Source organism: Xenopus laevis, chromosome 8L, assembly GCF_017654675.1.
Source record: "Xenopus laevis strain J_2021 chromosome 8L, Xenopus_laevis_v10.1, whole genome shotgun sequence".
Classification (NCBI taxonomy): Eukaryota; Metazoa; Chordata; class Amphibia; order Anura; family Pipidae; genus Xenopus; species Xenopus laevis.
The window spans coordinates 97,983,579-98,211,389 of NC_054385.1; the positions used below are offsets into that span (position 1 = coordinate 97,983,579).

Here is a 227,811-nt window from a genome sequence, read left to right on the forward strand (position 1 = left end):
ACCAGGCAAAATGACTTGAGATGGCACCTACACACCAGTATTACAACTAAAAAAATACACTTGCTGGTTCAGGAATGAAATTTTATATGGTAGAGTGAATTATTTGCAGTATAAACAGTGTAATTTAGAAATAAAAACTACACTATAAAAATCATGACAAAATCCCTTTAAGTGTTTGTATATTAATGATTACTATCTATGTGCTTCATCCCAGTAACAATTGTATCCAAAGTGCTAGGCAGGTTCCAGCATTTACTAAATAACATAGTTATGAATGGTCTCAGGAATCCTCCCTCTTGTATTTAGGGATTTATCTTGTCCTGTTTTTTTATTACTTTGGTTTATATCTATCCACTGTTTGGAAGCAATTTTTGGCCTTGCCCCATTGCACGCCAACCATGTCTCTGCTTTGCCAGTATATAAATCTGGGAGACTCTAGACATCTAGACACCTGGCTAAAACAGCTGTAATAAACAACAATGGCTCCTGGGAGTTGTAGATCAATAAAACATTTATTATCCTTGAACTGAGGATAGGCAACCTTTCTACCACAATTACTGTGCGACCAAACTCCCATTATTCTTTGCCTATAATATGGGATTAAAAGGACAGCGGCTGTGGGTAACACACGCAGTGGCACAGGCTGCCTCCCTCTGTTCTGGGCTTTGGTGAGCTCATCCCTTTTCTTACCTCTATATACATTCCCCCAAACACTAATATGGAAACAGTTTAAACATATAGTAATTAAACACTCTTTATATATTGTGCTGCTTTCTGCTTTAAATGCTGCTTTTGAAAAGTAATATCTACAACCAGTCAGCAGGGATCCAAACCAACTAATGATCTTTCACAGAGCAACGTCCAGGCACAGGTTTCTTGTATCTACCCGCTGGGTTATGATCCACGAAGCACGTAAAGTTTAAAGACAATGTCTATGTACCATGGTGGGTTGTGTGGGGGTCAGTGTCTGGAGCAGCTGGCACAACAGAAGCTGCTGTAATACTCATTTGAGCAGAGGCTGGCGTAGACAACAAGGTCGCAGTTGGCCAGATCTGGATGGTCTATGCATTCTCCATGCCTTTCTGTTAGTTTTAAAGGAGGATCTGTGGGGAAACAAACAAGATATAGCTGACAACTACTGCTGCGTTCAAAGGAAAGGCTGTACCTGAAATTGAGGTATTAAAAGAAGCACCTTAATGTATATTTTATAGTCTCGGGTGTTAACATAGTAAGTTAGGTTGAAAAAAGACACACGTCCATCAAGTTTAACCTTTTAACTTTTTTTTGACCTGCCTAACTGCCAGTTGATCCAGAGGAAGGCAAAAAAAACCATCTGAAGCCTCTCCAATTTGCCTTAGCCTGTTAAAGGAAAAGTAAACCCCCTGCCCTGCTAATGGAATACACCTGCCTCCTCCCCAGCTCTAAACTTTAGAAAAAAACCCCCCAATATTAGGTCTCAAGCACAGAGGTGAGCAGTGTGTTTGGTCATGTCATATTTGTTGTCTGGTTCCTGGCGGTGATGTGCATTAGAAGGTGATCTTCCCCCAGCTTCCAGTTCTAGAGACCATTCCTGGTGGATTGAACATAGCTGGAGCTATGTGGTAGGGGAGTAGGTTTACTTTTCCTTTAAATACATATTATTATTCTTAGGTAACACTGACCTGTTACTGGAACAAAGTCTTGTTAATTGTAATAACAATACAATACAAACTTGTTAATTGTAAGACTGGGGTAAGTACAATGGCTGGAGATAAACTAGTGGAAGGACACACATTCTGTTGGGGAGGCATTCTTGTGGGCAGGGCTGCCATCAGAAATCATGGGGCCCCGCACAGCAACATTTTCTGGGCCCACCTCAACACCCCTCCCTTACCCATCAGTATGAAGGCCACACAAGACACACGCGTTAAAACATTAAGTGGCAATCATTAAGTCATTTTAAGCTGTGCATTTGCACATAAATTAAGACCGATCACCCAACACAAAGTGCATATAAATTTAGCATGAACACACAATTCAGAACCACACACCGCACTATAAACAGTTTTTAGAAAATGCACATAGACCATAGAAAAATAGGAGGGCATGAGAGTAGAGGTTTCTATAACTAAGCAAAGAGGACAGTGTTTTACTGGAGATTAGGAGGGGAATAGGCCAGAGTTGTAGACACAGACTGATGGGTGCGGTAGGCTGCAGGTCAGGAGAAGGCTTGTTAGGTAACTTTAAAATAGGAATACATTTTGGCAGAAATGGCACCTAGTAGGGAGGAAAGACACAAACAGAGATGCATGGTGGGGCCTGGAAGTTGAAGGATATTTGGGTAGTGACGGAGTTTGGGAGAGACAAATTATTAAGAGAAGGAACAAAGAAAGCATTTTTGTCAGGCAGAAGCCAAAGACTCTTCACCGTGCCTGTCAGAGACATTAATGCAGCTGGAATAGATACTTTACAAGCCAATTCACAAAGAATAGATGGCAATCCCAAGGGCCATAATTATTATTTGCATTAGTGATCTATGGTGAGCTTTGTAGGTTTAGGTGGGGTCAACATTTGTTTATGCTGTTCATGGCCCAGACTGGCAATCTGTGGGTTCTGGCAAATGCCAGAGGGGCTGCTATAAGGTCCCACAGAGAGTCACTATTTAGTGGGCTGGTGGAGGACTATTTGGGCCTCTGTGTACTTGGAATGCCAGGGCCTATTTTGACTCCCAATTTGAAGTGTATTCATATAGGAGCACAAATCTAGCTGGCAGTGGGGGGAAACCTGGAAACCCAGAGTCCTTCCACCTATACTAAGAAAACAATAATCAATCAACACCTGTATTTATATTTCTACTATAAATGTTCTCACAATGTTGTACTTGCACTGAGCTGTAGATTATATTGTTTGAAAAGCACCAAGAGAAACAATCCAGCATGTAGCCATTACTGATTGATCTAAAAGCTTGTCAGAAATCTTGTAGAAACCTAGTTTTTTAACTAAGGGACCACTGGCGTAACAACCGTTGGTGTAGGGAGTGTGACTGGGCCCAGCCACCCATGGGACCACAGAGGCAATATTCAGAAAGTCAGGAGGCTAGCAGGTACAAACAAGTAAGCAAGTGGGTTGTGGGGGGAACGGATGGTTGCAGGCAACAGTTTGGATATTGTATATCATTGTGAAGATGAAGACCTTCACATCATGTTTATGGACTATAAACCAACCTGTTGGTCTGCTCTTGTGCACCCTGATATCTGCACTGGCACTGACAGAGTGGGCGCCGTTGTATGCATTGCATGTATATGATCCCTCATCTGTAGCCTTTGTGTTGCGAATGATCAAGGTTCCATCCTCCGACACAAAGGTGTGATGCCAATCTGAACGCACAGGTAGGCCATTTCTGGAAAGAACCATGTATTATTCCAATATCAGAATCCATGGATTAAAAGAAGCCTAGGATAAGTCAACAAGATCCCCTGAAATGTACTTCTCCAACTGACAAAATTAAGAGAGATCCGTGTAAAGGTTATGTAAAAAAAAGTTTGCTACAAGTCTATTAATCCATAGTTATCAATTAGCAGGTAGCATTTACTGGCGAGCCGTCTTGACTTGGCCAAACTTTGCTCTTTATTACATGAACCAAAAGCTAAACTAAATCTTTGATGACAAAGCTGTCAAACCTTAACTGGGACCCATCTAAAATTGCCAGGCTTAAGGGTATTTTCTAGCTTTATGTAGGACACCAATAATACTAAGCTGGGTAGCACTACAGACGGGGAAGCTTCACTCATAGATAAGATTGCAGACTATTGGGCAAACGGCCCAATTTTATTTATTTATAAAAGCCCAGGCCTTGCTACACATCCAAGATTTAAGCATGTGCTGGCTTAGTCAGATGTAATAAATAAATAGAAGTGTTACCTTGACCATTGTATGTTTGCATTTTGCCCACTAACAACACAACGGAGCTCTGCCTTTTCACCCTCGGACACCGTGAGACTAGATGGTGGGCCAGTGATTTTCAGTTCCCCTATACAAAGAAATTATTATCAAAACAAGCAGCTACACAATGAAATACTTGTATACACAAATGCTTTCCTATACTTTACATATATCTTCACCCATAGTAACTACTTGCAGAACCATTAGCTAGAACAGTAGGTAAATATAAATTTACTTTATGTGTCTTCAATGAAAGGTGAAATGGATCATGATGTACCATCAGCTGATGCTGCTTCTGTTTCAACAGAGAACTTTTTCAACAAAAAACATTTAAGCTGCACAAATCAGCTGTATGGCTGGAGCCTGAGATGGAGAGGCAAATATACAGTGCCCATACCCATCTCTCTACACTGCACAAAACATCTGTGTGTGAGCCATCACTATCCACCCACTCAGACCATGGTTATTCAGCAGGACATCAAACACTTTTATTTCTGTTGGTCTTCCTGTATCTCCCAATACTGACCTCTGATATTGAGCTGGATGTACTTCACCACTCGCCCAGCCCCGGTTGTTGCAGTACATGTGTAGATCCCAGCATCATCTGGACTCATACGGCTAATCGTGAGCGAGCCATCCGCTTGCTTTCTGTGCCTGTTGCAGGACAATTTATTTTGCAGCTTTGCACCCATTTAAATTTGTTTTTAAAAATTCACATGTGGATGTTAAGATGAAGGCTATTCTACCTTGTAGAAGATAGTGGATTTCCATCCTTCTGCCACTCAACATTTGTGCTGGGATGAACCTCTAGAAGGCAAGGAAGTCTCGTGCGATGTCCCAAACTTGCATCAATAACCAAGGGGGTTTTAGCTGATCCCCTAAAGAAAAAAGTGACAAATGTTTTAACTGTGCTTTTTTTTTTTTTAAAAAAAAAAGCCCTATTAGCTTTTAAACATAATATTTAATTAGTCTGCACTTTTAGATGTTCTTCATCATAATTATAAAGCAAATTTACGTTATTTGCCTTGCATACCCAAGCCATGGACATAAACAGGCTAAAGTTCCACTAAATGCAACAAATTGCCAACGTTTCACACACCAGAGCTCAAGTGCACTGCACACAGAAATAAGGAAAAAGAGCAGGATCCCCACAAACAAACATAGGCTCATCTTATTAACATGGCTAATAAACAGAAAATAATCTCTTCATTAGCACATCATAGTCTAACCTTTATTTTACATACCCTTATTTTAAGTTTTCCTGCATTTATACTTTTGTTGTGGACCCACCAATTTATAATGCATTTCAACGAGTGCTTTTCCTTGATTTTGCTCCAAAATGTTTGTCTTGATGTTCCTGCAAATGGCTGTTTGTCCTCTGTGAATTTTATTATTAGTGGGATTAAAATCTTTAAAATAGGACCATGGCAAATTGCATCTGGTTAGTGTCTGTAAATAGCCAAGTCCAGTTAATTTGCATATCATACAGCCACGCACCTTATTGCTTTAGGTTGTGCATGTGACTTGCACATGCCCCTATAGTGTAACATTAACGCTGCAATGCTTAACCCTTGTTATTAACACAGTAAATATTGTATTTCAGTTTAAAATGGACTTCTGTGCTTATATTTGAGTTGCTTTAACACACCTCCCTGGTTTTACATTATTCTGGATTTTACACTATAGTTTTCTGGGGGTTCTAACAGACACTAGTATAAAAAAGCAATAAATAGTTAAATTAATAGTGATAATAATACCCTGAACAAAATCTCACTGCACAACTTTGTATCCCAGTACACATGCACACAACATGCAAAATGGAACGCCAAAACATTTAGGAATAAAATATTGTTTTAGCGCTATATAATTTGTACTTTGTAATGCCTACAGTTTTGTTAATGTCTCAAGTCTGGTAGAGATTGAAGTGGATGAATCTTGGGTCTGGGCTATACCAAGTGTGTGGAGCCTGGGTGAAAAAAGCAAGCCCGGACTGGCAATCTGTGGGAAAAAAGTTACAAACCCCGATCCTACAGCACAGCCGGTGTCATTCATAAAGCTGTAAGGCAATAAACTTGGACAGTTCAGACAAGACTATCCCTTTATTATTATATGAATATACAGAATTCCAAGCACACATTGAACATAGAATTTAAGTAACAGAATGTTTGCTATGGACACATCTTCACAAACTTCAATATTTAGATGGAATTGCCTGTATAGTATATAAAGTGCTTCTTCTTTCCCTGGTGTGCTTGCAGATCTGTCTTTATGGGCAAGTAAGAAGGGCCCCATACATAGTGGGCCATCTAAGAGCAACAGCTATAGAAAGAGTGTGGGATAGTGGGTATAATATAGTAGATTGTGACAGTATCCATTAGTAAGGGTGAGTTGTAACAGCTGATGGTCCTACTTCGCTGAAATAGTGGTTACATGGAAAGTTCTGTCTTGCAATCGCAGTTCCTCTCTTTCCAATCATTAACAGAATATTAAAGACCTATTTTTATTTGAATAGTCCATCTTTACCTTTATCTAGCTTTCCAGCCTATACTTCATTTTCTGTAGATCTACTCTGCATAATGTTCAGGATTGACATACCTCCTGTCTGAATGTGGGAGATGACTTCTGGTGTCTTTGCTCAACTGAGAAGCAGAGGAGTCTGGCTGCTTTAAACCTTCACTCCCTCTCTGAGCTTCTTGTGTCTCCAGATCTACCAATACAAATCAAATCATAAGACAGACATTATGGCTAAAATCATTTAAAATGGAAAAGTACAAGTCAACACCGCATTTTTCAGTTGCAGTGACAATTATATTCTTTAAAAGGCATACTGGATTTTTGTTACTATGAAGAAAACAATACCTGGTGTCAATTTGTAGAGTCAAGCCACTTTATCTATGGGACAGTAGTTCAAGAACCATTCATTATGTATAGTATCAGGTATATTTTTACAAACTAGATGAAGAGGCACATTGTATACAGTGTAATGACTCCTTGCCAAGAACATTTTCCAGGTGCACTGGCACTCAAAGGAATGCCCTTAGCATTTGGCTGAACACCAAATCCACCACAAATGATTCAGCTCAATCTTGACTAAATCCAAAAAAAATACAAACACGAATCACCCCTTGGTTTTTATCCTTCTAATTCCGGTGGAGGTCTGACTATAGTCAGTATTCAAAAATTTCACAATATCCAAAGAATAGAAAAGAACCCCCACTAGAACAGACTAAACTCAGGCAGTCACAAAGTATTATTGACACACTTATTTATAGTTAGTTGAATAAACACTTGAATATACCACTTATTAAATTGTTATAAAGTGCTGTGCAATAAGTTATAAAGTGCAGTGCAAGGATTATTAGTGAGGAGCTTGAAAGACCAAATTTCTTCTTTATAATTGATTGACTAAAATGAGAATATTGAATACATTAGATTATAAAGTGCTACAGTGCTAAATGAATTTAGTAGTCCTTCCTAATTAATAAGGTTCAATTCGTTAAATAACTAGGCTGCCATTAGATAGGCTAAAAATAAGAAATTAATTAAATCATTGCTCAAATTCATGAGGAAAGGAGGAAAATGAAAAAAGAGAGGGTGGAGTTGTCCCAAAACTACTACCTAATTTGTTCTATCCCTAGGACACCACAAAGGTGGAGAAGGCAGAGTAACCGGGACTGTGGTCTCGTGATTAACTAAGCCCTAAGCTGATTTGAGAGACTACGATATCCTATAAAACCACAATTCCACGGTCTCCTGGGAGTTTAGTATTGCAGAGAAAGAGAAGGAGTTGAACCGAGCAAAGATTCTTTCCACCACCCTCCAAAAATTGTTTGACCCCAAGTTGAGTATATAGTTTTAAAAGATAATCAGATCTGGAAATGAAACGCCGACGCGCGTTTCGCTATGTTAGCTTTGTCATTACGCCTTGACAAAGCTAACATAGCGAAACGCGCGTCGGCGTTTCATTTCCAGATCTGGTTATCTTTTAAAACTATATACTCAACTTGGGGTCAAACAATTTTTGGAGGGTGGTGGAAAGAATCTTTGCTCGGTTCAACTCCTTCTCTTTCTCTGCAATACTAAACTCCCAGGAGACCGTGGAATTGTGGTTTTATAGGATATCGTAGTCTCTCAAATCAGCTTAGGGCTTAGTTAATCACGAGACCACAGTCCCGGTTACTCTGCCTTCTCCACCTTTGTGGTGTCCTAGGGATAGAACAAATTAGGTAGTAGTTTTGGGACAACTCCACCCTCTCTTTTTTCATTTTCCTCCTTTCCTCATGAATTTGAGCAATGATTTAATTAATTTCTTATTTTTATCCTATCTAATGGCAGCCTAGTTATTTAACGAATTGAACCTTATTAATTAGGAAGGACTACTAAATTAATTTAGCACTGTAGCACTTTATAATCTAATGTATTCAATATTCTCATTTTAGTCAATCAATTATAATTATCAAATAATTTTTTTAGCACTACTAGTAATTTAGAAATTGGTGATCAATTTTGGTATCACTCTATTAATTGTCTAATATTATTGTGGGAAAGAAGAAATTTGGTCTTTCAAGCTCCTCACTAATAATCCTTGCACTGCACTTTATAACTTATTGCACAGCACTTTATAACAATTTAATAAGTGGTATATTCAAGTGTTTATTCAACTAACTATAAATAAGTGTGTCAATAATACTTTGTGACTGCCTGAGTTTAGTCTGTTCTAGTGGGGGTTCTTTTCTATTCTTTGGATATTGTAAATCCAAAAAAAATTGATGAACATGGATTAAAAAAAAATAAAAAATATATATATATATATATATATATATTTTTTTTTTTTTTTTTTTTTTTCCCCTTTGGCTGTCCAGTGATAAAAAAAACCCCCATAATATTAAGGTTCAGATTCAGCTCAGTTGTTGGTGGAACAGCAAAATTACCATACAGAAACTTTTTATTGTTTTCACCCAAAGGACAATAATACAATAATACAACCTCATATACTTTTATACATAACATACTGTATTTCTTGAAATTAGATGGGATATGTATATTTCATCATGTCTTTATTATTCTTCCTGCTTTTGTGTCCAGCTGTGCAATTGTGCAATAACTGGAAATGGAAAACCTGCTAGTAAATGTCAAATTATATTTGCAAAAAGGTGATATAAACTATGTCTATCAATGTCTGTTAATATCATCTGGGGCATTTAATTCAATATCTACCTGCAAAAATGAAAGATGAGTCACTGCATTACAACGGGTAAAGATAATTTAATGTTTTTCACACTATTTATTAAATTTAAAAGCACATTTCAGATGCCCGTGAGGAACAGAGTATTAAAGCCACTTTTTGTCAGTAAACTGGGAAACAGAAGCCAAAAACGTATTGGTATAAGGCTGGGAAATGTGTGAGTAATTCTATGAAGGGATGAATGGGTCCCTGACTGTTGAACAGCTTTTCTGCAAAATACTGCATCTCTAAGGTTTAACCATTCGATACTGTTAGGGCAGGGCCTTCTTTACCTCTATTAATGGTCTTTTTGCATTTTTGTAGGTTTTATGTACATGCACATTTATTGTTCAACACTGTGGAATATTTTGCATTTTAAAAATGTGTTAATAATAGTACATAATAATATAACAATGCTAATTTAATCCCTGAATAAGACCAAATGATACCAGTTTAATAAAGGGAACAATTACTCAAAATTCTTTGGCCAGTTCGTTTATATCAACTCCACCACCACAATCTCCAGCAATATTTAACGTCCTTGTTCAGTAATCACATTCCTTTCTACTTGGAAAAAACTGCATATTGAGATAACCAAACTGGCCAGAGGTTCTTGCAGAGCTTTAGACTCCATCTGAGCCACTGACTTGTAGGGTGCATCTTTTTGGAAAATGTATGTCTTAAAAAATGAGACAGAGATCAACATCACTGTTAAGCAAATAAATCCTAGTGCATACTGGATACAAAGGGGTATAATCCAACAAGATGTTTTTAAATGCTGAAACAGTGGTGTAACTAGATGATAATGGACCCCACAGCAAGTTCATTTTAGGGCCCCCAACATACCAGAGGTTGCCCTGTTTTACCAATATTTATAGAAACTGTATATGAATTAGAGCCTCATGGGGCCCCTATACCTCCTGGGCCCCCCTGCAATCGCAGGGTCTGCTTCCTCTATAGTTACACCCCTGTGCTGAAAGGAGAAGCTGCCTGTGCTAGGAATACCTTATACCAAAAAATTAAATTACTCTATAGCCATGGATTACCTTTCACTTGAAGCTGCACCCGATGTGTCTCTTTTCGGTTGCCATTGGATACCAAACACTTATACACCCCTGTATCTTCTGAGCGAACACTACTAATGACCAGAGAGCCATCTGGATTGTAACTGTATTTGCTGTGCTCAAGATATAAAGACAAGAACTGGATTATTCAGTCGAAAATAAGTTTATTTTTTCAAAAAAGCATACTGTAAGGTATATTCTGAAGTCGCCCGAAGTTGCCTCATGAGGAAACTTCGGGGCGACTTCAGAAAATGAAGCGCAGCGAGTTCCACCCCGCTGGTGATTTTTCATTATAGCCGGCGGGAAGGCAGGGGAAAGCAATTCTTGGAGATTGTCGCCCAGAAGAAGAGCGATTAGTTGCCAAGTGACAAAATCTCCTCGAATCTCCCCGTGTGACCTTACCCTAAGTGTCAGTCAGGGAAAATGCTCACCTGGAACGCGAGATAAGGTGTCCATCTTTCAGCCACTCAATATTAGGAAAGGGGTAATCACTGACACGGCATGGCAGGTGAGTGTTTTGTCCTGTAAAGGCCACCATTGATGAAAATTCTACCTTGTCCAAAATAATGCTGAAAAAGAATGTACATGTTGCCATTAGAAATCCATCCTATGTTTTTAATAATTACAAATATTGGAATTTTCTTTTAAATAAAGGGGACATATAGAATGATTATGGGGGTCTCTTTAATAATATCGCTTTTGATAAAGTTATAATTTACTCCCAAAGTGAAATTTAGAATATAAAGGGCATTTTCTCAATCCAAGGATGAAAAATTATACTGAATCAGGCCTAAACTTCCATGTAGTGTCCCACAATTGGGTAATAAGAAACCTCTCACATGTCAGGATGTGAGGGTCTTTGATATCAAGATGAATGTACCTGTAAACTGAAGAATGCGGAGAGGATTTAGCTTCTGTTTTAGTTCCATGTCTCTCTGTGACATCTCCATTTCTTCTGTTGTCCATTCTGCTGTCTTCATAGCTATGTCCAGAGAGATCACGACCTTCAAGATCTTGGTCAAGTGTTTTGGCCATCCCTTGATTATGATCTCTTCTCTCTTCTACTGGCATGTCCTCTCCCTGGGCCTCTGAATGAATGTGTGTCAGTCGGTCCCATTTCATGCCTCTATTGCGGTACCTGTACTCTACATTACCAGTACTGCTGCCCTGTATTTGCCGGCAAGAACTCATGCACTCCTCCTCTGTGGCAAAGTTATTTTTGTTGCCATGGCAGCTGCCATACCAAAAACGATTGCATTTTCCAACTTCAGGCACAAAGTACCAACGAGTTGACCAATCAGCGCATGGTCCTGTAGCACTCGGTAGCAGACAAATTGTAGAATATGCTGTGAAAAAATATATGAAACAAAGAGGCTTGTCTATTAATCCTTAGAGAGATTTCAATGTTGGGACAATTCTAATATCCAATAGCAAACGTAAATTCTCCTGAGAAAAGGTTAAATTCACGTTTTTCAGGCAATGGAACAAACAGTAGCTTAGTGTTAATAGCATAGGAGTTGATATAGTTTTATATGGTAAACTGTCAACTTTTAACAGGAACAAGATTAGATCAATCAACATTGTGCTAAGGGCAACTGCACAATGGGACATTTCAAGCACTTACAATTTTTTTTTATTAGCTTGGGAATCAGTCCAAAATCTCCTGAAATTGCCACCCATTGCCTGCTAACAAAAGTGCTTTTGCAATTACTTTTCATCCATTTGCCTCTTAGAAACATGGCAGTCCATGTATTCAAGCAACAATAGTCTGAGAAGCACTTGCACAGGTGCTTTCTGGTGCCACCTCCTGAGTTCCCAAAAGAATGTGTGTTTAGGTAAAAAAACATCACTGTTTTTATTTATCTTCATTGTAAGTAAACTAGCCCCAGATCCTCCTGTATGTGAGATGATCCTCCTGTATGGGTTGCTGCAGGCAGCAACCCAGCCAGGTCTTGGGGCATTACTCCACAGACACAAAAGGTCTTAAGGAGTCTGTGTTTGGAGAAGGTATTGTGGTAGAATAACCACAGAGAAGTGTAAAAAGGTGTGTTTGGCCTTTAAATGTCATGTGCAGAGAATGGTTTCTCTGTTTAAATGATTTTGTTGGCTGATCCTGGAAGCTATAGGGATCTGGGAGGGAACAGGCAATCCATTCCAGTGGTCCAGTTGGAGCTGTCCTGTTAAGTTAAGTATTAGGAAGGTCTCTCAGAGCAGGGCACAGAACAGGAGAGGATACCGGTCCCAGAGCAGGAGAGGATACCGGTGGGGGTTGGGGCTGGGGGTGCTGCCTGACACTGCAAAGAGCAGAGGGAGACGTGACCAGGTGATTGAGATTGAGTCGAAAGTGATTAAGGAAAGCCAAAAGGTGAGCCAGGCCAGAGGCTGGTGAATTTGTGTCCCTGGAGGGGAGAGTAAAAGGGGCTTAGTGAGAAGCCTGAATATTGCTAAGTGTGAAAGCCAACCTGTATGGTGAGAACCCCAGAGTGGGGAAAAGTCTTGAATACGTTCTGTTAAAACGCTAATCTATGTTCCTGTATGCCAGTGACTTTATATTGGAAGAGTTTTCCTGAATACACCTGTGTTTTTTGCTGAAAGACGATGTATCCCTGTCTTTATGCTCCTGATCCTCTGCTTACCTGCCTACCATGTCCCCCAAAAAATTACATGTACAGGCAGCCAGCTTGTCACCGTATATGAGAGACATAGATGTCTGTGTTGTAATAAAAAAACAAGTCCTTGGCATTAAGTGATGGCTAACCCTTGTGTTCAATAAGAAGCAAAGGACTTACGATAACTTGGTTTACTTCTGCACCCTTCACCCACAGGACCAGTGGCTTTATTCGTGTTGTCAAAACAACATCCGTAGTGAGAAGCTCGGCACTCTTCAGATGGAATCTAAACAGATAAATGTGCTGAACATGAATAAAATTGCTAGCCATTCCTTCAAACACCAACATGACCCCTAAAAGCAACAGCCATTCGGATTATCAAATTAGCATGCACAGGAAATAATGTCTATAGTTATTTTAAATATAAGGGAATGTTTTAAATGGTGTATAAAGATCAGTTATGTCCTAAAGGTCCTTTATGTCAATTATGTCCTTAAGGTAAAATTAGTATACAAATACATCCTTCTGTTTAGCAAGTAAGATGCTATATTGTGAATTAGTGAAATCTCTGGAGAAGCAAAGTAATGGACTTCAGGAGCACGGAAGACAACAATTGTTTTGTACAGAAAAGCTGACGTTTTATGGTTTCAAATTATCTTTCTAATTCAGTTAGGTATTCAGAAAAATTACAGAGGTAGAAATTGTAACTAGATAATAGACACATAAATATCCAATTTCAAATTAGAAAAGGATACATACTCCAGGAGAAGGATCAGCTCTCTGGTTTCTGCCAACATTAGCATCTGCATCTGAGTAATACTGGGGGCATCCCTCGTTGTCATATCCCTTAGCTTCTGTTACACCATCAGGGCAACAACCAAATCTAAAAACAAAAACATCCAAGTTAATTTCTGGGCCCAGCACTTTATAATAGACATGGAAGAGTTCAAAGTCCTGCCTTTGCATTAAAGCAGTTACTGTTACTGCATCTTATACCATTGCTACTTGCTACACATGCCCACCTGTTCTGCCGGCAGTCTCTGGGGTTATTGGGAATAGAGTTGTCTTCATTTCTGTTTTGTCTGTCCACAGGTCTGCGGTCTGGATCAAAGCAAATAAGCATGCAATAATTTGTTTTCATAAACTATAGAAATTGATGTTTGTAATAGTAATGAGTAATAGTAATAAGCTCCTCCTATGCATAACAATTCCAATCTCTAGCTCTATTTTTCTTACTTTCTTACTTCTTGAATTGCAGAATTTGTTAGACATCATCCCACGTCTCCACCAGCCTGTGCTGTATTTAGATATAGGACAACTTGCCAAATTATTGATTGCTTAAGGCCCTTTGGGAGCTAGAGAAAGTAATTTCAGAGTAATCTTCTCTACACAAAAGATAGGCATGACTGAGGCACTCATTAAATCACTTCTGTGAAACGTTAATTTTATGTTTTGTGTTATGCAAGTGTCCTAGAATTAAACATGGCTTGCAGTAAGGAAATGTTACTTACTCTGTGTGGAGCCTTCCGGATTATATCGGGTCAGGACGAATTGATCTGAATTATCGTAGCCCCATGTATCTTGCATGCTCGAAACCTCTGCAAAAAAAAAAAATTGCAGGTTGGTTGCACCAATATCAGAAATTATAATCCTATTTGGCAGGAGCAATATTTTACATCACATTCTTGGGTCACATGAAATTATTGGACTATTAAATCTAAAATATAAATTTGCACTGACATTTTCTTTTATCGATCGTGCTTATCTAAGCTTCACTAAGCTTTTGTCCTCTGAAGAGAGGTGGCTCGATTAGATAATGGACATGGCATCCCAAAAATGAGAGGGCATGGCTACTTTTTTGACTGTGGTAGTTTTAGATAAGGGAGATATCCCAAAATAAGAAAGCTGCCTAACAGGTAGTGATGTAATGATGTGTAGAGAATACATGACAATGAACAAACAGAAAGACAAAAGTGATGGACGGAAGCAAAGAACATAGCTTTCTATAAGTAACAGAGCAACATAACCTTTACTTTTCATTGTAGCATATACTGTATATATATATATATATATATATATATATATATATATATATATATACATATACACAATGCTTTCCATTCAGGCTTGGAGATGTAGCACTTTTGTTTATCACAGCAGGTAAACATGGAGTAGTTCAGGGGAAGCCTTACGTTGTTGTAGGTGGCAGGGCTGCATGTTACAGCTCTCAATCACAGAAGGCTTTTCTGGCTCATGAACTTCACAGGTCTCAGGCTCATAGAAGTTACGATCATTGTCGGCACAGATCACCTGGCGCTTCCTGATGCCACTGTTGCAGCTCTTTGAACACTAGGGGACACCATTAAAGGAGAACAGTACAGTGTGATACAGTATATTAGGGGAATGCATCAGTTATAACTATGGAATTCACTAAAATTGTGGCAATTTGGGATCACAAAAACATTTCAGACTCGTCTCAGTTTCTGTGTTATTAAAACCCTACTGATATAATTAGTGATGGGTATCAGCTCCCTCTCCAGGCCTCCCCCTGTCTATCAAAGGAGCTGTCGGGCACTATGTTTGGAAGGAACTAGAATCACGGGAGCCTTTTTTTCTACAAAGAACAGTTGTGACAGTAGAAAGAAGCTTTCTAACAAGGTAGGGCAATGCATATGCTACTGCAGAGCTAAAATACCTTAACTGCATAGTCATTTTTGCCTTCCTATTGATCCCAATGAATTTTGGCAGGTTTTCTTGGGAAAGGGGGTTATGGAGACCTTTTATAAACAAATAAATGCCCATACAAATAACTATCTTGACTATATATATATATATATATATATATATATATATATATATATATATATATATATATATATATATATAGTGAATAAAGTTCCCCCTCTTGTAAAATATAAGGATATTATAAGTTACCGAGGAGTTTCATGACCATATAAAACACGAGGCCGAAGGCCGAGTGTTTTTATACAGGTCATGGAACTCCGAGGTAACTTCTAATATCCTCATATTTTGCAACTGGGGGTACTTTATTAATTATAATACACAAATTTCAGTGAGTCATGTGACAGAAATGACATCAGAACTCACCGTTTATAAGGATATAATTTACAAGATATTCATGGCTTTTGTGTATTTTATATATATATATATATATATATATATATATATATATATATATATATATATATATATATATATATATATATATATATATATATATATATATATATATATATATATAAAACAAGGCAAAAAATGGTCCGCACGCATAGGTCTTACATGAAAAAATCGGTGTTATTTATTCAACATTTTGGCTCAGCTACATGAGCCGTCTTCAGGAAGCTCATGTAGCTGAGCCGAAACGTTGAATAAATAACACCGATTTTTTCATGTAAGACCTATGCGTGCGGACCATTTGTTGCCTTGTTATCATTTATGTTAAAGTGTTCTGGGTGCACTGACCTAGTGTTTATATATAACATATACATATATATATATATATATATATATATAATACACTATATAATACAATATATATTATATATATATATATATATAGTTTACTGATCTGAATACCTTTCAACTTACATTCAACTTGTTGACTTACCAGCCCCCACTCTCCAATATGCCAGCCAATTTCTTGAATGCAGTTTTCCCCATAACATAACTGGGTATCTGGAGGCTTCATCTGCATGAGGCAGGTAATGTCCGGTACGACTGCCCCAGAGTCTGTTGTGCAAGATACAGTGCGTTTCTGAATGCCTTCCCCACACTCTGTGGAACACTAACACAGGACAAAGTAAATAATAGTTATATATTTATTTGAATTCAAATGCTTTATGTATTTACTGGTACCAATAACTAGGGACATTGTCAGATAGTGGCACACAACACACCAACAATATACCAGAATATGGTAATAACTTATGCACTTTTTAAAGGATATAGTTTTCATTTAAATCAAATTATTTTATCAGACTCCTTCCTATAAATGTATAATATATGAATATGAAATTGACACGCAAACATTGTATGATATGTAAACATAACAAATTGTGTCTATAATATGTTGCTCTGAGCCAATGCTCCAGTTACAGCTGGCCGGCATTTTTGGCGCCAATGCTAAAGAGATGGTTCACCTTCAGTTAACTTTTAGTTTGTTATAGAATGGCCAAAACTAAGCAACTTTTCAATTGGTCTTCATTTTTTATTGTGATTGAATTATTTGCCTTCTTATTCTGACTCTTTGCAGTTTTCAAATAGGGGTCACAGATGCTATTTAAAAAACAAACAAATATGCTGTAAAGCTACAAATATATTGTTATTGTTACTTTTTATTACTCATCTTTCTATTTATGACCAATCCTAATCATATTCCAGTCTCTTATTCAAACCAATGCTGTCCAGTCCACGGAGTTCACAGACGCCATCTTCTCCCAAGTGATCTCCTTCCTGCTTTGACCGGCGTTTTTAGCGCATGCGCAATAGGAGCATTTCGCCGGTACCGATCTACTGCCCATGCGCCAAAAGTCACGAAGTGAAATCGGAAAACTTTGTGACTTTTGGAGCATGCGCAGTAGATCCGTACTGGCGAAATGCTCCTACTGCGCATGTGCCAAAAATGCCAGTCAAAGCAGGAAGAAGATCGCTTGGGAGAAGATGGCGTCTGTGAACTCCGAGGACTGGACCTGCGCAGAGGGGTAAGTAACAAGTTAGGGTCATTTGCCCAGCGGGACAGGTAGGCCAGGGGGGAGGAGGGAGGGGAAGCAACACAAGGGAGGGGGTAGGGTTATTGCGCCCAGGGGGTTTCCTTCTCCTTTAAGAAATGGAGCCACAACTGCAATGCATACTCCAGATGAAGCCTTACCAGGGACCTATAAAGAGGCCTAATTATGTTTTCATCCCTTGAGTTAATGTCCTTTTTTATGCAAGACAGAACTTTATTTTCTTTAGTAGCCACAGAATGACACTGCCTGGAATTAGACAACTTGTTATCTACAAAAACCCCTAGATCCTTCTCAACAAAACTCTCAGCACACTGCCATTTAGTGTATAATTCAAATTATATTATTTATGTGCATAACCTTGAATTTATCAACACTGAACCACATTTTCCAGTTTGCTGCCCAGTTTCCAATCTTGTAAAATCTTGTCAAATCACAATTCAGCAAAATTAGAAACAGTACTTTTAATGCCCTCCTCTAGGTCATTAATAAACAGGTTAAAAAGCAAAGGGCCAAGGACAGACCCCCTTTCTCCTGCAGTATTTCACTAACAACACAAGTCCAAATGTCCCATTTTAATCTATTTAGCCAGTTCTCTATCCAAGTACAAATACTATGTTCCAGGCCAACATTCCTTAATTTAACCAGTAACCTTCTGTTTGGTACTGTATCAAATGTTTTAGCAAACTCCTAGTAGATTTTATCCACTGCCATCCCAGAGTCGAGGTTCTTGCTCACCTCCTCATAAATTGGCAGGTTAAATTAACTAACAACATTTAGAATAACTAGGAACTCACCGCTGTCCATGGTCCCAAACTCCATTTTGCACAGGCGCGGAGATTGCAGACTTGTTGGGTAGCTGGTTTTTCTGTGAATGCTGCACAATCTGCATCTGGAACAGCATTTTGGGAAGCCCTTCCTTCATATGTGACACAGTACACTGAGCGGCTCTGGGTGCCACCCCCACAGGTGGCTGAACATGGCCCCCACTCATTCTCTTTCCAGCTGCAAGTGAAAAACAGTTTGCAATTCCAGTATGGGATCTGACACCAACAGAATACAGGTGGAGGCAGAGCATGTTGCATTGGTCTGAGCAGCCAATAGTATTTTTTATGTTTTTCAGCAGATATAGTGTATATATGTTAAACGTCATAACAGTAGCAAGGTTATCATTTATTCATTCAATAGTAATTTGACATTTCTCAGAACTAAAAAACTCACATTCAAATTATGTCATTTTGGTGCCAAGATCCAAGGCACTCTACTAATTGCAACATGTTCTCCTACACATACATAAAGTTGTTCACTATCAGAAAGATAAAATGCATCTAGAATAAAGCGGTGTATGTATCATACATAAATACATACATATTAATGAATATAACCAGAGTTGTAGTCAGCAATAAACTGATTTATCTCATATTATGCTTTATTGTATTCTAAAACTGAAGAGTGAGGAATTTTTCAGGAAAGTTGAAGAGATGCAAGGTACCACAAACAGTAGCCAGAAACTGCACACCCAACACCACCCTTAAAGCAGCAAAGCAATACCCGCAGTCGCAAAAAGAAACTGTATTGTAACTGCTTCTTTTCACAATCTGCTCTTGAAGCCAAACCTGGAAGGAAAAATGTTAGCAGCTGAATGAGCACTACTTTAGAACAGAAATAAGAACACAAGGCATGAATACATGTGGCTGATGCAGTTTATTTATGTGTTGCAAACACTATGACTATGAAGCTCCTTTAAATGAGAACTGATTCTTCTTGTTGCCCTGATGCTGTTGAGTGAATTCATAGAAATGGAGCCTTACTAATGCCTGAAAGCAGTGTACTCATTTTGTGCAGTATCCTGGGTATTTAGTTCTATAGGAGAGTTCTAAGGCAAATGATTTGACTAAATGGCCATTAGACCCCACCACTTTTAATGGGAGGCTATTCCAAGTACTGTCACAGCCTTAGGGGTAGATTCAGTAACGGGCGAATTTTCGCCAGCGTCAGCTTCGCACAGCTCGCTCCAGTTCGCCAGGCACAAATGCACTACGGCTACGCCAATTCATTAATATGCAGAGTTTCATCCTGGGTGCCGAATGTTGGCGACTTTTTCGCTAAGCATTTCTTAGCGAAGATGCGCTAGTGTTCGTTTGTGCCAAGTTCGCTTAGGTCAATTTGCTATGGGCGGGTAATTTAAAGTTGTATGGACATCTTTATTATAAATGTTGGTGCAAATGCTTGAAGTTCCCACTTTTTATTACAAATGTTCAGGGGACCTTTATAAAGACAAGAGAGTTAATGTAATGCCCTACACATGAGCCCACTGTAAAATTAATGTTCCATATGTTATGAAATGTCTGGACAAAACCAGTTCCCCAAAAAAAGTTTTGCAGGCAATCCCACTAAAAAAAGGAAAAGTCGCCAGTGTTTTTAGGAACTTTAATTGCATTTTCGGCACACTGGATATGATGTAAGTGACATGTATGATGTAAGATTGAGGAAGATCTAGCTTCTTTTTAGCACTTCACCTGGTCTGAGGTGGTGAAAAGAGGTAAGGTTCAGTAAAATCTGTACTGTACTGAATTTGTGGAGTAACGACCTTTCGCCAGAGCAAAAAGCCGCCTGGCGATAGAGTGAACGCTAGCGACGGTTTCTTTCACTAGCAAATTGGCGCAAATTGGTGAATTGCCGATTGTCACTAGCGTTAGTCCTTTAGTGAATCTACCCCCAAGTCTCTCTGCAACCAGATGCTTTTGTAAATGTTGCCATACCCTGCCCTTCAATGTCCCCAACATACTATGGCAACTTGTTTTTAGAAGAACACAACACCATCATTTTTTGTTTTCCCTATGCATTCAGCTATATATTAAGAGCTTTATGCAAGTTTATCATTCATTTGCTTGCTCTATTTCCCCAAGCTTAGGTGGCTTTGGAAGGTTGGATAGAAGCGCCCTCTTAGCTCCCACAGGACTCCTAGTTTGTTTAGGATCCCATTAAAAGAAGCCAGAAGGCGCATGACTTAGAAGACCAAGGTTTATAATAGTGGAGTGTTCCATTAATATTAGTATCACAAATGCCACAGCAAAGCATCACCCATTGCTTCAAATAAAGCCATCGCCTTGCCACCAGAAATAGATTCAGCATAAATTAGTTTCAATTTCAAAGAATATGTTAATAAAGTCCTTTAGCCCAAAGCGGCATTTTATTAGAACATCTTTCCTTGTTACCTGGTCATTTTTGTGTTCCCTGCTCGGCTCCACATTGATGGCGGATACATGTAAGACATCCTTTTGCATAGAATAAAGATGCAGGACATTTAGAAAAAATGTTGTTTATCCTAAATAGATCTTCCAGCATTTTCTTATAGAGATATTCCAGCATTTGCACGCACATGGAATACAGATGCATGATATATTATATAGGTACATGATACAGTGATTGACTCAAACCCAGGACAGTATGGCACACCTGTGACTATTAAACCAACAGTCAGAAGAGGGACAAAGCTATTAAGATATCAAATGGCCATTCTGTTGGCCTGGTCTATCCAGGGCTGTACAATGATAGACACATCTATCAGATCTGCACTGGAGAAGAATATCACATAGTTTCCCAGCACTTCCATGGTCTGTTAAAAATGTATCAATATCAAGCAATGATATAAAATACTCAAGTCACAGCTGTCTCACCGTTTCATTTGTGGGCAAGGCTGTCTATTGCAGGTCCTGTTGCTGGATGGAGCAGGCTTCTCCTTGCACATAACGGCTGGATATGCTTCATAGTCTATAGTGCAAAACACCAGACGTGTCTGATAACCTGTCAAAGCAGAAAAGTGTCAGCGTCACAAACGTATCTTGTATCACAGCTCAAAGACCTTCTGTAGAAACATTTCAGAATTTGGATGGCTGTGAGAATTCTCCCATTTTCTCAATACCTAAGGCCATCTCTTAAAGTGGCCATACACGGGCAGATTAAAGCTGCTGATATGAGACCGATTCTACAGCTTATCTGCCCATGTGTGGGGGCTCCTGACGTGTCCTCCCGATAGATATCAGGCCAAATATGGGGCAGATATCGATCGGTCAAGTTGGATTTTTTTTTGTACAATCCAGGACCGCATCGGCTAGTTGCTGTGGTCCTGTGACCCGTCGGAGCCCATTCTTAGTATTGTAATCCGACGGTTCGGCTCCACGGCCGAACATTTGGATTCATCCGATATCGCCCAGCCGTTAGTGGGCATATCGAGTATGGCCACCTTTAGTTGGCTATAGAGTAGTAGGGTCCAACCTACGAACCCGCTAAATAAGAACTCCCAACACATTACTCAGCTTTTGCCTATTGCTGTGAACAAGGATTTGAAATGGAAAAAACTGTTGGAGCCTACTGTACCACTCCTAGAACTGCTGCTCTGCTGCACCACATTACTTGCAGGCAGAAATACCGTTATAGTTCCAACCAATATTGCATTATGATAGCATTGAAATATCTGTCTTTACAACCTTTTCTAACAAACCAACGTACCTCCCCCACACTCTGCACTACATTCACTCCAAGAACTGTAACTCCATTGGTAATCATCTGTGTTATCCTGGTTAGGGAGGTAGTACTCATACTGAACACCTTGGTTGGCCTCTTGTCCTATCAGCTGTACAGAAAAATAGAAAGAATTGCTGGTTATACTGTCATTGATATACACTGTTTCCATAAGTATTATTTAGAAAAAACCCTTCCACAATGTTTAGGGATATATACTTTCTCCCAATCTATAAAGAGTGCACTACTTTATAATGTTGTAATTCCAACAAGTAGTATCCACCAATTTTGTTATCCCTGTTGCCGAGAGTGTGTTAAAACAGAAGAGTAAATGAACACCGCATTCATATAAGACTTTCTGCAGTATAGCTTGCTCTATTCCATTGTACACTAAAGACATTTCTGTCTCCCAATTGCTTTTGTGGTGAATGACGGTCACAGTGGTAATTATGATTTTGTTGTCAATCTAAATTCATATTGAATTTTTTTCATGAAACACAAACATTCTTGCAGCAAACATGATGATATTGCTCTTCTCTTCCAAGTTGGTGTCCACATACTTTTTCTAGTCTTAGATTAAAGGGATCCTGTCATCGGAAAACATGTTTTTTTCAAAATGCATCAGTTAATAGTGCTACGCCAGCAGAATTCTGTACTGAAATCCATTTCTCAAAAGAGCAAACTGATTTTTTTTATATTCAATTTTGAAATCTGACATGGAGCTAGACATTTTGTCAGTTTCCCAGCTGCCCCTGGTCATGTGACTTGTGCCTGCACTTTAGGAGAGAAATGCTTTCTGTTTTTCCTTGTCAATGTAACTGAATGTGTCTCAGTGGGACATGGGTTTTTACTATTGAGTGTTGTTCTTAGATCTACCAGGCAGCTGTTATCTTGTGTTAGGGAGCTGTTATCTGGTTACCTTCCCATTGTTCTGTTGTTAGGCTGCTGGGGGGAAAGGGAGGGGGTGATATCACTCCAACTTGCAGTACAGCAGTAAAGAGTGATTGAAGATTATCAGAGCACAAGTCACATGACTGGGGCAGCTGGGAAACTGACAATATGTCTAGCCCCATGTCAGATTTCAAAATTGAATATAAAAAACCTGTTTGCTCTTTTGAGAAATGGATTTCAGTGCAGAATTCTGCTGGAGCAGCACTATTAACTGATTATTTTTTTTCCCCACAACAGTATCCCTTTAAGCAAACAAAATGCTTCTGGATGACCCTTATAGCCATGCTTAAAAAGTTCTCTTAAAATGGTATCCCTAAATTGTATATATATGCATCATATTGTATGTATCTTTGAGCCATGGTTGTTGTAGCCCAGAACAGGATATGTAGTTGCAAATGTAAAAAATGGACAAAGCATGGGTGCCACTGCTATTTGTGCACTGAACTGTGCTTTATCCTTTATTTCAAGCTCACCGAGAGAACGTTTAAGGATAACAATGGAATGAACCAACACACCTCCACAACAAGAGGCTCAGTAGTTGGACCCCTGGCAGTTATAACCTCAGGGGCTAGATCTCCCTCCGTTCCTCGATAGTAATGTAGGACTGTACTGGCAACATCCACAGCCCGACTAAATTCGATGGTCCAGTATCCATTCAGATAATACTCCCCACGGACATTCTTTATGGCTGTAGACGGAAAGAGAGAGAAAGAGGAAAAAAAAACAAAACTTTGAGATATGAACCTGTCTTCTACAGTGCCAAATAATATTCGACACGCAGAGTGATTTCCTAAAAGGGAATACATGCTGTAAAAAGTTACATAAAATAGGTGCCAATACGTTCAAAGAGAGCCAGAACAAGAACATGTATGATACAATACTCATATTAACAAACACAATTATTAACAAGTAGATTCTGCTTATATGGTCAATCATGTTTAATGTAAATTGTTGTTCCTTGATGAATGTGTCACACATCAAATGTAAGTGTCTTTGTGTCTTTTGGTGAAATAAAATATAACTGTGCATTAACATTTGTAAATATGTTGTTGTTTAATTCACTGATTATCATCTATCTATCTATCTATCTATCTATTTACACTCACACACATTCACACAACGTTTGGTATACACTTGCATTGTTTACCTAAGAAATTCCTTGTAGGAACAACTTCCTTAATTTGGATGCTGGTCGCCCCAAAGGGAATTGTGAAAAGCTGGCTGTATCCTGGATGACCAAAGGAAAAGACATTTTGACAAATATCCATAATAATTAAAATAACCACAAGACAGATCTTTGTTTTTAGAATAGGATCAATAGGAGGCCAGTACCAAACACTGGGATAATAAGTGAAGGAGAATATACACTAGATGGACAAAAAGCAAGCCTGATTTGTTATATCTACAGCTCCAGGAAAAAGAAGGGTACTCAAAATAAAATGCAAAAATCTATATACCAACTGAATTTGGTTAAAGTGATACAGATATCGCCCTTTGCAAGGAGCACATCAGTACTGAACTTACTGTACTGCCTATCCATTTCTCTTTTAGTGTTATATATACATATATATTGAAGTTAATTATTCACGATTTAAATCTGAAATTAGCTGAACTACCTTTTGACAAAACAGGTGACTCGTACTGCCCTTTGACCTCATAGCATGACCTGCCATCTCCTCCGCACACCAAGCACATGTCTTCCCTCTTGGAAGAGTCCAGTATATTATCACAGCCAACAGACTGCTCAATGTCAGTCAGAAAAAAGACACAAAACAATAGAACAATGAGTTTTCCATGGTCAATAGTTACTTTAATTTATACAAACAAAAGTCTATGAAAGTCATTGAATGTTTACAAGCAGTGAGCCAAAGATATATATATATATGTTGGCATAAAGTGTATCTCTCTCAGAATGTTCATTTAGACAGATGTGGAGGGGCTGAGTTTAATGAGGTTCAGTAAGGATTTGGGTTTGATGAATTATCACAAAAAGGGGAGGGCCTTGAGTGAGGTCTCTCAGAAAGTAGGAAGGTACAGTTGATAGAGCTGAGCATAAAAGCATGTAGAATGTAAGTTAAATATCTGTACATTTTTTGGGTTACATTTGCTCTAATAGTAATTGAGGCACCTACAGTGCCAGTGGACACTATGTGGCCTTAAATGTGTGTGTTGCATATGTTGTGCAAAATTGAAATATGATTTGTTCAGGGGAAACTGAAGCTGCTGTATGTAGATATAACATGAATGAATACCTGCTTGAAGTTACCCTCAGTGTGCATGTAGAAATATACATGTAGAAAATGGTTAGGACTTGCCAAAGAGATTTGCCTTGTTCAGTACTACTAAGACATGTTTAAATTAGGTTCTCCTAGAATAGTAGATGAGACCTTTTAGGAATGGTCTACGGTAAATTTAAATTTTTTTTTGGAATTGCTTCAACATAGCGGGGGCACAGCGTCAATGAGGCAGTTACCCTCACATTACCAAGGGCGGCGAAAAGTCGCTCCTGGTACCTTTACGAGCCTAATTTCTGTTTTTTAAAACTGGAAATTAGCGCAAGAGAGCACAATTGCACTTTCCGCACTAGCAATGCGACCCCTTCAAACTCCCTCTGGCGCAGCAAAGGTAAGCGCTGGGGGTGGCAATTGAAGGAACGGCTTCAGGCTTCCCCTTAGCCAGAAACGGCACTGAACATAGCGTGATGGCTACATTGCAGACATTGTTTGTGCAAGAGCCATACTTGAGGGGAGTACAGTTTTCTAACTGTAGACCATGTGTTTGTTTGACACTTCTGGAAAAAAAAAGTAATGGCACAGAATCCTCAGAAAGCTCCTGATGTAAGTACATATCTGGAAACCCAAAAAACAACAACGTTTTTTTTAAGTAGTCTAACCTGATAAATGAACAATATGTCTGGTTCATCACACTCTCTGAGGACAGAGTCTTGGGGCAAACTTAGAGAATTCCTGTCATTGTATACATACTGTCTGATACCTACAGTATTTCACATTAGACTCACACTTCTGTACTATAAAGGAACATATGGATTACCATACCATAGGCCTACCTTGCACACACCCTCAATGCATATATCTTTTCTTCCTGGCTCACATGGGGTCCCATCAAGCACAGCCATCTTGTGTCTGTAGTAGAAATTCTCTCCCTTAGGGATACAGTTCAACTCACATTTATTGGAGGCTAAAATGAAATAGGTTTGTTATTTTGGCTACGTATAGACTCTCTCGCTCTACGAACAAGACATGAATGCAATGTAACATTTTAAAAAAAATAGAATGTCTATAAATGCCTTAATGAAGGATATTATAGACCTCCCATAGGTAAAGATTTTCCATCTATGAAATACAGTAAATGCATGCAGAGATGTCTGGGCCATCACACTGCCCACTACAATATCTACTGAAAAAAGTCCCTCAAAAGTTTCCTTTCTAATTATAAACGACAATGCAGTGCAGTTTTGGACTCCAGTCCTTAAGAGGGATATAAATGAGCTGGAGAGAGTGCAGAGACTAAGTGCAACTAAATTGGTTAGAGGGATGGAAGACTTAAATTATGAGGGGAGACTGTCAAGGTTGGGGTTGATTACACTTTACAAGTTGGGGTTGATTACACTTTACAAGTACATTAGAGGACATTATAGACAAATAGCAGGGGACCTTTTTACCAATAAAGTGGATCACTGTACCAGAGGCCACCCCTTTAGACAAGAAGAAAAGAACTTTCATTTGAAGCAACGTAGGGGGTTCTTCACAGTCAGGACAGTGAGGTTGTGGAATGCACTGCCGGGTGATGTTGTGATTCTGATTCAGTTAATGCCTTTAAGAATGGCTTGGATGATTTTTTGGACAGACATAATATCAAAGGCTATTGTGATACTAAACTCAATAGTTAGTATAGGTATGGGTATATAGAATTTAATTAAAAGTAGAGAGGGGTGTGTGTATGGATGCTGGGTTTTCATTTGGAGGGGTTGAACTTGATGGACTTTGTCTTTTTTCAACCCAATTTAACTATGTAACTATGTTAACATGTTTTGAAACCATAATTACATTTTATCACGGTTTAGAGGGATGCTATAACTTGGTGTAATAGAAGAAATGCCTTCCTTACCTCCATAATATGGAAGCCACTTGTACCTTTTGCCTTGGAATTCCATTCCATCATATTCTGAACACTGCTCTGCACGTATATCACGAGAGCCCTCAGTGCATTCCTATGTAACAAAAAAAAAAAACAAGTACAACAAAGTTGCATATGGTTAGAGCACTGGGCAAAACTGCTGGGCATCAGAATGTATGTACATAGAACATATTTTGATACTTTGGACTTGTGGAGAACCACAAGGATCAATACTGGGCCAAGTTATTTACAATTTTTATTAATTAATCATATATGCATAAATTGTTGTTAGACAGTCCATGACACAAGCTAAAATGAGGAAAGGTTTGGAGAGGAGAAGTAGACTTGAGTAGCAACAGTATCATCATATAAATGATACGGAGACCTAAACGAGCTGAAGAGAAGACCAGCAGTATAGATTGAAAATAGGAGGGATCCAAGAATGGAGCCTTCTGAAAACTGAAAGAAGAGGGTGAGGTAAGGAGGTATTTGAGATTGGAAGAGATCCAAGATAGTGCAGTTTCTTGAATCCCCAGTGAGGATAGAATATGGAGCATGAGAGAACGACTGAGAGTGTCAAAAGCTGCATATAGGTCAAACAGAGGTAACAGAGAGTAGTAGCCCCTTGATTCAGCAGTAAGCAAGTCGTTTGATAATTTAGTAAGGAGTAGTAGGATGGAAGCCCGATTATAGGGGATATAGTAGGAAGTTAAATGTAGTGAGAGTACCAAAGTGCATAATCTTGCATTGATCAATACTGAATCTCATTTGCCAGTTTGTCGCCACTTTGCAGAGTGATTTGACTGAACTAGAGAACTGGGCAACAATGTATTCAAACAAAGTATCTTATGCCTAATTTCCCCTTCCAAAAGCTTTCCTACCACAGATGTCAAACTTTTAGGCTTATAGTTTTCAGGGTAAGCGCGGGATCCATTTTTGAAAAGAATTCCCCACAAAGAATGCAGTGTTAAAGAGATCTCATGTTGGATCTACCAGGGGAAACTCTTGGGAAAGGCATATGGTAACATTATTTTTAGTTCTAGGTGTTGCAGAATAAAGGAAATTAAATAAATTAGATGGCCAGAAAACCCAGGCATCTTTTGGAAAAAAAATAGCACAGTGTTTCTGAATTTTTGAACATTATTGGCCACCATCCAAAAAATAGTTTACAGATGGCTATTTTATAACTTTTTAACGCCACATTGGAGAACATTATCCTACCTCTGGCTTTTTCAATCTAACCTAGATCAAATGGCTTCTTCTGGGCAAAAACAAATCCTTAGAGTGAAAATGTGTTTATTTAGAAAAGCCATGTCATGGATAATGGATGAGATTTTGACCATTCAGAACGGTTGCATTGCTTGACAAAGGGGAGTGGCCCGAAACGTTGCATTTATGCATATTAAAAAAGCATGGGTGTTCCCTGCAACTCCAATGCCTTGTGTGCTGGTATCTTTTCTATTCGTTGACTGGGAGATTGCCGAATCCTTTAATATTGAGCACCAGGCTTATCTGATCAAGGGTGTGCCACTGTTCTATTTTCTTTTGTGAGAATATCCAATAATAACATGTTTGAAGCTGCAGTTTTGATTTTATTGTACTTTTCACCTGTCTGCTCTGTATGAAATTCCTCTGAAAAGAAATTATTCACAGTTACATAGTTTCTTACGGACTTATTTACCTGTACATTGCAGGACCGGTAGTTTTTGGTTGGTCCAATACAATTCGATCCCCCATCTGCCCTAAGAAATAACAACACAGAAAAAATGCAATTAGAAAACCAATAAAATCCTTGATAAAGTTATTTTATAAATTCCATTTTTATTCTGTAACCCTTGTTTGTTAGATTATTGTACGGAAGAAGAAGGACCCTTGTTTGGAAGAAGAAGAAGAAAAAGAAGAAAAAGAAGAAAAAAAAGAAAAAGAAAAAAAAGAAAAAGAAGAAAAAGAAGAAAAAGAAGAAAAAGAAGAAAAAGAAGAAAAAGAAGAAAAAGAAGAAAAAGAAGAAAAAGAAGAAAAAGAAAAAGAAAAAGAAAAAGAAAAAGAAAAAGAAAAAGAAGAAGAAGAAGAAGAAGAAGAAGAAGAAGAAGAAGAAGAAGAAGAAGAAAAAGAAAAAGAAAAAGAAAAAGAAAAAGAAAAAGAAGAAAAAGAAAAAGAAGAAGAAGAAGAAAATAAATTTCTTTAAATTTCTGTCTACTGACAGAATGACAAAGGTATACAATAGACCCCACTCAATGAATGAAAGGCCTTGAGTATGAACCACAAGCCAACAAAAGTCTTATATCAATAGTAAAAAACTTTGCCACAATGGCCACTTGTAGGGAAGAGTAGAGATTATATTTATCCAGGCCCTATAACAGGGGATTGGAGGAAACATGTTGATAAAAATATAAAGGACACAATATATTAATATATATCATCGGTAATAATAGAGATGTCCAGCTCAAGATATTACTACTTCAAGAAGCCTCAAATCTGCATTGTCTAATGTTTTCTCTAAAAAAAAAAATCAAGCTTTTTAATTTGACATAGAACTAATAATTAATTCTAAAAAACTAGCTAAGCTAAGACTTGAATAGGTATTCAAAATATGCTGTTGAGAAGGAATTCCATAATCATTTGATGTACTTTCCCCTACGTGCCAGAGACATATCTTACACCATAATAACAACAGGCTATTAGTAGATCCAGACTGATACCTAACAGAGACTGAATGGCTTCTGGTGGTGTCTAGAAACAGAGATAACAATACTTGTTCTGATTGATGCATGTTCATTTCAGTATGGGCATCTGAAACACATCATCTTGACTAATGTAATAAAGCAGAAATTTCTTGTCATGTTACTACCCAGCCTTTCTCACCACCAGTGGTGTAACTAGATGTTAATGGGCCCCACAGCAAATATTATACCCCCCAACAGAGATTGTCCTGTTTTACCAATATATGTTGAAATGCTCTTTATGTGGGTCTCATGGGGCCCCTATACCTCCTGGGCCCCTCCAGCAGCCACAGGGCCTGCTTCCTCTGCAGTTACACCCCTGGTGATCACCATGGTTTATTCTAAGTCTTTTGCAGTCAGGAACAGCATTAACCTTAAAGGAAAAATATACCCCCAGTTTTTGACATGGGATCATTCAGTTTGCCTAATTTAGACAAGGTGCATGAATGCTATCTGATATCTATATATTAGATATAACTATACATACACAGATGTACACGATTCCATAGACTGAAAGGAAAACATTATGGGGCAGATTCACTAAGCGCCGAATTTGCGCTAGCGTCCGCTTCGCTCACATCGCAAACTTCGAAGAGAAGTTGCACTAGCGGTGCTTTATTTGCATACGGCGGGACGTTAAAGTTAAATGGACGTATATGTTGTAGCAAATACATTACACTACACAAGCCTGGGAAACCTTAATAATATAAAGATAGCGCAACTTCACCAGGCGTAAGGGAGCGAATTACCGCTAGAGTCTATCTCCTTCGCTAGCGAAATTATGCCATCAACCGTTGTAAATCGGCAAAGTAACAAAATGACGTCACACTGGCGAATCTTCGCTAGTGTTAATCACTTTGCTCTTTAGTAAATCTGCCCCTATGGTTCACACAAGTCAGAGATGAACTATTTCCTTAGGCTGGCAGAATAATGCAACTCCTCCCTGTCCCTCCCCTTAGGTCATTGTCAAGTGATGGATTCCAGAATCTTCTCATAATAATGGAACAAGTTGAGGGAGGGGTTAGAAAACTGTGTGATCATAAAGGGGTCATGGACTATCATGGTTTCCCTTTAATCTGTGCAATCATGTAATAACAAAAATAATTATTCTTGTCAACACATTTATAAGGTGTCAACATATTCCATAGTGCTGAACAATAAATGGGTGGGGTATATTTTACCTTCCTCTCAAGGGTATATTTTACCTTTAATGTGTCAGGGAAGCCTGCTGTGTTTTGGCAAGAGCAGACAGTTACAGAAGATATAAAAACTGAACATTCTATGAAAAACAGAGCCTAAGAAGGTAAAATGCTATTGACAATAATATATGTATTCCAAGCGCAATAAATGTACGGCATAGTTTTTGAATTAGATTCCCTTTAAAATAGATTTTATCCAGGACGCAAAACAAGTTACCACAAGGAAATTATTTAGTAACTGCATCTGAGCCTCACCCAAAGGGAGAATGCCGTGCATCTAAAATATCGCCACATCATCAGTAGTTCTGTTATCTGTGTCCATATCAATGGTACACTGTGTATATACTGCACACTGATATGAATCGAGGGCACAATTGTAATTGTATGAACTGTAGAGGGCAGCAAGGGTATTTAAAAAATTGCTAATAGCAATATAGCCGTTTCTTTAGTTTGAAAGTTGATATTTATGTACCAGGTATAAGCTAGTTTTAGTAAAGTTAACTGCTTTATAGGTTAAGGAGCGGCTTAGTGATTAAGAATAAAAGAAATGAGCAACACTATTTTATTATTTTACTTTTAGGGATTTCAGGGTCCATGTAAAAATGATCCCATTTCATCACTGTGCAGTCAGTAGTGTGATGGTATAGATATACATATCTACCTTTATATCATTTGGTAGTAGCCCTAGAAAAGGTCTGTCATTCTGCTATGTATGATGTGAGCAGGGGTGCTCCACCAATGAGGCAAGTTGAGACACTCGCCTTAGGAGGCAGCGCCCCCCGGTTGCCAGGGGTGGCAAAAATGCTGCTCCAGGTATCTAAGAGCCGAATTTCTGTTTTTCAACCCGGAAATTCGGCTCTTCGAATGCAGAGAGTGCAATTGCGCTCTCTGCACTAGCAACATGCCCAGGACCGCTGGGTGTGAGGAGGTGTTCCCCATCCAGGTATGGGTATCCTCACTGGTATATGGATGCCAGATGTACCCCCAGTGGGGTAGCCATGTGAAACCACTTTGTACCGCATAAAAAAAGGTGGTACAAGGTTAGATCCTATGTTCACAAAGGGGAACTAAAGTCTAAAATAGAATAATGCTAGAAATGCTGTATTTTGTATACTAAATATAAACTTGAACTTACTGCACCAGAATCCTAATTAAACAAATGATTTATGCTTTCAAAGTTGGCTGCAGGGGGTAGTCCGCTCCCCCCTGCCAGTATGATAGTTTCCCTGCAGAGCAGTTAGGGACCGTCTGAAGTTTCCTATCCACAGCAGTCAGAGCAAGTAAAACGAAGGGGGAATTTCACTGCATACAGTCAGATTTCTTATAAAAATGGTAGACATTTTTAATTAAAGTATATTGGAGATAGATTTATTTTTCATAATAGAAAGTAAAATTGGATTTTATTTTTTGCCTTTACATCCCCTTTAACTAGGAAACAGAGGAAGCAGACCCTGTAGTTGCAGGGGGCCCAGGAGCAGGAGCATAGGGGGCCTAGTGAGGCCCTAATTAATATATCTTGTTAAAGTAGGCCAATTTATCAATATTTTGGCCACCTAAATTGAATATGCTGCAAGGCCCAGTAACATCTAGTTATGCCACTATTATTCAGCTTACTTTAGGATTGAGAGATGGACCAGGGAAGTGAGTAGAGCATTAAGAGGCTTTACTGAGGGATAAAGAAGGTTTAGCACCCCATGTGTTCTCCATCGGTATAGGAATTCAAGTTGGTAGTTCAGGGTAAAGTGATAATTGCTTGCAGTGTACTTGAAGGGCCTTTTTCATTGAGTAAGGGATCCTAGAGCAAGTACAAGTGTTTGCTGTAAACCCTTCTGGCATTTGTCATCTTGAAAAAAAAATAACTGTCTGAAGCTGTTAATAAAGTACTGTTAGACCTTATTCATTTCTCAGCTACAAAACCTTATGTGCCATCTGTAAGATCAAGCCCCAGCGAGAAACATATTACTGTTTTAGAGTGAAGATCATTCCTCTACTCAGCTTGTCGAATGCCCACCTTGCAGAAATACAGATGAAGCCACTTGGATTTGTGTGTTAAATACGTCATGACTGTAGCCCTGTGTGTGCTGAAGTAGCTTAGGGCTATCACAAATATCATTAGACTAGTATTGCACATAATAAGGGGTACAGAACCCCTTTGCATAGTTAGCACTTGGCACAGGCAGAGCAAACCCAGTGGATACACAAATGATTCACAGACCAAAACATAAGGGTTTGTGGGCATATTTTCTGTACCAGGCAGCTCATGGGCATTTTTATGCTTTATAAGATACGTGATGCTATTTCATTCTGGCTGTCATTTTCCTATGTTGATTAGGGTTTAGAGCAGATTAGATATGGAGTTGTCCTGATAATGTTCATCCGTGTATTAAGTGCTTCTCAACGAGCCGCAGACCCCGTGCCAGAGTGCAAAGATTCCAAGTAAAGGAGAAAAATAGCTGGAGAGCACACCTTCTTGCTTTAAAGGGTTTTCATTTTATTTTGCAGAAAATCCTGCACATGATGTTTCGGCTACAACGGCACCTGATGGAGGCCGTTGTAGCCGAAATATGTTGTGCAGGATTTTCTGCAAAATAAAATGAAAACCTTTTAAAAGCAAGAAGGTGTGCTCTCCAGCTATTTTTCTTCTTTACTCAGGGTTTAGAGCAGCTGATTGTTCTGTTCTTACTGGGATGTACTTTTAAGGCTCATGGTGATACCTTTTTGATTTCAAGAAAGAGTCATCAGCATAAAATGGCACCATGTTACATTGGATTGATGGGACATCATAGGAGTCAGCTCTCTTACTAATGTTTTATGCCTAGCCTCAAGTAAACAATTAATATTATTCATCAATCCAGATACTGCTCTCCTAATTAGTTCTCATCATTCTACCCTTTGCACTGCTGCACAGACCACACTATTGTATACACATCAACAGAGAAGCCAGACTAATTGTAGGACCCGCACCCAACCTTTACCCAAATCTTCTTGCTCTGTACAGTACTTCTGTGTGCGCTTCTGGTTCTAAAACAAGGGAACTTCGGGAGCAGTGGAGGAGGTACTTCCCCAATCTGATCTGCACCCAATCCTAACCCGCAATAGTAACCAGAACCCACCCAACCTGTGCTCAACCCGCAGGTCGTCATAGTTTTCAGGTCAACCCATACATCACTAGTTGCCCATAATTATGCAGCCATTAATGTATCTACTAAATCGTTTCTAATAACGCATTTTGACCATTCCCATCCCAAAGAAAGCCTCACTTTACCCTACTTCTCCTTTAAATCTTCTTTAAAATGCCTGCTCTTTCACAGTTTAGTCTCTAAACTCATAAAATAATTATAATTTCTCTAACTATCATGTACATAGAATTTTTTTTTTGGGGGGGGGGCTCCAAAAACCTGCTTGGGTGTATATTGCCCTTTAATTATTTTAAATGTAAATGCTATTTTTAAACTCTGGCAAAGAGTTTACTTTTTTCAAGTGCCTGTTGTTTTAGAGCCAATTTCAGACCCTAGCAATCTCGAAAATAAAGGACCAGTTGCAATTATTTTATGAACAACAATAAAGAGTCTCTTACCTGCGGGAGTAGCACTGGCGCTCTCTGAAACTTACTCCTCCCCCACAAGTACGGCTGCACTCCTTCCATTCTCCCCAGTTGTCCCAAAAGTCACTTTGTCGTTTGGATTTTCTTAACTGTAAAAAAAAGCGCTTAGGGTTCTTGCTAATTGTTCACTGCAACAATTAAAAAACTACATGTATGGAACCTATTATCCAGAATGCTCAGAAACCTGGGATTTTACAGACAAACGATCTTTCCGTAATCTTCAAACCTTAAGTCTATTACAAAATCATGTAAACATTAATTAAACGAAATATGACTCTTCTGCCTTCAGCAAGGATAAATGAGATCTTAGTTTGGATCAAGTACAAGGTACTGTTTTATTATTAAAGAGAAAAAGGAAATTATTTTAAAAATGTGGATTATTTGGATAAAATGGGGTCTAAGAGAAAAAAGTCAAAATTTACCCGAACGCAGCATTACTAAATCCACAGTGTTAATGAGAATGCTATCAGCAGTAAATGTAGAAAGAAGGAGTAGTGCCAAGTTTGTGTGGAAAGATAATCAATTCAGTTTGAGGAGAAAATTGCTAGGAAGCAATTAGCCATCTGTTTCTGAAAAGGGTTAGTTAAGGGGTGTATAAATAAATCTGCATATCAGGACTCCTTGAGAAATTGCAGCTCCTAGTTGAGGAAACTTCGGGCGACTTCGGAATACGAAGCACTGCGGGTGGCATCCCGCAGGCGACTTTTCATTATAGCAGGCGCAAGAGGGAAAGCGTTCGGGGAGATTAGTCGCCACAAAGACGAGTCGATTAGTTGCCAGGCGAATAAATCTCCCCGAATCACCAGGTGTGCCCTTACCCTTAGGGATTCATTTTTCAAATTCAGCTTGATCTGTCTGTCTTACACTAAGGGGCAGATTTATCAAAGGTCGAGGTGAATTTTCGATTGAAAAAATTTTGAGCTATTTTTTGTGTACTTCGACCAGGGAATCGTCCAAATTCGATTCAAATTTGAAAACAATTCAAAAATTCGAATATCGAAATTTATCATGTACTATCTCTTTAAAAATTTTACTTCAACCATTCGCCTTCTAAAACCTGCCGAATTGCTGTTGTAGCCTATGGGGGACCTCCTAGAACCCATTTGGAGTCAACTGGTGGACTTTGAAAAATCAAGTTTTTTTGGGGGGGGGAAAACTTTGAATCGAATTCTATCGAATGTGATATTCCTTCAATTCGAATTCAGCCGAATATGAACTTACTCGATCAAAAACGGACCTATTCGACCAAAAAAAACTTCAACTTAATTTCGGTTGGTCTTTTTGAATTCAAAGTTTTTTCAATTCGAAATTCGACCCTTGATAAATATGCCCCTAAATGCCGAGGATAGTCCCAAACTGTTGGCTAAGCTATTGACCTAGGAATTCCTAGGTCAATCTCAGCATAGGTATTAAGCACAACAAAGCAGGGATTTAAAGACTCACATGCATCTCATAATCCAAATAAATTTTATTCTAGATCAATGCCATGTATCACCAAACAGCATTGGGACATAAAATACATTTACTACCTGCGGAATGTTATTAGTTATCAGGGAAGATTTAAAGCATATAACTCTTGTCCTAGAGATAACCCTATATGTTTTTGCCTATCTTAATGTAAAATCTAGGGCTCTTTAATCTGACAATTACTTGAGCATATTGCATTTTTACAAATGACAGTTATATTCCTTTAGGCCTCAAATCAATCACAGGAAAAAGGGGGCGTAAAAAGTTCAGTCGGAGATTTCCATTGCTACAGAACCTCAAAATGTGCCCTGCGTACTGCATATAACAAAAGGCATCTTTTAGAGGTTTGCTTCCCCCCAATAAAATGACATTTGCCAAAATTAGGTCTCTGTTCTACAGATATGGGACCTGTTATATAGAATTTTCGGGACCTGGGGTTTTCCTTAATTTGGATATTCATAACTTGTCTACTTAAAATCATTTTAATATTAAGTAAACCTGATAGGATTATTTTGCCTCCAATTAGGGTTAAATATATCTTAGTTGGGATAAAACAAGGTACTGTTTAATCATTACAGAGAAAAAGGAAATCATTTGAGTTATTTGATTATAATGCAGTCTATGGGAGATGGCCTTCCCATAATTCAGAGCTAATGGATCCAATACCTGTACTTGCAGCCATGCTCCCATTCTACTCCTTTTTGAGTCAATATCATGGGAACGTCCTGTGAAACTGAGGGCAGTTGGGAGGCATGTATTAGGACATGTATTCGGGTAAAGCTTCCCTATCTGAACTGTCTAACTGGCTTGCTCCAGATTCCTCCCTCATGTTGAAAACATGCAGCGATGTTAACTGCCCCCTGTTAAAATTGAACCTAATTAATGAGAATGAGATAAAGAGCTTAGATTGAATCACTTGGGGAGTGACTTGTATGAATGAAAACAATCTATTGTGCCAGATTGATATTTTTAGTTAAATGTATTTCTTCCAACTTTCTTCTTCTTAACTCTCATTTTGTTGTATCCTTCCCAACATCTGCTCTTTAACAAATCCACATTTATTGGACTGTTTTACTCAAAATCATTTTATGTACTTGCACAAACAGAACACTCTACTTTTCCCAGAATGACACTGTCATTGAGGCTGTGCTTTCACATGGGGGCCTCTCTTTCCCTTACACTCATTGGACCACTGGATGCAACGAGGAGTGAAATTTCTTCTCTCTTCCAACTATTGGCTCAAACATACTCCTATTCTTCTAGTCTTCTAATTCAAATCTTTTGAAGTCTATACTCATCAGACTTTCCACTCTCCCATGCCATCATTTACAAACCACCATTAGATGTGTTCTCTGCTTCCCTCCTGACTGATTTTGAAACCTGGCTTTCTTTCTTCCTCTGTACTTACAACACTGCTATCATCCCTGATGATCTGAACTGCCACATTGATGATCCTTCACAACCTTGCCACTCATTTTCTCTGTCTAACTTCCTCCTTTGAACACCATCAGTGGACAGATACATCAAGCCAAAAGAATTGTCACTTTTTTTATTAAAAACTTAATTTTAAGTACCCCCTAATCTCAAAGAAAACAGACCCCTCCACTACTGAAATTCTTATCATGGCTTCCTGTAAAGCAAATAACTTATAAACCCCTTCTTGTAACTTTCAAAGCTCTCATACCTTTGCACCTCACTACATCTCTTCTCTATAGTTTCCATGCATCCCTGGCCGACTGCTCCCCTCTGCTCAGTGACAACGCCTGCTCTCACCACCCACTAAACCTGCTGTTTTCCCCACATGAAACTTTCCTCTCTTGCTGCTCCTTACATTAAGAATGCCAACCCTGAATTCCTCTGGAGATAATCTATAGAATTAATTAAATATCATGCAGGATCTTCCCTCAAACGCTTCAAAAATAAATTTAAACTCTTCCTCTTGGAGCACATCTGACTCAGGAGCACACTTATGAGGCAGTGACAGCCACTGTAAACTGCAGCATTTATTGGGATCTGTAAGTTATACACACACAGTAAGCTTTATGGGGCAGGGACCTCCTTGCTCTTGTCTCTCTTGCACTTATGCTTGAATGCTAGTGTATTTATTTATATTCAGGGTCGGACTGGACATTGGGCTCTTGTCTCTCTTGCACTTATGCTTGAATGCTAGTGTATTTATTTATATTCAGGGTCGGACTGGACATTGGGGACCCACTGGGTTACAAACCTAGGGGTTCCCTTAGCATGCGCAAACACCGGAGCGAATTGCATGTGCCAAAAGCCAGGAAGTGAGGCTAGATAAAGCCAGGAAGTGAGGCTAGATAAAAACAGGAAGTGAGGCTAGATAAAGCCAGGAAGTGAGGCAAGATAAAGCCAGGAAGTGAGGCTTGATAAAAACAGTGGTGCTGCTAAAATTAGATGTGAGTTCTCTATATATGTCATTTTTACACATATACATTTGTATTTATTGCATTTCCTATACCATCCCCTGTAAATCCAAATCACTGATTTAAGCATGTCAGGCTCACTTTAAACCTTCTACAAAGGTATGCACAGCCCTAAGGCTAACATCTGCTGTGGGTTTACAGATGTCAAACAACAGAATATTAAAGTAGACTATAACACAGTTGCAGGCATTATCTTATTAGAAACTTTTGAAAGCAAAACATCTCTCCATACAGACATGAACTTCTGCACATATGTGTGCATCAGTTATATCTGAGAGAAGCAGAAGGCAGGAGGTTTACTAGTATCTAGTCCTGATGTGAGTTTAAATGATGTTCCTCTTTCATTAGACACATGCCCCAGATTAAAATAAACATGAAAACATAATTGTAAAGTCACAAATTTGCTAAATAATTTAATTGTTGGTATGTTTGGTCCCCTCTGGGAGGCATGGGGTTCTAGAGCAGAAGTGTTTCACTGTGTGTAAAGGAGGATATAGATTATTTAAACAATGTAACTAAGCAATGCATTGACACATATGTAAGCATTAGGCCACCTGTATCAAGAAATGTCCTCTGTCCTGCTTTCTCTGGTTTTACCAATTCCACTGTATTAAACGAATCATAGGACCTAGGTAACAAACCCTAAAGCATTCAATATATAGTAGATATTCAGCTTTAATAAGGAGAAAAGAATAATTACCAGGAATGCAGGCTTCAGCACAACAATAATTATACACAATAGCAATGGAATCTTCATTTTCCTATAAAAAATAAATAAAACAACCATTAGAGTGGAATGTAATGGCTAAAGATCATTTACACGGCTTTAAAACATACAGACAGCCCTAAGAGCCCTGTGAGGTGCCTGGGCAACAACAAGAATTTCTTACAGCAATAGGTGAACTGCAACTCTCTAAGCTAAACACGCCAATGCATGAACTGCAACTATTTTATGAAAATCCTCACAGCAACGTGAATTTGTTTTTTGCTGAATGAAGCAAGGTTTTAGCTACTTGAAAGGTACAAGTGACATTATTGGGGGTGATTAACCGTGTAAAACCATGGCTCTCTTTTAGGGACCGAGCCATACTACAATAACAGGGTATTAAAGGTTAAACGGTAAGGCGGACCAGCATTCGTAATGCTTTAAAATTTTGTCGCTTTTGAACTGTATAATAAAATGTGTGATGCAATAGAAGTTTTGCTTCGTGAGATATAATAAATAGCATTTTATTCAGCAAGTCCAGAGGGCTTATTGGAGGTCTCTAAGGACTTATCTTGTCACTTAAAAATATTCTCATGTACTGTACCATGCAATAGGAGAAGAGTAGTCAGCACATCGATTCTTAGTTTTCTTTGGCGATGGTGCACATTCTACAATGGCCACTTACCATTGGCAAACTGTGTAGTAGAAGATTTAACAGCACCACCAACTCTTCAAATGGTTAAAAAGCCTTTATGTATGCTTTTGTGGGCATCTTCTACTGTACCATGCAATAAACATACATGACTGATTTTTATATAACAACCACTATGGGTTATGAACTCTCTTGCGTCACCTTTTCCATTCTTGCTCTTTACTTTCAACTCTTTCTTTTTCTCTTGTCCCTCCACAACATATCATTTTTAGCATCCTTAATAGTGCCTTTTCAATATTTTGTCTTGACTATATGGTTCTCCAATCTTCACCTCAAACTCTTCCTTTTTTTATCCCTTTCTTTTTAAAAGAATGAGGAAAGGGAAATTCACAGGGGGTGGGGTGTCAATATGTCACCCTAGTGGCTTACATTGGTTTTCTTTTCCAAGGCTGGCAATCGTTTTTGGAAAAAATACACCGACATAGGGATCTTTCTATAATCTTCTTAGTCTTTTCCAGGGATCCCTTATGTAGACTTCAAATTGTGCATGCACTGGATACATATTGGCAATTACACATTCACTAAGGAATTATTGGACCAATTTCATTGTGGGTTGTACTTGATGAATAAGACCAATGTCCTTAAAGAACCATTATCCTAACCAACTGTGAAATGCTTTTCCCTTCTAAATACAGAGGTACTTCTTTTCAAAAAATAATAAGTTTGAAAATTATTCCTGGAAATAAATCTGCTTTGGCTTGTACCCAAGTACCTACCTGCTTCTCCACAAGTCTTGTCTATGGATCTGTGTGTGCACCAACTAGCAGATTGGCAGGCCCTTTCATGCCACAGTTTGAGTACAGTATCACCAGCCCACCACCAGAAGCATCACTGTCGTTTGGAAGTGATCAGCTGAATGCTCATGATCTAAAGCCAATTCATATAACTGTCCAAGATCCCAAAATGCAGACAATGTTTTTCATGAATAATCTTCTGCCTAGAGGTAGAATAAAAACATGTATTTAATTTACTGCATAATCTTTCAGACCAGTAAGAAATGTAGATTATCAGAAGATTATTAGAACATTTGGTGCCTTGTTGCATGCCATTCATATTAATTTTCTCTTCCAAGCTAGCACTTACTGATCCGTTTTTATTCGTTAGTAATAACATAGAGAAAAATGTATAGCATGTCTGTGTGATGACTCATTACTGTCTTCCCCATTATACTTAAGAAGGGCAAACCTAGTGACATTGACCAATTCTGGACCATGACATCCCAAAACATAACTGCACGTTGAGCTAATATGTTAGCAGGGTCCTACTCTCACTTATATGTAAAGGGGTCATCCAGACAATTTAGTTTTTTGCATAATTAAAGAAAATGGCTATGAAGGTTTTCATTCATCCAGGTCATGGTTTATAGTAGAAGTAATCTAGAGCAAGTGGACTTGCGGATTAATCATTGAAGATGTTTCATTACTCATGCGAGCAACTTCTTCAGTTCAACTGACTCGTACAGAAATCCTCAGCATATAAACTCTTCTAATAATCCAATCACAATAGTGCAGTGTAACTATCCAACAAGGTGACAAGTGAAACTCTTAGCATTTTAACCAGCTTCATATAAATTAATTACACATTTTTATATATATGTTATTTTACTGTTGAATGCATGCCTTGTTAATAACTATAGATTATAGAATGCAAGTACACTGTGGGATCTATTTTCTGGTTTCGAGATCATTAACATTCTCCTGGGCAGATTGTCAGTTTGAAAAACCAAGTACAAAATGTCCAAAAGAATGGATTTAAAAACAGGGATTATCCATGGAAATTTGGAACAGTTGGCAGCCTACTCATGCCAGATCAACAGCACAGATTTATCAAAACATCAACAAACCTTAAATGGGAAACTAATGTACATTAATATGGCTGAAGAAATACATTCTCGGTAATAGCACTGATAAGGGTAGCAGGGTTCTGGGCAAAAATGTAATAAACCAGGAAAACACCAGACATATGGCAAATTCTACATGATTGTCTCTGTATCTCCAATGACTAAATCAGTTAACACAGACCTGTCATTTGCAAAACTCATGTTTTGACTTGCCAAATTCAAGAGTAGAAACTTAACTGGAATACTTACAATTTAAGGAAAATTAAAGGAAGCGATTAGAATATACACCTCATTGAAGTTAGATTAAGATCACTGTAAATTAAGGGAAAATCATGAAATCACTGGTTGTACAATAATAATAAGCTAAATGCTGACAAGACTAAACATGGGTATATATGGTATGCTGTCAATCAAATGTTTTAAACAATAGAAGAAATAATTAAATTGTTGCATTTCATATTTTAAACAATACACTGGATTTATGGTACTATTAAGCATGTTTTATATCTCTTTTACTGGGCCACAGAACAATAAAAAATGTAACTACAAGTTAAACATTGAAAATTGGACCTGTTACAACACCCTAGAGGGAATATATTTTTCTTACAAAAATATATAGGTTTTAGAACACAAAGATCGGTTGGAGGCTGCTAAGCTGGAAGTAGAAGATTTGACAAAGGATCGTATCAAAAATTTGCCTGTGTATTTAATTATTTTTTCTGCCAAAATTCTTTACTTGCCTCATCAAATAATTGCTATGTTATTACTACATCTGGTCCTGTGCTCTTAATTGCTCCATTATTGTTTTTTTTCCATCAGATAACCAGGACTATGTGTAAATGTGTATCTATGGACAAGTCCTTAAAGTCCTATTAAATCAGTTGGTAACCCTCACCAGGAACCTCTAGCTCTATACCAGTATTTTTAATCTAAAGTACAGAAATCAATCATCTAGTTTGTTGGATCAGCAGTGATTAGAACCGTAGAGTGAATCTTGGAAATGTATCTACATATACCAACTCTCCATTATTTTTGATATCTCAAGATAATGTTATTAATGTTTAACTATGTTATGTGGACCCCAGGAAAGGACAAATCCTTCAGCCGTTTAGTATTTCCACCATATATGACACTTCATATATGAGTGGACCTTCAATGTCAATTTCTTTGATGGGCCCTAGGAGGCCCAGTCCAACACTATCCCTATCCAAAGAAGCATAATGTCCCAGGCACCACCTTCCCTTCTGCTCCCAATAAGTATATAAAAGCAAGTGGCAAATAAGGGATGTGCTTCTTACTGTAGCCCGAGACAGTGTGATATATCCCTTCATCGTCATTATTATATAAATTCCTGCATTCTGATTTCTTTTTAACTGGTACCTCCTTTCTTACATGCATGATCTTGGTAAAGTACCCCTTGACAAATGTATTTATCGCACAGGCCAATCCTACCCCTCTCTAGCTTCATATGGGAGAGATCTACAAGACTAATATCCATTTTCACACGTCTTTTATACTTTACTTTTGCTTAAAAAGATTTGGAGTGCTACCTCATTTCCCTTTGTGTTTTAATATTGTATAAACTTTATGCAGCATCTTAGGCACAACGAGGCATATTAAAGTATGGTGCTAGGATAAATGAGCACAGGTAGGAGTATGGGTTTTTGTGTATTACATTTTAATGACAGTTGGGGGCAGATTTGTCAAGGGTCGAATATCGAGGGTTAAAAAACCCTCGAATTCGACCCTCAAAGTAAAAATCCTTCGAATTCGATTTAGGATTTAGCGCAAAAGCTTTGATCGAATAAAAATCGATTTGAACGATTTTAATGGATCGAAGGATTTTTATTCGATCAAAAAAAACTTAGAAAAGTGCTGGGGAAGGTCCCCATAGGCTAACATTGCACCTCTGTAGGTTTAAAGTGGCGAAGTATGAAGTCGAAGTATTTTTTAAAGAGACAGTACTTCGATTATCGAATGGTCGAATAGTCGAACGATTTTTACTTCGCTAGTTGAAGTACCCAAAAAAATACTTCGAAATTCAAATATTTTTCCGTTCAAATTATTCACTGGAGCTTTGTAAATCTGCCTCTAGGTGTTAGGAGACCAGAAACCTGATAGATGGGATGAGGAAGTCATATACAATCCCTTCTTACTGGATAGTACAGATCCATTGATGGGGGATTACCTTTTTGCAAGCTGAAGTAAAGCACTCAACACCTGTATCTGCGTAAAATGAAAATTTAGGCACCGGTGGTTCTTAACCAGTTATTTTATTGAAAATCAATAAACAAAGTGAGGTACTTCTGCAAGCACACAAATGAGGATGTATGCAAGTCTTTAGTGGCACTGCAAAGAATAAGCAGTTTACAGATGCTCATGCACCATTAAACATAGGAGGTAGAAGATCCTCAAGTAATTGGAACACCTCAGGGAAGTGGATTCCTTCCACCCTTTATATAAACTAGGGATATGAACGGGTCACAGTGCCCCTGGGCCAACTGGTAAAGCTCCGTCCTTTAGGGCTTAGTTTACAAAACAGGGAATTCCTGATCTGAAGGGGAAGTTAACCCTTTGGGTCCCCTACATAAATTAAAATTACTAACCTGAAGATTATTATTAGGCAGATTAGGCAGTTGGGAGGTATTTTATAGACAATCCTGAGATCTTTTAAATGCACAATCCTGCGACAGACAGATAGTATCATCCACCCATAAAAATTCTTAGCCATGTTTGAGACGGAGCAGAGACAGCCTAGAGGAGTCTAACATTACTTCAATACTTCAGATTCAGATGCTCTCATTTAAGCACTGGGCAATTAACAGCACAAGTGCCACCAGCCAATGCCATGTGCTCCACTGGACAAATTGTACATCAATCTTTCAGAAGGTCCAAGAGCCAAATGATCCATTGATATCATTGTTCAGCTACATACAAATCATTACTTTAGCATTTTGGAATTTGGAGGTGTATTTAAAAGCAAGCCCTCATTTCTTACACTGGCTAATGATTTAAATAAAGACATGATTATAGAAGTAACTGAGGTCTGCCCCTAAAGCGGTCACCCCAGTCCTGAGCTCTTGGGTGCCTATATATTAATATGGCACTGACAAGGACGGGGGGGGGGGCTGCTGTATGGCAGTTACACCGCTGCATATTTCCATAGATGATTCATTTTATTGTTTTTATTTATGAAATTGCTTCTAAATGTTGCCTTATTTGGCTTCGGCAGCCAGTGTTTCTCAGGACTAAAAGGCCACTGCAGTTCTCTCTATATTAGTACTTTTACAAGCATGTTATCAGGGGGAATTTTTTGATATCTCCAAGGCATGTTCCCACAGAAACTAAATCAGCTACAGATGATTTTGACAGTAACATTGAAGAGTTGTTTTGTGTAGAAGATTGGCCAATGTGTTGGTTTTTTTTTTAGCAAAGTTCTATGAATGTGAAAAGAAACATTACAAATGACTACACCAGCTGGCATGTAAATTAATTCTAGCCTGTGAAAGCCCTTGAGGCCTGAAATAAGAAAAACCCTGATCTACAAAAATTGGGAAATCGTGTATATTAATATGCGGGAATTGTGAACAAAAGTGGTGACTAAAATGTTAGATAACTAAACATTGGCCAATCAGAATCAAGATGTCCCACAGCATTTTCAGGTACAAGGGTACATGGCAAGAATCATGGTGGGTACCACTTGGGAAATGTTTAACGGCAGCTTATAACTGGTAAATGAATCTGGAGCAGGCACTCAGATAAAGGCAATCTTCTAGGCTTATGATTAAGTGTTTGTAACACGAAACGTGTAAGACAGAGGACACAATAAATCTTTTTTACTTGATTTCAACTGTTTGATGGAAGATTGCCTTTATTGGAGTGCCTGCTCCAGATTAATTTTTTGCTGAGAGCTCAGGGCCGTGCACCTGGGCCACTTCCCTAATGTGGTGAGTAAATACTCTACTTTATGGAGACCCCCCTCTTCATCTTATCAGCTTATAACTGGTCCCAGAGGAGTGCAGTCTAAGGCAAGTGAGCACTAACAGTGGACAAGGAGTCAAAATATTGGGTAGAATCAGGAGGTTGTCATGTGACAGGCAAGTGGGAGTGAGATCAAGCAGACAAAAACAGGAATATATGGGCAGGTGAGGAAAAAGAGTGGTGGCCAAGCCCCCCCATTGATTTTTATGGTACCTTTGTTAATGATGTAACAAAGAAAACTCCCAGCATAAATACAGACCAAACTGGAATATATACATACAGCAATCCTGTCCACTCACAGATGATCTGTCCTGTTTAAAAATTCATGTTGAAGAAGAAAAGCCTCAACGGTCACCCACTAACTAACAGGATTGAGGCAGGTTGCCATGCACATTTATGACAAGTCTGCTGCTTCCATCCATTTATCCTACTGGTCAATTCCATGAAGGATTGGCCCAAGTATGGCCACCTAAAAATAAAATTTGCAAGGGCAATATTAATTGCTATTCATACATGTTTCACACACACCATGGTTATTCTGGGAAGACAAAGTGGGACTATTATATAATTTGCTATTAGGGTTGCCACCTTTTCTGGGAAAAAATACCAGCCTTCCTATATATTTATCTTTTTTCCCTATTAATAACATTGGGATCAACCATCATTTTTACCGGCCAGGCCGGTAATATACTGGCCAGGTGGCAACCCTATTTGCTACTTGTTTTTCTTCCATGTATTGCTCAAAGTTTGCATGCAAGTTTGGCCTGGCACCCAACATGCACTATCATGCACTAAATGTGGCCCTTAAAAAATGATTTGAATGCCCCCTGGCTGCTAAAATTCCAAAAGAGTTCTTTGTATAAAATCCTTATTTAATACAATCGGGTCAGGTACATGTACTATAAGCAATATTTGAGCCATTGCATGAGAAAAGCAGGAACGCAATGCCCAAGAGAGTAGAGGTATTTCATGTTTTCACTAGTAGAGCAAGGAAATCCTATTTTGCAAAGATATGACCAGACAGCCAAAATAACCATTTGAAAGGGAAACACACAAATATTTCAAACTGTTATTATGCTATTTAATTCCAAGAAATCAGATCATTTGAAAACAGGGACAGTTTTAGAAAATCCAGCTTAAAGGGATTCGGTCTTGATTTTTATGGTGTAGTCTTTTATTTCTAAATTACACTCTTCTGAACAAGTATTTTTGTAATAATTGGTAACATTGGTGTGTAGGTGGTCATCTATCAGGGAGCTGTTATCTTGTCTCAGGGATCTGTAATCTTACTGCATTCCCATTGTTCTGTTGTTAAGGTCCTTGTTAAGGACTGCAAGTCGCCCAGTTAGGGTAAGGGCACACATGGCAATTCGGGCAACTTTGGAATACGAATCACCGCATGTGCCATGCCGCAGGCGACTTTTCATTATAGCCGGCACAAGACAGAGGGAAGGCATTCAGGGAGATTAGTCACCCCAAAGAAGAGGCGATTAGTCGCCAGGCGACTAAATCTCCCCGAATCGCCAGGTGTTCCCTTACCCGTAACATAATTCTATCTGCAGTCTCTAGGTGGTGATGTGGCCTGATGCATTTGAGGCTGATTTGTTAAAGTACATTAACTTGTGCTTTGCCACAAATCAGGATGTCATCACTTCCAGTGCTTGGTATCAAAATAACATATGCACCCAATATGCACCCAATTCTCCAGTCACCAATATAAATGTGTCTAATGAGGCAGGCCACTGAGAGAACTCTGAAGATACAACCTTGAAGGTGGTGATATCTTTAGGGTTACCCTGCACCAATAGATGCACTTGTGCTCAATTCAAAACAGAAGGTGGGATAGAAGCGCCAGCACCAAACGCAACTGCGGCAAAGGTTGCTAAACCATAACTGGAGTTGTGTTTAATAAATGCGTCATTGTGGTCAATTGTTAAGAAGGCTCCAACATGGTTCCAAAATGTGGATTCTGGCATACTTCTGCTACCTACTCCTCTATAGTTTAATGCTACACTCATGCAGTATTTGCTCCTCCGTTGCCATACACATCTACCATTGATGTGAATAGCAGCTACCATCAACAGGGATGACAGGCAGACTGTGACAATTGGCATGCAAGTCAATTACTGACAGCATGAGCAGTGCCATGCAATTCTAGCAGAGGAGCAAATGGTTTGTGTGCCATCAGCATTGTTTTGTCATTATAATTGCTCTGTCTATTTTAGTAACAATTTTGTTAAAGGCAAAGTCTCAATTACCTTCAGGCTAATAAATGAAAGAGAAAAGAAATGAAAGGAGAATATTTCTCCTTATCTAAACTGTGTTTTTGTGTCTCAAAATTGCTACAAAGTATCTTATTTGCACACGTTGGCTGTTCAGGGCTCTCTGCTACAAGCCAATTAAGTGAGAAACTTTGTTTCTTTTTCTGGCTGTTCAGTGCAGAGAAAAGAGGGACTTTCCAGTACAAATGAGGGACTGTGGGTTGAGCTGTCAAAAGAGGGACTGTCCCTCCAAAAAAGGTATGGTTATTGGGGACAGGTCATTGTAATGTGCTCAGTACAGTCACAGTTCTGTTTGTTATTATTTATAGAAATACATGTATTAAGAAGTACATTCTTGAAGGTAATCACAAAGAAGCTATAGCTTTTTAAAAAATAGTTTTTTCCCCAACATGATACTATTTTACACAAGATTTTAACTTTCTGGAAGAGGCCACTTGTTTAAACATTAAGAGATACAATAAATCATAAAAAATTTTGCAGACTTCCACAAGCATTTTCAATATTCATACAAGCAAATCATATTAAAGCCTCCTTTAATTAAACCTGCATTAACTTTAGAAACCACCAGTAGTAAAAACAAGCGATTTGAAGCACTGAATAAATATCCATGAACAGCTCTTGTTTGGGTAATACTATTTTATCTCTTATAGCAAACCCAAGAAAAACATATGGATGGCATTCCAGACCCTTAAGGGTTGGGGGCAGACGGGCAGATTCTGGGAGATTTAGTGGCCTGGCTAAGTTTCTGGCGACTTCGGAAATCGAAGAGCCACGAGTGCATTAGCGCAGGCGATTCTTCATTCAAGCAGGCGGAGCAGATGGAAGACAGTTCAGGGAGATTGTCGCCCTGCAGAAGAGGCGATTAGTCGCCAGGCGACTAAATCTCCCCGAATCTGCCCGTCTGCCCCAACCCTTTAATGCAAGGATGTGCCATCAAATATACATGTCCAAAAGTATCCAGATACTTTGTTTAAATTGACATTTCTGAACTGTTTTTTTTTTTTTGGCATGTCAAAACTATTTGTAGGAAGCGTGGGGTATATGTGGAAACATAATAGAGTAGAACCCCCATTTTACTTTTTTCAGGGGGATCACACAAGAAAGGGTGTAAAATCCAGGAAAATTAAAAATCAGGGGAATTCTTTACAGTGAGGACAGTAAGGTTGTGGAATGCCCTGCTGGATGATGCTGTGATGGATGATTCTGTTGGCTTGGGTGATTTCTTGGACAGGCATAATATTCAAGGCTATTGTGATACTTAAATCTACAATTAATATAGATATTGCTATATATAGTTTCAGTGGGTGTGTATAGGTATGTGTGCTGGGATTCATTTGCAGGGGTTGAACTTGATGGACTTTGATCTCTTTTCAACCCAACTTAACTATATAACTATAAATACTTTATGTATTATATATTGGTGGTGGTGGGACCTCAAGAAAACGGAAAATGAGGGACTTAATATTAAAATCAGGATATGGTGTTTCATTGTATCTGCAAGTGCAATGGCAAGCATTGTAAACTAATTGCTCTTTGTAATATTTCAGTTCAGTTTCCTACACTAACATCGGTGTGGAGAATAATTTGATTATACAGCGTTTTCCATAACCTGTTTGTATTCCAGGACAGGTTTCATAACTCCAGCATTCTACACAGACTGTACTATGCTCTATTGAATAATACCATAGAGGTATGCAGTTATCAGTTTGGGTACTAACCATTGCTGTAACCTGCAAATGTAAATATCCAAATGTAATATTCTGTACCAGCCCAAAGCTAACACAGTCCGTAAGCAGTAAAGATCTGTGCCTCCAAAGATGCCCCAGTAGCTCCCCATCTTCTTTTCTGCTGATTCACTGCACATGCTCTGTGCTACTGTCAGTTACTGAGTTTAGGGACCCACTCACAATATACAGTACACATAGAATAGAAATGTCACAATATAAGGCTGATTAGTAATTAATACAGGTAATTGCTACATGGCAGCACAGAAACCAGTGCAATTAGCATCAGAATTTAATAAACAGGCCTGTAGCATCAGCTTATATTACAGGCCAACTTAATTTTCTGACAGCTTAGCTTCCTAACAGCTGCTCAGAGCCCACTGAGCATGTCAGTGTCGCAGACACTTTCCAAGATGGTGACCCCCTGTGACAAGTTTGAAGTCCTGGATAATTGCTGCTATTGAGAGCTGAAACTTTCGGCTGGTGCACTAAATTTATTAAATATGGCATTTTTAGCCATATTCATCTTTAGGGTTTAGTTCTCCTTTAAAGGAGCCAAAGAATGAGTCCTCCAGGAATGGACCCTGGATCAGTCCAGTGACTCAGCCACTGAGCCAGACAGACACAGCTGTTAATCCTGTCCTGGATAACAAACAAGGGCTAGTCTTTGTCTGCTGCATCGGGGTCCTTTGGATGTGGGTGTTGTGGTCACTTAGATCTAAGAGAATTTTTATAATGTGCAGATGTTAACGGGCAAACTGTGACATCACCTAAATGACTGCAAACGGGATGTATTATTAAGGTTACAAAAGTTGTGCTTTAGTCAGCTCACATGCACTGGTGGTAAAATGCTGTGAATCTCTACAGAATAGTCCATTCCACTGCACTAGGGTCAGTGGCTCAGACTTTTACAAAAGCATCACAGTGTTGAAGCAGACTTATTCCCTCGCCAGAGATACATACCATCTATAGAAGCAACTAGAGCTGAGTCAAATAGTATTCTTGCTCATTATGCCCGTCCCTAACCCTCTAACCCACTTGGTCCACACACCACCTGGTCCAACACCCCCATCAGCTCTCTTGGCAACCACCAGACCAAAAGCACTTCCCTCCCACACTGTCCACAAGCCACTGCCATTGCCCACTACCTTATGCCACTATCCTATCACCACTGATCTGTTTCCCACCAACTGTGCCCACCTACCATTTTGTGCCCAACCCTAGTTTTGGCCCTGGGCACAACACATTGTACTCAGAATGCATAACTATGTTTTACTGAATGCACAATAAAGCATCTTCTGTTCTTACATATACATAAAATGAAATTAGTGTTTGGACATTTAAGCTGCAGTATAAATAGACCGAAATGAAAAAAAAGGATATATAATATAATATACACAGATATTCTAACCAGAGTTGTCAACCCTACCTGACTATATAAATGTCCTGAAGCCAATATGTTTTTGTTTGAATATTTCTCTAATACGCCAGCTTTTTCGTAAGGGGTTTTCAAACTCCAGACAGTTACAGAATTGGAATTGGGGATCTTATAGACATGCTTACTATTCCTGCCATTTTTGCTAATGACAAATTAAAGTTTTACTTTTTTTTTTTTTTACAGACAAGTAAATCTGATAATGGTGGTCATGCATTTGTCTTCCATTGCTTTTCAGCGAGTATTTGCTCTGTTTGCACCTGACTCAAACTCCTCTAATGTTTGAAGCTGCCAAATGCAACTGCTTGTACAAATATCGCTTGCATGGGAATGATATACTAAATAGAACATGCACATTCCCCTATAAATATATGAGCAGAGCTTGTTGATTATAAAGAACTGGCACTTCAAAATCAACTGCCTGTGTGAGTAGTTATAAGAGTTTACTGAATGATAGCGTCTTACCTTAGGCCTGCCTAGAGGTGAATACTAGGGTGCAGCTGCTCGTATCCCACTCTTCACTGTACAGTTATCCCAAATCTCCAGACTCCAGAATTCCTTCCAATGCCAGGCGGGCAGCAATGTTTGTTAAGGTTCCACCTCAGTGATCTGAGTTTCTCCTTTCTGTCTGTCAGACAGTTCCACAGCCCAGATTAAAAGCATCCAGCACAGACAGGACCTGCTGGAGAGTGAATTCCACTTAGCAGAAAAAAAAGGTGTTTATTCACTTTTTTTCCCTTTCTAGCAGCTGAATGGGTTTGTTTAGGGTGGGGCACAAGGCTAGATTTATTGTAGCCCTGGGTTAGCTTGAATCAGAGTGAAACATTAGACAGATGTGACTTGGGACAGCCTCCATACTGAGCAGATTGCATGAGGAAGTGTGTGTTTAGCAGAATCCCCTTCATCTAGGCACACAGGAAACCCCACAATGGAACACATATTCAGAACTGGCTATTGTGCTTTGCTTTTAGTCATTTTCCCACGTAGCTGCCAATAGATAGAAGCATCAACAACGGTCCACTATTTTCTCTGTGTTAAGCTATTAACTGTAATAATATATTGCATAACAGCGGATTTTGTATGAATCATGCCTTTGTCTGATCTTGGCAGGTTTCATGGCATCTTTTTGTTTTTATCCACAAGCTTCTAGAACTCCTGTGTGTGCTTTATTACTACAGTGGAAATAGAGAGGGGTCGTAGAGGATAAACCAAAGCTTAAAATAATTTTTCAAATTAAGGGGGTTATTTACTAAACTCTGGCCAGGCTTTTTGCGGCAAAACTCCAATTTTTCGCGGTCTTTTTTAAAACGTTACTTTTTTAGAGATTTATTAAAGTCCGATGCAGCAAAAAGCCCGAATTCGAGAATTCGCCATCTCAGACATGCCGATGTTGTGTATAAGTCAATGGCAGAGGTCCCATTTTAAAGTTTAAAAAAATATTTGGCCTTTTTGTTCAGGAAAAAGCCCAAAAAAATTGAGAGATTAGGGGGGTAAACTCCAAAAAAACAATACAATTCGGGTTTTCGCTCTATTTTATTGTTTTTTACCGAACCAATTAAAGGAGAAGGAAAGGCTTCGTGCACTTTGGGGTGCCAAATGTTAGGCACCCCCAAGTGATTGTATTGACTCACCTGAAACCCCGGGCCAGTGCTCCTATCAGCAGAAAACTGCACTGGCCTGGGGTTATACCAGTGAGCACCACAGAGTGATCCTCTTCCAGTTCTTCTTTCTTCAAATTTCCCAGGGCAAACGCATGTGTAGTTGAGCGAAATAGCTGACTTTTTCGGCCTTTCACTCTAATACAATACAATCACTTGGGGGTGCCTAACATTTGGCACCCCCAAGTGTACAAAGCCTTTCCTTCTCCTTTAAATCAAGCTTTTTTTAATAATAAATAAGGTCAAGTCGAGTACTGGAGTTTGATTGTGGTTTTTTTTATGTAAAAAATTAGATACGTTTGGATTTTAGTAAATAACTCTCTAAATGTAAGTAAAGCAGGAGCCCTAGAGATAGATGGTGGGGGGGGGGGGTTTAGTTTTGTGTCTCTAAACTGACCAGTCACTGACCTACTGAATGAGCCGGGGTCGCTAGCTGAAGGTTAAATAGCATCTCTCAGCAATTAGTAGACATATTGTTATTATTATCCTTTATTTATACAGCACTGACACAATTTTACATCCTGTGTCGCCCTAAGGCAGGCTTCCTAATGCTGCTCCCCCTCACCCCCCACACTAGATCTGAATGTCCAATTTATAAACTGACATTTGGGCACCTTTTTGCTGCTCCATGTGGCAGATTGAGGCAAAATTCTCACTTCACCTAGTGGCAGGAGTGGCCCCATTGCCAGTCCCATTGGATCTTAAATCACATACAGAGATGTGAACTAACCCCATGTCATTAGTATAATGATCCAGTCCACCCATATTAAAAAATCTTAAGTCTTATTTACATAAATAGATACATGAAATAAATGTAAATCTCTTGAGTCACTGCACAGGGGTTAGTTCACATTTCTGGCTACATTTCTAACTTTTAGTATATTATAAAATGCCTAATTCTAAGCAACTTTTCAATTGGCCTTCATGTTTTCTTTTTTCATAGTTTTTGAATTATTTTCTTCTGGCTCTTTCCAGCTTTCAAATAGGGGATCACTGACCCTGTTTAAAAAAAAAAAAAACGCTCTGTAAGGCTACATATGTATTGCTGTTGCTAATTTTATCACTCATCTTTCTATTCAGGCTCTCTCCTATTCATACTCCAGTCTCTCATTCAAATCAATGCATGGGGTAATTTGGACCCTTGTAACCACATTGCAGGAAATTGCAAACTGGAGAGCTGCTGAATAAAAAGCTAAATAATTCAAAAACTACACATAATAAAAAATGAAAACCAGTTGCAAAATGGCTCACAATATCATATTTCAAAATGTATTGAAAGGTGATCAACCCTGTCTTCTGTATGTTTTTTTGGAGTGATGGAGGAAACTTATACAGAGAGAGAGAGAGAGGAAGAAAATGCAAACCTTTCAGATAGTGCCCCAGTAAGTATGGAACTCTGTTTGTGGGGTATCATACCTTTTCTTTTAAGAGGACACATTGTATAAAAGCAAGAATGTGGCTTTGCATTATACAAATTGTGGGAATTTACTCAACTGGCAGCTTTGGCAATAACTTTGACATCCAGGGTAACTTTAAACCGAAATCTGTTTTGTAGCCGTGTAACAGTACATAACAAATATATAAACTCACAAGTCAAGCCTCTGTAACCATACAAGTTAGTTCCCTTGCTGACTCTGACTGCATACAGTACAAAGGGCTTGCATTTTGGTAATGCTTTAGACACTCTTACATTGTTTTCCCTAATTTATTTAATTAATTTGTTTATTCCACAGATTTCAAAATAACAATTTATTAAAGGAGAAGGAAAGGCATCCTGCAATTGGGGGTGCCAAATGTTAGGCCCCCCAAGTGATTATATTGACTTACCTGAAACCCCCGGGCCGGTGCTCCTATCAGCAGAAAACTGCACCGGCCCGGGGTTATACCACTGAGCACCACGGAGCGATCCTCTTCTGTCTTCCGCTTTCTTCGCGCAGCTGCGCAGTAGAACAAAAAGCTGGACTTTAACTAAAAAGTCGGCTATTTCATTCAACTGCGCATGCATTTGCCCCGGGAAATTTGAAGAGAGAAGAAGCCAGAAGAGGATCGCTCCGTGGTGCTCACTGGTATAACCCCGGGCAGTTTTCTGCTGATAGGAGCACCGGCCCGGGGTTTCAGGTGAGTCAATACAATCACTTGGGGGTGCCTAACATTTGGCAGCCCCAAGTGCAGGATGTCTGTCCTTCTCCTTTAAAGAATAACTAAACCCAATTGTCCATAGCAGCTCCTCATCTTGGATCTTGTTAGGTTATATTTTGAGAGTCAGATAGAATGTTATCTCTGCGCTACTTCGAGAAGCTAAATTTTGGTGATGTTGAAATCATTAAAAAAAATTAGGTGACATCTGTCATAGTAACTAATGATAGTATGGCACTGGGTTCCTTGTAATGCTGTTCTGAATAAATTACTAATTTACTGTATAGTGAATTTTATATTTTGTAATATATATTGTATATTATAAGTCAGTCCTTAGTTAAGCTAAGTGACAGCAGCCCAGAGCATGTGCTATGGATCAGCAGAAAAGAAGATGAGGAGCTACTGGGGGCTTCTTTAGAGGCACAGATCTTCTCTGCTAAAGGGCTGTGTTGGCCTAGGTATAAAATTCCCAAGTGGCATTTCTAGATTAATTCTTTATAAGATTGTTTGCCTTTGCATGAATTGTTTGTTAATCTAACCAACACAAATAAACGGAGAGGCACAGATTTAATGCAAATCATTCAAATCTCTCCAGCAAGGGTTGGATGAACTATGGATTACAATTTTTGCATTGGGGTTAATGTGTGGATGCCAGAAAGCAGGAATGTGAGTTTGCCTATGTCAAGATACTACATATAGGGGTAGCTGGATTCTCCTCTCCCACAGGCTGTTGCTGCATGACTCTGTAATGTTTCATTTTTTTATGATCATCTGTGATCTGGAACCAACCAAAAATTAGCATGTCATATAGGTTAACAGAAAACAACAAAATAATAGACACTATAGACAAAATTTCTTTTTTTTACCTAAATTATCTTAGTATAGCGTTCTTACCTTTTTTTTTTAAAGAATAATGAAACATTTTCACACACCCAGCCCTTTTACAAAAATGTTTAAAATGTAAGGTCTCTCACAGAACTTGTTTTTCTTCCTTGGGAAATAAATCAAACAGGCCCAATGATGCGCTAGATGTCAGGCAGATGGATGCAATGCTATTTTGATGAAAAATTTTTGCTTAAATGCCGTTAAATGTCAAGAAGCTTTTGGGGTCCTTCTGGGCCTGAGGGTGGGGTGATTATTGTCATTTAAATGAACTGCATAGTAGGGAGGGGCCAGACTATTGTACTGTAACACTCCATTACTTGTTCTACCACTGCATACCTCCCAAAATATGAAAAATAGAAAGAGGGACAAAAAGATCTGCCGTGTGTGTAGAATGGCAAAAACAATTTTGACTACAACCATTTTATGGCCAGACCCCTAAATACCACATCCATTTTACAAAATTTGGCAGGTTATGGAAAGTTTGAACAAATTTCTGGAGGTTTTAGGGTCAGGTTTTTTTGTTATTACAGTTTTGCTAATGAAGGTGAATTGCCTTTTAAGCTGCAAGACAAATACAAGAGGTCCTCTGCCCTCAACCCATTATCAATATATATAAGACACAGAGACATTTTGTGCGTACAGCTACTAAAAAATGTTTTTAAAAATGAGCGGTAAGCACAACTTTACCTTGCTTTTAAGCTGCAAGTTACAGTTTCCCCAAGAGACCTGCTTATCTTTGCTTATTTTAAATTGTGCAGTTGCAGAGTATTCTGAGCTCTCTGCCAAAAGCGGGACCAATGTGGAAGTGGAGAAGGTTAACAGGAGAAGGTGTTGAAAAACACTTTTGTATTACAATGATGCCTTTCTGCTTTTGTTCCCTGTGCTCCCTTTGGTAGCAAACCAAGCACTTATAGAACTATAAAGTGGCGTAACAACCAGGGGTGCAGGAGGAGCGATTGCACCCGGGCCCACACCCCATTGGGGCCCACAGAAGCCGTGATAACGTTTATCGCTGGGCAGGGGAAGATTTTACAGCAGCACTCCAGCACATGATGCATAAGGGGAGGACCCGACAGGGAGAACCGGGTGCCCATCCTGTACCAGGGCCCACCGGCGAGTAGTTACACCACTGGAACTATAGTCAGTATAGTTACCTGTATGACCAACTGCCCATAACCTTAAGGTGGCCATAGACATAACAATTTCCTCAGACCAACATTCGATTTCATCACAGACATTTAGAGCGGAATCATCAAATATACAGGTAGAAACTATAGAATTCTACCTGTATCTGAGGATTCAACAATAAACACTGCTGGATTATGAAAATTTTTCTACCTTATATAATCATCAAGATGACCAATATCCAAGTCTTCTACCGTTTCTTACGATATCTGTGCACCTATGGCCACCTTTAGGTCTTAGCCAGATGCCACGATTTAGGGCAACATTTAGGGGGTTATCAAAGGTCGAGTTGATTTTTACCAGAAAAATTTCGAGTTTTCGAGGGTATTTTGTAGTCAATCTGAATTTATTTCAACCTGCATATACATGCTGTTTGTCAGAAAAAAGTGTCCCATTATATGGAGAGGGTTGTCTGGCACTGTCTGAATCCTTACTGTTCCATTTTGCTGCTGTATTATGTCGTTATGTTTTACTACTTCCTGAATTGTACTGAGGTTTTGGAGATTATGTTTATAAATAAATTCTTGTAATATTCCAAAGGCCAAACAAAATGGGTTCATGTTAACACTATTGTATATGTATATATAGCCACTTCCAGATTGCTCAAAAAGGGAATCTATCTGCTGTTCTTAACAGGGCTTCACATGGCTTTAATTTATTAACTATATACAGTGGAGCGAGTTCTCATTAGATGGAGTACTTTTAGTCTTGCTTCACATAACTGAAACCAGCCGTTTTTCCTAGGGCAATGAGTCCCGTTTTTGTTAACAATAAACACATTGTGTAACCTGCTTTAGCCATCTCTGGTACAAAAATAAAAAGCCCAGATTTCTATCCAGTTTCCAAAACAATATAGTACTTTGTCAATGTACTGGAATGAAAACCTGGCTTTAATGGACACTATTATCCAGAAAACAACTGTGGTGTGTACAGGATCTTTGTCCTGCTGAAAGATGAACTTTAGCCTAAGCACCAGTTTTTTTTTTAGGAGATTGAAATAGGTCTTTATTTTGCACTATCCACTCTTCTTTATTTTGCACTATCCACTCTTCTTTATTTTGCACTATCCACTCTTCTTTATTTTGCACTATCCACTCTTCTTTATTTTAAAGGGCTGTGATCGGCTATTTGTTAGTCCCTATGTGGACTGGCAGCCTACAGGAGGCTCTGTTTGGCAGTACATCGTTGGCAGTTTTTATGCAATTAAAACTTGCCTTCAAGCCAGCAATTCAAAAATAAGCAACATCCAAGGTTCTGGGAGCAACATGTTGATCACGAGTCACTGTTTGGGGATCACTGCTCTAGGCTAATGATTTCTCCAAATGCTAATTGAAGTTTCAAGTGAATGAGATAAAATTGGAGGTGTGGGTTGGTGGTTGCCTACACACAAAGGAAAAATCACATGACCTCAGAGTGGAAATGTTAGAGATGCATAAAATGGAAAGGCTACAAAAGCATTTCTAAAGACCTGGGTATTCAACAATCCACTGTAAGTCCAATGCCGCATGGGGCTGATTCTCGATCTGTGTAAAAACACAAGCCGAAAATCAACCCTGTTTGACATTAGCTTAAAGTGATTTTCTTACAAATGGAGCAAATTCAGTGCTGTTGTTACTTTCCCTAGGAGCAAGCAACTATGTCTATGAACATCACACAAAGAGCATATAATGCCATGCTGAAGGACTTGCTGAACTTCCCAAAGCGCCGATTTACCAACTTCAGTGGTTCCAGTGCAGAGCAATGTGCACAGACGAATGCTTTGTGTTTAACAATTTATTTTCCAGTCTGGACTAATTTGTTCCAGTGCAGAAAACAACCGCGCTGATGCACACTGCATGCAGGGAAAAATAGTAAACTACTGGTTATGGTTCTGGATTTCCTAGTTAAGTCTTTGCCCCACAAACTGTGTAACAGCCATGAAGTCTGGTTTAGGGAGCATAATGGTTAAGGGCTGCTATATTGCTTTAGGGCAGAGACACACGTGGAGATTCGGGTAGATTAGTAGACCAGCGACAAATAACCTCTTCTTCGGACGACTAATCTCCCTGAACTGCCTTCCCACCAGCTAGAATGGAAATCACCGTCGGGATGGCACTCGGAGCACTTTGTTTTCCGAATCTAGATTCTAGCAGGCAGGAAGGCTTTTTGGGGAGATTAGTCGCCCGAAGAAGAGGTGATTTGTCGCCGCGTGACAAATTTCCCCTTGTGTCTCTGTCCTTAGTTACTGGATGGCTTGATATCATAAGCTCTACAATCATTTCAAAATTGTCTCACAGGAGACATGTCAGAGAAGTGGTCTGTCACCCAAATCTTAGTTGAAGTAGTGCCCTGAAACACAGGATTTTATATTTCAAAATAAAACTGTGCTACTGGGTAATAATTGGGTTCACAAACAATTTTGTGCAGCTATATCACTCTGGATAAACTGTGGGATTTATGTACAATAAGTTTACTCAATAATTTCTTTTGTCCTTAAATAGCCTCTCATTTCCACCACATTTACAATGATGTAGATTCCAATTATCATTACATTCTCGAATCACATCTATGTAACATCTGGTGACTGCGGGCAGCTCAGGCAATGAGCAAGTAATCCTTATTAAACGTCATAAGGGATCTCTCGAAAGCTGCTTTCAGTCTTTTTACATTACATTTACAGTTGACCTCAACCAAAAGTGATTAAATGTGTAGCCATGTAAAATGCTGCAGTCAGTAGGGGAACCTATCACTAAAGTTGTACAACAACGAAAAAAATCCATGCGATTTTATGGTGAATTTTTTACCCAGTATTTGCACTGTTCAGTAAGCAGGGGAGAGTTGTATGCAACAGGCAACAAAGAGGAGAAAGAACAGTTGAGTGTAAAAATAAAAACTTGGTAAAAAGATAGGCTGTACAAAATGTGTCTAATATAGTTATAAAGGCTGGAGTGACTGGATGTGTAACATAATAGCCAGAACACTACTTCCTGATTTTCAGCTCTCTAACTCTGAGTTAGTCAGCAACTTGAAGGGGAGCCACATGGGACATACAGCGTAACTGTTCAGTGAGTTTGCAATTGATCCTTAGCATTGAGCTCAGATTCAAAAGCAACAGGTATGACCCATGTGCCCCCCCCCCCTCAAGACAATAATTGGTTATTGCCTGGTAACCAGTCAGTGGAAGCCAAGAAGGAAGTAGTGTTCTGGCTATTATGTTATACATCCAATCACTCCAGCCTTTATATATTACATTTTTGGCTAACTAACTATATTAGAAACATTTTTTATTTTGCACTGCCTATCTAGTTAAACAGGTTTTATTTTTACACTGAACTGTTTTTTAAAGACATTTGCAGGGTATTGTCCTTCCCCCAGAAGTGGGGGCACAAAGATGGACAGGGCTTGATTACAGATAATCCCTCTACAGTCCTTGTGCCACATGTCAACTAAAAGCTGCTACTAGGACCAGAAATTGATTGGCCTCTTCAGCTACCAGGGCAATATCACAAATTTTAAACCACTTTTCATTGCACTGCACTGAGAGAGAGAGACTCTTGTATTACAAAATAACCTCTACATAACTAGCCAAATGGACTGAGATTAGTATTCTTTCCACTATATAAATACTTGAGATGATGTTTAGACTGCACCAGCGGTCTGGAATATAATAAGTCTTCCTTGATTATAAGCTTTATTCTTAAGGCCATGGAAATTCGTTTTTGTAATCCATAAATTCCTTGAAACCCAAAGTTAATTACATTTTAAGTAGATTTCTGCTATTGATATTCCAGGGAATAGTGTGGATAAAGTGCAGCAGAATATGCATGAGTATAAGTCAATTTTGCTACACGACATTGGAAAACTCATTAATAGGCCGAGGGCACATGGACACCCGTTATCCGGAAAGCTGGCTGGGGTTTTTCCGTATAAAGGAGCTTAACTACTAAAAAAAAATAATTTAAACATTACATAACCCCAACAGGAGTGTTTTGCCTTTAATGAGGATTATCATTTAATTATTATTAATTATATCTTAGTTGGAATGAAGTACAAGGTACTGTTTTATTATTACAGAGAAAAAGGAAATCATTTTCAAATATTTGAATTATTTCATTAAAATGGAATCTATGGCAGATGTTCTTCCTGTAATTCTGTGCTTTTTGGATAATGAGATTTCATACTAATACCAGTAGCGGACTGTAAGTACAAAAATACTCTCACTTTTTTGCATTTCTTGTACGTTTGTTATATGGTATATACTGGTATCGCATGGTTCATGTAATAAATGAGTGGAGTTTTACCTTGTTAGATACCTGTATCCAATCCAAGACTCCTCGAGGAAGAGGGATTACTGCTGAAATGTCATGTTGAGATCTCAGTAAACACCACAATATATAGCACGGATTTTTCATGTGTGCCATCTGTATTCTATTCTATTATTTGTGTTAATTATATTCATTCTAGCAGAATACACAGCCCTACAACGAGCCCTTCAAATATTGCCTGCTTATTTCTATGTAGAAACTAGACTTTAGTTTATTTAAACTGCCGCTTCTAAATGTGTAATTGTTTTAGTGAGGGTCTTACAGGGTGGTACAGTCCAGTATTCATAGCCCACAGCTTTTTTTTTTTTTTTTATATCAGTGGGTGCAGAATATTCAGCTCACACAAATTCTCATTACAATATGGGACCTGTTATCCAGAATGCTCGGGACCTGGGCTTTTCCAGATAAGGGGTCTTTCGATAATTTGGATCTCCGTAGTTTAAGGGTAAGGTCACACTGGACGATTCGTGGAGATCTATATACCTGGCGACTAATCACCTTGTCTTTGTGGCGACCAATCTCCGGGAGCGCCTTCCACTCTTGGCTAAAATGAAAAAATTTCCGGCGCTAAGCACACGCGGCAATTCGTTTTCCGAAGTTGCCTCACGAGCCAGCGAAAGAGTGAGGGAAGGTGTTCGTGGAGATTGGTCGCCGCAAAGACGAGGCGATTAGTCGCCAGACAAACCAATCTCCCCGAATCACCCGGTGTGTCCTTACCTAATTCTACTAAAAAAATCAATTAATAGTTACCCCATTAGGATTGTTTTGCCACCAATAAGGATTAATTATATCTTAGTTGGGATCAGGTACAAAGTACTGTTTTATTAGTAAAGAAAAAAGGGGAATCATTTTTTTTTTTAAATTTACATGATTAACATGGGAGTCTATGGGAGATGGCCTTTGTGTAATATGGAACTGTCTGGATAACTGGTTTCCGGAGTTCTAACAGTATTTCACTTTTAATTTGTCTCAGTCAATCTGAGCATATGTTTAGTTGCCTTTGAAAATATTTCTGCTGTGAACGAAGCAGTTATGTGAATTCCCAACAGTGCTGAAAGCAAGGGTCTCACGACGAGTACTATCATATGCATCAGTCTACCTTTAGATACTGCAGCGGCAATGCCAACCCTTTCTCACCACTGACATTTGAATCTATATTCTACAGGCAGTAAATGTTGGCTGTAACTATATACAGATTGTACAGTGCACAAGTTATTATGACTCCACAATTAAAAGGAGGAAACAAGTGTAATAAATGTACATTAACTAAATGTATGTGTATAATAATAAAGGATAGAACCATAACCCTTGGCATGAGTTTAACATACAAAGATACAGAAACATAATAAGCCACTAATAAAAATATATTGTACCCAAGATGCACTAATCTCTTATTCCTTTAATAAACTGACAAATATATAAAAAAAAAAACAAAAAAACAATAGAACACAGATTCATGCGAGGATCTCTGGGCAATATTAGCAACAAGTATGTATGTCACGGTGATAAGACAGTTCTGACTCGGTTATCGGTCTGAAATAACACTCAGAATAACCAGCTGGCGGCCAGAAGAAACATTGTCGGAGGTAAAAGTTGGATTTCTTCTGGCATGACATTAGAGAAAAGATATCTTGTTTAGTAGACTACAGTTCTGCTATATTTCAGTAGCAATGAGTCACTTATTTCATTTTCATGGATATTACAAATGAGATCTAATGAGGGTGAAGCTGCCCAACTGCATGGAGAGGCTGACAGTCATCTTGAGGAATATCAGCTTAGCAGAGATCGTTGTAAAGCAGAGGTGTAAGTGACTGGCAGGACTGGAGTGATGATTCTATCAGATGCAATGCATTTCTATTGCTTCTTGTGATTCACATATGATGTGGGTGCTGCAAATCTCCAATACCTCGGTGAAATCCAAAATGCTGTTGGGTACACACGCACACTGTCACATTTTGGCCAAACCGTCCTCAGAGTTGCCTGCTAAGTTTCTGGGCTTGCCTCTCTTTGGCTTCAAATGCAAACTTGGTATCTTGAAGTTGGCCAATAGCTTCCCGGGCCTCCTGCATATCCTGTGTGATCTGGGCGTATTTCTCAGCCAAGTCCTTGTTGTCTCTGCGTATGTCTTGCACCAACTGGTTGACCTCTTCTGTCTGTTTGGTACAGTGAACCTTTAACTGCTCCACCTCAGCCAGCATAGCTTCCATAGTCTTTACCAGAGAGTCCAGCTTCTCTTTCGACATGGCGACTTGGTCCAACTGACAGCAGTAGCAAACGATAATCTAGAGGGAGACGATGTGACGAGCCCTTTCCATCTGAACCAATATTTATACAGTCTCTTGTCCACTGCATCATTGCGTCATCACAAAGCTTCTTTGTCGAGATAATCCAAGTTCCCTCAGTCACAATGAAATAATCCGAAAGGATTTTAGCTTTATGCTGACAGCTACGTGTGGAGATCAGGAAACAGATGTAAGACCCATGTCATTACTCAAGTCTCATTGTTAATATCCATAAAAAGCTGTACATCCCTATATTTGTAATGCATTTATGAATAAGTTGTGAGGAATTACTGATGTGGACAAGGTGGAAATAATAAAGCCATAGAATACTGATAAACAGTAGCTCTCGCAGCTTGGCAGGTTATAACAGATCTGGTTGTGGAATGAAACATATGCAGGTTATCAACCTCTCCTAGGTTTTAGGGTGGGGTCCAGTATCTTTTACTCCTGAAAAATTGACCAGTACCATACTATCAAACTGTTTAGTTTTGGGAAAACCATTGCATTTCATAATTTTGTAAAACAAACCAGTGCCGACTGCTCTCATAAAGCGCTCCAACAGGTCAGCAGCTCCAGACACCACAAAGCACTTTCAGGCACCATCAGTAGCCACCAGATTCAGTGGTTTAAAAGACGTCACCAGATGTGCCCGTTTCGGCAACAGATATGGTGAGCCCATTCAGGCTGATCCTATCATTTGGCCCTTGCTCCAATGATCATATTATCATAGGGTCCAATAAAGATAGTGGACAACCAGGCTAGAGTCCTGCAGCGGGTCAGGTACCCGTGGGTTACCCGCAAAAAAAGCGGGCACCCTGCGGAATGAGGGGAGGATTTTCAGGTGCAGGTATAGCCGTGGGTCTCATCTAAATTTCTTATCTTATGTAATATTGTCTATATTTTACTCCTTTTAAAGTTTTACAAAACGTGTTTCTGTCCCGCCCACTTTTGATCACGCCACTTCCGGTTTGCATCACCACCACTTCCTGTTTGATGGTGGTCGGGTTGCGGATAAGGCAGTTGCGGGTCCGGTAGCGGATCAAAGTGGGTAAATATGTGGGTTGCGGTTCGGGTCGCGGGCTGGGGTCTTAGCCTGGTTTAGAGTCCTGCTCGGAACCAATTTCTATCAATTTGCTCGCATGCATAAAGCAGTAATAATGTGTGGGTCTTCCATACCTACAGGATGTTTAGGTCTATGTGCCGCTAAGACAGGATCGATTAACAATGGTCAGATTTTAGAGCTTTTTTTATACCTCAAATGAACTCATAACTTAAATGGTTTCCAATTTAAGAAAAAAACACGAATCATTGAATTCCAATTGAACAACTAAAAAACTTGATTGAGTTTTTGGGAGAAAAAACTTGAATCCCTCGAGTTTTTGAGCGAAACCCTCTGAAAAATCATCAAGGCTATTGACATCTTCAAATGGTTCAAGGGACCTCTGCCATTGACTTCTACGTGACCGTGACAGGTTTTAGATGTTATATTTTCGGATACAAGCCATTTCCATCTTTGGGGTATAATTTTTTTTTTACCCGAAAATTCAAGTTTTGACTGAAAAATACCTTTGAAAACTATAATTTTTCATGGAAAAAACCAGACCTTTAATAATTCTGCCCAGAAGAGTTAGTGGAACTTTGTAACGCAAAGCTCCTAGGCTGTGAAATTATACTCACATCTTTATGGCACTATGTGCTACCTCCTCTCATAATGTGTGTATAATTTCCCTGTCTATGTCTCATATCACCAGGTCCAGATCCAACAAAATAATAATATATAAAGGCTGGCTTGAGTTTCAGTGGGGGCAGGTTACGCAGTGAAGTCCTGACCTGCACATCATTATGCATCAGCAATTATTTTCAAACAGTTCCTTGTACCTGATCCCAACTAAGATATCAATAGTCCTTATTGGTGGCAAATCAATCCTTTTGGGTTTGTTTAGGCTTAAATGATTTTTATCAGACATAAGGTATGGAGATCCATATTATGGAAATATCCCCTGTCCGGAAAACCCCAAGCAATCTGCATAATTGATTCCAAATCTGTACAACAAATCAGGCTGAAAAACTTGGGACTGTGGTTTGTAGATAATTTAGTTAATTAATATTAATACAAATGTACAGATGGCCTTCTCTTGAGTAAATGAGAACATAGTATGGTGCTGTATTTGAGTTTATTTTCTGTGAAGAAAAACTTCTGTAACCTTGCAAGCCACAGACTATTCCTTAAGGCACCGAGACAGTTCTATGAACTTTTTTGTGAGGAAAAAAAAAAAAAGACTTACATGTTTGTCATCCAGTTTTTTTTCTTTATTCTCTCTAGTAGAAAAGTTCCATGAGCAGTGAAGAGACGCACAGCTGTTCATTTGTGTATGAACAGGTTCAGACAGGCAGCTATGGGCCTAAGCCTGTACAGGTAGGGACACAGGAAGACTGCAGAATTAATACAGGTACCTATGTTTGATGCAAGAAAAAATCAAGGAAGTATCTGACAGATAACCTGCATATATAACATGTGTTCAAAATTATACGTATAGGCCTTTTAATGTGTTGTTGAGAAGCACCTACTGACTGACTGTTGCAACCCTAATTTGAATTTATTTCTATATTCTAATTTCATAGCAACTAGGGATGCACCGAATCCTGGATTCGGTTCGGGATTTGGCCAGGATTCAGCCTTTTTCAGCAGGATTCGGCTGAATCCTTCTGCCCGGCCAAACCAAGTCCTAATTTGCATATGCAAATTAGGGGTGAGGAGGCGAATCGTTTGACTTTTTGGCACAAAACAAGGAAGTAAAAAATGTTTCCCCTTTCCACCCCTAATTTGCATATAAAATTCGGTATCCAGTTGAATCCTTTGCAAAGGATTCGGGGATTTGGCTGAATCCAAAATGGTGGATTCGGTGCCTCCCTAATAGCAACTAAACATGAATATGAAATAATTATGTATTCTCTTGACTGATAACAAAAGGCTGGGTGGGATAGCACTCAGCAGGGCAGACTATTGTTGATTTATTTTAGAAACTTGGCAGTCTTGCAGCTGTATTTGGAAGTCAGGCCTGAATCAGCTTCAACTGATCGTGCTTGTGCTGGAAGATACCGGAGAATATAACCTGAAGAGACAAGATGGTTCCCATCAACGCTGCTGCGCTTCTTTTATTGTAGTAGTTTAGGAGGTTTTCAGCGATGAGATTGTGGAGGAAGCCAAGCTATTGAGCAGGGTTCCATTCAGACCTGAGCCCTTTAGCCATAATCTTCTAGGCAATGATGAATATTATGGCTTTCACTCTGAGCTAAAAATATTCATTTTATAAACAGCCCCTTTATTGGAGCTTCCCATAGATCTGATACTGTCCCTGTCTGTGTTTAAAATCAGGGTTGGTCCTAAAAGTCCCTACAAGAAGCCCTGCAGGAATACAAGCAAAGACAGTCTTCAGTTCCCTATTAGGTCAGCCTAGCTGCTGATTGGTTCCTATCCTACAGTGCAGCGTGCTGCCGGCTCTCCTGCACAGCCTGGGAAAGGAAGGGTGTTGGAGGAATTTTTGTTGAATTGAATTTTTTTCAACAAATTAGCCCAAAACACATTGTTTAAGCACATTCCTTAGATATGAAGAAGAGTATAATGCACTGGCACAGTCTTCTTTTTAACACTATGTGTCTTTTAAAGCCCAGTGCCACTGGTAAGGCTGCTAGTATTTTGCTATGAAAGAAGCAAATGCCAGTCTTGTACTATTTAACTCCACATTGGCACCTCTAATGCAATATAATGTAAGGTGACAGCACATAATGCAAAGCCTCCATTAAATGGCAAATTCACTTTTGCACCTCTTCAGTAACCCAAAGCAACAGCAATTAGCATTGATTGGGCTACTGAGGTTCTAGTAACTGGCTATAGAGGATGCAATGACTTACAGCATGAGTGATTACTGCCCATGGACAGACAATGCCAGTGCACATTAATGTCACATGAGAGAGTGACAAACAACTCCAAGACTTTCAAATGATAACTTTATACTCAAAAATTCCCAACAGAACAGTATTTCTTATACCTTTTTTAAAGGCACAGTCTTACAAATTCTGAAACAAACATCTGAACGGTTTATATTTACAAATGTTCCCTTTTTATGAAACTGTGCATAATTGAGGGGCATTCCAGTGTAGTGATCAGCTTGAGAAAAGTCTCTTCTTAGAAGCCAATGAACATGTATAACAGATAATCTATAAATTCCCAGAGCAGACCATATCCTGTAGTGGAAGTTTTGGTCCCATTAGATGTCTTACAAATTCCAGCACAGGATCATGTATAAAGAGTTACTCGGCATAAGCGGCAGTCATTTGGGAATTTCAGTAGTAAATTTGCTGCTAGTAGAAAAGCTTGAAAAACTCTAATAATTGCTTTTACAGTACAGAAAAAAAATATACATATAAAAAAACAAAATCATGTGTTGCAATTAACCTTTACTGCTGCACTCTCTACTGGCATATAGAGGGCAACTTTTTAACATTGTTCTTCTATGCTCTGCCAGGAAAACCATTGCATGTCTGTACAAGACTTTGAATGCAGTCTTTGCAGTTGAAAATATACATTAGTTGATAGCAGTAATGCTACCAAAGAGAATAACAGATGCCAGCAGTGTTTTAGATATGGAAGATCACAGAGGGCATGGTATGGCTTCTGTTATAGCATTATAATTCTCTCAACAACTGATGTGGCTGTGTTTAAATGCTTTGACTAGCTTTGAATACACGTGTGTGTGTGTGTGTGTGTGTGTGTGTGTGTGTGTGTGTGTGTGTGTGTGTGTGTGTGTGTGTGTGTGTATATACACACACACGCTACACTATCGTGCATATATTGTGATAGAAAACGCTACAAAAAGCATAGAGGGTACAGAATGTAAGGTTGTTTGCTGGTACTGTACCCTCACACAACAGTGATATCCTACTCTAGACTTTCCCGTAGGATGAAAGAGGACGTGTGTTTAACTGTCCAGCGCAGAAAGTTCAAGCAAACTGCCTCTTTGGGGGTGAGATGATAAAAATGTGAGATTCTTTGATTTTTCCACAGTGCAGGAAGCAAATTCTCTTCTTTATTTGCTTAGATACAGTTGTGATGGGGAATTAAGAACCCGGGGAATGGTTAGTTATGTGGGTTAAATATAAAACTGGTGGAATGCCAGTTGGTCCATGAATGGCTGTACAAGGTAGTCCGTGGCAAAATAAAATACAAGTCCAAAAGTTATAGAGATGGGGAGAGCAGGTAATGCTTTCTTGAAGATGGCGAGTAGAAGTAATGTAAGGCAAAGGCCCTGCAAAAGAGAATGTATTATAAATATTTTATTGCAGGGATCTAAAACGTAACTTTACCCTAAACTGTACCTTTTTGTTCCGTCAGGTTACTCTCTGCAGAGCTTTAGATGGTCTGTAGCAGGGGGCACATTTGCAGTATTGTAGCTAGTTAACTGTACTGAATAGTACTAAAGCAGTGTATTATGATCTCACTGCCTCAGATGCCTCTCCACTTCAATGAATTGCAACTGAATGACTGAGCTATAGGGGGCCCTTACCAAATGTTGGAACTAAAAAGTGGCTTTGAAAAAAAAGCATAAAAACCACAGACACTGGCTGACTTACAGGATAGTAAGTTGACTTGGAAGTGTAGCCTCTGATGCCTCCCACGTGCACTGATGGGTGATATTAACAGAATAAATATGCAGTCCTAACAGACAGTCTGAGATGTGATTACTTCATGGCAGCACCATGTGTCAAACAAGGGCATCCCACAATATGTGACTACACATCTACCTACTTGCCCACCACACTCCACTGAATAGAACACTCACTGTAAACATGAATGCAATGAACAGGGCTTGTGCGGAATAAAAAATGATGTATGGTTTTGGTTCTTTCTTCTGGGGTAGGTTTGTGATTAAGGCCTCTGTACCTGAGAGGGTAATTTAAAAGTGCTGCATTTGTAAAATTAGGCTTTTTCTATGTAAATTCAAATTTTGCATGTTTGTCAATACATACAAACTAATGTATCTCAAACACCAAGCCTATTAGAAAACCAGTGTAACCTGCCTGTCTGTCCTCTGAAATGAAATATTTCTGCTTTATTGGTAATCTAGCAACTCATAGCCTTGCTTATATTTACTTACAATCAGTATGGCCACAAAACAAGCCAGTGTAGTGTTCCAGTCTCCGCTAGCAGTGGCAGATGCCTTTCCAACAAGTACACTATAGAAAATGAAGTCTCCCAGTCCAAGTTTCACTCCCCCTGAAATAAAGGAAATTATAAAATGGAATTTAGGAATGCATGACCGCAGGTTAATCACAGACATAGAACATATTCCTACATTAGCTCTGCAACTAGAAAACGCACAGCTGGATTTTAAGTCTTCTAGGGATTAAAGCTGTGAACCAACGGAGACTTCTGGATGGAAATGGGTCCCAAACAGATGTATAGTGGTGGAGAGCTAAAATATGAAGTGAAGTTAATCACAAGGAAGAGGGGTTTTAAATGTAAAGTTCAATTCTATTCATAATAAGGGCTCTAGCATTATTATGAAACATTTAAATTTACACAATTTATATAACTTACTTATCAAGTAATGAATAATGACTTGCCTGAAGAAATTTAAATAATTCCTTAAATATGAAAAAGAGAAGGCAAATCATTTAATCGGATAGCCCACAAGACAAGGTGGAACTGTGCAAAACTCTAATGGCTTTATTAAGGCAATTTATGTTGTCCTGTGCTGACAAAGAATATTCATGGCAGTAAACACACTAATCCCAATACTTTCTATGTCTGTAAATATATGATACATCTGCACACACCTTTCCTTGTCCTGCTGCCAGTTATGCAGTAAGGCAGTTAATGTGACACATGGCAGCCAGTCCATGACTCTCACCACTTTCTAGGAAGAATATTTAAAAATGAGGCAACCCGTTATCCAGAAAGCTTGGGACCTGGGGTTTTCTGGATAAAGGCTATTTATGTTATTTGGATTTCCATACAAGGTCTATTAAAACTTAATTTATGCATTGACTAAACCCAAGAGGACTGTTTTGCCTCCATTAAATATATCTTAGTTGGGATCAAGTACAATGTACTGTTTTATTATTATAGAAAAAAATTATTTTTTAAAAAAAAAAAAATTCTGATTTTATTGATGGGAGTTGGAAGTTTCTGGCTATTGGATATCCTGATAACAGATCCGATACGTGTACTACATGAATCCCTAAAAAGTGTTTTTTTTTTTCTTTTAACAGTGGATAAAAAGTTAGAAGTTTTATTTTGTACTGTATATGCGTGTCGCTCACTTGTACCATATAAGATGTCTCATTCTCCCTATTTCATATGATCAATTTCTGATTGAGCAGAAAAGAGGTACAGTAGAACCCTGAAATTGACACTGTTTGTTGCAGTCCTATACAGGCAAGCTGCATTGCTTTTTTTCCCCTGGATTTAAAGTTTTCCAGGAACTTGCGCCTTTTTTTCTGCTGTCCCATGGGAAATAAAACGTCAGGGCCCTACTGTAGTTAAGTAATAGGTTCATTTTTAGCTGTATAGCCCTTGGGGTATTTTGGAAAGTACCTCATGTCAGGCAAGAACACAGAATTTGAATCTAAATACATTTTTTATATAAATGTATATACTATAGATTTGTTAAATTTACGTTAAAGGAACAGTAACATCAAGAAATGATAAAATATAATGCAGTGTTGCCCTGCACTGGTAAAACTGGTGTGTTTGCTTCAGAAACACTACTATTTATATAAATAAGCTGCTGTGTAGCAATGGGGGCAGCCATTCAAAGGATAAAAGGCTCAGGTTACACAGCAGATAAGCTCTGTAGAACATAATGGTGTTATCTGTTATCCACGATTTAATCTCTGCCATTTAGCCTTTTTTCAATTTCCACCATTGCTCCACAGCAGCTTGTTTATATGAACTATAGTAGTGTTTCTGAAGCAAACAGATCAGTTTTACCAGTACGGGGCAACAGTGCATGATATTTTCATTACGGTACTTTAAAACTTTGTTACTGTTCCTATAAAAAGTCGCTTATGACGGCAAAGACCTGAATATTGCTGTGAGAGGAAAAGGCTCATATATGATACAATAACCCTCACAAAACTCGAGATTCCCACTTTAAGACTCAAGTAATGAAAACGTGGACTAGCTACATCATTTAACACACAGAGGAGCCAATGAATTAGAATGGTTACTGTTCCAAAGCAGAGCTTCAGGGCACAATGTTATGAAGCCATAAAAGTAGAGGACATCTGTTAAAGAAGTGCATATAATGTGTTGCCTTGTCTGTTATTCTCCAGAGTCTCAGTGCAGTGTTTCACTCACAACCGCCTCTACATTCCAGTGATTATGCTGAGGGCTGTGAGGCAGCCCACAAAGCAGAATCTAGTTACATGCCCCACGGGGAAAGTTGCTATTAAAACATGCGTCTTGTCTCAAACATGCCTTAGAGTACTGATCAAATGAGGCGACTTTATTCAGGATAAAAGTTGCTAGACCCGCAGAGAGTAAACTGCAAAGCTCAGATGTCTCCCTGACATGGTATTAACAAACCTGTAAATTAACCGATCTGTAAAGAATCACAGATGTGTACAAAGCATTGTGGAAAATTAAGTCTTGGTTGGAGAAGAACGCATTATACAATGGTACATGTCAGGATCAGCAGCTCCACTGCTTTCAACAGCATTTACATTTATGTACAATCTTAAAACCATTGGAATTGTGTGACGTATAGAAGAAATTATAATTACAAACTTACAATTAACCTTAGTCTGTTTACAGCATATGACTTGTTTTATTGCTTGTTCCTAAACAACATGAGCTGCTCCCCATTGGTGTTGATATTGTACATTTATAAAAAAAAACGTAAATACTTTAGAACCCCGGTTTTATGTTTTTTTGTGTGGAATTTTGTGAATTCTTTTTGGGGGGGGGGGGGTGCTACACTGGTAAACTGCATTATTACTTAGTTTTTATGCTTTATGGAACTTATGCCGTTTGGACATAGTTCCCTGGCAAAAGTAAAATCAGGATTGTACTAAAAATAATAAAAATGTATTGTTCAATCACAAAGTGCCTTTCTCAAAGTGCCTAATTAGGGTTAAACCTACCTTAAATAGATAGACTGACGTGAAGACAGCTAACGAATCTCTGACATGTCAGTAGCTTTACTACTAAGTGACTCCCCTAAAGGCTAAATGTAAAATACAAGCAATGCAAACATAGCATGCTACTTCTACATATTCGGAAGTTTTACAAACTCCTAGTTAAGACATTCAATTTGAACTAAAAATAAAAACAAGATACAATGTAATATAACTCCGTTATCAATAATGGCAATAAACAATGTTGCTTATTTTACTATAGTATCATTCTTTGAGTCATGTTTAGAATGAACAGGGACCTATCCCTCCTAATCGTTATGTTACGGGATGATTCTTGTATGCATCATTAACCCCACAGCATGGCTTAGATTCCCCAAATGTATCACACCAATACCACATATCCAGCACCTTCTGCACCCTTTCACTGATATATATATATATATATATATATATATATATATATAATACACACATTACTGCATCCTAAAACTGTTGACATGCACTTACTCTCTTCAGGGTCTTCACTTGGGGGGCTGTTGCTCGGAAGAGCCTGGACAGCAACTCTGGATTCTGGAGTAGAATTAATTGGTCCGATCTGTGCATTCCTGTGGTCCTCCCAAGTTGTATCAAAGCCACCATTATCATCAGATGCTGCAGAATCACTCCTCGGATGGGCAGTTGGAGCTTTGGATATGAGCATAGATATAGTGAGAGAATTCAGTGCCAAGATTACAGACAATTTAGTCAGCTGCTAGTTATGCTATCAAAGTCCAAGCAGTTCCGGTAGTGTAGTGTTGACCTTCACTCCACTGTGTTGCACTTTTGTAAGATAGCATTAGATAGGGTTAGCTATGTAGCCAGGACCACATGCATTGGACCAGCCCCTATAGTGGTTATGGCTTTCCATATTTTATACAGTGTTTGACTTTGCTGCTGGTTGAGCATTGGTGTAGAAAGCTGGGCAGCAAGGAAATATAGGAACATGGCAGGGGGTGCCAATCCACTTTATCCTGCCGCCCTGTCAAAGTCAACATTTTCAGCCAAGTTCTGTTTTCAAGAAGTATAGTTTAACCCAAATTATCTACAGCAAACTATGTAGCATAAGAGACAAGAATAAGACTGATGTTGTTAACATGTATGGTGTTGAACAGACCAGTAATAATAAGTGTAGGAATCTTATGTTTAAAAACACATGAAACAGTACAATAATATGCACAAAGGTATTCCTTCTGTTTTATAATATGAACAACTTTCAAGCAGCACATATACCCTTCCTCAGTGTGCCTTGTCCTAAAGCAATATTACTTTTAACCTGACAGCAATATGTATGAGCTTTTTCCAAAGTGCATGTTCCTCCAGCAGATTGTCTAACCCTGAAGCAGTGTCTATACAAGACTATTCATATTCTGCTGGCATTATTTATAGTCAAATACTGAAGTATATACAGCAATATGTATGAGCTATCTGAAGTAAGGAATGATGTTCTCATGGTAAACTTATATAAAAAGTTTCTTCAACAGATAACTGTACATACCTTTCACACAGTGAAAGCAATGCATATAAATGTGTATGCCAAATTCATTGCAATTTAAAAGTCATTTGTGGTATATTCTAAGGAACAGTACAATTAGCACTTGGGAGTGGAAAAAAGCACAAAATGGCATGCAATATCACATGCAACCCCTTTATGACTATCGCAATTACCACACTAGAAACGACACAAACCTCATATACAAATTAATTCTAAACATGTGACATATGAGCTGGTGATTGTGAAAGCCAGAAATATGTGCCATTTGGTTGCTTCCCTATGGGGAGGGGCGGTAGGCTGCTGTAGACTTTATTTTGCTCACTGTTCAGGGAAGGAAATTCTAATTTATCCCATTTTTTAATTAAAAAAAGTCAAACTAACTCCCATCCACGGAATTTAACTCATAAAAATCCACTCAAAAAAGGTCGGTGCGGAAAAAGTCTCGACAACATTGTGCAACAATTTGAATCGTACAACTTTTTTGAATTTGAATGCCGAATCTTCAAATTTTTTCGTGTTGTCCGCCGAAAACCCAGACTTGTTAAGATTATTGTAGCAAAACTAGCGCTTATCACATCTTCAAATTGTAAACGGGACATCTGCTATTGACTTCTACTTCATGGATAGGTATGAGATGGAGTATTTTCAGATTTGGATTTTTAGCAGCTTTAGGGTAAAATAAATATATTAAGAATTCAAATTTTTTGCCCCCTCTAAAAATTCTAACTTTGCCCTTTAAAACACAATCAGAAAAAAACTGAGGTTTAATAAATAAGCCCCTAAATATGCAATTAGAAAACAAAAGCTGAGTGCTTGTTGTACACCTACCTTGTGTGTTGTATGTTTTCGTTGAGGCACTTTGCTTTAAACCAGGATCTCCATCTGCCATGTTCACTAACCATATCATTGTAGCTGTAGATGACAACTTTCTTTTAGTTCATGGTAATAATTTGCAGGTAATTGTGTACTTTTTATATATTGAACATACAGATTTACAAACAAAGCAATAACTGACACAGAAGTAAAGAGCCCAAAAGACCTTATAATACATGATTGAATCTGCATTTTGAAACGGTTTATAAGCTTTGAAAAACTGACAAAAGCAAAATACTTAAAAAAAAAAAAAATCACCCATTTGCCACAATTTTGAGGGAATTTTGGGGATTTAAAAACCCTACATCAAACCTAACCAGATAGTTGGCCAGTGAGTTAGTGCTTCGTGATCATGAAAATGTAATATAAGCTTCATCATATAGAAATATGAAACTTTATAAACACAATCAATTAGAAATTCTGCATCATTTCTGAAATAATCAAGTTTATCTTCGCTGTTCCTCGTTCAGCATCTGTTTCTCTTGATTTCGTGCAGGAGTTGGGTGTCAGATTTTCATTGAGAGTTAGATCCAATATATCATATAGGGGAGGGGCTTCTTTTCCTAGCAGATGAATTTGAGCTGACTCAACTGATTCCAGTACAAACAAAATCATACAAAATAATTTACTTTGGCACAAATTCTGCATGTAGAGAGACAGGATTTCTGGTAATTTTAAAAGAGTGAGCTCTAATACATCTTATAGGCAAAAGGAGCCCCTCTAAAAGATATATTGGAATTAAAGGTCATTCAAAATCAGACTCCCAACTCCTGCATGAAAGAGAGAATAAAGAGAGACTGATGCAGAGAGTGCTAAAGTGAAGAGTAACTTGAATATTTAAGAAACGGTTCCGAATTTATCATTGATTATATTTAGAAAATGTCTTATTTCAGTAAGATGAAGCATATATTAAATTTCCATTTTCACAATAGTTCCCGTTTAAATGTACTAGGTCTCATTTCCAACTAACATTTCTACACAGCAAATTGCTAGCATTTGTTTTTTTTTGTAGAGAATCTGATGTGTGTACATTTATGGGATCTCCTATCCAGAAATCGGGTATCTAGAAAGCACCAAATTAAGGGAACGCCATCTCCCATAGATTCTATTCTATGCAAATAATAGATTTTTTTAAATGATTTCCTTTTTCTCTGTAATAATAAAACAGTACCTTTTAATTGATGGTAACTAAGCTGCATGAATTCATGTTGGTTTCAAACAACCCTATTGCCTTTATTTAATGTTTCATTATTTTATAGAGTTTAGATATTGTGACCCAAATTACGGAAAAAGCCCCCTTATCCAGAAAGCCCCAGGTTCCAAGCATTGTGCATAATAGGTTCCATACCCGTTCTGTAGTATAATCTATAGGCTTCTTAATAATAGGAAACAATGCTAAAGCCACTTCACCAATGAAACACCAGCTGTTTAAGTGCTTAGGAATTAATGGGCAAAAAAAAAATATTCACAAGCAGGTCTAGTATACTGGTGCTTGTTTCTCCAACACTGCGGCACAATTACCTCTTGTTTGTTTCAGTGTATAGGGCAGTGCTTCCATTGTCATAATTAGGATAGATTATCAGAGCATGCTAAATAACTAAAGCTTTCCTAAAAAGTGCTAACTACTGTTCCTGTGAACAACAAAATAAAAGACAATGGGAAATGGACTGAACAACCAAGCTCTTGATAACAGAAATTCTAAACTATAAATACATTGACTTTATGCAACTTTATTATTTGCAATCCTTTTAAAAAAATTGTATAAAATGTTTGTGTGTTGTTTTAGTCAAATATTTTTTTTATCAAAAAAAAATAAATCTAATTTTCTACTTGATGATTTGCTACAACCCCTAAGCTTAACGTCTCAACAGCTGCTCAAAGCCCACTGAGCATGTTCATGTCACTCCAAATAAAATTCAAGATGGGGAAACTCCTGTGACAAATTTGAAGGCTTGGATCATTACTGTTGAACAGGGTTGACTGGGCCAGCGGGGCATCGGGAAAAAACCTAGTGGGCCCCAGCTCTTACTGGAATAGGTAAGCACAGAGAGAAGGGGCCGCAACTGGGATGGGGGGGTGGAAAGTGGTGACTGCTGGGGGGGAGGCAGAGGGTGCTTTGCGGAAAGGGGGGCCCGGTGGGTGGTGTGTGGGACCCTAAGGCAGAAGGCCCGGTGTATCCCGGAACCCCCAGTCCAACGCTGCTGTTAAAGAGATGCTGAACTTTTGAGCTAGTTCAATATATAAAACATGGCATTTCTAGCCATATTCATTTTTAGGGTTTAGTTCTCCTTCAACTCAAATTGCATATTCTTTGTTAGGGAAATGTGCTGCAATTTCCTTTGTTAACTAACAAGAAGCAGGTTTTATTCTTAACCTATTCCTTAAGTCGGAAATTATAATAGCTACTTACAAGAATAAATTAATGCTGGAAAAAGGGTTTCATTTCTCTCCTGTGCTGTCTCGACCAGCATTCGTAAAGGTCCTTTTGGAGACAGGACAGCAACGAGATCTAAAAGAAAAAAACTGATTTAGAATGAAAATCACATAAGCTAAACCTTGCTCAGTAGTAATGGAATCATTTCTAGAGCAAATGGTTTCTACTCACCATAAACAGATATCACGGCTAAGATGAGCCAAGTTGTCCACTCAGGAAGGTATTTAATAAACACCAAAGCCATAAGAGCACTAATCATGATAAGATAGGCCTGCTGCAGGAGAAGGGGTCCCTTCCAGTGAATGCATATCATTCCTACTACACCAAAATTCCAGATCAGTAAAGCCAGAGTGATGTAATCCACGGCCACATTATAGGTTTTAAACACTTCACTGGAAAGCAAGCACATGACCTCATTACACAGGAGCTGCAGATAACTTTTATAAATATTTACCTAGTACACACTTTGCCTATATGGACAAAAAAATGCATGTGGTAAGACAGAAGAGAATATTGGCATACAGAGTTTATATGAATATTATTGGCAGTACAAACCAATATACGTTCTTGTATAAAAAACATATTTGTATGTGCAGTCCATGGCTATTCCTCTTTTGTATTAAAAATAGTTTTTTGGGAGACCAGCACACCTATGTTACTGCACACAATAGGCTTACTGAAGAAAATGGTCCTCATTTAAAGGGATGTTAAAACCAAAAAAGTGTTTTAAAGTAATTAACATATTGCATACCGTCACCCTGCATTGGTAATAGTTATGTGTTTGATTTAGAAAAATTACTATAGTTTATATGAGTATGCTGCTATGTTGCCATGGGGGCAGCCATTCAAGTTGAAAAAGGAGAAAAGGCACAGGTTACTTAGCAGATAACAGATAAGGCCTGTAATAGAATACAATGGTATTCTACAGAGTGCATCTATTATCTGCTATATAACCTGTGCTTTGAATGGCTGCCCCATGGCAACACAGCAGCCTACTCATGTAAACTATAGTAGTGTTTCTAAAGCAAACACATAACTTTTACCAGGGCAACAGTACATTATATTTGAATTACTTTAAAACACTTAATCTTTGGTGTTACTTGTCCTTTAATTTGTAATTCAGTAACAATTGAGAAGCACTTAATACAATACAAGAGATCACGGTCTTAGGAGCTGGTACTGATGCAGAAAAAGTTTTATACGAGTGTTGAGTACATGCATGTTCATCTTTAAGCCCCTATTCTTAGGGACTTTTCAGTTGGTCTTCATTTCTACAGTTCTATAGTTTTGAATAGTTTGTCTTCTCATTCTCCATCTTTTCATCTTGCAAACAGGTGTTACAAAGTGTTACAAAGTCCCATTACAAAGGTTTATGTAAGCAGCATGCCTTCTTCTGTTTCACTATGTACTTACCCAAGGTATATATAAGAGAAGAAAAAAAGCAATAAAAGGGAAGATATGATGAGCCAGCCATGGATGACCTACATGGGGAGAAAAAAAAGCAATTCATCTGCTTTAGTATTTACATCAGTGATCATCAATGTCCACCGCTTACAATTCGTGTCTAGCACAAGAGCAACCTAATATCTGGATAAAGGGTTACAATTTTAGCCAGGCAGATCTATTGCATGTTGATTTAGCAGAACTGAATTATGACCACCGTAACTGCAACTGTCAAGAAACAATCAAGAAAATCATGAATTACTGTAGAAGATGACAATTATTAATCCAGTGCACTGGGCAGAGATCATGTGAATTTAAAAGGACATAGCTTTACAGCATGAATCTCTGCTGGGTTTACACACAGATGTTTTGTAGCATGGAGAGGATCACTCTGATGAAAAGACTGCATCAGTGAGTCTGTTCCTCTTCCATTTTTATCACAGGATCCCAGTTGCTCAACTGTTTGTTTGTAATCAAAACACCTGCCTTGCTGACCCATTCAAACACATTCCACTTTTCCGTTATACAAGAGTTCTTTAATTATTTTCCCAAGGCACAATTTAAAAGCCATGATTTAAAGACATGCTTTGGTGTACTAATCAACAATCTACATTACAATGACTCTAGGGGGCAAATTTACTTATGGTCTAATATCGAGGGTTAATTAACCCTCGATATTGACTGCCGAATTGAAATCCTTCGACTTCGAATATCGAAGTCGACGGGTTTACCGCAATTCGTTCAATCAAACGGAAAATCGTTCGATTTGAAGGATTTTAATCCATCGATCGAACGATTTTTCTTCGACCAAAAAAAGATAGCAAAGACTCTGGGGACCTTCCCCATAGGCTAACATTGACTTCGGTAGGTTTTAGGTGGCGAACTTGGGGGTCGAAGTTTTTTTTAAAGAGACAGTACTTCGACTATCGAATGGTCAAACTATTTTTAGTTTGAATCGTTCGATTCAAAGTCGCAGGTCGAAGTAGCCCATTCGATGGTCGAAGTAGCAAAAAAAACATTTGAAATACAAAGTTTTTTTTATTCTATTCCTTCACTCCAACTAAGTAAATGGGCCCCTAGATATGTTGGGAAGAACAGATCGAAAAACTGCATAAAGTTGTCCTGTTCATATAAAACAAGCTTTCAATCAAATGACTGGAAAATGACAAGTTTAAACATTTTTGCTGTTAACAGAACTGTTAAATGCAATGGAGGCCAATAAAAATAAACTGAAAATATATTGGGGTCAATGATATGCCTAGGGGGTAAATTTACATGAGTAAATCCTGTTTGCCACCATTCCTGGCATCTGAGAACTTTCACCCTTTCTGTGCTACGGTTCTCACATAATCACGTTCATCAGCATTCTTACTGTAGGCTTATTTCTGTCTGTGTTATAAATTGATCAGGCAGCATTCCTCGCTGCGCCATGACTCAGTTAGAATACACGAAGCCCTGGGGTTAAAAAAAAAAACTTAAAAAAAAAAAACTGAACAGTTCTGTTAAAGATGCTTTTGGCAGTGAAAGAGGATTTATATGCTGTGACTGAAAACAACTTAACCTGCTGGAACCTGTGTTAACTAACTGGAGGGTATTTAAAGTTGAAAAAAAATCAATATTGGCAGTGTATTTGTTCACTGATACAATCACTTAAAATGATGATTTGTTGTCTGTTATATAGAATATTGGCCTCAAACATTTTTAAAATTAATATCTTAACATGTTAAACTCAATTTAATATTTATAAAGCTGCAACATATTCAACAGAGTTACATGGGTGCATGAACATACAGAATTACATACAAAGCAACCAATAACTGGTTAGCTACAAGTCATTGCAATACTGAATAATCAAGATTGGAAAAACATTAGCTTATTGCTCACAAGACATTATGAGATATAAGACACATACTTGCTTAAATATATGTCTCCAGAGTTAGGTCACACATATGACTTTCTCAGGGAAATTTCAGTGAACTATTTTGCTCACTGAATCTTCCCTGAAAAAGTTAAACTGTTTGACTGTGTGACATTGATTAAGACATAATCACTTCAAAAAAATTGCTCTGACTGTTAAAATCCCACTGAGTGCAGAACTTAATATGCTCTATAATTTTACAGTGAATAATATAGCTCTTATTGTAAAATATAAGCATATTATAAGCCACCAAGGTGTCCATGAACATATAAAGGCATGAAACCAAAAGCAAAGTGCTTTTACACAGGTCATGGAACTCCGAAGTGACTTATATGTCCACATATTTTACAACAGGGGGTACATAATTTCTTATAAATAATGTATTATAAACTTCAGTGAGTCATAAACAGTCAATTACATCTGATGATTTAATATATATATATATATATATATCTATATATAACATTGGTATGTTAGAAAATAGACACAAAGGGGCACATTTGCTATTGGTCGAATATCGAGGGTTAATTAACCCTCAATATTTGACCCTCAAAGTTAAATCGAAGGATTCAAAGGATTTTAATCCATCGATCGAATGATTTTCCTTCAATCAGAAATTGGTTAGAAAGCCTATGGGGACCTTTCCCATAGGCTAACATTGGTGCTCGGTAGGTTTTAGTTGGCGAAGTAGGTGGTCGAAGTTTTTTTTAAAGAGACAGTACTTCGACTATCGAATGGTCGAATAGTCGAACGATTTTTAGTTCGAATTGTTCGATTTGAAGTCGTAGTCGAAGTAGCCAAAAAAATACTTCGAAATTCAAAGTATTTTTTATTCTAATCCTTTACTCGAGCTAAGTAAATGTGCCCCATAGACTCAGACCACTGTCTGACATTCAGACACATAGACAAACATACAGACGAAAAGTGCTTTCACCTTGTAACATCTGTACTTGTATAGAACAACCAGCAGTATGGTCATAACTATAATTACACTGATCATTATGGTCGCGTTGAGTATGGAGTTCAGGGCTCTTTGTCCAACACTTTCTGTGTCTTCTGTGAATGGGGTGTAGATTCTACAATTGAAGGGAGAAACAAAGGAGAAAAACTATAATATATATATTACAGTGTAGGTCACCTATGTAAAGCATAATCAAGGGTACACCTGAATATGCTTCCGTATTCCTTGACTGCTACAGATGATCTCTAGGAATGTGCTCAGCATCAAGTTGAATACAGTGAATACTAAGAAGTGCATGCAAACACCGTCATTTTTTGAGAACTGGCTATAAACTTGTGCTGTGTGAAAGTGATTAGTCTTACTTAGTACTTTTCTTTCCCATAATCTGCACATTCCACCTCCTTACCTGATACTGGTCCTGCACGTCCTCTTTAAATATGCAATTAGGAATAAATAAACAATACCTGAAAACAAAGTGCTCGCCAAAAAGAGATTATGAATTAGGGAATTCTGTGTTTGAAGTGCATCAAAAGTCTTGCAGGATTAGCTGAATCAGCTCCAATGCCCCATTAATCAGGAATATCTGGTGCATGTAAAATTAATGGCCACAGTCCATTCTCATACTGAAGAGCGTTTTACGTACAGCACCGAATTATCATAAAATGAAATGCCTCTATTAGATACACATGGCAGAACCTGGATAGTAAAGGCGTTTTATTTTATGATAATTTGGTGCTGTGCGATTAAATATCAACAGAATAAAAGGTTGCACTTGGAACTTGCAAAAATGGGCTTAGTTGCAGAAAAAAAATAGAAACAGAATATATGCATTTTTTAGTGCTCAGCATACGTTTCCAAGTACATATAAAGCCTGTGTGTAAAAGCCCTTAAATCAATTCCTACAAATGATAACTTCTTGACAGGAAAGGAGTAAAGCTGGCCATAGATGTTGAGAATTTTAAAAGATCCGATCATCATCGTGAGACCACGATTATTTCGGAACGATCGTACGAATTGTCCATCAAAGAAAAAGACCAATTTGCCAGGAAAACAAAGGGGAGCTGCCTGCTTGGCCCTGCAAACATACAGTGGTGTGAAAAACTATTTGCCCCCTTCCTGATTTCTTATTCTTTTGCATGTTTGTCACACAAAATGTTTCTGATCATCAAACACATTTAACTATTAGTCAAAGATAACACAAGTAAACACAAAATGCAGTTTTTAAATGAGGGTTTTTATTATTTAGGGAGAAAAGAAATCCAAACCTGTGTGAAAAAGTAATTGCCCCCTGAACCCAATAACTGGTTGGGCCACCCTTAGCAGCAATAACTGCAATCAAGCGTTTGCGATAACTTGCAACGAGTCTTTTACAGCGTTCTGGAGGAATTTTGGCCCACTCATCTTTGCAGAATTGTTGTAATTCAGCTTTATTTGAGGGTTTTCTAGCATGAACCACCTTTTTAAGGTCATGCCACAACATCTCAATAGGATTCAGGTCAGGACTTTGACTAGGCCACTCCAAAGTCTTCATTTTGTTTTTCTTCAGCCATTCAGAGGTGTATTTGCTGGTGTGTTTTGGGTCATTGTCCTGCTGCAGCACCCAAGATGGCTTCAGCTTGAGTTGACGAACAGATGGCCGGACATTCTCCTTCAGGATTTTTTGGTAGACAGTAGAATTCATGGTTCCATCTATCACAGCAAGTCTTCCAGGTCCTGAAGCAGCAAAACAACCCCAGACCATCACACTACCACCACCATATTTTACTGTTGGTATGATGTTCTTTTTCTGAAATGCTGTGTTACTTTTACGCCAGATGTAACGGGACGCGCACCTTCCAAAAAGTTCAACTTTTGTCTCGTCGGTCCACAAGGTATTTTCCCAAAAGTCTTGGCAATCATTGAGATGTTTTTTTAGCAAAATTGAGACGAGCCTTAATGTTCTTTTTGCTTAAAAGTGGTTTGTGCCTTGGAAATCTGCCATGCAGGCCGTTTTTGCCCAGTCTCTTTCTTATGGTGGAGTCGTGAACACTGACCTTAATTGAGGCAAGTGAGGCCTGCAGTTCTTTAGATGTTGTCCTGGGGTCTTTTGTGGCCTCTCGGATGAGTTGTCTCTGCGCTCTTGGGGTAATTTTGGTCGGCCGGCCACTCCTGGGAAGTTTCACCACTGTTCCATGTTTTTTCCATTTGTGGCTAATGGCTCTCACTGTGGTTCGCTGGAGTCCCAAAGCTTTAGAAATGGCTTTATAACCTTTGAAATTAAACTCAGGTGTGATAAACCACAGTTAAGTTATTTTTTAACAAGGGGGGCAATCACTTTTTCACACAGGCCCATGTAGATTTGGAGTTTTTTTTCTCCCTTAATAACGTAAACCTTCATTTAAAAACTGCATTTTGTGTTCAATTATGTTATCTTTGACTAATAGTTAACGGTTTTTGATGAGCAGAAACATTTAAGTGTGACAAACCTGCAAAAGAATAAGAAATCAGGAAGGGGGCAAATAGTTTTTCACACCACTGTAGATAGATTGCACTGGGACCGACAAAGATTTTCTAACCTGGCCGATCAATTTCCTGACAGATGTCGGCCGAAAAATCGTAAAATGTACGATCGTTCTAATCCAACTAACCGTACGATAATTTCGAAAGATTGGTCAGACTTCGCTAAAATTGGCAAGAGAAATCTTTGCGTCTATGGGGACCTTAAAGGGATACTGTCATGGGAAAAAACATTTTTTTCAAAATGAAACAGTTAATAGTGCTGCTCCAGCAGAATTCTGCACTGAAATCCATTTCTCAAAAGAGCAAACAGATATTTTTATATTCAATTTTGAAATCTGACATGGGGCTAGACATTTTGTCAATTTCCCAGCTCCCCCAAGTCATGTGACTTGTGCTTTGATAAACTTCAATCACTCTTTACTGCTGTACTGCAAGTTGGGGCGATATCACCCCCTCCCTTTCCCCCCCAGCAGCCTAACAAATGAACAATGGGAAGGTAACCAGATAACAGCTCCCTAACACAAGATAACAGCTGCCTGGTAGATCTAAGAACAACACTCAATAGTAAAAACCCATGTCTCACTGAGACACATTCAGTTACATTGAGAAGGAAAAACAGCAGCCTGCCAGAAAGCATTTCTCTCCGAAAGTGCAGGCACAAGTCACATGACATGGGGCAGCTGGGAAATTGACAAAATGTCTTGACCCATGTCAGATTTCAAAATTGAATATTTAAAAAATCTGTTTGCTCTTTTGAGAAATGGATTTCAGTGCAGAATTCTGCTGGAGTAGCACTATTAACTGATGCGTTTTGAAAAAAACATGTTTTTCCCATGACAGTATCCCTTTAAGTGTAAATATTTCCCTAACAAAAACATAAGAACTACAAATGGAATATGGATGACACCTACTGGTAAAAGATAGCTACTGCATACAATATGTAATGACACATCCCCCTAAACTAATTAAAAAAGAAAAAGAAAAAAAGACTGCAATACATATTGCTTTTTATGTAAAATATACAAAACAATAAGCCCCAATCTATTGCATACTAAAACTTCCAATTTGCCACTACTCCCTGGCATTTTTAGCTGCAAGTGAAGACAACCCACAGCACTTCCCATGCACAATTAATGCTGGTAAAGAAAGCAGTTTCCCTAGCTGTTGACAGATAGGCCGCTTTTTAGTTTGACTTTATACCCCTCTGAAGTGGATAGTCAAAACGGAGATAGGGGAAAAACTCAGCCTTTGAAAAATCTGCCCACTGCATTTTGAATTTGTAATGGAACAGCACCACTCAATCTTTGTAAGATAAAAATGCCTTTATTGCAGCCTTCTGGGCATCACAGCGACGTTTCAGGCCTCAAATGGCCTTTTATCAGCTTGATAAAAGGCCATTTGAGGCCTGAAACGTCACTGTGATGCCCAAAAGGCTGCAATAAAGGCATTTTTATCTTACAAAGATTGAGTGGTGCTGTTCAATTACAATTTCTTCAATATTGACCGGTGATAAGTGGCCACTGGGGAACCTGCACTACAACTTAAAAAGAAAAAGGTGTAATAAGTCGTGCTGACTGCTCCTTTTACACACTGCATTTAGAATAACAAAACAGAAAAACTACTGGCTAAGAAAAACTAAATGACAAGGAAAGCTCCAGTCACTGGAGTGTCAATTTACTCTTCTGACATGGCTGCAAAGTACATTGGGCTCGTCATCTTCCCCTACCTATCCAGGCATCCCCTGTGCCAAAGTTACACTTCGTGCATATACAGTACCAAAATGGTAAGTAAAGTTTTGTATTGCACATGCCCCAAGTCTGACTATGGCACAGGGGATGTCGGAGAAACAAGGTGAAGATGGAGTGGTGGCCCTACATTTTTCACATAAGAGGAGCACCAGCATGGGTGACTCTAGATTTCCGTCCCATCAACCGTTGTGCTTTTATAAGTTATAAAGTAAGACCGTTGATCTTTTAGGTCAACTGTTATTCTTAAAACTCTAGCATGTCTAAAATGAAACAAATATTGGACTTTATTCTACACACAAATGATAAAAGATTACTCACAGCTGCCCATCAAAGCGTGTGTAAAAGCTGACAGACTTGATGGTTGCAACAACCACCACCATGCATAGTGTGACAGGGACAAACAGCATGATTACATGCTTGGCTCCATATTTCAAGGTGAGTTCCTCATCTTCTTCCTCATCCTGTTCCAATACTTGCTGGGAACTGCTCTGTGTCTGCCCATTGCTCTGAGACTCCGAGTTCTCATTGCTTCTTCTTTCACTGGTGTCATTCTGAAAGAGACACGCCAAAATGAGTGCAATTGTGCAATACCACCAGACCTGCTCTTTGGAGTGGGTACAATCCTGAATACTGTGGGGTCCTGAAGAGCAGTAGTTGTTAGCAGCAGGAAATTACAGAAACTGAATTATGTCCAATAGCTGTTTTCTGGGAATAAATATGTATTTATCAAATATGTTCAACATCCAGTCTGGTGATCAAATTTACCACTGTATGGCCAGCTATATTATGATACTCCAGTCTTTTTTAGAGGGATACTGTCATCGGAAAACATGTTTTCAAAACGCATCAACAGATTTTTTTTACATTCAATTTTAAAATCTGACATGGGGCTAGACATATTGACAGTTTCCCAGCTGCCCCCAGTCATGTAACTTGTGCTGGAGCAGCACTATTAACTGATTCATTTTGAAAAAATTTTTTTTTCCCATGACAGTATCCCTTTTAGTAGGAGAAATAGTTACCCTTGTGCTAACACAGGGAAGTGTAAATCACACGACTTCTACATTAATGATGGTAACCTACCAGCCAGTGCTAACAACTGTCAAAGCTTGTTCATTTTTCATTGAAATAAATATGAAGTTGTTGCCAAAGGGTAATTGAGTTTTGATTGCAGAGGTTCTCCATTAGTGGACAACAGTAACAATGCTTCATCTATCAACAGCATATGGATACAGTGGTTTTTAATTACACCAGCAGACAATCATGTTTTATAGCCAATCCATGCATGTTAACAAGGCACTTAAAAAAATACATGCTTGCACCAGATAAAGGACTATAGCATGCACTCTCTTTCAATGTGGCAACAGCAATCTGCCTTCAGAACAAGCAGGCCACTTTTTATGTATCTAATACCACTGTTTATGAAAATGTGAAGGGCCAAGGATCCAACCTTAGACACACACAGACATTTTTGGGTTTCTGTACCAGCACAAGGCAACCACAGACCTATAGCTGTGAAGATCTGGGTCTATGAAAATGCCCCCAGGAGCATTGTGCTTAGGGTTGCAACCTGGTCAGTATTTTACCGGCCTGGCCAGTAAAAATGATGGTTGATCCCAATGTTATTAATAGCGTAAAATAATATATAGAAAGGCCGGTATTTTTTTCCGGAAAAGGTGGCAACCCTAATTGTGCTGCGATCATATATATCAAATATAAAATTCATGATACAAGGCTAATTCATTCAGATTCTCATTAAATTAAAAGTCCATGGAGTGATTGTATGTCTAACTGTATATAATATATGGGATTTTTGTTTGTAGCATCAGAATGTAATAATCAGCCCTGTAGCATCAGCTTCTATAACATGGTAACCTCATTTTCTACTTGATAATTTAACCTATAATCTGAGCTTCTGACTAGCGGCCCAGAGCACATTGAGCATGTGCGTGTCACTGACACTCTTACAAAATTCAAGATGGTGACCCCCTGTGCACAACTTTAAAGTCCTGGATTACGGCTATTACATATTCTGAAACTTTAAGATGGTGCAGTAAGTATATAAAACAATACATTTCTACCCATATTTGTTTCTAGTTCTCCTTTAAACAAGGCAAGTAAACTATTAGGCCCCACAAGAAACATTGAAGCCTATGTGTAGTCAGATCCAAGCAATCAGACTAGAAGTCAGCACCTTCACAGAATTCCTTACATTCTTGGTAAACATCCCACTGTGTTCACAAATTCTTGGATAGCACTCCAAGAGTCTCTTTCATGTGGTTAAAACCCCTTTATCCTTCAAGCTGGCACAGACCATCACAGCTATGATGGTCTGTGCCAGCTTAATGAATAAAGGAGTTTCAAGGATATGAAAAAGAGCCTTTTGGACTGTCCAAGAATAGTCAGATCCAAGTAGCAGTAACTAACTGCCTGTGGAGAAGACTTACGCTGGTGTCATAGATTGAGATAATGAGAAACCACTAAATGTTTGACTGGAAAATCTGAAAACAGTCATGATTAGCCCGTAGCCTAAAAAGTGAGCATAACACCAGAATAATGGTTTCTGCACAGAGTACAGCAGCGTATTACAGCTGGAATACATTAAACTGTCATCTGCCTGTCTTTCCTTAGAAATGGACATTTTTTGTGACAAACTGGATTTGTATTGCTCAATTAAGCTAAAACTATGTTAGGTAACAGTAACTAATATCCCTTTGCATAAAGCTCAAGCACTTCCTCTTTGTGTTGCCCCATAAACAGCATTAAGCATAAACTATATAATCTCTCAGAGCCAAACTTATTGATAGTTCTTAACTGGCTTACAGGCAATAACTACAATGTATTGAAAAACAAAATGAATACAGGCACAGCATTTATACCCTTCACCCATACTTACAGGCTGCAGCAAAAGCAATGGAACTAATTCCTCCACTTCTGACATAGTGTTAACATGAGGCTTGGGAGGAAGTTAGAGTAGAGAAGTGCCTGTCCCTTGTGCAATAACTATGATAAGGTTCCTAGTGCCACCTGGCTCTGGCTGAGACAGGAGCTTTGAGCTGTAGTTAAGTATTAACCATAGGAGAACCTCTGCAAATGTGAATGAACCTTATTATGTATATTAAGTATTTTCCAGTATTAATTAATTACAACAGGGAAGAAGTCATGCAGTTGCTCTCCGTCTTTAGATTCACAAACGCAGAAAGAGACCTTTGAGTTCCAGCTTCTAACAGAGGGATTTATTCTTTATTTCAAGTCTCTGGCAAGGACAACCACCTTTTTACTGTGTTACATTATCAATGGGAACACTGATAATGTAAAGCATTAAAAGGGGAACATTTAGCCACCCCACCATACCATTTGGAAATGTAAAATACACCAGATATTTGATTTCATTACATTTATGTTTATTTAAAGTGGTTGTTGACCTTTGAATTCACTTTTAGTATGATGTAGAGAGTGATATTCTGACAGTTTGCAATTGGTTTTCATTTTCTATTATCTGTTGTTTTTGCGTTATTTAGCTTTTTATTCAGCAGCTCTCCAGTTTGCAGTTTCTGCAATTTGGTTGCTAGGGTCCAAATAATTTGAACTAGAGATAGTCATGGGAAAACATGTTTTTTTCAAAATGCATCAATTAATAGTGCTGCTCCAGTTTCTGAAAAGAGCAAACAGATTTTTTTATATTTAATTTTGAAATCTGAAATGGGGCTAGACATATTGTCAGTTTCCCAGCTGGCCTCAATCACGTTACTTGTTCTCTGATCAACATCAGTCACTCTTTACTGCTGCACTGCTAGTTGGAGTGATATCACCCCTCCCTCCACCCCAGAGGAGCCTATCAGCAGAACAATGGGAAGGTAACCAGAAAAGAGCTCCCTAACACAAGTTATGCTGCCTGGTAGATCTAAGAACAGCACTCAATAGTAAAAATCCAGGTCCAAATGGGACATATTCAGTAACATTTAGTAGGAGGAAAAAACAGCCTGCCAGAAAGCAGTTCCATCCTAAAGTGAAACACCCCTTTAATTACTGAAGAGGTGATTTGGTGCCAGTTGCAGCTGCCTGTGCATAGCTTCGCATTCATGATGTGATCCATATGTTTAGCAAGCGGAACTTTACCTGATTTGGTCACCAATGTGGGGCACTAAATAGTAATCATCCAATCACTAGGAACCTGAGACAGAAGTCTGATCATAACTGGAATCTGCAGAAGTCGGTGCACAATAACGTGCCAATGTGGTTCTTGTGAGAAGAGATTTACAAACCTGTCAAATCAATCATTAACACAACCATATAAAATGGTTTCTTAGAGAGCTCCATATGGCCGTCTGCAATATGTCCCTATAATATACCACTTATCTTACCCAAAAGTCCACTATGTTGCCTGGCCACCCAGCCTGGGTTCTAACATGGCGGGGGTATACAAATGCACCTCTGTTCTGCTCCTCCTCCTGGTTTGACAGAAATATTTTTCAGTAAAGTACTGCTGAGCCTGGGTAACAGACCTCTGACTGCCCCTTCCCTGCCAATCAACACATACAAAGTACATGGGCCAAGAAGACATGGGTAAAGCTTAGATGGGATTTAGCTGCAAGTGTCCAGCAGAAGGTTTTTTTTTTAAGCCCCCCACCCATGTAGGCATCAGAGGTCCACTTTTCTAAGCTGCCGCCCTAGGCTCGGGCCCTCAGGTGCCCACTGATAAATAAGGCCCGGCTGCTTGATGGAGTTTTTTTTACCCCAGAGAGAACGATCACAGTTTGTGATCAAAACCTTGGATTTAATTTCTGGAAAAGCATGTTTTTTTTATATTAAAACGGTTGTTCACCATCCAACACTTTTTTCAGTTAAATTAGTTCCAGAATAAAGACTAATAAAGAATAAAATAGTTTCCGATTACTTTCTATTTTTTACTTTTTACCATTTTTCCAAAATCTAAGGCTAATGTTTCTGTCTCTGGTGTTTGAGTCTGGAAGCTCAGTTGAAGGGGACCTGTCACCCAAAAAAAATTATTAAAAATCATATTTTATCACATTAGTCAAGCAAAATTAACTTAAATTCCACTATAAATTATTTGAATCTTGTTTCCTTCAGTCTGGGAATTCAAAATGATAGCAAACAGGCAGCAGCCATTTTGTGCACACTGTTATTAAGGCAAGCCTTGCATCATCTCAGAATCTTGTTTGTGCACCAGAATGGGGGACCTGGCTACACAATTAAATGGTGAAGAGAACGGGGAAATGTGGGGAGAGCAGTGACATCTAGGAAGTGCTGAATGGAAAGTGAAAGTAATTGTCTACCCCGCCACTATGCCCATGGCATAGAGGAGGGCCAGACAATATCTGATTGACAGCTGAGATGTTTAAATGAGTTTAAAACAGCTATGAATGCTTTAATAAAAAATAGAAATTGGATTTCATGTTTACTTTGAAAAGGACTTTTATTATACAGAGTTTTGTGTCTGGGTGACAGTTCCACTTTTAAAGTAATTCAGGTGCAGGTTCTGAACTGTTACAATTTGCTATATTTAGTTGATGCATTTTTCAGCAGCATCTCTGGAGTATTAGCAATTATTGTATCAGCTGCCTTTAATGAAACTCATGGATTCTGCTCAGCAGGAACAACAAAGATAAGAAATGTATCAACTAAATGTATCAATTTAGTATCAACTAAATGTATCAATTTATAACAGTTTACAGGGTCAGCAACACCTAGGGTTGGCACCTTTTCTGGAAAAAAATACCGGCCTTCCTATATATTTAACTTTTTTCCCTATTAATAACATTGGGATCAACCATCGTTTTTACCGGCCAAATGGCAACCCTAGCAATGCCCCCTCCCAGAGCTGCTTTAGAAAGTGACACTTTAGACTTCAATTTTAGAAAAGCAGTCACACATAGAAAATAGAAAGTAGTTAGAAAAAGTCCAAGTATTTATTGTGAACTTTCTGAAACCAACTGAAATGAAAAAAGTGTTGGAAGGTGAACAACCCCTTTAAGTTGTTTTTTTAGGGCAGTTCATGAAAATGCATTACCTTAATTTCTATAGAATACAGTAGTCCAGGTTAGCAACACACACAACATATTTTTGCAATAAAAAACTCAAGTAAAGGCTTTTACATGTGCAGGATAGATTAAAAAAACAGTATGTCAGATCACTGATGAGCAGTACATACCATATTAGCTGGGCGGCTGTCAGCGGAATCTTCAGACACTTGGTTTTGCTGAAGCTGTGTTAAAGATGCACATAGTTCAGTCATTCGGGTACAAAGTCATATAGGAAGTGCTTAACTCTTATTAAAGTTTAACCTGTTATTATGAAAATTAAAGTAACTATGATCTAAAAGGCAAGAAACACATCTATAACAGGACAACAGAAGCCTGCCTTGATGCTTATTAACCAGTGGGACAAGTTGGGAAGTAAATATGTGGGTGATCAGCTTCTGGTGACTAAGGACACCAGAATAGTATGGAAATAGGGATAAACCAGTTTCAAATTAATAAGAGGGACGCAAAGATGCTCCATAATAATCATTGCTTCTGATGAAGCTGAGGACCAATTTGTATTCTCAGATTTATATGTGGCAATTCATTTCACTCATGAAAGTGAGTTCATCCTAAAGTTTAGGTTTGTATGAATAAAATAAAGCAAACAGCAGCAATAAGACTGGTGCTGGCAGTAAAGATCTAACAGCATATTCGTTTTTTTACAGAAACACACAAAGCTTAAATGTTCTGCACCCTTGATTATAAACTTTACAGACTGAACTATTAAAGGCTGTATATAAAATAGGCAACATTTCTTACTTTGTATCCTCATTTACACAAACAGTAACCATTATCCGGAGGACTGAGGTGCATTATGTGGCCATTTGATTCCTCTGTGAGGTCTAGCATCCGACTTGCTTAATACAGGAAATCTGATTTGGTCACACATTTCAGCATTCAGCTTTAGTGGTGGTTAATTGTAAACTGGCAGAGTTCATTGAAAATTTGTAGGAATGAAGGGAGACTAGGTACCTTTTCTGCCCTTTAGTAGCCCTAGCCTAGATGTACCTATAGTCTCACCAATCAAAAAAAGATGCTTCCTTCTGTGGACTGGGTCAATAAAATCCTTCCGTAGTCTAGAGTACTGAAAATGAGCTGCCAGCCATTCAAGCCATGTTGGATCTCTGTTTTTTTTTTATTATTTATAAAACAAAACAGACACACATTGTGGCCCTTCATCCACTGCTTCAAAATGCAACAAAGCAAACTTCTGAACAGCAGCAATAGAAAGGCTCCCCCAGCCATATCAGTGATAGAAACTTGTACTTGGCAAGCTGCTGAGTCTTGCCTGACATGACAGTTTTAAACTACATTCATGGGCATTAGAATGGAAAAAGTAAAAAGAGGTGGGCAGCTGTAGGAATGCTCATCAAATTCCTTCTTGTGTTTCCGCAGCATAAGTGAAGGGAGAATAGGTGCCAGGGCCAATTTAAGGTGCCTCAAGACACAGGGTAAACATCTCATTGGTGGGTCACAGTAAATTTGAGCTAATAGTACCCTCAAGAAGGTAAGCTTGAATATACTTTTCTAAACAACCAAGTAAATAGTCTGGGTTTCCCAGTGTAGAAGTAGGGTCTACACTGGGAAACCTGTTAACCTCCCTGGACTAACAGCTATGGTAGCAGTAAACAATAATTACAAAATGGGAAAACAAAATAGTTGTTTTTAAATGTGGTGTTGTTGAGCTTTTACTGAGCATTAAAGTGATCGTGACACTAAAAAACTACTTTTTAAAATATGAATGAACATTTAAAGTTACCTATAGGTCATGTTGATTGTTTTTTTGCTGAGAGGTTTATTTTGTAAATAATTGTTAGTTGAAGTTCTAGTTTTGCCAACCTGACTGTCCCATCACAGCCTGTCAGTTAAGACTGCACAAGTATGGCAGCCCTCTCATAAACAAACACAGGGAGTCAGATAGGTAATGTAAAAGCTTCTGGCAAATAGTTTATGGCAAAATTATAAGTAGCATGCAAAGCCAATATTATGATAGATGTAAAAAAAGGTATCACTTCTAGTGTCAGTAGCTCTTTAAAATCAGGAGCCTGCCATTTCAGGGGGATGCTTCAAGCAAATATCATAGCAGATGAAATGTGTGGTGGTTGTCCATAAGCAGATGCCCCCTTCCCCCCCACTTATTATAACGGCCCGGGCAGGTGCCCACCCAATTGGAATTTCTGCCAATGGCAAGCCACAAGGAGTGTAAGCAATGAAGGCAGTCTGAAACGGTGATGTCACAGATTCATAAAATTAGTCCAGAAAGGCCAATGGTGATGTCAGTGGTATAAATGTTCCGCAAGGGCCTCTGCTCTTGGATGATTATTGATGTATCATAAGGAAAAGCTAGTTAACGTGCCCAGCAAACATGGGTGGCCTTGGAAAGATAGATATATGAAATCCACCTCTTGTTCGTCTGTGTAAATTTCTTTAGCCTGTTCTTATGGGAGAACTAAAGCTCAACAAATATTTGGCTATGCATTCTACATATCATTTTTCGATTTTCCTTCCACACCCCAAGGCCACCACAGTTATTGTAGTAACTTGCTTATGTGGCCATTTAGGTTAAAGGAGAAGGAAAGTAATTTAGCACTTGGGGTGCCAAATGTTAGGCACCCCCAAGTGAATATATTTACTTACCTGAAACCCCAGGCCGGTGCTCCAATCAGCAGAAAACTTCACCGGCCCAGGGTTATTCCAGTGAGCACCACGGATCGCTTCTAACTATCCTGTTCCTGTTTCCCACTTCCTGTCTAAGGCGAAAGCAAGTATGGAGCAGACTAGTCTTACCTGCCATGTTATAATAAATGTAGTTTATGTGGTCGTCGGACAGCTTCACCTGAACTAACACAGTAGAATCATTTAATCCACTGCTATCCAAGCAGTTTACCACAGCCCTTAGCAGTGAAGTTCTGTGCTTTCAAAGTTGTGCCCAGTAGCTTGCCATCTTCTGCATAGAAACTGGCACATTTTGCATACAAATTGACAGATGATCAAGATATGTTATGAAGATATATGGTGTTATTTAATAAAAGGCCCTAAGTTTGTCTAGGAGCAGTAACGCATTGCAACCAATCAGAAGGTAGAATTTACTGGTCACCTGTTCACAAGCAAAGATCCTATTGGTTGCTATGGGTTACTGCTCCTGGGCAAACCCCGTGGCTTTTATTGCATATGGGGGATAGAATGGAAATTAGCACTGACACTATATTGAACTATAGGACTGGCATCTGTGGGTTTAAGCAAAATGCTGTAAGATGTGATACATACTCACTATTTATTGGACCGGTGGTGGGCAGTTGGGGCCTCTGTGCCAGGGTCTATTTTGAATCTCAGTCCAGACCTGCTTTGAAGAAAGGGATCATTAATGTTGTAGGTTTGCTGAACCAAGGGCCACATATAATATGTTTCATATATAAAATATAGCATTTCTGCCATATACTTTCTTAGGCATTCATTATTTTTAATGGCAACCCACACAATTTGCTATGCTGTTTGTAAAACCAACGCAGCTCCTTTATATGGGTGTTTTCTTAGCTTAATAAAAATGTAATTTTAAATTCATTAATAATCTACAAACATGCTGTTGTGCTGCTAGAGATTTACTATGCAACGTCTTGTAAATTCCTTACTTTTTCTGTTCTAGATAAAAGAACCGTATATATTAAGAACACTTGTTTCAAGTAGCTTCTTCTTTTTGCTGCATAAAAACATTCCACACCTTAAGCAGAAGTCTTTATAGTACATGTAATATGTAGGAGCAATTGGTGACAGAGTATGTTTGTGAAAAGAAACAGGAAAGTTCAAAGTACACTTTGCTGAACTCCTCCTGAGATGAACGGTTAAGTTGAAGAAATTTAAAGGGGACATTTCTCTATAAAACAATTTCTGATAAGGTGAAGGTCATATTGCAAAACAAGATTCAATCAGTTTATAAAATACCAATACACATACTGAGGCAGGGATCAATAAGCAGAAACAATCTCCAGAAGCATTTTCTGTATTGGTTTCTACTTGGCAGAGACACACACAGAGCATTTAAAAGAACCCATGTACCATAAATATTCCCAACATACTACAGAGGAACATTTGTGAGCGCATGCAAGCATTTAAAAAAAAAAATGCTATGAGTATGAAGCAACAGAAGATAAAAAACACAGATACAGAGCAGACCATATTTACAAGAACCTACTTGTCAAAAATGTGCACATACTGACTGTGCTGTAAGTTTTAACTCAGTTCTAGAATGTTAAATAGGTAGATTTAATTTACATGGACTATGGTCCAGAGATTTTTTATTCAATGCATCCAGGGCATTTTCATAGAAACAAACTCTACGCTACACATTCCTTTTAAAGTCTTCATTAAAGACGCCTTTACATTAACTTTAAAGGAGAAGGAAAGCCCCAGGGCGCAAAACCCCTCCCCCCCTGTGTTGCCCCCCCTCCCTCCTCCCCCCTGGCCTACCTGTCCCCCTGGGCAAATGCCCCTAACTTGTTACTCACCCCTCTGCGCAGGTTCTGTCCACGGAGTTCACAGTCGCCATCTTCTCCCACGCGCGTCTTCTTCCTGCTCTGACCGGCGTCTTCTGGCGCATGCGCAGTAGGAACAGGTACCGGTACAGCTCTATTGCGCATGCGCCGAATGTCACGAAGTGAAATCGGAAAACTTTGTGACATTCGGCGCATGCGCAGTAGAGCTGTACCGGTACCTGTTCCTACTGCGCATGCGCCAGAAAACGCCGGTCAGAGCAGGAAGAAGACGAGCGTGGGAGAAGATGGCGACTGTGAACTCCGTGGACAGAACCTGCGCAGAGGGGTGAGTAACAATTTAGGGGCATTTGCCCAGGGGGACAGGTAGGTCAGGGGGAGGAGGGAGGGGGGGCAACACAGGGGAGGGGGGAGGGGTTTTGCGCCCTGGGGCTTTCCTTCTCCTTTAAGTATGTTATAGAATGGCCATTTCTATGCAACTTTTCAAATTGTTCATTATTAATTTTTAACAGTTTTTGAATTATTTGCCTTTTTCTTCTGATTCTTTACAGTTTTAAAATGGGTGTCACTGACCCCATCTGAAAAACAAATGCTCTGCAAGGCTACAAATTTATCATTATTGCTACTTTTTATTACTCCACTTTCTATTCAGGCCTCTCCTGTTCATATTCCTGCCTCTTGTTGAAATTGCAAACTGGAGAGCTGCTGAATAAAAAGATAAATAACCACAAATAATAAAAAATGAAGACCAATTGCAAGTGTATCACTCTCTACATCATACTAAAAGTTAACTCAATAGGGAACAAACCCTTTAAGTCTTATTGCCCCTTGAGATGTGCGTGTGCCTTGCAATGGAACCTGTCCTATAGGAGTTGTGAAATCCTGGACAGTGATACTGCATGTTAAACTACTCCCAGCAAAACATTAAGCCAAAGAAAAACAAGCCTGGGCACGCCCTATAATGCTTCTGATAAACTGTAATCAGCAGATGAGAGCATTAAAACTACTCTAAAATGTATATAAGTTTTCCAAAAATAGTAAGGACTAATACTGGCTAATTGCAAATGTAAATGATAAAGTGGCTAAGGAACACCTGTTGTAAAATATAAGGATACTATTATCACGGAGAAGTACCATTACCATATCATTTTATACGGGTTATGGAACTCTAAGCAAAATATTAAGCCAAAGAAAAACAACCCTGGGCACAACCTATAATGCTTCAGATAAACAATAATCAGCTGATGAGAGCAACAAAACTACTCTACAATTAATAATTCATATAATATTAGTTCATATGGAACAATATAAGCAAACTGTAAATGTCATTTATATAGTGAATAATGTACCTCCTATTGTAAAATATATAGTGAATAAAGTACCCCCTCTTGTAAAATATAAGGATATTATAAGTTACGGAGGAGTTTCATGACCATATAAAAACACGAGGCCGAAGGCCGAGTGTTTTTATACAGGTCATGGAACTCCGAGGTAACTTCTAATATCCTCATATTTTACAACTGGGGGTACTTTATTTATTATAATACACAAATTTCAGTGAGTCATGTGACAGAAATGACATCAGAACTCACCGTTTATAACTGATGACATCAGAACTCACCGTCTATAAGGATATAATTATTATGTCACCGAGGAGTCATGTGACCATATAAATGCACGAGGCCGAGTGCTTTTATACAGGGCACATAACTCCGAGGTGACTTCCAATATCTTTATAAATTTCAGTAGGGGGTACATTATGCATTATAATCTACATTTTGTGTGAAATGTTGGGAGGGGAGTGGGTTGCCATCCAATTTTGGTCGCCGGCGTCCAATTTGGGCGCGCCGGCATTTAATTTGAATGCCCCGGCATCCAATTTGGATGCGCTGTGTCAAATTCGGTGGCCGGGGACCCCTGTTATAAACGGCGCGTTCTGACGCCAGAACTCATCCTTTATAAGGATTTAATTTACAGTCTGGTCCCATAGTGAAATGACCAGACTGTAGATTATAAGGATATTATAAATCCCCTCAGAGTTCCATTATCAATTTGATACAGATCATGGAAATCTGAGATGACTTTGAATATCAACGCATGGCTGCTAGGGTAATTTGGACCCTAGTGACCGAACTGCTGAAATTACAAACTGGAGAGCTGCTGAATACAAAGCTAATTATCTCAAAAACCACAAATAATAAAAAATGAAAACCAATTGCAAATTGTCTCAGAATATCACTCTCTCATACTAAATGTTAACTCAAAAGTGAACAACCCCTTTAAAGGAATAGTTCAGTGTGAAAATAAAAACTGGGTAAATAGATAGTCTGTGCAAAATAAAAAATGTTTCTAATATAGTTAGTTAGCCACAAATGTAATGTATGCGGGCTGGAGTGAACAGATGTCTAATAAAACAGTAAGAATCCAACTTCCTGCTTTTCAGCTCTATAACTCTGAGCTAGTCAGCGACTTGAAGGGGGGCCACATGGTACATTTCTGTTCAGTGAGTTTGTAATTGATCCTCAGCATTCAGCTCAGATTCAAAAGCAACAGTTATGACTCATTTGGCCCCCCCTCAAGTCTCTGATTGGTTACTGCCTGGTAACCAGGGTAACCAGTCAGTGTAAACAAAGAGAGCTGAAAAGCAGTTCTGACTGATATGTTACACATCAAATCACGCCAGCCTTTATACATTACATTTTTTGCTAACTAACTATATTAGAAACATTTTTCATTTTGCACAGCCTATCTATTTATCCAGTTTTTATTTTCACACTGAACTATTCCTTTAAAGGAGAAGGAAAGGTAAAAACTAAGTAAGCCTTATCAGAAAGGTCCACCTAAATATACCAGTAAACCCTCAAAGTAATGCTGCTCTGAGCCCTCTGTCAAAAGAAACACTTGATTTCTTTCCTTCTATTGTGTACACATGGGCTTCTGTATCAGACTTCCTGCCTTCAGTTTAAACCTTTTTGCCCCAGGCGTGAGCATGCTCAGTTTGCTCCTCTTCCCCCTCCCTTCTCTGCTGTAATCTGTGCTCAGAGCTACGAGTGAGCAGGGAGAGACTCAGGCAGAAAGTGGTGTCACACCAAGCTAATACTGCAGCTGCTATCCTAAACAAACAGAAAGCTTCTAAAGCTTTTTACTCAGGTATGGTAAAACATTCTATGCAGGGGTGCTTCGCCAATGAGGCGAGTTGAGGCTATCGCCTCAGGCAAAAATGCTGCTCCTGGTACTTTAAGAGCGAATTTCCAGGGGAGGGGGGGCAGCAGCAACTGCTGCCTCAGGCGGCGGAGGGGCCAGGATCGCCCCTGATTCTATAGCATTCTAGCTTGCACTTTTGCAGCTAGAATAAAATGCCTCCGTAACTTTCCCTCTCCTTTAACAGACAAGAAGAACTGACACCTGTTACATGATTTTACAAATAACTCCAAAAAGTAAAAACACTGACATTTTTATGACTGTAAACTTGGAAGGTGTTTAGAATAACACTTTAATCTGCATTGGTCAGAGATGCACAAATCCCACACACCTACATTGTGCCCATTACTCTCAGACTAGATGCAGACCTGGCATATCAGATCAATTGGATTGCAGGTGAAAATGAAGGCTGATAGCAGACTCTTAACTGAGGGCACTGCCATACAGTAGCCAAGCACCATCTATTATTCTTGTGTGGGAAAAGCTTCCCTCACTAGATCACCTGGTCGTGCCTTGCAGTCAGATAGCGGTTTCCGGAAGACATGAGAGACAATGCTACATACACTCCCGGTGCCCAAACACTCACCGGTTACTGATATCCGTAGCTCAAACACTCCGCTGCTCCCACACAATGCAGTTCAAGATCCACCAATGTCTTACTTCCGGCTTCCCAGCCGACCCGGAAATTGTCACTCCTCACGGATACGCTCGCCATTTTAGGTGCGCGGACTCTGTAGTCTGGTGGTACCCATAGTTAAAGTTTCTATGACTGAGTGATATACGTGTCATTGGCGTCGCAACTGGAATAGGGATGCGACTACCTGACCCCAATTTACATTTAATATATGTGCATTGTGTTTGCCTTTCTGTTCACAGTGTTACAAGGCCATCAAGTAGCATCATAATGGAATAAAGAATAAGAAACCAACTGTCTATTCTTTCATAACTAGCCTTCTAATATATAAGGCCCCTTATTCAACATTCTAAACTCCAAACATGACATATCTCTCAACATTTAAAAAAAAAATGGAAAGAGGGACCAATTAGATCGGTATCTTGTCCACGCCCATTTTATGGCCACACCCCTAGATACTATGTCCATATTACAACATTTGGCAGGTTATGAAAAGTTTAAAAACATTTCTGGGAGTTTTAGGGCCATGTTTTGTGTTATTACAGTTTTGTTAATAAAGGTGAATTGGCCAAGTCAGTTTCCCAAAGAGACCTGCTTATCTTAAAGGTAAACTATACTCCCAAAATGAATACTTAAGCAACAGATAGTTCATAAAAAATTAAGTGGCATATTAAAGAATCTTACCAAACTGGTATATACATATTTAAGTAAATATTGCTTTTTACATCTCTTGACTTGAACCACCATTTCGTGATGGTCTGTGTGCTGCCTCAGAGATCAGCTGACCAGAAATACTGCAGCTCTAACTATAATAGGAAGAAACGTGGAAGCAAAAGACAAAACTCTGGCTGCTAATTGGCTCATGTGATCGAACATGTATGGTATGTTTGTGTGCACTGTGAATCATAGGATCCCAGGGGGCTGCCCTTATTTTTTAAAATGGCAATTTTTTATTTATGATTACCCAATGGCACATACGTACAACAAAAAAGTATATTATTATGGAAATAGTTTATTTACATGAAGCAGGGTTTTACATATGAGCTGTTTTATGCAAAATCTTTTTACAAAGCCCTCCATTGTTCGGGGGGTATAGTTTTGTATCTTTGCTTATCTTAAACTCTTACAAATATACTGTTACAAAGTGCAGGTGCTGAGTGTTTTTGGGCTCTGCTAAGAGCCTCTCATTTATTTATATTTCAGAAACTTTGTATCTTTTTTGCCTGTTCAGTGCAGGAGATCAAAGAGAAAGTCAGGACATTTCAATAACAATCTGGGACTGCGGACTGAGCTGTTAAAATCGGGACTCTCGTGAAATACGGGACAGTTGGGAGGTATGCGTGAGTACAATCACCAGGTTTCATATATGGTGCAGCTCTTTCATTTTGTCTGCAGAACTTTGAAGCACTAGATAAATCAGTAGCGTGGCTGATTTCTCACTAATAATAAAAGATAGAAAGACCACCTCCGATCCGTGAAAGGTTCCAAGAGATGGTGTACAGGGTCAAGTAAATAAATCACGTAATGAAGAGGAGAGAGAATAAACTGACCCATATGTCTGCAAACTCCCATCCATCACATCCTATAGCTCACAGGTGATTTAATTAATAAAACATAACTTTTAATAAATGATTATAATTAAAACACAATGTCCAGTACGCATCAATTATATAAAAACGAAGGTAAAGGAAGGAGAACGGACCAGTGGGTTGGTCTAGTCACTAGTGCATAGATAGTTGATGTCCGAATGAGATGTAGAATTACCAAGTATGCTATATTGCAAATAACGAGTTACAGGTCCGGTATGATCACTCATTCAGCCACACTGTAGCCATCCAGCGGTATGGTTGATGTTTCTTATTAACTTGTGACAAGGACCTGGTATAGGTATCTAAATTATCAGTCTATGCTGTGCCATAGACAACGATTTTGCAATTTTGGATACCAGGATTTGGAGTCTGCAAAAACATACCGACTCCCAATAAATGCAATGAAAAAAAATCCAATAGGTTATAATGTCCGATTTCATAGATAAAAGTCAGAATAAAGAAATCGTCTACTTTAATAATAAAAATTAAAAGCCGCGTGTAGTTGTTTCACTAGTGTGAAGACCAGTTGAGCTATTATAACCTTGTAAGGGCAGTTTGTAGACAGGTTGTAGTTTTTAAAGGAGTGGTTCACCTTTAAGTATGTTTTAGAATGTACAATTCTAAGCAACTTTTCTATTGGCCTTCATTTTTTCTTTATACGTTTTTTGAATTGTCAGCTTTCAAATGGGGGTCACGTACCCCAATCTAAAAAAAAACAAATGCTCTGTAAGGCTACACATTTATTGCTATTGCTACTTTTTAGTACTCATCTTTCTTTTGAGGCCTCTCCTATTCATATTCCAGTCTCTTATTCAAATCAGTGCATGGTTGCTAAGGTAATTTTGACCCTAGCCTCAGTGAGATCATGCCGTTACAAACCAGCAAAGCTGGAGTGCATCGGGTGCTGTTTCAAAAGGTTTGGGCCAGATAAAAATCGGGGTCTTTGGGTTTTGTGGATCATAAATGAGTGACTTGTGCATATTATGCACCCTACTGACTTTTGGAATTCCAATATGCAACATGAACAGCCCTCCCCCCCACCACATTGTCCTCAGCTCCCTCTTCCTTAACATTTTTATACAGCTAATTTCAAAAGCATATAACTTCTTGTAGTAATAGTAATGTGCCCTCAACTCCAATATACAAGGATATTGTGTCACCCTATACAAATACAAAAACAATTGTCCTGCAGTCACATCTCTTACAGAACCAATACATGTGATATCTGTACATCTCCCAGTTTGTTGCACATTAAATCATATACTATTTTACTCATGGCCGATTCCAAACTGAAAAAATATCACAAATTAAAAAAACACAGTTTATTTTGGGACAACATAAGACTTCACTTATGCAATGGCACACATTTTGTTTGGGTGCTCAAATATTAAATAAAGGACATAAAAAATATGGAGCAGAAGTTAAACAATGACAAAGTCAAAGTAAGATACTGGAGAACCAAATTTGCAATAGATACTTAGCTAGCTTTGAATGGAGAGCTTGTAATAAAAGCAGTTAATTTACAAAAGGGCTTTTTAATCACTGCATATTTACATTTGGGAATGCTGTAGGTGAGCCTGTGCTCTCCAGCTTGGGCCTCCAAGGGAACGAAGTAGAAAAGTATGTTGCTCCAAATAATGCAGAAAGACAAGCTGTCAGCAAATGGGATGCAGCTGAACTTCTGGAGGCATACTGGGAGCTGCAATTGAACATTAGGAGCATCAAAGATGTCTCTACCCATCCAAGAGAATGTATCCAGTACATGCTTCCTCAGAAGCTGTAGTTTAGAAATCTACAGAGATCTGTAATTTTTGAGTGGCACAATGACATGCATGCTGTTGGAAGGGATAAAGATAAATAAACGAGACCAGTGTAAAAAAAATGTATCAGTCTCAGAGCTGTGAGTCTAACAGAAGAGCTGCAAGAACAGAGATCCTGTGTAAAAATCAGCAAAATTGACTTTTATACCGCTTGACTGTTTAAATGCATGAATAATTTGGCAAGTTTCTCTGCGGTTTCCCCTGGAAGAACTTTTTCACATCAGAGAGGCTGATACACACCGTTACCTCCAAATCAAAAAAAAAAAAAAAGCACATAGATGCATGTTTGGAAAACCTCAAAAATCACAGAGGGAGCAGATAATGGTCTAACATTTGTACATCAATAACAAATATAAGTGCAAAGTGATTGCAAAATAAAACTGGAGATTTTAATATTTATATACAAGAGCATATATTTGCAAATCATTGCTACTCAAGGGACCATTATACAGTAGCTGCAGTTTTTAAACCGTAGCAGTAAAACACTGGTTTACTGGGTGATATCGTCCAGTGACGGGTGAGAGACTGTCACAAGGAAGAGATTCTGGACAGAGGTAAAGGGAAAAAAATCACATTCTCTACATAAAAAAAAATTTAAGATTTTGCTTGTCTGATGACAAACGCATTATTAACGGCTTTGCTGAAGACATCGATGTTTGGCTCGTCAATGTACTGTGAAAGGTAATGGCCCGGCAGACAGCAAAGGGTTAATGCCGATGAACATTTAAATTAAAGGTCAACATTTTCAGTTACTTCACGAGGCCAATCTTCTTAGCTTCTGTTTCGTAAATTAAGAGCCTCCACATTTTCACAATGAATACTTCTGCTTCTTCATCCAGAACCTTGCAAGGAAGAGAACATATGCAGTGCTTTAGTATTTATCTACTCTATAGGCAATGCTGACTTTATATATTTATTCCATTAACTATAGGCCCATTGGCAAAGGTAAATCATAGAACATCACTGTCTACATTCAAGGCTGTAGAGTTTTTTTATCTGTTCAGTTTATTTTCTAATTCTCTTCCAGTCTGTCACAGAGAACAGTCAGGGACACAAACAACCCTTCTGGCAGTCTCATATCAGCAGCATGGTGCACATGTGGTATAAAACAATTATTAACAATTATTCAGGAGCTTTGCGTTTTATGTCCAATCTGATTGCCTCTCTCCAAATCAGTGATTTACAATGCTATACAGTTTTGGAGACACATTTATAAAGGGTCGAATTTCGAATTCATGCAAGTTATTTTAAACACCCTTAAATCTGAATATATTCGAAATTCGACTGGGGGTTAAGAAAAAGATTGAATATCTAAACCTCGGACGAATTTTACTGAACCGAAAACTTGAAACAAATGCTATTTGAATTTGACCAATTTGATTCATTCGAGGTTTTTTTCGATAAAAAAAACCCTCAAATGTCAGGAAGGCTACAAACATTTCCAAATTGGTTACTGGACCTCTCCCATTGATTTATACAGTAATTTAGGCAGGTTTTAGATGGCGAACAGTCCAATTAGATTCTTAAAGGGCCAGAGTATGATAAATTAAATTCATTTTTTTAATTTTTTAAAACTGACCATTAATAAACCTGCCCCTTAGAGTGTTTATGTTTTCAACTTTTCATTAAAGGAACAGTAATGTCAAAAAAAGTGTTTTAAAGTAATACAAACAAAACTTCAGAAACACTACTACTGTTTATATAAATAAGCTGCTGTGTAGCAATGGGGGCAGCCATTTAAAGGAGAAAATGCTCAGGTTATACAGCAGATAAGCTCTGTAGAACATAATGGTGTTATCGGTTATCCGCTATTTAACCTGTGCCATATAGTCTTTTTTCAATTTCAGCCATTGCTATACAGCAGCTTGTTTATATGAACTATAGTAGTGTTTCTGAAGCAAACGCATCAGTTTTATCAGTGCAGAGCAACACTACATGATATTTTTATTACTTTAAAACACTTATTTTTTGGTGTTACTGTTCCTCATAGCAGACTCTATAATGTGCATGTGCCAAACCAAAGGCCCCATATGAACTCTGGGAAAGGAGGCAAGATAATAAAATGTATTCTTACACACACAAAATATCAAAATGATGCTTAACCCATATGGATGCTTAATATGCAACCACAAAGAGTGACCAAAGGTAACATTTTGAGTGAACCAGCCCCCTTCCTTCTTCAGATAGGAGATTGCAGAGGTGATCAGGTAGTACCTGGGGGCACATAATTGAAGTTTAGCAAGACTTGGGCCAAGTCATGTTTCTTAACTCCATTAAAAGCAGCCCTCCAAATATTTTATGGGATATTGCTTTAGCCAGGGTGTCTCTACAATTTTGTATCTCATTTTAATGTGGCCCTGCTCTTGAACATGCTGGTTTAGTGGATTGTGGGACCACTGCATAGATAACGTTAGGCAGCCATGCCCTGAAGCCAGTTTACCTCTATTGTCACTCTGGAACTGCTTGTACCAGAGAATGAAAACACTTTCGCTGATCCACTGCTTGGAACATGCAACAAATAACATCAGTAAACACTACTAAACCACACAACATTAAGGGTGTTATTTATTAAATGTCGAGTTTGTTTTTTTCCACGAAAAATTCGAGTTTTCAAGGGTAATTTTAGTCAAAACTAAAATTTTCGGGTTAAAAAAAAAAAAAGTTTTTAAACTTGAATTTCTCGAGGTTTATTATACCCGAAGCTGGAAATAGCTAGAATCCGAAAATACTCCAGCTTAAACAGTCAAGGTCATGTAGAAAAGGCATTGGCAGAGGTCCCTTGAACCGTTTGAAGCCTTCATGATGTTCGATATTTTCTTCGGTGGGTTGTGCTCGAAAACTTGATTTATTAGAGTATTTGAGGTTTTCATCCCGACTACATGGATTTGAGTTTTTTCTTAAATTAGAAACCATTTTAATTTGATGTTAAAGCTCACAAACCTCAAAAATTCTACCTTTGATAAAGCAATGCTACAGGGTAACATTACTATACTTAAAAATGAAGAGCTTAAACTTACCATTGCAACATCATCAAGTATAGTCTGAGGGGTACTGTGGGCCATTACCTGGGACAAAAAAAAACAAATGAATTGCAGCTATATAGTTATGCAGGAAACCTAATTAATCTATGTTTCACCTGGCCTTCATTTGTAATGATACTTGCCTTCCTTTTATTTAAAAGCAACCTGGTTTGCCTTTATATTGAGGGCTACCTAGTCCCAATAGCATTAGAAAATGTAAGCAAACTAGCAATTATAACACTGAAAAGGATAACATTAAAAAAAAAAAAACGTAACCATGTAACAATAGAACAGAAATGAGAACTATACAATACTGGTCATCTCTAGGGTAAGTGAGCAGAGGGCAGGAGTCCGCACAAAGCCCAGTTAGGTTAAGAATTAGGAGAAACCATCAATTAGCGGTCCTGGATATATGTGGATGCCAAGCTGGAAAATCAGGGTGGTATTTAGAATAAACACTTATGTGCCATCCTAGACAATTCTTTAGTAAGTATGGCTAAATGACTATTAAGATATATTTTCATATATTAGTAACACGAAGATAAGGACAACCCTTACTAAATACTACACCTTAAAGGATTTGACCGTAAAAAAAACAAAAAATGCTGGTTATATGATAACAGAAGCCCAAATCTCATGAGACAGATGGCTTGAACTGGGTGGAGAGTTTGGTGGTTCTTGGAATACTGATGAATAAGCATGATAGATTAATGGCACTAAATTTAATTAACAATCATTGAGCTTATAAACAGTATTACTAGTGTTGTGTAATAAGCATGGAGGGGGACCACGGGAACGTAGATCTAGAGCCACTTAATGGCCCCACCAAAAAGCAAAACTTTCTCCTCAATCCCCATTAATGATGTGATAAGATAATTTCACAGATAGGGGGGTATGGAAAGGTGTTACTGTCAAATTAATACAGGTATGGGACCGTTATCCAGACTGCTCAGGATCCGGGGTTTTTCTGATAACTGGGTGATTCCGGAGCTTTCTGGATAACAGGTTTCCGGATAACAGATCCCATACCTGTATTTGCAAATTGAATTTAAAAGAATGATTTTACACACACTTACTTTTGAACAGACAAAATCAACTAATGTTGCTTCTTCTTCACCTATATATTCTATAATCTTCTTATTTATCCACGGCCGAATTCGTCTTTCCATTAATGTCTTAATAAAGGCGAAAAAATAAAATAAATCATATTTTCAATATATTCAATGAATTATATTAAAGCATATATTTTCTGAGAGGTGTCAGAGCAGCAGGATACGGTATGAATAAGAAGTACACAGAAACTGTAGCCATGATATACAAAGTTCTAGGCAAGGTAAAGAACACTTTTGTTTGCAGTATATACTGACAATACAACACATTGAAACCTCAATATATGCTTCATCTAATTGAGGACAGCAGTCCAACTGCTACTGCTACCAAAGTAATAGCTGTAAAGCTTATTTTTAAAGAAACACTTTCTAAATAATGCAAATTATACAATATTATATGAAAAATTGTTCTTGCCAAAATTCCAAACCACAATTATTTTAGTAAATAAACCACTCACAGTGTCCACAATAGACCAGTCCAAAGGATAAGCAAATAGCTCTGGTTTGGCTGTAGGAATTTTCTCTATAAGACTCTTGATATGTTTCCGCTTCTCTTCTGTGTTCACATTGTTTTTGGCTGAGGTTTTGTCATCGTCCCCATAATCCAACGGCACCAGTTTTCTTTTCCGAGGCACCTCATCACTATCTTCATCATCAAACTTGTTAAAAACACTGTCCACAGGCAACTTCTTCCTCTTTACTGCATTTGGTTGACTGGGACTATTAGGGGCACCTAAAACAATGAATAATTTGGTTACACTATTAATAAAACACAGAAATGCAAATAGGGAGAAAAGGTATATATGCCAGAATACAAGACTTCAATTTTAAAGGGATGCCGTCATGGGAACTGAAAGATTTTTGTACTATCCGTTTAATCTTTTTCTCTTGTCCTATATTGAGGGACACAGGCACCATGGGGATGAAGATCCTGCAGCTTGGAGAAGGACACTAACTTGTTAACTTTGACTCCTCCTCTGGGCTTCATTTTGCACTCACTGTTCTTTTTCTCTTGTCCTATATTAGGGGACACAGGCCTTCCCGCCCTGTTGTACACTGTTGTGAGACAACCTATGGTTGTATGTAGTTACTCCGTGTTGGGAGTCCAATGTTATAGAAGGTTCTGAGGGTGTTGAGAGACTCCTCTGTTTTGGGTTGCTATATCTTACACTCCTCTTCGGTTGAAACTGAGCATAGTAGGAGGAGGCAGGGGATGAAGCCCAGAGCAGGAGGAGGAGTCAAAGTTAACAAGAAAGTGTCCTTCTCCAAGCTGCAAGATCCCCATGGTGCCTGTGTCCCTCAATTAGGCAAGAGAAAATTCGTTTTTCCAAAGAGCAAACTGATTTTGTTAGATTTAATTTTGAAATGTGGCTAGACATATCGTCACTTTCCCAGGTGCCCCCAGTCACGTGACTTGTGCTCTGGTAAACATCAGTCACTCTTTACTGCTGTACTGCAAGTTGCTGTGATGTTACCCCCTCCCTTTCCCCCCAGTAGCCTAAAAAAAGAACAATGGGAAAGTAACACGATAGCAGCCCCCGAACACAGGATAACCGCTCTCTGGTAGATCTAACAGCACTCAAAAGTAAAATCCAGGTCCCACTGCGACTCAGTTACATTAAGTAGGAGAAACAATAGCCTGTCAGAAAGCAGATTCATAGTGCAGCACTCGCTCTTTCTGAAAGCACATGACCAGGCAAAATGACCTGAGATGGCTGCCTACAAACCAATTTTACAACTAGAAAAAAAAAATATACGGGAGGGGGGCCTTACCAAGATGGCGCAGTGAGCAGACGCGCTTGCCTAGAGTTCCGTGCACCGCATGCTTAAAACCGGCTATTTACCCGACTAAGCGATCCACAAAAGAGGTCATACTTGCCTAAATCATCCGCTCAGCTATGCGGAAGAATAATCCCAAGCCGAAACCTGAGACGGCGTCTCGATTAGAGTGCTTTGCTCGCGACCATGCTCAGCCAACATCCCCCAACCCGACTAGTCAGCCATCTTCCCCTTCAGACCCTGCGCCCGACCCGCCGGCAGAGCCTCCCGAACCCACTCTGGGAGAGGTGCTAGCCGTGGAGGTCTCTAACCCTACGATCTTCATAGAAAGCTGGCTCCAAGAAATTCTAGGGTCCACTACTTTCTCCAACGTTTTTATTGTAGAAAGAGACCACAGAGTCCCAGCGAGGCCTCCTCCACCAGGAGCCCCCCCACGTCCCTTTCTCCTAAAACTCCTCAACTACCGAGACAGGGATGCGGCCCTCACAGCTGCCAGAGAAAAGGGCCCGATTCAGTATCAGGGGGCTACTGTGTCATTATACCCGGACTTCTCGCCTAACATTCAGAAACAACGGGCTGAATTTACAGGAATCAAAAGGCGCCTACGAGAAGCACAAATCAAATACAGTATGCAATATCCTGCGCTCAATCAGAGGGGCCCTCGCCGGTCCCCAAACCGGAATGCCTGACTTGGCCAAGCTAATCCTCCCAGGCCCCACATGCTGCCATAGGCAGCAGGAAACTTCTCCAACACCACCCACTCAACTCAGGGTGACACCTTTTCGACCACACTACCGGCATAGGAAAACTACAGTGGTAAACCGAAAGAACACCTCCACAGGCCCACATTCCCCCCCTTTTTTTTTCTTGCTGGATCTGCTATAGAGCCCCGAATATTCCAAACTCAGACTTTGCAAATGGGCCCCTTGCCACATCTTGAGGACCAATGGCACGTTTACCAGGGTTGGAATTGGACCCACAGACTCCCCTTTGCCCACCCTGAATTAACCAACTCATGCTACGGGACAAAGTTCCCAGCCTCTACCAATACAGAGACATGGCTTTCTTGTTATACACTGATGGCCGGCCCCTGTCTTTACAACCTAGGAATCCTCCTACAAGATGCGAACAACCTTCCCCTTCGCTTTACTGGGTCCCTCCCCCCACTTTTTTTTTTTTTCTCCCTGTGTACTTCCTTTCCTACATTCTCCTCTCTTGGATCTGAAATTCTGCCTCCCCGCCGGGGGTGGCTCCTACCTTTTGCCACAGGGTAACTGAACAGCACACCATTGCGGGCCTCAGCGATAGGCAATTGTTGGGACTTGTTGCCAACCTAGATCCCGTAGGAGGGACTGTTTTTTATCAGATATCTAGGGACTGAGCCCCTATTTAGGTTCTTAATTGTCAAAAGAACCAAAGAATTTTGGATCAGTGACAAAAACTGCAAACTTCTGGCGTTCCTGGCCAAACAGCAAACTACACCCTCTGCGGTTTCACGCATCGTACTAGACCAGGGGTCCCCAACCTTTTTTACTCGTGAGCCACATTTAAATGTAAAAAGAGTTGGAGAGCAACTCAAGCATGAGAAAGTCCATGGGGATGTCAAATAAGGGCTGTGATTGGCTGTTTGGTACCCCCTATGTGAACTGGTAGTCTACAGGAGGCTCTGTTTGGCTGTACACCTGGTTTTTATACAACCAAAACTTGCCTCCAAGCCTGGAATTCAAAAATAAGCTCCTGCTTTAAGGCCACTGGGAGCAACATCTAAGGGGTTGGAGAGCAACATGTTGCTCGCGAGCTACTGGTTGGGGACCACTGTACTAGACAATGGCTCGGTTGTCACGGAACCTAGGCTTATAACGCAAGAATTTGCTACATTCTACCAAAAACTATACACCACCTCAGCACTTTATTCCAAAGCCCAACTCCAACAATTCTTAGATTCCATCCCTATACCTTTTCTCTCCCCTAACAACCAAGCTTTCCTAGATGCGCCTATCACCCCCCAGGAGATTACGGATGCCATTGCCTAACTACCCCCTAATAAAACGCCAGGACCGGATGGCCTCCCTCCGGACTGGTACAAGAACAAATTGTCCCAAAATACCTTGACACACTCCAAAGTGCTTTTGACAATAACTCACTGCCCCCTTCATTCACTGAAGCCCTCATAGTAGTTATCCCAAAACCAGGAAAGGACACTACCAAATGCTCTTCCTACCTATATCTCTGCTTAACACGGATGCTAAAATCTTAGCCAAAATACTCGCCTCCAACGGGTGGTCCCAGACCTTATCCACCCAGATCAATCTGGCTTTATGCCTGGGCGCTCCACCAACATTAACCTTCGCAGACTCTTTACTAACCTGCAAACCACTCATGCAGACGTTAGACTCTGCCAAGGCTTTTGATTTGGTGGAGTGGGACCTCTTGTGGGAGGTTCTGACCCGTTTTGGGTTCGGTCCTCGGTGCTTAACCTGGATTAAACTTCTCTACAGGAGTCCCACGGCGCGAGTTCGAGCCAATGGCCTCATTTCACCCCCCTTCTCGTTAACAAGGGGAACGAGACAGGGCTGCCCCCTCTCCCCAGTCCTATTTGCCCTAGCGATTGAACCTCTGGCAATACTGATCAGGCAGTCCCCCCAAATAAAAGGCTTAACCTATGGCACTGTACAGGAAAAAAACATCTATTTGCTGACCGGTTTGGCTCATTCTCTGGCCTACGGGTGAATTGGGAAAAATCGGTCTTATTCCCCGTAGACCCTAATCAACCTCGATCTTTGCCAACCGAGACCCCCCCCTAGAGTGGGCCAGTCAGTTCAAGTACCTAGGTGTGACCATTCATGCAGATGTTACAAAATAGGTCTCTCTTAACCTAGACCCAATCCTCACCAACCTGACTACCACACTGAACCGATAGACCAAACTACCTTTATCGTTATGGGGTCGAGTCAATATTATTAAAATGATTATCTTCCCAAAAGCCTTTATCTGCTCCACAACGCACCTGTATATCTCCCTAAAATTTACTTCAAGCGCCTTAACCAGATCATGATCCCCTTCCTTCGGAACAATAAAGCACCCAGAATTGCCTGGACCAAGTTATGTGTCCCTTGTGAAGAGGGTGGACTGGCCCTCCCTAACTTCCATCTATATTACCTGGCCTCACAAATATATTACCTCCACTGGTGCCTTAAACCAGACCCATATAACCCAAACTCACAGTTACAGGCTCTCCTTGTAGCCTCATGGGAAGGTCTTCGAAATTTCCCATACCGCTCCCTTAAGGACTACAGCTCTCTACCAACTACATTAACCACCCCTCACAAATCATGGCTGGTAGCTGTGAACCTCCGTTATTATCCCCTCACCTACCTTTGTGGGGAAACTCATACCTACCTCACTTCAGACACCTACCAGAGTTAGTCTTCTGGCCAAACCAGGACGTTAAATGCTTGAAAGATCTCCTTGATCCTCAGACGTTTCCCACATATGGTGCTCTTCAACGCAAGACCCACCCGACGCAAATTTTACTATTCCAATACCTTCAGCTACGACATGCCTTTTACTCCCAATTCCATACCCTTACCCCCCAACAGTCCTCCCTTGTCAGGGAAAAAAATCTCTGCGACCCTAGCCCCTCCAAATTGGTGTCCTGGCTATACCGCCAACTTCTCCTGTCTGGTCCTAAGCCCTTCCTGACCACTCAGGAATGGTGGACTAATAAAATTACAGGTCTTACTCAGGATGACTGGGAGGAGGCGATAGACAATGTGTACACTGGTCTCATTTCTCTAAAAGATAAACTGATCCAGTATAAAATTATACACCATGTATACAGTATATAACCCCTATACGCCTTAAACCAGTGATCCCCAACCAGTAGCTCGTGAGCAACAAGTTGCTCCCCAACTCTTTGGATGTTGCTCTCCATGGCCTCAAAGCAGGTGCTTATTTTTGAATTTCAGGCTTGGAGGCAAGTTTTGGTTACATAAAAACCAGATGTACTGCCAAACAGAGACTCTTGTAGATTGCCAGTCCACATATGGGCTACCAATAGCCAACCACAACCCTTATTGGCACCCCCTAGGAACTTGTGTTGCTCCCCAAATCTTTTTACATTTAAATGTTGCTCACGCCTGAAAAAGGTTGGGGACCCCTGCCTTAAACAAATGGGTCGAATCCCTCTTGACAATTGTCCTAGGTGTCAGCAACCGGGCGCGGACTTCTTCCACCTAATATGGGAGTGCCAACATATTTTAAACTTCTGGACGCGAGTGGTAAATTATTTAGCAGACAACCTTGATTTTCCCAAGGGTTATCTCTCCATCCGTTTGTCTGCTGGGTGTCTTAGAGGACCTGGTCCCAGCCAAATATCCCAGAATTGCCTACCGTATCCTCCTCTTTTATGCAAAGAAAACTGTAGCAATGCACTGGATGGGCAACCTCTCACCTTCTCTTAGAGCTTGGGTGCAACTGGTTAACAGTGTATTACCCCTTTATAAACTTACCTATGAGTCCAGGGGCGCCCAGACAAAATTTGACAACATATGGGGCCCGTGGGCTGACATAGATCCGAACCCCCCAGATTGAACCGTGATTGGACAACCCTTCTAGGCAGAACCGGTGGAGGTTTCACTCACCCTGAGCTGCCCGAAAGATCACTTAGGCATTATGATATAACAGTAGTCCATCTCTATCCAATAGCAATGCTTACCCTAGTATGCTCGGAGTCAACTTGTGTTTTACACCCACTTTGTGTACCTTATACGAATCAGTCTGCTCAACTGTTTGTTATGTATGTATGATTTATCTGTGTTCAAAAGGAAATAAAACTTACCTTTAAAAAAAATAAATAAATATATATATATATATATATATATATATATATATATATATATATATATATATATATATATATATATATATATATATATATATATATATATATATATATACATATACATATACATATATACACACACATATACATATATATACACACACATATACATATATACACACACACACACACACACACCACACACACACACACACACACACACACACACACACACACACACACACACACACACACAGATAGATGATAGATAGATAGATATACACACACACACACATATATATATATATATATATATATATATATAATAGGATTTTTGATACTCACCGTTAAATCCTTTTCTCTGTAGTCGATAGGGGGACACAGGGAACAGCTGGGGTTAAGCTCCACCCTCCGGAGGCAGGACACTTGTATGAATAATCAAAAGGGGGCGTGACCTAGGGACTGGCTTAACCCGGATGCTACGCCAACCTATTCAGTTTGTACCAAAGAGACTGCTAAACAATAGGAATAAAACTTAACTAGCAGAACTGGTAACTCAGGGAGTATTCCCTCATGGACCAACGTGGTCAACATCTCGCCGCGGGGCGGGAAGCCCTGTGTCCCCCTATCGACTACAGAGAAAAGGATTTAACGGTGAGTATCAAAAATCCTATTTTCTCTGTCGTCTCAGGGGGACACAGGGAACAGCTGGGGACTTACCAAAGCAGCCCCAAGAACAGCAGGGTGGGAGCGAAGAGATTGTGGCACATTACTGTACCACTGAATGTAACACCTTTCGGCCAAAAGCAGCCTCCGAAGAGGAAAAGGTGTCTATTTTGTAGAATTTAGAAAATGTGTGAACAGACGACCAGGTGGCCGCTCTGCAGATCTGATCCAGGGATGCTGAATTGCGCCAAGCCCAGGAAGCTCCCATTGATCGTGTTGAATGCGCTCTGACATGCTCTGGTGGAGATTGTCCTTTGGAAATGTAAGCTTGTCGGATGGTCTCCTTCAGCCATCTAGCAATGGATATCTTGGATGCCGCCATGCCTCTTCGAGGCCCATTAGGAACTACAAACAGTCTTTGAGAACGTCGAAAGGACTTAGACTTTTCCAAGTACCAGCGAAGAGCTCTGACGACATCTAAACTGTGAAGTCGCTTCTCCTTAGAATTCTTAGGTTCAGGGCATAGGGACGGTACCACAATTTCCTGGTTTATGTGAAATGAGGACACAACCTTGGGTAGGAAGGATGGTACTGTGCGTAAAACTGCTTTATCTTTGTGGAATACTAGATAAGCTGGATCACATGAAAGTGCACTCAGTTCTGAAACTCTTCTGGTTGAAGTAATCGCCACTAGAAACACTGTTTTCCAGGTGAGCCACTTCTCAGTAACTGTGCCTAACGGTTCGAAAGGTGAATCCAGTAAGGCTTCCAAGACTAGATTGAGATCCCAACCAGGAATCGGGGGACGAAATGGAGGAGCTAAATGGGCTACTCCTTGCAGAAAGGTGTGCACAGGATCTTCCAGAGTTAGGCGTGATTGAAATAGAGCTGACAATGCAGAAACCTGTACCTTCAAAGAACTCAATTTGAGGCCGAGCTTGAATCCTCGCTGTAGAAAGGATAGGATTCTTGGAATATTAAACTCGAAAAAAGGTAGTTGTGCTTCCTTGCACCAGTTCCAGTAACTGCGCCATACCCTGTGATAGGCTTTGGACGATGTAGATTTGCGTGACTTCAACATTGTGTCAATAACCTCTTCAGCTATGCCCTGTCTTCGCCATATGTCGGCTTCAATAGCCATGCCGTCAAAGCAAATAAGCCCGGGTTGTGATGGGCTATGGGTCCCTGACACAGGAGATCCAATCTGGATGGAAGGCGAACTGGTTGTGCTGCCGACATTTCTTGGAGATCGGAGAACCAGGTCCTCCTGGGCCAGAAGGGAGCTATCACAATCACTGTAGAATGTGATAGCTTGATCTTTTTGAGGACCCGAGGCAACATGGGTAGTGGTGGAAAAATTGAGGCTAGATCGAATTTCCAAATCTGGGTCATGGCATCCACCCCTACTGCTAAAGGGTCTCGGGAGCGGGAGAAGAATCTCTTCACCTTGCGATTGGTTCTGGAAGCCATTAGGTCTATTTGGGGAAGTCCCCATTGACTGACAAGATCTGAGAAAACTTCCGGATGAAGTTCCCATTCCCCTGGATCCAGATTGTTTCGACTGAGGAAGTCTGCCTTTGTGTTGTTCACTCCTGGGATATGGATAGCCGACAGTCGTACAAGGTTGCGTTCCGCCCATCTCAGAATCTCCTGAGTTTCTGCTAGTGCTGCTTTGCTGCGGGTTCCACCCTGTCTGTTGATGTAAGCCACAGTGGTAGAATTGTCGCTTTGAACTCTCACTGATTTTGTCTGCAAACGGCTTGACCAATGATGAAGAGCTAGTCGCACTGCCCGAAGCTCCAGTATGTTTATGTGAAGTTTGGATTCTGGGAGAGACCATGTACCCTGCACAGATAGATTGTCCCATGTTGCTCCCCAGCCTTGGAGGCTGGCGTCTGTCGTGATTACCTTCCAATCTGGAATCGCCCAGGATTGGCCCTTTGACAGATTGTCTTGTCGCATCCACCATTGTAGAGATTCCCTCGTTGCTTGAAGAAGTTTGATCTTCTGGGAAAGAGGACCTCTCTTCCATCCCAACAGGATGTTGGCTTGAAGAGGACGTAGATGAATTTGTGCGAATGGGACTGCTTCTATGACCGAAACCATTGATCCTAGAACCCTCATGGCCATGTGTATAGTCGGACTCTGGCAGAGAGATAGTTTGGAAACTTGGTCTCTGATCCTCATTTGTTTGTCCAAAGGTAAGGTCACCCGTTGGGTGAGGGTGTTGAATTCGAGACCCAGGAATGTCATCTGGTGGCTGGGAAATAGACTGGACTTCTCCCAGTTGATTGTCCAGCCAAAGTCCTGGAGTAATCGGATCGCCGTCTGAAGATCTGCTCTGCCCTTCTCTATTGTCCTGGACTTCAGAAGAAGGTCGTCCAAGTAGGGCGTCACCGATACACCCTGGAGTCTCAAGGAGGCAGCCGTAATCACCATGAGTTTGGTGAATACCCGAGGGGCCGATGACAAGCCGAAGGGGAGGGCTACGAACTGGTAGTGGAAATTCTTGAAGGCAAATCTCAGGAAACGATGATGAGGTTGCCAAATCGGTACATGAAGGTACGCATCCTTGATGTCTAGGGACATCAATAGTTGCTCTGGTTCCATTCCCCGAATCACAGAGCGCAGGGTCTCCATTTTGAATCGTACCGAGCGTATGTGCTTGTTGAGGAATTTCAGGTCGAGAACAGGTCTGAAGGATCCGTCCCTCTTGGGCACTAGGAATAGATTGGAGTAAAACCCGGAGAATTTCTCCAGCGGGGGGGCACGGGTACAATCACTCCGTTCTGTTCCATGTTGGATATGCATTCCAAAAAGGCTTGAGCCTTGGCTGGTTTGACCGGGATTCTGGACATAAGGAATTTTCTGGGGGGGAGAGAAGAAAAGTCCAAATGGTAGCCCTCTGAAATTATTTCGTTGGCCCAATTGTCTGACGAATGTCGGTTCCACACCTCCCGGAATTGAAGCAACCTGCCCCCTATCGGATGCTGTGACTCCGGAGGGGATGCCCCGTCAACCTGATGTGGACTTATCAGTTGTGGGCTTGTTGTGAAACTTGTTAGTCTTCCATGTAGGGCGTCCCTTGTCACTGTTCTTTGTTCTAAAATGGGAACGTTGGGGAGGACTACTGCGTCTGTTGTAACGTCCACTTTGGCCACGAAAAAATTTTCCGCGTCTGTAGGAAGAATTGGTTTTGCTTTTGCTCTGGGGAAGAAATGTACTTTTTCCCCCTGTGGCCTGTGATATGATTTTTTCTAGTTCTTCGCCAAAAAGTCGCTGCCCCTTGAAAGGAAGTGAGGTTAGTGACTTCTTCGAACTAATGTCAGCTGTCCAACTCTTAAGCCAGAGAGTTCTACCGACAAGGCTGAGGTGCGGGCAGTGATCTGGACCGCATCCAAGGTAGCGTCACATAAATAAGCGGAAGACTCAGCTATCAACTGTGCCGTGGCAAGAAGCTCAGATCTAGAGACTCCATGTTGAATGTCTTTGATTAGGGAATCGGACCATGTTTGTATGGCCCTTGCTACCCAGGAAGAGGCTAGTACCGGACGAAGAGTAGAACCTGCGGATGAGTACAGTGCCCTCAAAAATCCCTCTAGACGTCTGTCAGATGGGTCTTTAAAAGCTGCAGAGTCTGTGACTGGTAGTGCTGTGGCTTTAGAAAATCTGGAGACTGGCGCATCCACTGTTGGTGGCATGGACCACTTATCTACCAATTCCTTGGAAAAGGGATAGGACTTGGAGAATTTACGGGTCGCCTGGAATTTTCGTTCTGGAGAATTCCACTCCTCTTGTATGATGGCGAGGAGTTGATCATGAGGAGGAAAGACTGTTGCGGATTTGTGCTGTCTTTTGAATAGACTAGTAGTCTGAGCTTGTTGTTCTGTTGAGGGAGTAATTTTTAGTATTTCTAGTACCCCTTTAATGATACTATCGATGTTGTGTTGCGGTTCACAACCTTTTTGGTCTTCGCAATCTTCCTCTTCCTCCCCAGACGACACCTCGGATGGAGGTAGTTCACCCTCTGATTGGGAAGAGTCAGCTTCAGCTGATGATCCCTCTGAAGGGGTATGATTACTAGCTTCTCCCCTTGAACTGTCTACTCGTTTGCGTTTCCCACTGGATTTCTGACCCAGTTTGGCTAAAGCTTTACCCAAATTATTTGCAATGGAGGGTAAACTCTGTAGGGATGCCAGTGATTGAGACAACTGGATAGCCCAGAGAGGGGCTGGCGGGTCTGAGGGAGTTCCAGGTACTCCATTTGGAGAAATGTCATCTAAATTGGAAATCCCGGCTTGAAAATCCGTTGGATTGGATGAGGCCCCTGGAATTGGTGTAACTCCCTGCCCCCCTGAACAAGGTCTGCAGAGAGGCTCACCTTGACCCCCTGGAATTTTTGCATTGCACTTTGTACACATAAAGTAAGTGACCTGTGCTGCTGCCACTGCTGCTCTCCCCCCCGGTCTGGGGAATAAACCCCCTGACTTACCTTCTGCCATAGCAGTGTCTGAGGTACTCACTGAGCAGGTTGAGCAGATGTGAGGGATAAGCTGACCCTGGCAAAACCTTTATGTCTGCTGGCCAGAAGCTGCTGCTGTAGTTTGTTGTTAAAGAACTCCTAACCAGTAATAGGGGTGAGGAGTTGGCCTGACTAACAGTTGCTGCTGAAAATGCCTGTTTTGCGAGGATAAGGAATCCTCTTGCGGCGTTGCGCTTGTAAACCTGCGCGAAACAACTTAAGATGGCGCCTGGAACGCAGCAGAGACTGAACGGAGCGATGCGTTCCACCTGAAGCGCGCGAAAAAACCAAGATGGCGCCTGGAACGCATCCTCCGTCTCTGGCTGCGTACTGACAATGCGCACACCACAGACGGCTGCCAAACAGAGAGGAGGGAGAATCCTGTCCTGCTCGTGCACCTCTCTCCCCCGGAACCCAGGATAGAGAGCCCTGGGAAACAAGAACAGCAATGGTAACTGCGGGTGCACTGAGGGGGAGAAGGGAGGGGGGAAAAAAACGGCAGACAAGCCTAGGCAATTCCAACAAGTAGCGCTAGTGGAGCCAGGGAATTCCCCCATAGTCCAACTATTTATATCACCTCACACACACACCGGCCAAACCTTCTGCATCCTTATCAGGAGCAGGGACGTATGGATGGTCGATATAGCCAGATGGCTAGGAAAAGACCCCGGTATGGATTCCCACGAAGGGAGTCCCCTCAGGATACAAGTAGCCCTGTTCCTGGGAGACCCCTTGCTGCCAGCCTGGGCTGGTCTGAGATATGTAGGATAATCTTTTCTTCCTGAAACGGATAATGTCCAACCTCCTAGCAGGACACTTAAAAACTGAATAGGTTGGCGTAGCATCCGGGTTAAGCCAGTCCCTAGGTCACGCCCCCTTTTGATTATTCATACAAGTGTCCTGCCTCCGGAGGGTGGAGCTTAACCCCAGCTGTTCCCTGTGTCCCCCTGAGACGACAGAGAAATATAAATATATATATATATATATATATATATACACATACATACACACACACATATATATATACACACACACACGTCGGTTCAGAAAAGAAATTTTATATGGTAGAGTGAATTATTTGCAGTGTAAACTAGAAGTAAAAACGACACCATAAAATTCTTGACAGAATCCCTTTAAAGGAGAAGGAAAGTCTTTTTGCACTTGGGGGTGTCAAATGTTAGGCACCCCCAAGTGATTGCATGTACTTACCTGAAACCCCGGGCCGGTGCGCCGATCAGCAGAAAACTGCACCAGCCTGGGGTTCTTCGAGCGAGCACCACGGAGCGATCCTCTTCCTGCTACCTCTTTCTTCACACTGGTGCGCATGCGCAGTAGAGTGAAAAGCCGAACTTTAAATAAAAAGTCGGCTATTTCGTTCTACTGCGCATGCGTCTGCCCGGGAAATTTGAAGAAAGAAGAAGCCGGAAGAGGATCGCTTTGTGGTGCTCACTGGTAAAACCCCAGGCCAGTGCAGTTTTCTGTTGATAGGAGCACCAGCCCGGGGTTTCAGGTAAGTAAATACAATCACTTGGGGGTGCCTAACATTTGGAACCCCCCAAGTGCAAGAAGACTTTTCTCCTTTAACATATCTTTTTGACCCATGGCTATATACGTATCGATCATTATACATAAAGTTTTGTACAATGATATTGGCATGCGTATGGCAGTTAAGTCTTCTTGGCTGCAACACAATCACTCAGGATCAAATTACAGTACAATATTTAAACCTAGTGCTCGGATATCCTAAGCAGGTCCAGGCTGGCAATCTGGATATTCTGTCAAATGCTAGACAGGCTGCTTTAAAGATCTGTACTTTATTGTGGCATTGTGGAGGGCTGCTTGGATACATTTAGTAACTGAAAACTTCCTAGCACTAATGAAGTGCATTACTGTAGAATATTTAAAGAGGACCTGGTGATCACGTCTCCATTACATATATTGTTATTAATTCAGAAAATGTCTACACTCACCTAATTTTAAGCTTAGTTCTATTTTCGGCCTGTATTCTTCTTGTGGTTGCTGCTCTGGCGAGTTCTCATGAGGAATTATGATACCACAAGGGGACTCATCCCCTGGGGAGTTTGGAGTGGCATTACCACTACCAGAAGAAAGAGAGGGAGCAGAGCTGATTGGCCGCATTGTAGGTTTAAGGCATGGCTTTGGTTCAGGATCTTCTTCTTCCACAGGTTCCTCTATTTTCTCTTCTCTCATGGGCTTCACCTCCTCCTCTTCTTCAGACTCTGGCTGCGGCTTGATTTGTGGTGGCTGTCTCCTTCTCTCTTCCTCCTGCTCCATCTGTAAGAGGACAGCAAACATACTATAAAGTAAAACCTTTGTATTTTAAAGCATATGAAAATCAGTAACAGAAAGAAAAAGGGATATATTACTTACCGTTAAATCCTTTTCTCTCTAGTCCTATGGGGGGGGGGACACAGGAACCCCCTCCAATCAGGAGGCATGAAACAAAAAGAAAAAAAGAAAAAAGACGGATCCTCCCCTCTATATAGCTCCCTTCTGCCTCCAGCTATTCAATTTTGTGACAAAGATCCGAGCAGCAACAAAAAACCCAACTGTATAAAACTAAAATATGGCTGAGGCGAAGGTATTCCCTGTTTTTCGGGGTGGGAAGTCCTGTGTCCCTCATAGGACTAGAGAGAAAAGGATTTAACGGTAAGTAATGAATACCTTTTTCTCATAGGTCCTGGTGGACACAGGAACCATGGGGACTTACCAAAGCTGTCCCATTTAAGGGAGGGAGAAACAGGTAACCAAGAACCTAACTGTATTTAGAAACAGGTTGTAGGACCTTGCACCCAAAAATGGCTTGAGCTGACGCAAGGGTGTCAAAATGGTAAAATTTTGTTAAAGTGTGGGCAGTGTGGGACCACGTTGCTGCCTTGCACAGCTGCTCAACAGAGGCCATGTTTCTGGATGACCATGAAGTGTCGAGTGCCCTGTGAAATGAGCCTTAATGCCAACTGGAACAGGCCTTTGAATGACTATGTATGCTCTGCGGATCGCTTCCTTAATCCATCTTGTAATGGCAGCTTTGGAGGCCGGGAGACCCTTCCGACTGAAAGAGGGCACCACAAAAAGGGAGTCAGATTACAAAATGTAGCCGTAGCCTCCACGTATGTACATAGCATGCGAACTACATCCAAATTGTGGAACCTTACCTCTTTAGGATTCTTAGGAGAACTGCAAAAAGAAGGAATACCGTATATACTCGAGTATAAGCCGAGTTTTTCAGCATCCAAAATGTGCTGAAAAAGTCTACCTCGGTTTATACTCGAGTCAGTGGGCAGTAGCTGAGATTGCAGTCACTTTTAATCATTCCCATACCAACAGTTCGCTTGGGGAGAGACTGCAATATCACAGCGCGCCCTCTGTTGGTTATATGAAAGAATAACAGTGCGCCCTTACTGCAATATCACACAGTGCCATCTGTTGGTTATATGAAAGAACAGTGCGCCCTCTGTTGGTTATATGAAAGAATAACAGTGACTGCAATATCACACAGCGCCATCAGTTGGTTATATGAAAGCATAACAGTGCGCCCTCTGTTGGTTATATGAAGGATTAACAGTGATGGCAATATCACACAGTACCCTCTGCACATGGTAGTGGGACAGTGGGACAATGCACACAGTAAACCGTTTGGCAATTCTCTGTCACCATCAACTTTGCAAAGAAGTCCGGTTGATCGCTGGGGGTGGTCACTTTGGCGGAATGTGCACTGCTGGGAGACAGGGCTGTAGTTGTGTCTAGGCTTATACTAGAGTCAATAAGTTTTCCCAGTTTTCATAGGTAAAATTAGGTACCTACGTAGGTAAAATTAGTTACCTATGGTGGCTAGAAAGGCCAATCTTTTTGGTGGATCTCGAGGCACTCTGGATAGGAAAAATCTTGGGAGTGGTAGCTGTCGAAACTAGAGACAGTAGCCATTTGTGATGGATTCAACTACCCACTGATCGTTTACTTCTCGTGCCCATTTTGCTGCAAAATATCTAAATTTTCCCCCCACTGGCTGTGATTGGGTCGGCCAGTCAGGCTGATTGTCTGTTTGTCATTGCTGGACCTAATGTTGGTTTTCCTGGCTTGCCAGGTGGGCTTTCCCCTTAAGGAGTATCGCCCCCTTGAGTAAAACTGTCTGGGTGGTGAGGAACCTCTGGAGGAAATAAATCCCTGGCCACAAAAAGGGACATGAACGTCTCAGTGAAAAACCCTTGGTCTTGGGTAGGAGTGTGCTCTTGCCACCTGTGGCCTGTGAGATAATCTTCTCCAGTTCCTCATCGAACCCTTGAAGGGTACTACTGTAAGAGACTTCATAGAGCTTAGGTCGGCGGACCACAACTGGAGCCACAAGGCACGTTGAGCAGTTACGGACAACACAGAGGTTGGAGCTACGATCTTCAAGGCATCTAATGAGGCATCACAAAGGAAGGAGCTTGCCTCTTGCATTTGAATGGCAATGGGTTTTAGTTCCTCTGTGGGAAGGTCTTTACGAATACCTGAGATGGACCAGGATTCAGGTGCCCTGCTGACCCAGACCAAGGCCAGGCTAGGCCTGAAGGCTGACCCAGCCGACGAAAAGATCGCCTTAAGGAAATCTTCTAGTTTCTTGTTTCAGTGGCATCTTTAAATGCAAAAGCATCAGGAATGAGAAATGCAGTTTTTGAGAGGAGAGATACTGGAGTGTCCACCTGAGGTGGCATGCTCCACCTCTCCATTGCTTCCTTAGGAAATGGGTGCAGTTTTGCAAATTTCTTGGTAACATGAAATTTGTGATCAGGAGTATCCCATTCCTCTTGGACAATGGCCTGTAATTGATCATGAGCAGGAAAAACCAGATTGCGAAACAAACCTCTGGACTTCTTGTCTGGAGAAGGAGACTCATGAATCTTAAAGGAGAAGGAAAGTCATCTTGTTAGGCACCCCCAAGTGATTGTATTTACTTACCTGAAATCCTGGGCCGGTGCTCCTATCAGCAGAAAACTGCATTGGCCCGGGGTTATTCCAGCAAGAATTGAGTGATCTTCTTCCAGCTTCTTTCTTCAAATGTCCCGGGGCAGACGCATGTGCAGTAGAACGAAATAGCCAACTTTTTAGTCAAAGTTTGGCTTTCCGCTTTACTGTGCATGCACAGCCGTGCAAAGAAACCGGAAGACTGAAGAGGATCGCTCCGTGGTGCTCACTGAAAGAACCACAGACCGGTGTAGTTTTCTGCCGATAGGAGCACCGACCCAGGTTGCAGGTAAGTAAATACAATCAATTCTCCTTCTCCAGACAAGAAGTCCAGAGGTTTGTTTTGCAGGCACCCAGACCAATCTGTGGTTTTTCCTGCTCATGATCAAATGCCTAACATTTTGGCACCCAAGTGCAAGTAGACTTTCCTTCTCCTTTAAGTACCCCAATAACCGCAGTGATGAGGTCATCAATCTTTACAGAATGATCTGAGGAAATGGTGAATTCATCCCCTTCAGATGCAAAAGGGAATAATTCCCCTTCACTGAGGGACTCCTCACCAGAGCCGACAGGAGTGTGAGCTGTAGGTGAAAAATGCCCTGTGAGGTCAGTAGCTCCTTACACCTTGCGCTTAAGAGAGTCTTTTAGGAGAACCCTGTGTAGATATCCTTTCCAGTATTTTGTCAAGTGATGCTGCAAGAAGTGGGATTCCCTGTAAGGAGGAGAGGGATTGACAAAGAGAGACAGCCCAAGCTGATGTCTCCTGACCCCCAACTGCTGCCAAACCAGCAGAGGCTGTGGATGCTGCTGCTACATGGCCATCCAAGGCTGCAGTGGTAGGCACTGCATTAGGTGTGGGAGTTGTAGGCTGTGCCTGTCTGTGCCAGTGTACAGGAGGAGTAGAAAGTCCTTCTGACCACACTTTAATTTTGTTTTGAATTGAACACAGGCAAATAAGGTGATCTTAGTTTGATCAACCTGGTAAAAATGGCATCACCAGTCCTCTCAGCCATATTAGACTTCTATAGGGAATCTCTGTAATGTTCCCCAGTGGCTGTTAAGGGTGCTTACCCAGCCCTGTATCCCTAATACCTGGGAACTGAAGAAGGCAATAGAGAGGAGGGTGCCGTGGATGTTGCAAGCAGGCTGCATAGGTCTTGCTAATGCGGCTGGCGGGAGAGAGTGAGCTCTGTTGCGTACCTGAGATGGAAGCGCCAGGAGGTAGCAGAGCGGAATTTAAGCAATTGGTGTGAACGGAAGTTCCACCCCTCGGTTCCGGCCTTCCATCGCCGCTAGCAGCAGTGTTTTCCTTACCCTCCTCAGTTGTGGTAATCTGCTCCGTGTACCTGGGGTTGGGCAGCGTTCCACCGTTGCGCCTGTCTGCATCCGGAAGAGACCAGAGCAAACCTCACGCTCATACCTGCCCCGCTTTGCCTCACCAAGTGTCCACTATTATAGTAGGATCTGGGGCTTGTTTTCCCGGTGAGGGAATGTACACATTAAAAACTGAATAGCTGGAGGCGGAAGGGAGCTATATAGAGGGGATGATCCGTCTCCTTATGTGTTCTGCCTCCTGATGGGAGGGGATTTAACCCCATGGTTCCTGTGTCCCCCAGGACATATGAGAAAAAGACAAGCTCGAGCCTCAACTAATATGCATTTTGATTTGCAGTTAACTAGTACAAATTACTAGATACAGAAAGCATGTTTGTCTGAGCTGGTCAAGTTTTTTTTTTTTTTACCGTTAAATGTACTTGCCCCTAAAAAACCCTTAATAAAGTGTTAACGTACAGTCCACATGCATTCCTCTTACAAAACATCCACAAAATATCTTCCTATTAACTCTCACCCTCTGCAGTTCTGCATCTGGATCTGGATGACCCTCTGCTAACAGTCGCTGTCTTATTTCCTCAAGCTCTTCCTTTTCTCTTTTACGATCTCGCTCATCAGCTTCCATTTCTTTCTCACGGTCTCTTAACCTCTTCTGGAGTGCACTGCCCCTGCAAAGTAGACAATTACCATGTAAAACCATTCATTGAATACTGAAAATATACTAAATATGAATAGGAAAAGGTGTTTACAAGGACTACATTTTAGTGCTTTATCTTTTAATGCATAATCCACCTATTATGCAAGCTTTCTCCTCTATTTATATTAGTTTTACAGATCATATATCTGAGGTGTATTTAATAGGATTTAGTTGATTTCTATGGTGTAGTTTTTATCACTTGCACTGTGTACATTGCAAAAAATAAATAAATAAATACAAGTGTTTTGCAAAACTGCGCACTATAGATTGTTGGAACTGCAAAAAAAAAACAAATTCAGTGTATGTAAATCGAGGTTTCACTGTAGCATTGGGTAGAAGAAACAATAGCCTTATGTGAAAGCAGTTCTATTGTGCAGTGCTGGCTCTTTCTGAAAGGACATGATCAGGCACAATGACAGAAATGGTAAATGTTTTTCCCCCAAGTTGAAAAAATGGCTTGGCTTTTTCTTTTTTTAAACAAATAGATTATGTTACCTACAAAACCATATGTATTGCTATTGTATTAAATTTAAAAAAAAAAAAAAAACATACTAATCATCATTATTGGACAGAGATTTATAGTGTACCTGTAATATTTTGGGTCATCTCGGTCATCATCATAATCTTCCAAAAACTCCTTTAGTCGTTTTGCTTCTTTTGCCTGGTAGGAACAAAAAGGCTTGAATTTTAAATGCACAAATAGAGAATCAGAATAAACACTCCATTTAAAAAAAAAAAAAAAAAAAAAAAAAAAAGGTAGTTACCGTTTCTCTCCGTCTTTCTTCTTCACGCTCTGAGTCCTTCTCATATTCTCTTGCCTTTTTTCTCTCCCTGATCTCCCAATTTTTAAGGCGCTAAAAAATGTTTTAACAAATACATTGTAAACTAGCAATGGAGTTAAACATAGAGAAAGACTAGTCTCCTGAAATCACTACATTCTTCAATTGCACTGGTTCTACCAACATGCAGTAGTTATACTATAGATACGGCTTGTGCTGAATAAATCAGTAACTGATGAGCTTTACATTCTAATGGGGTCTGATGTCAGTCCAGGAAGGTTTTTAACAAACCTCTTTCAGTTTTACAGAGTAGGTTTTTAAATTTCATACATTTATGCAACTGAAGATGCGCAGAAAACAGATGTTTCTATGAGTCTTCACACCCCCTCAGATCATAACTTGTGCTCCTTTTCCACAAATTTAAGCTTATTCTGCATGTTCACTGAATAACAAAAATCTAATCTTTGCATTGAAAATAGCACTTTACCAAGAGACACAGCAGAATGGGAGTAGCAGAGGATTTAAAGGTGTTTTTAACGCAGACTAGAAATTCCACGGGTTTTTTAAAAATTCACATTTACCTCTTGATAAGCAGCTTCTTTTTCTCGCAACTTCCTTTCAAGTTTTCGCCTTTCATAAGCTTCTTCCTCATCTTCCTCCCGATCTCTCTTTTTGTCTTTATCTCTATCCCTCTCTCGCTCCCGTTCTCTCTCCCTTTCGCGCTCTCTCTCACGTTCTCTATCTCGATCTCTGCTTTTTTCTCTGTTAAGGGAGATGTTTTTATACTTAACACTGCTAGTGTAAGGCAAAAACTATGGTTCAAAGAATCAAACCCCCCCCCCCCCCACATACACAGCCTATCACAGCTAGCAAACTGTTTTTGGATTCCAGGCAGTTTGTGTTAATTAGGGCACTGGTTTTTATTTATATGTAAAATGAACTAGAACCTTTACAAGTTTTGCCAGTGCCAGTTGTGGAGATTTAACATCAGTGAGGACAGGCTACTGTCTGGGTTTGAATGTGGGTCCTGCATCAAATGGAGCCCAGCCATGGATGCCAGTCTCACCCTGGATGCTAAAAGCATAGCAGATTTTTTTTTTTTCTTATTAGGTCTATGACATGTATTTTGATTGCCCATGACGGTCAAAATGGCCATCGTGCATTATTTATTACATCCAGCTAAAAATAACATTGCACTGATGGCAGATGCTGGTGACAAAGTCAGAGTTTACATTCCTGTTCAGTATTCAGCATCATCTACAATACACAACTTTTAGAATTTCGTGAATGGAAAGCAGTGACTGGCAATAAAGGCTGTTTTGACGGCAATAGATATCCATATGCATACTGAAAACTACAGAATGTGAGCCTACATAGCTAGTTCTGTCAAATACTTCCCCCTTCAACCCTTTAGAGCAGGAGTGGCCATACTTTACTAATGCGAGGTCTACTTTTAGTGATGTTGTCCGATTATGATCAACATCCATAAAAAGCTTTGTTAGCATTTTGTTCCATGGAAAATATTACTTAAATATTGATTTATGAGAACATATATATTGTTATATTTAAACATTTATTTCTTATGTAACCATAAGATAATAAATGCTTGAATGAAAAGCATGAAACAGGAGGGTGATTTAGACAAGCTGTTTGTTGACTGTGCCTTGATCACCAGCTAAAGGTCTACTGATAGAGCTTGATCTACCTATTGGACAGCCCTGCTGCAGAGCAAGCATGTACCTGGGAACCCGCATACTTGTTGTACAGTGTACAATGTACAGTATTTTGAAGCCAAAGTCTGCCTATGGGTTCAGTGGAGATATATATATTTATATATATTTGTAGTCTGAAGGTGCACACCGTTTACAAATGAAAGTACCTGGGTGCCTGCCAATTTGGAATAAATGCAAAAGTAGAAAGTAGCGACACTCACAGGTTTTTTAAAGTTGCAAAAACAAAAAAGATGTTTATTGTGGCTCAACGTTTCGATCCCCCACAGGGATCTTTGTCAGGAGTGTACAAACAAACATTCAGACAACCCATAATTCCCCTGAATTTAAACCCACGTCCCAGGAAATGGCGCCAAGAGCTGTTGCTAGTCAACCGTCTTAGCTGTCAGTCAGCTATTGTATGTAATACACAAACTCGTGAGGTACATAGAAAGGAGAGGGAGGGAGGACAACAAGTGCGCAAAGGTGCGTAAGAAGAATAAAATGCATAATAGCAGGTGAGTATTTGGTCAGAGCAAACTACCGCTGTGCCAGAAAAAACCACACTCCTGTGCCTATACGTCCTTAGCCAATCAGAGGCACTTTCAGGCCCTTCCCGGCCAATCGGGACCGGTCCAATCAAAAGCCATTGTCTGGCCTCCTATCGCATCGTCTAGTGGAGGTGGGTGTGCGCGCCTGCCATGAGCTAATCCCATGATTTGGGCGCTCTCGTATCCCCCCAGATGTGACCCAGTCTATCTTGGTGCGTTTTGTGCCCTGCATTGGTCGCTACCAGCTGCAGGCGGTTAGTTCCTACTGTGCGCTGCTGTCGCTACCAGGCACCTTGCTCCAACTTGCGACGGCGGATCAGGAGACACAGGGAGCGGTGTCGCCTGTGGCCGCCGATAATACTTTAACTCGGGTTGCCAGATGACGGGTCCTAGGCAACGGGCGGCTATACTGAGGTTCAATGCGCTAGCGCGCACACCCACCTCCACTAGACGATGCGATAGGAGGCCAGACAATGGCTTTTGATTGGACCGGTCCCGATTGGCCGGGAAGGGCCTGAAAGTGCCTCTGATTGGCTAAGGACGTATAGGCACAGGAGTGTGGTTTTTTCTGGCACAGCGGTAGTTTGCTCTGACCAAATACTCACCTGCTATTATGCATTTTATTCTTCTTACGCACCTTTGCGCACTTGTTGTCCTCCCTCCCTCTCCTTTCTATGTACCTCACGAGTTTGTGTATTACATACAATAGCTGACTGACAGCTAAGACGGTTGACTAGCAACAGCTCTTGGCGCCATTTCCTGGGACGTGGGTTTAAATTCAGGGGAATTATGGGTTGTCTGAATGTTTGTTTGTACACTCCTGACGAAGATCCCTGTGGGGGATCGAAACGTTGAGCCACAATAAACATCTTTTTTGTTTTTGCAACTTTAAAAAACCTGTGAGTGTCGCTACTTTCTATCTATATATCTATCTATCTATCTAGCTAATTTGTTATTTTTAAATATTTTTATTTGAGATTTTTAGACATATGTATTGCGATAGTATATATCTATTCCGTGTTATACGCATGCATTCCATCCATTAGCCATCATATGCATTACATTTATAATACACTTAATTTTATCATTAGGATAAATTTGTAATCAATGTGAAGAGTTATCCCCCAAAAGCAATTAAAATCCGTTCCATTCCCTGTATTAACATTATATGCCTTTAAGTTGTACAATCAAACTCACGTTATATTTACGTCTAATTCTCAAAAAGATGATTACGTTGAATCTTTTACGTTTCTAGCCCAGATTGTTGGAGACTTGTAGTAATATACTTAAGATAAACAATTACCCTTCGGTTCTATAGGTAGAATGGTTATATTGCAAGGAGTTGTGAGGAAAGAATTTCCCCAAATCTATACGTTATCCATCGTTGCCAGACCTTTTGGACCAACTGAAGCCTGTCTGTTGCTATTCCTGTTAGCTTCTCATTAACAAATATCCAATCTATTTTATTTTTAAACATAGTAAAGTTGATGGTGGGAGATGTCCAAGATTTTGCTATCATCTGTCTCGCAGCCAGAAATATATGGTTTAACAGCTTACTCTTGAATTTTGAGACCCCCTTGGGGGGAGCCCCCAGTAAAGCCTCATGCGGGTTTTTGCGAAGATTTACTTTTAGCACAGAATAAACCAAATGATATACTCTTACCCAAAATCTTGTTACCCTTGGGCAGGTCCACCATATATGCCCCATTGTCCCTGCAGCCCCTAAAGCATTGGTCATTCGGTAACTGATACATTTTTGCCAATCTCACAGGTGTTAGGTACCAACGTATATAAAATAATTTTAATTTCATCTGACCCCAAACATGATGCACATTAATTGCCCAATTGTATGGAAAATATTTATAAATAACCACTAGATGTACATCTTTGGTACATAATGGTGTTATGCTGGTTTTACCTTGATCTGCTTCTGTCTTTACTGTGGTCTCTTGCACGATCTCTGTCCTTGTCGCGATCTCTTTCCCTGTCCCGGTCCCTGTCTCGATCTCTGTCTTTGTTTCGCTCACGATCTCGCTCTCTTTCTTTCTCCTTTTCTCTCTCCTTTTCCCTTTCACGCTCACGTTCCCTTCTCTCCCTCTCTCGTTCTCGCTCGCGATCTCTCCGTTCTTTTTCTATTTCCTGCCTCTCCTTTTCTTTTTTGCCTTTCTCCTCCTCCAATTTCTACAAAACCAATTAAATAAGAATGTTAATATCAAACACAGGGGAAATTATTAAAATAAGAAAAGACAAAAGTGTAGCAAAAACAAAAAAATCCACAAGACTAGATATCGTGCAAGAAATACATGGGTAAAAGGACCAGCAATCTCCAACCGTAACTTCTAAGGGGCTAGGCTGAATTAAAAGCAGCATTCAAATTTTAGGTAAACTAGTAGAGTTACCGGCAAACAATACAAGGCAGGGATACACAGGTGTTCAAACCCTAATGTGTGTGTGTAAAATTAAATGCCCGAAAAAGTATAGACCATATTTAAAAAAAAAAAAAAAAAATTACCCATGGGTAGGAGACTGGTATAGGCCAACAGCTGGAAGAAGATATGAAGCAGCTATTGTCGTTTAAGTAAAATTATGTTAACTGTATTGAAATATATTATGAAATGCTGCTTTGAAAATATCTGGATAATATAAAAAGGGACAGGTAAAAATCTGAGTGTGGGGGGGACAAAGCTTTACTGGCATCCTCAGGTGGTATAGTAATGTGTCATGGCAATAGTGTTTGCCTACAGCAGGGTTGGAAACAGTTAAAAACTTACAAAGCCTTGGTTTACTCTTCAAAGAATGATGTAAAATTGTGACAGTCAGGAAGGTTGGAAATCAATCGACTGAGACATGAAAAACTACAGGGATATCCACTGGATCCATTGCGATGGCAAAAATTGCACTTATATTAAAATGAAGGGGGAAAAATGTCTACGACCCAGAGTACCTTGAACACATTGGAAATAAAACATCCACAGATCATATATTCATCCTCGTTAGCAATAGTTTTGATTGAACTTACAGATGCTGTGCTAGGACATGGACCGCCAACACTGGATTAACTTTGCCTATAAGCTATGATTCTGGGAGGAAGAGCAAGTACATTGTTGGAAAACAGACAAGACCATTTTAGTCTCACATTTGCCTGAACAGCACACTTTTTACTGTATGGCATATAATGTTCTGAGATATTTAAACAAACAAATGAAACAAAAAAAGTCCCTTCAGCTCATGATTTCATAACCACTGGAATAAAAGTTAATGTAAAATGCAGCAAAATCAACAGTGCAAAACTTTAATACATTGGAGAGAAAAAAAAAACTGTAAAAGCCATCTTACCTGCCACAAGCAGCAATTCGTTGCCGAGGGGAGTTCAGGAGTGAAAGAGTAAAGTGTATGGAATGGCATTTTACAATGAAATGTTCACAGCAAAGAATGCTAGACAGCACACAGATCTCTCAGAATTGCATACACTGACAGAGTACAGAAAGAAACCAGAAAAGAAACCAAAATATTTGGAAGATATGCTATATAAAGGGTTCTAAACATGAAATATGAACTTTGTGGAAGCTTGTCCCCCAATTTTTAAACTTACCTCATTTCAAAGACTATAAAATATGTATGTGCACCGTCATAGAAAATACTTACAGCATACTACAGATACTCCGATTTGACCCAATTTAAGGGATATTAATCTTACCAAGCTGATATGCCAGCTAATCAAATAATGCTTTATTGTATACAACCCCAACCAAAAGAGAAATGTTTCTATAATCTGCATTTCCAATTTGACACTGCTAAAAGTGGGCTTTAAATATACAAGGAAGCAAATATGTAATAGCATAAAACTGCGTTTAGCAAGACGTGAATAAAACAAGAGAAAGATCAGAGGAAAGAATAGAGAGGAAATGGAGTTGTAAATAGTGAAACAGGCTTACCTTTTATTCTTCAGATACATCAGTGCTGTAAATGGACACCCCCTACAATACTGATGCCAACAACCACAAGGCGGCTGCAGTGTTATTTTAGAAAATCCTACCAAAACATGCAAAGGATTACTGTGCTCATCTGTCCAGATCGCCTCAATTCAGACTGGACCCTACCCCACCATCACTTCTAGTTCATAGGTCAGCAAAAGCACAGCTCTATTCTTAATATGGTTCATGGGAATGTAGCAGAGGAAACTTAAGTTAGACACCCATTTAAGGTGGGTTGTGGAGTATTGCCCAATCCTTCCTCCCTTACTTGAGTAGGCAGGAGACAAATTATTATCAGGTACTTTTGTGGTACACAATTAAGTCATAGTGGCCTTGTTTATAGGGAAGATTTTGTAGGTCAAGTTTTGTAAATTCACACATGGAACCTTTTTTTTGGAATAGTTTTTGTTCTTTCAGAAAGAAATAAAGGCAGTAACTAGTCCATGCAGAGGAATTGCATGTGTGCTCTCTTACAACGCACTATGGGTACTTCAAACTGTAAATTAAGTTTGTTTCATTGCTCCTGTGGGCTACAGCAATAGGAAACCAGATACTGGCAGACAGACTGGGTGCATTCTAAGCAGCCAGACCAGCCTACAGAAAACCTGCACAATGAAGCCCTTTCAACATTCTTACTTTTTAGCAGTCAGCGTTTAACAGTGTTTAAGTGGGCAGCACTTCTGCCTTACAGCACAGGGGTCCTGAATAAATTATGGCCCAAGCACTATCTGCAAGGAGTGTCTATGTCACCCCGATGTGGGTTTCTTCACACTCCAAAAACATACAGGTTAATTGGCTCCTAATACAGTTTAACCTAGAGTGTGAGTGTTTGTGTGAGAGAGTGTGTGAGAATGTGATAGGGACTTTTAGCTGGCCATAGATGCAAACAAAGTCGTACGTAATGAAGGTTCGTAGTTTTCAGGCCATGTGTGGATCGTCCTGACATTTTTGATGACATGGAGATCGTGGTTTAGTCAATCGGACAGGTCAGAAGATTTCTGTCGGCCGACGATAATATCTCTGCAGGTAGTGTCTATCTGACTGTCACTACTATTTGTCTGACATAACTTTCGTACGATTGCGGTCTTTGAATTAATGGTCAGAACATAGTCTGATTTGTTCTTTGTGCTACTTTATTTAATCTAAATGGTTAGTGGTAGGTCGGTAGATTGCAATGAACGATCGTCTGTCAGATAAAATCTGCACGTCTATGGCCAGCTTTAGTTTGTAAGATCCACTAGGGCAGGGACTGAAGTGAATTATGTATAATGTCTGTAACGCACTACATAAAACCTGTAGTTGCTATATAATTAACACTACCTATATAAAACTCTAAATGCTTACAGTAATCTCTGTACGTTCTGAATTGCTAAGGGTGAATCACAATTTCAGCAGCTTAAATGGAAGAATGGCAGATGGATTTGTTTTACCAACTCCCAAAACATATTACAGGACAATTATTCCTTTAATCAATTTTCCAACAAAACAGACTACTTTCCATCATAAGTGGCTGTGATGTAGTAAATGGGTTTACAACAACTTTTGCAATATGCAAACTTGAAACTATGAAGCACACTGGTTGCATTCCCCCAAAAACACACCTTTTTATGCTACTAATAAAAGCTCTCAAAAATTGTTCCAAACAATGTTTGCACTGTAAGAATGTACTTAGTATGTAGGAAACTAGAACCAAATGGATTTGGTTTTCTACAGTCTACCATTTATGAGCCAGTTTTAATCCAACCTCTCTTAACCTGTGGGTAACACCAGAAATTGAAGTACAACCAGTGCAAAAAAACAACTAGCCTTTGCGTCAACTTGAATCTATTAAAGGGCATAGCTAAACCTAGTATGAAAATTTGCTTTTCTGTCCCCAGAAGAGAGTAGACTATTTAAATTTCAAGCCAGTTGCCCCTTTGCATATCTTTAGAGGGGGTATCCAAAAATATAATAAAAAAACAGAAGCTCATACTTACATTGCATTCCATGTTACTTTCCAAGCTGTGAGTTTCATCTTGCATTAGTCACCATATGATCTCTATCATAATGGTGGGGTTCAATGAATAGATTAGCTTTGAAGGGAATTTACAATTCGTCCATGCATCTTAACTGTGGCATGTGTGGAACACCCTTATCTACTTTCACTTTACAAACAGCACTTGTATGTGCAAATTATGGAAAACTTTACTCTTAACGACTGCTGAACAGCTAAGAGCAGTCTGTAATAAGCCTGTTGTAAATATATGTATACATGAAATCTTGGTAAATATTAAAAAAATACATGTAAGCACCTAGACCTTCGCATAATATATTAGGTTAATTTTTGAACATAATTTTCTGATTTAAGAAAATTTGCCAGCTTGAATTGTGATTCGCTCATAAGGAGCACTGACAGAGCAAAGGTCGATGCAAAGGTTTTCATCTCACTTCTTGTGTGAAATCTCTTATGTATGGGAATGTTGTTTATGCTACAACTATGTGGCTTTTGACTCTGCAAAAAGCTTGATTTATCTTCTATGAGGAAAAAAGTTTAAACACAAAATTATTACCTTGTGCGTATCTCTGAATTTACTGATTTCACGGGATATTAAGTCTCTCTTGTCTTCCTCCATTTCTATTGCATTTATATCCTCCTGCAGTTGCACACTGCTCTGATATAAAATAAACCAAACAATCCATTAGATGGCAATAATAATGCAATGAAAGCCTAATTCAATTGGGGAGTGTCACTGAAGAAGTTTTTCCCCCCTGAATTAGTGCTCCTTTGTGGAAGCACATTTCTCTCCCCAGGAGTGCCTTGTAAAGAATTTGACTTGTATATGTGCAGTACAGCAAAATTAGAAATGTTTTCCCTATTGCACTCTGATAAAGATGCCTGGAAGACACAGGAATATGACCACACAGTGCTTGTTTAGACAGTTTCCCAGGCAGGTTCAGTGTGCTTCCAAAATAGATCACTAACCTCGGGAACCGAACTTAGTCATTTAACTCATTTGGGGTACGCACCTCACATCCAGTAAATTAGGTTTCGTTACTTTAAACAGATTTTTTCCCTATTGAAGAGTAAGCAGAGATTCCAAAATAACGTTGCAGTGGAAGCATGTCATAAGAGTGTAACTTTAAGAGTATTCCTTCCTCCCATCCAAACTGAGCATGCTCACGCCCAGGGCAAGGAGGTTTCAGCGAGGGCAGTCTGATACAGAAGCCCATGTGTACGCAATAGAAGGAAAGAAATGTAGAGTTTTGTTTGACAGGGGACTCCGAGCAGCACTACTTTGAGGGTTTACTGGTATATTTAGGTGGACTTTTCAGATAAGGCTTACTTAGTTTTAACCTTTCCTTCTCCTTTAATGGCAATATAACAATATAATAAAGTAAAGAAGAAAAGCAGCCTTTACTAGTTTACACGAAATTCACCTCACTGAGAGGGGTAGGTATGAATTACTTATATCAATTGTTTAATAAAAGAAAAGAGTAAAAACCCCCACACTCTCCAACAATATTTAGTGATTAAATTGATTGCCTTATACCATTTATTGCATTGTATATTAAACATTCATTACTTGTGTCTTTAATTTCTATGTGTCAATATTCAATGAATCAATTAACGTGATAAAGTGTCAGTGCTATAATATCGCGAATTTTCATTGATTGCTTATTTTAAGGCAGTCTGAGACTGCAATTACCATAGCACCAGCACTTTATAATTTAAAATCAATTTTAATTATTGTTGGATTTAGAATTAATTGTTTATAGAACCAGTATCAGTGCTTTCCTAATTGACAACTCTGGGAGTTCTAGGCAGTCTGAGACTGCAACCTGGTTGGAATTATATTGACTACTTGATCAACTTGAGGGTGGGTGCTGCACAGTTTAGTAATTGATTAAACCTGTAAGGATATTCAATTGAGTGTGTATTAGAGGCAGTCTGAGACTGCACCAATTTTAGCACCAGCACTTTATAATTTATTCATTTATTAATATACTAAAGTATTGAAGGTTTCAGAATAATTTTTCTATCAAACCAGCACTAGCACTTAATAAATCTACACGCCAGGATATTTTAAGCAGTCTGAGGCTGTAACCTGGTAGGGATTAGCACTTTATAGCTATTTTCTTAGCAACTGAAAGGTGGATGTTGTACATTTCATTAAGTGATTGAGTTCTAATTGGTTAATAATTAATTTATTTAGTAGCAAGCAACTCACCTGCAAAATATACACTTCATCACGTTAATTGATTCATTGAATATTGACACAAGTAATGAGTGTTTAATATACAATGCAATAAATGGTATAAGGCAATCAATTTAATCACTAACTAAATATTGTTGGAGAGTGTGGGGGTTTTTACTTTCTTTTCTTCTATTAAACAATGTAACAATATATGTGCTCTTGCATATGATTAGTATATTAGTTTCCACACTTCTCCATAAGGAACATTTTAATGCTAACACTACTGTCCACATACAATGTACAGGTCTGCTATGAACAAAGGTAAATGCACTTTCCACACTAAAAGCAGTATACTATTAATAGTTAAAATAAAATGGAAATTCAGTTCTTGAAAGAACCAGGCTGCTTGTGCTGCATCTGACAATGGCTACCTTAGGCTAGGTCTCACTTTTCTTTTCCAAGCAATAGGAAGAATAAAGGTGGGTTCATGTTACTTGAAGCAGCAAGAAGCGCATTCACGTTTTAACCAGGCCCGGATTTCGGGGTTGGGCTCTCCTAGGCCGATGGGTGCTAGCGCCCAGCGCTCCTCGTCAGTGTAACCCCTTCTTGTGCATAAGTGTGCATCGGAGCACTGGGGATTACGTGTACAGGAGTATGGAGTATGTGCCCCCAGTGCTCCTTAGGTTGCAGCTAAAGACTTGCCGCCCTAGGCCCAGGCCTTTGTGGCGTCGCTACAAATCCGGCCCACATTTTAAAATTATTTGGACCTTGCTAATAAAATACAAAGAACTTCACTTACAGTCATCTCTTCCTTTTTATCTTTCTTTTTCTTCCTGGGGTGTGAATCAGAGTCCTGTGACTGAGCATTCAGTTCACTAGAATACTCCTTAATCAGAACTTCAATTGAACCTTTCATAATCCCATCCCGTCTCTTTGTGTCCTCGTCCACATCATCCTCATCCTCTGTTGCAGATTCAGGCTTCGCACTCTACAACCAAAGCAAGAGGAGACATGAGCAAGGTGGTCATTCTACACAATTTCATTAAAAATTAACCTTTGTAATTAATGCGCCCACTTATTCCTTTTCGGCTATTTTGTGTGCACATCTTAAACTTGTGTGCCCATTTTTCAAAACAATGTGTGCAGGTCAGAATGAACGCAAAATGCTGTGTTTTCGCACAAAATTCTGTGCACTGTTGTGTTGTGGTCACGCACAGCTTAGAAGGAACATTGTTTTTAACAAGTTCCCAACTATTTGTTATCTGCCTTTTTCCAGAGCATAAACTAAGATGAATATTTACTTTAGGTCACACCCTTTAAATGTGATTTCATGCATCTCTAACACTGGAAATATTTCTGTATTTGGTAGTGATCTCACAGATGCAGATTTCCAACTAAAAGTCCTTCCTAGCTCGTAGCTTTGAGCGAAGGCATGGAGAGGGAGATATTATGAATACAATTTCTATTGAATAATGCAGCTCATCCTGCATGAACTGACCCAGGCAATGCTGGATAAAATCAAGACCAGACACTTACCCCATTGGAAGCCCTTTTAGTTGCTTTCCACTCGTCTAGCTGAGCTTTGGTCTTGGCATCAACCTTTACAAGCAGCTTTTTCTCCCCAATCTGTAGATCATGGAGAAGCCGTAGAGCTCGCAGAGTAGATTCAGGCTCCTTGTACTCACAAAATCCAAAGGCTGCATGACAAAAATAAGCACATTAAACATTTAAGTGGATGCTAAAATAGTGCTTTCTTGTAAGTGCATGATCTAAACCAATCACATGACAGGGGGTGTTGCATAAAAGAAAAAGACAAATCTAGAGAGATGATGGCACAAGTCCACTTAGGATTCAAGTTTTACTGGCCAAGGCAAACAATTCATATTGTTAAAGGGGTCCTGTCACCCTAAGAAATAATTCAAAATGCTATGTTATGTTAATCAAGCAAAATAAACATTACTTATCCTATATATATTATTTAAATCTTGTTCTTCAGTCTGGGCATTCACAACCACAGCAAGCAGGCAGGTGCCATTTAGTAAACAGTGCTATTAAGACAAGCTTTGCATTATCCCAAATTCTTGTTTATGAGCCAGAATGTGGGACCTGATGCCCATGCCCTGGTTACAAAATTATAATGAAAGAGGGGGAATGTGAGGAGTGCAGCGACATCTAGGAAGTGCAGAATGGAAAGTGAAAGTAATTGCCTGCCACGCCTCTATGCCAAAGGCATAGAAGAGGGGAAGGCGATAAATGATTGACAGCTGAAATGTTTAAATGCATTTATAACTGGTATGGATGTTCTAATAAATAAAAGAATTGGAGTTTCATGTTCACTTTGGAAAGGACCCATTATACTGATTTTTATGTCTGCGTGACAGGTCATCTTTTAAACAAACTGGAAATAAGGAAAGCAGTCTTCCAGAGACTATGCCGGACTGTACATATTCCTTTCAAATTAAAGGGATAATTTACCCATAACCCTGTATGTTAGTATTATCCTTAGCAACTTTTCAGTTGGTTTTAATTTTTTTTTTTTTATTTAAGATGTTTTAAAACGAACTTTTAGTATGATGTAGAGAGATTGAGGCAATTTGATTCATTTTTTATTATTTGTGTTTTTTGAGTTAGCTTTTTATTTATCAGTTATTCAGTTTGTAATTTCAGCAATTCAGTTGCTAGGGTCCAAATTACCCATGCAATGTCAGTAAGAGAAGGCATGAATATAAAGACGAGTAATAAAAAGTAGCAATAATAATTTTTTTAGCCTTATATTTGTTTTGACCCCTACTTGAAAGCTGAAGGGGTCATAGAAGGCAAAAAAAAAAAAATTAAAGCCAATTGAAAAACTGTTTATAAGTAGCCTTTCTATAACATACTAAAAGTTAACAAAAGTGAATAACCCCTTTAATCATTTTTTTTTTTATTGTGTGCTTTCCCAGTTTGCCTCTTTCGAGCTTTTAAATAGGGGTCACTGACTCAACATAAAATCTATTGCCTCAAGTTATTCAAGTGTTATTTTTTAGCACATCTTTGTATTCATCACCTTGTATCCATGTTCCAGTCTCTCATTTAAGCTATTGCCTGCTTAGTAGGGTAAATTGGAGAAATATAAAGGTCAACTTGCAAGTTGCCTTATAACGTAACTGTCCACATCTAACACATACAGTATGTATTATGTAAATAGCCATGATCACTTTGCAAACAACTTCTCTAACCTTTCAATACATTTAAGCCAGATTTGTAACTGCTTTCTCTTTAAGTAAATTGTGTAATATGAACAACGACAGCCCTTAGAAATGCCAGCTTTTATCATTTTCCATTGCTATGCTGTGATTGAAATAATTAAACACTACCATCATAATATGCTACTTAAAGTAATTGTTTAGGGGAAAATAAAAACTGGGTAAATAGTATGTGATAAATAAAAATGTTTTCAATACAAGAGTTAATAGAAGGACTCTAGAGAGGAGACCATTAGACGGAGGTTTGGGGCTTCCCAACCTGAGAAAATATTATGTGGCCTCTCAGCTGGCTCACATCCCCACGGTTCACCTCCAGCCTCTGCCTCCTCTTTGGGTTGACTTAGAAAATATACTGTTACTCCCCCACTCGGCGGAAGCCTTGTTTTGGGTACCCCCTTCTAAGCGCCCACCCATACCCAGTTACACGTTACAACATACCCTTGCGGTCTGGGATCAAAATGCGACCCTATACAACCTGATTTCCCCCCATACACCGGCAGCTCCTATTGTTCGCAACCCCATTTTTCCCCCAGGGCTACAGGCCTCCTCTTTCAATTGGTGGACCTCACACCGGTTTCTTAGGAGCCATAATCTCCTCACAGTTAGAGGTCCCCTTACAATGGCATATTTGAAAGAAAACTATGACATCCCAAACTCTGAAACTTTTAGGGCAGCCCAAATTCTACACTGGGTTAATCAACATTGGCTTCGGAAGGTCCCTGAAGCACCTACACAAACTTACTTTGAGAGATGGTGCACCAATAATTCTGTCACTCTCAAAGCGGTTTCTCTTCTCTACCGTAATATGATTTCTCCAGCCAGCCTCACGGACTTAAACTACATTAAGATGTGGCATAAGGAACTAAACTTAGTCCTCCCAGAAGAAGACTGGGTGAATGCCTGGGACAATCTAAAACACAGTTCCAGGAACACCATAATATCAGAAGCAGGCTACAAAGTCCTCTTTAGATGGTATTTGACTCCAGTGAGGCTGGCTAGAATTTACAGAAATACATCTGATAATTGCTTCAGAGGCTGCTCGTCCTCGGGTACCATGTTCCACATTTGGTGGTCTTGCCCTAGGGTGACCAGATTCTGGACTCGGGTCTATAATATGATTTTTTCTGTTTTGCAACTCAACTTAATCAAGTCCCCTTCTGAAGCCCTCCTATGTGTTCCCCCTAATGGAGTTCCATCTTTGCAGCTCAAATTGCTAAACCACATTTTCCTTGCTGCTAGACAAACCATCGCTAGGTCATGGAAGTCACCCAGCATTGACTTTGCTATATTTAAAGGGAAAATGGACTGGATTTTCATTAATGAGAGACTTACAAGTTTAGCCACTGAACATTACTCTAAGGTTATGAAAATTTGGCAGCCCTGGATATCCTACAGGTTTGGTGACGCCACTCCCTGGAGTGTAACGACCCTTTAATATGTACGACATGGTCCTGAGAATGTGATATGTGTATTCCACTATTTCAACCCCCTTATACTCATTAACCAGGGGGCACTGGTACCACCCTGAGATTCATCCCCCCCCCCTTTTTTTTTTTCCTTTTCCCCGTTACCCGATACAGTAGCCTGTTTGGCTATAACTTAAATACTTCCCAAGTTAGTTGAATGACTCCCCAGTGTGTTTATGTATTGCTCACAGGAGATCCTGCCTCTGGTTTCTATATTAACTGTACGATGTAAACTACTAAGAAGTGAATTGATACCCCAAATACTGCTGAGTCGTACAGTCAAGATACTTGTATTAGATCTCTGCTCATTGCTCATTGCTTATTGCTCGCTCTGTACTGGAAATATTATGGTGTGATCAATAACATGTTCTCCTGTGAAATGTTACTTTAAACTGAAGTTTATTCTTTGACAACTTTATAAATAAAAATATTTAAAAAAAAAAAAATGTTTTCAATATAGCTAGTTAGCCAAAAATATAATGTATAAAGGCTGGAGTGACTAGATATCTAACGTAACAGAACACTACTTCCTGCTTTTCATCACTCTTGGTTTACAAGGCAGTAACCAATCAGTGGCTTGAGGGGGGAGTCATATGGGTTATAACTGTTACTTTTGAATCTGAGCTGCATGCTGAGGATCAATTGCAAACTCACTGAATAGTTATGTCCCATGTGGCCCCCCTTCAAGTCGCTGACTAACTCAAAGTTAGAGAGCCGAAAAGCAGGAAGTAGTGTTCTGTTATGATAGACATCCAGTCACTGCAGCCTTTATACATTACATTTTTGGCTAACTATATTAGAAACATTTTTTATTTTGCACAGCCTATTTACTCAGTTTTTATATGTACACTGAACTGTTCCTTTAAGTGAATTTCCTTTTTATTAAAGGGATACTGTCATGGGGAAAAAAAATTTTTTTCAAAATGAATCAGTTAATAGTGCTGCTCCACTGAGATCCATTTCTCAAAAGAGCAAACAGATTTTTTTATATTCAATTTTGAAATTTGACATGGGGCTAGACAAACTGTCAATTTCCCAGCTGCCCCAAGTCATGTGACTTGTGCTCTGATAAACTTCAATCACTATTTACTGCTGTACTGCAAGTTGGAGTGATATCACCCCCTCCCTTCCCCCCCCCAGGAGCCAAACAAAAAAACAATAGGAAGGTAACCAGATAACAGCTCCCTAACACAAGATAACAGCTGCCTGGTAGATCGAAGAACAACACTCAATAGTAAAAACCCATGTCTCACTGAGACACATTCAGTTACATTGAGAAGGAAAAACAGCAGCCTGCCAGAAAGCATTTCTCTCCTAAAGTGCAGGCACAAGTCACATGACCAGGGGCAGCTGGGAAATTGACAAAATGTCTAGCCCCATGTCAGATTTCAAAATTGAATATATATAAATCTGTTTGCTCTTTTGAGAAATGGATTTCAGTGCAAAATTCTGCTGCTGCAGCACTATTAACTGATTCATTTTGGAAATTTTTTTTTTCCCATGACAGTATCCCTTTAAGGTCTTTATGAAAGTGGGACGAAATGCATGAGCCAACATGCAAGATAAGAGTATGTACTGATGATGTAGGATGGTTCACCTTTAAGTTACTTTTAGTATGTTATAGAATGGACAATTCTAAGCAACTTTTCAGTTGGTTTTCATTGTTTATTTATTTTTATTTTTTTTTACAGTTTTGGAATTGCGGTTTTCTAATGACTCATTCCAGATTTCAAATGGGTGTCACTGACCCCATCTAAAAAACCAAACAGTGTAAGGCAACAAATGTATTGTTACTTTTTATTATTCATCTTTCTATTCAGGACCTCTCCTATTCATATTCTCAGTCTCTCATTCAAATCAATGCATTGATGCTATGGTTACCGTATTTGGAGCTAGCTGCTGAATATAAAGCTAAATAACTCAAAAACCACAAATAAAAACCAAATGCAAATTGTCTCGGACTATCACTCTACATGTTAATTTAAAAGTGAACAACCCCTTTAATAAAATCTGGTCTTCAAACACACTGTATGAGAATTAATCAGCCCACTACATGTAATAAAGTTGGACAGCACTGCTATGAACAATGGAAAGCAAGCGTTTTGAGCCAGAGCAAAAAGTGACCACTAGCAGCATATTTCACAGTATACACTGTTTACACTGCAGGAAGTGTTTATTGAACCCCAGCATGACATGAAGAAAAAAGTGGCTATTGAAAACTAACTTTTGGCCCAACAGAATAATATGCAGGATTAAAGTTATCTATTCAATATCAACAGTTATTACTGGATAATGCTGCATATTAAAAATAGCAACTACTGCAGTAATGACTGCACCATGCATAATGACTGAACTATGCATGCCACAGCTATTATTGTACAAATATATAAAATAATGATTACAAACTATATTTTCTTTCTTTATGTTCTGATTATAAATGTGGTGAATTTTGAAACATCTCGTTTCAGCAGAAGGAAAAAATTGCAACAGCCTGCCTCAACATCAAAGGTTTAACATGCAGCTAGGTATGGTCTTTTGAGTTTTATAGACAAACATCATGTCTGTTTATTGAACAAGTAAAAATACAACACCCAATAGCAGGGCTTAAAATTATTAATCATTGATACTAACCTTGAAGCTTCCCAGATGCACCTTGCACTCTCTTCCAGCTTAAAACTAAGCCACATTTCTATTAAAGTAACGACAAAGTTAAAAAAAATATAATGTGACCTCATAGCTAAACAGAAACTATGAATTTTAAAAATTACACACAAAACATTATATGTTTCCCAATCTGCCTGATTGCAAACATGGCATCAGCACACTTAAGCCACAAAGCATCCAAAACTGCCCTTGCCATCTCCCATTGGAAATACTTGCACTTTTCTAATGACGAGGAGAGCCAATAGTGGTTTAAAGGAACAGTTCAGTATAAAAACTGGGTAAATAGTAAGGCTGGGCAAAATAAAAAATGTTTTCAATATAGTTAGACAAAAATGTAATGTATATGGGCTGGAGCGACTGGATGTCTAACATAATAGCCAGGACACTACTTCCTGCTTTGCAGCTCTCTTGGTTTCCAGGCAGCCGTAACAGACACAGTTAAGGGGCAGCTATCCAGGAGGGAATACTCTGTGGGGGAAGGGGTTGGCTAGCATTCTCCAATTTACCAAGTGCGTGATGCACAGCATATTTAAAGTCACGTATAAAAGACACTAGGTGTCGATTTGCTTATCTATTATCTAGGAAAGGATTCAATGCGGGCGAAGGGGATGGTGGTGGATTGGAGCCTGAGATGGTTAAGGATTTGAGCTCCTAAGCCATTTAATCATTACCGATAAATGGTCAATTAGTTTCCCTGCTACTAACCCTGTCTTTAATTGCTGATTTCTGGACAACCTTTTATTTTAATTTGATTGTTAAAAATTATGTTTCAATTTTCTATAGGAGACTTTGGCTGAAACAGATGGGAGAGTGCAGAAATATGGTTCAGTTCTTTTTCTCTCCTTTTCACATTGAATTGCCTACTTGACCCTGCACACCATTTACTGTTCTCAATTACTGATGGGAGGTGCTCCCCAACACTATTTACCAAGTTTTTTTTTTTTTACGCTGAACTGTACCTTTAAAGAAGGTCTAAACCACCCTATTCTTTTTTTTCCTATCTCTGTTCTCCTCTTCCATTTCTCAAGTCACCCCTAATTTTTTCTTTTTATTTAGTTTTCCTTCACGCAACCTTTTTCATCCCACTTTTCAGATTATTATTTTACTTCTTTACTCTATCCTTCATTTCTCTTAAACTTTTCACTACTTTATCTTCATTTCTGCATTGCATTTCCCTTTCCTTTTTAAAAGCAATTTTCTTTTTTCCCCTCACCATTATTCAACTTTCAGCTTCTTTTCCATTTCTCACCTTTTCCATTTGTTAACTTTTGCACCCACGGTTTCCTCTTTTGTTTGCAATCTACTTCTCTTTCAGTTACCTTTATATTTGTATTCAAGTCTCCCCAAATTAGTTTACATTTTTCTCCCCCTCTATTTACCTATTCCCACTATATTTTGCACCCACCTTCACCTATTATGTTTGAGTGATGCTCAAACTTTTACCATTTATGAAAGTTTCTCTTTAAGCTACATTTCTCCAGCATATTGCAAAGCCCCCTAACAAAGAAATACACAGTGCTGGCAAACTGGAAAATGATGGGAAAGGTGGGCCAGTCTTTCACAGTATGCCACCAGTGTATTTATTGTGGAGGGAATGGAATCGGCACTTGCAAAGTGAAAAAAAATTTGAAAGGAGACTGTGGCCCTAGTGTGTGCATTAAAAATTTAGCAAACTAAGAAGCATTTTTTTCAGGACACTGTTGGTACACATAAGTTAGATTAGCAAAGTATCATCACAAAATACATTAAATACATTCAATTCCCTTGGAATCAAATATACAACAGTATGTCATAAAAATCATTATGTGGAGTGTCTGTACATAGGCATAAAACAGAATTACATAACGCCACAAAAGACTATTGCTGTTGGCATATGTCGTAAATACACAAAATGATTGACTTACAGCTAAGAGCTGCCTAATGAGCATATCTGATGCCTTTTCAGATATGTTTCCCACAAACACTGTGGTAGTAGGACCACTGTTGTCATCAATTTCTTTATTCTTCAGCCCAATCATGTCTTTCCGAGGCCCCATGTGTTTTCCAAGCATAGATACTGTTGGCAACAATACCTATTAAAAGAAAGAGTTGATAAAGATTCCAACAAACAACTATACATAGATCACACAAAAACAATTAGATGCAAGGAATGTAGATGCAAATTATTGCCCATACGCTAATGACCAGTATTACACTTGAACACTAAGGTCTGATGAGCAGTAGTAACAGGCACTAAATTGAATGTGGATACACCTGCAATATAGCTAGATTTCTCTAGTAGGGTATATACAGGGATCTGACGGTCAGTAGGTGTCAAATATTTAAAAATGAAGAGAGAATATCCCGTAAATACACAAAATGAGGAATTTTATACAAGTTGATCAGTCTGTTTTCAATAAAATTGTCATGTATCAGTGTATATAATGCTAAATGCCAATTAATGAAATCAATTAATTAACCTTCCAAATCAATTCCTACTGAATTCATTAACTGTTATTAATTAATGTGTTGTAACTAATAAATAAAGAATTAAAAAAGTAAATTCTGCTTATCAATTTCTTTCTTAAAAAACAGTCACGGACATTTATTGCTTGATAAGTGGAAAGTAGGCAAGAAGGAACTGTAAGGTTTTTTTAATGTCTAGTAACTAAGATTGAATTGAAACATCAATGACAAGGCTAAGTGTGCCTGAATAAACACCCAGTCTCAGTAAAATCAGTACGGCTACATAATAATTAAGACGCTACTCAACCCTCACTTCTGGAATGGAGGAATTCCTTATAATAAACTTGAAGTGTGCTTGATAATACATTTATTTCTAAACAGTGGGTAGCAGATTGTTCATGTATTCTGCATGCTTATATCAATCCCATGTTTCAGGTGTGTAGTACCAGGAAATACACCCCCCTCCCCATGCAAGCAACAAAAAAAAAAAAAAAATTTCTTTACAAAATAAAAGCTTACTTGAATACTTTCACTTCCTATGCCTTTTGATCTATAAGCAGCATTGCATAGGCACAAAAGTAGTTTAGAAACAAAATCTAAGGCGCCAAAATTATGGTACTTTTTTTATCAGGGTTGGAGTCTTCATTTGCAGATACATACAGTAAATGCAATATTAGTAGTAGGTTATACACACATCCAATGCTACTCGTCAGACTTACAGTTGGTCCAGGTGCCATTAAACTCATTGGTACAGGAATCATTGGAGTACCTATAAATATAGCAAACAACACAGGAAAGTAAATATTTCAGATTGAACAAATCCAGACGATTCTTTGTAAGGGACCCCTTATCCAGAATGCTTGGGACCTGGGGTTTTCCGGATAATGTATATTTTCGTAATTTGGATCTTTATACCTTAAGTCTACTAGAAAATTATGTAAACATTAAATAAACCCAATAGGCTGGTTTTGCTTCTAATAAGGATTAATTGTTTCTTAGTTGGGATCAAGTACAAGTTAAAGTTTTATTATTACAGAGAAAAACAAAATAATTTTTTAAAATTTGTACTATTTGGATAATATGGAGTCTATGGGAGACTGCCTTTCCATAACTCAGCTTTCTGGATAACAGATCCCATACCTGTAATACACAACAAGCAAAAACATGCTCATACAACAAAATCATATAATACACAATTGTATTTCTGAATGACATGCAACTAGAAAATATATAATTAGGAATATTGTATGACGCTAGTCGCAGTGCATGGAACCAGGAACTGGCCCAATAGCCATTTTGAAGTCAGGAAGCAATTATCTCTTCTAATCCTATTGAAATTGAGGCAAATGGAAGTCAGTCAGATCTTGCCTTCTCCTGTATAAAGTAGATTATACATTAGGCATATTGTTTTAGTGAATATAACCATATATAGCTTTTGCGATTTCTTGGAACTAACTGAAACTAAAGTCACACTCTACTTCCTGTTCCCAACAAGCACAATTAAAACAAAATCAGAAGTACATGGAGAAGCCCTTTCTATAAACAAACTACTTTTCCCAGATGCAGCCTGTTAGGATGTGAGAAAAGTAGCAGATCATGATATAGAAGCTTTTTCAATGATTTGTTCTGCGGATTTATTTTGATTTTTGCTTTAGCTATTTGGCACTTGGCAGGCATGTTCACTTGTCCTTAAATGGCAGTGCTGAGCATTAATGAGATAAAGGATTAGAACCGTGTGTCACTGTAGTATTCTACTGTAAACCTTTCAGGGACATCAGTAGCTATAGCATAGACAGAGTATGCTTACTAGCATTACACTCCTAACTATGGCATATAGTTTAGCAATTTACACAGTGTATTGCTTAGTATAGCCTATAAATTAGGCTAGGCAGCTGATCCTGATAAGGCTATGCCTTGTGTATTCCATAACTAGAACTTTTGTGCCAGCAACATCGGCAGTAATGCAAGACTTTGCCACAATATGGCTTCCCGTGAGAGGACAACCAGAAAAGATAAACAGCTAGTATTAGAACAAATAGAATCTTATGCAAGGCTGAAACTGCAAGATGAATTAGGACCATTATCACAGAAAATGAAATTAAGCAAGAGGCAAAAAGAAATGAAACTTCACATTCTGCCAAGAGATATGTAACCTTAGTTTCTGCTAAGAGATGTCACAACTGTTACATTTCCAATACTTACCAGGAGGTGGTGGAAAGCCTGGAAACTGAGGTGGTGGGATCCCTGGAGGAAGAGTTGGAATCCCCATGGGTGGGCGGTTCAAATGTGGTGGATAAGACATATTTATAATACCAACCTACGGAACACAACGCATATTAGTATAAGATAGGTTGAACAAAGCTATTTAACCAGAGGTCTGTTAAAAGAAGACATACATACAAGATAAAATGAAAAAACCCTAATGTTGTAGGCAATTATGAGTAATATATGGTGTTGCTTTTACATGGTGCTAAAAATTAATATTTTCTTTAAAAATAGCCCCTTTATTAGAATTCCCTATAGATGGTCACTGGTCCCTGTCCGTGTTTCAAATGAGGGATGGCGTGTCCTAATGGTCTTTGCCAGAAGCACAGTAGGAAGGGGGCAGCCAATCACAGCCCTGCAGTCACACAAGCAAAGACAGGCTTGTCTGTCTGTCTACTTCCGCAAAATAGAAACCAGTAGGGGGTTTGTTTAGCTACCATATAGCTTCTTTTAGCAACAATATTTTAGCAGCATCATGTTGTTATAACTGTTAAAGCCTCTGGTTGCGTGTGTATATTGTACACTTTAATTTGTATTGAACATTGCTGAAATTGTCCTATTTGCTCTTAATCTACTTTTTACCTATTTTTATTTTTTTTTGTATTTCTTAATTACCTTATCTATGAAAAATTTCTATTAAATAAAAAAAATTCAGTTCCCTATCAGGTCCTGCTGCTACTGACCGAGTCTCGTGCCCCTGCACCCTGATGGGGCCTGCAACCCAGCCGAGGAAAGTGGGGGGAATGGAGTTTCAGTGTTGAAGCAGGGAGTTGGAAGGGTTTGTGCGTCAGGGGGTCTTTGCTCTGTATAATTACATCTCTACTTTTCTGATGGCGACATAATCTCCAGCAAACATGATGGCAGGGCGTTACATAAAAACACACGGGGGGGGGGCGAGCGCTGCTGCTCAGGGAATTAAATGAGGATCAGACTGGGGGGGGGCGGTAATGTTTTGCTCCTTCAACCGCTGGGTGATCGCTGAGGGGGGGTCGCTTTGCCGGAATGTGCGCTGCTGAGAGACGGGGGTCTGTATAACTTGAAAATTGGGAGCACTGTAACCCCGCCCTATTACCGGGGAGATCTGAATGCTTCTCCAGCTGTTCTACTGCAACTCGGCTGCCGTGCTATATGTTGAGCGTTGTAGTTGAACTAGCTCCTGCTTTGGGATTTCCCAGGTCATGATGAGAAAAGCAAATGGATCATGATAAGTGTGTAGTAGACCTACAATCCGATTACAAAGGGATAGGTTTGGTCGATTCTGTACAATAACCTGTAATACCAAGCCTTTGTAAATAAATAAAATGCCTGCCTGTAACCTGTTTTAAACCGATACATTAAGTTGATACATTTCTTATGTTTGTTCCTGCTGAGCAGAATCCCTTTGTTTTATTAAAGGAAGCTGTTAGAATTGATACAATAGTTGCCAATATTCCACAGTTGAGAAATGTATCAGTTAAATTAAGCAAATTCTGTTACAATTAAATGTAATAGTTCAGTATCCGCACCTGGATCACGGAGCTGCCAGATTGAAACACAAGAGACGTGAACAATCAACTTTACACTTTGATTTTAGAAAAACGGTAAGTAAAAAATGGAATGCAATTGAAAAAAAGTCAATTTCTGGTGAGTAATTTGAAAACAACTAAACTGAAAACGTGTTTGGAAGGTGAACAATCCCTTTAAGAGTCAAAATGCAAAATCAATTTTACTGCACTCTTCAGCCAACCAGATCAAAATGTTTAAAATTGGCCAGATACTAGTCAGCCAGGCTGTTGGGATGGCCCCCATACTAACTTGGATAGAGAAGAGCTAAACCAGTCAGCTTTAATCAGTCCATGTATGGCCACCATTTATGTCATAAAGTATTTTAGGCTTAAAAGACACACTGCTCTCCATTCATTGGCTCATAGGAGGGAGGGGAGGGGCCAGACAGGTTTACTTTTCATCGACCTGCACATCACCAGTGGGCAGGTCAACTGCGGATATATAAATATTCACTGCTCACCAGGTTGGGAGACGGCAGGTTAGGGTCAGCTCAACTTTTTTGTCAACCTGTAAACGACCAGTGACCTTGGTTCGTATTAGAACATGGTGACAAACAGGTACAAATAATAAACTTTAGCACAGAAAATTCAATGGCACATATACAAATGTTCAAGGGTATAGTTTCCTTTCAAGTGCTTAAAATTCAACTGTTATTTAGATGAAGAAATTGAGATAAGATCCCAGGCCAGTCTGGCCTAATTGTTCTATTACAGATATAGCTGGAAAACAAGTCATTTTTTAAAAATGTTTTACTGGACACTGCAATTAATTTTTTAAGACACACATACAATTGTTTTTAAAAATGGTTTACTTTTCATTAAAGGGGTTGTTCACCTTTAAGTTAACTTTTAGTGTGATGTAGAGAGTGATATTCTGAGACAATTTGCAATTGGCTTTCATTTATTATGATGTGTTGTTTTTGAGTTATTAAGCTTTTTATTCAGCAGCTCTCCAGTTTGAAATGTCAGCTATCTGGTTGCTAGGGTTCAAATTATCCTAGCAACCATACACTGATTTGAATATAAGACTGGAATATGAATAGGAAAGGAATGAATAGAAAGATTAGTAATGAAAAGTAGCAATAACAAAACATTTGTAGCCTTACAGAGCATTTGTTTTTAGATATGGTCAGTGACCCCTATCTGAAAGGTGGAAAGAGTCAGCAGAAGAAGGCAAATAAATAAAAATAAAAAAACTATAGAAAATAAATAATGAAGACCAGTTGAAAAGTTGCTTAGAATTGGCTATTCTATAAGATATCAAAAGTTATCTTAAAGGTGAACCACCCCTTTAAATGATTTAACATTTTTTAAGGTAAAAATATTGCTACAAAGGCAAATAAATTCAAAACCATTTATGTTAATAGTTATGAACTATTAATATGAAAGAAAACTAAGGTTGGCACTTCTTCCCTTTAAAACTCAATTCTATGCATGTAGCGCACCAAAAACCTATGTAGTCTGCTTATATAGTGAATGGCCCCAAAAGCATAAAATGTACCCTAAAAGTAATCAATGGCCTTTGCCCGGTTATAAAACAGTTACTGATAGTGTTAACTGGAGTTATTGCAAACTACTCAAGGAGAAGCAAATGAACTGCCATCAAAACAGTATGCACAGGCAGAACGGAGTTCACAAGGAAAAGGCACTTGCAACTCAGACAGAAACATAGATACAAGGATAGCAACAATTCAACTACAGCAGAAATGCTGGGAAGGAGCTGCCAAAGTGTTCAGCCCAAAAAAGATTTTCTACCAAAACAACAACAGCACCCAATAGTAACCTCCGTAGGAATCCGAACCCAGAACAGAATGCTGGTGTAAGGGGCACAGATGAAAAGTATCGCTTATAAAAGGATAAATAAACCTTTAGAATAAGTGAACGTAAAGTTGATGAGGGTGCTATTCTAAGACCTTTTGTAATTTATATTCATTATTTTCTTTTAATTCCAAGATATTAAGGGATACATGTACTGTTAATATTAATGAATTTTAATCCAAATACACCACCTGCAGTAGTCAAAGAAGTTGTACTTAGAAAGAAAGAGGTGGCTCTGATGTTCTTCTGGTTAGGAAAAAAATTAGAAACCTTTCTTAAATCTTTCCTAAGTAGAAGAACATCAGAGCAGCCTCTTTCTTTCTCTGGACAACTTTCTTGACTACTGCAGGTGGTGTATTTGGAACAAAATTCATTCATATTAACAGTACATGTTAGAGTCCTGCGTGGGTCCATTTTTTGGGACCCGCACTCGCAACCTGCAATCCGCAACCCAGACACGCAACCCGCATTCTTACCCACTTGGACTCGCTACCCAACCCCCAAGAACCTTATCCGCAACCTGGACCTGCGACCTGCTGACCATCACGTGTGGTCATTGTAAACCGGAAGTGACATCATCAGAAGTAGATGTGATCAGAAAAATTTGGAGTAAAACAGGAAGTGCTATCATTGTAAATGGGAAGTAAAAGTGACCAGAAAAATATCGCTACTGAGAAGACCCGTGGCCTGACCCACAAACCCGCGTCTATACCCGCACCCCGCAGGTTTTTGCGGGTACCCGACCCGCTGCAGGACTCTAGTACATGTATCCCTTAATATATTGGAGTTAAACGAAAATCAATAATCTAAATTGCGAAAGTGCTTAGAATAACGCCCTCATCAATTTCACATTCACTTATTTTAATGGTTTCCTTATCCTATAAGCACTAATACCCCTTGTTTACTATAAATTAGAACCTGATTGATTTTTTTATTTGTATGAGACCTTGTTGCACAAGGCCACATAGATTTAGTTGATTTCAAACCATTTTTTTTCCTACAAACAGACAGGGCTGGAGGGCACCTTAGCCTGGTGATGTAGGACACACATAGGTGACATGGGAGGCTGCCTGTACCTACAGCACCAGTGTACAGCCTGAAGTTGCCAATGTAAACAATGTAATACTAGATGTCTGTGTTTATTGACAGGTGCCTGTCTGGTGCGTTTCTGTCGCTGTCGGAGAGAGGGACTTCTGGAATAGCTTACACTGCACGGGCAACTTACTTTCCATATGGGAAAGCAGTGTGAGATGTTAGAGCCAGTGCAGATGCTCAGCTTCCAATATGTCACTTATACTGGGAGGAGGGGCAGAGTTGGGCGCTGGGGGCGCTATTGCTCATCCAGTACTAAGGTTAACCACGTGATTTGCTGTGAAAACAATCGATACGCCATACGGGACAATTGGGGGGAGAGAGGGTAATAACTAAAACGCTGGGTTCCAGTCCGGGAGATCTGGTCTCCTCAGTCGGAACACGTTCTCCTTAATTACGATATTGCAACACACATGAGAAGACGCATGTGGCGCTATACAGTTACAAATAAGCCGCAGATCTTTAGATTCCGCCATTCCATCGCCCCACACCATGCTTCCGCGTACAGACACTAAATGACCTAAAGAAAGGAGCCATAGCACAGGGCCTGGCCATACTCACCTTCCCCGCAGGGGACGCTTCTATGCCCGGGTTACGGGAGACTGATCTCCAGGCCTCCGCTCGGTTCTGCTTGTGGTATATGTGATCTCACACAAACGCCCTGGCGCGCTTCCTTCTTTAGGCCTTACTCACGCCGCAGCGCCGCTCACCAGGCACCCAGCATGCATTTCGAGAAAAAAGGAGGAGGAGAGAATCGCTGTGGTGATTGCGAAGGGCGTGCCGACTGATTGCCATCTTGAAAATGCAAATGAAGTAATGCAGGGGCCATCTTGGTAGAGGAAGTGACAGATGACAACACCATTGGCTCCTGAGCAACATGTTGCTCACCAACCCTTTGTATGTTGGCCCTGTGGCCTCAATGCAGGTGCTTATTTTTAAATTCCTTGTTTGGAGGTTGGTGGATTACATCTTGAGAAAGGTTTTAGACCATAGTTGATGTAGTAATTTGTTTAATAAATGAAGAAACTATACCGGAGTGCATGCTATATTCTATTGCTTTATCCCCAGGTGGGACCGAAACGTTGGACAATGCTGTGTTACAAATAAAAACACTTGATTCAACTTTACAAGAGTGTGCTGATCCCTTCATCACTTATATTATTCAAATTGATTGTGCGCCTCATTTTCAAAGGAGACAGAGAGCGGGCACCACAAGGATCTTTTTATATATGTATATCAAATTGGAAAATTATAAAAGCTGACAGTATCAGTCCCAATCCTCCCATGTTTGGCTATCATAGGGGCCAAAATTTGAGGGATTTATTGGTTGTGGGAGATCCAATAAAAAGTTATTTACCACAATGATCGGAGATATCATGGTTCCCTCCAAAAAAATTTGGATCTTTAAAGTGCCCCTCGTGTCTCTCTTGCCGATATATGACTCCCGGGACAAGTTTTGTCCATCTGCGGACTGGTTATTCTATTCGACATCATGTCACATGTACAACTACACATGTCATCTATTTAATTACATGGTGGATATATAGATATATAGATATATATATATAATTATAACACTGTTCAATTAGAACTCACCATTCAAAAAACCATAGGCTGGGTGCTCACCATCAATGGAGGAAAAAAACTTTTGTGCCACTTGCTTTCTGCTGTAGGACTATATATATATATTTATTCTAAAAGAAAAGTGTATTTTTTATTTTGGTAATAATACTTGCCGTTTAAAGGATTGAGAAGTCTGGTTGAATTCCTTGGAAATCACCACACCTGGAGACCCTTGTAATGCTCAATCAAAGAAGGAAGTTTATTGATTAAGTGCACCAAGACCAGACTACTATCATAAAATTCAGCAGCTATGGACAGTTGTCTCTTGCATACATCATAATATGTTATTTAGCCTTCCACAAACATCATCAACATAATTTAATTACATACATTAGCTAAAGAATTAATTGGATCTTGAGTATGATATGCATGTTCTGTTTTTTATGTTTCAATAGTTTTTTTATTGAAACAGTTTTTGAGTTAACAAGTATAAAAGCATACACCCTTTTTTATGATTGGTTAATACATCTGTGGAATCAACAGTTGCGAGGCTAAATCCATAGTCAAGGGTCTAGTATCTAACACTTCCCTTCTTTTGATGGGATTATTTATCAGATTAATGTTATCTAATTCTATTTGCTGACTGTTGCATACATTTTTGTCTATTTGCAACGTTTGGGACTTTCCAGAAAGGAACATGATGTGCTGTAGTCAGCATAATTACTTACCTACTACTGTATGTGAAAACAATTGAAAATAGCTAAAGAATTTGGATAGTTATATATCACTGGTTGACCTGTTTCTGAGACCTACTGGGCAAATTCTTGCCCTAAAAGGTTAATTTCTATTAATTCCAAAAATTTGAAAGCAAGTTCATGGTCCTCAGATTGTTGTAAGGGGCTCATGAACAATCACTACCGTATCTTCTCAGCGTCAGAAAAGTCTTGATTATTTGTTACAATCACCCGTACCTCTGACTTCGGCTTGAATATTGGTATGCCAAACCCTCTGTCTGTTTGGATTGTCTGATGAGACTTGGCTTTTCCCTTGATGCTTCACTTCTAGACACTTCTGCCATGCCCTGGATTTTGCACCATTTGTTTCTGGTCCCCTGAAAAACATAAATTGGGAGTTCTACTGTAATCAATTAAAAAATCTGAACCATTTCTGATACTTTTCACTATCCCCCCCCCCCTCAGCATCTTCAGTCTCTGTTCATGCAGGAGTTGGTAGTCTGACTGACAGTTAAATCCAATATATCTTTAGCGTTCCTTTTGCCTATAACAAGTATTAGAGCCTACTCTATTAAAACCACAAGAAGTCATGTCTCTCTACAAAATTTTCATATTCGTGATAGTTCCCCTTTAAGGTGGATGAATTCACCTTATGCCAGGCATCATGTACACACTATACCGACTGGATTTCAACTATACGTTTCTGAAATGCTTCTTGCAGTGAGCTTTTTTAATGCCGGTGGAGTTTAGCTTGTAGTCTTCTGTGAAACTGGGATCACCGTGAATTTAAAGACCCTTGTTGCTAGTGCTCTCATCACCATATCAAAACTGGAAAGAGGGACAAAAAGAATCTGCCCTGCGCAGCAAACAATTTTGACCATGCCCATTTTATGGCCACACCCTCTAAATACCATGTCCATTTTCACAAAATTTGGTAGGTTATGGAAAGTTTGAATGCGTTTCTGGGAGGCATCGACTAGGGTTGCCACCTTTTCTGGAAAAAAAATACCGGCCTTTCTATATATATTTATCGTTTTTTACCTATTAATAACATTGGGATCAACCATTATTTTGTAACGGCCAGGCCGGTAAAATACTGGGCAGGTGGCAACCCTAGCAACAACCTGTAAAGGAAGTGCTGAGGTCAGCCCAAACCCACCTGACGCACGGGTAAACCTGCAGGTTCTGCACATCACTATCGTGGACAACTTGTGCCCAGGATTCAAGGAGACTCAATTTTGGATTTCTTAAAGGAGAATTCAACCCTACACTTAAAAAAACCCTACCCCCTACCATACATAGACCCCCCTCCCTCCAGCCTAAGTGTTAGCCCAGGCAAATGCCCCTAATTTTTTACTTACCCCTCGGTGCAGATGCAGGCATCGGAGTTCACAGGCACCATCTTCAGCCACTTTGGTAGTCTTCGTAATGAGACCGGCGCTTCGACAGTATTCGTGAGTTTTGGCGCATACGCAGTTGTCATGCAGGTCTCATTCCGAGGAGCAGAAGATGGCGTCTGTGAACTCCGATGCCTGCATCTGCACCAAGGGATGAGTAAAACATTAGGGGCATTTGCCCAGGGTAACACTTAGGCTGGGGGGAGGAGGGAGGGGGGTCTATGTAGGGTAGGGGTGTAGGGTTTTTTTAACGTTAGGGTTGAATTCTCCTTTAAGTAGGAAATATACGGTTTTACAAAAACCGTACTGTCCAGGTTTACCCAAGCTGGCCAGCAAACTGTGAATTATACACAGTGGATGGGAGCACAGAAGTAACTGTTATTGGCTCCATGGCTTTAAAGGGGATCTAAACTTAAAAAAAATTGAATCAAACTTGTACTACAAGTCTGGGTATGTTTGAAATATACATTAATGTTCTGTGTTGAACAGTTTCTGAGATGTTAGCAGTTTAAGACAATATGATACAGCTGGTAGGCTTCAACAGCTCATTTTGAAAGCCAAGCGTGTCAGCAACACAAAATCTCTATGCATTGTCTCCATACTCCCCAGATATGCTTCAAGGTCCCCATAGACGCAAAGATTTCTCTTGCCGAATGACCGATTTTAGCGAAGTCCGACCAATCCTTCGAAATTATCGTGCGGTTAGTGGGATTCGAACAATCAAACATCTTACGATTTTTCGGCCGACATCTGTCAGGAAATTGATCGGCCAGGTTAAAAAATCTTTGTCGGTCCCAGTGCAATCTATCTATGTTTGCAGGGCCAAGCAGGCAGCTACCCTTAGTTTTCCTGGCAAATTGGTCTTTTTAGTAAATGGACAATTTGTAATATCGTTCCGAGATAATCGTGGTCTCACGATGACGATCGGATCTTTTAAAAACTCAACATCTATGGCCAGCTTTAAGGTCGCCATACACGGGCCGATAAAAGCTGTCGACAGACCGAGTCGGCAGCTTATTGGCCCATGTATGGGGCGATGCGACGGGTTACCCCGATCGTCTCGATCAGATGGGACTAAAAATCCCATCGGATCGCGGCCGCACCTGTTCGTTGATGTGGTCCAGCGATCCGACCGCCCGTTACTATTCGTTAGGATCCGATCGTTGGGCCCTAGGGCCCATGATCAGATCAGCCCGATATTGCCCACCTCAAGGTGGGCATATCGGGGAGAGATCCGCTCGTTTGGCGACATCGACAAACGAGCGGATCTCTCCATGTATGGCCACCTTTACTCTACGATTGCTGATCCTTGGCTGAACCAAAAGCCTGCCATTAGCATTCGAAACTGCAAATATAAAGATCAAGTCTTTCAGGTCCAGTGCCGGATGTAGGGACACACTGTTGTTTTTGGAGTACAATAATGGGAAATTAACATGAAAAGAATGTTTATCCTGGTGGATGGGAGAAGCTTATCCTGCAGCTCTTATACCCTGGTCCTTCCACAGCGGCCAGAAGAAGCTTTCGGAGCAATATCTTGTGACAGGCCTATTTTCATGCATAAAGGCTAGACAAGTCAGTCATAAATGAGAGTGAGGCACATGTGAAGAGTTGCATTTTAATATTATCTGTAGGACATCCCTGAATAATATACTATATTATATGAGATATAAAATAAAACTTTCATCACCCTATGCGCTGGTTCGCGCAATGGATGATGGGATGGGGAGTCTTAGAATCCCCTTCCGCAATGTACGGAAGCAAACAGAGGACTTCAGTTCCCAGCGTGCCAGAGACACGCCTACTAGTGACGTGACGTTGCGTAATGGTTCCTCGGTAAATAAACCTGAAGTTCACAGCGATCAGCTGATTCGAGCTGTTAGCGGAGGCTCTGGAACGAGAAGTGGGCAGGGCTCTCTCCGGTAGCCGCTATCCTCAGTTCGGTTTTACTCACAACGAAGCGGTTAGTTTGCTTGCGGCCTGTGTTAAAGCTGGAGTTGTGGCCGGGTACAGGAAGAGCTGTAGTGTATGATCCCTGAGTCACTACCGGCAGCCGGCTCCTGTAGTAAACAATAGGTGGCTGCACTACCTTCCTGTCGGGCCTTCCCTCCAGTCACCTAGTCCTGCTCACATATCTCTTACAGCCTGTCCTTCCGACTTCAGTCTGTGGAAGAGCCACTAGTATTTTTCCTTTGCTGCGAGCTGCTGCTGGGGAGCCAATGACAAGGCTACGAAGCTACTAAATGATTGTGTGTGTGCTATGAGCTCACTGGATTTCTGTGTATAATATGCCCCAGAGCAGGGCCTGTCTATAACGTCAACATTCCATATTCACTTTCATCTGTCAGAAGATTATCTACAAGAATATCGATCTATTCAAGGAGATCCAAGTGATCATGATCGCAGATATTGTCTTGGATCAGTGTCTGAATTAGATCTGTTAATTGGAACATCCTGTCTTATGGAATCCAATCACATCCTTTGTGTTAATTCACCTCCTTTCCTGGCTGAAAACATCATCTGCAGTGCCACCATCTCAAGCTACCACATTTTTGGACCCTTTCAGGTTTTAACTTCTTAAAAAGACTATACATTGAGTCCACATATTTGTAGCAAGACTACATTTTTCACACACACCCCCCCCCCCTTTGGAAGCAGCCGCAGCATTATCAGAATTTTGGCTCTCGGTCACCGCTTCTTCAGCCGGATTTCCTTGCGAACAAGCTCCAATCCAGCGTCTTCTGGAAAAGTCCTGTCTTTCAGCACATACATAATTGTCTTCATTTAGATTGGCAAACAACCATTTTTAAACGGCAGAAACAACTTTGTTACAGGAAGAAAACAAATTGTCAGAGGCTTAGACCATCGTCCCTGTCAAATCAGCTGTTGCCTAGATCTGTGTGCTTGAAATCCAGTCAAGCATTGCACTAGTTGTTGTGAAAAATGCTAATCCTTTATTCTAAATGACCCATATATTTTTTTTTTTGCCCACCCTCATGGTTTACATTGTCTTTCCTACCCAAATTTAACTAAGCAAATGTGCTAATAAGAACAGAAGGCCGTCTTCGTTTAATTTTTTCTCATGATGGAGTAACCTTCAGTACTCATCAGAAGTTGTAGAGAGCATATATACATCTCAGGAGGCAAGCATTCAGTGAACCTGTTGTGTATTTTTAAGTCTTTGGAGATTTGCTTGCATTTTGTTTGGTTTTTTTTTCTTAATATTTTAATCATGATGGACTTATATATAGTGTTTTATTCTGCATGAAATATTTATTTTTCTACTCAAGAAAGGTGTGAATTGGAATAGCCGAATTCAAATAGATGCTTGTCTCTACAAACCCATTATCTGAAGTCTATTTTGTGCACTCCGTTTTACACCGTCTGTAATGAAGAGTCTGCATAAAGCTGGCCTTTTTGCACAATGCTGTATTTCTATTTTCTGTAATCCTTTTACCAAGACTTTGATCACAAAACACTTTCAAAGTCTTTAGTTGGTCCGCTGCCTAATTGTGATCAAAAAGTGACTTTGCTTCTACTGTAAGGAAAATGAGTACACAGGGGCCAACCACTGATAAGTGTCTGATCACTGCATTGATGTGCCAGGAGAATTTTGCATGTGCTGGCAATGCAGAAGCTGTTTTTGAATGTGATGAGTGTAATACTCTGCAGTGCAAGCAGTGTGAAGGAGAGCTCCACAAACAAGAAAGACTTCAGAACCACGAGAGGACCAGGATTCCTCCTGGATTTGTCCCTTATTGTTCCAGTTGCAAAGGAGGAAATACAAGCTCCATGATGAGCAGCACAACAGGCTCCAGGCAGCGGGCAGCTGTTAGGTGCCTTAGCTGTAAGATTGACCTCTGTGCTGAATGCCAGAAACGTACTCACTCAGGGGGAAACAAAAGAAAGCATCAGTTTACGGCATACCCAATTTTAAAGGGTCCTGAACCACAACATGGCCCAGAAATGGATAAGGAATCTTTAAGGAAGAAGATGACTGAGAAAGTTGTCAGTTTCCTTCTAGTTGACGAGACTGAACAAATTCAGGTATGATTATTGAGTGAATTTTGGGGTATATGGTTAGAGAGAACAGTATTTTCTACTCTGTTTCTACTGAATAAGTTAATACTATGATAAGTATAATCCATAGCACTCAGAGGACAAGTAAACCTCCGAATATTTGCCTAATAAAATAAAGTATAATTGTAAGCAACTTAACAATATACATTTATTAAAGATTTTCAGCGCTTTTAAAGTTAATTGTAAAAACAATTGCTATTGAAATCAACATTTGCTTAACTCCTGGTTGTTACTTTTTAAACAATGTAGTCTGAGTTCCCCATCAAAAACAGGTCTATTAATACAATGTAGCAGACACATATCAAATAACTTAAAAAACACATTTCTTCAACACCAGAATCAGTATTTTGGGTACCAACTGATTTGGGATCATGCGGTCCATAAAAGTTGTATTTGATGTATATTAAATATAATCTCACAGTCACGGGCTAAGTTGATAAGTGATCAGTAAACATAAGAATCGCTGTATTCTGCTAGAATAGTAAAATTTATTTCTTGGACTCATTTTCCCCTGTATCAGCTCCAGGGTCGTAGATTTATTTTATTATACTGTGGTTTAATAACAGCTGTTAAAATATTTATTCTAACATATACTAGTTTTGGGAGGCCTGCCCCATGATTTATTTTAATCTTTTATATGTCCCATATTAAAGGTAAAGGATGAAGAGGAATTCTTGGAGAAGCTGCACTGCAAGCAAGATGACCTGTTGAAGGTCATTTCGATCTTTGGCAACACTGGAGATGGCAAATCTCACACTTTGAATCACACCTTCTTTTATGGAAGGGAAGTATTTAAGACTTCTCCTGCCCAGGAATCCTGCACAATTGGTGTGTGGGCAGCACTGGACCCAGTCCATAAAGTGGTTGTAATCGACACAGAAGGTTTGCTTGGTGCCACGGTTAATCTTAGTCAGAGGACACGTTTGCTGCTCAAAGTTTTGGCTATTTCGGATATTGTTATCTACAGAACTCATGCAGATAGATTGCACAATGACCTCTTCAAGTTTCTTGGTGACGCCTCTGAAGCGTACCTGAAACACTTTACCAAGGAGCTGAAAGCCACCACTGCAAGGTGCGGGTTAGATGTGCCACTATCAACACTGGGTCCTGGGGTTATCATCTTTCATGAAACTGTGCACACCAAGCTGTTGGGGACAGGTGAGTCCAAAGATGAATTCTAACAAAAGTGTATCATTTAAAAGCACCAGATTAGGAAAAGTGGAACAGGCAATTTAAAACACACTAGACCCGTTACTAAATTAATTAGATTAATCCCTTATAAAATTGAATAAAATATCTGCTTGCTACTGGCAATGGCACTAGAGCAGTTTAGCCCCTATATTATTAAATTATTGCTAGTTTTAAAGTGTTGCATAGTAGTCAAAGAGTTATATAGTAGTTACCTAGTAGACCATGTCCACCAGGTTCAACCTTTTGGGTAAACAAAATCTCGATCCAGCGGAAGGCAAATATGTCAAAGCTGTCTCCAACTTGCCTTAGGAAAACAAACCGTTCCTGACTCCAAAAGGGCATTCACACAAATAACTGGATCAACTTGTACTAAGACTTCATTTTAGTAACCTTACTTTCTCACATGCTATGAAGGCATTCATTTCCTACTTAAAACTGTCTAATGAATGCCAGTAGAACCACCTTGGGGAGAAAATGCCACAATTTTGTGATCTTTCCTACATAAAGCAATACTGATTACTACTAGATATAGTTTTGAATGTGATCTCTTTCAAATGTACAGACCTAGAATTTACAGGCTGAGATTTTAATACATTTTTTAAATACTGGAAATAGTTAAAATATCATCTATCTATAGTCCATTGGTACCATATCCGACAAATGGAGTGGACAAAACTGAACTAATCTTGTAGGCATGGTTCTATTCCTTCAGGCCTCAAGGGATTATTCACATACATTTTTTAAACATTTAAGTACTACATCCTGCATCAGCCACTGATGATGTTTGCACTAAACCATTTCTACTTCTACAGACTGAGTCCTGTCAGAAATCATTAAGCACATTTTGCTTTTTTAGAGTTCAGTATAAACAAAAAATTGCCATCTTTTAATGGAACCATTTCTCTTCGGCTTCTTTTTTTTACAACTAATATGCTTACAGATTTTTTGAGAGGTTAGGTCTTTGCAAATTAGGCAATCGATGTCTTGTTTTCAATAAATGCCTTCTTGATAGGTGTCTTTTAACCCTTGCCACATTTGTATCTTAATGTAATGGGATCTATTATCTGTAATGCATGTGACCTAGATAAGGGTCTAGGGGTACTGGGGGTGCCTAACATTTGGCACCCTCCAATGATTTCACATTTTTCTTCTCTTTTAAATGGTTGTTGAAATAGAACTTTTTGGATTACTGGTTTCTAGAATAAAATTCCTATGTATGTATAGTGGATGGCTTTCACATATGTAGAAAGTTAGACAGCATTGTCTTACATACCATTCCACACAGAATTAGAGTGCTCACCTGAACGTAATTACCCTCTCGGGTGCCGGGTGCTAAACAGTCCACAGGACCTCCTGCTCAAGGTCCAAATAACTCGAACATCCAAAGAAAACTGTAGCACACCGATCAAACTTGTCTTGTGAAGAAAAGTGTTTTTATTGGCTCACGGCAGACATAAAGTTTGGCAACGTTTCGGGCCACGCAGGGCCCTTTATCAAGGCTTGATAAAGGGCCCTGCGTGGCCCGAAACGTTGCCAAACTTTATGTCTGCCGTGAGCCAATAAAAACACTTTTCTTCACAAGACAAGTTTGATCGGTGTGCTACAGTTTTCTTTGGATGTCTTACATACCATGGCATGGGAAATATTTTTACTGATGCTGCAGTTCCTTATTCCTAAAGCCAATAAAAATGCATATATTCTTCTACACAATAGTGAAATTCACCCTAATGAAGTCCTAGGGAAGTCCCTAGAGCAGAAACACCGCTTCTAGTATTGCGGACATCTTTGCTTAGACGAAAAAGTAGAATAAAAAAAAAAAGACATGTTTGTATAATGCATTAAGGTTTCAATGTGCATTGAGCAAGTTGATATACATTTAGCTTATCTAGTTTTGGAGATTGACAACCAGTTTAAAGGGACGTCTACCAACCACCTGACCCATTGCTGATCATGAAGCTTCTCTATGGGGGGGAAGACGATAGGAAAAATAGACTGCATAAAACAACTGCTTTTGTTGAATAATTAGAAATAGCACATAGTGTATGAAATGTTAAAGTTCTATAAGTCCGTAAGGAGCATATTTATTAACATTGGGTCAAACCTCACTGATGTTGCCCGTAGCAGCCAATCAGCAATTAGATAAGAACAGTCAACTACAAGTTTGAAAACAAAAGCAAATATCTTGTTACTGTGGTCAACATCACTGGCAGGGGAGTAACTACAGAGAGGGGCCCACGAGGCCCTAATTAATGAACAATTTCAACATACATTTGTAAAAAAGGACAACCTCTGGAGATGTTGGTAGTGGCGTAACTACCGGGGGAGCAGGGGGTGCGATTGGGCCAGGCCCCACACCCCCCCCAGCAGTTCTCGCGCCGCTTATTCCGGCCAGTTCCGGGAGGGGGGCGGGGGGCCCAGCTGCACGTCCTGCGCCAGGGCCCGCCCCCCTCTAGTTACGTTGCTGGATGTTAGAGGTCCTAAAATGAATTTGCTGTGAGGCCCAGTAACATCTAGTTACACCACTGATCACTGGTGATGTTTGTCTCCAATGCAAATGTGTATAGCTGAATTAGTTATACAGGATGTTAGAATGTGTTGCTTTCATCCCGTGTAAATTGATGACATCATCAAAATAATATGTGGCTGCTTATGATAAAATAGTTCTTGTTGGAATGGTATGTTTTAAATACACATTGGAATGAAGCATTTCTTGTATTGGTCAATTACTAATAAATATTGTCCATGAGTCAGTGTAGTTAAAAGAATTGATCCCGCCTCACCGCACCAATGCTGAATGTTCTTCATTTTCATCTGTTCTGTACATTTCTTCTACCTTCACTGCTTAATGAGCTTCTCTATGGTATTCTCCATTATTCTTCATAAAAAACAGGGACAAAAACAAGTCTGGACAAGTTGTCTATTGTCTGTTCTGTATAGTGGTGTTCTGTCTGGGTTCCAGCACCAGCAATGTGGCCTAACCACAACAACATATGAAAACATGGAGCAGTAACCCTGAATATTCTTGCCAGAGAAAAACATCTTTCCACAGCAGGGCACTGTTACTTCTCCAGAATCTGGGAAAGGGATATTTAACATATTCCATGTGTTGCTAAAATTAAACATTGGTTTTTTTTTTTCCCTTGGTGTTTTCAGAGGTAACTGATTTTTGGCTTTTGGGGGATTTTATGTCATCTAAAATTAGTTCGCAAGGTGGAATGTTTGGCACAGATGCAGAGACTGAGCTGTAGCTTTCTAGTTGTTTTTGGTTGTTATATGCATTTAGTAATGCTGTTAAATTGTACATTTATGGCAGGGCCTCATTTAAGTCTCGTCATTTCGGTGCTAAAATTGGATGCATTCTTCCCAACAGAACAGTTTGTCCTAGCGAAAAGGCAATGTTGTACTGAATTCCAGCTTGCTATGTATAAATCTATCCTGGCCTACTCCATTGTATCCATTTTAGTGGCCAAATAGCAGGAAATTTGCTGCGGGTTTGTTGGTAAACAAGCTATATGACTGTGACTGATAAGGCACACTTTCTCTTGCTATAAAAGGGCAGCTGCTAATGGAAGCAAAGTGCTTTCTAAGCTGTCTGGTACGGATAGTATGACAGAAAGGGTGTAGGACTAGTTCTTAAATAGGCTGACTAATATGGAAACATTTAGGAAGCAAAGACAAGTGCCCTGTGACTGCAAAATATAAAATTAACCACAATTTACACCTCTGCCTATTTCAGGATACAAAAGTTCTATTGAATATCCAAAGTATACCGGTATCCACAATTGCCAGGGGATAGAAGGCTCAAAACTGTAGTGACGAGTTTCTAGGTTACGATCACATTTTTTTAAATGTTGGCATATATACTATTGTGTTGTCAGACCTTCCCATTGAAACCATATCCACATGTTGCCTGGCAAGTTAACAATTACAAAAAAAAATCCGATAACGCAGCATAAAGGACATATTAAAAGGACTAAATGACCGTTCACCAACATCAGGGCTGCTTTAAAGAATTCTTTGAGGAACTCTCTGGTCTCTGAGGACAAAATCATCAATAGAGGTGGAAAGGTTAAAGGGATACTGTCATGGGAAAACAAGTTTTTTCCCCAAAACACATCAGTTATTAGTGCTGCTCCAGCAGAATTCTGCACTAAAATCCATTTCTCAAAATCGCAGACAGATTTTTGAAAATTTTGAAATCTGACATGGGGCTAGACATATTGTCCATTTCCCAGCTGCCCCCAGTCATTTGACTTGTGCTCTTGTCAGTCACTCTTTACTGCTGTACTGCAAGTTGGAGTGATATCACCCTCCTCCCCCCCCCCAGCAGCCCATCAGCCCATCAGCAGAACAATGGGAATGTAACCAGATAGTAGCTCCCTAACACAAGATAACAGCTCCCTGGTAGATATAAGAACAGCACTCAATAGTAAAATCCAGGTCCCACTGCAACACATTCAGTTACATTAAGTAGGAGAAACAACAGCCTGCCAGAAAGCAGTTCCATCCTAAAGTGCTGGCTCTTTCTGAAAGCACATGACCAGGCAAAATGACCTGAGATAGCTGCCTACACACCAATATTACAACTTAAAAACTATACACTTGCTGGTTCAGGAATGAGATTTTATATGGTAGAGTGAATTCTTAGCATTGTAAACAGTGTATTTTTGAAATAAAACGACATCATAAAAATCATAACAGAATCCCACATGTTTGGAACTCTTTCATTATGTGTTTTTTACAGAAAAGGTCACAGAAATACCTGAGAAGGTGATCCAGGACCGCTTCCGTAGGCTGGGAAGATTTCCTGAAGCATTCAGCTCTATCCATTACAAAGGCACTCGAACCTACAACCCACCAACTGACTTCTCAGGGTTGCGCCATGTCATTGAACAACAACTGGAGAACAATACCACCCGCTCACCTCGTCATCCAGGTGTCATCTATAAAGCTCTAAAGGTAAGGAGGAACATTTCAAGGAGGAATGGTTAGATGGAAACATACACTAGAACTAGGGTTTACAAGAAATTCTATTCAATCTTGTTATGGATCCATTTTTGGCATAACATGGCTTCATTTTACATGAGAACATTTTCACACTGCCTTTTAAAAGAGTTTGTTCACTTTTATTGCCATTTTTACTGGTTTTGATACCAAGATATGGGATATTTAAATGCATCAAACTGTTTAAAATTAAAGCAATATCATCATTCCTTCAATACTGAATCATAGTCTGCTTAAAGCAGAACTAACCCCTAAAAATGCTTTAGAGCAGAAAGGTTTAGCAGATCAGTAACGATCTAGGTCTTCAAATTTGTCCACAGGAGCTCCCCATCTTTATTAAGTGTCCATGACGTGAAAATGTCCATATGCTCTGGGCAGCTGTTGAGATGCTACATATACGGGTTTTCTGAAATCATTAAGCAGAAAATGAGGTTCACCTGCCATAATAGCTGATGCTACAGGGCGGATTGTAACATCCTCTGCAGACTGCACTGCTTTCTCAGCTGTCATGTAATGAGAATCTGAATTATTTACTAATCAGCCTTGTATCATGACTTTTTTTTTTTTTTTTTTTTAAATATATTGTAAATGCAGTGTATTGGGAGTCCGTCCCTAAGCTTAGGTAACTGGAAGCAGCACAAAGCATGTGCAGTAAAAAGCAGGAAAGAAGATTGGGAGCTACTAGGGGCTTGTTTGGAGGCACAGATCTTCACTGCCTAAAGTTGCTGAAAACTCAATGTGAAACTAAACATGAATTAATTGGTTCAAACCGTTGATTATAGTTTTGTTTATTAAGCACAGCATTTTGGCACATGAAGCCTTCATTTGGTTAACCTAAGGTTTTGTATAGAAACATTACTGCTGGTAGCGGTACTGCAGATTAGGTGTTGCTTTAAAAAAAATCACCATAGTGTTGCCCTGCACCGTATTGTAAATACTCGTGTCAGTGAATCATTTCTTGGCATGTTTGGGGCTTTCCACATACATGGTATGCAGTGGTTATAGCCAGCATTTTCTTGTAAATGTGGTTTTCCATACAACACTTACAGTTAGTTACACAGGGCTGGCTCTTTGGTTTCCTGTCCCTATGCTGAGATTACTGTGGATAAAAGAGCCTTCTGCAAGGCCTAGGGGGAATTCAAGCACAAGTGACAGGGCAGAGAATGGTTGACACAGCACAAGAATGTTTCCTTGGTAACTACAGAAGCCTTTTTTATTTTTAAAGCATTCATGAATATATCAATATAAATGGGCAGCCGTGCATTCCAAATTTATATTGGAATTCTTTCAAAATACATAGCAAAGCTATTTGTCTCTGTTGCTAGAACTAGCTGCAGGCCTGAAAAAGGGAAAAAAACAAAGTTAAAGGAAAACTATACCCCCAGAATGAACACTTAAGCAACAGATAGTTCATATCATATTAAGTGGCATATTAAAGAATCTCACCAAACTGGAATATATATTTAAGTAAATCTTGCCCTTTTACATCTCTTGCCTTGAGCCACCATTTTGTGATGGTCTGTGTGCCGCCTCAGAGATCACCTGACCAGAAATACTACAACTCTAACTGTAACAGGAAGAAGTGTGGAAGCAAAAGACACAACTCTGTCTGTTAATTGGTTCATGTGACCTAACATGTATGGTTTGTTGGTATGTTTGTGAGTACAGTGAATCGTACGATCCCAGGGGCGGCCCTTATTTTTTAAAATGGCAATTTTCTATTTATGATTACCAAATGGCACATATTACTAGAAAGGTATATTATTATGAAAATGGTTTATTTACATGAAGCAGGGTTTTACATATGAGCTGTTTTATGCAATATATTTTTATAGAGACCTACATTGTTTGGGGGGCATAGTTTTCCTTTAAAGTCGTCCTGATAAATGATAGTTGACCTAAAGAAAGAATGAATCACCATACTGTTGTTTGCATCCGTACACATTAACTTACTGACTAAAGACTGTTCAGAGTTATTAAAGATCCACTACAGTTTAGTGGATTCTTATCACAAAATAGTTCCTTTTTATTGCAGCTGTAAAGGGCAGAAGCAAGAGAGTGATGCATAGTACGGGTGTGGGGACCAAAGAATGTTGCTATTTCTATAAAGAATGGCTCATCTGCATATAGTCTAGCTGTTGTTCACCTACAGCTCGCCGCCTGCTAGAGGGTGCTGGGGATGGTACGTTAAAGGAATTGTTTAGTTTAAAAATAAAAACTGGGTAAATAGGCTGTGCAAAACAAAAAATGTTTCTAATATAGTTGTTAGCCAAAAATGTAATGCATAAAGGCTGGAGTGACTGGATGTGTAACATAATAGCCAGAACACTACTTCCTGCTTTGTTAGTTAGTTTCCACTGATTGGTTACCAGGCAGTAACCAATCAGTGACTTGGGGGGGGGCACATGGGTCATATCTGTTGCTTTTGAATCTGAGCTGAATGCTAAGGATCAATTGCAAACTCACTGAACAGTTATGTCCTATGTGGCCCCCCATAAAGTCACTGACTAACTCAGAGTTAGAGAGCTGAAAAGCAGGAAGTAGTGTTCTGGCTGTCATGTTACTCACCCAGTCACTCCAGCCTTTATAAATAATTTTTTTGGCTAACTAACTATATTAGAAACATTTTTTATTTTGCACAGCCTATCTATTAACACCGTTTTTATTTTTACACTGAACTATACCTTTCAAGGACCGTGATAGAGCTGCACTCTTCACAAATGCAATTAATATCCATATCTATTTAAGGTACTCTTTTGTGTGTTAATGTATGGTCTCTTGCAGGCCCTGAGTGACCGCTTCAGTGGTGAAATCCCTGATGATCACATGACGCACAGCTGCTTTTTCCCAGATGAATACTTCACCTGCTCCTCTATCTGCCTCAGCTGCGGGTATGTGCTCTCTTCCTACCCTCAGGCCTCTCTGTTGGTAGATATAGGTGCTGATAAGGAAACAGTTCCATTTTCACATCTTTGCTCCTTTACTTGGCAATGTGAGAGCCACCTCTAATAACTATTATCCTTGAACACTGCAGCATTACCTTGTTGGAAAAAGCCATTGTCCTTGGATGGGGGAGTTTCAAGCCTTCTGTATGCAATAACCTATTTTAATCACTGTTTATATTTGTATTAGCTCTTCATAACATCCATAAAGTCAAATGATGTATTCTAAATACTGTAATTATCATACAATTCTACAGTGGCTGCTTTGGTTACTGTTGTTTTGTTTTTCATGGTCTCTAGAGCAGGTTGTAAAAACAGCATGAATCACTTGAAGGAAGGACTTCGTCACGACACGCAGAGCCGCTGCCGGTACTCACACCAGTATGACAATAGAGTGTTTACTTGCAAGGTGAGCAAGATCCTCTGTCCATAATGTCTCAACACATCTCTCCCGAGACCTTCCTACCATTCCTGCTTTATTTTAAAGGAACGGTTCAGTGTAAAAAATAAAAACTGCGTAAATAGGCTGCGCAAAATAGAATAAAAAAAAAAAATGATAATAGCCAGAACACTACTTCCTGCTTTTCAGCTCTCTAACTCTGCCCCCTCAAGTCACTGATTGATTACTGCCTCGTAACCCATCAGTGTAAACCAAGAGCGCTGCAAAGCAAAAAGTAGTGTTCTGGCTATTATGTTACACATCCACTCACTCCAGCCTTTATACATTTAATTTTTTACTGACTATATTAGAAACATTTTTTATTTTGCACAGCCTATCTATTTACACAGTTTTTATTTTTATATTGAATGAGTTTGAGATGAGTCTGATCTACCAGATCAGAAGATATATAGGCATAGTAAATACAAAGTTCAACCCACACCAAAACTGCGTATTGTTATCAATCTATTATAGGCAGAAAAGAGGGGAAGGCACACAGGTGGCATTAAACACAAGTCTGAAACCCACTTGCCTGTGAATTTACTTATCTCTTTTTGCTAGGTGCAAACAAGGCAAATCGTTTGAACAAAATATAACATTCTAAAAGATACTTGTAGAACAGTGAATAATTATTATGAACGTACTTACTAATTGTCATGCTTAGTAGATAATACAGAAGGTTACCATATTCAGCTGCTTTAGAGCATCACATAGAGTTGTATGATGTCTCCACTTCTCTTGCAGGCTTGCTATGAAAGTGGGAAGGAGGTGAATGTGGTACCCAAAACATCTGCTTCCACGGACTCTCCCTGGTTGGGCCTTGCTAAGTATGCCTGGTCTGGGTAAGTGCCATGTACTGGGTATGTTTTCACACTTTTCCTGTCGCCCCTAAAGTCCTGTTAACGCTTTGACTATTACTTGCTTTAAAGATACGTGATTGAGTGCCCTTCATGTGGCGTGATCTATCGCAGCCGTCAGTACTGGTTTGGGAACCAAGATCCTGTGGATACTGTTGTGCGTACAGAGATACAACATGTCTGGCCTGGAGTAAGCAAAGTAGCATTTACCAAGCTTTCTGTCATGGGTGCCATAAATATTTCTTTAAAACCAAAGATCATTCATTTTATTTCATTAAAGACAAAATATTCCATAAATGTGTTCATTTTTGTATAAATATTCTAGTATCATGTTAGTTTTGGGGTTTTTAACTTATTTTTACAAGCGGGAGGGCCATGTCAGTCGCCATACTGTCAAAAGAAGCCACCAAATGTTTATTTAGTGGTTTACTGTAGTTTTTTTTTAATTTGCCTCGGTTTTATTCAGCAGCACTTTCTTTTTTTGAATCCTAAATTAATGAGCATAATGTACATTTAAGGCAGATGGATTCCTAAAAGACAACAACAATGCAGCTCAGCGTCTCCTGGATGGAATGAACTTCATGGCACAGTCTGTTTCTGAACTAAGTATTGGACCGACCAAAGCAGTGACATCCTGGCTGACTGATCAGATTGCCCCAGCCTACTGGAAGCCAAATTCACAAATACTGGTATGTGTGTGTTATAGTTGCCACTGTAGCCAGAAGAAGTTCTGCGTAGCACAGACTGTTGAGAGAAGTGATCGATTTAATGGCAATAGCCTGATTGTAAGTTGGCAAATTATTCTGGTACAAGCCAAAAGTAGAGAACAAGAACAGGAAGAAAAAAACAAAAAGAGGACACGTTAATGAGCCCTACGTTTTCCAATAGTCGTGGCATATATATTAAAAGGGCTTTTAACTCTGGTTAAAAAAAAGCATGCTGTCCAGCATATTTTTGCTTTGTGGAACACTGTTAACCCCATATATATTAATGCAGAAAGTGCAGTACCCATAGCAACCAATAAGATGTTTGAGTTGGCCAGTAAATGCTACCTGCAGATTGATTGATGCCTTAGACTTTTTGTTAAAAAAAAATCAATATTTCATTCATGTTTTCTGGTGATTGCTTTTAATAGGAATGTACTAAGTGCAAGATCCCCTTTAAAGACAATGACACTAAGCACCACTGTCGGGCCTGTGGGGAGGGCTTCTGTGACAGTTGCTCTTCCAAGAGCCGCCCAGTGCCTGAGCGAGGTTGGGGACTCTCTCCAGTACGTGTCTGTGACAGCTGCTATGATCAGAGAGGACCTCCTGTGGGTAAGAGAATATGAATTCCTCTGTCTGCTTGCATGACCAATGTAAATCCCATTTGAGTTGTCTTATTTGTTTTTTATTCTTGTTTGGCACAACCAGGCATTCCTCACAAGCCCAAATTTAGGACAATCTATACAATGTAATATATATTATATATAAATTGTATCTGTGTGTTAATTTAGGAACCAGCTCATGAGCATCCTTCCTTATGTAGTTCAGGAATATTTTGTTGCCTCCTCTGCCTACGTATCATCAAGTATTATATAGCAATTTGGAGTTGGAAGACAATTTTGATGCTTTCAAATATCCTGTCTTTTGTCATGTGAACTAAAACATGTGCATTTCTGTACTACTAGCTGTAGCAACAAATACTGCAGAAGATGATGAAGGTGGCACCCTGATTGCAAGGAAGGTTGGAGAGGCTGTACAAAACACCTTAGGCGCCGTGGCCAAAACCATTGACTTCCCTCTGGGTAAGATCTTTTATGTTAACCTCTGGCCTTTTTTTGTAGTAGTGGGTTCGAAACTCAGAATTCATTAAATTTCCATGGTTTGGCCCAACAAATTAAACATCCAGCAGATAGTGGACCTAACTCTTCCCATGATCCACTCTCCAGTGATGTCACGTCCTGTTACAGTACTATTTGCAATAATATTTTTGCCCCTGTTCCAACACTTCTGGTAATGCAATTTGTGCCACCATGATCTATAAAACATGCCCCCATCCCTTTGGATCAGGTAGGTCATAGGTTTATATTATCATGTAGCAGGGTCCAGTTTGGGAGGAGAAGGTGGGTTAGGGTTAGACATAGGTAGAAAACTTGCTGACCCAAGTATTGCTAGCATATAGTTATATCTTATAATGATGCCCTAAAGTTAGATTGTGACCTACCAGTAGATCTTGTGTGGATGAGCAGGGCACAGCACCCAAGCATTGTCTACTAGTTTATCCTTCCGGGTGTATCCCCATTAGTCATATTTTTACCCATATTTTTAGGCGTAAGGAGGAAATACAACACTTTTCTTTCTGGGAAATGTTGTGATGGCAGTGACACCCCTGTGTTATAACATTTCTGGAAATGTACCTGTGTCTCAACCCCTTTTAGATTGTAAGCTGTCCTGGGCAGGGCCCTCTCTTGTATTGGTTATTGGTGGTTTTTGTGTGTTTTTAATGTATACTGTACACTTGTTTATTGTACAACGCTACAGAATATGTTGTAGTTTTATAAATAAATGCTACTAATAATCATTTATTGTTTAAACTTTAGTGCACTTATTTTTCCTCCATTTTTAGGTCTGGTGAAAGACGCTGCAAGGCCAACTTACTGGATCCCAGACCATGAAATAAAAGACTGCTACAGCTGCAGGAAAGAGTTCAGCACCAAGCTCTCGAAACACCACTGCCGGGCATGTGGCCAGGGTTTCTGTGACGAGTGTTCAAATGAGAGACGGGCAGTACCCACTCGGGGCTGGGACCATCCTGTCCGTGTCTGCGTAAACTGCAATAAAAAACCTGGTGACCTTTAACTCTTTTGTTTCCACTCCAGTCCTTCGTAATTCAGTAAATTCTCAGGGTTAGAAATAAGTGGAACTTCCTTAATACTTAGGCTTTGTTTGCCTATGTAGGCTCTGACCTTTTGACTGTGGCCTGAATCTTATTAGTCCCTTAGTCACGTATCAATTACACAAAGAGAAAACTTCAGACCTCGGTGAGAGAAGGCAACATTTTTGTAACCTTGCTGGTCAGAGATGGTAAAATGGAATAATATCTGGGACAATGAAACCTCTGATGCAATTTATAATTCTAGGAAAACAATCTTTGCCACTAACCGTATATGCACTTTAAGTCATGCCTGCATGCCAGGGCTCCGAATACTAACGTTTTTTTTTTATGTTCTGTAAATTTATGTTATAAAATGTGGATACCTTTACATGAGATATTTTCTGTGTGGCCAAACTATAGAAATGCACGTGTTAATTAAAAGGCACTATTGTGTAAATACAATGTAATCTTCGTAAAGAATACACTGTAAGGGTTGGGGCAGATTCGGGAAGATTGTCGCCTGGCGACTAATCTCCTCTTCTGCGGGGCGACAATCTCCCCGAACTGCCTTCCGTCTGTCTTCCGCCTGCTTGAATGAAGAATCGCCTGCGCTAATACACTCACGGCGCTTCGATTTCCGAAGTTGCATGAATTCTAAAATCGAATCGCCGCGAACGCATTAGTGCAGACGATTCTTAATTCAAGCAGGCGGAAGGCAGACTCACGGCAGTTCAGGGAGATTGTCGCCCTGCAGAAGAGGCGATTAGTCGCCAGGTGACTAAATCTCCCTGAGTCTGCCCCCAACCCTAAAGCTGTCTGCCCAGTACTGGTGCCAGAAAATCTATTCAGGACAGGAATACATCAGTCAGGTTCTTCCCATTTATATCAGTGATAGGCAGCGGGGGAGGGGGGTGATTTTGGGCATTGTGTACTCAAATCCTCAAAATAATGGTTGTTTCCACAGCAATCCGTTTTATGATGTATTTATCTGTTTAATCTTACAGCTACAATTCTAAAATCTAAAATAAAAAGAACATCTTTTGCCATTTATGAATTGACCTACCCTTACTCTACCTTTGCCTTAACTACAGAAGTGCTTTTATATTGGAAGTGTCAAAGTAAAGCCATACAAATGCTTGTCACTGAATGAGACACTGCTTGACCAATTGTGTCCCTTTAAGCAACACTTCATTAAAGGAGAACTAAAGCGTAACTAAAGAAGTAGGCTGGAAATGTTGTACTTTATGTTTTGTGCTTCTGTATTTGGCCAACGCAACCACAGCCCTTTAGCAGGGAAGGTTTGTGTCTCTACAGATGCCCCAGTAGCTCCACATCTTCTTTTCTGCACATGCTCTGTGCTGCTGTCACTTACTGAGCTTAGGGACCCACTCACAATATACAGTACACATAGAATAGAAATGTCACAATATAAGGCTGATTAGTAATTAATGCAGATAATTACTACATGGCAGCACAGAAACCAGTGCAATTAGCATCAGCATATAATAATCAGCCCTGTAGCATCAGCTTATATTACAGGCCAACCTTCTGCTTGATAATTTGTGATGACCCCTAAGCTTAGCTTCTCAACCGCTGCTCAGAGCCCACTGAGCATGTGAGTGTTGTAGACACTTTCCAAGATGGTGACCTCCTGTGACAAGTGTGAAGTCCTGGATCATTGCTGCTATTGACAAGCTGAAACTTCAGGCTGGTGCAATAAGTTCAGTGTATAAAATATGGCATTTTAACCATATTGATTTTTAGGGTTTAGTTCTCCTTTAACTGCTCAGATCTGTAATCAGCAAGGGACTGCCTGCAGTATAAATACTGTACTGTAATCTGTGAGTTTCACTTATAGCACACAGCTGACTCTAAGACTGTGGTCCCCCACCAGTGGCTTGTAAGTAACATGTTGCTCTCCAACCCCTTGGATGTTGCTCCCAGTGGCCTCAAAGCAGGTGCTTATTTTTGAATGCCAGGCTTGTAGGCAAGTTTTGGTTGCATAAAAACCAGGTGTACTGCCAAACAGAGTCTCCTGTAGGCTGCCAGTCCACATAGGAGATACCAAATAGTCAATCACACCCCAATTTGACATCCCCAGGGCCTTTTTTCATGCGTGTGTTGCTCTCCGACTCTTTTTTTACATTTGAATGTGGCTCACTCGTAAAAAAAAAAAAAGGTTGGGGACCCCTGCTCTAAGACATAGAAACTCAGATGTTGGCTCTAGGATGCACCACCACCAGGTGCCTAAGTTTATTTGCATGCAGACAGATGAGTGGAGAAGCATATGAAAAAGTAGCTGCAAACTATGTTGCCTTTACTAACTTGCTCACTACCTGTGTCCGAGACCCCAAGGCCCCTTTCACTCTTGAAAAAGGGTCACTGACCTTTAAACATGCAGTGTTCAAGTTAAAAGAGAATGGACAACATTTTACCTATGTCATTGGTTCACTGTAAAGAAGCAAGTCCATTGGGTCACCGTGATTGGGTCACAATTGTGCTGGGCCAAATCAAGATGATCTGATTGGCTTCCAAAATTGGGGCTAGCAGTCCTTGTATGATCTAGTAGAATAATTAAAGCAAGAATCATCTAAAGTGGGACCAACCCCTTAATCACTTGATCAATATATCTGTGCTATTTAAAATCTTGTTATAAAAAAAAAAGGATTATTTATGGGATAATAATATCAGCTAACATTGTTAATAATATATAGCCGCATCCTATTTAACTGATGAAGCTACAATGTAACCATACCACATGAAATAAAGTCAATATATTAAATTATGATCGTATAAATTTAATTAAAACATTCCTTGTTCAGTACTTCCAATAACGGCTCTTCCCCTTGTTTTTGGCCTCATTTAAATATTGGGGAATATAAAAGATTTTACTTGCTTTACACTGTGCCTTTTAGCCAAACTAAAAACCAGTTTAGTTTGTAGTAGTGTCTTAGGGCAGTGACTGATGAGAGATTTGTCTCTCATGATTATTTCTACACTACAAATCTCATGAAAATGCATCTCTATTGGAAATAATTGAAATCACCAGCAGTAAAATCAACATATTGCAAAGTCCCCAGAAGCTGCCTCTGGAGGAAACTTCGGGCAACTTTGCGATATCTTGGCCAGCAATTTCAGTTATTTCCGATGCAGATGCATTGTTGGGAGATTTGTCACGCATAAACGCAGGCAACTAATCTCCCCGTCTGCCACTGCCCTTATCAGGTTCTAGGAATCTTAATTTGACTAGTTCTGTTTTTAGCTGTTGAGACTTCATTTCTGTCCCTTATGGGATGGAATCACTGTAAAGTGCTGGAATAATAACTGTGGAAGTTCCTCTTTATACATACTGTATAGCCTGACAGAAGAAAGGAAATTGCAGAATTCCTGTAAAGAAAACTTACCCTGGTGGTCTAGTGGGGGGACGCCCGCCAAACTGGTCTTCCGAGCCTCAAGCGCCGGTATTTTAGGGATCTCGCGGCGCGCCTCCTTGGGATTTAAAGGCGCAGGCTCACTGATGTATGACGTCAGCGCGCAATGGGGCGAAATTTAAACGTACTTAAAGGTACATTTTCTTTTTACACACTGCCCGTTATAGGAGTTTGTTCCTGGTGCTTTCTGAGCTTTTGCTAAACCTGTTTTGAACCTGTTTGATTTCTGTTGTGACCCCTGCCTGGCTTTTGACTATTCTGACCTCTGGATCCTGACCTTTGCCTGATATCCGACTACCTCTTCTGATTGACTTCCTGGTTTGACCCTTGCCTGCCAGACTACGTTTATTCTCTGCCTGCCTCGACCCAACCTGATCTGACTACTCTATTGCCTAACGTCTTGTACCGCGACCTTCTGCCTAAAAGACTCGGCTAACAGTCCTGCCCCTCTGCCTATCCAGAACCTCTAGCCTTGCACCTCTCGTTTAGGTCCTGGGGGCATCCAAGTAGCTGAGGGCTCTTACCGAGGCCAAAGGCGGTCACACTACAGATGAAGCACGAGCGAGACCAAGGTGCTTGGCATTTGTTCTGGTGTTGGGTGCCGACCGTGACAATTCCATTCCTTTGTCGTACGGGTATGGGACCTTTTATCAGATTTAGGGATGCACCAAATCCAAGATTTGTTTTAGGATTCAGCCTTTTTCAGCAGGGTTCGGATTTGGCTGGATCCTTCTGCCCAGCATATGCAAATTAGGGGCAGAGAGGGAAATCGAGTGACTTTTTGTCACAAAACAAGGAAGTAAAAAATGCTTTTCCCTTCCCACCCCAAATTTGCATATGCAAATTAGGATTCGGAATTCAGCCGAATCTTCACCAAAATAGTGGATTCGGTGCATCCCTAATCCGAATGCTCGGGACCTGAGGTTTTCAGAATAAGGGATCTTTCTGTAATGTGGATCTCCATACATTAATCCGACTTAACTAATTAAAACATTAAATCAACCGAATAGAATTGTTTTGTCTATAATAAGGAATAATTATATCTTAGTTGGGATCACGTACAAGGTACTTTTATTATTACAGAGAAAAAGGAAATCATTTTTAAAAAATTTGAGTTATTTGATTATAATCGAGTCTATGGGAGATGGCCTTCCCATAATTCTGAGCTTTTCTGGATAACTGGTTTCCGGATAATGGATCCCATACCTGTACAGAATAGATGAAGTCAATGTCTCAGATTTTTTTGTTGTTGATGGTACTGGAAACTGAAATGCATTTTGCTTAGATAAGAAAGTGTACATTGTGACCACGTAGAGATGTAATCTGCCCACAAATCAGTGCAAACTATTTTCAAAAGGTGTCCACTGCTTTGGTTATTTTTTTTATGAGCGAGGCAGCTAATTCCCCTCTGTAAGAAAACCAACCACTGGAACTTTCTGTTCAACAGCCACATGTATCAGATGTATTTATCAGAACGGCAACTCTGCTGTGATTTTAGAAGGCACAAAGTAAGCTGACCCAACATGGGTAGATTTTCTCTGTATTCCTCTGCATCCATGGTCCTTTTTGGGATTTGGAGCGCTCATTAGGTGCTAATATGGAAGTGGGCCATTGTTTTGACCCAGTACATGAGAAACAAGAGGCTACGGGGCTCTGCTGCCATGAGGCAAACTTAACCGAAATTCCGATTTTTAAGTCAGAATTTTGGCTCTTCTAGTGCAGAGATAGCTATTGTACTAGTGATGCACCCCCCCCCCCCTGACTCGCTCCGATGCAAAATGTAAGTCTCAACTGCTCCGGGAGTGGCTATATCTGCAGCCAACTGACTGTAAAAGCTGGATCATTGGCCTACTTGGCAACAGCCACAATACATCTAAACTTAATCAAGGACTAGCCACAGTAGTAAGTATATGCCTGCACCTTCCAGGCTATGAAACATATAAACATTATTGATGATTTGAATACAATTTTATACCCACACTGTACTCCCTGAGGTCTGGATTTCTGTCAGTCTGTTTATTTATTAAAATTAAAGAAACAATGAGCAAAACAGACCAGTACAAATTTCTGCTGGATTGAGGGGGTGGATGTGTTCTCCACCGCTTACATGTCCGTATATGAATATATTTATTTGACAAATGGATTTAACTTCATGTTTGAAAGAAATTACACGCAAATATAGGCATGTTCTATTATTTGTGGTGTTTTAGTTATTTAGCTTTTTATTCAGCAGCTCTCCTGTTTGCAATTTTTTAGCAATCTGGCTCCAAATTACCCTAGCAACCATGCGCCGATTTAAAGAAGGCACTGAAATATGAATAGGAGAGGCCTGGATAGAAATGTGAGTAATAAAAAGCAGCAAAAACGTACGGAGCATTTGTTTTTTTAGATGGGGTCTGTGACCCCCATTTGAAAGCTGGAAAGATTCAGAAGAAAAATAATTCAAAAAAATAAAGGCCAATTTAAAAGTTGCTTCAAATTTGCCTCTATATATTCTAAGGGGCAGATTTATCAAGGGTCGAATTTCGAAGTTTTTCAATTCGATGGTCGAATTTCTAAGTTTTTTGACCGAATTCGGCAATCCTACGATCGAATAAAAATCGAACGATTCGAACGATTTTAGCATAAGTCTAAAGACTTAGAAAAAGTTTATGGAAGGTCCCCATAGGCTAACATAGCAATTCGGCAGGTTTAATTTGGCAAAGTATTGAAGTCAAAGTTTTTTTAAAGAGACAGTACTTTGATTATCGAATGGTCGAATATTCGAACGATTGTACTTCGAATCAAGATTATTAAGCATAAGGGCAGTGAGCAGCACCAGAGATGTTTTAGCTCTGATAATGCTGGAAGCTGCAGGCTCAAGGGGTGGGGCTGGGAGGTCACATAGGCAGGAAGCTGTTTGCTCAGAGAGGTCAGGAGGAAGTGGAAGTGCCTGCTGGGGAGGAAGTTGCAGGAAAGACTTGCTGCAGTGTGGGCTGGTGGCTGCACAACAGAGTGGGATAAGTTTCGGCGCCCCCTCCATTTGGACTGATTCCTCAGCGCTGTGCCCCATGTAGGGTTGCCACCTGGCCGGTAAATTACCGGCCTAGCCGGTAAAATAGGTATGTAGGCCGGTGCCGGTATTAAGATAATACTGGCAATTACATTGGCCGGTAATTTTTTGTGGGTTGAAATGACACTTACTTTTAAGCAGCTTCGCTGCTCCCTCCTCCCTCCCTGCTCCAAATTCCCCTGATCAGCTACTGTATGCGGGCTGCGCTACGGCGCACTCTCGCGTGATGAGAAGTTTGTGGGCGGCGTCAACATGACTGGGGGGCTTTAATAGCTAGGCACAGGGTGTGTGGCTTTGGGCGGGATTGGGGGTGTGGCTTTGGGCGGGGCTAATACAGGTATTTTTTTTTTATAGAAAAGGTGGCAACCCTAGCCCCATGTTATGTTACTGGACTGTTAATCTATAACCCTGTTATACACAAGTGCAGCTGGAATACACCAACTTTCCCTCTTGCTGGACTGCCTGAAAGAGACTGGAGGTGAATCTTATATGAGAATCTTATGTGAGACTGTTGCCTGAGGCCAGCTGCTGCCTGGAGGGACTAGGCCACAAATATACAGAGTTGTGCTCCTGTTGAGCAGTTGTTCCCTCATGCATAAAGGGATTGCTTGTTATTAAAGTAGGGATTGCTTGTTATTAAAGTTTCCTTGTACTGTTACCTGCCTGTGTGCTTCTTATGTGCCCATAAACCAGTCCCATGCTCTGGGACGTCACACAAATGTTATGGTGTAAGACTTTAAGATTAATACTTTTAAAATATTGCCAAGTCTGCAGTCAGACCAAGATTCTGCCCACAGTAACTGGAGCACATGCATTTAAAACGTATTGCGCGCTCTTAACGGTGACATGTTCAGGTCAGCAGCCGGGGTTGTTTTCACACATGTGCACAACATCTGTGGCGGCCATCTTGAAGACATAGAAGATGGCAATATGGTCCCCATGAGGGTGATGAGGAAGAGACACAGTGCAGATGGCAACGCTGAAAGCATTATTATGGAAAAAGGAACCTAGTGATTAATGACAGGGATGGGCCTACATGACATATTAAATAGTTAGGGGAAAGGGTTCCCTTGTCCTTTAGTACAAATCTGGTCATAGTTATTGGCTCATGTTGAACACAGGTGTATATTGTCTCATTATAAGAATTCTACCGCTGAAATATGTTATTAAAAAAATAAAACAAATACACTGGTACGAGTATAAGGCTTGTATTTCAAGACTGTTCTTCAGCAAATGATACATTTAAGTTTACTTTATTAACACAGTAATTAAACTTAAATCTCTGAAACCAAATGAATGATTTATTTTTTTAGTAACCTTCTCTCTCACTAAGAACCAAAACCTTTTGCAAAACTGGAGCTCAACTATGTTGCTTTCTGAGCAGGAATTAGCTTTTGCCTTCAGTTGGAAGGTTGTTATTTAACCAGCATAAAAACATTTAAATATTTATGAATGTAAATACATTTTTACCTAGAAGCAATATGTGAAAGTTAAGCAACACTCTTCTTTGAAGAGTGACAAACAGTGCTGTAAAATGCGCGACTTAAAGGAATTGTTCAGTATAAAAATAAAAAGTGGGTAAATAGATAGTGTGCAAAATAAAAAATGTTTCTAATATAGTTAGTTAGCCAAAAATGTAATGTATAAAGACTGGAGTGAGTGGATGAACATAATAGCCAGAACTCAACTTCCTGCTTTGCAGCTCTCTTGGTTTTCACTGATTGGTTACCAGGCAGTAACCAATCAGTGACTACAGGGGGGGGGTCACATGGGTCATAACTGCTTGTGAATCTGAGCTGAATGTTAAGCATCAATTGCAAACTCACTGAACTGTTATGTCCCATGTGGCTTAAAGTCACTGTCTAACTCAGAGTTAAAGAGCTGAAAAGCAGGAAGTAGAGTTCTGGCTATTATGTTAGACATCCAGTCATTCGAGCCTTTGTACATTTGTTAACTAACTATATTAGAATTTTTTTATTTTGCACAGCCTATCTATTTACCCAGTCTTTATTTTTACATTGAACTGTTTAAAGCATCAGTAAAATACATACTATGAAATAAACCTCTCTGTTTAATAACCCTAATTCTGTGGTTACAAAGTGCAGGAGCTCTTTAATAAAACTTTTGAAAACAAAAAAAATGAGATTTTGTGTACTCACCATAAAATCTTTTTCTCTCTGGTAGCTTGGGGGACACAGGGAACCATGGGGTATAGCTGATGCCATTAGGAGGTAGGACACAACAACTGAAAAATTAGCTCCTCCTCCACTGGCTATACCCCCAGCAGGCGGAGCCTACTCCAGTTTGTCCCAAAGAAGGAACGAAGGAGGTTTTATTATTTTTAAACTTCAACAATTAACTTGAAAACTTATCATACATGTTACTGAGAAAAAACAGAAGAGGCCTCCACTAAGGGAGGGAAGCCCTGTGTCCCCCTAGCTACCAGAGAGAAAAAGATTTTACGGTGAGTACACAAAATCTCATTTTCTCTAGTGTATGCTTGGGGAACACAGGGAACCATGGGGACGTACCAAAGCTGTCCCCCAGTAGTAAGGTGGGAGAGGCCCTAACTGGATTTTTCCACCGCGGCCTGAAGCACCTTTCTACCAAAGCGTGTGTCATGTGATAGAATTTTGCAAAGGGGTGGATGGATGTCCACGTAGCTGCTTTGCACAACTGCTCTGCTGAGGCCTGATTCCGAAAAGCCCAGGTCGTGCTCATTCCCCTTGTGGAATGCGCTTTCACTTTATCCGGTGGTGTTAACCCTTGTGCCACATAAGCTCTTTGAATCGTCTGCTTGACCCATCTGGATATGGAAGCCTTAGTGGCTGGAGATCCTTTTAGTGGACCTGAGGTTAACATGAAAAGAGAGTCAGTCTTTCGTACATCCTGTACTCTATGTAGATAGAATTTTAAAGCACGTACTGGATCCAAAGTATGAAGTGCTGCTTCTTTGGGGTTTTTTGGGGCAGAAGGTAGGAATAGTTATTTCCTGGTTGATGTGAAATGCCGATACCACCTTAGGCAGGAAGGAAGGTACCGTACGAAGCACTGCTCTGTCATGCTGAAAAGTGAGAAAACGGAGATTTGCAGGATAGTGCACTGATTTCGGACACTCGTTTTGCTGAGGTAATTGCGAATAGGAACACGGTCTTTAATGTTACCCAATGTAATGGTATTGATGCCATTGGTTCAAAGGGAGCTCTCTGTAGTGCTTTAAGATCCCATGTCGGTACTGATTTACGGAAAGGAGGAACCACGTGCTACCCCCTGTAAAAATGTTTTGACATCCGATAGAAGGGCTAGCCTTTTTTGGAATAAAATAGATAGGGCAGAAATCTGTGATTTGAGGGAACCGAGTGATAATCCTAGAGACACACCTTCCTGGAGGAATTCTAACAATTTTGACATTGAAAAAGATCTAAAGTTTACTTTATGTCTGTAGCACCATTGTCTGTAACTAATCCATACCCGATAGTATGATCTGGCCAAGGAAGGCTTTCGCGCTGCTCGCATAGTTCGAATTACAGCGTCCGAGAATCCCTTCTGCTTCAGAATGGGGAATTGGAGGAAATGCGTAGGATAGTTGAAAATCCCACGGGGCTGTGAGAGCGTCTGCTGCTAATGCCAGAGGGTCCCGGCACCGAGCAAGGAAGGTTGGTACCTGTCGGTTGTGGCGAGAAACCATTAGGTCTACTTCCAGCAAGCCCCATCTTGCGTTTATTTCTTGAAAAATCTCCTCCTTTAGCGCCCATTCTCCTGGGTCTAATGTTTGGCGGCTGAGGAAGTCTGCTTCCCAGTTTTGCAGGCCTGGGATGAAAATGGCCGATAGTCTGGCGTTGTTCTGTTCCGCCCACCGGAAAATGTGCCTGACTTCTTGTAAGGCCGCCTTGCTTCTTGTGCCCCCCTGGTGGTTTATATAAGCCACCGCTGTCAAATTGTCTGACTGTATCTTTATCGGTTGGCCTGATAGTTCTGTTTGCCAGTGACTGAGTCCTAGACAAATAGCCCTGATCTCCAGAAGATTTATGGGTAAACGGTTCTCCACTTGAGTCCACAGACCTTGTGCGGATCTGCCCTCTAGTACTGCTCCCCAACCCGACAGGCTCGCATCTGTTGTCATTAGTCTCCATTGTGACTCTCCGAGAGGTTTTCCCTTGGAACTGCACTGTGTTCGTAGCCACCAGGTCAGGGATACTTGCGTCCTGTGAGAAAGACGGATCTCTTGAGTCAAGTGTTTTCTTTTCCATAATGTAAGAATGTTCCATTGAAGTTCCCGCATGTGAATTTGGGCGAATGGAACCGCTTCTATTGTTGATACCATGACCCCCACTACTTTCATGCAGAATCTGATTGAATGGCTTGTTTTTGCCAGTAAGGAACGTATTAGAGCTTTGAGATGAACAATCTTTTCCTGAGTTAGGGACAATCTTTGTGTCCGTGTGTCGAACAGTAGTCCTAGAAAAACCATAGACTGTCTGGGTGTTGTGGATGATTTTTCTAGATTGATAGACCATCCGAGATCTTGTAGTTTGTTCATAGCAAGATGGGTTGCTCTTTGTGCTTCTGCTAAAGAGGGTGCTTTGATTAACAGGTCGTCGAGATACGGGGTTATGGATATTCCTAACTGCCGTATCTCTGCAGTGGCTACTGCCATGATTTTTGTGAACACCCTTAGTGCCGAAGTGAGGCCAAAAGGAAGTGCCCTGAATTGGTAGTGGCGGTTTTGTATGGCGAATCGTAAGTACTTTTGATGAGAAGGGAAGATTGGCACATGCAGGTAGACGTCCTTTATGTCTAGGGACGTCATGAATTGGCCTGGGGTCATTGCTGCAATGATGGCGCGTAGAGATTCCATTTTGAACTTTCTTGGACGAACAAATTTGTTTAGTCCCTTTAGATCTAGTACTGGACGTACCGATCCGTCTTTTTTGGGAACGACAAACAGATTGGAATAGTATGCCCTGAAGTGCTCCTTTGGAGGAACCGAGGAAATGACCTCTGCTTGTAAAAGAGTAGACAGCACGTTTTGGAAGGCCTTGAACTTTGTTGGTTCTCTTGGGATTCTTGACATGAAAAATTGGCGAGGGGGCAACAAATCGAATTCTAGGTGATAACCTTGAGTTACCACCTCCTGTATCCAAGAATTTGATGTGATTTCTAGAAAAGTGGAGTAGCCTTCCCCCCATAGGCGTTCCATGTGCCGGAGGCCTCCCGTCATGCGGTGGAGGACTTGTCCGACGTTCTGGTAGAGGGTTTGCGAGCCTGCCAGGAGATTCTGGGCTTACCCGTGAAGCATCCTCTGTTGGAGGTTGTATGCCGTGGTGGAGAGTGTCTAGAGCTCTTGTTTTGTGAAGGGCGAAAAAACCTCCCTCTCCGAAAGGAAGAACGGGCTTTTGGTTGAGGAAGTAGCGTGCTCTTTCCTCCTGTTGCTTGACTAATGATCTTGTCCAGATCTGGGCCGAACAGGAGTTTTCCCTTAAATGGCAATGATGTAAGAGACTTTTTGGATGACAAATCAAATCAAAAGTGGCTATAGATAGCGCTGAAGCTCTGCTAACTGCCTGTGTTGCGTCTAAGGCCGCCTCACAAATATATTCATTTGCGTCTTTGATTTGCGTTGCCACCTGCGAAAGTTCTTGTCTTGGCACTCCCGATAGAATTGCCTGAACAAGCATGGGCGTCCACAGAGGGGGGCAAGAGGGGTCAGTGCCCCCCCCTGGGACCAGCAGACTGACCATCTGTTTATTCGGGCATTTTGTAATGTGGGCCGCTCCTGATCTATAATGTTCATTTCAAACTGTGGGCTCTAGGACCGCTCCTCCGTCCCAGCTCCCACTGTGGCTCCGCCCCTTCCACTCGTCTCCGTTCTCATGCTGTGCTGTGTGCAGGCCTGCCTGCCTGCCATCAGGGGGAACAAGGAAGAAAGTTTTGGGCCAGGCAGGATTTAGGCTCAAAGGGGGATTAGCCAGCCCCCCTTACGAGCGTGGACATCACTGATGCCGAAGACGGAAGTACAGGAACTGATGTGGTAAGAAGGGGAAGCCAGCAGTCACTGTGCTTCTCAGGAATCTCTTTAGCCTGCACTCTGTCTCTCTCTACCCCTCTCTCTCTCTGAGTCTTTGTTTCTCTCTCTGCCTCTCTCTCTCTGTCCGTCTGTCTCTCTCTCGCTGCACTCTTTCTTTCTCTCACTGCACTCTGTCTCTCTCTGTGAGTCTCTGTCTCTCTCTGCACTCTGCCTCTCTCACTACACTCTCTCTTTCACTGCACTCTGTCTCTCTCTGCACTGTCTCTCTCTCTCTCTCTCTACTCTGTCTTTTTCTCTCTCTGCACTCTGTTGTTCTCTGCACTCTGTCTCACTGCACTCTGCTTCTCTCTGCACTCTGACTCTCTCTGTGAGTCCCTCTCTTTCTACAGTCTCTATCTGTCCACCAATGAAGTTTTTTTTTAACTTTTATGGGGGGCCCCTATCCTAACCACCAATTGTTTTTTTTAACTTGTATGGGGGTCCCTGGTAACCAGTGGGTTTCTAGTGTTTGTTTTATCTCCCATGTTTGTGTGGCTTTTATTACTGTGGTGTTGGGTCTGGGACTGTCATCTAGATTATGTAGGTACCCAGCAGAATGAATTGTAAAAAAGAACATGTGGCTACATGGGGTATTTATGCATGTACTTGCCCCTGTGCCATCTGTTTGTGAGTTCTGGGGGTATTTATACATGTACGTGCCCCTGTGCCATCTGTTTGTGAGTTCTGGGGGTATTTATACATGTACGTGCCCCTGTGCCATCTGTTTGTGAGTTCTGGGGGTATTTATACATGTACTTACCACTGTACCATCTGTTTGTGAGTTCTGGGGGTATTTATACATGTACTTGCCCCTGTGCCATCTGTTTGTGAGTTCTGGGGGTATTTATACATGTACTTGCCCCTGTGCCATCTGTTTGTGAGTTCTGGGGGTATTTATACATGAACTTGCCCCTGTGCCATCTGTTTGTGAGTTCTGGGGGTATTTATACATGAACTTGCCACTTTGCCATCTTTGTGTGAACTAGGGTTGCCACTTGTCAGACAACCGGTATTTTGAAGGGTTGCCCGGGTCAAATTAGGGAAACTGTGCAGGATTCCCTTGATTGACCCGGCGATCGGCTGATCGCCGTGGCATAGCTCCACCCCTTGATGGCAGTGACACACCCACCTATCTCACAGGCCCGCCCACAGATGCCTCCTTGCCCCACCCTGGAAAATTTTCTGTGGACACCCATGTGAACAAGGGATTCAGACCATGTTTGTACTGCCCTGCTAACCCATGCTGTAGCCAGGATAGGGCGAAGGGCCGTGCCTGAGTCCTTAAAGGACGAGGCATCTGGTACTGGAAGAGCTGTGTTTTTGGATAAGCGTGAAACTGGAGCATCCACTGAAGGAGGAGAAGACCATTTCTCTGTGGTATCTGCAGAGAATGGATAGAGTTTGAGGAATCTGCGGTTTGGTTGGAAACGACTTTCCGGCTTGTTCCACTCCTGTTGGATTATTTGCTCAAGCTGTGCGTGAGAAGGGAAAGTAGGTGCAGATCTACTACTTCTTTTAAACAGTATCTTAGACTTATCTGTACTGGTCTCTGGTTCCTGTATGTTAAGAGTCTCCAGAACGGAAGTAATTAAATCATCTATCGCTTTAGCAGAGAATTTTGAAGGCTCCTCATCTAACATGTCAGAACTGCAAGATAACTCCCCCTCTGATAGATCAAGGGTCTCCTCCCTGTCTGGTACAGGTGAGGAATCTCTGGAACAATTGTCACTCTCTTCGTCCGAAGACGAGGGTGCTCTACGTTTTGATCCCCTATGTCTAGGTTTATCTAGTCTTGACAGGATTTTATCCAAAGATGATGCTAATTTTGGTATGCCAGTAGCTAACTGGGCTGCCCAGTCTGGAATTACTGTCTGAATTGGATTAGATACATCTGTGACAGTCACAGTAGGTGTCTGAGGAATTTGTTCTGTTTGAATAGGAGCAGAGCCTGGGAGTTCTTTCTCAGGCTCAGCTGTTTTACACTTAGAGCAACTAGGCTCTTTTTGCCCTGAGGGGAGCTTTTTGCGGCACTTGGCACATGCAAGGTATCTTACCGAGGCTGTCTTCCCCCTGGAAAAAATAAACATTTCTTGAGGGAAACCATGACATGTCCTGACCTCCTGAGGACACAACAAAAAACTGGAGTAGGCTCCGCCTGCTGGGGGGTATAGCCAGCGGAGGAGGAGCTAATTTTTCAGTTGTTGTGTCCTACCTCCTAATGGCATCAGCTATACCCCATGGTTCCCTGTGTCCCCCAAGCATACACTAGAGAAAAAAAGTTTCTATACATATTTATCTTTTCATGTGGATTTTGTTAAGTCAGCCTTAGATGGCAGGTGATTATGCGCTGAAGCCCCCTCTTACATACATTGTGATCATTCGGCAGCCCTCCCTGCCTGACAGAAATGTACTGATTTATTATTGGCGGCTGAGAATAAAAACGTTTCATATTTCAATCAGTGTTGGCATGTTCTCTGCACATTAGCACAGTTCCCTTATGGAAATAATAGTAATAGGGTGTTTTGGTGTTAAAAAAATAAAAAGATTGAGCGTTGGAATCTCCAATGAGACAATGAGAATAGTAGATAGTAAACACTGGCAAGCTTTCTCAGAAAACCATTACTGCTCATTCAGTGTCCCAATTGTTTATCATAAGATACTGTACTGGAAACATTACATTGTGGCACTGGAATCCGTTCACATCAAAGATTACTGGAGTTATAGCTATACAAATACATGTCTCTGTTGACAGCCATGAGCAGGCCAGGGACCTTGTGTCCCTTTATTCCTAGGTAAGGAGAGAAAACCACACTGGGAATGGAGTCCTTTGCAGCTGGATGTGGGGAAGGTATAGTCCTCAGCAACCTGGTATCCTCTAGGTCCCAGATTCGTGTGTAACAGTCTTGGCCAACTATGGGTGAAAGCAATACACACACATTATTTAGCAGGTATGTCAAGAGCAATATACAAGCTTTAAAAACTCAGATCCCTATTGTGGCAACACTGATACACAGCAAACGGCTGAATCTGTTTCCTTATCAGAAGCTCGGTTTTATGGAGACGTTATGTCCAATTATACTGCAGGTGCACAAAGGTAAAATCTAAACTTGACTCCCAATAATAAACAAACCAGTCTTCCCGCCAGGACTCAGCAATACACAACTCTGCAAATGGCTGATATATGATAACCTACAGGTGATTCACTTATACTTTTCAGGAAAATATGCAGTAATCTACAGCAGATCTCTTTTACTAACTCAAATACAACACTACTACCACGGTCTAGATGGAGCCCAGGCCTTTAACTGACCGTTGCTCCCATTTGAATCCCTGTGCTCCACAGATGAACCTACAACTAACCTATCTTCTTTGCACAAACCTCTACAATCAGCACCCAACTTGTTGCAACTGGAGTACCTTCAGAAATGGTCAAGAGACTTGCAAAACAACCTGGAAGAGACACAAGCAAACACAATAACCCGCACTCTGATGACCAGTTCCAGCTGTTGTTGAATGAAAGAAACCAACTATAAATTACTTACATAATGGTACCTTACCCTGACCAGACTTCACAAAATATGGCATCAACAACAGACCAATGCTGGCAGTGCCACCAAGCAGAAGGCACCTTACTCCACATATTCTGGGACTGCCCTAAAATCCAACCATTCTGGCAACAAGTCAGGAACCTCTCAGAATAGATAATCAAAACTACAATACCAGATGACCAGGCATACGCAATACAATTCAACCTGAACAAGCCAATAATACATTTCCCATCAACCATAGAGCCACACCTACTAAATACAGCCAAGTTGTTGATTCCCGCACTGTGGAAACAGACACAACCCCCCAGGGTCCAAGATTGGATAAACAAAATAAACAAATTATTCAGATTTGAGGAGCTCTCCACATCACCACCTGAACAGGTCACAAAGTCTACAGCTAAATGGGTACTCAAGGCTATCTTCAAAGACTCTGATGAATATAAAATGCTAATGAACACGTAAGGATGTAGACCAACCAATCCCCTCTCACTCTTTAGGCTTTCTACACTACACAGCCAACGCTCTTTTCCTCTCTCTCTCTCTCTCTCTCTCTCTCTCTCTTCTCATCTCTTCCTCTTTCTTCCCCATCCATCCCTCCCTCCCAGCCCAAACCCTCTCTTCCTTGAAATAAACTTACCGAGCCCCACCCCCCCAATTGTTGAACCCCCCACCTTACCCCTCCAATTGTTGAATATCATTCATGAATCATAGAACTACTACATTGAACTGCTAAGCATGATTACACTGATACTGTAACGGTATACTCTGCAAATGTACTCTGCCTATTAAGACATGCTACTGTTACCATTGTTGTGTTTCTGACTTACTAAAAACATCCAATATGATATCATAATTGGAAAAAGCAAGAAAAAAAAAATCTAAACTGGATCGATATTACCACACTAAAGTACACAGCTTGTGAATTACTTACTAGGTTAAGAAAAATAATAGGGATGCACCGAATCCACTATTTTGGATTCGGCCAAACCCCTGAATCCCTCACGAAAGATTCAGCCGAATACCGAACCAAATGAGAAGGGGAAAACATTTTGTAACTTCTTTGTTTTGTGACAAAAAGTGTCACGTGATTTCTCTCCCCACCCCTAATTTGCATATGCAAATTCGGATTAGGTTCAGCCTGGCAGAAGGATTTGACGAATCCTGCTGAAAAAGCCCGAATCCCGAACCGAACCCTGGATTCGGTGCATCCCTAAAAAATAAGTAACCAAAAAAAGACACCATTTAGGTTATGGTAGAAAGAAGAAAAAGTTTGTACCAGTGTCACGATAGAGCTCCTGCGCCACAGCTTCTGTCTCAAATAAGAAGCAATGCAAATGCCAAATCTTTAAGGTTGTGGACAAACAGGAACATAAAACCGCAGAAACTGTGCTGCAAGGTTTTTTTTTTATTCACAACATGTTTCGACCCACATGTTGTGAATAAAAAAACCTTGCAGCACAGTTTCTGCGGTTTTATGTTCCTGTTGGTCCACAACCTTAAAGATTTGGCATTAGGTTATGGTAGACACTTTAAAGGTGGTAATACACAAGGAGATCCGCTTGTGATATCGCCAAACGAGCGGATCTCTCCCTGATATGTCCAAGGGCCCAACGATCGGATCAGAATGGAGGCCAAACGGGCAGTCGGTTTGTGGGAACACATCAAGATGCAGCCGCGATCCGACGGGATTTTTTAACCTGCTCGATCAGCATCTGGCCGACTTTCGGCCAGATATCGATCGGGGACACCCGTCGGATGGTCCCACACACGGGCCAATACACTGCCGACTTAGTCTGTCGGCAGCTTTTATTGGCCTGTGTATGGGGGCCTTTAGGGAAGATGCTTATTCGCATTAATACTTCCTTATTTTGCTGGGCTGAGAGAAACAAGTGCCTGAGGCTGCCCACACACCCTGGACATACACTGCTGCTCGTGCCAGTTCCTACAACGGAAGGAGTGGTAGGAACTGCAGTTTTTATTATAATAATCTCTTACCCGAGATCTGGACCAATGCTCTTGGGAACAACTCTAGGAACACCACGTCACAATCTTCTTCCTGGATCTTTTCTGTGCCCTTGGCCTGGGTGCACATTTGCAGTAGAGCGAATAGCCAACTTTTTACTTTTAAGTTTGGCATTCACTTTACCGCACATATGCACCCAGACCAGACTATAAAAAGGACGAGGAAGAAGAAATTCGAGACATGGCACTCCTACAGTAGTACATTAGGCAGTGTGGTTTTCAGCAATCAGATGCATTGGCCCATGGTCTCAGGTAAGCAATTATAATCACTGGGGTACCAAAGATTTAGGCATCTCCCCCAGCTCTTTGGGCATTGACTTTAATTTTACATGACAAACAGAGCTACCTTGCTAATAATGAATGTAATATTCCTACCTGCCATTAGTAACCCTTCATCTTCTTTCACGTGTAATGGTAGAATTGCATAACTGTTATTGTGCCCCTTGTAGTGCTTCACACTTTTCTGCATTCTCACATCCCACAGTTTAATCTGATGATGGAAGCACAAATATAAAATAAATGGGAAAGGAAAAAAAAACCTCCATTGGTGAAAACAAGGCCCTCATTTGCAATGTACCTGCCCCGACATGTCTGACACCATCAAGTAGTTTTCATCCTGGAGAAGACGTAAAGAGGTGATAGCTGAGTTCTGAGTGAAAGACGTGGCCTTTCTGAAGGAAGCTGGGCATGTGGTAGGTACACGGAAGTCAAGGGAGAAAACCTCTCCTGAGCGCAAACCATTGTACAGCAGCAATGTCTGCAAATAAAAATGTTCCACCATAAGGTTACTTACGTTCCTACTACCTGTATATTGCACAGAGTTTGTATTACGAGAGTATCATTGTGCCCTAGGCACATGCCTCTTCTTCCTACCCCTAGTTTCAATCCGGGTTCAGATCCTTCAATTTTTAAACTCACCTTAGTAGCAAACTGCTGAGCCAATACATCACTATTTGTTATGAAAGTGCTGCGGATGTCCGGAATTACATTTATTAACCAGATCTGCCGCTTTAGTCCTTAAAGAAAAGCAAAAAAAATTCTATGAAAATAATGACTAGCGACGGGCAAATCTGGGCCGTTTCACTTCGAATAATTCGCGAAACGGCGGAAAAATTTGTGAAACTGCAAAAATTCGTGAAATGCATTGAAGTCAATGTGCGTCCGAATAATTTTAAACGTGAAAATTCGTTGCAAATCCATGCCTGCCGAATATATTCGCCTAATCACTAATAATGACTACTTATTGTTTAATGTTAATAAATGAGCTAGTGCATTTGAGTTTAAATATACACAGAAGAGAACTTGGACACCAGGAGCTAAAAATACTAATTCAAGACATAGATTAGAGTCCCAGAATGAGAATATTCCAGGGTCGGACTGGGGGGCTCCTGTCCAGGGCTTGGCGCGAGGGTGAAGCTCGGCGCTCCTGCTTGAAAGGTGCCGCTCGGTGCGCCTGCATGAATGGCCCTGCGCGCATGCCGACATGGCGCTGCGCCTAAGGAAAACGTTCTTTTTGTACAAACTGATGGGGAGAGGGGTCTGGTCCGACACTGGAATATTCTCAGATGACCTCCTTAGGAGACTAGTTTAGAGTGTTCTAGTTCAGCTTGGCTTCTAGCGCTATATGACAACAGTATTTAATTTAGTATACACAGGCAGCGATCATTTATGCCTATAACTAAACACACACAGTAATGGGAGTATCAGTTTTAATAAGGGGAAGAGGAAATGCTGTATGTGACAGTAGCCCGTAACTGAAAGATGAGCCTGTAATGGTTGATACAAATACTCATATCTTAATGTTTTATAAAGAAAACTAAAATATCATCAGACAACCTGTACAGTGGCTTAGCTAGGAGTCAGAGGGTAACATGCAGTTCTACATGAATAATAATCACAGCAATTCTTTTATGAGCATATTCACTTGAAAGTGTTAGAGGAGACATCCTTACCTGCAGAATAGCTACTCTCCATTTGAGGGTTTGAGCACCACGCACATGACCAAACATCGGAGATTTTCACTTTGTAGAGTATCGCTGAGCAGTCATCCTCTAACAAAACACAGATCAAAATTAATCTGAAACGATCATCTAAAATCTATTTCAGCTTATACCCCCATTATTTTTATTATCCGAGGATTAACTTGCGTGGGCTTGCTGGGCAGGCATACTCTGAACTGTCTTGCCAAATATGGAAAAGTCAGCAGCAGTGTTGGTAGAAAATCTGCCTAACAGTGATGGGGTCCTGAATTAAATGTTGGCTTGGGCACTATCTACAAGTTTGTATGTTCTCCCTGTGTCTGCATGGATGTCCTCTAATTTTCTCTCAAAACAAAATGGAACGTCACCTGGCTCCAAATAAAACTGACCACAGTGTGTGTGTGTGTGAATATGGTAAGGACCCTAGATGTAAACTCTACTGGGTCAGGGAATGCTGTGAATAGGGTATAATCTCTGTATCAGTGCTGCATAAATGAGTCCGTGCTATATAAATAACAGTTAACAAAAACACAACAAAAGCCATAAAGTGGTACAGCAAAATATGGACTTTGTTTAACAGACATTTATTGTATTTCTAAAGAAGATGTTGAGCAATCAATGCCCTCTTTTTGGAACACTTTGCATTATAGGCATCGCTGCTGGGTAGGCAGCTAGCTCTGAGGGCAAGTTTAGAGGCCTAAATAACTACATTGTTAAAGATTATCTATTTTTCAGTTATAAAAACAAACAAAGTTGTGTACCTTGAAGTTAGGAAACTGTTCTAAAAATATTTTATATCACTCGCTAGCATTTTTTATGCTAAGGAATTGAAAAGATGTGGCTCAATTTTTTTTTACAGTAGACCAAGTTAAAGAACCAGTAACATCACATTTTTTTAATACTTATTTTCCCCCAAAATAGCTATAATGATATGCAAGGCTTACTTCCCCTTGGCTTTTATCAAATCTTCATCTAAAATTTGAAATGCAAAATGCCCCATAGGAGAAAGGCGAGGGCAGCTTGAATTCCTCTGTGCCCTAAACCGGAGCTTAAATTTATGTTTCTATTCCTTCAGACAGCTTGTAATGATGTGAGCATATTTTTAATGGCTCCTATGGGGCACTTTGAAAGTCAAATTCAAGCTAAAGATTTGAAAATCTCCAAGGGGAAATATGACTTACTTATTATAGCTGTTTTGGGGGGATTAATTGAACAAATTTGGTGTTCCTTTAAGATCTGCATACAGTGCTGTAAAACTCCTTTATACCAAGATAATGGTTTGCACCCAGAAAATGGTTATATGTTTCCATTGGACAAGAACAGGTGGGGACAAATGAAAAAATAAATTCAGTGTTTCTAACACTGCTGGCTTTTTTTAACAGTAAATCAGTAAAGGCAAGCAACAGAACAGCTATGATACACACAAGTGAGAGGGAAAACACCTGCTCAGGTAGGGCCCTTGATGCTGGAGGTTGAATTTCTATTTAAACCTTATCATGTCTAATTAATGGGACAACTGGTTGATATGTCAAAGTAGAATAAAAATAATAATGGAATATTTTAACATTTGTCAGACTTTAACTTGGCAGATAAAAAGTAAAATGGTACCAGAGTCATCAAGATTCCTGAATATGCAAGCTGGAATAAGACTGAGGCAGCCTTTAGTCTCTTCGGCTTCCAGGAGGCAAACACTATTCTGAGATTAAGGACTATAATACAGAAGAGCCAAGCTAATATTGTTCTATCATGGGTCATTGGTTTACTTATAGGATCTGTTATCCAGACATACAGTTGCTGACAGTAGTGTCATTTTATACAAATAGATGTATAAGTGCTTTTTCTTTTGCCATAAAGAGGATACAGAATGTGAGAGTCAGGTCCAGTCACTGATGCCCAACATGCTGCAATCACCTGCAGTGGAAAAAAAAACACACAATAAAAATACAAAATATCACCAAAGTGAAAGTTTTTTCAAATAAATCTTAATGGATTTAGCAAAGACTTTATCAAAGCTTCTTGTCTTTGCTTTATCAAAGAAGACCGAAACCTTTCCATTCCCTAGCACTCTAAAGGTGGTATTCCAAATTTCATGACAAATAAAGTCTACATACTATTAGCAGTTATAGTGGGATTACGCTGCAATTGTGTATGCATATATTACACAATTATAAAACATTGAAAGGACACATATAGGGGCAAATTTACTTATGGTCGAATATCGAGGGTTAATTAACCCTCGATATTCAACTGCCGAATGGAAATCCTTCGACTTCGAATAACGAAGTTGAAGGATTTACCGCAATTCATTTGATCGAACGATCAATAGAAAAATCATTCGATCGAACGATTAAATCCTTCAAATCGTTTGATTCGTAGGATTTTAATCCATCGATCAACGATTTTTGTTTAAAGAGACAGTACTTCGACTATTGAATGGTCGAATAGTCAAACGATTTTTAGTTCGAATCGTTCAATTCGAAGTCGAAGTAGCCAATTCGATGGTCGAAGAACCAAAAAAAACATTCGAAACTCAAAGTTTTTTTTATTCTATTCCTTCACTCGAACTAAGTAAATGGGCCCCATAATGTTTATTGGGTATTTTGAAGCGAAAATAAATATATTTCTACTACTACATAACGAGACATGCAGGCAGAAGATGGTTAGACAAGCTGGAAAGCAGAGTTAAGCAGTCTTATTCATTAGGGAAAAAAACTCAACCCCAAGAAACATTGGCACAAAAGGTTCCATTAGATTTAGCACCTTCTGGTGTGAGATGTATGTGTGATCTTGGCGCTCTACTGTGGGTGCTTCCTTCCATAGTCCATTGAGATTTAGCAGGCCGTATTTGCAAAATCCATACTCCCCATCATTCACTGCAAATATTCTCTCAGAGGCTGAATCTGCCTGAAAAATGAGAAGAGGCTTTATTAGCATGCAGATTTTATCCCATGACTGTATGCAAATCATCACTCACATAAAACTATGGACGCACCAAATACTGGATTTAGACAATGCTCAGTACTTTCTGCAGCTCATTACATAGTGCTTAGCCAAACTGTAGTCCAACCCCAACAGTCTTGTGAACAAAGGCAACCATTTTTCTTCAAATTATACAATTATTGGGGTGATTTTGATCAAAATTGAATATGTAAATTAATTTGGATTTATTCAGCATCCATTCAAACTATGGATTTAGGATATCCCTACACAAAAATATTTTTTGCATTTGAATACATCATCTTTTCACAAAAGATTTTGTGCAGGCAGGGAAGGAGCAGATTAGGGTCAGCAGAGGGTTGAGATATTCCCAACCTACTCATAACTACTGAACAAATATTGAACTTGACACAAACTAATTTGCCTAACAAAAATCTTTTTTTCTGAAAGAAAAAAAAATCTCACTTTTTTTCACTAATACACAGTCTTTTAGTGATCAGTTGTAATAATTCCTCAATGATGTCACTTGTGCCATGATTAATTCAAAAACATAATATATCGACTTAAAAATGTGAAGATATTGGAATTCATCTTGGAGTTCTATAAGAGTTTTCACTGACACGTACACAGAATTCCTCTGTACTACCTTTATATTTCACTATAAAGTAAGTGTAAATTATTCCATATATTATTTTATAGACCATATCTGCAATGCCACCATTATTACAGCATTTGCTATCCATTGTATGAACTTACCATTATGAATTCAAACCTGCGTACTCTTCCCCCTTCTCTCTCTGGGCTGTTTATGTTCACCACTTTTCTTTGCATACAGCTCACTTTCATTTCATGGATCCTCCTAGAGAAAAACAAATTGGTATGCCATTGGATTCTGAGTGGCTTTGCCACTAGTTAATATTTATAATCATAAACAATTGGGATAATCTGTTTTAATACCAATAAATAATACATGGTCACAGTTCCAAGTTATGGCACTACATTTGCAAAGCTATGGCTGCAGATAACAGGTGTATTTTGGTGCATTATAAATAAATGTGATAACAACAACCTGCGTGGGCTATATTTGTCTATATAAAATTGAATGCAATATTTTCAAGAAAATAATTTGGAAGCTGTCAAACTGGCAGGTTAGATACTGCACAAAAGATTCTCACCTACAATATGTTGTGAAAGGCACCAATCCAAGCTGTCTTTTTCTCAGCAACACAGCAGGATTTAATCCAGGTCTGACAAATTTCTGCTTAAAAGAGAACAAAAAAAAGTATCTGGATCATTTGTAATTGCAACATTCACTAGCAGGACCTAATTTTCTTGCAACAATGTTATTTCTCCCCTTACATCATGGATAATGAGAAAGAACTGGAGTAAAGAATAATAAATTGTATTTTGAAAGATTCACTTACCATTTATGTTTCGTGACTATACAGGGGCATAGTTTACTTTACATCAGTGCTGTCCAACTGTTAACATATATTAGGGCAATTATTTGTTATAGTAGCATGTTCGATGGCAATATAATAATGAAATTACACTATTATTCACGCTTGAGCAGACAGATACATTTATAAGATACTGTTGTCAATACAACTCCACCTACATTGCAGTAACTGCATGTACTGGCTCTGGTGGTCCCAATCATCATTAGAAGAGAAAGGGAGGCTAGAAAAGATAGGATGCTAGGAGTTGTAGTTACTAGGGAAATATGAGATGCAGAAATTGATACAAAAAGCCCATGACACTCATTTGCTTCTGTGATTCCTTTTCAGTATCATGACACTAACTTTTCTATTCTTCTCTTCTTCAAGGAGCTGAAGTCTTTTGCATTCCATTTCTTTTTGCTGTATGCCTTCCCTTGTTAGAGGGTTGCAATTGTTGTGGCCTGGGAGCATGCGGAAGTAGCGATTTTTTTCTGGATCATAGTAAAACCCTGGAAGCTCTACAGATAAAGTACAGAAAGAGGGTTTGTACAGGAATAAGTGTACCATATATTATCTATATTCAGGCAAGGCTATATAACAGAGTTACAGAGTTCCAAATCAAAATCAAAATATATTTTTTTAATGTATGTGCAAAAGAATCCTTTTAAGCAAATGCTTATATAGAGTGAACTGCTTTGCAGATGGATATGTGTTTTTGATTAGAACTAACAGTAAACTTTTCATTTATTTGACTTTATTCTTAAAAGCACGTACTGCCATGCTCAAGCCTTAATTTAACAGGCTTCTGGAGATGCATTACAGTATTTCCTGCTGTAAATAACTTATTTAAATTTGCATTCTTCAAAGAGAAGACTACTTGCAAAGAGCTATTTCAAAGTGCAAAAAGCAGAGCAGCAGATTAGGGTAAGCAATCTACACACTATCCTTCACTCATTATAAACACAATCCCTGTTTTGTTATAAAGAAGGGCATTTTTAGTATCTTAATGCACAACATGTGTCAGTGTCATTGATATATTGATAATGGGTTGAGGGCAGAGGACCTTTTGTCTTTGTCTGTATGTGTCACAGCCCCATTGCACCCGTCTAATGGCTTAAAATTTAGTGCTGAGCACAACTTTATTTTATTTTTTTTGCTATTGTTTATACAGGAGCAGTGGCCAGCTACATGTTGTAGCTCCCATTGAAATACATGCAGAGGTAAAATATATACGGCAATTTCTTCCTGTTTTAGTTTTCCATGGATGATAAATGCAATGCATTTGCATTAAACTGCTATCCTAGATTTCTTCCAACAGATGTACCTGGAACAGCGGATGCTTGGGAAGAGCTGGCAGATGAAGTTCTATCCATTATGTTTGACTCGGTGGAGCTTTGAGATGCCTCAGATGGAAACCTATTCAAATCAAAACAATATGAATGAGTTCAACAGAGCATTTACTTTTAGTGCCTGTATCAACAATACACAACATACATAAAGCTATACAGATATTCTCTATGGCAAAAAAATACCTAACGACATGTTTTCAACAGTAAAATTCCTGTTTATATAAGCTCTGTGTAACGGTGTAAGATATATAGTAGCTGAAGGGTTTATGGCTTATCAAATTAAATGACTGCTGACAGGTTCAGGGACATTTCTCCCCACCGCTGCTAGAAACCAAAAATTAATGAAGTATCACTATAAAACCTGCATGCTGTCTGTCACAGCCATGCAATACGCTCAGCAGTTGTGTTAAAGGGATAACGCATTAGTTAAACGAGGTGCAAACTGTTTTTTTTATATTTAATTTTGAAATTTGACATTAATTTCCCAGGTGCCCCCAATCATCTAACTTGTGCTCTGATAAACTTCAGTCATTCTTTACTGCTGCACTGCAAGTTGGAGTGATATCACCCCCCTCCCTTCCCATCAGCAGAACAATGGGAAGGTAACCATGGTAGATATAAAAATAGCACTCAATAGTAAAAATCCAATACTTGCCCAGGGTCTCAAGTAAGCAACTGTAATCTACTGGGGGTGCCTAACAATTTTAGGTTGTAGCATTGCTCTCAACTATATCATTGAACTCACTTCAACAAAACATAGCCACCTTTGATGAAAGCGTCGTCCTTGGTACTTTCTGTTCCAGTTGCGATTGTTCTCCCTTTTGGGGCCCATTGCACCAGAGTAGAGATTTCACTTAATACTGGTTTGCACAAAGGTAAAGAGATAAAATAAATCAGGGTTATGGTTTATTAAAGCCCTTCTTTAGTAGTCCTGTCTCATTAAACAGAGACAGTTAAATACCATAAAAGTCAAATCCCCATGTAAGCACAAAAACACATTTTTATATTAACTATATAAAAATCGAAAATTACAATACTTTTGAAATATACACTGTATGCCGGAGTAAATAAAAGGTTTGTATTTAGGCCTTAGTATCTCTATCACTGTTATCCCACTTCCACTGTCTATAATGTGTATTTACAAGCAAGTAGGTAGTCATGTAAATGCCACTTTAGACATAAATGATTGGGGTTATTTATCAAATGTCGAGTTTTAGAGGCTTGTGAGGTATATTACACTTTGAATGAACTCACAACTCAAATGGTTTCTAATTTAAGAAAAAACTTGAATGGAAAAATCTTAAATCAGTGAATTTCGGGTTTAAAACTTTTTAAAAAAATTAATCAAGTTTTTGCAGGAAAAAAATCACATTGCTTGAATCAATGGAGTTTGCGAGCGAAACCCACTGAAAAAACCTGAACATCATGAAGGCTACAAACATCTTCCAATGATTCAAGGGACCTTTGCCATTAACTTCTGCATGATCTTGACAAGTTTTCGCTGGAGTATTTTTGGATTTGATCTATTTTCAGCTTTGGTGCATAATAAAACTTGAAAAAATTTAGGTTTTTTTTTTTTTTTTACAAAAACCCCAAACATTTGAGGTTTTTGTTTATAAAACACAGAAACTTCGAGTTTTTGATTTTAAACTACCGTCAAAAAAAACTAGCATTTTCAGGAAAACACAACACAAGCTTTGATAAGTCTGCCCCTAAGTGTGGCTAATAAGGGGTTACTCACTCCAAAACTCAATCTCTCGATCCATAGAGGTTAGGATGTAGCAGAGTCACATCCTAAACTAGCCTAGGGAATCTAGAGAACTCACAGACAGCCACACATCAAAAACATTCTACTTTATAAAATTTGATTTGTTTTCACCAATTCACCAAGCAGTCCAGTAGGTACATTTAACCACACCCTTTCTGCCAGCAGTAAAACAGTTAACATTTCAATAGACAATCATTTTTTTTCAGCACAACAGTGACACACACTTCCATACAGTCTGTGGGTTAGTTTAAAGCATCAAGGACGTATTAAAGGGGTGGTTCACCCCCTTTAATATTTTAGCTTTACTATATAAAAAAGACAAAGCATGTATATACAAAAATTATATAAAAGGATATATAAAGATGGCAAAGCACCAAAAACTCAAGAACTCTTGTAAGTTACCAGCTAGAAGTCACCAAAGGATGCAACATCTTAGTTTCTATATCAGTGTCCTATCAAGTTAACCTTTGCAAAACAGGAGCTGTGCCATTTAACCATTTTGATGCTAAAACACGACTGCTCTGGCACGACACAGGGATACTATGCTTGATTAATAGGGATTGTGCAGTGTGATATTGTATTTCTATGGTCTGCTTAAGTTTGGTGTCAACCAAACTACAACCTCTTACAACTGCCAGCAGCAAACATTTTTTTTGACCACTGGTGGGATGTTGGGAAGTTGTAGTCTAACAGTCAGATAAGAGCTGCAGGTTGGAATGCACAATTGGAGTCCAGGCCTGGACTGGGAGTCAAAATAGGCCCTGTCATTCCAAGTACACAGGCCCAAACAGCCCACTATATGGTAACTTTCTATGGAGCTGTACAGCAGCCCCTCTGGTATTTGCCAGAACCCACAAGATTGCCAGTCCGGGCCTGTTGGAGTCATATATAAACACAGGGCAAATGTACAGCAGGGAAGTAACCCATAGCAACCAATCAGTCATGAGCTTTTTTTCAGTCAGCTGCAGGTTGAGCGCTGAAAGCAATCATCTGATTGGTTGCCATGAGTGTTTATAAACGAGCCCCAAAAGGATTATTTATCATACTGTGGAGCAAAACATTAGGCGAAGCTGCTCGTAGCAACCAAATTTTTGCTTCTGTTTTCTTACTGCTGAAATCTAATTGCTGATTGGTTGCTCTGGGCAACATCACCAGTAATACTTCACTCCACTTTTTACACAGCATGATACATATATAGAATAAATAAATGTGTGTGCTTTGACTATTTGTTCTCATCTACTCTCTTGAAAAAGGGTCGGTTATGATGCTGTGGGGCCCTAAGTTTCTAAACCTAAATCAAGCCTTGGAGAGTTGGAGGCGACCCCTGACATCTCTGAAGGTATCCCCTACATTTAAACTCATATTAAAGGGACGTTTAAATTGATTATGGGCCGCAGTTAGTGGCAGTGGTGGTGCTGTACATGTACAATTCTGGGGATAAAAGCAATGCAAAGTGTTTTTTTAATAGAAGCTGCGAGGAGGGAAGAGAGAGATTACGTGACCCGCAGCCACAGAAAATACTCACACGAGCACAATAAATCCTCCACAGAGCAGGAAGCAGTCTGGGCATTACATACGCACGTGCGACCATAGAGAGGGGGCCGCAGCCAGAGTGGTGACGTGCGTCGCCTTCTACATTCAGCTTTTGCTATAGGCACCGCTGCCACCTGCTGCTTGGAGGACAGAAAGGTTTGCTACTAGTAGTGAGTACGGGACGCGTACACTAGACGCCTCATACACAGAATCATTGGGAAGTCTTATTATGTTTAGTGTCAGCAGGTTGTTGGGACAAACATGGAGGCAGCCTGAGGTCGTCGGCAGGAATCAAGCAGAGCAGCGGCCACAATGGCCGACTGTACGCAGACAAACACAAGAACAACTGCCACTGCATTATTACATACGCGGATTTAAGGAAATTTCGTTTCCTGTTGGCAGGAAAATGTGTAACAGTGTGTCCGTGTGTGTGTACTTCCCGGATAAAAGTTTCCATTAATGCTGGAAATTGGCACGTGCTGGGCTTACAGGGAAATCGGCAGCCAGACTTTTGTTTGTTAACTCTACACATGCTAGTAACTCCAATGAAAGAAACCGGTTGTGTCCAATGCACTGGCCCAAGACATGCCAGTAATACCACTACAGAAAATACAATCTGTCCAATGCACTGACACCAGACATGCAGTTTCAGACTGGTACACCAGGGGCCCACCAAAAACTCTTAGACCAGTTGCCCACCCTAACACCTTTAGACCAGGGACCTACTCTAAGTATTATTTTCTTCCATTCCTTAGTCAACCTCTATTCTCCTATTCTCTTTTATTTCCATACTATAACTCAGAGAATAGTTCCATACTATTCTCATAGAAATAGGGAATGGCCATGAAATAAGCCAAATGTTTAGCAGCATGAGGGCCCACTGACACCTGGGCCCACCGGGAGTTTTCCTGGTATCCCTGTGGGCCAGTCCAACACTGCAGACATGCCAGCAATACCACTATAGAAAACAAGTTCCAGGCAATGCACTGACCCCAGACATGCCAGTACTAGTGATGTGCGGGTTGACCCAAAAGTCACGATGACCTGCGCATTGACCACCGGATTGAAATTTGGCCAACAATTGCAGGTTAGAGTTGGGTGTGGGTCAGACTGGGGAACTACACTCCCGCGGGACTCGCAGATTTACCGGCGGGTTCGGGTCAAACTGCACTGCTCCTCGCAGGTGGCCACCTTCAAATGCCGGCTTCTGGTTTTATAGTCTTGGGTCTGCTTGCTCCGCCCATTTTGTGACGTCATCGGCAGGGCGGTGGCGGGTCTATAAAAGGACCCCGGAAGCGCCGGCGGGCGCGGGCTAGAGCAGGGCGGGTTAGGGTCAGGTGTGGAAAACCCTGACCCACACATCACTAGTGGGCGATATTGTGCTGATCTGATCATGGACCCTAGGGCCCAAAGATCGGATCATAATGTATGGCATACAGGCGGTTAGGTCGAGGGACTGCATCAACGAACAGAACAACAAACTTTAGAATCAGGGCCCAGGTGCAGGACGTGCCCAGACGTGCATTTTCCTTACCGCGTTGCTGTGGTGTGGTCTCCAATGGGCAACACCCATTCCCCCAGTACTTACGCCACTGGTATTAAAGTTACTGCAGGGGTGGATTTTTGCCACCCATGGTAACTGCCTGTTCTCACCTTGTTTCATCACTGGAGTGGCCCTGCCCTTGTGTCATTCTGTCCACCATTTCTTTTTCTGCTACTAATACATTTGTTACTAGGGTTTCTGTAATAAAATAACGGCATTCCTATATATTTTTCTCTCTCTTCCATTGGCATCATCGGTAATTTTTTACCAGTAAAATGCCTGCCAGATGGCAACCCTATCTTTTAATTATTTTATGTGCCATTCTGTCCTCCTCCACCACCACACCTGCTTCCACAATCTGGTGTGCTTCTGTCCTTTTTACCTACCAATGTGCAGGATGCATTGCTCCCTCTTCCTCTCAGCTATTATTGTCTGCCACTTGTCATATCTCAATATGAGCCAGCTCTCACTGTAACCAATACATCATGGCTATATCCTATCTATGGATGAGAACTATGCCAGGGTCCAAAATAGGGTTGCCACCTTTTTTAGAAAAAAATACCGGCCTTCCTATGTTTTTATGGTTTTCCCCTATACTTAACATTGCAATAATGCAACATTTATACCGGCCAGGCCGGTAAAATACCGGCCAGGTGGCAACCCTAGTCCAAAAGCATTTGACAAATAATCAAATAAATATGCACAGTAGCTTACTTCAGACATTTATTCGTGCAAATCACCACAGCAATAAATTACAAAATTGTAAAAAAAACAAACAAACTCATATAATACACAAGGCAGTGTTTTCCCCATGTCCACATACCTCATGTCAGCCACTCCCTCCTGACGCGTTTCACGACATTGGGCGCTTCATCAGAGCACAATTGTACAGCTATGGTGTATGCCAAAAGTTACAGTCTGAAACTCCCACCTGGGCTGCATTGTTAGTAGTAACATTAACTTCTGTGCAAACAGGAGAGGATGAAATAAGTATTGCCGTATGTTATAGGAGTGACTATTAGCAGAGCAGCCTGGGTGGGAATTGTAATTGCAAAGTGTAAATACACAGAGCAGGTATCTTGGTTGAATTTAACTATGATGCTGGTGGGGCCCAATAATTTATCCTTTGTGTGGGGCACTGAAGTTTGTGACTAATCCCTTGAATGTACTAAATGTTAGTGTACCTTTGAGATAAAGGGTAATTGATTCTGCTTTGTGGGAGAATGGTTCCGATACAGAGTGTATAACTTGAATGCCTGCCACAAAGCAAGAGAGGACTTCTGTTGTTTGCCAGAATGGAAATATAATTAGACACAAGTACTGAGAAATTAATCATCATCATTTATTTATATAGCGCCAGCAAGTTACGCAGCACTTTACAAGAATTTATAACAGAATAAAAATAGGTTCACAAGAGCTTACAATTCCTCAGTGCAGATATAAGAATAGAATTTTATGCAAAGTAAAGTAAAAGTTTTTTCTCAATTCACACTCAAAACACTGGTCTAACATTTTGTAAATATTAGACCAGTAGTTTTTATTCACATTTTAAAATGTAAACAGATGGACAGTTATCTTGATAAAAGAAAATAAAAGTGTACAATTGCAGTATCAAACATCCATGTATAATTTCACATTATAACTTGAGAGCAATAAAATGTAATCTCTAGGAAGAAAATATGCAATTCACAAACATTAGAGACAAAGCAGCTTTCTAGATCTGGGAGATGACGAAATTGCTTCCTGCAATTATATTCTTACCAGATCCTTTTCTTGATCTTGAAATATTGGACCTACAGATCTACACAGTTTGAAAATGCATGGCTGCTCACAAGTTATTCAACAATTTGGGACTGAAGGCCTTTTTTTCCTTTCAGCTGACTGTACTTATTACCTAACAACCAGCATTATAAATACATACAAATACAACATTGACTACAATAAAATATAACTTTTCAGACTTGGTTATAATAAAAAAAAAGCTTTGAAGGCAAGATACAACAAGATTCAAGTTTTTGGAGATTAAAGACACCAGTATTTAATTAGAAATGTAGGCGTATTTTATAGCACTGGACAAAATTGCCCCAGTGCAGTAACTCATAGCAACCAATAATTTTTTCTTTTTATTATTCTGCCTGCAGGTGATAGATCAAACCTGATCAATTGCTATAGTTGAATGGACTGGGGCAAATTTCCATGGTTTTAGTAAATGAACCACATTGGGATCAGGCAAAAGTAAACCCTAACAAAATTATGCATTTGAATAATATATTGTGTATATTTGGAACAATTATCTATCTAAGGCTGGCACAGGAAATACACAGTGACACAGCATTTTTACAGAAACCCCTGTATTTGTATAAATTCTTAAAATTATTTTTAATTTCCACCTTGCAAAAAAAATTGCAGCCCAAACACTAGAATGTGTGAGATTTGAAATCTTGCTTCCATTATGGACCTTAGATGGTTAATGCAATGATTTATTTCCTCCCTGCCTTCTGCCATTATCTCTGTTACAGACATGATCTCTCTCATGGCATATATCCATCAATTCAATTTGTCATTAGCAGCTTTGATTTCCCTGAAGTTGGGAGTGGGAATGTGCCCTGGCATCTGAAACTAGCATTGCCTATTACAGACAATTAATGAAACTGAAATTCTTCCTCCAAAGCAGTTTGCAGACATTCCATTTATTCTATTTGTTCTTTATGTCAGACTACAAGCACCCTGTTATTCTTTCTCGTTTTTCTTATCTTTACAAAAGTCTAATTTATGGAAGAACAGGTTTATGCGATATGGAAGTGCATACACTATAATGAGGGTTGGTTTTATATACTGGGTATTATCCAGCAATAGTAGCAGAAACAAACATGTGTGCTCAGATGCTTTATAAATAGTGTTGGATGGGTAACCAGCACCACTTTGCTAGTTGTTGCACTACAATTCACAGCAGTCAACTTTTTTGATAGCAGCACAAAGGAAAAATCTGTTCAAGATCGGTAAAACGGATCTTTTAGGCAGTAAATATTTTGACCACTAGAGGGAAGGTACAAGAAGAACAATGGCTTGCAGTCATAGAAACACCATATAACCTAACCATTGCAACGCACAACATACTTTGTAAACAAAGTTTGGTCGTTTATTTATTGCACAAGCACCCAAATCAGTAAACATGCACTGATCATAAGTTTTAGTTTAGTACAGAGAGCAAGCAGTTAGCACTATAAACACAATATACAAGTTGATATCAAACTCTGCATCAGTAAACCTTGTATTCAACTCAACATGCTAAAAAAACATATACAAATGATGAGCTGTATCTTATTTTAGACAACTGTTTTATGTTAAAGTCCTATCAGATAGGGCACAAATACCATGCTGTGTGTAGGGGAGAGTTGAAGACCCTGAGTTGAAGACCCTGAAGGTAGAGGTGAAAAACACCTGGGTAATGGCTGAGAAAGAGGCGGATGACTGGTAAGACTACATTTGAGGGGAATGATTCTGGGAGGGGACTAGAAAGAAGTTTGCTAATACAAAGTCAGGGGGGCCCTAACCCCTAGAAAATATAAAAACCAAGGATCACCAGCTCATGGCTGCTGTTTTACTACAACTCCCTTGGTTCAATAAGGATTCTGGGAGTTGCATTTAAATTCAAATTAGTGCTCCTTAATTAAAATTTGATGCCATTTCTAACAATGATTACACAGTGTACTTTGACACTCTGGTGCCTGTATTCCAGGGTAAATTATATTTTGGACTACGTTAAAATTGTCCAACTATGCGAGCGAGTGCTAAAAAATAGAATATTAACTGAGTTCCATTGTGGGGGATAGAAGGGACAGATTAAGAGGGTAATTAATGTGCAGATGTCCCTCATCTGGCTGGTATTTTAGTTTACTGGATGGCTTGATGCCAATGTTATTTTGGAGTACAATGACAATAATAGAAAACATATCCTCTAGATTCACCGAAAAGCACAACAAGGGAAATGTACAGCGATGGAGGTAAAATACACACAGTAAATTCTGAGCAGCCTGGATTTGGTTTCATTGAAGTCTTTGGAGATGAATAGGGCTTTTCAGCATGCACTTTCAGTGGGTTGAGACCAAGCACTGATACCACCCGTTCCCAGAAATATATACCACCAGCTTACAAACAACCATAGCAATTCTTGAAGATACAAATGCTGTGTAGCATGGGAAAAGTAAGCCGGGCACAAGTGCAGTGTTTGTGTTGTTCTGACACTGGGGATAGAATGGAGTCCCACAGGAATGCAAGAAGCTATTCAGTTAGCTCAGTAATACCCACACTAGGTTTATACATACCCGTCATGCTGATTGCACTTTATTTTCTTTTTTCAGGCTATTACCCTACTTGACTTTTAATGTTCCATCAAGTGTAAATAAAAATGAATATTCAGTTTCAGTGTTACAGATGCCAGGATGCCTTTTTTTACTCTTGTTCCATCTGAAAAGTCCCAATAAACATTCTTTTAAACTTTTTAAAGGCAGAACTGCTGGGGTTAAGTCGCGTAAGTGTCCATGAGGAGCCATGTTCTGCTGAAATTTGCTTGAGCAATGCCAAGCTGGTGCACTTATTTTTGGGCTCTTGGTGTTAGTTCACTTCCATTTTGGGTTCTAGGATTCCATAGTATATCATCACCAATATACAAAAAGAGAGGTTGTGGGAGCACTCAAAAGGCTAAGTTAAAATATATTTAAGTATAATGGAAGTGCTACTGATTTGGCCAATTAATGCCATTCCCTGATCCCCTGTCTCACAAGTAATTCAGTATATATGCAAGTGCATGTGTTTACAAAAACAGGGGTTTTTAGTTACAAAGTTATGATCATATAGTTGATAAGCCACTATACCACGTCAAGGTAAACCCCATACGGTGGTCCTTAACTTGTTTACCTCTGGTCATAGTATAAAAAGTTTTGTACCTCTGCATAGTAGCATTACTTGTAATCAGTGTCTCCTGAACCTTGGTTTCAGTCTAAGGGCTAGATCCTCCCCCGCCATTGTATTTTAATGTATTTAAACATATTTTAACTTGGCCATGGAGTGCTCCCACAACCCCTCGATTTTGTTTTTTTTTAAATGTAGCCAGAAGGTGCAGGCTGAGCTTCATGTGGTTTGTAGCACCCCCATACCCACCCTTTAAACTAATGGTGGACCTATGCTTTTAAAAAAATGGGCGTTGGTTTGGGCAATCTCTCTCTCTTAAAAGCCAGTGGCCTGGGAAGATCTAGCCCTCAGACTGAAACCAAGGTTCTGGGGACACAGATTACAAGTAATGCTACTATGCAGAGGTACAAGACTTTTTATACTATGACCAGAGGTAAACAAGTTAGGGACCACTGTATGGGGTTTACCTTGACACATGCATTTGCATATATACTGAATTACTTATGAGACAGGAGACCAGGGAATGTGCATTGATTAATTGGCCAAATCAGTAGCACTTCCATTGTATTATTTTAAAGGTTTTATTTATGCTTTTAACATTATAAGGTTGATAGAAACAAGAGAAAGAACCATTGCATATTACATTGTACAGTAGAGCAGATTATGTTTGCATATCACAATACAAAGTGACATTTATCGAGTTTAGTTCAGTGGTGTTATTAAAGGGAGTAGTATATTGGAGCCCTGTTTATGTAGCTATTCAGAGGGCCTACAAGCACATGGTGAATATTCCAGCTGTGTCTTCTCGAACTTCTTAGGATAGTCTCGCCCCTCATATGTGAGTTTACTTCCATTGTATTTAGACATATTTTAACCTAGCCATGGAGTGCTCCCACAACCCCCCTATTTTGTTTTTTATATCATCATCATTAAGCTCTACCAAAATGACAAACATATTTACAGGTGTCACCCATATGTACCATGTATGATATGGACACAAGTGTTAGAATGTATTTTTTAAAATTGTGTTTGCTGAAATACAAGCCATATTCGTTACAGTAAAAATGTGATATACAGAGGCAACTCTGCAATTTACCAGGTGTAGTAGCTGATTATTTGGGACAATACCAGTACATGCTTGATCAATCTGGTCAGAGTTGAAACATTCTATAATTTTCTAAGCTGATGGTTCCTCTCCCCTAAGAGTAAAAAATAAATAGCCAAACTCATGTATTTTATAAATTGTGGAGAGGTGGGCTCAGTGGCTCATACAGTATATGGTGGAAGTGTGTGAAGGTGTTTGCTTCCGGTACCACTTTTTGATCCAATATATATTATATAGGTTTACACAAGGAAGGATTTCTGGTTAGCTTTATTGAAAAAAATAATCCACAATATAAAAAAAATCTTAAAAACTGATTACACTTATTATTTTAAAGGTTTTATTTATGCTTTTAACATTATAAGGTTGATAGAAACAAGAGAAAGAACCATTGCATATTACATTGTACAGTAGAGCAGATTATGTTTGCATATCACAATACAAAGTGACATTTATCGAGTTTAGTTCAGTGGTGTTATTAAAGGGAGTAGTATATTGGAGCCCTGTTTATGTAGCTATTCAGAGGGCCTACAAGCACATGGTGAATATTCCAGCTGTGTCTTCTCGAACTTCTTAGGATAGTCTCGCCCCTCATATGTGAGTTTACTTCCATTGTATTTAGACATATTTTAACCTAGCCATGGAGTGCTCCCACAACCCCCCTATTTTGTTTTTTATATCATCATCATTAAGCTCTACCAAAATGACAAACATATTTACAGGTGTCACCCATATGTACCATGTATGATATGGACACAAGTGTTAGAATGTATTTTTTAAAATTGTGTTTGCTGAAATACAAGCCATATTCGTTACAGTAAAAATGTGATATACAGAGGCAACTCTGCAATTTACCAGGTGTAGTAGCTGATTATTTGGGACAATACCAGTACATGCTTGATCAATCTGGTCAGAGTTGAAACATTCTATAATTTTCTAAGCTGATGGTTCCTCTCCCCTAAGAGTAAAAAATAAATAGCCAAACTCATGTATTTTATAAATTGTGGAGAGGTGGGCTCAGTGGCTCATACAGTATATGGTGGAAGTGTGTGAAGGTGTTTGCTTCCGGTACCACTTTTTGATCCAATATATATTATATAGGTTTACACAAGGAAGGATTTCTGGTTAGCTTTATTGAAAAAAATAATCCACAATATAAAAAAAATCTTAAAAACTGATTACACTTATGTTCACAGTTGCTAAGCAGACAATGGTTCCAATGTCTAGATTGCTCAAATGAAAGCCTAACTAAACAACATTACTATCAATGAGAAAAATAACTATTTTTGCTAGATATTTTTCACCCTGGAATCATAGACACCTAATATAGGATCACATGATTTAGCTGTATTCCCCCGTCTGCATAATCAAATAGTATAATGCTATATGTGACTGCTGATTAACAGATAAACAGATTATTTGAAGGACAGGCCTCAGGTAGGGACTAGTTGCCAATTATGCCTTTATTGATCACACAACATGATTCAAGCCAAGAGTCTTATCTGTCACATAATCTGTTGGCTGTTACTACATATTCAGGCCGGAGTGTGCATCACATGTGGGGACATAGGAAAATCTATGCAGTGCTCCATTGGATGCTGGTCAACTGTTAAAGTGATACTGACACTAAAAATTTTATTTTAAAAATATTAACCTACATTAAAAGTTACCTATAGGTCATGTTGAAAATTTTTCGCTGATAGTTCTGCTTTTGTAAGTAATTGTTACTTGAAGTTCCTAAACCTGACATCATGCAAATACTTTTATGGCAAAATTATAAATAGCATTCAAAGACAATGTTATGATATATAAAAAAGGTTATTTTCTGATGTCAGTATCTTCTTAAGTGGGACTATTTATTAACCATTAGTTTGATGGAAAACAACAGACAGAGATTGTTCCAGTGGATGTTACTTAATGCAGGGAGGGTTTATTGTTGCTTAGCAATGTGATGTCATGTTTGACCTGTAACCCTGTGTGATTTTTTTGTGTATTCTCTCTATGAAAAGTTCCTGTTGCAGACATGTTATGCTGAAGTGTTTATGCTGAGTTCTATAAAGCAACCAAGTTACTGTTCACACAGAAGTTGGTGTGTCTTTCCTCACTTACAGAGAAGTTCAGATCAGCTCTCTAACATAGTTTACTTCAAAGGGGCTCAGTATACAAGGCAATGGTATCCAGCAGTTGCAAGGTGGAACAGGATACACTAAATTCCCCAACTGCAGTTGCTTTATAAATTACCAATTTTGCATCCCTTTGTGCTCTAGCACTAGGTGGCACTTTACAAGGGAATGGTAACCAGTGGTTGCAAGAAGCAGGATACACTAAAATCTCCAAGTGCAAGCAATCTTTAAATGAGCAATTTTGCATCCATTCGTGCTGTAGCACTAGGTGGTACTTTACTAGGAATGGTAAAAAAACATCTTTGGTAACTTTAAGCTCTGAATTACTATTTTTTAAAATGTAAATTTGTCCCATAGGGCCTTTCTTTGACCTGCTGTGACATGGAAGAGTTATGGGGGGTAGCATCTTCAGGTGGCAGCAGTCCATACCACACCCCTGGTTTTTACCACAACAGAATCCAAAAGATGGACAGAAACGAAAAGCCAAATGTGTGAAGCATAGCCTGTGCACAGATGCAGCCACAACTCCTTCCAAGGCACAGATGGCTCCTCAGGTAAAAGTCATCTCAGGACATGTGATAATGAGATTATAACATCTAAGCAGGCAGGTCAGTAGAAGTATTTTGTTGCAGTATCAAATACAAGAACATTGCATTTTAATGAAATTATATTCATATGGCTCCATGGTTACAACTGTTCAAGGAAGTAACAACACATAAACAGCAGGCCACAACAGTGTGTATTCATAAGGTCTTGTAGCACAGCTTATCACAATTAACACTGGAACTGCATGTTTAAGAGGAATAATGATGCAATGCCAGGGCTAAAACCAGGTGCTCAAATATTTACAACTTTTTGAGATTTAGCTTTGAATGCAGTATATCATAGGGCCATTAGCACCAGGAAATAAAGCTGCTCAATGCATTTATACAAGAGCAGATCGCTATGCTTTATGCCCATAAAGCACCATTCTTTCTCAAAATTCTACTGATCCGTATGCACAAAGTTGAGCAACGCAGCAACACACTAAGGGAACCCTAGTTAATGCTGGCCAAAGGCTGGTATTAAGCACAGGGCTCCATTGCACCAGAGCATCCTGTACCTTGTCCTTGATAAACCAACCCAGGCAAAATAGCCCCTCTCAGTGTGCTCCACAGCACAAGTAAGCAGAAGTTCTATAGTGCATAGAGTATTGGACATAGTACTTCACTCATCACAGCACCTATTTTTAATCAATGATCCCTTAAATGATTATTTAGTCTGCACCATTTCTAGCAAACATTATATTTTTAATTAAAATGACTTTGTATTTTTTTTAGAGGTTGTGGCAAATATATGCATGTACAATTTTATTTATAGTGATCATCTTTTATCAGGTATGATTTTAGGATGGTTGAAACCCACCAAAGGGCTGGCATATGGGAATGAAATGCCAGCTTTATGTAGATTCAGCTCAACTCTAGAGATCATAAAGCCACAGGTAGACCATGGTGCACTCCAGGTGTTCATCATGACAGCGGGTAACACTTTCTCTTTACCATAAACAGCTTACTTTATTCCTTGAGTAGAATGATGTGGCTCCAGAAGGTGGCAGATGTGCATAGGCTTACTGAACACTGAATCCCCATGAGCCGATTGAGGAGCTCCATAAAGTCACTGTCTGCTGATATACTTTTTGGATAAAGACTTTCGCAATTAATATCATACAGATCCAAAATACTATTGTTTCCATGACCTCAGTAGGTAATAATTAGTTATAGAGAATTATTGTAGGTAGCAGTGTTGATGGGAACACGCTAATGAGGATAGACAATAAGCAGCTCCCAGGTATGCTGTTTCAAGGATTGGTATTAAGCCTGCCTGGCCATGGGTGAGTCACTGGGCTTGTGCAGCAGCAGCTGGCAGTGTTGTCCAGCATTCTATTTCATGCGTGCGTCTCACATCGAAGCCTTCCCCCACCAGCTTGATATTCTCCCCACCCGATCCCTTCCCCAATTTTTGTGAAAGTTCTGACGCCCTGCCTACAGAAACTGAAAGAAGAACAAGAGCGCTTTTTCCAGGCCTTTGACCAAGCTCTGTGATACTGGGCGGAAATCATGGTATCTGATATTAAACCCGGCCTGTTCCACAACTACACTTACTCTTTCCCCGTCTTTCGTGATGTTTTCCTTGCCTGCCCAGAACCCTTGCCTTGGTTCTCTCAATGGAAACCTGGCAGCATCCGAGTAGTGAAGGACTCCTCCTGACATGAAAGGTGGTTGTTATAGGCAGAAATGTGAGCTGTGACCGGAGCCTTGGCATTTGTTCTGGGTGTGAGATACTGGATGTGACACCTCCACTCTTTCAGAGGTCCAGAAAATGGCAAACTTCCATGCAGAATTGAGAGACAGAAAGAAGCTTTTCCACATTTTCAGACACAAAGAGAAGCTAGCCTTGGCAAGGAAGAAATTTAGAAACTGCCTTTTAGTAAATGTTCGAAGTGAACAAGCAAGCTACCTGCTTGGCCAAAGATCCAGTAGGGTTATAAGGATCCTATAACAAAGTTATGGGAGTTGCAGCTGAGGTTAGGGACCAATCCATGTTCTCGGGTAACAACTGTTCTAGAAAAATTATTGAGCAGGAGCAAGTGGGCCTGTGGTTGAGACTATGACTATTTGCATGCATGTGCTTCAACATCATATGGTCACACATTATCATACATTGGCATTAGTTCCTTTGCTTGCTGGCACATTATTATGTGCTAGACATTAAGCCCGTTAAATTAACGGGCGCTAGAACTCGCCAGAGACGGTCCGTGGGGCACATGCGCAGTAGCGCAATCCCACGGACACAGGGCCTGGACGCAGAGACACTCCAACTTTATCGGATAGGATTATATAGGATCCCTAGCTATATGCCAGGACCCAAAGATTGCCAGTCTGGGCCTGGATTAAATTTAATATATAGCAACTGCCCAATATACATTCTTTACAAACAATGGATTTAAATCTATGTATAAACAGAGTTGACTGAGTTCCTATTAAAGGCCGTTTTTGCCTGTATTCATTCTCTACACTACTTTCTAGAAACAATGTAACAGAGGTCAGCTGACTGGCACAACTGTAAGAGAACTGACTGAAGTCTATGGAAGCAGCATAAAGGTTTTTGGCTAGAGGGGAGGAGAGAGAGGAGCGCTTGTCGGGCAGGGCCTCTATTGAGTCAAAAGTTGCTTGTGACTGGATTGAGCTCTCGCGCCGCTACTGCTGGACTGAACCACGGGCACAGCCTTCCCCAATCCTGCACCTGGTCAGGTATTCCTCCTCCCTACCCCCAGTGTTTGTGTAGTCCAGGCCCAGTGCGATGTGCAGGCCCAAACGGGAAGGTGGTGCCTTTGTTTCCTCCTCCTACTTCCAGTGTGCGGGAGCTGAGAAGTTATTGTCCCATCTTGCAACGCAAAGTAAGAGTTTGTTCTGGGACTCCCTGTGCAAATGTCACGCTCCCTTGGTTTATTGTCGGTTTCCTTTACAGAAAGTGCGGTCGAGAGCGGATATCCTCCGCAAGAACCCGCAGCAGGACTTCGAGCTCGTCCAACGGGTTGGCAGCGGCACCTATGGGGATGTGTATCCTACAGATCCTGTCTCTGCGTCCAGTCCCTGTCCATGGGGCACATGCGCAGTAGCGCAATTCCACGGACACAGGGACTGGACGCAGAGACACTTGAAGATTATAATATAGGATAACCCATCTGATTGGCCTTAAAAACAATGAACTTATCAGCTCTACTATGATCCTCCACAATCACCAATGCACCATAACCATTTCATGATAATGTGCATGAGTTAGAACATGGCTGCTGTTGTGTATAAGCAAGTTCATTCTACATTTATTTACAAGGGAGCTCTATTTGAGGACTGGTGTTCCCTTAAGATTAAACCTTTTGCAGTACTGGAAAAAGTTAATGGTTGTGAAATTTCTTGAAGAGAATAGCACTGGGTATTTGCAGGTGATATATAGGTTAAAGAAAGTGAGTTGGATTGATCTAAAATGAAGACACTGGAAATAAGAAAATACAGAATTCATTGTATCAACCATTGGTGGCCAAATAGTTTGTTGCAGATTTTAAGAAAAATCTGAAGTTCTGAAGCACAAACGTATTTATTATGTGTAGAGAGGAGCATGCTTTTTCATTAGCATAAATATTCAGCTAAATGGCCAAAATATTGCACTCCAATGGTTGCAATGAATATCATTTATGGGGAGGCAATTTTAAAAAGGATGGAATGTTTCAGGTGTGTTCCAGTATGTATTGCCTGGTAAAAGAATTGGCTGTGAGAACAGGGTTTAGCATTTGGGTTGCATTAATCAGAACAGGGGCATTGGAACCCCAAACAATATGAAGTAGTTATATACCGACAAACCTTTTTAAACAAATTATTTTGTCCTCTGTACTTTGCTAAAGGTATGGGGGAATACATCATGAACTGATTATTGCCTCTAATTTTCAGATTGAAGGTAAACAAATGTTTTTTTTAATAAATGCAAATGGATGCAAACAAAAGATGGCCATATACAATATATAATCAAATGTAGCCACATCTGGCCAAATTTAAACAAACACATTGTAAGGAAAGCCAGAGGCAGGTGCCACACTTATCACTGCCACTTGGCCCACAAAACTGCATGTGCTGATGGGAACTGAAAGCAAATGGGATTGTCAAGTGCTGCTTCACACATGGCTGCTTCACACGTGGCTGCATTATGTGGCTAAAAGCAGTTGGTCTGCCTCACCTTCTGTCTGTGGCCAGGTTTACCATAGGTGCTCTTTAAAATGACTTGCCTGTTGTTGCTTGATTAAGGGAATGTGTTTGCCAGGTGATAGTTGCTATATAGAAGTTGCTATATATAAATTCCCTCTTTAATCACTAAAATGCAATTTGAAACTCTAGTAAAAATGGGAGTAAAGGAACCAGGACCTCTTAGCAGGAGTAGCTATTCATAATTGTCCCTATTAATGTTTCTTCTAGGGTAACTATTGGTGGAAAGGAGATATAACTCTTGGGGATCAAATCTTTGCTGGCTCCCTTAAATTAACATTTCCTAATGTTCAGTATGACACAGGGTTTCCCAGTGGAAAGCAAATAAACAGGAGGAGAAGTATAACCGATACAAGTTATACTGTAGCTATAAACCAAATTACCATGACTTGCTCCTCTGTGTATGCTCATGTCTGAACACTGGGTTGGAAACTGAACTCTTTATATATGGCAACATCCATGTATGGATGTATGGTGGAGATAGCCTTCATCATAAATCTACCATTTGAACTCCAAGCATACGATTAATACCTGCTGCACTGGAGATAGCCTTGTAATGGAAGATGCACGTCACTTGACACTATTTATGCTTCCTGGTCTCCAGTGAAACATTAGTTAATCTCAAATCTATCCAGTAGTTTTGGATTGGCAGAAAGCTGTCTAGAACCAGAATGCGTTATCAACACCTATATGTGTGATGCTCTTGGTTTATTTAGGGTGCTATTATGGAACTTGTAAAGATGATCAGTCACTGGTCATATATCAGGGCTACTATATTGTCTGTTCTGTCTTATGCAAAATATGTGTTACTAGCGTATCCTTGTATTCATAGATGAACATGTCCAGTAGCATAACTAAACCTCTGTTGACTTGGATGCAACATTTTTACTGGGTCCCCCTCCCCCTGCACCTTCCGTGGTTGTTAACACAGTTTATAGTGCCCAATAGTGTTGGCCTCATGGCGGGGGTGCCCTTGTGCAGTTTTACCACCTGTTCCTGGGGCCTCTTGATATAGCTACTGTATATAGGTGACCATAGGGTTGCATCAGTTAAGTAAATAAAGTTTGCATATCCAAGAGTAAAAATCAGAATGCAAGAATTGGTTGTTTGAGGTTACTACACCAGAAGGACACATTGCACCAGAAATTACTTAAAACAGTATGTTGCTATTAACACAGTTTTTAATTATTGGTTGAAACTATAAAAATCTACAATGCTGCCTTGTTTGATAGAGTTGTTCTTAAACCTCACCTGTCCGTTTTGTTTACCACTAGTGCAGATTGCATGGGTTGCAAGCTGAAGAGTTGAAGCAAACCTTGCACTGATCCTTACATTGTATTGATGTTGTCCCTATTCAGTCCAAGGACCCTTTGCTTCTAGACATGCTAGCTGCCATACTAGAGGGGTGGCTTTGTGATTTTGGGGCATCACTAAGCTATACATTCTGCATGTATCTTATTTCTCCACTGCTGCATCAGGATTATAATAACCCAATGATTATTATTATATACTTCTCAACAATATATTTTATTTACCAACTCAGTCCAGTTATTCATGGCTAGCATAAGCGCTTAACTGCACAAGTAGTAACGAATTGAATGGCAAATGCCCCAGGTTAGCAATCTGCTATTTTTTTGCTATCTGCTTCCCTTCCTAAATCAATTGCCCCAGGTCTCTGTGCTCCATTCTGTATTCATGTGGGATGGAAGGGGGTGGCACATAGGCATACTTAATACTATATGCTTTCCTTATTATGGTGGTACTATACAGCTTGAGTCTTGAGGATAAGGTGTTTCCCTGTTCCAGTAACATGAATAATTGGATATTACTTCATTGTGTATGCCTTTGTAACCCAGCAGAATTGTGATGGACTAAGTATAATATATGCATTTATTTGCATGCTTCCTTCTGAAACACTGAAAGTTTGTGGGCTGTAGTAAATAAATTATAATTCATTAATTATGAAGACAGTTATTGAATCAGTAACTATCCTGACTGGTGGAATAAATGAAGGCGTATCCATTAGGTTTGTAAGCAATTATAGAATTATTGACCGCCCAGTCTGGTAGGATGAATAACGGAGCATCCATTAAGTATAAGGGCAGCCAGTGAATCACTGCCTATGCCGCCCAGTAGGGATGCTCAAAGGAGTAACCAATAGATTATATGGGCTGGTACTTAATCATTGACCATCCTGCCTAGAAGGACGAATAGAAACCAGCAGAAACATGCTTGAACTTCTGTGGCCCTGTACAAGCAGGACCATGGGCAGATGTTTTATGATCATTGCCCCCTCTCCATCCTCACACGGTGCATTAGTCATAAAAACCCTTACAGAAAATCTGACCCTAAAATGCAGAACTGCACAGAGGAGCTCAAGGGCACCAGCTTCTGCTGCTTTTTATTCTTTCGGGACTCAACGTCGATTTGCACATGCGAAGTTGAAGCCGATTCCTGACTTGACCCAACTGCATATACTCCCACAGGCTTCGTGTCAGCATTGAGTCCCAAAAGAATAGGACGCGGTGAAAGATGGCAGGTCATGGCGCCATGGAGCTCCGCTGCGCTGCTCTGCATTTTAGGGTTCAAATTTTTTTAAAGGTTTTTTTTTACTAATGCACAGTGCAGGAAGGGAGAGGGGAGGGGAGCAATGTCAGACAGATAAGGAGGGCTTTTTGTTGGTAAGGGAAGTTTAGTTCTCCTTTAAGGCACTGAGCCCATGTCACTGTCACTGATGTTAACCCAATGCGCCTTAGAGACCTCTTAGTTAACTACATACAATATCTAGCTCCAAGGAATGAGTGCACTTAGAACCTCTGCACACTGAATAAATTAGTATCGATTAAAGAGAACATTCACGTTTAGTGTGGTAAGGCAATGCCATCCTATGACATCTAGTTGCAGTTGATACTCCGGATACCTATAGACACTGGACCTCATCCCACCTGCGTCTCTCTGTGATTGCGCTGTTCAGATTGCAGGACAGGCAGGTATTACAGCCTCACCCTCAGCTCAGCTACTGAATTTAGCGGCAAGTATCCAGCAGCTGGTCTTGGGGTATTTTTTTATTCGATTTGTTTAGGTACCCGTAGGACACTCCCCTACAGCTACTGCCCATTGGTGACTTTATGGCAGATACAGATATAGGATCTGTTATCCGGTAACCCACTATCCATAAAGTGCCAAATTACCAGAATGTCTTCTCCCATAGACTTCCTTTTTTTAAAATAATTAAAATTTTTAAAACCTATTTCCTTTTATCTCTGTAATAAAATAACAGTACCTTGTACATGACCAAGATATAACTAATCCTTATTTTAAATGATTTTTAGCAGACTTAAGTTCTAAATCACGAAAATACCCCTTATCCGGAAAGCCCCAAGTCCTAAGCATTCTGAATAACCGATTCCATATTTGTATAACCTTGTATAAGGCTCTGCTTGTGCATCCCAGATCTCAGGAACCAGGCATTTGTCTAAATGCCTGAATAGATTACTACAGCATGAACCATTTACACCAGGCCATACAACACAAATGTCAGAAGATTCTGCTTCATAACAGAGTTTGGTATCTCCTGGTGTTATCCTGTAATGATAATATCACTTAATAAGGGCCTTCATATTATTCAGCCATTCACTTTTGTGTTAATATTTATATTTCTTCACTAAGTCCTGGTAACACCAAAAATATTTAGTGCATTGGGAGTGGTCATCTCACACACAATTCTGTGCATTAGCATCTGCTTAAACGCTTATTGCTCTTCCCTGATTCAGACATTAGTTATATAATGATCCTGCTTTGTCTTCTCTCCCTGATCACTAGGTATAATTCTTTGTTCAGTCTAAGCCTGTGGGGCTTATTAATGATTAAAGGCACTGCACCTTCAGAGCCTTGTTTTAATTTTCTTTTTTTTTTTCATGTATAGCTGCAGTTGCTTGATAAATGCTAATAGCTAGGCAAACGATGATATGGGATTACTGACATTTCAGTATTTTACCTAATTACCGTCCTACTGTACTTCCATGACAAAAGTGCAGGTAATGAATACAACATTGTCAGTGCTGCAGGACTCAGATACTGTCAGAAAAGTGCCGTGGAGCACATTATTAGGGAGTCACTGGAGGCTGGAGAGTCTTGATGCTATTAGTATTCCCTTTAGTGAATCTCTTGTGCAGGCATATTTATCGAAGGGTAGGATCAGAATTTACCAAGGATTACCAGACGGATATGTCACAGGGACATATTTATCAAACCCTTAAAAACCCTTTATCCCCCTTAAAAACCTTCTCATAAAGGGGCTGTTCACCTTCCAAACACTTTTTCCAGTTCAGTTGTTTTCAGATTGTTCCCCAGAAATAAAGCCTTTTTTCAATTATTTTCGATTATTTATTTTCTACTGTTTTTCCAAAATCTAAGTTTAAAGTTGAATGTTCGTGTCTCTGGTGTTTGTCTGGCAGTTCAGTAATTCAGGTGCAGATTCTGAACCGTTTTTGCAACATTTAGTTGATACATTTCTCAGCAGCATCTCTGGGGCATTAGCAACTATTGTATCAATTCAAAAACCGCTGCCTGTAATGAAACTCAGAGAGTCTGCTCAGCAGGGACAAAGATAAGAAACATATCAACTAAATGTATCCATTTAGAACAGGTTACAGGGTCGGTGACCCCCCCCCCTCCCTGAGCAACTTTAGAAGGTGAAAAAGGACACTTTATACTTCAATATTAGAAAAACAGTGACACATAGAAAGTAGAAAGAAATTGGAAAAATGTCTGGTGATCTGGTGATCTATCGGAAAACATCTAATTGTTTGAAGGTGAACCACCCCTTTAAAAACCTGTAAAATAGAGCCCCCATTGTTGGGGGGATATATTTTTAAAATACGCCCCAAAAAATTTGGGTTTGGCTGAATTAAAACCTTGTAAAAAGGGCTATTTTGAATTCCAAACCAAACATTGGTTCAGCTCCATCCTATAAATTATACCCGGTAGTATAATCAGATGTTGCTGCCCCCTACAGCTATTTTGGGCCCCTATTCCCAAAGCCTTGGGGATGATGATATGCTTCATACGCATATTGCAACTGCGCATCAGCACAGATGTTAATATATTTCTGAATCTCAGAGGTTTTGTGAGTGTAACTGTTTCCTGCATTTTTGTTTTCATAAAATTATGTCACATAGTTATATGCCTTGGGTTCCCAGAAACAATTTGGCCCCATGAGGAGTAATAATTGTTATATAGTTTCAGTATATTCATCAGGGAAGTCCTAGTTTGGTAACAAGTGATATATTTTTATATACATTGTGCTCCATCAGATGGGGGCCCCAATTTTCTGAGTTGCTAGTGTAACCTTTTCTCTCTAGAAAAATGTATGTGTGCAGAATACAAACCCTCAACCTTCATGTCTATACTGGAAAGTCATGCTAGGAGGAGACCACACACACACACATATATATATACACATATATATATATATATATATATATATATATATATATATATTATATATATATATATATATATATATATATATATATACAGGTATGGGATCCATTAACCAAAAAGCTCAGAAAAGGCATTCTCCCATAGACTCCATTTTATCCAAATAATCTGTTTTTTTAAAATGGTTTTCTTTTTATCTGTAATAGTAAAATAGTACCTTGTATTTGATCACAACTAAGATATAATTAATCCTTATTGGAAGCAAAACTGGCTTATTGGGTTTATTTAATGTTTACATGATTTTCTAGTAGACTTAAGGTATGAAGATCCAAATTCCAGAAAGATCCGTTATCCAGAAAGCCCCAGGTCCCGAGCATTCTGGATAACAGGTCCCATACATGTAGTACCCTTGTATTTCTGAAGACATGTAAGGTCTTAGCTTAACAATCTGGGAATGAGTGGGCATGTAGACATACTAGAGTTCACCTATAATTATTATATACTGCCTTTCCCATTGAGCAGGGAAATTGTAATTATTGAGCATTAACATTATTGCATTAGACTCAGCATTACTTATTTCTTATGTGATAAGGAGCTTGCCAAACTTCTCTGAAATACCCTTCTGCCTGCCCATTTGACCCTTCATTCAACAATCCCTAAGCATTAATTCAACTGTGTTTATATTAAACAAAGGGGTATATTGCCTCTTTAACAGTAACACTCTTCACCACACCTCCCAGCTCTTGTATGCAAAGTCATGATTGGGGTATCACACATGTCATAGTCTATGGCACCTTCTACCTGTGTCACCCAGCATATGAACGCTAGTCTGTCGACACTCAGCTAGTCAGTCCTAACTCTAGAACTGATGTGAAGGCATGTTGCTGCAAGAATTTTCAAAACAAGCTGCCTGAACCAAATAAAAAAAGCACCAATGATACACTAACTCTATTTATTAATTGATTCTATATTTAATATTCATGACACTAATTATCAGCCTGGGTCCCCTTTACCAGTTGCTCAACTTAAATTCCCAGCATTCCACAAATGCCATGAAATTCAGAAACGCCAGGGGGGCCAACTTTGATTGTTTTCCTCTCTCAACTTCCCTATGCTCCCTCAGCTGCCCCTTGTAGAATATCTTCAACATTGAATTTTTGTGAAATCATTATCATATGTATATATAATTTCAGTAAAACAATCTTCATTATGTGCTAAATTAATTACTACAACCTACTGTTAAGTGGCCTTCTCCTTCTATGAACTTTCCCCACCTCTCAGCTCTTTCCAAATGCTGCCGCCAAACATATTCACTTTGCTAATAGCTTCTCTTCTGCCAGGCTCCCAAACTGGCTCCCAGTAATCCATAATGGCATTTAAAATTTAACAAGGCTCATATACAAAAGCAGCACATAGTGTAAAGTGCACTTTCAGATGGTATTTGGAATTTTTCCCCCACAATTCAACATTGTTTCCCCCAAGAACTCTTTTTTGATTGATTTACTTTTTTTTGTATCTGTAATAATAAGAAATGAACTGTACTTGATAGTAACTAAGCCATGTTTAGGTGAGTATTTAAATACTTTTCATGTATAAATGCTTTTTCATGTATAAGGCTGAAAACCGAACAGAAAGTTCAGACCTGAACAGGCCTTACAAACAGGGGCGAATTTTGCAGCCTTAGTTTTTGCCGCCCCCTGCCTCCCCACGTCACCCACCTTCAGCGCCGGACAGTGGTCGGGGGGGGGGGTCCATGTCGCAAGTGCAAAAAGCGCAATTGCGCTCTCTGCAGTAGAAGAGCCGAATTTCCAGGTTGAAAACCGGAAATTCGGCTCTTAGTTAACAGGAGCGGCATTTTTGCCGCCCCTGGCAACCAGGAGGGTGCTGCCCCTGAGGCGGGTGCCTCAACTCGCCTCATTGGCGGAGCACCCCTGCTTACAAAAACCGAACTGTTAGGGCCAAAACAGGTGGCAACCCTAAATAGGATACTATTATTCAAGTCACTTGAGTCCATGGATGCATGCTTCAAGTGCCACCATGGAGTTACCCCATGATTAGGATGGCAGTTTGCTAGAGACCATGCACACAATTGTATGTAATTTACTAGTGCAAGCAGGGTCGGACTGGGGGCCTGGGGCCCACCGGAGCTTCTGCCTCAGGGCCCCTGAGGGCTGCTGCCTCACTGCCTCCCGTCCTGCAACCCTCCCCCCCATGTGTGTGCACACTCGCACATGTGCTTCAGCGCACACACTTTGGTCGCAGAAAAAAACGGTGTGAGCGCGGTTGCTGGACTGGAGGCCCTGAGGCAGTAGCCCTCAGGGTCTGGAGGGGGCTCTGGGGCAGAAGCTTCGGGAAGAAATCCAGGTGGCGGATCTGGGCCCACCAGGTTTACAGATTTCAGTTGGGGGTCACTGACCCCATCTAAAAACAAATGCTCTGTAAGGCTACAAATTTATAATTATTTGGCACTTTTTATTACTCAACTTTCTATTCGGGCCTCTCCTATTCATATTCCAGTCTCTTATCCATATCAATGCACGGTTGCTGGGGTAATTTGTAAGTTGCTTTTGCCATTCTGTAGCAGCAGTAGGATGCCCATTTCTTGCCCCCCCCGCTGCAACCCATCAGTGCTTTACAGCTGTCCTTGAGTATGCGTGAATGCCATAGGCCATAGAGTGGCACAGATTGGTGCTGACTGATGTTTTGGATGAAATGTGCCTAAAAGTAAGGGGAAGTATATCAGTTGATTGTGAAGGGGAGGAGCCATCTTGAATTATAACTTCTTTATAACTCTGTTGTTGATTAGGAATGACCAAAGCTAAGTAGAGCTGTATCCCTTTTCTGTGTAGAGCTTTTAATCTACGTGCTGCACTCGTAATAACATTTCTTGCTCAACACCAGAAGTAGCATATGTTGTAATTAAAACAGGCTTTCTCTGTACCAAGTTCAAGGCCTCAGCTCACTGTCTCAGCCCACAAAACCAATTC

The 227,811-nt window shown here is 39.9% G+C and overlaps 6 protein-coding genes across 17 annotated transcripts; 1 reads left to right on the forward strand and 5 right to left on the reverse strand.

The window, feature by feature from the left end:
* Positions 1–493: 493 nt before the first annotated feature.
* LOC108698981 (papilin) lies at positions 494–52,221 on the reverse strand. Of its 4 annotated transcripts, XM_041573289.1 has the most exons (30): positions 51,758–52,221; positions 42,120–42,182; positions 40,747–40,967; positions 39,313–39,373; positions 34,672–34,787; positions 28,857–28,917; positions 27,167–27,269; positions 26,106–26,236; positions 24,655–24,778; positions 24,186–24,266; positions 23,554–23,726; positions 22,076–22,199; positions 21,244–21,370; positions 20,782–20,841; positions 18,361–18,568; positions 16,447–16,623; positions 15,011–15,167; positions 14,330–14,416; positions 13,841–13,919; positions 13,578–13,701; positions 12,999–13,104; positions 11,090–11,555; positions 10,641–10,778; positions 10,192–10,322; positions 6,517–6,628; positions 4,668–4,799; positions 4,448–4,575; positions 3,901–4,009; positions 3,204–3,379; positions 494–1,103 (listed from the first exon to the last, which is right to left on the reverse strand). In XM_041573289.1, exons 4-30 carry the CDS (start codon positions 39,367–39,369, stop codon positions 961–963), a joined length of 3,630 nt encoding a protein of 1,209 aa, XP_041429223.1. In that variant the 5' UTR covers positions 39,370–39,373; positions 40,747–40,967; positions 42,120–42,182; positions 51,758–52,221; the 3' UTR covers positions 494–960. The 4 variants fall into 4 exon arrangements, with proteins under 4 accessions (XP_041429223.1, XP_041429225.1, XP_041429224.1 ...); XM_041573291.1 differs by lacking the exon at positions 42,120–42,182 and having other exon boundaries at positions 40,747–40,963; XM_041573290.1 differs by lacking the exon at positions 42,120–42,182.
* Positions 52,222–67,733: 15,512 nt separating this feature from the next.
* On the reverse strand, positions 67,734–100,762 carry psen1.L (presenilin 1 L homeolog). 7 transcript variants are annotated; one of them, XM_018228782.2, is made up of 12 exons: positions 100,609–100,762; positions 95,606–95,674; positions 92,463–92,516; positions 86,609–86,841; positions 82,017–82,158; positions 79,135–79,202; positions 77,893–78,113; positions 77,698–77,796; positions 75,243–75,326; positions 73,391–73,567; positions 69,898–70,016; positions 67,734–69,048 (listed from the first exon to the last, which is right to left on the reverse strand). In XM_018228782.2, the coding sequence occupies exons 3-12, from the start codon at positions 92,463–92,465 to the stop codon at positions 68,893–68,895; spliced, it is 1,302 nt and encodes a 433-aa protein (XP_018084271.1). In that variant the 5' UTR covers positions 92,466–92,516; positions 95,606–95,674; positions 100,609–100,762; the 3' UTR covers positions 67,734–68,892.
* A 2,790-nt stretch (positions 100,763–103,552) lies between these two features.
* On the reverse strand, positions 103,553–155,461 carry rbm25.L (RNA binding motif protein 25 L homeolog). Of its 2 annotated transcripts, none has more exons than XM_018231072.2 (18): positions 155,287–155,461; positions 150,209–150,323; positions 148,726–148,775; positions 147,466–147,633; positions 145,529–145,586; positions 139,723–139,883; positions 138,986–139,174; positions 136,561–136,662; positions 131,956–132,218; positions 128,359–128,539; positions 127,763–127,852; positions 127,586–127,677; positions 126,819–126,969; positions 121,975–122,299; positions 108,653–108,927; positions 108,162–108,260; positions 107,083–107,130; positions 103,553–104,907 (listed from the first exon to the last, which is right to left on the reverse strand). In XM_018231072.2, the coding sequence occupies exons 2-18, from the start codon at positions 150,306–150,308 to the stop codon at positions 104,815–104,817; spliced, it is 2,445 nt and encodes an 814-aa protein (XP_018086561.1). In that variant the 5' UTR covers positions 150,309–150,323; positions 155,287–155,461; the 3' UTR covers positions 103,553–104,814. The 2 variants fall into 2 exon arrangements, with proteins under 2 accessions (XP_018086561.1, XP_018086562.1); XM_018231073.2 differs by having other exon boundaries at positions 127,586–127,659; positions 155,287–155,460.
* Positions 155,462–160,212: 4,751 nt separating this feature from the next.
* Positions 160,213–176,835, forward strand: zfyve1.L (zinc finger FYVE-type containing 1 L homeolog). Its single transcript, XM_018231076.2, has 11 exons — positions 160,213–162,463; positions 163,150–163,654; positions 168,432–168,646; positions 171,476–171,582; positions 171,934–172,042; positions 172,817–172,914; positions 173,002–173,119; positions 173,448–173,618; positions 174,065–174,245; positions 174,599–174,715; positions 175,537–176,835. The coding sequence occupies exons 1-11, from the start codon at positions 161,966–161,968 to the stop codon at positions 175,767–175,769; spliced, it is 2,352 nt and encodes a 783-aa protein (XP_018086565.1). The 5' UTR covers positions 160,213–161,965; the 3' UTR covers positions 175,770–176,835.
* Positions 176,836–184,910: 8,075 nt separating this feature from the next.
* Positions 184,911–190,536, reverse strand: LOC121397139. The gene is made up of 2 exons (XM_041573293.1): positions 189,541–190,536; positions 184,911–187,943 (listed from the first exon to the last, which is right to left on the reverse strand). Exons 1-2 carry the CDS (start codon positions 190,420–190,422, stop codon positions 185,820–185,822), a joined length of 3,006 nt encoding a protein of 1,001 aa, XP_041429227.1. The 5' UTR covers positions 190,423–190,536; the 3' UTR covers positions 184,911–185,819.
* A 428-nt stretch (positions 190,537–190,964) lies between these two features.
* On the reverse strand, positions 190,965–205,046 carry dcaf4.L (DDB1 and CUL4 associated factor 4 L homeolog). 2 transcript variants are annotated; one of them, XM_018231078.2, is made up of 14 exons: positions 204,903–205,046; positions 202,374–202,469; positions 201,585–201,676; positions 200,624–200,778; positions 199,997–200,079; positions 199,578–199,680; positions 198,645–198,788; positions 197,746–197,795; positions 197,493–197,575; positions 195,858–195,956; positions 194,824–194,921; positions 194,483–194,662; positions 194,281–194,395; positions 190,965–191,246 (listed from the first exon to the last, which is right to left on the reverse strand). In XM_018231078.2, exons 2-14 carry the CDS (start codon positions 202,439–202,441, stop codon positions 191,038–191,040), a joined length of 1,479 nt encoding a protein of 492 aa, XP_018086567.1. In that variant the 5' UTR covers positions 202,442–202,469; positions 204,903–205,046; the 3' UTR covers positions 190,965–191,037. The 2 variants fall into 2 exon arrangements, with proteins under 2 accessions (XP_018086567.1, XP_018086566.1); XM_018231077.2 differs by having other exon boundaries at positions 199,997–200,082.
* Positions 205,047–227,811: the final 22,765 nt, after the last annotated feature.

Excerpts from the sequence above, each read along its gene's own strand:
- LOC108698981 (XM_041573291.1), bottom strand. The coding sequence starts at position 39,369 with ATGAAGATTCCATTGCTATTGTGTATAATTATTGTTGTGCTGAAGCCT. Across the intron at positions 16,624-18,360 it reads GTTTGGGACCATGGACAGCG|TGTTCCACAGAGTGTGGGGA; the intron begins GTGAGTTCCTAG and ends GTCCTGTGTTAG. Across the intron at positions 14,417-15,010 it reads GCCCTGCCACCTACAACAAC|AGGTTTCGAGCATGCAAGAT; the intron begins GTAAGGCTTCCC and ends TTTTTTTTGCAG.
- psen1.L (XM_018228781.2), bottom strand. The coding sequence starts at position 92,546 with ATGACTGAACTATGTGCATCTTTAACACAGCTTCAGCAAAACCAAGTG. Across the intron at positions 86,842-92,462 it reads ACAGCCGCCCAGCTAATATG|AATGACACCAGTGAAAGAAG; the intron begins GTATGTACTGCT and ends TGTCTCTTTCAG. Across the intron at positions 70,017-73,390 it reads AAGTGAAGACCCTGAAGAGA|GGGGAGTGAAACTTGGACTG; the intron begins GTAAGTGCATGT and ends CCTTTATTTCAG.
- rbm25.L (XM_018231072.2), bottom strand. The coding sequence starts at position 150,308 with ATGTCTTATCCACCACATTTGAACCGCCCACCCATGGGGATTCCAACT. Across the intron at positions 127,678-127,762 it reads AAGAAAGACGGAGAGAAACG|CCTTTTTGTTCCTACCAGGC; the intron begins GTAACTACCTTT and ends TTAAAATTCAAG. Across the intron at positions 107,131-108,161 it reads TTGATTTTGTCTGTTCAAAA|GTAATGGCCCACAGTACCCC; the intron begins GTAAGTGTGTGT and ends TTTTTGTCCCAG.
- zfyve1.L (XM_018231076.2), top strand. The coding sequence starts at position 161,966 with ATGAGTACACAGGGGCCAACCACTGATAAGTGTCTGATCACTGCATTG. Across the intron at positions 172,043-172,816 it reads ATAGAGTGTTTACTTGCAAG|GCTTGCTATGAAAGTGGGAA; the intron begins GTGAGCAAGATC and ends CTTCTCTTGCAG. Across the intron at positions 173,619-174,064 it reads AGCCAAATTCACAAATACTG|GAATGTACTAAGTGCAAGAT; the intron begins GTATGTGTGTGT and ends TGCTTTTAATAG.
- LOC121397139 (XM_041573293.1), bottom strand. The coding sequence starts at position 190,422 with ATGTTTATTTTTTCCAGGGGGAAGACAGCCTCGGTAAGATACCTTGCA. Across the intron at positions 187,944-189,540 it reads TACAAACATGGTCTGAATCC|CTTGTTCAGGCAATTCTATC; the intron begins CTTGTTCACATG and ends TGGACGCCCATG.
- dcaf4.L (XM_018231077.2), bottom strand. The coding sequence starts at position 202,441 with ATGGGCCCCAAAAGGGAGAACAATCGCAACTGGAACAGAAAGTACCAA. Across the intron at positions 199,681-199,996 it reads CCTTTCACAACATATTGTAG|GAGGATCCATGAAATGAAAG; the intron begins GTGAGAATCTTT and ends GTTTTTCTCTAG. Across the intron at positions 197,796-198,644 it reads CATACATCTCACACCAGAAG|GTGATTGCAGCATGTTGGGC; the intron begins GTGCTAAATCTA and ends TTTCCACTGCAG.